The 288,358-nt window shown below is 45.7% G+C and overlaps 1 long non-coding RNA gene across 1 annotated transcript; it reads right to left on the reverse strand.

Annotated features, from left to right (window-relative positions):
* Positions 1-15,811: 15,811 nt before the first annotated feature.
* LOC138515636 (uncharacterized) lies at positions 15,812-154,737 on the reverse strand. The gene is made up of 3 exons (XR_011282127.1): positions 154,645-154,737; positions 80,831-80,988; positions 15,812-16,294 (listed from the first exon to the last, which is right to left on the reverse strand). It is a non-coding gene; the product is annotated as an uncharacterized lncRNA (long non-coding RNA).
* Positions 154,738-288,358: the final 133,621 nt, after the last annotated feature.

The following is a 288,358-nucleotide window of genomic DNA, read 5'->3' on the forward strand; positions in this document are numbered from 1 at the left end:
TCCAACAAGGCGACAGGCCGATAATTCTTCGGGTTAGATCTGTCTCCCTTTTTAAATATGGGTACAATAATCGCACACTTCCAGGATTTTGGTGTCTGCTGTACTTGGACTATCCTTTTCAAGAGTGTGTCACAAAGCTCTGCCCATATCTCTGGGCACTGTTTGATGGTAAAGTTTGTAAGCCCATCGGGGCCTGGTGCTCGAGAATATTTTGCTTTATTGTGTGTATCAACTATATCATGTTTTGAAAAGACTAAGGCCCAAGGTTTCGATGGCTTCGTTGGTAGAGTTTCCACGGACTCAGTTGAGTAATATAAGGCACCAAAGTGGGATATCCAGTCTGCTTCTGACACCATGCATGTTTGCATAGCATATTGTGGTGCATGCAGGTTGTTAATATGGTACCAAAAATCTTTTGTGTTTTTATTTTGCAAGATCCTCAGCATTCCTTCTGCATCATTTTGCAACATGACATGCTTATGCGATTTTACCCAATTCTTATAGCGTTGCTTTGCGGTCTTTACTGTTAGTCGACAGATCTGTTTATCTAGCTGCGTAACAATTGCTTGTGTTTCAATAGCTCCAAATCAAAACTATGAGAGTGAACATAAGATTTGCTTTTGAGACCAGAAACCTTTGGTTTGAATTGTGTCATTAGGTGCTCATATTCCACAGATTGAATGACGTTGCAATACTCGCTTTTAAGATGTAGAAGGTCGTGCATGTTTAATCTTAGTCGAACTCTGTTTGAGGCAGCCTGGATTGTATGCTGCCACCTGAGAGTTGAACCTTTTGGTTTCAATGACAATTCAGCTACCAACATGTCATGGTCGCTGACGTGTTTCTTTATAACCTTCATTGAGCTTATACGTGAATGTAGGGGTTCTGAAACAAACATATAATCGATTGTTGAAGCCAGATTTGCACGATGCCATGTAAAGGCTGGTGGTATGTCATTTTGGATGTTCCCATTCAGCATCTGAAAGTTACGGGCCGCCATTTCATCTGTCCATAGTTGTGCTAGTCGTTTTTTCCCCGCATCCAACGGCCTAAGCAGATCAATGTTCAGATCACCACAAATGATTATGTTTGGCCATCCAGAGCTATCCAACAAAGCATCCAATATCTCCATTAATTTATCCATAAATGCTTGTGTCCCGGACCTTTCATGATTCCAATACGTGTTTACTAACGTTATTTGGTCGGTACACATTCCTGAGGTGCCAACAAATTCTATAGAAGTTATCTGGATAAATGGAGAGTGGTAATTGAGTTTTTAATCCTCCAGCCTGAAGATCTTCTACTCATGGTGACTAAGCCTGCCATTGGACAACCTTTTAACAGTTTAATTGCAGGGTTTAATGCAACCTCAAAGTCAATGGTGATCGGTGCTTCCGATAGCCATATTTCCTGTAAGCAAACGATTTGTAATTGCTCAAGCCAGTTTGAGGTAAATAGATGCATGAAACCGCGGGTGTTCCAGGACGCCACGCTGCACGTATCCTGCAGTGTGTTTTTTTGACATTATTGTTGAGATTTAAAACTCAATACTTCAGGCAGACAGAGCCACTCGTGAGTTTCCATAGAGGATTTCTCCGAGTGGACTCTCAACCCCTCATTTAAGACCTGACGTGTATTCCCATTAATTGTTATTCTTATCTTATCTTTAAGGGGAGCTATTTCCAACGGTGACGTAGATGGATCCAGGGCTGAATGCATTAGCGGTTGATTATGTTTGGTGGCCATTTGATCTATGTTAGATTCAAGACAGTGGCCTACTTTTTCTTTACAGTCAGTCGGCTTCTTAGCTGCTGCTGTTTGCACATCAAAGGCTTATATGTGAGGCATGCCATCTGCAGACTCGTCCACTCTAAGCACAGCTGCCAGGGGCATGTCGTCAAATTTGTAGACGTCGAATCCTAAGGAAAACAGTGCAACGTTGGCCTCCATAATAGTTGACACAATCAAGGGTGATAGCACATGAAGAACAACTTTGTCGTTTCTTTTCTCATCAGGGAATTCCACAATCTGCATGTCGTTCGAGCTTATTGCTCGCAGTGCTGGCACCGAGTGGAGCAATCTGATGATGTAACCTCGGTTCAATATGAGTTTGTCAGATGGATCCAGCCTCTCAATTATCGGTTTTTGAGCCAACGTCGACAAACTTGTACTTCTAATAGACACACTTTTGGCAAATTGCACGTGCTTATATGGGCCTTTTGGATCTAATGGTCGGCCTGTGTTTCTACCAATTTCACACTCCTCATGTGGACTTTTTTGAACTCATTCATTCCTCCAAAGCACTGGGTTAGCTGACACACAGGAGTTGAACCCTGAGTCGTTAGCGCAATCAAGGTTTCGAGGAGCGATGTGCCGCTTCCTTTTTTCGTGTAAAGTTAAGAAGACTGGACTGCCTGCACAAGATGGTTGTGGAGGTAAACTGTCCTTGGTAGTGATATGACAGACTCTGCTGTGTGGAATCCATTCCTCGCACAGTAATTGTAAGGGCTCCTTTGATCTGCTGATGTCGATTGATGTCTGTACGGTCACACTTGAAGTCTGGGGATCCTCTAGGCAACCTTGTGCGCTCAAGCCAGTTGTCTCCTTTGAGCTACTTGACTTGACGATCCCTGGCATTACAGGCTCGTTTCCCAAATCTGTATACTCAGTCTCGTCGTAGATTGACAAGTCTAGCAGCTCGGTGGATACATCTTGAGCTTCATTTACCGAGCTTACTTTCAAGTTTGTTGTGGAGACAGTTGTGGGAGCACTCTGGACACCAGTTGAAGATTTTGTTGAAGATTTACTTGAGCTGACATAGTTATACATTTGTTGATGCGGCTGGCCACATTCTGTACCACGTTTATGTTGCGCAAAAACTTCCGGGCCACTTGTAAGGATTTGATTTTTCGGCTTAGCTGGTTTTTTGTTTTTCTCATTTGCTTAGCTGGTTGAGTAGTCACGTTTTTTGTTAAGACAGGAGTCGGAATCTGGGAACCACTGCCACTAAACATTGGGTAGACAGGTGGTTGTGTCGTATCAGGAGCCTTTGGAAGAGTGTGGTTCGCTGCATCCACCCTCTGCTCCATCTTTGAGGAAGTGGCCACCTAAAAGTCCTCCTGTGCTCGATTTGACCTACTCTGTACTTGTTCAAATGCTGTGTTAAAAGAAATGTCTGTGCTGGGAACAGTACAACCACTACCAGGTGTAGATAAGTCTACAATTTCTGAGGGAGATGTCTGCTCATTTCTCGTTGTCGTGGAAGGCGTCAATAAGTGTGTTGGTGCCAGTGATGACGCCGACTGTGTCGCAGGTTTGTCGCACAATTTGGAAGGCGAACTAAAATCTACAGCTGTGCCGCATGTCCTTTGTGATGGATCTAAGTCAGAGGCCTGTTTACTTAGTTGTTCAGTATTTCGATTGAGTAAGGTACTGTCTGACCCAAGTGGTTCTGTATGCTGGGCTCTGTTAATGAGGCGGCCGTCAGATCTAAATAACGCCAGGGCCTCTCTTGCAACTTCAGCCAAGAGTTTTTTGTCTAAGGTATCACTTTTTCTTTGCTCGTTTAAAAGGCTGAAGGATACGTCAAGTCTCTTGATTCCTTCATTTTGTTCATGAAAGGATTTATCGCACACTTGTTCTAGATGGATTAACATAGAGAGAACTAAGGCCACCGTTGTTGATAGATCTCTGGTTGCTTCATGCAAACTTTCGTACAGCTTCATAAATGGAGCCAAGGAAATTGCTGTTGAAGATATCAAAGTGGCTTGAAGGTCATAGGGTAAAATAGAGATGGATTTGTTGGGGGAGGAATCACAGGCCTCATGAGGTCTTGAAGTTGGAACTGATGTTTCTCTACCATGTTGAATTTTTGGGAAGGGACGTTCCATTAGAGAGGAGTCCTGAGAGATATCTAAACACGACCCCTCCCCTCCTGGGGAAGGTGGCATAACCGTCAACAGGTTGTTATCATCAATGGCTTTTTGTTGTAATGATGATAGTCTCTTTTGAGATGATAGCACATAAGGAAGACCATCATCTGAATTAAAATTACTGTCCATGTTACCATCTACTTTTGTGCGTTTATAACACACTTTGTGCCAAATATCCTTGTTTGCACCAATTAGTTGTGAGTTCTGTCTTTTCACTGGGTATCTGAACATATTAGCTGATAGATGCGGGCGCCCCCTGTGGGCATGCTCGTTACAGGTTTTAGTCATTGCAGTCAAATTAGCCAATATTGTGTTTGCGATTCCCAGAGAGTCTCTTCTCTTTTCTCTTTTCTCTTTGTGTGACATCAGCCTCAGAAGACGCGCTTCTTGTGAGGCTGTTGTGGATGTTTGATCACTGCCGGCTGAGAGGGGAGTTGTGCCTGTAAATACATCAGCCAACAGTGCCTCACGCTGGGGGCTGTCGATCATTACAGCCAGTGAGTCAGCGTTTGTTGGAGTCTTGCGCGAACACACGCACACGCCGGCCTCCTCACTTGCGCCCAAAGATCTCAACGGGATTGTGCCGACATTTCCCCCATCCTCGCCCCCCCTACCCCCAGGGGGTAGACATGCCTCTACTTGCACGCTTTGACGCCCCTCCGAAGCCTCACTCCACCCGACCCCCCCCTCCGGGCGGCCCACAATCGCGCCCAACGAGGCGCATCCAGCCCCAGCAGGAACAGAGTCTCCGCAAGTCACACCGCCGTCAGCCGCCCGGACCGGCCCCCTCTCTAGAATCGCAGAGGAGGCGGAGGAGACAGATTGAGGTGAGTCCTCTGCAGCCGCTTCTGTAGCTTCTGTAGCTGCCTTATCGTGACCAGGGGCATTGTCTTGTGGGTCGAGGACACATAAACCAGATTGTAACTCATTCTGTAGGGTGCACAAAGTCAAAGCAGCCTCCGTCCCCATCTGAGTTCTTTCAGTGAGAAAACAGTTAGTAATAGGCAGACCTACCGCTTCAGACAACTCTAACACAGCCGTGTCGGTGTGTGGAGTACAAGATGTCTGGGGCTCGAAAGCACCATGGGGAGGGGAATGACAAGGGGGGGCAGAGGGGGCATGTGATCTTCTGTGTATGACACACATGAGTAGTAACGACTTACTTTGGTGCTTGATTCTTGTTGGGTAGGTAAATCGGCAGCCACCCCTTCTCGCTTTTTTTGGGCGCCGGTCTGTGAGGCAAGAGATGTTGAGTTGGAATCCAGCATATCAGTCCCCTTTCGAATGGAGCACCACCAGCTCGCCACTCGCCGAACAGCCAAGAAAGTCCACAGCCCTTCACTCCACAGGGCTTAACGCCACAAGGGCGCTGGAGGGGGCCTTAAGTAGTCAGCTGACCCTCAGTTGTTAAAGGCCCATGCACCTCAGATGGAAAAGATAAAAAAGATAGACTCCAATAGTAGTGACTGGTCTCACTCCAACAGGCACTCGCCACAGCCTAACAGCCACGAAAGTCCACAGCCCTTCACTCCACAGGGCTTTTTTTCTGAGCAAAAGAATTAGATTATGTGTAGAAGCCATGTAGTTTTTAAACAATTGCGATGACCCACTGTTCTTACGCAATCTAGTCGAGTAAACAAAAATAGCTTGAGATCTACTAACTCAACAGGCTTAATGCATTTGCATATTTTGGCTTTAACATTGTATTAATGAGTTTAGTTTATTGAATGTAATATTCAGGAAACTTTGATGCCACTATCTATTGAGTATATTTCTAGTTGTTTTATGTATTAGATACTGATTTTTATATCTTGTTTGTTTGTATGACTATTTTTGTTGTTAATGGAGAACTCCAAATAAATAATAAAGAGAGAGCCGTCGTATTTAAAAAACATGAAAACTCAGGTCTGTCTGCACCAGTTAAGTCATGGGAGCATAGTTTTCCAGGTATCGTACAACGCCCTGGCACTACGTGGAGGCTTCAAAACACATGTTTAGACTCTACATAAGGAAAATGCAATACTTACCCCGATTCCTAATCATATGTTTTGAAACCTCACACTTCAATTCTCCTTTGAAAATAATATCATGAAACCTGCAGGGCCCATCTTAATGCTGCCTGGGTCTAACATAACTGTAACATGTGAAAAGTGATAGTTGTTTCTAATTTTTGCTACATGCAACTGTATATTCTTTTAGTTAAGGCAGCAATTCCAGACCCACATTCTAAGTATATTTTTCCTTTAGTCAATGAAGTTTAAAATGTTGGGAGGTGAAAAAACAATAATAGGGGGGCTGACATCTGTCAATTCCATCAATTTTTTCATGCAGGCTAACACTTTGCCCAATAATCCTGTACAACCTCTCATTACCACAACATGTGCCAATAAGTGACTTCTTTCCGCCGTTTCTCTAGCATCTATTGCTAGCTCCTTATATATTGTAATGACCTTGAGGGGGCAGTTGCCATGTATGCATAGGTTTGATCCCATGTAACTTATACTGATTAGATTTTGATACTTTAATAATCTTACTACACAGAATTTACCACAATCCATCTGAGAGGGGGCATCTGAAGTCCTTTTCTCATTTGCCTCTCAGTGTAATCAAAGCAGGGGATTTGGCCAGCAAAGAGAACTTGTAATTCTTTATTACTAGTGTATATTTCCAAGAGCATCTTTTCTCTCCTTTAATCTGAGTGATCGCTTCCTTCAGTTGAAGATAAAGGAAACCCGGGATTGTCCCAATACCCAACTGATTCTCTAAGGAGTCAATAGAGATGAAACTTCCCTGGGCCCAGAGGCGACCCTCTTTCCAGTTCTGCCTCAAACTAACGTTGAAATGCAGTATATTTTTTTACATCTGAAAGAAAGTGTGGCACTCACAAACATGTCAAAGGGGGTGGCCAGGCCATGATCAACACCATACAATTATAATCTCCCCAAACCTTTCACAGGGTGTCAGGTACCAGGTTATTTCTCAGTACCTTAGGAATCACTAATATCAGGGCCTACACCCCCTCATTCACTGTAACTTGTTTCAAGATTATATTTTTAAGTGTCACCTATTATTTTTTTGTAGTATGTGACAAAAAGTGTGGAATCACTCATCAGTGCTAAAATATAGGTTCTAATTAGGGAATACCACAACTACTTGGGATAGAGGTGGAGGCAAAGAGTACAATGACATTCTGTGGTGCTTATTACAATTCAAAGACCTATGGAAGGTGATATTCATCTCACCAATATGTGTTTCAAGATATCTATTAGGAGAATTGTAAACAGAAGCACATTCATTTTTATGGAAGTCATCCAATCCATTTATTTTACTGAATATTTTGTTTTGGGTATTTATTGAGCATGAACCTTGTACAGAGAATCTCCAGAGCACTGTACATAAGACATAAAAAAGATGTGAAGGGGCCTAGTCACAACAGTGTTGTTTTAGATCACAGTTAATCAACAGGAGCAGGAATTAGGAGCATTCATTCAGATGAGGTGGGGTCAGCTGTGGGTTTGATCAGTGGAATAGGAGGGTATTGAGTTCCTTTCTGAATGGGTGGGTGCAAGACCAATGTTTATGAGTATGTGGTTTCACAATATGAGGCCATAGATCAAAAGCCTGTATGCTGTAATTTGTTCTTTTTTTGCACTTTTGTGGCTCTAATCTGGCCACGTCCTGATTTCTTGTGGAGCCCAGCTCAACAGAGATTGTGACCCGGTCATCCAAGTCGGAGGGAGCGTGCAAGGTGACATCTTTGTAAATGATGCGGCAAGTCTTTAATGCAAATTACTCTTGTTATGGCAAGTGAGGGCTTATTGTGGACAACCTTTCAGGACTGCAATTCTCATTGGTGCCAAGTTGTAGGTGGGTAAGCCAGTGAGCAGGGTGGTTCCACTGTCCAGGTACGAAAGGGCGATAGCCTGTGCTTTGGATAGAAAGCTATTTTCTGGAAGGAAGGGCCTGATCTTACGCAAGAAATGTGCATGGGTTTTCTTTGCTATGTGGGTTTTTTGATGACTGTTAATGTGAAATCCCATGGACTTGACACACAGTGTCAGCTGTGTGGGACATCCTCTAGGGGAAACCTCTAGGTTCATGGTGGACAACTAGTTCTGGAGCTAAGTGTGTTCAGTGTTATTGGAGAGGGGCAAGAATTCTGCTTCGGTGGGGCTCAATCAATCTAATATCTGGATCAATGTGAGGTATGAACAGGACATCCATGTTATATCAGGATAAGCAGGCCCTGAGTTTGTGGATACCTTTTAGAAGCTATTTTGAGGTACAGATGAGTTACATCTGCATATTGGGGAATGTAGATTGCTTGAAATTGTGCTTTCACCTGAAACTAGCCATATCTGTCTTCAAGTGTGCCAGTGCATTTAGACTGCTTGAAATGTTGCTTTCACCTGAAACTAGCCATATCTGCCTTCAAGTGTGCCAGCGCATTTAGATTGCTTGAAATTTAGCTTTCACCTGAAACTAGCCATATCTGCCTTCAAGTGTGCCAGCGCATTTAGATTGCTTGAAATTCTGTTTTCCCCTGAAACTAGCCATATTTGCCTTCAAGTGTGCCAGCGCATTTAGATTGCTTGAAATTTTGCTTTCACCTGAAACTAGCCATATCTGCCTTCAAGTGTGCCAGCGCGTTTAGATTGTTTGATGAAATTTTGCTTTTGCCTGAAACTAGCCATATCTACCCACAAGAATACTACCCCATCTAGATTGCTTTTACCTCTGCCTCAGCAACGGCCTCGACCAACTATTCTTGCTCGCAACGGCAGAATTATACTTAGATGGCCTGGTAGTAGCTAATACTGATCTATGCTCAGCCACAATAGCAAAATGTATCTAGATTGTTCTTATAGTTGCATTAACATTAAGCCAATTTCCTCTTGACCATATTAGCTTAGTCACTTGTTGACTGCATGTAATTAGAAGCCCACAGCATATAGCATGCCCTGGAATTCAACTGATTAGTAGCCCTCCTGGCTCACCTAGAATTGCCCATTATCACCAGGATGCACACTCATAGCCTGTACAAACACCTATCAGGGACCCCCAAAGATAGCGTGGTTAACGCTCTGCATTGCCTCTGCCCTCATATTGGCATTCCAGTCTAATAGTCTGCTTATTAAAACTAGTGACATGATGCGCGCCTGCACTGCTCCTCCCAACACTCCCCTCTGCCCTACATCACTAGACATACAAAAGCACAAATCTAGCCATTACCAAGAATTTTCATCCACACAGTTACCATGCAGCACCACCGACAGAAACCTAAGATTGCGTGCCCGCCTCTCCAAATTATATGAACTACTTGCGAAAAAAATTGAACAATTAAACGGTCAAAAAAAATGCCCAATACAGAAAGTACCTAAGGAGTCCAATCCTAGCCCCTCTAACTATAAAAGACTGACATTGAACTGTACTAAACAGAATCCCAAAGATAGCCTTAGCACTGCCCTCACACCAGACAGCCTCCATCCCAACCTCAAACGAGCCCTTATAAATGCTAGGTCTCTAGTTGCCCATGCAACTGAAATCTCCAACATTCTATTAACAGACAATTTAGACTTCTTGGCCATCTCCGAATCGTGGCTACATGATCCAGCAGGCCCTGCCCTATCTCTGGCAGTCCCCGAAACCTATACTATCTTGCGAGCAGATAGATACGCCTCTCAGGGCGGAGAAATAGCAATAATAGCCAAGACTAATTTAGGCTTGAGAATCGTGACAGCTCCAACCATAAAATCTTGTGAATGCCTGTCGGTCAAAGTCGCCACGGCCAACTCACAAACGTTAAAAATCTTGCTTATCTACAGGCCCCCAGGCCCCATTGGAACCGTCTCAGAAGACATTTCTACGGCCTTGTGTAACAACCTAAAAAAAACTACACAAACACTTGTGTAAGGCGAGTTCAACTTAGGTTACAATGATACTAAAGATACCCACTCCACGGCCATCGCTATGACCTTGCAAGAGCTTGGCTTCTCCCAGAAGGTCAACCTACCTACGCATAACAAAGGTTGAATCCTCGATTGGATTGCGGAATATAAATGTGAGGTAAATATCACAGCTATCGATCCGCAGATCTGGACAGGCCACAATCTCCTTGTATTCACACTAGCCACTAATCTAGCCGTGGCCCAACCCTTGATTACCCCTCCCTCTCTTACGAGGAATAAAAAACTCATGACAGCTGAAAAACTGTTGCCCCATATTCTACCTAAACTTAATTCTACACCAGACAACACAGACCCTAACGTCCTAGACGAACGTCACAACAAAGTCATGAATTTAGCCATAGATAATATCGCACTGTTAAAACTAAGGAATAGTAAACCCAAAAAACACCTCAACTCCTGGTTTACCCCACACTTAAACAACAGCTCCTCTACCACACTACAAACAAGAAACACGTTTCAGCTTCTCTAAAGTATCGACTATCGAGGTAGAGAAGGTCATACTGGGACTCAAACCGTCCAATTGCAAAGGAGACCAATACCCGGCGCAACTTATCCAGGATGCTGCAAGAGAACTCGCTCCTTTCATAACCAAACTTATTAACTTATCATTCACCACGGGAACGGTCCCGAAAAATCTGAAAGAATCCTGGGTCCTGCCATTACTGAAAAAGCAAACCCTTGACCCAGCCATTCCCACTAACTTTAGACCTATCACAACTGTGCCATTTCTTCTAAAAATCTTAGATAAAGTGGCCTATATTCAAATTCAGAACTGCTTGGAATCCAACCTCCTCCTAGGATCTCGTCAATCTGGATTTTGTCCTCAACATGGCACCGAGACCGCTTTAATCGATCTTAAGGCCCAAATAGATGAGTTTAGAGATAAAGGCCAAGCAGCACTACTCCTCCTTCTAGACCTCTCGGCTGCATTCGACTTGGTCGACCACAAAGTTCTATGTAATCACCTAAACTCCGCAGCCCAGTTCTCTAAGGAGGCTATAACCTGGATTGAGTCTTTCCTGAGTAACAGGACCATGAGAGTCTTCTCTCCCTTGGCCTCAGCAGATCCTATACCCATAACCTGCAGCGTTCCACAGGGATCCTGTGTGTCACCCACACTCTATAACATATTCACCAAGCCCCTCTTTGACGAAATGGACCATTTGGGTATCACCTATACTAACTATGCAGACGATACCCAAATCCTACTTCCGCTTTCAGGAGATTACGCCACTGATCGGCTTTGGTGAATAGAATGTACAGTATCGTTCAGGCATAGATGGCCACTCATGGCCTATGCCTGAACGACGACAAAACTGAGCTCATCATTCTAGGCACCACGACCCTTTTAGCTAAATTTAGCCCAGATTATGCCAACTTCGCTATTGATGGTACTAATATAAAAGTATCAAAAGAAGTGAAGACCCTAGGTTTTTACCTAGACACCACCATGAACTTCACTAAACAAGTTAACTCCCTTGCTTCGGCTACTGCATACACATGCAAACTCATTAGAGCCAGTAAACAATTCCTCTCCACTGAGAGTTGCCTCACGCTGGCTAGAGCCCTTATACTTTCCAAATTGGATCATTGTAATGCACTCTACATCGGAGCGAATAAACACATTATCCATAAATACAGGTTCTCCAGAACAATGCCATCAGAGCAGCATTGAAGATCAACAGAAGTGAGCATATCTCCTCTACAAGAAGAACATTCAAATGGTTATCTACCTCTGATAAAATCAAACTCAAGACTGCCTCCCTCACCCACAAATGCCTCAATAACAATGCACCACCCTGCCTTACAGACAGAATCTGCAAAAAAACATCCTCCAGACCGATGAGAATAGCTAACTCTAACTGCCTGCAAGTTCCACGATTTAGACTCTCCACTATTGGTGGACATAGCTTCCCTGTCAAGGCTGTGCAACTATGGAACTCCCTACCTCCATGTATTAGAGCCCCCCAGCCTTATGCCAAATTCAGACAGACCTTGACTAACTGGCTAAAAGAAATCGACAAATAAATTCTGACTAACACCGTCGCAGTGCTCTGCCCCTATCCTCTGCCCATGGATTTGCCTATTTTGCACCAGTCCACTTGGACAACCTTACTAACGTACTGCGCCTACTTCATTCCATGCGACCCAAACCATGGAACATATTTTGTATATATTAACATGCCACTGCCTACTTTGTCTTGTACTTCATGGACACATGTAATTTCAGTGCATTCTCTTGTGATTATGTAATTTACTCTGTATATACTGACGTGTTATTTTAGATGTCGGCCTGCTTGGCCATGTAACTAAGTTGAACATATCCTTTCTGCTGCGCCCTGATGCTCCTGGGCCTGTGCGCATTATAAATAATAAAACTAAACTAAACTAGTAGTTGGGGTGGCAAGGATGGGTCCTACAGGTTCCATGTAGAGGTTGAAGATCAAGGGTGAGCGAAAGTTGGAACTCCACTGTTGTGTGGGTGATTCTGACCTATCCATCTGGATGAACTGGAAACAGTGTTCTAGGTATAAAATGAACATTAAGTGACAATTCCACCTATTTCATTGTGTATTACGTCCATAAGAGTTTGATGATCCATTTTGTCAAAGACTGTAGAGATATCTAAGAGTATGAGGAGGGAGGGATTTGGAGAGTATGCTCTACCATTTGGATGATAGCAGTCTTTGCTGCATCTCTGTCTGAAACAAGATTCGTCACTCTGTAGGTGGTAGTTGTGCAGTTGAGTGGCTAGAGCACTTTTGAGAATCATGTCAGGAAAGGATGGTGGCAAATGGAGCGATAGATGCTGACGTCTTCAGAGGCCAGTGCTTTTTATTTATAAGGAGGGTGAGCATTTGCCCAGTTTTGAAGGTAGTGGGAAATGGTCCATTGATGAGGCATGCATTGACAATATCCTGGAAAGGATGGAGTGCTTTTGCATGGAGTGTGTTGAGGCTGGAAACTGCCAGGATGTCATCAGAGTAGTAAGTAGCTTTGAAGTATGCTAGAGTATTAGTCTGGTTCGCAAAGCATAGCGATTTCATGGTGGTCCATGATGTTGTTTCATGTAGAGAGATTAGTAGGGTAGTGGGTGTAATGTGGTCGGAGTTTATGTGTTTGTGGGTCTTGCTGATCTTAACAAAAATAGATGCTGTCGGTGGTAGATTTCCTGATGGAATGGGGCATTTGAGGACTGGGGGAGAGGGTTTATCAATTTTTGACAGCTTTGGAGCCTTGAAGATGGCTTTGCTTTCACTCTTGGCTTTGGTCATGGCCTTCTGGTGGGAGGTAGCTTTTGCTATAGGGAACCAATGTCCTTGAAGTCGGGTTAGGTCAGATGAAGGTCTGGAAAGCACTGGCTTTTCTCTTGTTTTTGGATGATTATTTTGGTGTGTATCAGGGCTGATGGTTTTCAGGGTGTTGTTGAAAGATTCTAGAATGTTGTTGCAGTCCAAATATAGGGGTCCTGGTGGGGAGGAAATGAGGTTGTTGAGGTCATCAATGAATGATTCTAATAGGAAGTCTGTTGAGGTCTTCTTGGTAGGCTTAATTAGTGTATGGTTGGTTGGGACAACATGTTCGATAGTGAAGGGAATGGTGAAGTGATCAGACCAGGCCACACCACCAGTCTACGTGTTTTGCAATGAAGGATTGGTAGGCAGTGATAAGGTCTAGGCTGCTGTTCTGCTCTTGGTTTGTATCAGTCGTATGCTGTGCGAGGTTCAATGAATCTAATAGACTGATTATTGACTCCTTCATTGTCTTTGGTTGTTATGCCTGGGAAGTTGAAGGTAGACATTAGCACCTATGAGGTACATGGTGTTGAGCAGGTCAGAAAAGTTAACAATGAAGGCAGTGTTTGGTTTGAGGGGCATGCCGGTGAGTTTAAAGGTGATAATCTCAATGGTGAGAGGGGGAAGTGGCAGGAGAGGGCTTCAAGGGATCAGAAAATGGCTACTTTTAGTCTAGGGCAGTGCCACGTAGATTTGTGAATAATGGCAAGATCTCTGCCAGTCTTGTTCAGCCTTTTCTTGAATAGCATTTGGGGTGAGGACATCTAGGTTGTGGGACAAGGAGGTGGTCAGCATCATTTCAGTGATGAAGAATGCATCCAGGTTGTGGGTGGCTATGGTGTCTGCAATCACAGCAACATATCTCGCGCCTTGATACACTTGTGTATAGGCACATTATAAATTCCTTATCATATCATATCATATCAGTTGCGACTTTTAAGCAGACATTGAAGAGAATCAGCTACTGTGTGTTTGGATGGGGTGATATGTATGTTGGATTGAGGAGAATGTTGAAGGGGTTGCCATGATGTGGTGTCGGTGTAGGTGACGTGACAGACATGTCTGTTGTTTGCTTTTTCCAATGAGAGCAGCGATGAAGAAAGAGTGGTGTGGCACATGGTATGTGGCACATATGCATCTAGCATAGGGGTCTAGTGTCCCTCATGCCCAAATAGGGTCCAACAGGATTCACCCATGTCTTCTTTAGCCTTGAGGAAGAAGGTTTGAAAGGAAAGTGAATGGAGAGGAGCAGCACAGTATTCTGGAGGTGTGTGTGAGAGAAAAACACAGACAAAATGGCTAGAAGCGGGTCAATAGCTGAAGTCGTATGACCTGATGCTATTGATTCAAGGGGGCAGTGGAGGAACAGATAATGGTGGAGTGGGGAGGGGCACAGTCAACTACCTGGCAGAAGGATTGGGGGGGGGAATAAAGAAAAAAAAGCCAGTAAAAAGGGAGACGAAGGAACAGCTCAAGAGGCTAGATTTCTGTGGGGGGAAAACACACAGAAACAATGTTAAAAAAGAGCAGGAAAGGAGAAGGGGGATAATGCACAGAGGGCTGCAGGCCAGTAGGGAAAATGCATAGAAGAAATGACCAGTAACGTGTCAGTTGCAAAGGCCACGTGGCCCAATAAGTATCTAAGATAATTCTAGCTGCTCCTATATGGTCACATCCTTTTTATTCTGCTCTCAGAGCGACGGCAGGAAACAAATAGCAGAGGACAGATCTGACTTGAACAAAACCCCAAGGCATTTGATATTATATGTGTGGATCTAAAGGAATGTGTGTCCAATGGAAACAATATAAACATATCTGTATGTGTTTTATAACCTAAGGTCATTAATATGAAGGTCTCAAACAACAATCAGAGAGAGGATAACTGATTTTAAAGTGAAATAAGACATTATTCCTGAACATTCACCTCTTATACTCATCTCCTTACACCCTGATTCCTTGTATCCATGGAGTGTGTCTAATTCAAGTTGCCAATGGTTATATTACCATGACAAAAAACAAAAAAGATAAGGTACTCCCCTTTTGGTTCTCTCTTTCTTAAGAGCATGTCTGTGAGGAAACCCCATTCACTGTAACGGAAGTGATCTATAGCTAATAACAATCCCCAACAAACCTCAATCACTTTGGACTGAAGTCACAGACCTACTGTTTTTCAGCAAAAATTATAGCTCACCCTGACTTACGCTTTTTCTGCATCCAAAGAAAGCAAAACCGGCTGAGGTTGAGAAAAACTAGAAGTATGAATAAAATGGTCTTACAAATATTATTGCCTCTGTGCTGACACATAAAGAACCCTTCTTGAGCCACATTGATGAGGTTTCAAAGGAATGTCTTCAGCCTCGAGGCTAGTCGTTTCTGGGATTTTACCTTCCTTAGTGATCACTGAAAAACAGGCCTTGAGAAAATGGGTGATGGAATGTCCTTCAAGTTTGTGTTAAAATTATTTGTTTTAAAATTAGGGGCTAATATCACATGAAATATTTCATGAAATTGAACCGTAAAGCCATCTGGTTTGAGGAACCTTCCCAAGCTCATCTCCTTTATTGCAAGCATGACGTGTCTACGACAGGGGCTTTCAATATATCTACCGCCTCCATCGGTAATTAACGCACCCAAGTGATGTAGACATCATTTTATTAGCCCCAGAGAGTAATTATGTTGCTTTCATAAATTATTATTACATTCTGCAAATAATTCTACATTTTCCTAAATTATGGTGTAGTGTGTGTAACATTATATATTACAGCATGATAAAGGGCTACCATATAGTGGGCCAGTTGTGCCCTTGGCTATCACTATTAACGACTGTTTTTCTTTATTAATGACAGGTGACAGGTATATACATTATGTGGCATCATGTCCTGGTTGCTTGAAGAGACTGCACTGCGCTCCTTCTCAGGCATGTTTAAACTGTTTTCGACTGCCTGCGCGCTGACAAGGGTTCCATCTACTTTCGTATTGCCATTAAGTTCAGCCGGGTAGAAGCCTGCTAACCTGCACGTGAGAGTGAGCATCCATTCATCAATCTCCTCATTGGAGGCAGGAAATGGGGACTCTGACGGAACAGAATCCTGTTTACCTGTGAAAATACAAATAGTTAATTGTTAACTTGGTGGTTCTCGTGAAATACTAAATGTCAGAATTTCAAAATGGCACAACGTAGGAAACCTGGGAAGATGTGAAATAGGTAAACGCAATCCACTTGGCGGCACGTTAAGTGGAAACATAAAAGTGATGCGTAATGGTTTTACCCACCATCTGCAACTCGATCCCAGTAACGACTCGGAATTCACCCACAATTCTCCAATGTACTAAATCTCTCAAAACGTGGCTTTTTCAATATTACCGGACCATGGACTAATACCAATGGATGCACAGAAAGCAACTCACAGTACTGCGCTACTGTTAAAAGATGCACACCCAAATGCTGTCTACACAAACCTTGTACAGCGCTCCGCTGCTCTCAAGCTAGGTCTGCACTTATTGTGTGCGACCTTCACCTGTAATTTGTACCTTTGGATGAGATCGCTGATATCCTTGCGGAAGAAATCATACCTGGGATATCCCTGCCCTAACACCGCCAACCAGAAAATGCTATCATAAATATGCATATCAGACAGCTAAGATCCTTTTTCAACTGGTCATCCAAGATTGCAATAGCAGAGTTCAAAGTGACATTCCACCTTCCGTGACTTATGATAATGGTCCTAAAACAAGCCACATCAACTATATCCTAGTACATTTACCGGCTGGAAGTGTGTCCAGTCCATGGATGTAATCCTAAAAGTGGAAAGTGACAAAAGAGCTATCTGTTTTGTTTTAAGTGTGTCAAATAAAGATGATAACACCATGAAAACAAACTCCAGACCTAAGGGTCAGATACTCTGATGTACACTGAGCAGGAGAAGACCTAAATGGGAATAATGTAATCTCAATCCACTGTGTATTTGTTCGATTTGGTGATGAGTACATCCCAGCTTGTTCCCCTTGGTTGTTTGGCAAGTGTACTTACAAAACCAGTGAAAATCGTGGCTGCAAAACCAATAAAGAAGGATAGCTTGTTTGATAGTGTGTGCAGAGGGAAAAAGAGCATTGTTGTAAGCTTTAAAATCGAGTAATCACCAATGATCAACCCAAGATAAAAAGCCCCAGAAGGAACATGTTTAAGATGAAATAGAAAAAAGGTGCAGAAGTTGAGAAGAGGGATCCATTTGAATACGCATGAACTAAAGAAAAGAGGTTTATTTATTTCTCTAGATGGTACAAGCATGAAAGATTGCCAGGTGTTCGTAATACAGAAACCATTTTTGATCTTACAAATTATACTAGTGTTCCTGATCCTTTAGAATTAATCTTTTCAGAGATCCTTGCTGCGATCAAGAGCCACAGGTCTTTCCCAGAGCTCTACATGGAAGAGTAAATTGTTTTGTGCCCCTATTTTGTAATACTTGTTCATGCTTTACTTAAACTAGGGAGGGTTCCACCCCCATGGAATACTACAGAGCTAGTACCCATTCATAAAAAGGGGTTCTCTGATAACCAAGAAGACTACCACCCCATCGCCCTGCTGGCCGCAAGTGGAAGGATCTAGGGGAAAGTTATTTTATCTAGATTAGAGACTTGGATCCAAGTAGCTAACCCTATAAGTCACTTACATACTTGAGTATAATTGATCAGGTTTTTAGACTTACCTAGAATAAATACACTTCAGTCTGGGGTATCTCCCTCTATTTTATGTTTGTTGACTTGAAATCTGCATTTCATGCTATACCAATATTAGAACTTTGGAAAGCTCTGAAAATCTCTGAGAATATACTCTTTACTAGAGTATATTATTGAACTACATTATAATTGCACTGCTTCAGTCAGATTAGGAAATGGAATTGAATGTACAAACGCCTTTAAAATTGAAAATGGAATAAGAAAAAGCTGTATATTGGCACCCTTCCTGTTTAATTTCTTTTTTTGAGTAATTGATGAATTGCGGATTGCGTCCTCAGATATTCCAACATTGGGGGCGAAAGGGTGGCTCTGCAAATGTTTGCTGATAATGTTTTGAATTCCCGCACCTCAAGAAGGTTGAAGAATTTAAAAGTGCATTTCATATGCAAGTTTTATGTACTAGTAATGGGTTAACAATTAGCTGTAATAAAACAAAGTTTATTACTGTTTGAGTAAAAAAAAGCCAGATAGCAAACTGACTGATTGATGAAGTCAAAGGTAACAGGATTGAAGCAGTCTAATTTTTTGATTATATAGGTATGAGGCTTAGCTAGAATGATAAATGGGGAACCCATTGATAGCTAGTCTGCCCCTATATAGAAACAGAAGGGCAATCTTAGGTTTTTCAAATTCTCTCAGAAATAATCACCAAGCATCGGCCCTGGAAGTCTACAGAGCACAGGCTCTTGCCACCGCCCGATATGGTGCTGAATTTTGGGAGTTTTGTAGAACTAACAACCTGTCTTTCACTGGGAAAATATATTACACGGCCCACGGTAGTGGGCGTGTAGTTATGGTTAAGTTGCTAAACCCATAGGAAGAGCACTTTTTGGGTGGCTTATAACTTTGCTCCCCCTGGACGAATCCTCACCAAACTTTGCAAAAAAAGTATTAGTGAGGTTTGGTGCAGGGTGGGGGCAAAGTTATGAGAGGGATCCCAAAATTGATTTTTTTCCCCATAGAGTGAATGGGGAAAAAACGTTACTCATGGCTACAGCTCAAACCGCTAGACGGATTTGCACCAAATTTGCGGCGGAGCAGTGGCTTGGTCCCGCAAGCGTGCTTTTGTAAATTGTGGAAATCCATTCAGTATTTCTTTTTTAAATGATCAAAAAGTACATGTCAAAAAATGAGTGATATCTTGCCCGCTCCATGGACACATTTCCCTGTTTGCTCAGCGGACAAGACACTGATTGGCTAATCGGCTTGTGTCATGTCCACTAACATGCAACATTTTCGCTGATTGGCTGGAATGAAGCGTGAGGTACGTCGTATTGTTTTGATACGCCCGCCTTCTTGGATCCACGGACATCCGCAGACAGCGCGGCGACGGACGGGGAAAAATACAACTTTGGGGAGTGTGTTAGTGTGTAAGAGTGCTTGGGGAGGGTGGGGGAGTAAGAGATGGGTAAAATTATGTATTTGTTTAGGTGGCAGGCGCCCCTGATGTGTTTGTCATGTCCGCAGTCACTGCGGCTCATATGGCACAGTTAAAATGTTTGACTCTATGGGTGTGTTATGCTGCGGTGGTTGTGACCAGGGCGTAGAGTCTTGGGTGCATGGCCAAAGGCCGTAGGCCGGTGGTTGTTGCCAGGGCCTAGTGTCTTGGGTGCATGACCGAAGGCCGTAGGCCATAGCCCATGCACCCTAGTCTCTAGGCTCAGGCCACAACCACTGCAGCATAACACACCCATAGAATCAAACATCATCAAATATCCACAAATCTACAGTTTGTGTACTGTTTGCTGTATAGCTTGTATGTGAAGTTTTGCCTACGTCATGTAATTAAGATTGTAGAGCTTGGTAACAAGCACCGCAGTATAGCATATCCACGGAAGTAAACATTTTGGATTGTGGTGAATGGTTAGATGTTTGCTTCAATGGTTGTATTATGGAGCAGTATTTGTGAGTTCAATAATAATATACTTACTGTTTGATTTTTTGGATATATTTTTTTCATGACTTGGGTAACTGGAGCAGATATGCTTTTTCAATTTCTGTGATAAAAGAAAATATCATGTTAGTGCAGATAGTTTATAAAGAGTTATTGCATTGCAAAATAAACATTTCTGCATTATTTCTGCATTATTTCGACCCTCATATTTAGTAGTTTACAAACCAGTGTACTGTGCAATTTGCTCAGTTTCTGTGTTTGTTTCATAAATCATTGGGTCTATAGGAAAAAATCCATGTTGGATAAAAAAAAAAAACCTTTTTTGTTATGGTACAATACATTTCTTTCTTTGGTTTCAGTGTTTATTTGTTGTTTCTGGCTAATGTTCTATCTGTTTGCTTGTTGCAGATTGTTAGATACCTGTTAGATACCTGTTGGCATATTCTAACTGGTTATAGTTTTTTATTTATATTTTCAAGTTGCTCATCTATCTGTTGGGTTGTTGCAGATTTTTGCAGATTTTTGGGGCGGTTAGATACCTGTTGGCGTATTCTAACTGTTTATTTCTTCTTATATTTTACTGGTATTGATTTATCTGTTTGGTTGTTGCAGAATCTTGGGGCAGTTAGATATCTGATGGCGTATTCTAACTGTTTATTTCTTCTTATAATTTAGTGGTATTTATTTATCTGTTTGGTTGTTGCAGAATCTTGGGGCAGTTAGATATCTGTTGGCGTATTCTAACTGGTTATAGTTTTCTAATTGAAGTTTCATTAATGTTTATGCACAGATTAGTTATTACATTTTGATTTTAAGAATATTAAATACGCATTTATAAGATTTGCTGGTAATCTCTGCTTTAGAGTAATTGTACTATCATTACATTCAAGCCATCCACAGCTCTTTTTTTATATATGCAGTGTAGTGACCTGCAGTGGTAGTGGCTCCGGTGTGGTAGATTACACATATTGTTGTGAAGGTTTTCTTACCAAGTGATACTTAACCATGTGTGAATCCAGTCAGCTTACAGTTGTTTTTGGTACCATCTGCATTGTAAGGTAGAATAATTAGTATTACGTATTTACTATGTGTTTGTATTTGTGTGGTTGAGCAATTATCTGAATTACAGGTAGTACATAATCTGCCATAATTTGCATTTTGTACAAGTTGCTGAAACAGAACGGATTCACAGTTAGGTATGGATACATACACAAAGCGTTCATTGGGGATTTGTTCCTGTGCCACATTGTTGCAGAGAGTGCATGTATGTTTCCACATCTATGAAATCTGGAAGATTTACAGGGTAATTCATAGAATTTCGCAGAAAAGTGTCGCAGGCACGTGCGATAAAACCGATTTCCGCGCACAGCGTATTCATGGATTACATGCTCCCAAACCAGCCGTGGCGCAGAGTATCGCAGCGACCCTGCAGCAGCGCCAGTAACGCCCCCAAGAACGCCCTCGCGCAAGGAAAAGCCAGCAAAATCGCTAAATCATCGCAAAGGGCTGCGCTAACTCTGGACCAGTTTACAGGGCAGCCAAACAAGGAACGCAAAGCGGGTAACGTGCATATCAGGGGTACACGTGAAGTCATACACGCGATTAGCCAGGGTACGTGTATTACAGGGGCACGCGGGAAGTTTAACACGCGATTGGCCAGGGTACGTGTATTACAGGGGTACGCGGGAAGTTTAACACGCGATTAGCCAGGGTAAGTGTATTACAGGGGTACACATGAAGTCATACACGCGATTAGCCAGGGTACGTGTATTACATGGGTACGCGGGAAGTTTAACACGCGATTGGCCAGGGTACGTGTATTACAGGGGTACGCGGGAAGTTTAACACGCGATTAGCCAGGGTAAGTGTATTACAGGGGCACGCGGGAAGTTTAACACGCGATTGGCCAGGGTACGTGTATTACAGGGGTACGCGGGAAGTTTAACACGCGATTGGCCAGGGTACGTGTATTCCAGGGGTACGCGGGAAGTTATACACGCGATTAGCCAGGGTACGTGTATTACAGGGGTACGCGGGAAGTTTAACACGCGATTGGCCAGGGTACGTGTATTACAGGGGTACGCGGGAAGTTCAACACGCGATTGGCCAGGGTACGTGTATTACAGGGGTACGCGGGAAGTTTAACACGCGATTGGCCAGGGTACGTGTATTACAGGGGTACGCGGGAAGTTTAACACGCGATTGGCCAGGGTACGTGTATTACAGGGGTACGCGGGAAGTTATACACGCGATTAGCCAGGGTACGTGTATTACAGGGGTACGCTGGAAGTTTAACACGCGATTGGCCAGGGTACGTGTATTACAGGGGTACGCTGGAAGTTTAACACGCGATTGGCCAGGGTACGTGTATTACAGGGGTACGCGGGAAGTTTAACACGCGATTAGCCAGGGTAAGTGTATTCCAGGGGTACGCGGGAAGTTCAACACGCGATTAGCCAGGGTAAGTGTATTACAGGGGTACGCGGGAAGTTCAACACGCGATTAGCCAGGGTACGTGTATTACAGGGGTACGCGGGAAGTTTAACACACGATTGGCCAGGGTACGTGTATTACAGGGGTACGCGGGAAGTTTAACACGCGATTGGCCAGGGTACGTGTATTACAGGGGTACGCGGGAAGTAATACACGCGATTAGCCAGGGTACGTGTATTACAGGGGTGCGTGGGAATCATCACACGCGATTAGGCTGGGTGGGTCCTCACAGGTGTTCCCTGTACACCCTCCACGGCCCCTGCAGGCAGCCTACAAAACAGGGGACTACCCTGCACACCTGCTCATGTCCCCCTGCACCCCCACCCCCCCAGCAGTGCAGGGGCAGCCTCCACCAGGCCCCCACTCATGTCTCCCACCACCCCCACCCTCCCGCCACTAGGGGCAGCCTCCACCAGGCCCCCACCCATGTCTCCCACCACCCCCCGCCACCAGGGGCACTCTCCACCAAGCCCCCACCCATGTCTCCCACCACCCCCACCAGTGCAGGGGCACCCTCCACCAGGCCCCCACCCATGTCTCCCAACACCCCCACCCACCAGCACTGTGGGGCACGTGGCCAGCAGGCAGTCAGGCAGCAGCAGATGGCAGGTGGGAGCGTGCTCAGGGCTCTGGGGGGCAGTAATTTCGCCTCCTGGCCAGGAGCGTGGTCTCTCGTGTGTGAACGCGTGGACAGCCTGATAGGTAGTGAAATCCCACACGTCAGCAAAGGCCCTTAGCGCGTAAACCCGTCAACAGCATATGCGCGCCTATAGTCACCTGCACGTGCAGGAAATTGTTGCGTGACACGTCCCAGTGTCAAAGCGTGTGATTGGTGAAAATGGATGTACACCTAGAAGTGACAAAGCGTGTGATTGGTGAAAATGGATCTACACGCAGGAGTGACAAAGCGTGTGATTGGTGAACGTACACGCCGCGTAAGTGACGCTGTACGTGTTGGCCTGTATATAAGGTACATGTAGAACACCATTTCCTTGTACGTGCTTTTCGTGGAGAGCGAGTGGGTGAAATCTGTACTTCTTGTCGTTTCACACGCGATTTACTTCACGGCGTTTCCAGTTCGTATTCCCTGTTACCTCTGACAGCTTTTTCTCTTTTTTCTCTTTTACTGGTTTACCTGGGCCTGTTCCCTCAAACAGTGTCCCCTTCTACTGTTGTCCTGTCTTCTCAGACAGCGTACACATCTTCTTTTGGCGGGGGTTTAGCCAGCCAAACGCGCTCATTCTTCACGCTCTTTTACCTGGCAGACGGTGAGTCACGCACGTATCCAACTTCTGTGCTTGCCCCGTGTGTTGCCTACCCCTTCAGAGGTCATTCTAGGCTGCGTGTGACACGCATACGTTCATTCTTGTGTTACTGGGTGCCACAGCGTAGTGCAGGTTTTTCTTTCTGCACACGTGGTCTAGGAGGGGTTGCGTGCACGTCATCTCCCTTTTTTGGGCCTCCTGTGCGTTGCGTGACCCGTCATCTTTCCCCAGGGGTTACAATCAGCCGTGCTAGAGCACTAGGGTACAATTACCATCTGGTACCCAACCCCTTTGACCCCCAATTGCCCAGGACAATTGTCTACAGCCACTCCCATACGCACATTAATATCAGTGCCATGGCTGGGAGGCGAGGATTCCGTAAGGGTGGCAAAGGTGGAAGAGCCACAAGTGGTGGCCGTGGTGGATCCGGTAGGGGACGTGGTCGTAACTTGCAGGGTGAGCCTGTCCCCCCATGTGTGGAGGACCAGTCAAGGGCACCCATCATCCCCCCCCTCCCCCCCTCCCGTTGAGGCTGAAGTGGCTGACACCATCCATGCTCAGCCCTTGTTGGACCAGCCCATTGTGGCACCAGACCTGGCTGACTCCATGGCTGACTTCCAGGTCAGCAGGGCTACGACACGTGTGCTGGTGCACGTTGATGCCATCATGCCACGTGGATCTGGGGCAGCAAGGTCATCTGCTGCACCAAGGAGGCAGGGCGGAGTGGCTGCAGGGGCAGCTGCGGCTCCATCCACCCCAGCCCTCACACACCCAGCCAGGACAGTGTCGGTCCTAGTCCATGCTGCTGACATTCCCCCTGACACCATCACACTCGAGCCAATGCCTGCACCAACTCCCATGCTGAGTGTGCAATCCCACACTCCTGATACAGAGTCCACCAGGGCTCCTGCCCCTAGTGTCCAGAGCGGCGCAGGACACTCAGGATCACCACCACCTTCCAAGCGGAAGAGGAAGAGTGCTCGTCCGGCACAGGCTGATGCCCCAGACACGGCTACACAGTCCGGCCCGTCCAGGAAGCCCAGCTTCACGGATGACGAACTGAATGCACTTGTCGAGTATGTGTCCGGACATGACAACGAGATGGTCATTGTTGCAGGATCCAAGACCACACCTGCACAACGCCAGGCACACTGGCAGACCGTTGCGGACATCGTAAGTGCCCTTGGAATCGTGAGGCGCACAGCCAATGATTGCTATAAGCGCTGGAATGACCTAAAGCGCAGGGCAAAGAGTAAGCTGGCCTCAAGTCATGCCGCAACTCTAGTGACTGGAGGTGGGTCTCCAGTAGTAGACATGGAACTCACTCCACATGAGTCAGTCGCTGGGACCTACGTCACGGAGGAACAGATCCAAGGCGTGGGAGATCTGGCTGATTACGAGGCATTGTCCGGTGAGTGCACATGCATGTGTGTGTCATACATGTGCATGGTGTGTGTGTGAGGGCTTCTGTTTGGGTGCCAGGAGAGAGTGTGTGCGCCTCAGTCGTATGGGTCAGCCATGTGCTTCATGCAATACTTCCTGCGCAGCTGCATTTGGCCATAGCAGTATCCCTTCTGCCAACAGTAGACATCTAGCACAACTGCACGCCAGTTGCCCTTGAAGTGTCACCTTGACACAACAGATTTGCTTATTTTTCACTGTTCATTCAGTCAGTTTGTTTGCATTCCACCACTTTCACTAGGCATGTCGCTGTCCACTAGTCACATGTCTGACATGGGTATGGTAAAGGGGAGTGACTTTGTTACCTGGACATCATTTGTACACACATGTCCCTGTGCAATTTGACCATTACAGACTGGCAGCTCCAGGTGAAAAATCTGACCTGTTAGAATCAGAAAAGCTATTACATGCGGGAACTGGACTGAATGAATAGGTGCTGCCCTCCTCTCCATCTTCACTCAATAGCAATGGTACATGCCATCTGTGTGATGGCATGTGTGTTTCACCTGCCAATCACAGGCCAATGTGTGATGCCACTGCCAGGCAGCATGCAGAAAATTTGTTCATCTTCCATCTTGGTGTCATCAGTGTGTGCCGTTTACCTGCACTTCATACGCAGTGAGGGTGCATGCATGGGAGGGTTTTAGTCATGTGGGACATGTCAATCAAGTACTGGTTCTCTTGCTTCTCAGCCCTCAATGTGTGCCATGGTGCTAATGCCTGTTTCCATTACTTTGTTTTCATGACTTTGCAGGGGAAGACGCACCTGATACTGCTGGGGTTGTGGAGATGGTGCAGACCCAGGAGGTGTCCCAGGGCCGACCAACCACCAGTGAGGGACGTGGTGTGGTGGTGGGGGAGAACCCACAAGTGCTGCAGGTCGTGCTCTCAAGGGGTGTCTCTGGCTGCACCTCCCCCGAGCTGTACTCAGGTGTTGATTCGGATGAGACCTACGTGCCGTCGCTGGTGAGTGTTCCAGGGAGGGATTCTGTTCTGTCTCACCCACCTGCACCAGGGTCAGTACCCTCCATGGGGATGTCAGTGTTGGCAGCTACGCCTTCGGTGGTTACGGATGCAGGGTCACACTCCGCGACATCTGATCCTGTTCCTGGGCCAGCAGATCAGAGGGGGAATGCAGTCCTGCAGCCTCAGGCAGTGCCGGCACAGCAAGGCGCAGTTCGCCTTGCCCCAGACAGGTGTGGTGCCCGCCGACGTGGTGGCCGTACGCCACCTGGCAATACCGCATGGGAGCAATCCATTTACGGTATGGCTACCCAACAGGCTGCATCATCCGAGATGATGGCTCAGGCCATGGATAGGGTGGCCACTTCCATTGTCCCCCCAGAAAGGCTGATGGAGCGACTAGAGCAGGCAACTGACTCCATCTGCCAGTCACACAGGGAGGACATGTTGGGGTCCAACAGGGACAGGCGGGCGGCACTGGCGACTCTGCAGGAGGCCATCTCCATTGAGTCCCAGGGCCACAGGGAAGCCCTGAGGCAGGAGCTCCTACACCTCAGGACGACTCTTGTTGAGCTTGAGGCTTCAACACACCAAAGGACAGAACAGCAGCTGGAGCGTCTCACCCGTACGCTCTCAGCTGAGATGCAGGCAACGAGGGCGGAGGTCCGGGCATCCCGTGAGTTGTTGCATGGGGACCTCCGCACACTCATCCTCCAGAACCAGACCTACCACACCCGCATGCTTGCAGCCATGGAGGAGCAGACTAGGGCCTTGCGTGGGCTGCCTCCCATAGTGCAACCACCTCCGGATGCAGCTGCACAGGGTGATAATAGCGACAGCAGTGACACTCCCACAATAGGGTAGCCGTGTGGGCCATGAGCCCATGGAGGTGTTTTATTTTCCCAGGATCCACGCAGGTGGGTTCTGGTGTGCATCCTGTCCTCGGACCTCCTGGGTGGCCTCCCCAACCCCCATCAATGGCCATTTTTGATTGTTTCTTATTTTTATTTTGATTTCTTTTATTCCCAATTTTTTTGGGAGGATCTGTTGGCTCCGATCTGTTGGCTCCGATCTGTTGGCTCCGATCTGTTGGCTCCGATCTGTTGGCTCCCATCTGTTGGCTCCCATCTGTTGGCTCCCATCTGTTGGCTCCGATCTGTTGGCTCCGATCTGTTGGCTCCGATCTGTTGGCTCCGATCTGTTGGCTCCGATCTGTTGGCTCCGATCTGTTGGCTCCGATCTGTTGGCTCCGATCTGTTGGCTTCCGTGGTTCCTGTGGGCATACGCTGCATTGTGGCTGGGCACATGCAGGCTTGTAATGTATTTGGTTCAGATGCTTGGGTTTGAGTCACACACACCCCTCCTGCTTCCCGTTTCCATGGGCTTGCAAAGGGTGTGCCCAAGTGACAGTGAATTACACAGTGACGTTGGACTCCCATGAGCTGTGTGGCCAGTCTGTAGTCAATACTGTGTATACATTCCTAGTGCATATTGCTGTTGTGTTGTACACTGCATGTTGCATTGATGTGTAACTCTTCTTCTGTGTCTACCTCCCAATTTGCAGGTCCCTTCCTCAAGTCCACACAAGGACCTCTAGTCTGGCGATGGGGACCATGTTAGCAGCAGTGCACCTACAACTCTACATGGCGCCAACACTGCACAGTTGGTAGTGGTGGGAGTGCAGGCATTTCCAGGTGGTGAGACTACTAATATGTTACATTTTTGATGTCATGTTAATGGTACTACGTGCTCAAGTATGTTGTTGGTCCGGCATTGCTGTGAGCATTTCAGGTGTTGCAGGTTTCTAATAGTGCCACTGTACATAGTGAGAGTGATGTCATGTTGTGGGGATTACTTTGTTTACCTGCAATTAGCATGACATGGCACGGTGTGTCGTGTGGCAGTGCTGGGGTTGGGTTGGCTGACATGGCACTGTCCTCTTGTTGCATTTTGCAAGTGGGTATTCATTTTAGCTGCTTCAATGTGTAACTTCACAAAACTGCATTGGTGGTGTCTGTGTGGGTAGGGATGCACACATTGTGACACTTCCAGGTGAACAATCTCAGGCTGACATGGAATTCCCGGTTCATTCTCCACACATTCAGGATCAGTGTCAGGTTGAGTCATCATTGATTGTCAGATGGAATGTGCCAGGGCAGTGTGCACTCCACAGGGGTGTGATTTCTATGTGAAGTAATTAGCCACTAGCTGTGTACGGGCTGCCTCCCCCCGTGCCCTTTCCCCTCCCATGCGCAGCGGCTGTGCATGTGGTTGGGGATGTGGGGCCACCACCATGTCCACGGCCAGGCCCCGGCGTGTTGCAACGTTGTGCAGGACACATGCTGCCACTATGATCCTGCACACTACTGGGGGAGCGTATAACAGCTGCCCGCCAGAACGGTCAAGGGAGCGAAAGCGTGACTTCAGCACTCCGAATGTGCGCTCCACTATGCCCCTGGTTGTAATGTGGGCTGTGTTAAATCTTACCTGGGGTGGCGTGGTGGGGTTCCGAATTGGCGTCATCATGTGGGGGCTGAGAGGGTAGGCACTGTCCCCTGTGGAGGTGGGGATTGGTATCATTGGTGAGGTTGTGACCTTGCTCAGTATCCAACATGCATGCATGTGCAGTGGCATACATACTCACCAAGCAGCCATGTATCGCCATGCCGCCCAGCTTCTAGGTCCCGGCTTAGGGTGGACATTCGGTAAATGAAGCTGTCGTGGGTGGAGCCGGGATAGTTGGCATATACTGAGGTGATGATTCCCTTGGCATTACATGCTACCTGCACGTTGATGGAATGCCAGTGCTTGCGGTTCCTATAGATGTGCTCAGATGCCCTGGGGGGACGTAGAGCCACATGGGTGCAGTCGATGGCACCTAGCACTTTGGGGAATCGTGCCACTGCGTAAAAATCCAGGGCGGCAGCATGCCTTTCTGCAGGTGTTCTGGGCAGGTATATGTGCCTGCGGACTGATGGGCGTGCAGTCATGATGTTCAAGACCTGGTGTAGGCAGCGTGACTGGGTGGCCTGTGACACCCCACCCACTATGGCACTTGTCCGCTGAAATGATCCAGTGGCTAAGAAGTGCAGTACATTGAGGACCTTCTCCAGGGGGCTGAGTGCTTGGGAGCACAGGGTGGGTGATGTGAGGTCATCCTCCCACTCAGTCACCAGGTCCAGTATGATGTGTGGTGGAAACCTGTACCTCCCATACACCTGGTCATCAGGCATCCCGAAAAGGCTGGTTCTGGGTGTGAATATTCTGGCCCTGACTATCCTCCTCCTCCTCCTTTGGTAGCCCACTGCCACTGCTGCTAGGAACGGTATGTTCATCCTGGCGTCTGAGCTTGTTATTGTTAAAGTCCGCAATTTATGCTTAGCGCGTGTTCTAGGCGAGCGTGTGACCCGCGCAGCCCTGGAATCCTGTTGCCAGTCCAATAGCGTGTGGAAATTCACACGCACCACGGGATACAGCGTGTGACCCGCGCAGCCCTGGAATCCTGTTGCCAGTCCAATAGCGTGTGGAAATTCACACGCACCACGGGATACAGCGTGTGACCCGCGCAGCCCTGGAATCCTGTTGCCAGTCCAATAGCGTGTGGAAATTCACACGCACCATGGGATACAGGTTCGCTGACGTACTTGCGTGTGTAAGTGGCCGCGCACCCATTAAATACACGTACATAGGCCAATCGCGTGTACGCGCACTTTTGTCCAATTACACGCGATGACACTCTGACGTGCAGTATCTCCACGTGTGCCCCGTCATCACGTCCTGAGTGGGGAACACCCGTGCGGGTCACGTCACAGACGCGCTTACGCGCTGAGGGACTCTGGTCCAATAGAATCGCGTATGCGTGCTGACGCGCTTACGCGCTAAGGGCCTTTCCTCGGATTTCACGCTGACGTGCAGGATTTTCACGTGCCAAATCACTCTGTATCAAGCTGGCCACGCGAAAACACACGGAAGCCCACGCTCCTGCCCAGAAGGCCGAGTTACTGCCCCCCAGTGCCCCGAGCAGCCTCCCACGTGCCATCTGCTGCTGCCTGCCTGCCTGCCTGCTGCCACCGTGCCCTGCCATTTGGTGCCTGCACATCAGCCATCTGCAGGGGTCCAGTTGCTGTGTCCACCCCTGCTGGAACTGAAGACTCCCGACTGGTATTACATCGCTCCACAGCCCAGCCCCAGGACCCAGTTGCCCACCCACACCTGCCTCTGGGGTTGCCATGTCGGGCACTTCCACATCTGGCACCAGTGGCAACCCCAGGCCAGAGGGGCAGAGGGGCACCAGCTTCACTGTCACCGAAGTTGGTGTCCTGGTGGAGCATGTCCTGGGGCAGTATGATGCCCTCTTTGGATCGTCCCGCGCCAGCAAGGAAGGACGGCAGAGGATCTGGGCCGACTGTGTGGTTGCCATCAACGCGGAGGGGGTTGCAACCCGCGACGTCCTGAAGATCAAGAAGCGCTGGGAGGACTTGAGGTCCAGGACCCTTGTGAAGGCCCGGCGCCTCGTGGAGGGGGGCCGGGGCCGCATGAGTACCATCCAGATGAGGGTCCTGGTACGCGTACGCCCAGCGCTCCACGCCCAGATCCTTGAGAGGGAGGCCCGTCTGGAGTTGAGCGGTAAGTGTCCATGCATTACTGTGTGAGACAGGGCATGTTGCGGTGTGCTGGTTCTATGATACTTGCCTGTATGTGTGCCATAGCCCATGTATGCATGTATGTGTGCAGGGACATCATGGTAATGCATGTGCGACCAGTGATGTGTGATGCACATGGTTGTTGCATGTGTTGAAATGCCGCATGGGGAGCCCTAATCAGATTATGAACATGAGAGCATGCCAGTCTCTGTACCTGAACATGGGTGGGGGTGAGGGATGGGTGCTGATGCCAGGTACATATATGGTAGCCATGTCTGTGTGCCTGACCTGCGTGTCTGTGACTTGTGCATGCCATGGATGCATGACACATGTGTGTGACAATGCAGAGATTCAGTAAAGCAGCAAAATTACCCTTGTATCCGCTGTGTTTGGTGTGTTTGGGGCCAGATGGATGTGACTGAGGTGATGTGTGTGCATGTGATGGGCATGAGGCATGATGCATGTGAGTTACATATCATTGAATGTTTCAAGAGTCCATTGGACATGCATGGAAATGTCCATGGCATGCACCATGCCTGTTACTGTGTGTGTTTTGCCTGGACTGGCCCATGTGTTGTGGAGGGACATGATGGAAGTGTACTTTGACAGTGGTGCTCATCTGCTATTGCTTCCTGTCTAGGGGACCATTGTACAGTGCCCTGATGCTTGTGTTCTTTGTCTCCCTCTACGCAGCGGCTAGTGAAGAAGAGGGCGGATACGGCGCTGTGGAGCAAGGCGGCGGGGATGCCCCCACGGCTGCAGCGGAAGGGGTGGGTGAGCCCCCACAGGGGCCTGCTACGGTGGGAGACGGTGAGGAGCCATCCAGGTTGGTGGTTTGCACAGAGGAGGAGGAGGCCGCCACTGGGGCACACATGGGGCCTGGTGGGGGCATCCCTGCTGGTGCAAGTGGTGCAGTCCAGGGCCAGGGGCAGGAGGCAGCACAGGTCACCGTGGAGGGGCCTGTGCATGTCGCTGTCCCTGACCCTGTGAGTGCACCACCATGCACCAGCAGGGATGCCCCGTCCCAGGCCTGTCCGCAGGTAGAGGGGATGTCCATGTCACCTGACTCCCCTCCACCTGCGGACGTGGGAACCCCTGGCCGTGCGGAGAAGGTCCTGATTGGGGTCGCGTTGCGCACGGCTGCGATTCGTGATGCCGTGCGTGCTTCCCGGGAGGAGCACGCACGCCATCACGAAGTGCACCGTGCCGACGTGGCCCAATTGGGATCGGCCATGTTCGGGGGTTTCCTGCATGTGTTGGCCAATGTGGCGGCCCTCTCCTCCTCTGTGCAGGCTATCCACCAGTCGTTCTCCTTGCCGTCTTCCAGCCCAGATGCCACCAGGGCCCCCTGTGGACCTGCCCCGACCAATGCAGCCAGCTCGGTGGGGATCCCATCCCTGCCACAGTCGGGAGTCAGAGATCCAGCAGGGGTGGACACCAGAGCAACTGGACCCCAGCAGATGGAGGATGTGACGGCATCATCGGGCAGGGCACGTGCACGACGGCATCGGTGGTTTCCATCAGCCTGGATGCCGTCGTGCTGGCACAGGCAGTTGCGTCGGAGGCAGCAGCAGGCTCAACGTGGGAGGCATCATGGCTCGGGGCCATCAACATCAGGGGTGCAGGCATCGGCCGGAGGGCAGGAGAACCCTGGAATGGGAGTGGCTTCCGTGTGGGAGAGGTTGTGCCAGCGGATAGGTGCGGAGCGGCAGCGGGCAGAGGAGGAACGGCTCACGATGGTCAGGGCGGAGGACTCCATGCGGAGGGCGCTGAGGCGGGCTGAGTGCCTCGAGGGTCTTCGCAGGGAGTTTGAGCTTGACACTGCGTTATCCCTGCGGGACCTCGGGGCCAGGGAACATGCCCGCCTCCAAGCCATTGAGCAGGAGTTCGAGGATGCCCTGGCCCATGACAACAACCAGTGAGCCGTCCGAATAGCCCGCTGCCTTTGTATATAGTTGTATAGTTAGGGTTAGGTTTCCTTTGTTTTTTTGATTTTTTTTGGGTTGCGATTGGACAATGCACCACTTTTTTGTATATAGTTCCCTTTTTAGTTAGTGGTCAGTTAGGTTTAATTTGGTAGGGCTCATGGACCCAGGATTATCTTCTTGATTGGCTTATTTTATTTTTTCATAATTTTTTCATGGACATTCTTCTTGTTTTGTTTGATTTGCTTTGTGTTTTTTCTTATTTGCTGTTCAATACATATTATTTTTTTAATCTTCAATGTGTCGTATCATCTCATTGCTTTCAGGCATGTCATGTTGGGTGTTTTGTCATTCACTTGCAGCCATTGTGTGTGACAGACATGTGTTAAATTGCATTATTTACATTGGGGGTGTAACATGTAATTGCCTTTGATATGTGGGTGGGTGTGATAGTTGGTTGGGCCTTTTGGCAGGGGAGGATGGGCATTACGGACATGATTGGGGAATGTTGGGACCCAGGTGCAGGGGGGCATGGATTGGACATGGGTGGGGGCCTGCTGGCAGGTGCCCCACAGTGCTGGGGGGTGGGGGTGGTGAGAGACATGAGTTGGACATGGGTGGGGGCCTGCTGGCAGGTGCCCCACAGTGCTGGGGGGTGGGGGTGGTGGGAGACATGAGTGGGGCCCTGGTGGAGGGTGACCCTGGTGGCTGGGGTTTGGGGGTGGTGGGAGACATGAGTTGGACATGGGTGGGGGCCTGCTGGCAGGTGCCCCACAGTGCTGGGGGGTGGGGGTGGGGGTGGTGGGAGACATGAGTGGGGCCCTGGTGGAGGGTGACCCTGGTGGCTGGGGTTTGGGGGTGGTGGGAGACATGAGTTGGACATGGGTGGGGGCCTGCTGGCAGGTGCCCCACAGTGCTGGGGGGTGGGGGTGGTGGGAGACATGAGTGGGGCCCTGGTGGAGGGTGACCCTGGTGGCTGGGGTTTGGGGGTGGTGGGAGACATGAGTTGGACATGGGTGGGGGCCTGCTGGCAGGTGCCCCACAGTGCTGGGGGGTGGGGGTGGTGGGAGACATGAGTGGGGCCCTGGTGGAGGGTGACCCTGGTGGCTGGGGTTTGGGGGTGGTGGGAGACATGAGTTGGACATGGGTGGGGGCCTGCTGGCAGGTGCCCCACAGTGCTGGGGGGTGGGGGTGGTGGGAGACATGAGTGGGGCCCTGGTGGAGGGTGACCCTGGTGGCTGGGGTTTGGGGGTGGTGGGTGACATGAGTTGGACATGGGTGGGGGCCTGCTGGCAGGTGCCCCACAGTGCTGGGGGGTGGGGGTGGTGGGAGACATGAGTGGGGCCCTGGTGGAGGGTGCCCCTGGTGGCTGGGGTTTGGGGGTGGTGGGAGACATGAGTTGGACATGGGTGGGGGCCTGCTGGCAGGTGCCCCACAGTGCTGGGGGGTGGGGGTGCAAGGGGACATGTGTTGGTGTTCATTAGTTCAAGGAGACATGTGCCTTTGCTGGGGGGCATGCCCATGTTGGGTGGGCTGCCTGCGGGACATGACCAGGGATGCAGGGTAGTCCCCTGTGGTGTGGGCTGCCTGCAGGGGCCGTGGAGGGTGTACAGGGTACACCTGGGAGGAGCCACACTGTCAAATCACATGTGGAACTTCCCGCGCACCCCTGAAATACACGCGCCCAGGCTATTCGCGTGTGGAACTTCCCGCGCACCCCTGAAATTCACGCGCCCAGGCTATTCGCGTGTGGAACTTCCCGCGCACCCCTGAAATACACGCGCCCAGGCTATTCGCGTGTGGAACTTCCCGCGCACCCCTGGAATACACGCGCCCAGGCTATTCGCGTGTGGAACTTCCCGCGCACCCCTGAAATACACGCGCCCAGGCTATTCGCGTGTGGAACTTCCCGCGAACCCCTGAAATACACGCGCCCAGGCTATTCGCGTGTGGAACTTCCCGCACACCCCTGAAATACACGCGCCCAGGCTATTCGCGTGTGGAACTTCCCGCGCACCCCTGAAATACACGCGCCCAGGCTATTCGCGTGTGGAACTTCCCGCGCACCCCTGAAATACACGCGCCCAGGCTATTCGCGTGTGGAACTTCCCGCGAACCCCTGAAATACACGCGCCCAGGCTATTCGCGTGTGGAACTTCCCGCGCACCCCTCAAATTCACGCGCCCAGGCTATTCGCGTGTGGAACTTCCCGCGCACCCCTGAAATACACGCGCCCAGGCTATTCGCGTGTGGAACTTCCCGCGAACCCCTGTAATACACGTAGCCCGCTCCCCCAGGCCCAATCGCGTGAGGAACTTCCCGCACACCCCTCAAATTCACGCGCCCAGGCTATTCGCGTGTGAAACTTCACGCGAACCCCTGAAATATACGTAGCACGCTCCCCCAGGCCCGATCGCGTGTGGAACTTCACGCGAACCCCTGTAATACACGAAGCCCGCTCCCCCAGGCCCGATCGCGTGAGGAACTTCACGCGAACCCCTGTAATACACGTAGCCCGCTCCCCCAGGCCCGATCGCGTGAGGAACTTCACGCGAACCCCTGTTATACACGTAGCCCACTCCCCCAGGCCCGATCGCGTGAGGAACTTCCCGCGCACCCCTCAAATTCACGCGCCCAGGCTATTCGCGTGTGAAACTTCACGCGAACCCCTGAAATATACATAGCACGCTCCCCCAGGCCCGATCGCGTGTGGAACTTCACGCGAACCCCTGTAATACACGTAGCCCGCTCCCCCAGGCCCGATCGCGTGAGGAACTTCACGCGAACCCCTGTAATACACGTAGCCCGCTCCCCCAGGCCCGATCGCGTGAGGAACTTCCCGCGCACCCCTCAAATTCACGCGCCCAGCCTATTCGCGTGTGAAACTTCACGCGAACCCCTGAAATATACGTAGCACGCTCCCCCAGGCCCGATCGCGTGTGGAACTTCACGCGAACCCCTGTAATACACGAAGCCCGCTCCCCCAGGCCCGATCGCGTGAGGAACTTCACGCGAACCCCTGTAATACACGTAGCCCGCTCCCCCAGGCCCGATCGCGTGAGGAACTTCACGCGAACCCCTGTAATACACGAAGCCCGCTCCCCCAGGCCCGATCGCGTGTGGAACTTCACGCGAACCCCTGTAATACACGTAGCCCGCTCCCCCAGGCCCGATCGCGTGAATAACTTCACGCGAACCCCTGTGATGCACGTACCCTGCAAATCGCGTGTGACACTTCCCGCGCACCCCGGTATACATGCACACGTATTTTTTGTCAGCGGGTGTCCGTGTTTGTGGGTACCCCTTTGCACATAATTTTTCCTGGAGGGCCACAGTATGGGACATTCATCATGGCAGTATATAGGTGCTATTTGTTGGCGCACCTTTTGGCGCACATTTCTTACAGCCGCAGAGACGCTACCGCCTCCTTTCTTGTGGCGGTCGTGTTTGTGCCTGTGCGCTGGTTTGAGCGTGCGCTTTTTTCCCCTATTCTATTCCATGAATACGTGTTGTAGGCGAGCGTGTGGGCGTTCCGCGCACTTGTGCCCTGTACTTCCCCCGTGACGCCCACGTATTGGCAAGTTGTTCCCCATTCCGAGTGTTACGCCCGTGTTCCGCCTACTTTTATTGCGTGCGCCGCGCTATGTGCGATTTTCGCTGTGGCCTGTGCGATTTTCGCTGTGACCTGGCGCACGCTGTTAGATGGCCTGTGCGCTAACGTGCGCCACGCACTTTTTATCGCACATCCGCTGGTTTTCTCGCGCACGGCCTTCCATGAATCGACGTGCGCTGCTTTTCGTGCGATTTTCGCACGTTCACTGCGATTTTCGCTATTCCACTGCGATTCGCACGTTTTTGCCCACTTGCGCCGCGCTAATTATTCCATGAATCGGCCTCTTAATTTATAGGCATGTTTTTGTTTTCCAGTGCTTGTAGTAAGTACATTAGAAATTCTTGTGGATCTTCTTGTGAGTTTATAGAGAATTTCACCATTCCAGCACAGTAGTCCAATTCTTGTCTTATTCCATGAACACTGTAGGTGTTGTCATGATTGTTGGTTGCATTTCTATGAAGGACTAACATTTGCAAACACAATTGGTCTGTATTGTGTAAATTAATGTTGTCAACAATTGCTGGCAATTGGAATAGAATGTTTGTTGCTACATTTGCGTAGTCATTTCTTCAGAGTGTGTGCTGCTTCTTTGAAGAAGTAATTGAGTTACTTTGAGTAGTAGATTCTTCTTTGGTTGTAGTAATTGATGAGTGTTAGCTTATTTTACTCTCTTTGGAGGATTTGCAGTGATATCCTTTTGCATTTCTGTTTGAAGTAGTTTTCTTTTCCAACATTTTGCTTTTTGTGGAACAGGATAGGTTTTTAGATGGGGGAGTACAGTGAACGTAGTCTATTGTATTCGAAAATGCAGGGAATATCAGCATTTACTTTATTTGCATCAAAGTTGATTAGAAATAGACCGTCAAGTGTACGTAAGTGTGATAGTGCTACGTAGCTCATGCCTTCTTTAAAGACTATGGGCCTCATCACGAGTTGGGCTGTAGCCCTTAAATGAGTTGGTAACGGTATTACAGCCGCATTTAAGGGCTGGCCCTATCTCGAGTTGGGCAACAAAGGGGCTGTTTTACCTCCAGCCTTTCTCTGGAGGTGAAAATCCCCTGTTTTCGGCTGTATTACCGCCGGCTGTATTAGCCCGCATAATTAGTGCTGTAAATGCCCCATTGAATCCAATGGACCCAATGGGGAATGGGGATTTACCGTTAACACCCAACTTGTGATCCGACGGTAATACAGCCTGACCGGTCGGTGCTAGGGCTATTACAGTCGGCGGGATTACAGCCAGGAATACAGCCCAATTCGTGATGAGGCCCTATGTTCCCAATATCTATCAATACTTTATCTAGGGAACAACCTTGTGATTTGTGAATTGTGACTGCGTATGCTAGAGTTAGAGGATATTGCTCTCTGCGTACATACATGTCTTTGAAAAGAAGGAATCGAGCTGTTGAGCATCCTATCCTTTTTACTTCTGATAGTTTGTCAAAGAGAATATTGACAGACTGAATGTTGTTGTCACGCGGGTATGTTTGAAAGCCAAAACTGTACCAAGTGCTCCATTAACTATTCCTTGCTCCACGTCAAGGTTACATGTAAGCATTACTCTACAGTTTAAAGATAATTTTAATATTTTTTCCAAACCAGCTGTGTTGGAGTAAGGGTTTTCTAAGGTATTTAGTCTTGTTGTGGCTTGTTGGCACATGGGTAGTGTCATACCATATACGTACAGTTTGATTGTGGAGCAAATTTCTATTATTGGTTGCATTTCATTTTGCAACATTGTTTCATTGCATTTTGAACAGCTTGCAAGAGTTGGCATCAAGGACATACAATGGACATTTTTGTGTGCTAATTTTTCCATGTCATCAGTAGCACATGAGTTATGGCCATACAGTGCATGGATGTGCTGGGTTTTTAATATTGATTGTGCTTCTTGAGGTAGTACACCAACTCTAATACTTTTTAAAATGTTGGCGTATGTGAGGTCTGCAGACAGGCACATGTTTTCTGTTAATTCTCTGTGTTGGAAATGTTGCCAAATGTTGACGTTTCCAATGTTGCCAACAGTTTTACGGCAGAGTTTGTGTCCTAAGGTTTCACTATTCACTGGTGTCAATTGAAGAAGATCTCTGAAAACAATAATGTATTTTCCTCCAAAGAGCTCTTTGTAGTTTGTTTTGAGTACTTCTTGTAATCTGAGGTGAATCAAAGCAAACCTTATGTTGGAGTCCATGCTCACTTCATATATTAGTAGCATTTTCATTTGATTTCAACACTCTGCGTAGTTCTATTGCAGCTTCTGTAGAAAGTTTGCAATATTGTAATTTGTTTTGGTGTTCTACTGAAAGGAGGAGTAATCAGTGTAAAGTGACACCGCCTATGTTGTAGGCAGCTAAACCTGTGGGGGCAGTTACAACAGCTGACAGTTTGTTGTTTGTCATTTGTTGAAGGAACGTGCTGATGATTTTAATTAAGAATGTTTTGCCTGAACCAGCTTGACCAATGACGTATAGGTTTGTAATTTTGGCAGGTACATTCTTTATTTTCATGTTGTACACCATGTGCAATATCTTTTGTTACTTCCTGAACAATGCTATGCTACTCATTGTTCAGTTTTGATTGCAGTACTGTTAAGTCTTCTGTATCTTCTTCATAGTGACACATGGTGTTTTCTCCTTCTGTCATAGCTAATTCTGCCTCATTTGCTATTAGTGGTTGTCCGAGTGGTTCTTGGCTTCCTGTTACAGAAGGTTGACTACTGTCGGGAGTGTCCTTATTTAGTTTGGCTTGGATTTCTATTTGTGTTGCTGTTCATAGTGCAACATTGTTTTGTACTGTGCAAAGTTTACATCGGTTAAAGTGCTTTAATTTGCTTTGAAAGCATCTTCATAGGAGTCATTGATATCTAGTAATTCTTCTTCTTCTTTTCTCAATGGTTTGAAAAGTTGTAACAGGGACATGTAATATAGTTCTTTATGTTGAGGAGTTTTTAATGTCAATTTGATATGATTACTTAAGCTTCGTTTGGTAAGTTTCACTAAGCTGCCTTCACAATGTGTCACTCTGTAGCTACCTTTATTTTCATCAGGTTTTATATTATTTTTGTATGCAAAGTTTTGGGCTATGTGGTATAGACACATGGTTTTCATGTGTCTCCTGTTTGGGTAGTATGTGTCTAGTAAATTGTTTTTCAAAATGTCTTGGCTGTTGGGATCATGTTTCGCTATTGTTTCTATGTTGTCGTATTATTTGAGAACTATTTTTCTAGATTTAGCAGGACCAAGACTTAGCCATATTATATTTTCAGATTTTCCACACAAAGCAGTACCGGTTAAAGGATCTGCAGCTTCATAAGGGCCACATTCTCTATGAGAGAGCATTTTTATGGCTAAGCTGTACAATTTCTGAGACAGTGTTTTGTCTTATGATAGGTCATTCCAGAGGTCTTGAAGCTCTGTTTTTCCTGCTTAACATATTGTGCAACTGCAGTTGAATTGTCTGCAATGTACTGCACATCTAGGTTTACATTCCATAAGAGGGCAATGATTGCATTGTAATCATTGATATATTTTGCTTTTTCTGTTCTTTTTATATAGTATGTGTTCTTAGGTGATTTACCTTTAACACTATGTCTAACTGATGACATGAAGTTGTTCACTTCACCTGTTTCTGTAACTGGTCTAGGGAAACCAAAGCGGCATTTGGTGTAGTATTTCCCTTTGTTTTTGTATTAGCGACGACAATATTTCCCACATTTGTGTCTTTGAAAGATAACTAGTTGTTGCTTCTGATGGAATTTCACAAGTGACATATTTTTCGATAAACTGTAAAACAGTGGCATCACTGTCTTGACCAAATTTAGGAACAACTTTAATTCATAAAATCATGTGGATATGTGGTGCTCCTCTGGCTTGGTATTCCTTTCTCCAAAAGAAGTGTTGCACTTCTCCGAGGGAAGGAACAGTTTTATTACAAATAAAGTGTAGCATAGCAATGAAACGATGATGGAAATATCTTGAAACATTAACAGGATCTAGAGAGCAAATTTCTCCAGGTGTTAGTATATCTATGTTTGTTTTGCATTTGTTTGATATGCATAGGAAATCATGTAAATCTTTGCATGCATATCCTGCACAACTTAATATAACAAACCAAGTGGGTGGGCCAAGGTTTCTTATCATACAACGTACATCTCTGTGATGTTGGAACCAGTAATCTATAGTACCACGCCTATTTTCTAACAGATTTGTAATGCTTGATTCTAGAACCTCATCTTTTTCTTGCACTTTTTGTAGTAATTGCGTAGCTGATATATTTTGAAAGTGGGTACCTGATTTCAATGTGTGTGCAACTCCGTAGCATAGAGTTGCTAGTTCACTTTCAAAGAGTAGGTGGGATATGTATTCTCAGATTTAGACAAAATGTGGATCTTCAGAATACATTCGTAATGAGCGGTATTCTGATGCTGTTATCTGAATGGGTATATCATCGTACCTTCATCCTTTCCCAGTAGGAAAGTGTAGAGGAAAAGCATGTGCTTCTATACTTTTTTCCCATATGCTGATTGGTGATCCTTTGGTTTGTCGCATTTGGTACGTTTCTAGTGCATTATATATGGTGTCATTGGAGTGTAATGGATGAATTGTATAATGGTATAAAATATTGGATACTGTAGCAGGATCTAGAAGTTCAAATTGACCACTTTCCGGTGACTCTTGAATTATTTTAGTGGTTTCCCTCAAGTTTTCTTCAATATTCATTTCTTTATAGTATTTATTATTGTCTTTTAGATATTGCAAGGCTTGTCTAACTTTATGTAAGTCTACGAGTTGTTGCCAAATTATTTTGTCTTTTGTAGGTACACCATTTACTAAGACAATTAAAGATTGCTCTATTGGATTTTGCACTCCCAGAGTGTGAACATATTCATTTAGATCGAATGGCAACCACTTTGCCACGAATGCCTTTCACTAATTCAGAGGGAGGTAATTTTGCTGTTTTTGGTTGAAGGCATATTATTGCTTGAAATGGGTGCACTGTTTGAATTATGATACTCTCATGTAAATTGAGTTGTTGCAGGGGTTTGGTAGTGGGAATAATTCCAAGTTATTTCTGATAGCACGTGAAGGAGTTTGGTTGTTGTCAAGTTTTGTAGTGCAGTAAGTGCAAAGTATTAAGTGGTCAGTTATTTCAAATTTGTTTTCTGCTATGAGGTAGAGAGTTAATTCAGACCATTTGGAATCTTCATGGTCTTCTATTTTGTATGTTACGTCTATAGTTTTTGTGTTACTTTTATAAAAAGTTCTGCGGCAACACACACACACATGGTTTGGTACTTCAGCTGATGTAGTTTTAGTTCTTTTTTATATGTGTGTAGTAGAAGGTTGCCATCTGTACATTTGTTTGCTAGTCTGTTGTAAAGCTATTGCATTTTGTAATTGGCTTTCACTTCCAAAATATTTTCTCTGGATGTGCTCTATTTCTTCGAGTAGGTCTTTGGCTGTACCAAGTGGAAGATTGTTGTTTAAATTGGCTAGTGCGAAAGCCAGACTTTTAGCATAGTACAGTTTATAGACTAGATCTCTTATAGTTGAATAATGTGTTGCAATCATTTTGATATGATTGAAGGTGCTTTTGCAAATAGGTCCTGAAATGCAGGCTAATAAATGTCCTTGTAGTCCTGTGTGTTTGCGCACTGGACAGGTATCCATATTTTGTAGTAGTTTCATTTTGATTTTGTCTTTGCCTTTCACATACTGATTGAGGAACTGGCGTAAAGATTTGAAACATTTTTTGGCAATGTTACACATTGACATGCAAAGCCATTTGTATACTGGACATTCTGGTTCAGTCGAATGGAGAGGTGATTCTGAGTTTTCTGGGCGCCTTTTTGTAAGCAGCATTTCTTGTTGCATTATGGTATTATTAAGTTTTTCATACCCTCGTCCACTGCTATGCATAGCAATTGTTTGTTTGCTTTTGTTTGTATGCTTCTTAATTGAAATATGGTTCTGTGCTTGTGGTGTGACTCCATTCACCTCCACAAAGTTATTTTTGTTGACATTCCGTTTATTGAGAAGTCTTTTTTGTAATTGAGTAGTTAGTTTTGTTAGTGGTTTAATTCTGTTTAACACTAAGATAAATAACTTCCTTTTGAGAAGGATTGCACTGTATCAAAGCTTCTAAGATTAATTTTCTATGGTACGTTTTAAGGGTTGTGCATGATTTCTCTCCTGTTTTTATAAGATTCTGAAGGACTCTGTGGCAGAACATTTTTTCTAAAATGCTTTTTTTGGTATGGTTACTTGCCACTACATCAAGATTTATAGGAGCAGTGTTAGCAGTAGTGGTAGCTCAATTCCTGTTAAACAATTTCTGTTTCATTTTACATTTTTAAAGAGGAGGGAAAATCTTTGTATTGGAAGCTTGTTTTATTTCGCTTAATGACTCTATTTCGATCTTTTGTTTGAACTTTTTGTACAAATTCTGCTAGAGATGGATGCATATTTTGGACACTTTTATTTTCATTTGCTCTACTTCTGCGTTGCTTTCTATGAACTTTCTTCTTGGTAGGCATCCTTTGGGGTCTGTTGAAAAAAAAGAAGGTATGGGTTGGGCTGCTCTGCAATGTATGTGTGCTTTGTGCATGCATGTCTGAGTAGGATGGTAAGGATGTATGTGGTGGTGTGTGATTGTACATTGGGCAGCTACAACTAGTTGGGAAGGTTATTCTTGTATTTGTGTGTTACTATACTGGGGTTCAGATGATAGTAGAAAGTAAGGAATTGGAAAGGAGAAGCACTAATACTAAATGTAATGGTATAGAATTAAAACAGTTTTTTGTTCTGTAATACTAACATTCTAGGGGCTGAGTTATGTCATTTGTGCGGAGAAAAACAGGGATTTGTGCGCCATTCTGCCTGCTAATCCCGGTTTAAGAAATGGGGATTTGTTGGCAGAATGGTGCACAAATCTCTGTTTTTCAGTGCACAAATTCCATGAATGAACCCCACAGTGTGTTTCAGTAACCATAAGAATATTATGGTAGTATTGTACTTACGTTTTCTGTTTGGAATGAGTTGTTGTTTGTACTTCAGATGCTGCTGCTTTTGAGGAGAGTGGTCTTTACTGCAATTGTAAAAGAAAGAAGTTAGTAATTTTGTGTGTTTATAACACTGATGCTAATTTAGACGTTGATTTTTATGTTTTTGTAGTAGTATTCTTGTTTGATAACTGTACATAGTGGCCCTCATTACAAGTCAGGTGTTAAGGGTTTAACGGCGCCGTCGGTGCCGTTATCCCTTAACGCCTGATTAAGAGGTCCCGGGTTTTAACTCCTGCTTTTTGCAGGCGTTAAAACCCATGCCGCAAAGTGACCTTGGTGCTAAGTACGGTGCCGCAATTTGTGGCACCGTACTTAGCGCCTTTCCCCATTCCCATTATGCCCTATGGGGCAAAAATGGGAATGGGGAAGGGCAAATGGTGAATGGGGAATTACCAAGCAAAAACAAAGAGGTGATGGCTGGAAGGTTTAGAATGAATCTTAACCACTGGCATTGCTCTGGGCAACCCTCCAGACCACTGTTCTTCGCCTGCCAAGCCATTACAGAAGGGAAAGTCCATATGCAAATCAGGCTTGGCCCCACCCCAAAAGGGGCAGTCCAGCCCGAACTGCTAGGCCACATCCCTTCTGCACGAGACCACAAGCATCCCCAAACATGTTTCGCCCTTGTTGGGGCTCATCAGTGAGGAGTAGCTTGAGTCTCTAGGCCCAGCAGGCACGGGACCCACGTCTGGGCATACCCGTCCCACTCGGGGTGACAAAGCAAAAACAAAGAGGTGATGGCTGGAAGGTTTAGAATGAATCTTAACCACTGGCATTGCTCTGGGCAACCCTCCAGACCACTGTTCTTCGCCTGCCAAGCCATTACAGAAGGGAAAGTCCATATGCAAAACAGGCTTGGCCCCACCCCAAAAGGGGCAGTCCAGCCCGAACTGCTAGGCCACATCCCTTCTGCACGAGACCACAAGCATCCCCAAACATGTTTCGCCCTTGTTGGGGCTCATCAGTGAGGAGTAGCTTGAGTCTCTAGGCCCAGCAGGCACGGGACCCACGTCTGGGCATACCCGTCCTACTCGGGGTGACAAAGCAAAAACAAAGAGGTGATGGCTGGAAGGTTTAGAATGAATCTTAACCACTGGCATTGCTCTGGGCAACCCTCCAGACCACTGTTCTTCGCCTGCCAAGCCATTACAGAAGGGAAAGTCCATATGCAAATCAGGCTTGGCCCCACCCCAAAAGGGGCAGTCCAGCCCGAACTGCTAGGCCACATCCCTTCTGCACGAGACCACAAGCATCCCCAAACATGTTTCGCCCTTGTTGGGGCTCATCAGTGAGGAGTAGCTTGAGTCTCTAGGCCCAGCAGGCACGGGACCCACGTCTGGGCATACCCGTCCCACTCGGGGTGACAAAGCAAAAACAAAGAGGTGATGGCTGGAAGGTTTAGAATGAATCTTAACCACTGGCATTGCTCTGGGCAACCCTCCAGACCACTGTTCTTCGCCTGCCAAGCCATTACAGAAGGGAAAGTCCATATGCAAATCAGGCTTGGCCCCACCCCAAAAGGGGCAGTCCAGCCCGAACTGCTAGGCCACATCCCTTCTGCACGAGACCACAAGCATCCCCAAACATGTTTCGCCCTTGTTGGGGCTCATCAGTGAGGAGTAGCTTGAGTCTCTAGGCCCAGCAGGCACGGGACCCACGTCTGGGCATACCCGTCCCACTCAGGGTGACAAAGCAAAAACAAAGAGGTGATGGCTGGAAGGTTTAGAATGAATCTTAACCACTGGCATTGCTCTGGGCAACCCTCCAGACCACTGTTCTTCGCCTGCCAAGCCATTACAGAAGGGAAAGTCCATATGCAAATCAGGCTTGGCCCCACCGCAAAAGGGGCAGTCCAGCCCGAACTGCTAGGCCACATCCCTTCTGCACGAGACCACAAGCATCCCCAAACATGTTTCGCCCTTGTTGGGGCTCATCAGTGAGGAGTAGCTTGAGTCTCTAGGCCCAGCAGGCACGGGACCCACGTCTGGGCATACCCGTCCCACTCGGGGTGACAAAGCAAAAACAAAGAGGTGATGGCTGGAAGGTTTAGAATGAATCTTAACCACTGGCATTGCTCTGGGCAACCCTCCAGACCACTGTTCTTCGCCTGCCAAGCCATTACAGAAGGGAAAGTCCATATGCAAATCAGGCTTGGCCCCACCCCACTCACCTTGGAATGGGGCGGTAATTCCGCCATCCACCATGCCGGAGTCCGGCATGGACCATGGTGCTAATAGCACCATGGTCCACCGCCTGACTCGTAATGAGGGCCAGTGTGTGAATGCAGTTTACTTTGACTATGTGCAGGCCTTATATTTTACTTACGATATGTTAGTTCAACATGCTTTGCAAATCAGTAGAATACTAAGTGTATGAAACTCACTTGGTTTCTTAATGCTGTGTTATTGAATGTTAGGAGATAGAAGAAATGATATCATTATTTTGCAATTTTTATAAGGTAAATGGCAGAAACTTAGAATGTATGCATTTGTGAAGGTGTGGGTAATAAAGCAGAAAGATGTGATTTACAGTCAGTGGCGTTATTTTAGCTGGGAGCTTTTCAATGATAGTGTCCATCTGTGTGAGTGTATGATGATGCATTACCTTATCCTGGCTGTGTGTAATTTTATAATACACTACTAAGTGTTTTTCTACAATTATACTGTTATTTCTCCCATCTTTTAATATTATAATTTTTTAGATAGCTGAAGTGTTTTGGAAGTGGCTGTTGATTATAGCAGATTGGAAAAATCACAGTAATCCAAACTATTTTATAGTAAAAATTCACCATTGCACATGTCCCAGGCAATGATCCTGGCTTTCTACATACTTTTTGGAACTTTGCGAGCCTTTTTGGGATGTTCGATCTGTCCGCGGACAGCACGGATGTCCCCGGAGCATGCACCAGCACCCCTATAAAAGGCCACACCCCAGAGCTCATCTTCATTCTGCTTGTGGCTATTGCAGATTGACCTTTGCTGCCTTTGCTGCTCTTGCTGAGATTATCTCACAAACCCTGATGGCATCCACAGCTGCTGCTGCTCCAGCTGGTGCTACATCTGCCTCAGCACCACCCCAACCCCTCCACGACCACCACCTCTCAAAGGAACCGCAGTGGGGATCAGGTGTGAGGATGTAGAGGAGGAGGATGAAGAGGCTGAAGAGGATGAGGTAGTGGAAGTCCCTACTACCAGCACTCGCCATGAGTCTTTGATGTGGTAGTTGTTTACCATTCATGGTGATGTACCAAAGCACATGCGAACAAGGTCACCTGCAACCAGTGCAAAATGATGTTGAGTTGTGGGAGGCCTGGTATGTACAGCTTTGGTACGACATCCATGAAGCGAGACCTAGGTCGTTCCACGGTGGGGCCATTCGCATGGTTTTACCTTGTGATCAACGTAGTAAATTGGGTTCCTCTACAACATCCTCTGTTTCCGCTCCTGTCACCATAAGAGACACTACTGTGGGAGAGCACCTCCCTCCAGCTGCCTCACAGGCCATTCATGATGCTGTTGACCCTTACCTTTCGAGGGTCACAATAATGTGTATGTACTGCGACACAGTACTCTGCAGGAGGGAGTGCTTTTGAGACTGCAGTCATGGAGCACGAGGAGGTCTGCTACCTACCTGAATAGGGCCCACCGTACATCTTCCTCTTTCCACCTGCCCTTTCTTATCCTGTGTTTGGTGTTACTACCTTCCCCTCCTTTCCCCTCCTTTACTTGTGTCTCGTGTGTCAAAAAAATAATAATTTATAACAACGAAAACACAAAAAAAGGCTTTTTTCAGAGCCACCTTTCACAGTTTAAAAATAGAAGTGGCAAATAAATGGAGCAGGGCCCTGTGCATTTTTTAAAAGTCTGCGGACAGTCCCCGGACATATAATATTTTGGGGTGCTGCCCTATCATCACCATTGCACTTTTCTATGGAAGGAAGGGGTGGCTCTGAAAAGAGCCTTTTGGTGGTGTTTTTTGTGTTTGAAAAACTTCAAATGGTCAACACCTACTGCAAAATGGATTGCTGTAATTCCATAAAATGCATTCTCACAATAACTAAAAAGCTAACGTGCAGATGGTGATGGTAATACTGCTGGTGGATGGTCCACTAGTGCAAAATGAGCATTGCTATGCACAAAGAGCAGAGGTACATGGGCTGTATCAGAAGGTCAATCTCATTCTTCTTAGACATCTGCTGAGGTACCAGAACTGCGTTATTCACTTGTTTCTCTTCAGTCTCCCGTAGTGCTACCACATTCATGCCCTACTCATCTTCATCCAGGGTGCCCCATTACTTATATTTATCTGTCACCCCTCTTCCTTAGGATTTGCTTCTAACTCTTTCTAAATTTGAGTCTGATCTATTCAGAAATCATCCAGGAACCCTGAAGTGCATCCTGCTTCCACAGCCTTCTCCCCTAATGACATTATGCCAAGGGCCTCCTAGTAAATTTGACATAAGTTTCCACTGAACAAGGACTCCATGCCCTGGCAATCCCCCACAATAGCTTAGCCTCCTCCACTTCATCCTCTACGTCATCTCTCTATTTATCCCCTGATGATATGGAAACCCTCTTATGTTATTCTGATCTTCTATCCACTTCCTTTCAACAATCATACACCTCACTTGAAACCGGCTATGGGTGTGGACACGTGGTACTATGACCTACCTTCACAAACACAACAGACTCAAAAAGAAAGAGATGAGTGGAAATCCTATTTTTCACTTCACATTTTGAAAATTGGGAATACAAAGGAAAAGTAAGGGAAGCACATGGATGAAGTTACACAAAACCTAATAGAATAAATACATAACCAAATCTCAGGAGAAACAAAAAAGGAAAATAGCACATTTTTGAGTTTGCAAACATTTGAAATACACAGTAAAAGGGGTTGGGAAACTTGGATTTCTTACTCCTAAACTCACACCTATAGAATGAATCATTTTACCTGGCTATACAGACTGCCGCATCGCATTTTTTATGTCAGCGGACAGCTGCGGTGACCGCGGACATGACGAACACATCAGGGGTGTCTGCAACCTAACCAAATATAGCATTTGACCCATCTCTTACATCCCCACCGTCCCCAAGCACTCTTACACACCAACACACTTGCCAAATTTGTATTTCTTCCCCATTCGTCGCCGCCTTGTCCGCAGATGTCTGCGAATTAAAGATGACAGGCGCATCAACAAAATGCAACGCACCTCACACTTCATTCCAGCCAATCAGCAAATACGTTGTTTGTCCACGGACATGAAGCAAGCCATTTAGCCAATGGGTGTCCTGTCCATGGAACGGACATAGATATCACTATTTTTTTGTGACCTACATTTTGGTTGTTTTAAAAAAAAACTACGTGACGGATTTTCACCAAATTTACAAGAGCACGCTTTCGGGACCAAGCCGCTGCTCCTGCTGCAAATTTGATGAAATCCGTCAAGCAGTTTGGGCTGTAGGCGTGAGAAAAGATTTTTCCCCATTCAATCTATGGGAAAAAAGACATTTTGGGACCCCCCTATAACTTTGCCCCCCCTGGACCATACCTCACCAAACTTTGCATAACGATTCAGAATGGGCCATATTCTTTTTTTGTAAAGTGTGGTGAGGATTCGTCCAGGGGGAGCAAAGTTATAAGCTATCCAAAAATTGCTCTTCCTATGGGATTAGCAACTTAACCATAACTACGCGGCCACTATCGTGGGCCGTGTTATGTATATTTATAGAGCCTTGATTGGACATTCCCTTTATTTTGGACTATTATACTTTGCTGCTGGGTTGCTATTGAATCACATTGACACCACGTGAGCGTATAGCCTTCCTTTATCCCACATTACCACACAAGGCAAATGAGGAACATCTCTTAACTGTGCCTGTTTCATCTTTATGATTGGGATCCCTCTTTTTTTGTAGGAGTATGAGGGCTGAGTAAGGCAGTTTAGCCACTACTCGATGACAGAGCAGGGCCTCAAACCATGGACGCCGGAGAAGTCTAAAGCTAATACATCCCGCTCCGACGGTGCGTGTCAAAATCATTGCCAAGGAGAAGGCTAGGAGGTCCAGCCTGCAAACGAAGATGGACGCATATGCAGTCTCGCCCTCCAGAGCCCGTAATGGATGGGGGGACAACACAAGAACAACCCAAGAAGAAGGGCAATCGTTCACCTCATCCCAAGACATTATCTGGGTTATTCAGGAATCTAAGGAAGCACTGGAGCAGAAAAGTGACAGCATTGGGGAAGATGTGACCCTGCTGAGGCAAGATCTTTGCGACGTGTCAGTGCAATTGGGAGAAGCAGAGCAAAGGATCTCTGACATGGACGACTCAATAGACACGGTCAAGAAAGACATAGCAGAGCTCGAGCACAGGCCTGCATACCTGCAATTGAGGTTTGACGAGGCAGAGGGGCATGCCTGCTGAAACAATATCCACTTACTGGGTCTCCCCGAGAGGTGAGAGGGATCCTCCGTTAGAGCTCTACCTGGAGGGCTGGCTGAAGAAATGGATGGAACCGCATGATCTGTCACACATCTCGGTGGAATGAGTCTACAGGATCCCTAGTAGAGGGGTTCCTCCAGAAGCATAACCCAAACAGGTCATGATATGATATGATATGATATGATATGGCATTTGTAACCCGCCTATACACAAGTGTTTCAAGGCGCGACGAGGCAGGGAGGGGGGAACAAGGGCTGACAGACGATCCTACTAGGCAAGGTGTCATTCAGATTGTGCAAGTGCATGGGTAGGGGGGACGGGAAAAGTGTGAGGGGGAAAGGGAGAGGGGAAAGTGCAGTACAGGGTTAGTAACGAACAAGATAAATAATAAGGGCCAACTGGTGGCAAGTGCAAGATAAGTGCAGACAAGTGCTGGGAAGGGGGGCTGTAGGGATACAGAGACAGTCCCGCAGTGCAGGGGTTGCCAGGAAGGCAGTGCAGGGGAGAGTGGCTGGGCCAAGGACCAAGATAGGTGAGTGGCCCAGTTGCTGATTCAGTACAGTTTCAGTGATTTAGCAGGGGAGAGGGGGAGAGAAAGCAGAAGCAAAGAGGAAGGTTTTGAGGTGCTTCCGGAACCTGAGATGGTTCTCCTCAAGTTTCAGGGAGGCAGGAAGGCTATTCCAGAGGGAGGGCCCCTGCTGCGGAGAGAGATCTCCCCCCAACTTGTTGCTTGGAGAAGCGGCTGACCCTGAGGGAGTTGGAGGCGGATGAGTGAAGTGCTCCAGAAGGAAGATATTTAGGAAGGGAGAGTTGAAGGTATTTTGGCCCCAGGCCCCAGAAGGCCTTGTGGACAATGCAGAGGGTTTTGAACTTAATCCTCACAGCCACATGGAGCCAGTGTAGCGATTTCAGTCCTGGAGAGATACGGCCCCTGGGCTTGAGGCCAAGGACAAGTCTCGCAGTCCTGTTCTGGATGAGTTGCAGAGGGCGGAGAGTAGAGGCATGAAGATTTAGATAGAGGCTGTTACAGTAGTCCGGCTTCGAGAGAACCAGGGCTCTGGAGACAGTGAGCTTCTGGTGGAAGGAGAGGAAAGGAAGGATACCTCTGAGGAGGTGCAGCTGGTAATGTGACTTCTTAGAAACGTCAGAAATGTGAGGAGAGAAGGAGAGTGTAGAGTCGAAGATGACCCCGAGGTTTTTTGCCTTGTTGGTAGGAGCAGGAATAGGGCCAAGAGAGGCCGGCCAGAGAGCTGCAGGGAAGGAGGGAGTGGGTGTGCCGATGAGTAGAATCTCGGTCTTACTGGCATTAAGGCAGAGATCGTTGGCGGCACACCATTTCTGGATAGCAGAAAGACAGTCAGAGATGAGGGAAGGAGAAGAGGAGGCCGAGGGTAGCCTGAAAATGAGCTGGGTATCATCCGCATAGCACTGAAAGTTGGGGCAGAGAGCAGCGATGCGGTGGGCGAGAAGTGACAGATACTGGTTGAACAGCCAGGGAGAGAGGTTAGAACCCTGGGGGACTATTCAACTACAGGGAATAGGACACCATTTTGCAGTCTACTCGTATGATTGGTCTCGTCCAGGTGAAGGAATCAAAATTATTGGTTTTCCCAGATTTCATGGAAGTGGTGCAGAAGGCGAGGCAGTCATTTGACGCTATGAAGAGACAGCTGCGTCTGGGGGAATACAAATACGCTATGCTTTTCCAGAGACCATGAGAGTGGTGGGGCCTAAAGGGATGCGGGTCTTCACTGACCTGACAGAGTCATGGGACTGGCTAGAAGGGGAGGACTAGCCCATGGAGGGGAAATGTTGCAGAGGAAAAGAGACTCCCATTGGGTGAGTTCACCCCCAACCGGAATGGACAGCAAGCAAACAAGCAGACATGAAGCTTTGGATGGCCGGGTGTCTTGACCCTTCAAAGTTACTATAACTGTTGGTTCCTGCTGGAGCAGAGCGGGACATCCCGCCTATGTGCAGCCCCTCTTGGGGGTGCACCCATAGGGATCACTGCATGTGACGTTTGGTTTCAATTTTGGTTTGGGCACTCAACAGATGCTTCAGTTTAGGGTAAGCGTAGGGTGGGGCATGGGGGAGAAGTAATGGGGATAGTTGGGGGGGGGGCTTAGGCTTATGTTGCAAAGCTAAGGTACAACCAGGGGCTGAAATGTGATTTACTCTTTCCTTGGCCTCTCCTCCTCGTAGATGTTTAAAATTGCATGCTGGTGGACTCTTGAGCATGTGAGTGCTAAACATGGTGACCTGAATGTTTTTGCAGGAAAGCAAAACAGGGTTCTGTATTATTTCTGACAAAATCCAACAAGATAGGGTTATTTTAGTTTGTGTTAACACTCTGTGGTTACAGACCACAAAGGTCAGGATTTATGTCCATCAAGGTATGCTTCTTCTGAACAGTAGTAAGGGTATCCAAATTTCACTTAGACACAAGAAAGAAGTCTATTTCATGAGGCAGATTGAGATCTATTTATATTTCTTGAAAACCATTTTTTTATTATTATGGTTCTCGTTTAGAGATAATGAGAATTCAATAAAAATGTTCACAAATAATTATTGTTCCTTTGTATTGCATTTCACCTTATCTTTTTTAGATCTCTAGACTAGGCCTAAAGCTATGGGTTGGAGAAAAGGTGTTACATTTAGCCGGGAAAGGGAGCCACTCTTCCTCTATACACCTGGGTGTTCATTTAGCCAGTAGGTAAATAGTTCCATGTAGTAAACATTTCTAACTTTCTGCAACCTTTCTCCTTCTTGGGGGTACAGACTCTCTTCCAAACTTTCTTGCCACAAATAGTGCCAAGAAAGGTTTGATGTCGTGTTAGTACAGTTTTAAAATCAGACAATACTTGGGATTGATACATTTTATTGACTAAAAAATCCTATGCATATATAAAAAGAGAGCATTAGCTTTCAAAGTCCCTGAGACCTCATCATATGATTTTGTAGAGCGAAATGATTGGTAAAAGAAAGCCACTGATCCTTCTCAAAACAAATAAAATAAGCGTTGGCAATGCCAACAGTTTGGGCTTTTGTGTAGGCATGGGAAAAGTCACTTGCAAGGCACAGTCGTAGTGGTATTTAACTACCCGTTGTTGGTAGCAGGTGGAAAATGGTGCGAGTATATGGGCATCTAATAGCAGTGCCTGGTAAAGCTTAAAACGTATGCCTGAGCCAAAAATGTTGGCTTTGCCAATGCTTGCTTTAAAGAAGACTTTGGTGGCTTTGCCAATGCTTTTTTTTTAACATGACTCAGTGAAGGAACACCCAGCGTATTGATAAATAGAATGCCTGAAGGCAGGCCTGGCAAGAGATTTGTATTACACCAATAGTTGTTTACAACTCCAATTAAGCCATTAACTCTTAGAAGACTGCTTTGAACAAACAATGTTTACCAGTCTGTGGTTTCACAATATGAGGCCATAGATCAAGAAAGCCTATTTGCTGTAATTTTGTTCTTTCTTTGCACTTTTGTGGCACTAATCTGGCCATGTTCTGGATTCTTGTGGAACATTATCCAACAGAGATTGTGCCCCAGTCACCCAGATAGAAGGGAGCGTACAAGGTGACATCTTTGTAAATGAGGCAGCTAGTCTTTAAGGCAAATTGCTCTTGTTATGGCAAACAAGTTCAACGAGTCAGGGCATATTGTGGTCAAACTTGCAGGACTGTACTCTCATTGGTGCCAAGTTGGAGGTGGGTAGGCCAGTGAGCAGGGTGGTTCCACTGTCCAGGTACAAAAGGTCGATAGCCTGTGCTTTGGATCAAAAGCTATTTTCTGGAAGCAAGTGCCTGATCTTATGCAAGAAATCTGCATGGGTTTTCTTTGCTATGTGTGTTTTGATGATCCCAGGGACATATGTTGACAGCTGTGTGGGACATCCTCTAGGGGAATCCTCTAAGTTTATGGTGGACAACTAGTTCAGGAGCTAGGTGTTTTCAGTGTTATTGGATAGGGGGACGAATTCCGTTTTTGTGATGTTCAATGTGAGGTACGAACTGGACATCCATGTTTCTATCATGATGAGCAGGCCTTGAGTTTGTGGATGTATTTTAGAAGCTATTTTGAGGTACAGATGAGTTACATCTGCATATTGGGGAATGTAGAAGTTGGATGTGGCAAGGATGGATCCCAAAGGCTCCATGTAGAGGTTGAAGATCAAAGGTGAGAGGAAGCTGGAACTTCACAGGTGACAAGTAGTGTGGGTGATTCTGACCTATCCATCTGGTTGAACTGGAAACAGATTTCTAGGCATAAAGTGAACAGTGGGCGACCGACTCACCTATTTCCATGTTCTTGTTTAGTATGTCAATAAGAGTTTGATGATCCATGTTGTCGAAGACAGCAGAAATAACTAAGAGTATGAAGAGGAGTATACTCTACTTTTTGGATTATAGCAGTCTTTTCTGCATCTCTGTCTGAAGCAAGATTGGTCACTCTGTAGGTGCTAGTTGTGAAATTGAGTGGCTACAGCACTTTGGAGCAATAGAATCCAGAGTCTTCAGGTTCCAGTTCTTTTTCTTATAAGGGGGTTGAGCATTTGTCCAGTTTTGAAGGTAGTGGGAAATGGTCCATTGGTGAAGGATGCATTAACAATATCCAGGAAAGAATGGAGTGCTTTTGCGTGGAGTGTGTTGAGGCCGGAAACTGCCAGGATATATTCAGAGTAGTAAGTAGCTCTTAAAGATGCTAGAGTATTAGTCAGGTCCACAAAGCATAACGTTTTCACGGTGGTCCATGTTGTTGCTTTGTGTAGCGAGATTAGTAGGGTGGTGTGTGTAATGTGGTTGGAGTTTATGTGTTTGTGGCTCTTGCTGATCTTGCCAAAAAGAGATGTTGTCTGTGGTAGATTTCCTGATGGAATGAGGCATTCAAGAAGTGTGGCAGAGGGTTTATCACTGTTTGGCAGCTTTGGAGCCTTGAAGATGATTTTGCTTTAATTGTTGGCTTTGGACATGGGCCTTTGGTAGGAAGTGACTTTTGCTATGGGGAACCAAAGTCCTTGAAGTCGGGTTAGGCCAGATGAAGGTCTGGAAAGCAACAACTTTTCTCTTGTTTTGGATGATTATTTTACAATTTTTTATTTCTGGTGTGTACCAGGGGCTGACGGTTTTCAGGGTATTGTTGAGGGATTCTAGAATGTTGTTGCAGTCCATATATAGGGGTCCTGGTGGGGAGGAGATGAGGTTGATGAGGTCATCAATGAACGGTAATAGTAGGATGTCTGTTGAGGTCTTCTTGATAGGCTTAATTTGTGTATGGTTGGTTGGGGCAACATGGTCGATAGTGAAGGAATGGTGAAGTGATCAGACCAGGCCACACCACACCACCAGTGTACATGTTTCACAATGAAGGGTTGGGGAGGCAGTGACGAGGTCTAGGATGCTGTTCTGCTCCTGGTTTGTATCAGTAGTATGCTGTGTGAGGTTCAATTAATCTAATAGTCTGATCATCGACTCCTTTCTTGTCTTTGTTTGTTATGCCTGGGAAGATGAAGGAAGACATTAGCTCCTATGAGGTACATGGCGGTGAGCAGGCCAGAAAAGTCAACAATGTAGGCAGTGTGAGTTTGAGGGGCATGCCGATGAGGTTAAAGGTGATGCTTTCAATGGGTGATAGGGGGAAGTGTAGGAGAGGATTTCAACGGATTAGATCATGGCTACCTTTAGTCTAGCACTGGGTCACATAGATTTGTGAATAATGGCAAGATCTCTGCCAGCCTTGTTTAGCCTTTTCTTGAATAGCCATTCTGGTGAGGACACCTAGGATGTGGGACAATGAGGTGGTCAGCAACTTTTCAGTGATGAAGAATGCATCCATGTTGTGTCTGGCCATGTTGTCTGCAATATCAGTAACAAGTGCGACTTCTAAGCAGGCATTGATGAGAATCAGCCTCAGCTATTGTGTGTTTGGATGTGGTGCTCTGTATTTTGGATTTAGGAGAATTTTGAATGGGTTGCTATGATGTGGTGTCCATGAAGGTCACATGACACAGTTGGGTGTTGTTTGCATTGTCCAATGAGAGCAGGGGTGTGCAATGAAGAAAGAGAGGTGTGGCACATGGTATGTGACATATAAGCGTCTAGCATGGGGGTCTAGTGTCTCTCATGCCCAAAAAGGGGCCAAAAGTATTCACCCATGCCTTCTTTAGCCCCAAGGAAGAAGGTTAGAAAGGAAAGGGAATAGAGCGGAACAGCACAGCACTCTGGATGTGTGTGAGGGAGAAAAACAGACACAAAATGGGTTGAAGCGGGTCAATATCAGAGGTAATATGACCTGATGCTACTGATTCAAGTGGTCAGTAGAGGAACCGATAAAGGTGGAGGGGGGAGGGGTAGAGTCAATTACCTGGCACAGGCTGGGGGAGATAAAGAGAAAAACAGCCAGTAAAAAGGGAGATGGAGGAACAACCTATGAGGCTAGATTTCTGTGGGAGACAACACACAGAAACAATGTTAACAAACAGCAGTAAAAAGAGAAGGGGTATAATGCACAGAGGGCTGCAGGCCGGCAGGGAAAATGCATAGAAAAAATGGAATGTGCCAGTTGCAAAGGCCACGTGGCCCAATACAGATAATACAGATACAAGATAATTCTAGATCCTCCTATATGGGAACATTCCTTTTATTCTACTCTCAGAGCGATGGCATTGTAGCAGGAAAAAAAAAGTAGAGGACAAATCTGACTTGAACAAAACTGCAAGGCATTTGATATTATATGTGTTGATCTAAAAAAAATGCGTGTCTAATGGAAAAAATATACACATATCTGTATTTCTTTTATAACCTAAGGTCATTAATATGAAGGTCGTCTAACAACACTCAGAGAGAGGATATCCGATTGTTAAGGTAAAAGAAGACATTATTCCTGAATGTCCCATCTTAAACTCCTCTGCATTCACCCTGATTCCTTGTATCCATGGAGTGTGTCTAATTCAAGTTGCCAATGGTTATATTGCCATGACAAAAAACAAAAAAGATAAACTGCTCCCTGTGTTGCTTTCTCTTTCTAACGAGAATGTCTGAGATGAAACCCCATTCTCTGTAACTGAAGAGATCTATAGGGAATAACACTCCCCAGCCAACCTCAATCACTTTGGGCTGAAGTCACAGACGTTCTGTTTTTCAGCAGAAACTCTAGCTCCCCCATGCCTTTTCTGCATGCAAAGAAAGCAAAACTGGCTGAGGCAGGATTAAAATGGTTTTACAAATATTATTGCGTCTCTGCTGACACATAAAGAACCCTTCTTGAGCCACATCTATGAGGTTTCAAAGGAATGTCTTCAGCCTCGAGGCTAGTAGTTTTTGGTATTTTACCATCCTTAGTGATCACTGAAATACATACCTTGAGAAAAGGGGTGATCGAATGTCCTTCAAGTTTGTGTTAAAGTATTTTTAAAATTAGGGGTTAATATCTGATGAAATATTTCCATCTTCTGCCTCTTCCATAAGATGTTTCATGCAGAAATGAAATAGGGTATTTTTCCTACATTTCCAGACAGGCCCGGCTCTAGGAATTTTCATCTTGGTGGGCCAGGGTTGTTATCAGGGGGGCCCACATTCTATTGTGTGTGGGTCTAGGAGTACTCTCAACAAAGTGCTGCCATTGATCCAGATTTTCCCAGATAAACTGTACATAGCAAAAGAGAAGCAAGGAAAATAGTGTTGCAAAATCAATCTACCTATGTTCCCTTCCCATCTGCTCTCCACTTTCTGTTATATCAGATCCCCCTTCACCTTTCACTGTCCAGTCACCTTCCTTCTGCTGCCCTAACCACCATTCCCATTTACCTCCCCTCCCACCTACTCACACCAGCATGCCTTTCCTGGACTGTGAGAATTGAGGGTGATGCCTCCTCCTCCTCTTCTTCTCAGAAGGTTGCACAGTGAGGCTCCCAGTCTTTGTACCATCTCAGATGGTTTCCGCCCAACAATATCTTCCTGAGCACTGTGGCTACTCACAGCAGGCCCCAGAAGAGATGATTGTGGTCTCTCCATCTTGTTGTGAAATATAGACCCCCCCACCCAGACTACTGAAGCAAGGAATAGGAGATTTTGTTTCCTACAACATTAATTTGTTTTCAAACTTCTTTCAATTCCAAGAATAGAACATACCATGTCCAATCAATACAGGCAGTCTTGTTGATCTTAACAATATTTTGAGCACAAGAACATATCCTCCAATAACATAGACATGTATACAATCCTCCCTTCACCCACCCATTCCACAACCCCCCTCCTATCCAGCTGAACCCCTACAGTAGTCCCACTCTGAATGTCTCCCATCAATGGTTCATGTCCAAAAATACAGTTTAAAGACAAAATGTTTTTGTTGCATTTTTGCAGCACCTTTTAATTGAGTTGAGGGTGCAAGGGAGTGCTAGGGCTGTAAGGGCTGTATCAGGACGCAGACAGTGCTAGTTGAGGGGTTTGTGGCCACCTGGTATCGCTCTTGGTGGGGCGTGCCCCTGTACATCATTGTTTGGTACATACTGTTTACATACTGGTTATATAATATGCAATTGTCCATGATGACTCTTTGTTTGATGTTTTTAGTTTGATTTCCTATTGAATAACACAATTGTGTTCAATAAATGTGGCCCGAGTATTTTCAAAGTAAGATGTGTGTGTCCTAATCCCTGTGCTGCCCATCTATTAAACCAAGAGTGAGGCTTTTTGGAATAGCTTATAATGCGAACTGAATCACTTCTACGGGCACCTCATTTTAACAGATAAGGCATAGTGAAAATGAAAAATATCCCCAAGATCACACACTTCGCTCAAGTATTAAAGCCATAATTTGAGCCTAGCAGGAAATGTAGCTACTTGACCACACATCTTACAAACTCAAGTTGGAACAAATATGTGTTGAAGTTTGGCTTTGAATACCTAAAATAATGCTACATTTTATACAAATTACTTTAAAAATGCACAAGTCACATGATACACCAACCTGACAAAGTATTCATCATTATAGGAAAAGATTAAAGGGGGGGGCATTTTGTTTTGAATCCTAAATTGCACATATCAGAATTCTCCTGTTTGCACTTTTTTGAAAAAGGGGCCATTCATTAATTTTAATTGTTTCCACCAAGTGCTGGACGAGTAAAGAATAAAACACAGGTGAACATCGCCTTTTCTCTTTACTTTACCACTACGTGTCTGGAAAAGTATAAATCACTTCCACAATTAACAATTGTGGGAGCCATCCACAATGGATTCCTTTGGACTCTGCCCACTTTTATTCGAGGTGTAAGAGTCAGACAGGTCCCATAGGAATCTATTGGTTTTCTGCCAACGTAAAAATACATGCTGGTGGAATACCAATCAGATTTGGCAGGTGGACCTTGTTAAGCCCGATCTGCTCTCCAACCTCACCTGTCAAATCATACAAAATCATGCAGCTCATAAAAAGTGGAGCTACATGCATTTAGCGCCACTTCTTCCACTCCGCTTGACGTGGAAAATTATCCCATATGACTGTAACTTTATTTTCCAAATCCCGAATGGAAGCCTACAAGCTCCAGCATAGCAATTCATGAGAACTTACAAAAAACTTTATACAGACACAAAGTGAAATGTAATGCATGACAAGGTTATTGTTTCACAGACCTTGTTCTGTATCCCCTTACTTACTAATCACCCAGCAATCACACTTAAATAGCTTCTTAAAAACCTAAATACATTTTTTTTAAAGTGCCACAGCAAAGGTCACTGCCTTTTTACCTTTTCCTATCTCTAATCACCTCCTGTTGTAAATAATTTGTCTCTGAAGCACGTTAAAAAGATAAGATCTCACTGGGTGGGCCTGATCAGCCCTGGCTGTTTGTATTTGAGGGGCGAGAGTAGAGCAATGGGGGGCACGGGCATTTGTCCATTGTCCAAATTTTAAATCCACCTCTGATTGCTGTCTTAAGAAATTATTTAAATACTGCTTTTTAGTTATAAAAGATGTACACCTTTTTATACTTTGCCCCCAACATTATAGAAAATGCTCTTATTTTTTGTTATTTTAAGGGTGTTCATGTTTCATTTCCGGCACTGCCTAAACACCCAGCACCCAGGATTTACATCATACTTTTCAAACAAATCCTACAACACACATGACATATTCTGTTTGCATGCAAACTCTGTAAAGTTACTCAAACAGAATGAGGTTATCAAGTTAGTACTTATCAGTTTGAATCATGAAATGTTGAGTCAGAGTGGACTAGGCTTCCAAACAAAGCTATTTAGGTTGGAACCCCACTGGTAGGTATGCATGAGAAGATCTGAAACTGGTCAATACTTGCCAACCTAGCCATATTTTCAGGTAGGACCTTGTTGCTCCAGTTCAGTGAGGTGCAGGTTGATTCCCTAGGCGTAGCAAGCAAGACACCCACATCTGAGCATATACACATTCACTTAGGGAGACAGACGGAAGCCAACATGCATTGGCAAAGCCTACAGCTTGGGCTTTTGATTAGGCATGGATAGGCATTTGCCAAGCACTGCCATAAGGGTACCACCTGGCCTTAAGGTGGGAACAGTTGGAAGATGGTACAGTAACTGGGCATATGATGGCATTTCGTGGAAAATATCTGCTAATACATATACGCAAGCCACAACTGCTGCGTTTGTGATTGCTTTTTTAAGACAGGACTTCAGTGCAAGTCACAGAGGCATTGACAAATATATTGCTTATCAATTGGCTGAAAATATAAAGAAAATTGTACTACACCAGGAGCTCATTTACAGAGGCAATTAAGTAATTAAACACTCAAAAGCATGCTTAGATATAACACTGGCAGGCCCTATACAGCAACACGTTGTTGTTGATACAGCATGCTCAAAGAGTTCTAGAAAGGTTAGATTTTGGTGGTGAGGCATTGACATAGCCATGGCTAGTCGTTAAGTGGGTAAATGACCAGACACACCCACAGGATGTGTGTTTCTCATCACATTTTATTGCCATCCTATCTGTGTTCCACAGCATGCGTTCCGGTTGTATCTAATATGTAAAAAGTCTATGAATCAATTAGAACCCCCGTCATTTCTCTGGCCAGCCTTCGATACCAATGTTTGCATATCAGCCTTAGCCCTGTCACTAATGTCAGAAGCCCTTCCCAAACTGCTAGACCACATGGCCTAAAAATGCAAATGGTTGTTTGTGTTCCAGTGGAGAGGGAACATGGCCTAGCAATTCAGATTGATCTGCACCTTTTGGTGGAAGCACAAAAAGTCATCTGCTAATGACTTGTCCCATTCCCTAATCGCAGACACAGACTAGAGAATTATGGCATGAAATGTTGCGAAGAGCAACGGTAGTGGAAATGTTTAATTCAAAGCCTTGCATGTATCACTTTTTTATTTTACTATACTCTCCCATACGGAATAACATTTTTGTTACTACCAATCTTATCTTTTCACTTATACTCAAGTCGTTAATGCATCTGAATATATATTTTGTATGGAATTTGTAAGGGCCCCCAGTCAGTCGACGCACCTTCTGCAGAAATCTGTGTTCAAGCAACTTTACCTGTCATTTATTGTTTGATATAGTTAACCATTTTATTAAGCATGATGTGAAAAAACACTATATTCCCACAAAAAATAAACAAACTTTAAATTACAGAAACCAACATTGTGATTTTAGGTTTGATAAATTAGTTGTAGGAAGCTTGAATACATGTGCTACCTCACTTAGAGGTGTGAATGGCCCTCCATCTCCCGGGTCATTTGTACTTTTATGGCTGTGGGTTATAAATCATTGTCTAGGGCAAGAAAACAAATCCTGGCTGGGCCTCCTGCAATTCAGCCGCTCAGAATGATGTCTCTGAGGTTACTGCTGAATGTTGAGAGTTACATCCACCCCCCACACCCTCGGTTGACAGTGGTGTATAACTAAACATAGCCTCCTCTCTGGGGGGGGGGGGCAGAGGCTGGGTCTGGGGGGGTGGGGGCTGGCCGCCCTGTCCACCGTGCTGGAGCCGGACCTGACTGTGGTGACGAATGATAAGCAGTCAGTCTTCATGCGTAATTGTACATGGTATGGCATAACACTCATGCAATATTATAGATGCTGATCCTAGACACCTGGTTTCACAGTGGTTTAACATGCTGCAGGATGTGTAGCATATTTCGAACAGACATGGCCTCTGGCACAAGGTATGAGGGGCTATATCTCCTGTGACATTGTGTTTGGTGATAAGTGTCACCTGTGTATTGGGCAGTGGGGTTACCTGGGGCAGAATATGGGGATGGGTAAAAGAAAATGCCCCTGCAAGGTTGGAGTAGGGGCAAGGAGACTGTCCCCAGCTCATACGCATAGCCTCATTGGCAGATGGTTTGCACAAATGTCATTTACATGTATTGAGGCAGTCAGAGTTGGTGTTTCCTTTGTGGGTTGATGGCTTTTGGGTGTTTGAGTGATGGATGTGGGCGCAAAGGTTTCACGTTGGCACTTTGCCATGGGCTGCCCTCATGAGCACTCCTGAGGAGTGCATGGGGCCACATGCATTTCCACAATGGTAGATATCTATTTTCACAATGTCCTACTTTCTCTTTCACACGCATGTTGCTACTGTGCCATTGCTCATATTGCTTTTTTTAGGGCATTTTCCTATTTTTGCTTTGCCATAGGAGATGTGACATTCCTACTCACTTGCCTCAGGTTGAGTGCTTGCTCCAACTTCGACCGCTCCTATGCCCTCAATGCCTTCCAAGTGGAGGAGGCTGCTAGCTTTTTCCTCCCATGCCGTAAAGGCAAGTGGCTCAGCAATGCATCCTCCTGTGGCAGTTGTAGCCCGCCTGCAGTTTGACAAGTGGCTTTGAACCCTGTCCTTGAGGTCATTCCACCTCTTCCACTGGTCCTTGCTGTCACGTAGTACTGTGCCCACTGCCACCACCTTGTCATGTGTTTTGCCCCGGATGTTATTCTTCCTCTGGCCTGAGGTCTTCCTCTGCCTTCTCCTGAAAAGATTTGCTGAATTCTTGTTTTGGGTACTTTAGACTTCCCTTTTTCCTGATACATTTCTACCAGCAGTTGTGTGTGCGGATGCCTACAGGTAATGGGAGATTCAGAATGGATTGTATTTTTTAAGATGGCCACCGCTAGAGTTCCCATTTGCCGAAAGCTGCTATTTCCACCTGTTCAGTAATTACTTGCTTGATTTTGTGTGGCAATTCCACTGGATGTAATTACAGTAACTGCTGATGGTCTGTGCATGCTCCAGTCAACTTTCAATGAGCCGGTAAATCCTCTAACACCACAGTGGTATGTGGGATAAATTAACCCACTCAGCTGTGCTTCACTACATCACTTTGCTGCAGTGGTGCAAGAAACAGCAAAATGGCTGTGCTGACTCCTGTGCGCACCAGGATCTCTAAACTGCATTTTTGCAACAACCATAAAATGGCTGCACCACCCTGCCACACACATTTCAGGTGGTGTGGAACAAAGTACTCACTGCAGGAATGTGCCAGTGTGCTCTGCAACATTTAACATGGAGTGAAGTGAAAGAGGCAGCATTACTTTGCTGAAAACCCAAAATGCCTCTTTACAATTACACCTTTTTCAACCTTTAAAAGTGCTGCTTGGCGCTAAACTCATCCAGTCCTTATGAACCACTGTGATAAAAAAAAAAGGTCCTGCAATGCCCAGGATCATCCATTGTGTCTCAACAGAACCAGGCCTAATTCTTGAATGACAGCTCCTGTCAAAAGTATCTTTGAAAAATCAACTAGGGGCAATACAAACTTCAATTAAGACTGGAAATTCCACTTTGCTTTGCAGGAAGTGACAATTGACAGCAGTTGGGGGAAAGGAAAAAAACTGACCAAGTGACACTGGACTTCCTTTTGGCTTTAAAGGCTATTTTGTAATTGAACTTTAAAGACGTTTACTTTGCAACAAGAATTTGGAAAAATATGAAAAGTTCATAGTTCTAAATCTAATTTTATGCTCTTTCTTTGAAAACTTGGTAGAGCTCATTACTGCATAAGGAACAGAAGTTATAAACAATGACAGATTACAGGGAAAGTATTCATGTTGCGAACATAACATTTTGTACATACATAAAAGTGGTAAAAGTGCATCTGTGTACAAAATTGGGGAATTTTAGGCCAAATTTTTCATGTTTTAAATTAACAAAATGTGTCAGCAAGGAGAAACCAGGTCCCATAGACTTGGGGTTTGGATTGAAATATGACACACAAAATATGTAACCTGGGTATCTGAATTTCACATAGGTTGCAACTGCATAAATATGTGTTTGTGGCAAAATTAGATGTTGGTTCTAGTAGCTAGGGGAGGTTTCGAAACACTGTAAAAATCCACCCCATAAACATGACATCCTTTTTCTGTGATCCAATCAGCTGTGGGCAAGGCAGAAACTATGCTCTTGCCCAATCCTAGTATTAGGGGTTGGGGTAGGAATCCTTCCCCTGCCATATACTGTAGTGATGTCATCTGGCATGATAAATGAGGGCCCCTGATAGCACACAGGCACATACTGATTCCTGGCTTTCTTCCTGAATTCCTGCGTGGCATCCGGTTCCTGATTTCTTCATCCTGTTTGATCCGGATTCCAGATTTTCTTTGCAAAGCCAAGGCCTATACATTGCTGACCCCATTTTCAGCTAGGCCTCAAATTAAAAAAAATCCCAAAAACCCAAGGGAAGCATCCTGATCCAGCCTGGTTTACTGCTACTGGATGCATGCCTGCTGCAAACTTGTCACCCTGCTGATCTCTAGTATCCAGTAACCATAAGTGCCGGTCCAATACAGTCCACTTACCAGAACGGCCCAGCTGATCCTGTCCTGCCGGATTTGCCCAGCTGTCCTGTGTTAGACCAGATCCGTGTGGTGACCAGAACCCTGGACGGTCCAACATCCTAAATTAAAGTGGACTGTAAGTATTAATAGGAATCATAGAAAACCATATCATACCCTGCCTTGCCTTGTCCTATCCCAATCTCTATACCATCCTATCCTTACCTTAATAACTTGTAACATTGTCAGAAACCTTATTGCAATCCTGATCTTGATTTATCTTGCTAAGCGCCATTTCTTTAGTCATTTTTATCTTGTATAAATCCTAAACTATCAATCCTATTTCAAGTGGTCCGACTGATTCCGTCAGGGCGGGCCCCCGAGGATCATGGGTTGAAGTCATGAATCAACTCTTACTGTGTCCCTCTTTGGTATTCTAGCCGGAATGCTCTAGTATAGAGTAAAACCTAGAGTAAAACTATTCTTGTCCAAACTGAGTTTCTTTTCTGTTTTCACTACCAGATTTTTGTAAAAACACTTCTTATTCTACATTGCATATCTCCCTCAGTTTAATAGCTAGAGACCTCGTTTCAATTCTTGATTATACCTAAGACCTATAGCTACACCTCAACCCAAGAATTTCACCCGTTTTTGTTATAACCGTTTGGTTAATTTTAGGCGGGAATCAACATTTATGCACTTGTTATTTTTATTATAAATTATTTTCAACCTTCCATTCAAATTCAAATTGTTTACTTTTGCTCACACTATTGCTTATGACTGCTAGTATATTTCCAATGTTGCTCTCATAGAAATGTGTACTGATTTAGGGATTTTTGCACACTTTCAGGGTTTTATTCAGCCATCTTTGAGTGTCATTTTAACATAGTAAGGTTTCAAATCCATTTTTCTCTCTTGTTTGAGGAGGGAAGGTTGGATCCGAATTGTGTTTATTGTTCCTCATTCCTGATTACCTGCTGCTTCCTTATATCTATTTAGAATTGATTCTTTGTGGGTTGAGGGAATATTGCAGGGGGAAAGTCTAACTTTAGTGCTATCTTTCCAAAAATTCAAAGTGTTCCTATTTTGCTGATGTTTTCTATTTTTTGTTACTAAAAAGTGAATTTAAGTGTGTTACATACCTTCTTATTTGTTATTGTCACCACATTAGTGATTGCTGCCCCATATATTAAAACGTATATGTTTGATTTTCTGGAATTTTAAATAAATAAATGAATATTACATTTACCAACCATCCTGATTCCTGGTCCATTGTGACCCAGGGTATTTGAAAAGGGGTGTGATATGAGTGGTGTATCTCTCAAATATTGAACCTATATATAACAAAATAAGCATTTCGGTTGTGCACTGCTTACTAAGCTGAGCCCGGGGTGTATTGCCTGATTGAAATATTTAACAGGTAACAGTAATTCCATCAGTTGGAATTACTGTCATACTTACCAATCAAATCGTAAATAGGCCCTAAGAGCTCACTTTCCCTTTCCTTTTGATGCCTGAACTAAGCCCTATACAACTTTGGAGTTAGAGCATACAAGGGATAAGCAGTGGTAGAGAAGAGAGGTAAAGTGGGTGAAGGATTCAGGGAAAAAGTTAGGGCACCCATAGTCGGCGAACTGATGACCCTACAGATGAATCTACCACTGGAGAGTGTATGGATTCTTTTAAGATTGAAACTTTTAAAAGGTAAGTAGGAATAAAAAGATTGATGGACTTACTGATGCCTGCCAAACTGGCATTGGCTGTAGAGCATAAAATAAGTGTCAAAAAATCATCGGAAACATAAACAACAAGGGTGATTGTTAGGCGGAGTTTGTATAAAGGACCCTCTGGGACCACTACACACAACTATGACTACGGGTATAGGCAACCCAACCTTTGGTATAAGCTTGCACTACACAGTTTTGGTAGTGCGTTGAGCAACCAGGTTTATCCCAATAGGGGTAAATGTGAGCAGTGGTGGAGTTACACAAAGATTCACAGTTGCAGGTATTCAAATGAACTCTTACACTCAAGGTTTCTTGCATAAACAATTATTAACTTATTTATCAGTCCGTTATAAAGCCTTCTTAGGAAGGGAGCAATATCACAGTAACACACAAATATACTTCAATAATGTACACTCTAAGTTTCTGATCCAGTCAAGGCCCTTTTGGGATAGCCCTCAGACACAACCTACACCCAGGTGACTTCAATAGCTAGGGTGCTGGGGACATTAATACTTTACTGTTGGCACTCAGAATACTTTTTAGAAATAGGTAAAAGGCAAAGCTTATTAGAACACAAGAGAACACAAATATTCTCAAGAGGCAAATACTTTCAGATAGCAGTTAGAAGAGTCATTCAAATCAATAGGCTAAGCCAAAGTAAATAGTCAAAAATGTATGCATAGGATGCAGCACTTCATGTAAGTAAATGGAAAAGTCTTTGCACAAGTTCTTAGGAGTCTTTGATAAAAAGAAGAAGCAATTGTAGGGCCACACGCTGATTAGACATGTGAGTTGTGGAAGTTACAAGTACTTCTACAGTAAGAGGTAAGTTCTTATTTCACAGTACCTTAGTAAAGAAGAAATGATGCAGTTGACGACTTCTGTTCCTGTGCAGCTCTGCAGATCTCACTGTTCCTGGGCCTCAGTCATGGGGACAAGAGGGAGGACATAGGGGGACTACTGCACTGCACTGGGACTGTCAAAACTAGCAACCGCCAAATTTCACTTCCAATGGCTGTGTTGCGTTTCAGCTCCTTGCGGTACAGCAAATAGCAACAAGCATGATCCTGGCTGTCAAGGTGGACTTTCCTGGCTTCTGGGTGTCGCACTCCACTGAGGGGGGTCTGACTTGGTCAGTCCTGCTTCTTGGGAGTCACGAGGATCTTCCAAAAGCTTTAGGCCAGCTTAAAAGTAATGCACACAATCTGGTGTTCCTCTCCCTGGCTATTTGGTTTCCACCAGCACTCTGTGGAAAATCCAGCAGCTCTGAGATGGATGTCTAGGTGACTTACTTTGGAGTTCATTGGTCTGACCAACTCAAGGGGAGAAGTCGTCCTTGCAGGGATTTCTCTGTCTATGCAAACTTGGCGATTCAGACCTGCAGCAGGGCTTCACCGGGCAAACCAACGGTCCAGGAGTCGCAGCAGGTGTTCTCTTCAAGCTCTTCTTCGGTTCTTTCATACAGTGGTCGACTCTGCCTTCCAAGCCAAATGACTCAACTTTTATTCAGTTCTCTCCCATTCATTCCAACCTAGCTGTCACTCACCCAGCAGGGTGGCTGTCCTTGCCGGACAGTCAGCCAGCCAATCATCACAGAGTGCATTCAGGTCTCCTAGGAGACTAAGCACAGGTAGTTTCGGGCACCTACCTCACTTCCTGCCTACCCCAGACACTCTTGAGCCAGAGGCGGGTTTCACTCTGAAACCCTGCCAAAGGCGAAATGAACAAAGGTTTGGCGCACAGAGAAAAACTTGAGAAGGACTTTTCCACTGGTGAAAAAAGAAGACCGGGCTCCATTTTAGCAAAGATTGTTGTATGCCATTTTGAAAAAGATGGCTCCAGCAGTTACTTTACCACAGCCGTAGACGGTCGCGGTAAATGCAAACCTAGGTAGTTCAAAACAAAACCACTGCCACCACCCAGTCAATTGAAGAAAGGGTAACATATCATATTATACATAAGAAGTTAGACCAAGGGGATACTAAGTAACCCCTCCAGCACTCTATTGTAAGATAGATGTGCTCGATCTAGAAAGTGACAATGCTAAGTAATGTCAATTTCACTTTACTTTTCTGTGGAACAGTAGTTGATCCCAGAAAAGGTATTTAAACCTTGGGAAATCTGGAAGACTTCCCTGTGGCACTGCACTAAAGGTGCTGTGTGACAAAATTGTAAAAGATGATGCCTATGGAGTTGGTTAGAGTCCATAACCAAAAGAAACACAGTGTATACAATCACATTAAAATACATGAGAGAATGGGGAAAAAAGGTGCACACTCTCGCCAGTTCAAAAAAATCAAGTCCTCAAAATTCAGCAGAATTGCTGTCTCTAAGGTGAAGGGAATTAGCACATTTTTGAGAATTCTCCCTAACAGTGATTGAAGGGTTGATTGTCAGCCTGGATGAGGGAAAGCATGAGGGAAGGCCAACAAAGGGAGGATCAATGAGCGTGCCAAAGAAAATGGTGAATCCTCTAATAAACTACTTGAGTCATAGTTCAACGCTCTTCTGGGTGGCTGGGGGACATAAGTAAAATGCTCACCGTATAACTGCCTTGGACACTAAAAGGCACACAGCTGATAGACGTCTCTGACCCCAAAGAAATTAAGTGAGCAAAGAAATGAATATTGGGTAAATGATTTGACTGACTTAATTACAGCCATCAGAGTGGATATGCAATAAATAGCAGTGAGCTGGATGTGCTGCCTGCATTGCTATGCCTTGATGAGGCAACTGTAAGCGGGGGACGCTAGATAGTGTCAAATGGCTGACCCAGACCTGATGAGTAATACAGCAGTTTGAAGGACAAATATGACATTGGCTTCTCAGATAACAAAGGGAAATGATGCCTCAGAGAAAGCCAAGCAACATAAGCCAATGGGAGGTCATATGCCTGCTGGGATTCCAACCATAATGGAAAACCATCTGCATCCTAATGGAAGGGTAAATGCACCTCAGAAAATGGAAGTAACTCTCCTTTGAGTTGTAGGGGATAAACTAGTGTCAGCCCTGTTCATTATCAAAATGTTTGAAAGAAGGGAAGTTATGCATCAACGAGAATAATGCTGGTGTGACAAATCTCTAGGTATTGTCACTTTTTCTTAGGAGAAGGTCCCTTCCAATGGGCCAGAGAGGTTAGGCTGCCACCCGATAGCCCCCTACGAGTGGCACTCAGTGGGAAGATCCCATTCGAGGAGATCGCTGAGCAGGAGAAGGGAAGACTATCAAGGGGGAAAGCAGTATGTAAACCACAATGCCACAATGCATTACTCACGCAACAACACGGTTAGGGCCCAAGCTCCTCCACCTTCTATGTCTCCTCTTTCTTCTGTTAGTTACTTCATGCATAGTAAACATAGTGAATACATTGATGAGGAAGAGTGATGAAAGAGTGAGAGTAGATGCTCCAGAAATACTGACACAGAAGAGCAGCGCAATGAAGAGCCGTATACGGAACCAGGACAAAAATACTAGTCAAGGGAAGGCCAGGGCAAGAGAGAAATATCCTTTGGCAAAAGTCGAGAGAAGCTCAGAGAAGGAACGATATATCCTCTGACAACAATCCAGATATCATTGTGACCGTTGAAAGAGAGGCTGGAAGAGGCTTGGGTAAGGGAGACATGTTCCCCATCTTGGTGGAAATGTAAAGAGTTGCTTGGGAAGGCCTGGAGACGGGAGACCTCCCCCATCTGTGTGGAACTAAATAGAAAGCCCTAGTGACAGCCAGGGGAAGGTGGCGATTTCCCCATCCTTTACAAATTGCCTAACGCCATCCAGAAGGACGAGACACCCTTCTGGAGTTAGGGCAAAACCTATTGTATAGTGTTTCTTTTGAAGTGTAAGGGACGGGAAAAGGTTTGGCACATAGGACAATGGACTATTTATTTTTGACAGACATTCTGACCTCATCCTTAATTGTGTTTGAGGCAGGGAAAATCTTTCTTACTTAAAAGAACAGGTAGGGTTCTTCCTTATTTTCTGTTAAATAAATGTTTATGCCAACAAGCATGCCACCTTTGTGTTCCGTATCTACTTCTGCAACCTTACACTGGTCAGATCAAAATAGTGTACATTCTTAAGGACAACAACATTCTGATCCTGTCTAATATGCTGAGATCTGAAATCCCTGAAAACCAATCATAAATAAAACCTATAATTGGCTCAGAAATCAATTTGATGAAAAAAAAAACAATAAAAAAATCAGCCTTAAGCTAGTTGAACAGTTTTATTATATGAAAGGCAGTGAAAGCCATGGAAAACTGAGACGTCATCATGATATCAAGTGGCGATACCAGCCTAAATCCCTCAATGTGCAAGGTGGATCCTTTGGGGAGTCCCCATAATGAAAACAGGCTAATTTTGCCATCGTCATATACCCAACCAAAGGTAAATACTTTTAATGGATTTAATGGTGAATCTTGAATGAACGGTAGCCAACCAATGATCAATAGAGGGGGCCAGGCAGGCACATCGGTGGCCACATGTTTTCAGTGAATTCAACCATTCTCTACAGAGATCCTATTTATTTAAATTATTTTCATATTTCTACTCGGGATGGAATGTTTAGTGCCATCCATGTGGTGAGATTTACAAAGTCATGTTCGTGCAAAGTTGTGTTGTTGAGACACTGCAACATGTAATTATTGATTGTCCGGCACTTATAAATTTAAGGAGGACTCATTTCGCAAACACATCTTGCATACTTTGCACAGATGGACCCTGAACATCGTTGGATAGCATTGGCTGCTACTAAATCCATGAGTATTAGTTTAGCCACCATTAATTTTTTGGCAGCTTTGAAAATGGAATGAATGGCATTTTATCGATCTGCTCAGATGCGCTTTAAATCAATTTAAATTAACTTTGAAAGTGTTTGTAGATTGTATTTTTGTGATTTTTTGTGATGAGTTTTTTATGGAGATTTGTTGGTGTAAAAATTGAAAACCGAAAATTGTAATTGTATATGTAAAAATCGCTTTTTTTATTTTTTGTTAATTGAATGATTGATAAAATTGTAATGATTGAAAAAAGTTGATTAAATTCAACTATATTCAATAATAATAAAAAAAATGTTCGTGCAATGCCATTCCATCTTTGTAGACAAGTCTATTGTTGCCACCATGTTTTACAATTAAAAGAAATTCCAGTGTTATGGACTTATCAGCCTACCTACTTTACTGGAGTTAGAAGAAGGTAAGAAAGGGCTGAAGCCCTGATGTGATTTGAATACAGAGAGATACTTTTAAAATCGTACTTTCATTGTGTCCCTCCTTTTGCACCCAATGTACATAGTCAATCCTTTAAACATCATTGTGCATGGCTTCCTCATGATTAAACCTCACTAAGCCCACTGTTGATTTCAGACAGTTGTATTAAATGAATAGTGCGCACAAAAATTATTATCACCCCGAGCGTTCGGGAATGCGATTTTAAGAAAACTGTGATCGATCATAAAGACATTTCCTATGCACTTTACCTTAGTTTTCCTCAGTTTTACACATGCGAAAAAAAAGAGCAGGCACGGCCATCTTGTGTTAATCTTATCCGTTGATCCATCGCACTAAGTTCAAGTACCCTTGCAGCACTAAATCATATCACCCACCCCTGAAGCTGATATCACTATTCCTAGCAGCGATATTCTATACCTATTTTCATGACGTTAGTGGACAGTGTAGCCAAACACTCCCAGTCATCAACTACGTCTTAACGTCAGTTGACGTAGAACCCGGAATATACACACACACATCCTCTCACAGCACAGCGTGTCCCAAATCGGAATAGAAAAGAGTATTTTTGAAAGGAAACAGCAATACTCTATAATGTGCTTTTATTTCACAAAAATCGCACGAGAACAACCATGATCCGCTGATTTCGATTATTCACCAATTTTAGAATGTCCTTGGGTTAGTGCATCAAAACATGTATTCTTTTTGGGAGAAAATGCGCATTCGATGCACCTTGAACCGCAAAGCTTTGGCATCAGCTTCTTGCTAGACCGTAAACTATGACAGGTTACCCCTTGTCGCTGGTACTTCCAAAGGGCATATCGGTCCTGGGCGATCGTCCCACATCAGCGTAATGGAAATTTCATCCGTTTAGGCGTATCTGCAACTGCTGGCTGGAGAAACCATCTGTCGGTATCTGGAAACTATGACATTCGCAGAAGGGTAAAATATAGCTGTGTAGAAAACATAATAAACATATATTTTAGTAGCTGTTCTTTATTCAAATGTATCCATGTACCCTGTAAATCTGCACCGGATGAAACCTAATAACGAACACAATCCACAAACAATGGAAAAACATAGAAAACATTGGGGAGAGTTTGAGGCTACGATCTGCTTGAGAGGTTAGCGTTGTGGAGTATGTATAGCTCCAGATGGGATGCAGAAGCTGACGGAAAAATGGAACAACAGATAGACAGCATTATAATGTAATATTTGCAACAAACCTGGGGTTGGTGACCCTAAGTTCCCTGGGGGAACTCAGATGTGGACTACATGCTCACTTTGCTCAGAGAGGTGCAGCTCCAACTCACTGGTGAGGCCCAGCAAGGCTGAAACACGTGTATGGTTTTGCTGTAGGTACTCTTGTTCAGAAGGGAATTCCCATAGCATTTCGGTGCTGGACTGCCCGTGTGGCCGGGACAAAGACTGATATGCAGATGGCCATTTTCCATCTGTGAAAGGTACATTTAGCAAAAGGTGATGGCTGCGGAAACTCAAAGTGTTAAATGAAAAAACACAACACGTTATCATGCCATGTTCTTTCTAGAGAGGTGCGCCTGCTACCTTTTTTTAAAAATGTAACAAAACTGGCAACATTAAATATCGCCAAGTGAACCAAATGCGCTTGAAAAATGTTCTGCACCTGGCACATCCAATAATACAGGGATGATAGCACACCCTGATATGCCATGGGACGAGGTGGTTTGGATATCACTAGCATGCATACATGTTGTGTTTGTGGGTCGTCGATGAATAATAGTCACAATATACTCCAACTCACAAGCCATAACAATGTAAGCAAGCAATACCGGTCAGAAAATTAACCTTTACTCATTCGTCTACAAACTGTATACAAATACAAATTATTAGTAGACTTATAAACAGTCTGCCAGTTACGTGATTGCTTTTTTAAATATGTTGCGGTATAAATTTAATCTACTGTTTTTTTCATCAAATGACATATTCACAAGTCATTGAAGTGTTCCATATGCATAAAGCCCAAATACTGTTTTGAATAATAAATACATGTTGAATAATTCAACTTACATTATATCTGGTAGTTCAATTCACTTGGCATAACGCAGAGTGTCCTCTCAGAACAACGGTTTGCATGATTGCCGGAGTGTTGGAGAGTAGACGATCTTTGCCCACCCCTCTTTCATCACTCTCGAAACATATACATATGTAATAACCAAGGGGGGCGGCGTAGCCAATCCCCGCAACATTCTGTTACATCACACCCCATCGCAAATAACACATACACTAAAGTTTCTTGCCCAGCATTAGGAAACCATTTTGAAATAGCCCAAATGCCATCTTTCTACTAGGCCCGAAAATCCATCTCTCTGTACAAATGCAGCTCTCCCCTCCCCAGCGTCTTGATCAGCCAGCCCACACCATCGCTCCGCATTGCCACCTCTGCGCGAGCCCTGTTCTCATGGAGGAATGTGCTCTGCGGAGAACGTGAGACAGTGACAAGTGATAAGCCCAAGTGCCCATTCATCACCACTAAACTTCCCGTGCACTCACATCTTCCACCCCGCCAGGCCAGAGCCCACCAGCTCAGACCCCGCAGTTCCTTTCATGCTGATATCCATCTGACCCTCCCGTTCCCCGATGAGTCATGGATCCACATCACAGCCCTAATCCTATGTAGTTATACATTCTACCAAAAAGTGAGGACCCAAGCAGGGCAGATGGCAGATCAAACCTTTGTGGTGTCAAATATATTCCAGAGGTTAGTGGTTAGAATGCCAATATAATAGCTCATGTCACCGAAGTACCCCTAGTCATGCATGATTGTATGCATGCCATTATTTATACATTTTCTGTTTCTGTCGTTTAGTTTAGTTAGATAGATGCATTGCTCCCTTTTCCTGAACTTCACACCGCGTAGATGAGCCCAGCTGACCCATGTGTGCAAATGAGCAACGGAGAGACCTTGAGATCACGCAAGTCCAGTGGAGGGGGGAAGGGGAAAAGTGCAGGCGAAAGTGGGAGGGGGCAGTTAGGGCAAGAGGGCCTCTGACCGGGTGCCATCAATTATGGGAGAAGAAGAGAAAGGAGAGCACAGATACCATATGTAGATTTCATAGTTCTGACGCGGGAATGACAAAAAGGGTGTCAGTGGGAGTTTGGTTGGGGGAAGCACTGGTATAGGTATCAGTGATAGGGAGGCCAGGATTGGCGAACATGATGTCCCTTTTAAACTTCTTCCTACCAGATTTAGTGAGGAGAGCAAAATAGTCGACAGAGAAGCATTTAGAAACAATAGGAGAGACTGCAACTACCATACAGTAGGTAGGTTTTGGAGAGAAAAGGAGGGTGGTGGAGGGGCCAGGGGGGAAGGACACAGGCAGGGGCTCATGAAAAGCAAAACCCAGAGTTACACTGTATGGCATTTTAGAACAGGTGCGTCTTGTCAAAAAGTTGACAAAGAGGATACATTCGAAAACACAATTTAGATGCTATGATGACCTATGTCGAGCTCTGGAGAACCCCAAAAAATCACACACATCAAAAGACCAAAATACTATGTGAGTGTGTAAAAAGGTGCCACACACTGAGGTGCTTGGCAACATAATACGCAGCTAAAGCAAAACGTTCTGTTAGATATGGGGTTGGCACAGGTCAGGTGAATGTGCTATGCATTGCATGTGTGGATGTGGTTTGGGTCTAGCAGAGGGATTTACAGACACCAAGCCTCAGTGTACCTCTGCCTGATTCCAAATATCCATTTGCCTATCAATAATTCAGAAACCCAAATGGTCAGTTTAGCACTGATGTGCTAGGGCAATTCTATTCTGAAATATATTACGAATAGCAACCATGTGTCTTATCGATGGAGGGCCAGTAATAAATTAACTTCAGGCAAAAGATATACATTAATGGGTCATAAACCGGATTAAATCTGCATAATTGAATACTTTTAAAAACTTTTTATAGCATTGAAACTCGAGTTTAATAGCATTCGCTTGTTGATGTACAATGTACAAATATTGGGGAACATATCCCAAATCTTATAGTGAGCCCATTAAGAACACCGCTGAAAATAATTTATACTGGGAAGTCATCCATTCAACAAGTTCAGATTTAGATGGACAGGGCGTGTTTGCTATGTTTTGTGGCATTGTATGTGTCTTAGGAACAAAATCAGGATTGATTCAATGAGTAAGCATGGCCAACACAGTCAATGTGAGAACTTTTCGCAAAATCGAATTCTATTTCCTGGTATATTGGCTTAGCCACCCATTTTATGCTTCGTTTTGAAATGGCCAAGGTGTATCGAAGCATCCCAAAGTTTTTGGCAGTTCTCGATTGTTCTCTCCCTAAGTGCTCATTGTGCACTAATACAGCTAGTATTGTTCGGTCCTGCATACCGTCTATGCCGAAATGCAACCTTTTGGCCCTGTACTTTGGACACATATTGTTTAACACCTCCAAATATGTGGTATGACAGAATTCTTTGAGTCCCTTTAGGTCTCTTGAAAGAGTTTTATCATACCCAATCTTCTCAAGAGCTTTGTGTGGGGGTGAACATGGCACCAACCACTTATTCTTGCGTTCCTGCTCCTTGGCTAAAGGTCCATGTGCACTTTTGTAAAAATGTTGGTTTTCGGTCCATGAGTGAACGTTGGAACAGTGGTGCATCAATGAGCACCATTTTTCAAGTAGAATTTCCACAGACCTATCACAAGTTTTGGAGCTCCACCAAAGATGGTTGCTGAAAGACTGAGACCACTGTAAAATATTGTAAAATATAGCGCCTATACACAATGTGTTTCAAAGCGCTACAAGGCAAGGGAGGGAACAAGAAAAAAAACAATTACATTCTTACAAGTCATGAACAGTAAGGATGTGAAATTAACTATCGTACTCGGCCTGATGACATTTCAGATAGCGCAAGAGCTAAGCCATGGATAAGGAAGGGAGGGGGTGAGTGGGATGGAAACGGAAACAGACAGGCGACTACCGTACTAGGCCTGACGACATTTCTGGTAGAGCCAGAAAAAAACAAGGGGTGAGGGAGAGGGGTGCAGAAAGGTAGGGAAGGAACAAAACAAGCGACTATCATATTAGGCCTGACGACAATTCAGATAGTGCTGGAGGGGGTGGGGAGGAAAAAACCAGTAAGGGGAGGGAGGAGGAGACAGACGAGGTTGCTATCATACTAGGTCCAGGGACAATTCTGATAGAGTAAGTGCATAGAAGAAAGTAATAGGAGGAGATAGAGAAAGGGAGAAGGGAAAGGAGGAGAGAACAGAGAGTTAGCAGTCAAAAGGAAAGGAAGGCACCAAGTGGGCGGGGCTTGTTAAGTGGTGAAAAAGAGCGGCAGGCAGAAAGGCACCAGGTGGGTGGGGTTTAGGCCAGGTGACCTAGATCCACTTGCACCTGCTCCCCATCTGCAAAGGAAAAGAGGCTGGAGGGCTCCTTAAGTAGGGAAAAGGAGTGGCAAACTGGAAGGGACCAGATTGGCAGGGCTTGCTAAGTGGTGAAAAAGAGCGGCAAACAGGAAGGCACCAGGTGGGCGGGGCTTGCTAAGTGGTAAAAAAGAGCAGCAGGCAGGAAGGCACCAGGTGGGTGGGGCTTAGACCAGGTGACCTAGATCCACTTGCACCTGCTCACCATCTGCCTATACGTTCATGAAGTTACCTTTTCAGTACCCACCACCTGCATCATCCGGGACTCACCTGAGGCAGCGTGTGCATCAATTGAGCTGGAATTGCATTTGGAAGTAATTTACAAAAAAATCTGGGTCGATACATATGGTAGTACATATCGTCAGTAAAGTGCAGGCTGCAGATGTGAAATCGATTCCTCAAGTCCTTCAACACATCCTGTGCTCTACTTTCAATCTCGTCCACCGCAAAACCACAATATCGAACCCATCTTCTAATTAAATCAATATTCCTTGGTAATGTATGCAGGCTTGTGCCCTGACTTTTGACATGGATCCTAGACCCAAAACCATACAAGCAGGCATTCCTGAAAAATCTATAAGATCTGTATAAATAAATATAAAAAAATACAAAGAAATGGTACTGTTTGCATGAGATTGATGGAATTATAGCACATCTTTCTATGCAATGTTTGTTTTGGTCAAAGAAGCTAAACCGGCGTAAACTAGTCAAATATACACTGGTATAACTTTCATACAGAATTGATAGATATAACACAAATCGTAACGTGTTATTCGTCCGTTGAATGTACTTTCATGCCTCAAAAGGAAACATGCTTATAGACATGGTCCAAGAAAGATGCCATTCTATTACAATGGACATTGATGAAATTTGTGGGTATAGAAAAAGTGGGGATAAACGTTTTTTGCGCCAACTTTTAAAGTTAATTATATTTCAGTATTTTTTGCCAGTTCAGAAGATAAAATAAAACCACTGATAAATGTTGTGGATTGCATCAAAGAAATATTTTTAATGTTCACATATCATTAAGCTTTCTTCAGCATCTAGTTTTGCTCTCATCTCAGTTTTACTCTCAACACGTGTTTCAGCATTCAGAAAGTCCTAAATGGTTCATCAATAGAGATTTACCAATAATTGTATTTGTACCTGGAAAGTGCAAAGCAGAAACAATAACATTTGTAAAAATAGTCTTTTTCCACCTCTTTTGTCAAAGTCAAAAATAAATCATAAACATACAAGGTAAAGTTTCACATATTTGTAGCTTACCCTTATAAAATGGATTAAATGAAATTTTCCTTATTTCAGGTTCTCAATTTTTTTTTTGAAATATAGTAGACTTGCTTTCATAATAGCTTAATAGTCTTTTGTTTAAGTGTGGCTTGATAAACTGGCAGTTCACTCTGTAGTGCCCCAAAAGCAAAAGAAAGTAAATAAGAAAAGAGAAAGAAGAACAGACATTTAGTCAAAAGTTTCCTTAGAGGGATGAGGGAGTGCAAGTGTTGTTTATTCAAAGTATAATCTTAGTAATGGTTAAGCTCATCATGAAGGCTATGGGTCCGTCTGTTCCTCCAAGAAACTTCCTGTTGGATGCACAGTTATTGAATAGCTTTTCCCGCTATAAATGGCAAAATAAGGGTAACACAATGACGTAATGCGTCACGGCACGTTTGCGCTACGACATCATGATGTCATCATGTTGCCGCGATCACGTAATCCTGCGTCCCGCTAAGTTATAGCTCGGCCATATTGAAAAAGACTTTTAGATGCTAATTTTAATAAAGCAGTTTATGGTGAGTAGTTTTCATATTGGTTTCTTTTGGGAAATATTTCCAGAATATATGATTTATATTATTCTGAAAATAGGTGACAATTTAGTGCATTTGTTTCATATCAGTTTTCTCACTGGCACTGATAGAACAAAGTTATGACAATATAGAAGAGAAACATGAAATGTTAGTGGCCTCAGTGGTCAAAATGACATCACAACTAGAGTACACTTACTCGTAAATTGGATTGCGAAGGCGAACTGTTGCACGAGGTTTGTGCATAAGCACCATCATATTCCTCAACACGGACCTTGTGAGGCAGGCTGCCTTGTGAAATCATGCAGCTCGGTAACACACAGCAGTGGTGTTTCTTCTTCCGATATGTAGGCCAACCATACATAGTTTTCCTGGCAGCAGCAGTTCGCCTCCTCGGATGGCATGACCTTGCAGCGATTGCAGGTACACCAGGTGGAAACGTCTTGTATGCAACTAGGCTCTTGCTCAGGATCCAGTGATTCGTCTTCCCAACTGTCGTCCAATGCCCCATCATTTCCGAATCTTTCTCTATCAACTAATTCCACCTCGGAATACTTCGGCTCGTACTGGTAGTGCTGTATGGATGTCATTGTACACCAAATTGCAATCAATAGTAATGCTAGTTTAATTATCTGTTTGCAGGGGCTCTGTGTAATGAAGATAGCCGTACACAGCAGAAACAAGTTACAGGCTATACAAAAATAAACGAGTCAACCGATTGAAAAAGCAACTCTGATGTTGTCTCATGGGAAGCAGTCTGTTTATACTTATTGAGGAAAGAGGCGTCCTGCCATTTCCACTGACACATGTCCTTGGCTGGCACACAGAGAACGTTGACATAAGATGTGCATTCCCATTGTGAAATGGGCCGTACGTGTCTAGTGATGTCAGCTTCAGGGGCTGGTGATATGATTTAGTGCCGCGAGGGCACTTGAATTTAGGGCGATGGGTCAACGGATAAGATTAGCACAAGATGGCCGCACAACGCTCATTGATTTTGCATGTGTAAAAGTGAGGAAAACTAAGGTAAAGTGCAAAGGAAATGTATTTAGGATTGATCACAGTTTGCTTAAAAAGACATGCCCGAACGCTCGGGACAATAATTTTTTGGAGTGCACTATTCCTTTAAATATTTTCTTTACCATCATCCCCACTCTAGGAAGAGCACTCTCTCCCTGTTCTCAGAGTAAAGACAGCCCGAGTGGCAGAGTGTTGTAAACTGGTGCCAGGCTTAATCATGCAGAGGGCCTGTGATGTCAGAGAGCATGTAATGTCAGAGTAGAATGTTGTGATGGAATGCATGTATATGAGTTGAGCAAGTGTTCCGGGGTGACAGTTAGATCTGGATTACTTGTATCCTTTCCTGCCGTGCTGAAGATTCTCTTCTGTCAGCGTGCTTGGCGGTGACCAAGCAAACTGAGCTGTGTTGGTGAACATGAGTTCTTCTTTGTGGTTTCGGTCATATCACAGCTTGAGAGTTTTCACCCTGAATGTATCTATCCTGATGATGTTGATGGGGCTCTTGGGTTGTGTTTGTAGGTTCAGTGGTTTATCGTTTGTGCATGTGGCGTCTTCTCCATGTTGGGCAGTTGTAGTTTTTCCTGCCGTTTCTTGGTGTGTATGGGCTAGAGGATAGAGGTGTTTTAGTCTGATATTTCTGAGGCCAAGGGCCTGGGATGTCAGAGAGCATTTCATTTCGGAGTGAAATGTTTTGTGGAATGCATGCATATGAGCTGGGTGAGTGAGTGTTCAGATGACAGGTAGATATGGATGCTGGCTTGGTATGTGTGGGCGAGTGGTTGTCCCTAGATGTCTCCATTGCCTCCTATGGACCTATCAGGTGTACTTACCCTATATATTACTAGTGTAACAGCGGACAATAAAGCTTACCTTAAATTGACTCATGCATCCTGTGTCCTATGTACCTTACTGGACCCTGATCATGTGAAGCCTACCATGTGAATATACATCACCTTTGAACATTTTGCCTATGTACATATAATCTTAGTGCAACTTTCTGAAAACCTGGCTTAAACTACAACATGTGCCTTGTGTCTACTCATGTTGCACAAGAGAATACCACAAAACCACCCCAAATTAATGTACTGTTAAATGTTAGGCATAGCGTAGCACCACATAGTATTGCCTAGCATACTATAATATAATATAACATAACAATGTAACATACCACAAGATAGCAATATCATGAAGACCAACAACGATAGGAGCAGCCGTGCCACAGTTTTCTGCATTTTTGAGGGCGGTAGGGTTCAAGTAGTATCTGTTCCAGTAGTAAGTATCCCTGCTTGTCAGGTCTGTTTTGCACTGTGCTGGATTCCACAATAGCTGAAATACAAAAGATAATTTAGGATCAGGTTCCTGACCGTATAGGTCAATTCACCATTCTGTGTTGTCTGCTGTCTTATATAGCGTTTCCCTGTTTGTGGAGAGATAACTGTGATTCTTTCCAAGCTATCATGGCTTCCTTCTACTGCATATTTCTGTCCTCATGGTACTGGCCTTTATATAGAGGAGCTGGTCAAGAAACTGGTTGTGCTACAACTATTCCTCTTCCCTTCTCTCCATTGCCTGTGCTATTAGGCGTCTTACCCCTGCTCTTACAGATTGTTACTCTGACTGCAGAATGAAGGTCTTCAGTGTACTCAAGAACTTTTCTTCCACATGCTTTTTTCTCACGTAAATAGTCCCACCCATGGTGTCTATTGTATACCTCAAGTGTATTCCTTGGGTGATATAGTAGCTTGTGAGAAGGATTGCCAATTTGGATGCACCAATGAACCATAGGAATTGACAGTTCATCCAACCTGATTGGCTCCAACACCCAAATGCGACATCCCTTTGCCCCCCTCGTCCCTCAAATGGCATAGGAAAGGTATTCCCAGTACACTGAGTAATGGAACAGGACAGGCACAGCCATATCTCACAATGGGTATGCTAGCTGAACTCTTGGGTCACTGAGGACATAATACATGGAATAGAACAATGGGCCTCCATCTAAACTCAATAGGGCAGGAGTAGACACGCCCCAAACATAACATATACATGGTGCAATAGTGAACATTCGAGATGTATGCATTTATAAACAATGACAAAAGGAAATGCTCAGTCAACAAATATATATAGGTGAACATGTTTACATATCAACAAATTTAGCATGTCACAGAGGTTAAAATGTCAAAAAAGAGGATGGACAAGAAAATGGAAAGTGTTTAAACAGTGACAAATAGTAAATATTGGCATGCATTTAGTTAGCTAGATCAGTCATGGCAACGTAGGGGTGTATATGGCAAGAAACAATCTTCCTTCAAAGCCTTTTCTTTTCTTAATCTCACTAAATTGGGTTCCATGATGCAGCTTTCTCTTTTTCTGTCCCATAGTCTGGGACTTTGCTCTTTCTGCAAATATGCAGGGCTTAGAGCGTTCACTATTGTTCTGCAGTTGGTCAGTTTCCTTCGTTGTGGCCTGCAGCAACCATCCACCATGGAAACATTTTCTGTAATGTATCTCTGTTTTTAGTATGAAGTCACCTGGCAGGGTTATCTAACTCTCAGGTGGAGTACTTCTGAGAACAATGATGTATAGTTATTTTGGACACATCTTCTAAAGATATTGGAGCTAGAGGTCTTAAAGGACAGGTTTGACATTTATTGTTAAATGTAAACTCCCCAAAAAACCTAAACAGAGATCATATTTGGAATTTCAATAAAAAGGGAATTGGAATATAATACTAAACTGGATTGAAGAAAAAACACAGAGATATGGCTGGCGACATGTGACATTTCAGCAACATTAGAAGGAGCAACAAACATACCCTATTTTAGCGGATGACCCATATAAGGAGACTATTTAACATATACATGGACCCAGACCAACATTTGATTTAAAAGAAAAACCATTACTCCAACGTGATTGTCCTGTTCTTGAGATAATTGAAAATAACAGATGGTGGAAGTGGAAAATAACAATCCAGTGAATGAAAAATAAACAATAGAAACCAACGTTGAAATATAGGATGCATGAAGACACAGAACTGAATATTTAGCAAACTTAAGAGGGTATACTATATAAAAGAGAATAGTGAACATTAACAACAACATCCAGTTTCAACTGGTGATCAGAAGATCATTCAGTGAGATACATGTGTGATCTGAATGGGGAATTACAGCAGAACTTATATACGCGTTTGCATCATGAGAACGGATTCTCAACATACAAAACAGCAATCGTAAAACATGGACAGGCAGCTCCAACACAACAAAGTGACGGATGCACTTAAATATATTGATTATAAATGGGGAGATAAACGGATTTATAATTTACACCAATACGAGTGTGTATGGACCAATGAATATGTTAAAGTGGTATGAGATAGGCATATTGTTTGTTGCGGTTTACCAGAAATTAGTACTTGACATTGATGCATGGCACTAACTAAAACATTTGTAAGCCATTATTTTTATTAAGAGTAATTGAAACTTAGCACAAATAACAGAGTAAACATATATCAATAACATTGAATATACATTATCACTTATCATAAAATAAAATGTGTGTACGAGTAGTATTACAACAGCACTCATGCAACTCTACTTTGTGGTGTAGGTGGGAGACACTGCTAGAATCTGAAAAGTGTGTTTGAGAACGTTTTGATCAAAAACACAATCAAAGAACAGAGCAGGGTTATTATAGTAGGTTAGTGGTAGCTGACCTAGGGTGGGTGATTGTCACTGTCAAGTCTTGATGGTCCAGGAGACACTAACCCTTATCTGCGTCATTAGCACAGATGCTACCACCCCACTCACTAGGGTTCTTTTAGCTGCATATACACAAAAGCTGGCGTTGTGTTCAACACCAGTGGCAACTACAGGTTCGTTTCTACATAGGAAATGGAGAAACAGGGGCAAGCATCTACTATTCTTCTGGAGAGCTATTTGAGGATAACCGGGAAATATCCTACGTCAATGTGAAATACTGGAGAAAAAAGGGTTACTAAAAAGGGTATTGATTATTAAAGTTGGTCACTCAACAAACTATGTGTGCCTCTTCCATTCCCTGGGGAAGACTATATAATCCAGGAGTGGGATGAAGGTTGGTGGCTTCAGATAGGAGATCCCACATGAGGATAGACTTGTTCCAGACAGACGATTCCAAACCCAAAGGAAAGGTCAAAGAACTATAGCAATAACTTCGACTAGCTGAGACCACTTGCAAAGGAATCTGGATATACCATACCCAAATTACTCCTGCATTGCAGGTGCACAGCTGTGTTCCCTGCGAAGTATTCACAGGATGTATTCATTACAATGAGTCTTTAATTGTCACCTAGAGCAAATCAAGAACACATGTTCGTGCATGCACAGTTCAAAGGTCTCCAAACAAGATCTGTCCAATGTCGTATATTGGCAATTCCAAGCAAGCGAGCTGTGGCAGGAGTTATCCATTCTTTACAAAAAATCATTGACAATGGGTGTAGGATAAAGCTTTACTGTCCTGCTGGATGCAAATGGGCACCACCCCAGGACTTCCTCAGTGGGAGGGGGCTTCTAACACTGGAAGAAGCCTGGTATCACCCTAAGGTAGAAACCATTGGCTGATACAGTAAAACTAAGCAGGAATTCTCAGGTATCCTTATGCACCTGCAGCATGACTTATCTAATGCAGAAAGACATGCACAGAGTGTATGAATGGTTCACTTGCAAATGGGACCACAGTACAGTGCAAAGACAGGCATGAGCATTATCACACTTAACCATGAAATCTGATAGGTTATGTTTATAATTACAATAGGGATTGGCCCAATGGCAGGCACCACCAGCACCACTAATTTTCTTAATGAAATCCTGACCCAAGATGCAGCTCTAGCCAACAAACATTCCAATGCTGGAAAAAGTAACTGTAACCTTGCCTTTCAATGCACAATGGACCTTAATCACAGATAAAAGCATGAATGGACATCACCACGATTTATCATTTGTAAACCTGCTTTTGTGATTCAATATCTGCATTTGGTATAACATGGTGGCAGTCTCCTATAAACCTCATATTTGTATGGTAGCTCAAACCCTGTATAAATCAAATACATGTAAAATAGCTTCTTTTCCAACTATCAATTACCTGTTATTAATGTGTAAATGTATGGAAAATTTACCCAGTCAAGATTTATGAGCTCAGTCCAAATGCGTTAGTGCTACATTCACCCTTTTTTGTGAAGGAAGAGCCTGTCATAGCTTTATATCTTAGTTTGGGCCTCATTCAGGTGGGAGGAAGAATTTCTATAGAGTAGGTGAGAGCACTATTTAGACAGCAGCCTGTCTATGGTCCAGCCAAACAGGAGAGGTCCACTAACTTAGATCACTTGCTTACCTATTTGAAATAAGAAATTGGAGTGCTTACAGAAATGGAGAGCACTATCATACTTTTCCTCGCAGGTTGAAGCAGTGTCTGAGACCTCATAAAGGATAAACACAAGAATGTGACTTGAAGACGAGATGCTGCAGAGAGAAGGACAGGACAGAATGACATAGGAACAGGATGGATGAGAAAGTGCCGAATTAAGGATGGAGGAGTGACAGACAATTCACTAGGGTTGTACATGAAGGATAGAGAGAGTGAAAAACAGTGTGATGCAGTATCGCAGAGTGCAGGGAAACAGGTTTTTCAGAAAGAGGGAGAGCTTTGAGGGTGGATTTAAATAGTTGTTGAGTTGGAGTAGTACATAGAGGGAGAGGAAGAGCATTCCAGAGTAGGGGAACGAGGAGAGAGAGAGAGCTAAAACGAGAGGGAGCCCAGGGAGCTAAAGTGGTGGCAAGGAGGTGAGCTGAGGATGATCTTAACGAGCAAGGAGGAGAGTAGGGAATGAGATGGATAGGTAGTGTGGGGGTGGTCCATGGATAGTTTTGAAGATGATGAAAAGAAGTTTTTACTTAGCCATTTGTTTCATAGATAGCCAGCCAATTTGGCAATGTTCAGAGGAAGTAGCTGTAAAGTGAAAACGGTTGAAAAGTGTGCAAACCGTCTAGTTGAAGACCTCATCCAAAAATGAAAAAAGATAGTTGAGAAAGCCACAGAGTAGTCAGACTAAATAGGATACTAGGTACTTAGCAGTATTGACAGGAATAACATGATAGATGTTTCTAAAATTAAGTTGGTTGAGTCTGGCTGCAGTGGCATATTTGAAGATGAAGAGTGAGAGGTTGTGTGATGGGTCAAGATGACACAAAGGTTAAGAGCTAAAGCAGAGTAAGGAGGGTAATCAGGAGAGAAGAGAAGAAGAGGAGGAGAGGAAGAGATATCCTGTTTGGCTGGGAAGTAGAGAACTTCAGTCAGTGTAGCTGAGCATGAGCAAGTGAGACACCATACATTATTATGATGCTGCATTGCAGGGTCATCCTCAAAAAGAGCCAACTCTCATCTGTATCATTTCATGACATCTTGTATAACTCGACCGAGAGCTTTAGCTCGACTCATTCTGGACCTCCTGTAGCTTCTGAGCATCGCCTGAAGCCTACTCCTTTTAAATGAGTTACACACATCTTCTAAGTTATCACAGATGGCTTCAAGAACACACTGGCCCTCATTCCAAGGTTGGTGCTAGTCATGGCGCTATTAGCACCATGATTAGCACCATGATTAGCACCAATACCGGTACCGCCACCGACGTGGTATGGGGTGAATCAAAGTCAACATTAGGTTGGAGACCATGCTCACTTCATCTACTAGCAGCATTTTCATTTGTTTTAACACTCTGCATAGTTCCATTGCAGCTTCTGTAGAAGTTTGTAATATTCTAATTTGTTTTGGTGTTCTACTGGAAGGAGTAGTAATCAGTGTAAAGTGACACCGCCTATGTTTTAGGCAGCTAAACCTGTGGGGGCAGTTACAACAGCTGACAGTTTTTTGTTTGCCAATTGTTGAAGGAACTTGCTGATGATTTTGATTAAGAATGTTTTGCCTGAATCAGCTTCACCACTGACGTATAGTAGTATAGCTTTGTAATTTTGGCAGGTACATTCTTTATTTTCAAGTTGTACACCATGTGCAATTTCTTTTGTTACTTCTTGAAAAATGGTACGCTGCTCTTAGTTCAGTTTTGATTGTAGTACAGTTAAGTCTTCTGTATCTTCTTCATAGTGACACATGGGGCCTCATTACACGGATGGTGGTAAGAATTTACCGGTACCGGTAAAATACCGGTACCGGTAAATCCTTACCGCCTTACTACGAGGTCCCTTTGTGGGTTGGGGGATTTAACGCCTGCTTTTTGCAGGCCTTAAAAACCAACCCGCAAAGGGACCCAGGGAGCTAATTACGGTACCGCAATTTGCCGTACCGTAATTAGCGCCTTCCCCATTCCCATTGAGCCCTATGGGGCAAAAATGGGAATGGGGAAGGGCAATGGTGGAAGGGGGAATTACTGCCCCGCCAACCTTGGAATGGGGCGGTAATTCCCCTTTTCGCCAAGGCGGTGCCGGTATTTTGCCGGCATGAACCATGGCGCTAATAGCGCCATGGTTCTCCGCCATCCGTGTAATGAGGCCCATGGTGTTCTCTACTTCTGTCATAGCTAATTCTGCCTCATTTGCTATTAGTGGCTGTCCCAGTGGTTCTTGACTTCCCATTACAGAAGGTTGACTACTATCGGGAGTGTCCTTATCTAGTTGGGCCTGGAGTTCTTCTTCGTGTTGCTGTTCATTGTGCAACATTGTTTTGTACTGCGTAAAGTTTATATCAGTGATAGTGCTTTCATTTGCTTTGAAAGTGTCTTCATAGGAGTCATAGTTTTCTAGTATCTCTTCTTCTTTTCTCCATGGTTTAAAAAGTTGTAGCAGGGACATGTAATATAGTTCTTTATGTTGAGGAGTTTTTAATGACAATTTGATATGATTAATTAAGCTTTGTTTGGAAAGTTTCACTAAGCTGCCTTCACAATCTGTCACTCTATATCTACCTTTATTTTCATTGAGTTTTATATTATTTTTGGATGTGAAGTTTTGGGCCATGTGGTATAGACACATGTTTTCCAAAGTGGTACTCCTGTTCAGTTAGTATGTGTCTAGTAAATTGTTTTTCAAAATGTCTTGGCTGTTGGGAACATTTTTGGCTATTGTTTCTATTTCATTGTATGATTTGAGAACACTTTTTCTAGATTTAGCAGGACCAAGACTTAGCCATACTATATTTTCAGATTTTCCATAGAAAGCAGTACCGGTCTACAGCTTCATAGGAGCCACATTCTCTATGAGAGAGCATTTTTATGCCTAAGTTTTACAATTTCTGAGATAGTGTTTTGTCCGATGATAGGTCATTCTAGAGGTCTTGAAGCTCTGTTTTTTCTGCTTTTGTTAACTAGGCTGTAACATGTCGTGCAACTGCAGTGGAATTGTCTGCAATGTACTGCACATCTGTGTTTGCATTCCATAAGAGGGCAATGATTACGTGTTCGTAGGTGGTTTACCTTTAACACTATGTCTAACTAAAGACAAGAAATTGTTCACTTCACCTTTTTCTGTAACTGGTCTAGGGAAACCAAAGTGGCATTTGGTGTAGTATTTCCCTTTGTTTTTGTATTTGCGACAATATTTGCCACATTTGTGTCTTTGAAATTGTACAATGTGTGCATGAAGATCACTATTTGTTGCTTCCGATGGAACTTCATCATATTTTTTCGATAAACTGTAAAACAGTGGCATCACTGTCTTGACCAAATTTAGGAGAATCTTTAATCCATAAAAGCATGTGGATATATGGTGCTCCTCTGCTCCTCTGGCTCCTCTTTATCCAAAAGAAGTGTTGCACTTTTCTGAGGGGAGGAACAGTTTTATTACAAATAAAGTGTAGCATAGCAATGAACGATGATGGAAATATCTTTAAACATTAACAGAATCTAGAGAGCAAAGTTCTCCAGGTGTTATTATATCTATGTTTGTTTTGTTTTTGTTTGACATGTGTAGGAAATCATGTAAATCTTCCCATGCATATTCTGTACAACTTAATGTAACAAACCAAGTGGGTGGTCCAAGGTTTCTTATCACAGAACGTACATGTCCGTGACGTTGGAACCAGTACTCTTTCGTACCACACATATTTGCTAACAGATTTGTAATGCTTGATTGTAAAACCTCATCTTTTTCTTGCACTTTTTGTATTAATTGCATAGCTGACATATTTTGAAAGTGGGTTCCTGATTTCAATATGTGTGCAACTCCGTAACATAGAGTTGCTAGTTCACTTTCAAAGAGTTGGTGGAATATGTATTCCACATTTTGTCTAATTCTGGGATCTTCAGAATACATTTGTAATGAGCGGTATTCTGATGCTGTTATCTGAGTGGGTCTATCATCATACCTTCCTCCTTTGCCAGTAGGAAAGAGTAGAGGAAAAGCATATGCTTCTATACCTTTTTCCACATATGCTGATTGGTGATCCTTTGGTTTGTCACATTTGGTACGTTTCTAGTGCATCATCTATGGTGTCATTAGAGTGTAATGGATGAATTGCATAATGGTCTAAAATATTGGATACTGTAGCAGGATCTAGAAGTTCAAATTGACAAGTTTCTGTTGACTCTTGAATCATTTCAGCTGTTTCCCTTAAGTTTTATTCAATATTTATTTCTTTGTAGTATTCATTATTGTCTTTATTGCAAGGCTTGCATACTTTATGTAAGTCTACGAGTTGTTGCCAAATTATTTTGTCTTTTGTTGGTACACCATTTACTAAGACAATTAAAGATTGCTCTATTGGACCTTGCACTCCCAGAGTGTGCACATTTTCTTTCAGAACTAATGGTAAATAAACTACTTTGCCACGAATGCCTTTCACCAATTCAGAGGCAGGTAATTTTGCTGTTTTTGGTTGAAGGCGTATTATTGCTTGAAATGTGTGCACTGTTTGAATTATGATGCTCTTATATAAATTGAGTTGTTGCAGGGGTTTTGGTAGTGGGAATAATTCCAAGTTATTTGTGATAGCACGTGAAGGAGTTTGGTTGTTGTCACGTTTTGTAGTGCAGTAACTGCAAAGTATTAAGGGGTCAGTTATTTCGTATTTGTTTTCTGCTATAAGGTAGAGAGCTAATTCAAACCATTTGGAATCTTCATTGTCTTCTATTTTGTAGGTTATGTCCATGTTGTAAAGCTATTGCATTTTGTAAGTGGCTTTCACTTCCAAAATATTTTCTCTGGATATCGTCGATTTCTTTCAGTAGGTCTTTGGGTGTACCATGTAGAAGAGCGTTATTTAAATTGGCTAGTGCTAAAGCAGGACTTTTAGCACAGTACAGCTTATAGACTAGATTTCTTATAGTTGAATGATGTGTTGATATCATTTTGATATGATGGAAGGTGCTTTTGCAAATAGGTCCTGAAATGCAGGCTTATGAATGTCCTTGTAGTCCTGTGTATTTGCGCACTGGACACGTATCCATATTTTGCAGCACTTTCATTTTGATTTTGTCTTTGCCTTTCACGTAAAGATTTGAAAGATTTTTTTTGGAATGTTACACATTGACATGTATGGACATTTGTGTACTGGATGATCTGGTTCAGTCGAATGTAGAGGTAATTCTGAGTTTTCTGGGGATATATTTGTAAGCAGTATTTCTTGGTATTATTAATTTGTTCATAACCTTGTCTACTGCTATGGATGGCAATTGTGTTTGTTTGGTTTTGTTTGTATGCGTCTTCATTAAAATATGGTTCTATGCTTGTGGTGTGACTCCATTCACCTCCACAGATATTTAAGAAGTTATTTTTGTTGACATTCCATTTACTGAGAAGTTTTTTTGTAATTTAGTAGTTAGTTTTGTTAGTGTTTTCATTCTGTTTAACACTAAAATGAGTAACTTTCTTTTGAGAAGGTTTGCACTGTTTATCAAAGCTTCTAAGATTAATTGTCTACGGTAGGTTTGAAGGGTTGTGCATGATTTGTCTCCTGTTTCTGAAGGACATTGAGGCGGATCATTTTTGCTAAAATAATTTTTTTGGTATGGTTACTTGCTAGTATATCAAGATTTATAGGAGCAGGTTTAGCAGTAGTGATAACTGAATTCTTGTTAATCATTTTCTGTTTCATTTTACATTTTGATAAAGGAGACAAAGTTTCTGTTTCGATAAAAGACTGTATTAGCTGTTTTGTTTGAACTTTTTGTACAAACTCTGGTAGAGATGGATGCTTATTTTTAACACTTATTTTCATTTGCTCTATTTCTGCGTTGCTTTCTACGGGCTTGCTTTTTGGTAGGCATTCTTTGGGTCTGTTGAAAAAAAAAAGTAGGTATGGGTTGGGCCATTCTGCAATGTTCGTGTGCTGTGTGCATGAGTGTCTGAGTATGATTGGAAAGATGTATGTGGTGCTGTGTGATTGTGCATTGGACATCTACAATTAGTTGGGAAGGCTATTCTTCTATTTGTATGTTACTAAACTGTGGTTCAGATGAGAGTAGAAAGTGAGCTAGTGGTGAGGAGAAGCATTAATAGTAAACCTAATGGTATAAAATTAAAACAGTTCTTAGTTTTGTAGTACTAACATTCTAAGGGTTGAGTATGTTATTTGTGTTCCAAAAAAACGGGGATTTGTGTGGCATTCTGCCTGATAATCCCTGTTTAATAAATGGGGATTTATGGGCAGAATGGTTCAGAAGTCGCTGTTTTTTTGGTGAGCAAATTACATGAATGAACTACACAGTGTGTTTGAGGAAAAGTGAGAATATTAAGGTAGTATTGTACTTACTCTTTTTTTGTGGAATGAGCAGGTTTCTTCGGATATGTTGTTTGCAGTTCAGATGCTGCTGATTTTCAGGATAGTGGTCTTCACTGCAATTTTAAAAGAAAAAAGTTAGTAATTTTGTATGTTTATAGCACTGATGTTAATGTAGATGTTGTTTTTTATGTTTTTGTGGTAGTATTCTTGTTTGATATTTGAACATAGTGTATGCATGCATTTCATTTGACTATGTGCAGCCTTTATATTTTGTTTACAATATGTTAGTTCAACATGCTTTGCAAATGAGAAGAATTTTAAGTGCATGAAATTCACTTGGTTTTTTAAAGCTGTGTTGTAGATAGGAGACAGGTTTGTAAGTGACAGTTTATTGTAGTAGATGGGACACATTTCAATAAGTTCATTTTATAGGTAGGCATGCCGACAATCTGGAGCCTCTGAGAGGGAGATTTCACCACAGCAATCGGGAACATTTATTTTTCACATAGGATTGCACCTGTAGTTTGTATTCATGCATGTGGATATGAATACAGCTGTAAGTAGAAATCTTGGAGACTTGTACAGTAGTTTTTGTAGTAGGTGCTTTCCAATGATATGAGACTTGTACTCAGAGTGATCAACAGTACATTTGAAGTGCGGAACTCTGATGTTGGAGTTAGATGTAGAGGTCTTGGATGTGATTGGTGGATGGTTGTGTGACTGCTTAGCTGTATCTAATGAAGGAATGGCACCGAGAGTGATGTGGAAAGGGTAGAAGGGCTGGCTAACAGTTACGTGCAGCGCGGACACAGCGGCTGTCCGCAGATAGAGCGTGCCACATCCAGGGTTTTCCAGCAAATCCCGTATGGAAAGGGGACTGTAGGGATCAGCCAATCAGATTTTGACGTTGTGGATTTGTGTAGAAAGAGTGTGTAGTGAAGATGGCAGAGGTGGAGAAAGTCAGGGTGTTGGTGCTCAGAGATATGTTTGTGCATGGTTTACAGCAGTATACTCAATGCAGGAATGTGGCAAACAATTTTGATGTTAAAGGAGTGGAAGTGGTGTAGAGCGCTGTGCCTGATTGCAATGTACAGACAATTGTACACGTTTGTGAAGCTATGCGCAGGATGAACAGTCCCCATCTGGTAGTTTTGCACTATGGTGCTTTCCATTTGGGCTACGTCAGTGCCCCTACTTTGTTGGCAGATTTGGAACAGTTGGTTCAAGCAGTAATGAACATCCTTCCAAATGCGAAAGTAATTTTTTCTGGATTACTACCTAGGGCAATATGGGACAATAGTTCTGTTTTGTGTCCTCAGCAAAACATTGCTAGGTTTGCAATCAACTGAGCCATGTGTGCTTTCATGCTTAGAGTTGGTATGTTTTTCTGTAATAATGAGAATATTGATTCGAGTAATGCTCTTTATTTTGAAGCAGATGGCATTTCCTTATCTTTTTGGGGAAATGCCATGCTGTTTTGGAATGTAAGGGTTGCTTTGGAGAAGGTATGTGAAGATTTTAGTAGTAAAGTAAGAAGAAAAAAATGCAAAAAAATAGAAAATAACAGGTGTCTGTCAGGCATCTGCAAAAAAAACAAAAAAAACAGCTCTTTTCAGAGCCCACCTCAAAGGGGAAATGGGGCACACTATTTTAATTTACATTCACCACACTTAGATTTTCGATATGTCCCCGGACATGGCGGTAGTCCGCGGACAGCGTGTATTACATACAGGGATTCTGGGGTGGAGAGGCATGCAAATGAGAATGAGCAGAGTTAGGGATTGGTCAGTAAAGTGTACTGGGTGTGTTGTGTAAGGAGAGATTTTGTCAGAAGGTCTTTTTCCTGAGAAAAGAACAGATAGCTCTGGCTGTGTGTTTCAGAAAACAGATTATCTGGATTTTGGGAGACTCATGGATACATTGGTTGGAGGTGCATGCAGAACTTTGTGGAGTAGCTGCAGATCTTGGATTCCCTCATGTGGAAGTGCACTGGCATGGATTGCGTGGAGTGAAGTTGCTGGACTTGGTACCTCTCTGTGCTACTTTAGAGACAGAGCATCATCCAGACATAATTATAATTCATTGTGGAGGGAACGGTTTAGGACATGTGTCTGGAATTTCTTTGCAATTTGCAATGAAAGAAGGTTTTGATAAGGTTATGGACATGTTTTCCAAATTCCCAAGTCATTTTTTCTCGTATTGCGCAAAGATAAATGTGGCTGCGTTCTTCTTTATTTGGTCCACAAATGGAGAAAGCGAAGCGCAATGTCAATGTCAATGTAAGGCTGTTTGTGCCTTTCTAAGAGATGTTGGCATGTCCTCTTTTCACAATGAAAATATTATGTTTCGTAGCACATACATTTTTTTTTCGCAGAGATGAAGTCCATTTTATGCTGGCAATCAGATTTTTCTGAGAAATGTACAAAATGCATTGCAACCTTTTTGTAATTAGAGTCATCTCTTTTGTAGTAGATGTTGACGATTTCAAGTTTTTCAAACACTGAAAAACATCACCAAAAGTTTCTTTTCAGAGCCACCACTACCTCCCAGAGAAAAGTGCATTGGTTTTGCTAGGGCAGCACCCTAAAACTGTATATGTCCTAGGACTGTCCGCGGACTTCCAAAAAATGCACAGGGCCCTGCACTGTTTATTTGCCACTTCTATTTTTAAACTGTGAAAGTCAGCTCTGAAAAGAGCCTTTTTTTTTGGATTTTTGTTGTTTTATATTTTTTATACACAACACACTAGGAGAGGAGGGGAAAGGAGCGTTAGGAAGGGATACCAACCACAGGGATAAGAAAGGGCAGGTGGAGAGAGGAAGATGTAGGGTCTTCGAAGACTCTCCCATTGGCAGAGTACTGCGTTGCAGTACATAGACAATATTGTGACTCTCGAAAGGAAACGGTCAACAGCATCGTGAATGACCTGTGAAGCTGCTGCAGGAATGCGCTCTCCCACAGGAGTGTCTCTTGTGTTGAGAGGAGCGGAAACGGAGGATGCTGTAGAGGAACTCAACCTAATATGTTTATCACAAGGTACAACCTTGCGAATGTCTGCACTGTGGAACGACATTAGGTGTCGCTTCATGGATGTCGTACCAAAGCTGTATGAACCACGTCTCCCATGACTCAGCACCATTTTGCACTGTTAGCAGGTGACCTTGTTTGCATGTGCTTTTGGTATCTTACCATGAATGGTAAACAACCGCCACACCCAAGACTCCCGGTGAGTGCTTGTAGTAGGGAGTTCCTCGACCTCATTCTCTTCATCCTCATCATCCTCATTCTCTACATCCTCCCACCTGTTTCCCTCTGCAGGCCCTTGGGGAGGTGGTGGCGGTGGAGTGTTTGGGGGTGGTGCTGAGGCAGATGTAGCAACAGCAGCCATGAATGCCATCAGGGTTGATGAGATAATCTCAGCAAGAGCAGCAGGGGTCGAGGGGTCGAGGGGTACGCTTCACGAACTGATCGAACACCCAAGGAAAAGTCCAAAAAGTACGTGAAAAACCAGGGTAATTGTCTGGGACATGTGCAAATTAGGACACATGCTCAGCGTGGGTGCGGTCACATCATGATGTCAAGAACACGTCCGCGAAGGGAACGGGTGTCCATAGGACACCAAATGCACGGGAACGGTTGTGTCGATGCACGCAGGTGTTCTACGGACAGCGTTTAAGTCCTCAAACAAATTAAAAGTGTGACACAAGTGAGACGGACAGTTACGGACAGGAGCGATGTTCGCAGGATTTACGGGTGTGGTGCGCATGTGCGTAGGTGTTCTGCGGACGGTACGGACAGGTATAGTGTCCTTAGGATTCCTCTATTTGTTCAGTTACAGACATCCCGGACACCGCGTGTGTTCTAAGAACAGTTCCATCTTTGCTGCGAATGGTACGGACAGGTATAGTGTCCTTAGGACATCCCCATTTTGTTAATTACGGACAGCCCGGACAGGCACGCTGTCCGCTGACATTTTAACTGCTTTTTAAAAAAAAAATATGACACAAAGAATTTCATTAAAAGAAACATAATATTTTTTTTTTATTATATACATATACACAATTTATGAAAGAGAGGGGGAAGCAGAAACTGAGACAAATAAAGGTGTTTGGAGAGGATGAATGGGAGGGGATGAAGGGATGGAAGTCTCATCAAAACGTTTTTCTTGGTATTGAGGGTTTGGGGATAGTTCACTGGGACATGGAGAGGGGGAACAGGTACATGTGGGACAATGGTATTTATTTTTTTCTTTAATGTGGTCCTCCACAAACTGTTTCAAAACATTGAAATTTTCCTTGAGCATGTCCATTTTCTGTTCCATCCGTTGCAGAGTCTTTTCCAATGTGTCTTTTGGTGTATTATTTTCAATGTTTGTATGGTCTGTTAAAAATAAATAAATATATATATGTTAAGTACACATGAAGTAATGATTATTAATTTGCTTATATAGAGAAGTGTCTACCATTTCCTCACATGGAAAGTTCTCCTCAAGCCATTCCAGAGTCATGCACATTTCTGTGTGAAAAACAAAAATATATTAATTGTAGTGTACCTAATACAAAAAGTTTAGAAACATATAAGAAAAATGAAGTTTACTTACTAGTTTCTGGTAAATTGTATTCATACTGTTGTGTAGGTCTACTGTTGCTTCTAGCTCTGCAGTTTCTGTGAGGTAATTATGTTGGAGGCATATCTTTTTTGTTTTGGTATATTCCATTTTACTACATATGGTTTTAAAATGGATGGTTGATGTGTTAGATATATAGGTTCCACTGCTTATTTATTATTACATATAATGTGTTTATGTGCTGCTTTTTGAACTTGTGCAGAGTTTATATGGTATGATAGAACAATTTAAGATACCCCCTGAGTTTTTGGGTAGTGTTGATGTCGTCCCCGACCGTTCGCGGACCTAGCACAGTCTGCGGACATCCAAATCAATTGCAGGGGTTTCAGTATGTTCTATGTCATATGTATATAAAGTAAGGGAATCATAGTAAACATCTATCAAATTCACACTATGAAAATGTATATTCAGTAAAAAAAACATTGTTAAAGGGATGTTATGGTTAAGTTGTGCTACTAAAAACCTATGGAATTCAGTAAAAAAAACTTTGTTAAAGGGACGTTCTGGTTATGTTGTGCTACTAAGAACCTATGGAATTCAGTAAAAAAACGTTGTTAAAGGGACGTTATGGTTCAAAGTAAAACCGAAAAACCCTGAAATTCGCCAGTTATGGTAAGCTAGGCAACCATAACGCGCGCCACCACCGTGCAGTGCTAAGACTAATACCCAGGACATCAAAGATGACATCACAATTGTCATTGATCGCCATTCTTGTGTGAAATGTACATCACATTATAGTGATATCGTAACCATATTTTTTGTATTGTACTTGGGAACAATCCTATGTGATGCCACTTCCTGTTTTGTCAATGGGTGAAAGGTCGTGTTACATCGCTTCACGTGAAGTCACTTCAGGGTGGGGTCCAATAACATCACTTCCTGTGTAGTCATCAGAGGGTCAAGGGTTGCATGATGTCACTTCCGCTACCCCAGGCATTTTGGTGAAATGAAGTCCCTGCATGATGTAACGAAGTATCCCGAAGATTCCTGTAGTTTTCTCTTGTTCCCTCCTAACGTTCTCATTGAGCGCAAGTACAGCTAGTCTTGTTCTGGCCTCTATACTGTCTATGCCAAAATGCAACATTTTGGGTCTGTTCTTTAGGCACATATTGTGGAACACCTCCAAATCTCCGGTATGACAGAATTCTGTTAGTTCCTTCAGGTCCGTTGAAAGCATTTTATCATACACAATCTTCTCAAGAGCTTTGTTTGTAGGTGAACATGGCACCAACTTCCTCTTGTGGTCCTGCTCCTTCAATAAAGGTCCATGTGCACATTCGTGAAAATTTTGGTTTTCTGTCCATGAGTGTACGTTGGAACAATGGTGCATCAATGAACACTATTTTTCAAATAGAATTTCTACAGACCCATCGCAAGTTTTGGAGCTCCAACAAAGATGGTTGCTGATAGACAGATAGCACTTTAAAATATTTTCAGAACACTTTTTTCCACCAGCAGCTGTAATTGTTTTATTGACTGATTTTGCAATTTCTCATACATCAAATTGATGACAAATGTGTGGAAACTGCTCTTGCATGGCCTTGGCTATTGAAACATGCCTGTCAATGGCTATCAGGTCTATTTTCATTCTGCTCAATTGAAGATGTTCGATGGATTTGATGAAACCATGTTTCTCCATGGCCAGAGAAGATGTACATTCGAACAACTGCACGATCTCCAAACTCACAATGTTTTTACTTTACATGTCTTGAATGTGGTATGTGCAGTACTTTGCTGAAAGTCCTGGGCAGTCACACTGTCCATCGTCAGCTAGCTAGAAACGTTTGCCAGAGAATGTGCTTTCAATTGACATCTGTTACATCTTCCAGGCTTGACTAATAGCGGGGAATAAGAATTCCCTTCGATATTTGTAGTACTGGGTTTTAGCAAGGAACTCAACTCCCACAAATTGACAGAAACTGGAAATCTCACCGAAAGTAGACCCGCTGAAAAGTAAAGCTGCTGCATGTAGTAGATTTCCAGCTGGCACTTTGCCCAGCATCAGTTGAGCGAACCATTAAAATGTGTTATGGAGGTGGACTCAGCTGGCTTAGATTTTCAGATTAGTGCCTTGTAATACATGAGACACATTCACCAATGGCTCCCCGCATATGTTCCCCCACAATGCAGAGACACATCAGTACAATCTCTAGCAGGCAGCTGTCGAATACAATGTATTTTTGCTCCTTTAATAGCCAATCGTCAGGCATGAATGTGGTTTGTGACTCGACTGTAGTGGACAAATCACCCAAACTAGGCAAACTGAAGTCGAGATCTTTAGCAAGTTCCTCGGTCAATTGCGTTGAAGCTTCTGTCTCTGTTAGTTCAGGTTGTGTTATTTGCACACAATTTGGAGAAACAGGTAACATTGAATGTTTCTTGGGTGGAACATTTTTGGTAGGTGTAGATTTTGTCAAGGGCTCTGCGAGGAATTGCAATGCATCTTCATTGTATTCAGTTTCATCTTGTCGAGCTGTCACATGGTAGCAATGGTCCATGGACACTTTGCAGGGTTCGCCGATCACATCCCATTCAGTTTCTGGCCATTGGGCATAAGCATCAAAGTCTGTTTATCGACTGGACCACGCTGCGCCTCAAATAGTAGTTGCTTCTTTGTGAAATCTCTTTGGCAAGCGACATCTGTGGTTTCATTTGTTGCCTGTGTCTTTATACTTCTCTTCCTTTTGGGCCTCTAAGAGATGTGTTGAAAAACATGCTTAATGTGTAGCACACAAACAGCACATACCACTTTAAAAACAAAAACATGAATAAAACTCCAGTCTAAAAACTTCTACAAAACAAACTTGTTTGTTCATTACCCTTGTTTTCTTGATTTTCTTTGAAACCGTGGGATTCTCTTCTGGTCCATGTGCCTCCTCTTCTAATTCAACAGCTTGTGTACATTCCTTGAATCGAATATTCATTAAAAAAGATAAAAAGTCTATCAGACCCTAGAAAACAGTGTACATTATTTAGTCATAAAATACATTTCAGATTTCACCTGATAACCTTCTGAGATGACAAATGTACTTGATCAAAGATCACTGTGGAAAACATACTGACTGTAATGTTGCCCTCAAACTTTTTATAATGTATTCTGTATTAGGGAGGAAGTGTAATGTTAGAACCAAAATCAGAAAAGTTTGAAACAGTACACGGTTCCATGCATTTCATTCTCTAATAGCATTTCATTCTCTAATAATATCCTTTGTAGGATTTACTTTAATTCTTGCAGGGGAACTGTAAGTACGGATACCTCATACTCTGGACCAGTTGCAATAGAGGAAGGGATTGCAGGCGAAGTTCCAGCATCCCCCTGTAACACAGTACTTGTTTTAGTAAGAATTAAAACAGTGAAATAGAACTGAGACAATCAGACGCAGACAATGGTACATATAGAGAAAAACCCATACATGCCACTTAGTGTAAATAACAGATAACACATATAAACATTGCCATTTATTTGAAATTGCAAGCATAACACATTCTTGTAAGGACATGTACAATAAAATTACTTGATAGGCGAGTGAACTTGATGTTGACTCCGGAAAAGAAATTGATTCAGAATCTTGCTCCTTCATTTTCAGTGCATTGTCAGAAAGTGGTACAAAGGAAGTTGTATTGGATATGAGGGCAGATCCGAGGCTCGAGAATATCACTTTCTGCATGTTGGTAGGACTCACCATTGGGACACTGGACGTGTCAGTGGTTTCGTCACTTTTGAGGGTCTGTGCTTCCATAAGTTTGCTCTACGAAAAAAAGGGAAATGTCAAGCAACCCATTACGAAAACCTTATGTGCCTTTTAAAGGGCACTGTGGCATTGTTTTATAATGGTCATAATTGCTTGATTTATTAGAGGCTCAAGAAAGCGGGGACCAGTATAGTATAGTGACATTTAGTATAGTAAAAATCTAATACAATCTGGTAACTATAGAAACTTTAGTAAGACACTTTTTAAGTAAATATACAACAAAAGCTCCAATCCGTTCTTGAAGATACCTTTTCAGTACCCTACCCGAATTAGATTGCGAGATCATAGATAATACTTATTTTTGCAGACGATTTGTCCTACATAACAACAAACACAGCTAATTTATCATGCAGGACTCACCGGAGGTTGCATGTGCATACATTCGGTTGGAATTGCATTTGGAAGCAATTTACAAAGAATTCTGAGTCAGCGCTTTTTGTGTACTTTGATCATACATATCGTCGGTTAAGTGCCAGCTGAAGAGGCAGAATCCATTGGCCCTCACGTCCTGCTAGACATCCTAAGCTCTACTTTCAATCTCGATCACCGGAAACCACAATATTGAACCCATTTTCTTATTAAACCAATATTCTTCAGGAATGTATGCTGGACTGTGCCCAGACTTTTTGAATGGTTCATAGAAGGACAACCGGAAACCATACAAGCAGGGATTTTTGAAAAGTCTGTAAGATCTGTATAAAAATATATAAACAATTAAAATAAAATACTGAATGCATGTGATTGATGGAATTATATCACATCTTTCTATGCAATATTTGTTTTAGTAAAAGAGGGAAAACCTGAGTAACCTTGTCAAAGGAACATGGCAGTAACTGTCTTACTGAAATGATTGTTATACCGCAAATCGTAACGTGTTACTCGTCCGTAGAATTTACTTTCATGCCTCAAAAGGGAACATGCCTACAAACATGGACCACGAAAGATTCCATTCACTTACAATGGACATTAATGCGATGTGCTATTTTTCGAGATGAAAATACTTGAAACAATAGACAATGGTGAAGTAATTGCGCTAAATGAACATGACAATGATCGGTACATTAGGTGGAAATAGAAAAAAAAATGTAGATCAGCAAATGATGAATATAGAGAAGTAAATAGGCGACCTATCCTTATCTGGACCAACAACCAAGCCGATTCAGCAAGCAGGGGAGCAAGTATCCGGGGAACAAGTAGCACGATAAAGAGATACCTTGAAGAGCTCAGAGATGTTCTCCTGTAAAATGTCAAGGTGTTTATAAAGGATTAGAAAAGTGGGTGTGTATGTGAATGTGTTTGTTGTGGAGTCTTGCAGAGGGGAGCCTCTAGACACTGGGTCTGAAGAGGCCACGAGAACAATTGTCACCATGCAGAAGAACCCTTTTGAAGTGTACATGGTGTTTGTCACCTTGGTCATTCACACCCACTCAGCCCTCTTGCTAGCGCATGGACACAGGTGCAAAATGCAATTGATACTGGCGGGGGGATGGATGGACATGAGGTGAGCGCAAAAGGACTGGAACACAGCAGAAGGGAGACACACTTATGTGGATTGCTGGGCGGGGTATTGAAGAGGGGAGCCTGTAGACACTGGGTCTCAGGAAGCCATGTGAACAATGGTCACGTGCTATATTACCCTTTTGAAGTATACATGGTGTTTGACACCTTGGCCGTTCACACCCACTCAGCCCTCTTGCTAGCGCATGGACACAGGTGCAAAATGCAATTGATACTGGCGGGGGGATGGATGGACATGAGGTGAGCGCAAAAGGACTGGAACACAGCAGAAGGGAGACACACTTATGTGGATTGCCGGACGGGGTCTTGAAGAGGGGAGCCTGGAGACACTGGGGCTGGGGAGGCCATGAGAACAATGGTCACCATGCAGAAGTACCGTATTGAAGCGTACATGGTGTTTAGCACATTGGACGTTCATACCCACCCAGTACCGGAATGTGGTAAAATGGAGGGGGGTTGATTTGTTGCAGACGATGTGAGCGTAAAAGGGCACCAACCATTTTTTTTATGTCCCTCATAAATGAGTGAGTGTGCTCTTAATTCACTGAAAAATTTAAAAAACGTTTTGTATATATTCATTTGTATTTTATTTTATTTAGTTTGGTGATATTGATTGCACAAACAGACTACAAATAGTATACTTGAGGTTGCAGCACAGTATGTGAAAATCCCCTGTACTGTCTGCTGTCACTGGGGAATTTGGCGCGAATGGCTCCAACGACACAGGCGGGTATTAATCGTGGAACGCAGAATCCAAGCCTCCCATAAAGCCACCATGTAAACGAACGGTAGGCCACCAGCTTGTACCACCTGTGGAAGAGAAACGTACATACTGTAAATGAATGGACCCTATAAGTGTACCACCCTTACTTGAAAATGTATCCTGAATTACATGGCATAGTTCCCCTTACAAAGGTTACTTCATGGATAAATGATCTTGGGCTTTCAAGTCTAAACACATTACAAAAGTGAACACCCATTCAATCCATAATGGTTTGGGCCACAGAGAAATATTGTTTCTTAGTTGAAAGTGAAAGACACATAACCGATGAACACTCTAATTTCCAAAAAGCAAGAGAAATATATTCAATTTGCAGACTAAATTCATTCATCAGTGATCAATCAAAGTTACGACAATGTAGGAGACAAAAATGAAATGTTGGTCGTCTCAGTTGTCAAAATGACATCACATCTAGAGTGCACTTACTTGTTACTTGGATTGCGAGGGCGAACTGTTGCGTGAAGTTCATGCATAAGCACCATCATAATCCTCAACACGGACCTTGTGAGCCAGGCTGCCCTGAAGTCATGCAGCTCGGTAGCACATAGCGTGGTGTGTCTTCTTCTGATATGTAGGCCAAGCATCCAGAGTCTTCTCTGCAGCAGCAGTTCTCCACCTTGTTTTGCATGACCTCGCAGCGAAGGTACACCAGGTGGAAACGTCTTCCATTCGACTAGGCTCAGGCTCTGGATCCGGTGATTCATCTTCCCAACTATCGTTCGTTTTCCCATTGTTTGTGCACATTTCTCTTTCAATCACTTCCTCCTCAGAATACTCCGGCTCGTACGGTAGGGCTGTATTGTTGCCATTATATGATTTTTTTTAAAATAAAACACAAGTAACAATTGAAATCAATAGTAATGCTAGTGTTAGTATTTGTTTGGGCTTCGTGCTACGAAGGTAGCTGAACAGAGCAAAACGAGTCACAGGCAATCCAAAAAAAGACAGTGAAACGATTGAAAAAGTACTGAGATATTGTCTGATGAGAAGGGGTCTGTTTATACTTATTGAGGAAAGAGGCATACAGACATTTCCATGGAGATACGACAATAGCTTGCGCACAGAGAACCTTGACACGAGACGTGCACTGGCATTGTAAAAAGGGGGGTAAGCATCCAGTGATGTCAGCTTCAGGGCGGGTGATTTGATTTACATGCCCAACCCGTTTATTTAGCATGTGTAAAAGTGAGGAAAACTAAGGTAAGATGCATAGGAACGTTTTTTACGATCAATCACAGTATGCTGAAAAACACATGCCTGAATGATCGGGCCAATAATGTTTTTGAGCGCACTTTTTCCTTTAACTCTCAGCAGACTGCTCTGAACAACTATTGGCAGACATTTTGAGTGCAAAGTTTGATGGTAAGGCTTGATTAAAGCAACCACAAAGAGTTCCCTTGAGCAGGTGTTTTGGGCAGGCAGAGGCAGAAAATAGGTTGGAATTGCCATAGGGATTAGCATGGCCTTGGGTGGACAACAGGCACATTACCAACCAAACAACACCTACAGACTTTGCTTCCCTCCGTCTGTCATTCCTCACTATGTGTACTCCAATGAAATAGATTTGGCTTATAAGTGTCGCAAGCAACGCCTAATAGCCCAAACTAAAAAAAACAGAACCACAAGTCCCAGAACGCATGTGCTGGTGTCTGAAAAGGCAGTACTGGCTCAAAGTTTCCACTCAGCAGCCCTGCCATTTCCGACTGTGGTTGCAGCATACAGCAATGATAAAATGTAGAGCTTGCAAGGAAATTGGACCGAAAAGACATTGGGCCTCATTACGACCTAGGCGGTAAGGGGTTTACGCCAGCGTAAACAGCGCCGACCCTTACCGCCTGAGTACGAGGTCCCTTAGCGCCATGGCGGATTTAACACCTGCTTTTAGCAGGTGTTAAAATCCATGGCGCTAGGGGACCATGGAGTTAATTACGCCACCGTAATTTACGGTGGCGTAATTAACGCCTTCCCCACTCCCAATATGCCCTATGGGGCAAAAATGGGAATGGGGAAGGGTAAATGGGGATTGGGGACTTACCGCCCCGCCAAGGTCGGAATGGGGCGGTAAGTCCGCCAACCACCATGGCGGAATTGCAACCTTAGCGGCATGGACCATGGTGCTAATAGCACCATGGTCCTCCGCCAAGGTCGTAATGGGGGCCATTACATTTTATCAGCCCTAGGTTTTGCAGGACCCTGTCTTGCAAAAGATCTGTGGGCCCCCCTAATTTGCATAAATAGTGAAATCATTGGTATCACAGAATGAGTCTTTAGTATGCAAAGGTGTCATGAAATTAAAAACATGTTGCCATGCGTAAGGTAGTAGACAAATACACTCTGACGTCCAGTATATGAATTGTAACTATTCATATGTACCTATGTGGCAATATCAGAAGGTAGGTATTTTTGAAGTAGTAGACAGTGTGAGCTGAATAACTTGTATAGACTTCTAATGTTAACAGAAAAGGCATAGCATGATAAAAAAAAAAGAGTTTGCCTGGGAGCACCCACTTTGGTTAAGTGGTGAAGCTAGGTTTTGAGAGCAGTATGCAAGTAAGGAACTTGAACACATCTCTTACCAGATGTAATTGGTAGAAATACTGTTTACAATGGTCTTTTTGAAACTTTGGTTTGGAAACACTATTGCTAAATGAAACTAACTGCTATTTTTGCAGCTGTTTCATAATTGTTTTTAAACTTATTGTGTGTATATCTGGTCATATTGTCTAAATGAGAAATATGTATTTATTTCAGGAGCTCCAGGTAAGGATTATCTTTTATTTTTTATTTTTTTTATTTGCATTTTTCATATAGATATTAACAACCCCTGCTGTCCCCCATATACCCTTAGTAGTAGTACTAAACTGTACCTTTCATCAACTGACAGGCAGTAACCACGCCCTAACCAGATGTCCCGCCTCTTTGGCGTGTGCATGGTAACGGATGTCCCTCCTTACCGGATGTCCCTGTGCTGTAGTGACGTCATGTGTTGTGTTCAGGGGCGTGTAGGCATAGGAAAGGACGTTTCCCGGAAGTGATGTCGTGGGTGAGCTATGATTTTGGGGGCTAGCCGTGGCCCAGCAGGGTTGGTGACATCACAGGCATGGCCCTGTAGTTTCCCCTAAGGCCTAACTTAATAGTGACGTCATACATTGTGTTCGGTGGTGTGCAGGCGTAGGAAAGGGTGTTTCCCGGTGGTGATGTCGTAGGTGAGGTATGATTTTAGGGCTAGGCGTGGCCTAGCAGGGATGGTGACATCACAAGCGACATCACAAGCGTGGCCCTGTAGTTTCCCCTAAGGCCTAACTTAATAGTGATGTCATGTGTTGTATGCAGGGGCGTGCAGGCGTAGGAAAGGGTGTTTCCCGGTAGTGATGTTGTGGGTGAGCTATGATTTTGGGGCTAGGCGTGGCCCAGCAGGGATGGTGACATCACATGCGTGTCATGGTCCCGGACTCTGGGGAGATGATGTAGGCATGAATTTGTGATGTCAGTGGGCAGGCCGGAGGGGGTTGTGCGGGTGATGTAGTTATGGGTCCACCCATAGTGGCTGAGTGAGGTGTATATATAGAGAAGGAGCTCTGGAGAGAGGTAGACAGCGCTCTTGGAGTCTGCGCTAGTATACACGGTCTGATCATATGTTTGGGTAGGCTATGGATCTTTTTTTAATTGATAAATATATTTCCAAAACATGTAAATTTTGGTATAGGGTGTTAAAAGTTTGTGTGTGTGTGTGTGTGAGAGAGTGTGTTTGTTTAGAAAATAAGCAGGGTAAAATAAAAAGCTTAACAGTTATAAATGTTGAACTGTGTTGTGGTAAAATGTGTGGCAAAAAAAAAAGGTTTGGTGATTTATGGAAGAATCAGCCCGGCATTGTTAACTGGGGTATTTATAGAAGCTTTGTGATGTTATGGGAACGATCAATATTTCGGTCGCACTTTGATTTGTAGCATTTGGCTTATGTTTGTAAAACAGGTATTACTTTAGTTTTGAATGGAGCATGGAATTTTAAGCGGTGTCATTGTATACATTTGTAGAGTGTACGTGTACTATTTGGAAAAGGCCACGTCGTCAGATGTAAGAGGCTAGGGGCATGTCTCTGACGATATATGTTTTTATGTAAATAGTATAATGTGGTGTGACTGGCTAAATATTAGACAGGCTAGTCTATAAATATAACGGTAACAGAGAAGCAGTATTTTTTTTTTTTACACTTCCGCGCCTGAAATAAAGGGGTCATGGAATTTGGAAATGAAGAAAGTGGATTTTTTTTTTTAATGTTTACAAATGCTTTAAGGTGTATAATTATTGATTCCTTTTATTTAGAGCTACGAAGCACCGTCCTTTTATGCTGAATTTGACTTCCAAAAAATCTTAGCTAAGGGTATGTGTATTTTGTTTCATAAGTGTTCAATTAATGTTACAATTGGAAGGTGTTTAAATTGTTTGAAAAAGAGTCTCGTGAATAAAAAAAAAGGCAATTTAAACATACGGGGTCTGTAAAACCAAAAGAATTGTATTTAGGGACTGAATAGGAGTTTATGGCCGATTAATAAAGCTACACTATGTGTTTTATTTATAATAGATGAGCTAAAGATCCGGAAGTTTGCGTTTTAGAAGGTAATTTCACTGTTTAACACTTGTTTGTTGCTTTGGCACTCTGTAAAAGATATATATTTTTTTAAAATATTTATTTTAAACAAACAGGATAAAGTGATACAAAACTTAATCAGTCACGACATATGGTACAAAAGCAATACAGTTGGTTGCTCTTCCCTCCCCTCCCCTTGGTCTTAATGTTCCTCTACCTGTCCCAGCTGCGAATTCTCGTCCCGTAAGGTTCTCCTGGCTAATTGGGGCTTGTATGTCAGGGCTGGATAATTCTGATCAAATTCCAGGATCGGGCCCCAGATGTTCTCGAAGCGATGTAGGCGGCCTGCCCCAGCAGCCGTCACCTTCTCCGCGATTAAGATGTCCCAAATTTTAATCCACCAAAAAGGCATTAGTGGTCCTTCTGTGGTTTTCCAAGTGCGAGCTATTACATTTCTGCCTGCCAGTAGACATTGGGACAGTAGTTTGGCCATAGGGCCAGATCTAGGGTAGATCCCGGGGACCGGGGCTCCCAGGAGGATGGGCTCGGGCTCCAGGGGAAGTCGTATCTGAGTGATGTCTGCGATTGTTGCTAGGCATTGTTTCCAAAAGGTCTGGGCCCTCGGGCAGGACCACCACATATGAAAGAAAGACCCTACTTGGCTGCATTGCCTCCAGCAGCTAGGGTTAAGTGTGGGGTTCATATGGTGTAGTCTCAGGGGAGGATAATACCAGCGAAGAAGGATCTTGTATGCGCCCTCTCTGTTCGTAATGCAAGATGAGGAAGTGTGCGCCCGCGACCAAATGTCAACCCATAGCTGGTCCTCGATTGGGTGGCCTAGGTCCGCCTCCCATTGGGCCATGTATCGGGTTTTAGAGGTTAGGAAGTCATTTTGGAGACGTTTGTATAGAGTGGAGATTCTCCCCCTGGTTGGAAGGTCATTTAGTGTCAGTTCAATGGCCGTGGGAGGGCGGGTGGCGGCTTGGCGGGTCTGAGGATGGGAGCACCAGTGGCGCAGCTGAATGTACGTAAATCTATCCTGTTCCTGAAGTTGGAAGAGTTCTTTACAACGCCCAAAGGTGCAGGGTTGTCCCCCTTCGAATAGTTGCCCCAGGGTCTCCAGGCCCCCCGCAATCCAGGCTCTGAAGTTTCGGGTGGACCAGCCAGGGGAGAAAGCTGGGTTCAGGAACACCAGGGAGAAAGGGCTAAGTCCCACTGGGGTTTTCTTTTGTTTCAGCGCTTTATCCCAGACAGCAATAGTGTGTTTGGTGGTCCTCAGGAGGTTCTGCCACAGTCGGCGCTCGGAGGGATTGATGTGTGGGAGAAAACTTAGCAGGAGCGGTAGTTGCGCCTGTTCGAGGTCCACCCATCTCGGGCGGTTGGTAAGTATCTGCCATGATCGCATGCAGGCGAGTTGGGCCGCCATCTGGTATTTTTGTAGATCTGGAACTCCGAGGCCACCCAGTCTAGCATTGCCCAGCATCGTGGACCTAGGGATTCTGGGCTTCTTCCCTTTCCAGATAAACCGTGACATTTTCTTTTGTAGATTCTGAAGAGCAGGTGCCGGAATTGGTACTGGAAGCGAAGAGCAGGCATATAGGAGCCTTGGTAGCAAGTTCATTTTACAGGCCGTGATGTGGCCCATCAGTGAAATCTCTTGTGCCGCCCACCGCTTTAAGTCTGCCTCGAGGTCCGTGAATAGTGGGGGAAAGTTTGCTCGATAGACTTCCCCAGGGTCAGCTGGGATCTGGACACCCAAATAACTGATGCTCTTAGTCGTCCATTGTATCGGACATAGTGGGGCCAGAGCCTCCCGATCACTCGGGACAGACCCACCCCCATGGCACCCGACTTCCGGAAGTTGACAGCAAATCCTGTGACCTTTCCATAGCTCTCTATCTCAGCTAGGGCCTGAGGGAGGGAAGTACAAGGTTCCGTGATGGTTAGTAGGACGTCATCTGCGTAGAGGGCCAGTGTGTGATGTGTTGTATTCGATTGGAAGCCCTTAATCACCGGGTTTCGCCTGATCCGTTGGGCGAATGGTTCCATAATTAGTGCGAAAAGCAGTGGCGATAACGGGCATCCCTGTCTGGTTCCACAGGTCAGGTCGATAGGGGGGAGAGGATGCCATTGACTCTGAGAAGGGTCTTGGGCGCTGTATAGTTAGCCAATGTCATGGCGCAGAACTCTGGATCAAAGTCAAAGGCCTCGAGGGTAAGCCTCATGAAGTTCCAGTCCACCTTGTCAAAGGCCTTAACTGCATCCAGGGCCAGAAGCACCAGCTCTCGGGAGTCTCGGGAGGCAAGTTCCACCAGGTTCAGAGCTCTACGGATGTTATCAGCAGTAGAGCGGTGAGTGATGAAGCCACTCTGGTCGGCGTCGATTATCTCTGGCAAAACCCGGGACAGGCGGGTTGCTAAAATCTTGGAGTATATGTTGGCATCTATATTGAGCAAAGCAATCAGTCTGTAGGACGCAGGATTCTTCGGGTCACCGCCAGGTTTGGGCAGCAAAACTGTGATTGATTCTTGCATCGACGGGGTTATGGTACCTGTGTCCCTGAATGAATTAAACATCTGTACCAGAGGTGGCACGAGTTGGGGTTTGAAGACTTTATAAAACTTCGTCGTATAGCCATCTGGGCCTGGGGCTCGGGATTTAAGGGATTTTATCGCCTCATCGACTTCCTCATTGGTGATTGGGGCTTCCAACGAGTCCCGAGCTGCGTTTTCCAGTCAGGGGAGCGCCGCCCTTTGCAAGTACTCCCTCTGTTCTTTGACGTCTCGGGCCGGGGCGGTCATTACCTGGGTCAGGTGGGTCGATGCGATTTGAAGCTTGTCGTGATCCAAGTATAAAGTCTTGCCCTGCTGATCCCGAAGGCCCACAATTGTGTTATTCCTTCTTGTCTTGGCAAGTTTAGCCACCAGTAGCTTGTTTGCTTTGTTGTTTTTGGCATAGTAGAACTGTTTAGCCTTCGTCATTTGGTGGGCGGTATGTTCAGCGTAGTGTGCTTCAATTTTCTTTTTTGCTATTCGGAGAGCTTGCTGCGTTCTAGGGGTCCAGCCCTTCTCCTTATGGATCCTCTCCGCCCTCTCAAGTTCCTCTTCAAGACCCTGACGAATCTGTCATTTATGCCTATGATAGGCTACCCCTCTGGCAATCAGTTCTCCCCGCACCACTGCCTTCATTGCATCCCAGTTGTTGGCTAAGGAGGTATCTCCGCTAAAGTTTTCTTTAAAGAAGTTGTTGATCATGGTTGCGATTGCGTCTCTGAGTGGCATCTCATTAAGGATGGGATCATATAGAGTCCATCTACGCCTCTGGGGATCCGGGGGTCCCTGGACTCGGATTTTCAAGGTTACTGGGGCGTGGTCGGATAGGATTCTGGAGCCTATAGTTACCTCTTCAGTGAAAGCGAAGATCTGCGGGGATATCAGTAGAAGATCTATCCTAGAGAATGCCCGGTGAACATAAGAATAGAAAGAGAAGTCTTTTTCAGATGGGTGGAGTACCCTCCATGAGTCCACCACCCCTAGGGTTCTAAATAATCGCAAAAGGGCTAAAGCCGTAGTGAAGTCCCCGGTGGAGGGTGGATGCGATTTGTCTTTTACGGGGTCCGGGACCCCATTAAAGTCCCCACCGATCACTATCTGGCCCTCCAGAAAGGGAGAGAGGGTTGCGGTTAGCAAATCATAGAAGGGTGCCTGGCCAGAGTTCGGTGCGTACACGGAGACCAAGGAGAACAGCTGTCCCGCTAGCAGGTATTTCACTGCTATATAGCGTCCCTCCGGGCAGCTTATGGAGTCCAGAATCTGGGGATTCAGTCCCCTCCGGAACAGGATTGCTGTACCGCCCCGCTTGGAGCTTCCAGATGCGAAGAGTTGCTTTGGGAAGTCGCGAGAGTGTAGGCGGCCGAAGTCTGCCGGGAGCAGGTGAGTTTCCTGTAGCATGGCCACATCGGCAGAGTCATTCTGAAGTTTTTGTAGAATTGATTTGCGTTTAGGCGGTGAGTTTAATCCCCTGACGTTCAGAGAGACAAACTTCCAAAACTGCTGGTCTGGGGCAAGACCCGGGGTCGCTGATGAGACTTGTGGAGGGTGGGGAGCTACTGAAGAATCAGCCATTATGTCATGGGAGATGTGACCATCTGTTATCCTGCTTTTGGGGTTTTTTCTCGGACCGCCAACGGGAAGTCCGAGGTTTAACTGGGGGAGGGGGACCCGTTATGGGGTTAGGCCCTCCCCTGGCCAACGGGGCCGTGTAACAGAGAATAGCCAACATAGCTAAAGGTATAAATAGTCTGAGTGAAATGCTCCAAGGACTCATAGGTGGAATGTACCTTGGAGCTGGGCATGGGCCGTGGGGGGAAGCCCGCTGCATCGGGGATGGAGATCATCTATGTTTTCAGAGGTGGCGGTCGGCTCCACAGCGCTGGGTTCACTAAGCCGGGTCTCAGGGCGCCGAAGAGTCCCTCGTGGGGTCACTCCGGGTCATTTCCTCCTCCTAAATCTCGGAACCTTCGACCATGTGTTTTGCGTGGGCCTAGGGGAGGCTATAGGGTCCGGGTCAGCCGCCGCTTCAGTGGCCTGTTGGGACGAGGTGTTAGCGGAGTCCGGATGCAATATACTTTCAGCATCGCCCAGATGTTTGATCCTACGCATGGTACCCTTATAGGAGAATTGCAAAGCTGTGGGAAAGAGCCATCTGTAGCAAATTTTTTGGGCTTGGAGGAAGGTGGTTAGTGGGCGGAGGGCTCGCCTTTTCTGAAGGGTCAACGGAGATAGGTCTTGATAGATCTGAAGGGGGGTCCCCTGGAAGGTGATTTCGTCGTTGGAGCGACTTATTGCCGATATGGCTTCCTTTGTCGTAAAGAAATGCACCCTGGTGATAACATCAGGCGGGCCGTCTGACTCCACTCCACGACGGGGATTTAGCCTATGAGTGCGATCCAGTAGCAATAGCGAGTCCTCCAGATCGGGGAGAAGAGATTGAAAGAAAAGGCCTACATATTCGGCTAGCCCTTGGTCTGGGACTGATGTGGGAACCCCCCGAATGCGGAGGTTGTTGAGCCGGGCTCTGTTCTCCATGTCCTCCTGCTTATATTCCAGGATTTCGTACTTGTCCTGCAGAAGCCCAACGGAACGCTGGATCTCAATCAGGGAGGAGGCGTGGTCCTGGGCGAATTCCTCAATCTCTCCCACTCTCTGTTCCACCTCCGAAACCCTTTTATCAGTATTTTCCAGCTTGGCAGTAAGCTCAGACATACATGATCGAAATTCGGTCTTAATGTCAGCCATGAATTCCCGGATATCCTCCTTGGTTGCTAGAGGTCCCTTGTTGTCCAGGGATTCTCGTGAGATGGAGGGGGGATTGTCCAGTTTCTTCGCTTTGTCGGCTGACATTAGCATTGTAGCTATGTCTGAGGACTTAGTGGATTTCGATTGCTTAGACATCGTGTGGTCTGACAGGAGTGGGTTAACGGCTGCAGGTGGCTCAGTCGCGATGGTGGCGATAGTTTGAGGCCTCTCAGAGGGTTGGGATAAGGGTCCGATGTCTTGGTTGGACTTTGGTTAGCGAAGGAGACTTCAGTGCGAGTGAAGAGGAAGAGCGTTGCTGTGTTGTCCCGGTCTCCCTGGTACCAAGACGGACAAGGAGAAGGTGAATGTGGGCCGGGGTGCCCCAGGAAACAGCGGGGAGATGAGAGGGAGCGATTTTAATACCGGAGCACACCAGTCCAGGGTGGTCTCTCGGGGTGGATGGTGAGGACCCAGATCGCCACGGGAGTCAGCGAGACTGTTGGTGATGGTGGTGGCCGTAGACAAACTATTTCAAGGCGGATTGCTCAGTAAAAAGGGCGACAGAGCACGGCGCCGCTGACCGGAGCCACGAGCCAGTGGGTCCACTCCCGCAGAGGTGTCGGAGGCAGTACGGTGTTGCGGCCTCCTCACAGTTGAAGGCAGGGGCGTTCTGCGGCGCACCCCCGAGAACCCTCCGGCCTCGGCCCCCTCCTCCGGAGTGGAGGCGGAGGGATACAGGAGAGGGCGAGAGAAGGGAGGCTGTGGCTGCGTGTCGTGTGTTGGGGTGGCTGCCGGGTTCTACCCCCCTGGGGGTGTCCGGGGAGGTGGGCCAAAACCGAGGAGGCCCGGGGCCCAGAGCACCCACCGCGCCCTCCGCCGTCCGTGCTTCTCCGAGAGGGCCGCCCGAAGCGCCGTCGGGAGTATCAGCTGGAGTGTAGACGTGTGGCTCGGGTCCCTCCGATCATGTGATGCGAGAGACGCATGGATCTAGATCGATTCAAGGGTTCACAGGGGGAGCTCCGATGGCGAGGCCGCGTCTCGGTCGTTGTCGCTGGGTCCCGTCCGCCATCTTGGAATACGCGGCGGAGGAGCCGCGGGATATGAAGAGCCCGATTATCTTCATCTTGGCGATTCTGGGTTCCAGCAGCACTCCGGCAGGGCTCCAAACCCTCTCACACCCTCTCACCTAGTTGGGTTCGAAAAACGCGGCATGGGAGCCTTAGAAAGCTGTGATGCAGCGGACGTTCCACGGAGGCCATCACGGGAGCGACTGCATAGCCAGCGCTCCAGGCCACGCCCCCGTAAAAGATATTTTTATAGGTAATCTCTAATATGGTGACAGAGAGCTCATGTTACGGCAACAGGAAGCCAGATTATTAATTAAATTACGCTGTCTTTCACTGGGTTTAAATCATGAACATGAGCTCAATGTTTTTCTATAGATTATACAAAAATATTGTCTTTCGAATAGTGGAAGCCAGATATTGGATGCATGATATATTATCTGCAGGTCCCGTACTGACGGATGCACAAAAGATTCAGTGTATACAGCCTTTGAGTTACAACAGTCTAATTATAAAACAAAGCATCCAATCAGACACTTCTTCCTCAAGTAAGACTAACTAGGTTTTGACTTCGAGACAGCAGAGGTTCAGTTACATTTAGGAAACTCCCTCATATTTTGCCAAAACCAAGTGATTTAAATATTTTTGCTACTAATTTTGCATGCTCCACAGATTTATCCTCATGATACATACATTACTTTTTATGAAAAACTGCACAATAAAATAGCATGACCTACCGTGCTTTACACAAATACGTATTTCAATATGCACATACGTTAAATATGTGGATTGGAATTATATGCTATACACAGGTACAATTATGCCCTAAACTACATCATGTAGATTTTGGATGCAACATAACGCCTTGTCCCTTTAAGTTGTTTTTCACACAGCATTTCCGGGCGTACTGAACAGTTGCGTAGCAATGACGCTCACGTGATCGGTCACCTGACCGGACGCTTGTCGTTGCTTAGATACACAGACCGTTTGCCGATGCAGTTCCACTGCCCGACAGCGTTCGACATTGAGCACGCTTCTATTTGTTGCCTGCCGGTGAGCGCTTACCATTTACTGACATGACGTTCGCACCCCTTATAAAGTTTTTGACATAGGAGTCCAGAGTACTGAACAGGACCTTGTTTGTCTCATTATTATCATAGATTACGGCCATATACATTTGTCAGAGGGAAACCAGTTCTGGTAACTTGAGAATCAGCAGAGCGGCAGAGAAATAAGGATAGCAGAATACCGGGCAGGTAAAATGGAATTCTGTATCACTTCTAATTAAATTGAAAACAGTAAATAATAACATTACAAACAATAATACTAAATGCAGCGGAAGCCTAATATGTCCATTTTGAACTTTTATATTTTGGCAGATGCGCAAAATAAGGTGTGGACCTGATTGTGTCAGATAAGAACTCCCTTTTTTGTCTATACTACAACCAAACTGCTACAAGATAGAAAGTCTAAAGCCCTACCTATAGGTAACTATAATTATTACCCTACACCTCAACCTGATGTGCTCCCAGTACTAAACCAATTGTTTGAATTTAGATAATGATACTAACCAGATGTTGCTCGAACAGAGATTCTTGGTAACTTGAAATGGTGTAATCACACGAGTTTTATGTGTTAAAGTGATTTCCAAAAAAACAAGGGTCATATCTCTAATTAATCTTTCTGCTTTCATGTCTTGTTTTCCCACCTTCTCCCCTCCCCCCCTTTTCTTTCCCCTTTTGTCTCCTCCATATATACCATAGACAAACGAAAGATATAGTGATGGAACTATATCTGAATAAATAATTTTGTGTTGAAATTATATTTGGGAAATGAAAACAAGAAAATGTGTGCACCATCTTGTAGAAAGACTAAAACTTGAGAGATAATTGTTACACCATTTGGACATACGCCCTGAGGACGACCTATCGATTGGGGTCGAAACACGTGTTGGCGTCTCGTTGTAGTTTTTTGTGATTTGGTGTGTCATTGTGCGTGCTATAGCTTTCAAACCTATGGTATAGTTTTTGACACTCACATAATGGGCTGCTATGCTCTTGGAAGAAATGCCTTTGTTGTGTAACTTAGAAAATGTGTTGTTATGCCTTCTGAAGAAATGTGTATCTGTATGAGCAAATAATACAGAACAGCATATTCTGACCTGTATGCACCTTAATACAGACAAAACGTATGCTAAACAGGAACCCAGTGTCCATTTTTCTCTTTCTAATGAGCTGTTGAGATATTAACTCATGCACTATATGAAGGTATAGAGAAATATGTGAAGGAAGTGCGCAGTCTGTGGGGTCAGTGATTGTCCCTAAATCTCAATTGTTTACAGGTAGTAGTGGAAAATCGCCTAACCTACCACACGGCTGCAGCCAGCTTTGTACTTTCCTGTACACACACAAAAAATGGTGGTCATTTTTAAGTTTAGATGTGCGCACACCCATGAAGGAGATCTTGTGTTTCCACAAACTACAAATATTTATTTAATATTGATTAGTTAGACCCGCGGTGGAGCGCAAAGGACTTTGAGCTTTTTTTTTTTCTAAAGGATCTAGGCAGTAAATGTTTTAGACTCGTGAATTTGAGAGTTTTGAATCCAGGGTTGACAGAAGATTATTTGAGCCTATTAAAATAAAAAATAAAAAAGTATTTTTATTCTAGAAATTAATGAACCAAAAAAAACAGCAGCAATACAACACTTTAGAAGAAATAAGGTTGTTTAACATGTGTCTTGTGATTCGCGCTATGTACAAAAAAAAAAAAAGAAGAGGTATTTTTCTAGCCAATCTATAATATTGATTTCTTTCTTTGAACAGGACACTGTGGATACATATTGTGCAGCAATGTAAAAATGTACAGGGACTACAAAACTTATAAGTTGAATCATTGTGGCTGTAAAATGCTTAGATTTTATGAAAAATATGTCTCTTTAATTTCGAAGCGGAGCAGAAATATGATTTTTTAAATGGTAGTAGAACCAGGGATGTTTAACATGGGTCTGTTGCCTCGTGCTATGTAAAAAAAAAGAAGAGGTATTTGACTAGCCAATCTATAATATTGATTTATTTCTTTGACCAGGACACCATGAATAAATATTGAACAGCAATGTATAAATGGACAGAGATAACAAAATCTTTTAAGTTGAATATTCTGGTTACAAAATGCTTGGATTTTATGAAAAATGTCGCTTTAATTTTGAAGCGGAGCAGAAATCTGTTTTTAAATGGTAGTAGAACTATGAATATTTAATTTGGGTTTGTTTTAAAGGGGCTGGTGCAACCTTTAAAGGGCATTTTTAGTTTGCATAGGGTTATGGTGTGGCTGTTATACTGTGTAAAGACACAAGGCGTTTTGTAAATCATATTTTACAATGTTATTTTTCTTTGAACACCTGAAGCATTGGGGCATCAGGATTTAAGGTGTAATCACACAGGAATTGAAATATATGCTTTTGTATTAACATTACATTAGACCGTGCCTATGGCAAAAAGGCTTGAAAGAAGAGAAAGCATATGAATGCTATAGTTGAGGGTGGCAAAGGTAATAAAAGATATTTTTATTTTATTGTGTGTGCGTGTTGTCTGTGTGTGTGTTATGTAAGTTTGGATTTATGTTATAATGTTTTTTATATAGATTTACAATTGATGGGCCGAGCAGAACATTTTGAGGGTCAGCTCAAAAGGAAGCATTTGGAGACAGATACGCGTGGTATGTTGTTTATGTTTGCTAACAAAATATTCTTGCAGCTTTATGTTTTATAACGGTATCTAGGGTGTATTTTATTATAGTTTTTTTTAAAGGGTTTTGGATGATTTAGAAGGAAACATGTATCAGGGGTTTATGAGTTTGTATGTTTATAAGGAATCAGACTCATGCTTCTAGTTTTGTAAATATGTATTTAATTATGTTATGGTCATTTTTTAGAGCCTAGTGTTGTGCACAAGGCTAACGGCTTAGTGCATGCTACCTCTGGAGGCCAGGCAGAGGATTGTGTGAAAAAAACAGGCCCGACCATAGAGCGTTTTAAGGGGATTTTGAAAAGGACCTATTCAGGGGACAGTATGCACGGAATGTTATTTATGTTGGCTAACGAAATATTTTTGCAGCTTTAAGTTTTATAAAGGTATCTAGGGCGTATTTTATTATAGGTATTTATGGGTTTTCGATGTTTTAAAAGGATTCATCAATTAGGCTCTAGGATGGTGTATGTTTATAAGGAATAGGCTTTTGCTTTTAGTTTTTAATTATCTAATTTTCTTTTAATTATGTTTCTTTTTAGGATCTAGTGTTGCGCTTATGACCTTTGCGGTCCCACCAACGACTTGTGTGAAGAAAACAGGTCAGCCCTACACAGAACACTTTGACACAACAACAGATAGGGGTTATGAGGAATGTGTGTGGCTCCAAAATATTTTAAAGAAAAAAAAACATGAATTAAGTTTGAAAAAAGATGTACGGTTTAAAGGGGTTCAACATGTTTTAAATGTTACTAACTCTGAAACTGTGGAAGCTCAAAGTATTCAGGACACTCCAGCGGATGACCCTCAGGCCCAGTCTGTTAGCTGTGATAAAAATATACGGTCCCGGGTAAAGGTTATAACACCTATAGACCCACCAGCTGATAGCTTGCGGCTGGAAAGTATAGGTTGTGGCGAGATTACCCCACCTCATGTGCTTTCATCTTTAAAGGCCGGAACCCCTTTAGACCCAATACCTGCCGTCGCTAGGGCGCGGTCTCCGGATTATAGATACTGTACACCGCCCCATACCTATTCACCCATAATCCCCAACAGTGAGAGGTATGTTGATGTTCCCCAAAATTTAGACAGGCCTTGGTAGTACCAGGTGTACCAATAGCCCCTGATTCTGAAACTGTTATACTAATTATAGAGTCCCCTATGAAAGAACCTCTTGGAGATGTTCCTGCTTTAGACCCAATACCGGACACCGTTAGGCAGTGGTCTCTGGATTGTGGAGATCATACAACACCCCATACGTATTCACCCACAATCCCGAACAGCGAGCGGTATGCTGATATTTTCCAAAATTTAAACCAGGGCCCGTTGGTACCAGATATACCAACAGCCCCTGCTTCTGAAACTGTTATAACTATAGACTCCCCTGTAAAAGAGCCTATTGTAAATCCCCCTATAAAAGAGCCCATTACAGTTAACTCAGACTCCCACATAAAATTAGATTGTGAAGAATTTGTATATGCCTCTGTTATTTGTTATTTGTAGGTCCCCCTAAGCCGCTAGATCTTTCAAACACAGGGCCAAATGGTGTAATCAAACGGGTGTGTGCAGTGAACAATTTTCACAAGACTGATAATAAACCATTGTCTGCCCTACATACCTTTAAACATGTTAACACACCAGCCGACAGGGTGACGGTTCCCGGATATAAAAGGGGTGGCACTGCTAAGTGGTTATTTGAGGTAAATGTATTAAATAGTAAAAAAGGAAAAGATTTATCAGCTTTACATAAGAAAGTAAACCTATGACGCCAGAGGTATAGATTAAAGCATAAGTGTATTAAAAAAGCTTTAATTGATACGTGTAGATGTGTTTGTAAGGCCAAACACCTTTTATTCATCATGAAGACTTTTTATAGTCTTGGCTCAAGACTATAAAAAGCAGTCTTTAAAAAATAAAGCTAGGACTGCTACAAAACAGTTGACAACCCCCATAACCACAGGGCATGGTTTGGAAGATGTGCATACACCCCCTCAGCCTGTAGACATACCACATTTACCTGTAAAAGGTACAGAGGCCTTGCGTTTAAAATGGCTTTGCTCTAGAAGACAGAGGAAAATGTTTTTGAAACGTTTAAAAAAAGCAAAAGCTATCATTAGCCACTGCGCAAAGAAAGATTTAGAGCTTCACTCTCCAAATACACCTGACACGTCTGATACAGAAACTGTTTTTTTACAGAGTTTGGGAAAATATCATCATGATCTACCAAAATATAAAACTGTTGAATACTATGAAGTTTTTCGTTTTATGATTCTAGATCGGATAACCTCAACAGGTCACGCACTATTACTGATAACAGAATCGGTTAAGAGGCTTGTTTCCCACATCTTGGAATCAGCTGGTCCTAATGACTTTGTCCAGATCCGTTTAGAAAGTTCTACTTTAAACAGACCTCTTTTTACTAGACGATCCCACCGCCATGTGTTTGATGTTTTAGAGTTTTTAGAAAACATTGGCCGTTTGCTATAAAGTAAGGCGGAGCTTCTTGTAACAGAGCCCTTAAGAATTGTAACTGTTAGATCTAGAGAGGGAGGCGTGTACAGGCCTTTAAAGTAAACACTCTACAGTATGATTGTGGCTAAGAAGAAGCATTGGCTTTTGCGTTTTAACTATGGGGACTTAAATATATGTATGGCTGCCAGTATCATAGGTCTGCTGGAGCCTAGAACTGTTACTGATGGTTACATACAAAGAAAGGCTTTAGAGGTCCACCAGACTCTGGTATACCCCCCAATGTCATGCTTGGTTTAAATGAAGTGTGTCTATTTGAAGATTACTTTGGGGTGCCATCAAAATTTTGTATAATGAAGACCAGACTTGGAAATATTTTCCCCAGGGTGACACTTTTCATAAAAACACCATCTACCTTTTACATCATGACAAACACTATTACGGTATTTTAAATCTACAAGGTTTTCTAGGGGTACAGAATGCCCTTTTTATTGTCATATATACAGCAATCGAATGTCTCACAAATGTAGATTTCATTGTCACATGTGGCAAAGAGACGGGTGTCTTGTGATGGATGAATCGAAGTTTAAATGTCCCAAGTGTAAAACCTTTGCCCGGTCTAAAGTATGCCTTGAAAAACACATTGAGAAAGCAGCGCAGGGTTTAGCCCAATACTATTTGAAAATGGACTGTGTTTCCCACTTTCCCCTCTCCCCTTCCCCTTGCACTTTTCCCAGTCCCCTCTACCCTTGCACTTGCGCGATCTGAATGACACCTGGCCTAGTAGGATCGTTGTCTGTCTCCCCTTATTTCCCCCCCGCCTCGTCGCACCTTAAAACACTTGTGTATAGGCGCGTTACAAATGCCATATCATATCATATCATATCATGCGGTCACTTTATAAAAGCTAATCATGAATGCTGTGGTAAGATTTGTCCAAGATGTAAAATTGAAGTTGTTTCATTGGAGGACCATTTGTGTTACATGACCATTCCAAAAGATGTGGCTAAAACTAAGGATTACATTGTGTTTGATATAGAGTGTATGCAAAAGACAGGCATGCACATCCCAAACTATGTTTATGCCAAACATTCGACGGGTGATAAGACGTGGTCCTTTTGTGGTATAGACTGCATTAAGAATTTTATTAATAATTTCTTGGATCAAAAATTTAGGGGGTATAGCTTTTTGGCAAACAACAGTCAAGGGTATGATTCTTTCTTTTTGATACATGAAATGATTAAAGAACGAGTAGCAGTCAAACTGATAATGCAAGGTGCAAAGCTAAAACTTCTAGAGGTAATAGACTTTAAAATTCGGTTTATTGACAGCTTGAATTTCTTGCCTATGAAGTTAAGTACGTTGCCTAAAGCTTTTGGATTTCCAGGGTCGAAAGGTTATTTTTCATATTTTTTTAATACCCAGCAGTATCAGAACTATGTGGGCCCTATACCCCCTGTGGAGTGTTATGGTTCAGAATGTATGATGTCTGAAGAAAAGGAGGCATTTCTAAAATAGTACTCTGAGGCCCATAAAGATGCTTTTGATTGTAAGAGGGAGCTAAAATGGTATTGTCGCGAAGATGTCAATATTTTGAGAACAGCCTGTAACATTTTTAGAAACGGTATCATTGAGCTAACCCAAAAGGAGCACATTTTGAAACCCGATACTACTGAGGAGTTAAAATATGTGACGTATGTAAATCCATTCACTTTTATCACGCTAGCTAGCATGTGTATGCATATATACAAGCAACTGTTTCTAAAGTCTGAAACAATAGCCCTTGTGCCAATCGACTTGTACCATGGAAAACAAAAACGCTTTTCTATCCCTTCCATACAGTGGTTAATGTATGTGACCCATTAAGATGGTATACGTATACAGCATGCCCTGCGTGGAAGGGAAAAAAAGATTGGTCCCTATTTTTTAGATGGTTATGTGTGTCTAAATGGGAAAGAATTGGCCTACGAATTTAATGGTTGTTTTTTTTTCATGGGTGCCCCCGCTGCTGTAAGGAAAATGACTATAACACCATGATGGGCTGTACTAATGGCCATCTACATAGAAGAACACTATTAAAAAAATAATTTTCTTGAAAACAGTGGTTTGTGCGTTATTACACTTTGGGAGCATGAATGGACAGATATGCTAAAAAATGATGAGGGGCTGTTAGGCAGAATCCATTGCAGTTTCCTTAGGGAGCCCAACATCAGATTAAGACTACAGGTGAGAGCAATAAATCCCCTTTGGTATCAGTCTGTGCCACAAAGATTTAGTTGGTAGCCGTGGCTGGCATGTCAGACTTATCTCAAGAGGGAGATGAGCAGTATTCAGGGTTTACACACTAGGCATCACAGTACTATGGAACAAGGAAACACTGACCAAAGCTTTGTATCAAAAAGAGAATATATTTATTCTATACACATCTAGTTCAACACATTAATCACAGTTGTTAAAGTAAGTTAAGTTTAGTCAAGGAAAAGTTTATACAACTCCCTATTCAATTATAGACAAGTTTGCGGTAGAGTGAAAACTGAGCAAAACGGCACAGTGAAAACCAACTACAAATGGTACTCTAACAATTTACCGAAAAGGAGAGAAAGCACAAGTTAAACCGAAATATCTTCAGACACCCCCTAGCAACAATTCCCTGAAGTTTTGTGAACAAGTAATGCACAGTGACACTTTAGCAGAAAGATAAGTGAATGAAAACTGAACAAAATGGCACTCCACAAGTTAAAACAGTAGGAAGGAAGAGGGGTTTAGAAGATTTTGGACCATCAACACATTTCTTATTGAAAATCAATCTAGTGAGAGTAGATCTGATTAATCAGCCAGAGTCAATAGGCATGAGCCAGAGTCAGTGGTACAGGACCAAGATCTTAGGAGCAAAAATGTTCTTGTAGCTGCGATCAAGTCTTTGGTAAACGAATATTGAAAAGGTAGATGCAAGGCGAAAGACAATGTTAAGAGAGAGGGCGGCCAACCCAACAAGTAGATAAAGGATTTAAAACACCTTTAGGGCTACCACAGGGAAAGGGAGGTCTGGCGGAGCAATGTACCTTAAACGTGAAGAAGTGGCTCCTGCGGTGGCGGTTGTTCCTAGTAGTTCCTGCAGTTCAAGGGGTCCAGCAGAGGAAGAGAGGCTCTCATCGTGGAGGAAGGTTCGAGTCACTGCACTACCCAGGGATGAAACCAGCCGCGGTGCTGCCAAACAAAGTTTAAAAGGTACACTCCTTTTAATCGCGATCCGGGTCAATAGCTGCCTGGCTATCCGGTCTCCAAGTGTTGGGCACTGTCGATTCGAGCAAGGCAGGTCCAGAGAAGCGATGGGTGAACTGGTTGTTCCAACCTTCTCAAGGGAAGAAGGCTCTTTCGACGAAGATCTCCTCTCGTCGCGTGGAAGAAAAGTGGTGAGACGATCTGGCAGGGCTTCACCGGTGGTGTAGATGCTGAAGATGTCTGTGGCTTCTCTCCCCTTCGGTTCCAGTGGCGACGTCTTGCTCTTCCAGTCCTCAGGACCCTGCTTTTATGCATAATCAGAACAATGTGGGCCCTATTCCCCCTTGGTAGTGTTATGGTTCAGAATTTATGATGTCTGAAGAAAAGGAGGCATTTCTAAAATAGTACTCTGAGACACATAAACATATTTTTGATTGTAAGAGGGAGCTAAAATGATATTGTCGCGAAGATTTCAATATTTTGAGAACAGCCTGTAACATTTTTAGAAACAGTATCATTGAGCAAACCCAAAAGGAGCACATTTTGAAACCCGATACTCCTGAGGAGTTAAAATATGTGACGTATGTAAATCCATTCACTTTTATCACGCTAGCTAGCATGTGTATGCATATATACAAGCAACTGTTTCTAGAGTCTGAAACAATAGCCCTTGTGCCAATCGACTTGTACCATGGAAAACAAAAACGCTTTTCTACCACTTCCATACAGTGGTTAATGTATGTGACCCATCAAGATGGTATACGTATACAGCATGTCCTGCGTGGAAGGGAAAAAAAGGTCCCTATTTTTTAGATGGTTATGTGTGTCTAAATGGGAAAGAATTGGCCTACGAATTTAATGGTTGTTTTTTTCATGGGTGCCCCCGCTGATGTAAGAAAAATGACTATAACACCATGATGGGCTGTACTAATGGCCATCTACATAGAAGAACACTTTTAAAAAAATAATTTTCTTGAAAACAGTGGTTTGTGCGTTATTACACTTTGGGAGCATGAATGGACAGACATGCTAAAAAATGATGAGGGGCTGTTAGGCAGAATCCAGTGCAGGTCCCTTAGGGAGCCCAACATCAGATTAAGACTACAGGTGAGAGCAATAAATCCCCTTTGGTATCAGTCTGTGCCACAAAGATTTAGTTGGTAGCCGTGGCTTGCATGTCAGACTTATCTCAAGAGGGAGATGAGCAGTATTCAGAGTTTACACACTAGGTATCACAGTACTATGGAACAAGGAAACACTGACCAAAGCTTTGTATCGAAAAGAGAATATATTTATTCTATACACATCTAGTTCAACACATTAATCACAGTTGTTAAAGTAAGTTAAGTTTAGTCAAGGAAAAGTTTATACAACTCCCTATTCAATTGTAGACAAGTTTGCGGTATAGTGAAAACTGAGCAAAACGGCACAGTGAAAACCAACTACAAAAGGTACTCTAACAATTTACCGAAAAGGAGGGAAAGCACAAGTTAAACCGAAATATCTTCAGACACCCCCTAGCAACAATTCCCTGAAGTTTTGTGAACAAGTAATGCACAGTGACACTTTAGCAGAAAGATAAGTGAATGAAAACTGAACAAAATGGCCCTCCACAAGTTAAAACAGTAGGAAGGAAGAGGGGTTTAGAAGATTTTGGACCATCAACACATTTCTTATTGAAAATCAATCTAGTGAGAGTAGATCTGACTAATCAGCCAGAGTCAGTGGTACAGGACCAAGAGCTTAGGAGCAAAAATGTTCTTGTAGCTGCAATCAAGTCTTTGGTAAACAAATATTGAAAAGGTAGATGCAAGGCGAAAGACAATGTTAAGAGAGAGGGCGGCCAACCCAACAAGTAGATAAAGGATTTAAAACACCTTTAGGGCTACCACAGGGAAAGGGAGGTCAGGCAGAGCAATGTACCTTAAACGTGAAGAAGTGGCTCCTGTGGTGGCGGTTGTTCCTAGTAGTTCCTGCAGTTCGAGGGGTCCAACAGAGGAAGAGAGGCTCTCATCGTGGAGGAAGGTTCGAGTCACTGCACTACCCAGGGATGAAACCAGCCGCGGTGCTGCCAAACAAAGTTTAAAAGGTACACTCCTTTTAATCGCGATCCGGGTCTATAGCTGCCTGGCTATCCGGTCTCCAAGTGTTGGGCACTGTCGATTCGAGCGAGGCAGGTCCGGAGAAGTGATCGGTGAACTGGTTGTTCCAACCAGCTCAAGGGAAGAAGGCTCTTTCGACGAAGATCTCCTCTCGTCGCGTGGAAGAAAAGTGGTGAGATGATCTGGCAGGGCTTCACCGGTGGTGTTGATGCTGAAGATGTCTGTGGCTTCTCTCCCCTTTGGTTCCGTAGTTCCAGTGGCGACGTCTTGCTCTTCCAGTCCTCAGGACCCTGCTTTTATGCAGAAAGAGACCCATTCATACAGCCTAGCTGTCACTCACAAAGTGGAGTGGTCTTATTGGCGGGAGACCCTCCAGCCTATCAGGTTAGGTGCGACCTGAGTTGCTGTGGCAACTCTGTCCAGGGGTTCTACTCCCCCTCCCAAACAACAGACCCACCCCAGACTCAGAGGCGGCGAAAAGAGGGCTTCTTGGCAGAAGCCCGTCAAAAGAGCGAACAAAGGATCCCGGACCTGGGTTAGGAGTATAGAGTAAGACTCGTGAAAGAAGTTATATTAAAGTTCTGGTAAATAAAACCTACCGGAGTAAAGTTAATAATTAAATAAACCTCGAACAATGGGAAAATCCCATAGGAAAATATTTGGGGTTGAATAATTTTGGTAGTAACCACTGCCACCAGCCAGAAACTTTAGAGAGCGGGACTTTAAGTTACCCCCTCGAAAATGAATCCAAGGGCAAAACTATTAACCCTTTCCAGTACCTTCATAGTAAGATGGGTTGTACTGGTTAAGTTCGTAAAATTTGACTAGGAAAGTCAATGGGGACTTTACATGCTCTGGGAGACAGTAGTCAGTCCCAGGGTATGGAGTCTACGTTTGGGTGTCGCTACAACACTCCTGCGTCACTGCACGGAGGGTGCTGTGTAACACATGCACATAAAGATGGTTTCTATGGGTGAGAGAAAATCCCCTAGGCATTAAACACAAAAAATAGCCTAGAACACACATAGCAAAAATGCCTCATAGTGGAAAAAAGAGTCTCACTCTTAGCAGGTAAAATGAAACAAACCCTTCAAATCCAGCAAAGCTGCTAGTGGACTCTATAGGTAAGGGAAATTAGCCATAAAATGAAAATTCTCCCTAACAGGGGCTAAACAGTTTTTTGAAAAAAACAAATCTACCAGAACCCTTAGAACCCTGTGATGCTCTTTTTGGGGGAAGGACTAATGCTGTTAAACTTTACCACGCGATAGCTCCCGGTGAAAAGATACATTTCTTGGACTACACCAGTCTCTACCCCTTTGTTAACAATTTAAAACCATACCCATTAGGGCACCCCCAAATCATCTATGAATATTTTGGAGATGTTAAACAATATTTTGGGCTAATTAAATGTCAAGTGTACCCACCTAAAAAAACTTTATTTTCCAGTGCTCCCTCAAAGAGTTTCTGGAAAACTAATTTTCCCGCTATGTATGACTTGTGCCACTACAAAACAAACTGAAAAATGCACACACAGTGACGAGGAACGATCTATTACTGGTACCTGGTGCACTGTTGAGCTACAAGTGGCCTTGCAGAAAGGATACCGGCTGGGTAGGATTTATGAAATATGGCACTTTGGGAAAGCTACAGTACAGCTGTTTACAAAATACATTTGTCTTTTTCTTCGAGATAAACAGGAAGCATCAGGTTACCCCGAGAGTTGCAAGGATGCTGAATCCCGGCAACGGTATATAGACGAGTATTACAAACACCAAGGGATACGGTTAAGACAAATCCCTCTAGACGCCAGTTAGCTCAACTGTGTTTAAATTCTTTATGGGGTAAATTTGCCCAAATAACCAACCTTCCAAACACAACCATTATAACAGTCCCCGAAGAGTTGACCGCTTATCTTTTTGACCTGGGTTATGACATTTTAAGCTTACAGTTTATAGACGAGGAAACACTGTCAGGCCGATTCATGGAATAATTTGCGCGGTGCAAGTGGGCAAAAACGTGCGAATCGCAGTGGGATAGCGAAAATCGCAGTGCATGTGTGAAAATCGCACGAAAAGCAGCGCACATCGATTCATGGAAGTCCGTGCGCGAGAAAACCAGCGGATGTGCGATAAAAAGTGCGCGGCGCACGTTGGCGCACAGGCCATCTAACAGCGTGCGCCAGGTCACAGCGAAAATCGCACAGGCCACAGCGAAATTCGCACATAGCGCGGCGCACGCAACAAAAGTAGGCGGAACACGGGCGTAACACTCGGAATGGGGAACAACTTGCCAAAACGTGGGCGTCATGGGGGAAGTACAGGGCACAAGTGCGCGGAACGCCTACACGCTCGCCTACAACACGTATTCATGGAATAGAATAGGGAAAAAAAGCGCACGCTCAAACCAGCGCACAGGCACAAACACGACCGCCACAAGAAAGCAGGCTGTAGCGTCTCTGCGGCTGTAAGAAATGTGCGCCAAAAGGTGCGCCAACAAATAGCACCTATATACTGCCATGATGAATGTCCTATACTGTGGCCCTCCAGGACAAATGACGTGCAAAGGGGTACCCACAAACACGGACACCCGCTGACAAAAAATACGTCTGCGTGTATACCGGGGTGCGCGGGAAGTCTCACACGCGATTTCAGCAGGGTACGTGTATTTCAGGGGTTCGCGTGAAGTTTCTCATGCGATCGGGCCTGGGGGAGCGTGCTACGTGTATTACAGGGGTTTGCGTGAAGTTTCTCACGCGATCGGGCCCGGGGGAGCGTGCTACGTGTATTACAGGGGTTCACGTGAAGTTTTTCACGCGATCTGGGCTGGGGGAGCGGGCTACGTCTATTACAGGGGTTCGTGTGAACTTTCTCACGCGATCGAGCCTGGGGGAGCGTGCTACGTGTATTACAGGGGTTCGCGTGAACTTTCTCACGCGATCGGGCCTGGGGGAGCGGGGTACCACTCACCGTCTGCCTTGCGTGTAGAAGAACGCGTAGCCAACACCCGCTGTGAAGTAATAGCGTGTGAACCCCAACGGATGGAAAACACACGCACCGCACGAAAAGCACGTACAGAACATAAAGGCACGCGGGATCAACAAGCCCTGCCAGGGCAACGCCCGTGCGCAAAACGTCACAGACGCGCTTACGCTGTAAGGGCCTTTGGTCCAATGAAATCGCCTACGCGTGCTGATGCGCTTACGCGCTAAGGGCCTTTCCTCGATTTTCACGCTGACGTGCAGGATTTTCACGTGCCAAATCACTCCGTATCAAGCTGGCCACGTGAAAACACACGGAAGACCACGCTCCTGCCCAGAAGGCCGAATTACTGCCCCCCAGTGCCCCGAGCAGCCTCCCACGTGCCATCTGCTGCTGCCTGCCTGCCTGCCTGCTGCCACCGTGCCCTGCCATTTGGTGCCTGCACATCAGCCATCTGCAGGTGTCCAGTTGCTGTGTCCACCCCTGCTGGAACAGAAGACTCCCGACATGGATAACATCGCTCCACAGCCCAGCCCCAGGACCCAGTTGCCCACCCACTCCTGCCCCTGGGGTTGCCATGTCAGGCACATCAACATCTGGCACCAGTGGCAACCCCCGGCCAGAGGGGCAGAGGGGCACCAGCTTCACTGCCACCGAAGTTGGTGTCCTGGTGGAGCAAGTCCTGGGGCAGTATGATGCCCTCTTCGGATCGTCCCGCGCCAACAAGGAAGGACGGGAGAGGATCTGGGCCGACTGTGTGGTTGCCATCAACGCAGAGGGGGTGGCAACCCACACCATCCAGAAGGTCAAGAAGCGCTGGGAAGACTGGAGGTCCAGGACCCTCATGAAGGCCCGGCGCCTCGTGGAGGGGGGCCGGGCCGCATGAGTTCCATCCAGTTGAGGGTCCTGGAATGCGCACACCCAGCGCTCCACGCCCAGGTCCTTGAGAGGGAGACCCGAATGGAGTTGAGCGGTAAGTGGCCAAGCATTACTGTGTGAGACAGGGCATGTTGCAGTGTGCTGGTTGTCTGATACTTGCCTGCATGTGTGACATAGGCCATGTACGCATGTATGTGTGCAGGGACATCATGGGAATGCATGTGCGACCTGTAATGTGTGAACCGCACGGTTGTTGCATGTGTTTGAATGCAACATGGGGAGCCCTGAGCAGATTGCACACATGAGAGCATGGCAGTCTCTGTTCCTGGACATGGGTGGGGGCGACGGATGGGTGCTGATGCCAGATACATATGTGGTATCCATGTCTGTGTGCCTGACCTGCGTGTCTGTGACTTGTGAGTGCCATGGATGCATGACACATGTCTGTGACAATGTACAGATTCACTGATGCAGCCTAGTCATCCTTGTATGCACTGTGATTGGGGTGTACGGGGCCAGATGGATGTGACTGAGGTGAAGTGTGTGCATGTGATAGGCATGACCCATGATGCATGTGAGTCCCATTACATTGTATGATTCGAGAGTCCATTGGACATGCATTGAAATGTCCATGGCACACACCATGACTGTCACTGTGTGTGTTTTGCCTGGACTGACACATGTGTTGTGGTGTGACATGATGGAAGTGTACTTTGACAGTGGCACTCATCTGCTATTGCTTCCTGTCTAGGGGAACATTGTACAGTACCCTGATGCTTGTGTTCTATGTCTCCCTCTACGCAGCGGCTAGTGAAGGAGAGGGTGGAGACGGCGCTGTGGAGCAAGGCGGCGGGGATGCCCCCACGGCTGCAGCGGAAGGGGTGGGTGAGCCCCCACAGGGGCCTGCTACGGCGGTAGACGGCGAGGAGCCATCCAGGTTGGTGGTTTCCACAGAGGAGGAGGAGGCCGCCACTGAGGCGCACATGGGGCCTGGTGGGGGCATCCCTGCTGGTGCAAGTGGTGCAGTCCAGGGGCAGGGCCAGGAGGCAGCACAGGTTACCGTGGAGGGGCCTGTGCATGTCGCTGTCCCTGAACCTGTGGGTGCACCACCTTGCACCAGCAGGGATGCCCCGTCCCAGGCCCGTCCGCAGGTAGAGGGGATGTCCATGTCATCTGACTCCCCTCCACCTGCGGACGAGGGGACCCCTGGCCGTGTGGAGAAGGTCCTGATTGGGGTCGCGATGCGCACGGCTGTGATTCGTGATGCCGTGCGTGCTTCCCAGGAGGAGCACGCACTTCATCACGAAGAGCACCGTGCCGACGTGGCCCAATTGGGATCGGCCATGTTCGGGGGTTTCCTGCATGTGTCGGCCAATCTGGCGGCCCTCTCCTCCTCTGTGGAGACTATACGCCAGTCGTTCTCCTTGCCGTCTTCTGGCCCAGATGCCACCAGGGTCCCCTGTGGACCTGCCCTGACCAATGCAGCCAGCTCGGTTGGGATCCCATCCCTGCCACAGTCGGGAGTCAGAGGTCCAGCAGGGGTGGACAACACAGCAACTGGACCCCAGCAGATGGAGGATGTGACGGCATCATCGGGCAGGGCACGTGCACAACGGCGTCGGTGGTTTCCATCATCCTGGATGCCGTCGTGCTGGCAGAGGCAGTGGCGTCGGAGGCAGCAGCAGGCTCGACGTGGGAGGCATCATGGCTCGGGGCCATCAAGATCAGAGGGGCAGGCATCGGCCAGAGGGCAGGAGAACCCTGGGATGGTAGTGTCTTCCGTGTGGGAGCAGTTGGTCCAGTGGATAGGTGCGGAGCGGCAGCGAGCGGAAGAGGAGCGGCTCACCATGGTCAGGGCGGAGTTCACCATGCGTCGGGCGTTGAGGCGGGCTGAGTGCCTCGAGGAAGCTCGCAGGGAGTTTGAGGTGAACATGGGTTATCCCTGCGAGACCTCGGGGCCAGGACAGAGTCCCGCCTCCAGGACATCGACATGGAGTTCGATGATGCCCTGGCCAGCAACATCACAGAGTGAGCTGCAGGACTTGCCCACTGTCATTGTATATAGTTCTTTAGTTAGTTAGTGTTAGGTTTCCTTTATTTTTTTAGATTTTTTTGGACCGCTCGGACAATGGCCACTTTTCTGTATATAGTTTTTTTATTAGGTAGTAGTAGGTTTCATTTATAGTGTTGGGCTCATGGACCCTGGAATATTCTTTTGTATAGTTGGATTTTTTAATATACATTTTTTTGATTTATATTTGTGTTCACCATGAGGCAATGGTTTTTCCTTATTTTTTTTTCACCATGATTTTGCTTTGGACAACATTAGTTTTTGGATTCCTTTGTTTTTTGTATTTTTACATTACTTATCGGACATGGACAATTTATTTTGTTATCCCCATTGTTGTATGTTTGATTAGTTTACTTCATTTTCTTCGAGAATACATGTTTTTATAACTTTCTTTTGTGGTATTTTCTCATTGGTTTCATGCATGTCATGATATGGGTTTTGACATTCACTTGCACCCATTGTGTATGTGTGTGTGACGGACATGTGTTCATTTACATACTTGCCATTGGGGTTGTATCATGTAATTGCATTTGCTATGTGGGTGGATGCAATCCTTGGCTGGGTGTTTGTGCTGGGTATGCTGCCCATTACTGCCATGATTGTGTATCGTCAGGACCTGGGGGCAGGGGGACATGGTTGGGGGCCTGCTGGCAGGTGCCCCACAGTGCTGGGGGTGGGGGTGGTGGGGAACATGAGTTGGACATGGGTGGGGGCCTGCTGGCAGGTGCCCCACAGTGCTGGGGGGTGGGGGTGGTGGGGAACATGAGTTGGACATGGGTGGGGGCCTGCTGGCAGGTGCCCCACAGTGCTGGGGGGTCGGGGTGGTGGGGAACATGAGTTGGACATGGGTGGGGGCCTGCTGGCAGGTGCCACACAGTGCTGGGGGGTGGGGGTGGTGGGGAACATGAGTTGGACATGGGTGGGGGCCTGCTGGCAGGTGCCCCACAGTGCTGGGGGGTGGGGGTGGTGGGGAACATGAGTTGGACATGGGTGGGGGCCTGCTGGCAGGTGCCCCACAGTGCTGGGGGGTGGGGGTGGTGGGGAACATGAGTTGGACATGGGTGGGGGCCTGCTGGCAGGTGCCCCACAGTGCTGGGGGGTGGGGGTGGTGGGAGACATGAGTGGGGGCCTGGTGGAGGGTGCCAATGCACTGCTGGGGGGTGGGGGTGCAGGGGACATGAGTGGGGGCCTGGTGGGGGCTGCCCATGGTGGCTGGGGGGTGGGGGTGGTGGGCGACATGAGTGGGGGCCTGGTGGAGGGTGCCCCTGGTGGCTGGGGGTGGTGGGCGACATGAGTGGGGGCCTGGTGGAGGGTGCCCATGCACTGCTGGGGGGTGGGGGTGCAGGGGGACATGAGTGGGGGTCTGGTGGGGGCTGCCCATGGTGGCTGGGGGGTGGGGGTGGGTGGGAGACATGAGTGGGGGCCTGGTGGGGGCTGCCCAGGGTGGCTGGGTGGTGGGGGTGGTGGGAGACATGAGTGGGGGCCTGGTGGAGGGTGCCCCTGCACTGCTGGGGGTTGGGGGTGGTGGTAGACATGCATTGTTGATCAGTAGTGCAAGGTGACATGTGGGTTGGCTGGGGGGCATGCCCATGGTGGATGGGCTGCCTGCGGGACATGAGCAGGGGTGCAGGGTAGTCCCCCGTGGTGTGGGCTGCCTGCAGGGGCCGTGGAGGTTGTGGAGCGTACACCTGGGAGGACCCACACGGCCAATTCACGTGTAGTACTCCCCAGAACCCCTGAAATACACATACCCTGCTGAAATCGTGTGTGGAACTTCCTGCGGAATACATGTACCCTGCTCGCACTGGGCCAATCGCGTGTGGAACTTCCTGCGCACCCCTGAAATACACGTAACCTGCTGAAATCGCGTGTGGAACTTCCCGCGCACCCCTGGGATACACATACCCTGCTGAAATCGCATGTGGAACTTCCCGCGCACCCCTGGAATACACGTACCCTGCTGAAATCGCATGTGGAACTTCCCGTACACCCCTGGGATACACATACCCTGCTGAAATCGAGTGTGGAACTTCCCGCGCACCCCTGAAATACACGTAGCCCGCTCCCCCAGGCCCGATCGCGTGAAAAACTTCACGCGAACCCCTGTAATACACGTAGCACGCTCCCCCAGGCCCGATCGCGTGAGAAAGTTCACGCAAACCCCTGTAATACACGTAGCCCGCTCCCCCAGGCCTGATCGCGTGAAAAACTTCACGCGAACCCCTGTAATACACGTAGCACGCTCCCCCAGGCCCGATCGCGTGAGAAACTTCATGCGAACCCCTGAAATACACGTATCCTGCTGAAATCGCGTGTGGAACTTCCCGCGCACCCCTGAAATACACATACCTTGCTCGCACTGGGCCAATCGCGTGTGGAACTTCCCGCGCACCCCTGAAATACACGTTCCCCGCTTGGCGTTTGCTGTTTGCCAGCCCGGTGAACTGGTCCAGGGTTAGCGCAGCCCTTTGCGATGATTTAGCGATTTTGATGGCTTTTCCTTGCGTTAGGGCGTTCTTCGGGGCGTTACTGGCGCTGCTGCAGGGTCGCTGCGATTCTCTGCGCCACGGCTGGTTTGGGAGCCTAAAATCCATGAATACGCTGTGCGCGGAAATCGGTCAGACAATCGTACGCGGACACTCTGCGCCAGCCGCTTGCAACACTTTTCTGCGAAATTCTATGAATTACCCTGCGTGTCTTTGTTGGAAGTATGCCAAAGAGTACCCAACGTGCTCCAACAACATAAACATTTTTATTGCATGTTTTACAACAGCCCATGCCCGTTTGGAGCTCTATAAAGTCATGGATGCCCTCCAAGTACATTGTTTATACCATGATACTGAATCTGTTATTTTTGTCGAGGTGACGAGGACCCGCCCCTGGGGGATTATCTAGGTAATTTAACAAGCGGACTAGCTCCGGGCGAACACATTGTAGAATTTGTTTCTGCAGGTCCCAACACCTATTCCTATTGGACATCCAACGATGCTGTCTCTATGAAAGCAAAGGGAATCACTTTAAATGTTAGCAACAGTATAAAAATTAATTTTGACAGTTTAAAGGAGCTGATGCAGGAGTACTCTTTAAACAATATAACCAGAAATATCACAGTTCAACAACCTTCAATAGTGCGAAAAAATAAACAATGGGAGATTAGCAGTGAAACGCTGCATAAAATCTTGAGGGTAGTATTTGATAAGCGTGTGCTTACTGCTAATTACAAGACATTACCTTATGGTTATTGAAAAGGGAACATCGTATACAATGGATACCCGGTTATAACACCCTTTTTCATGCATTTTAGCGGGACCTTCTAGCTGTGGTAAAAGCTATTTTATTAAACATCTATTCGAAAATCCACCCTCTGTTATGAATACGATTCCTGAAAATGTGATCTGTTTTTTTTCTTGCTGGCAGCCCTTGTATAATGAATTGGCATCTAAAATACCACATCTGAAGTTTGTGGAGGGCTTACCAAATTCTTTGAATGACGACCGCTTGCTACCACCAAATCTTGTTAATATGATTATTGTAGATGATCTTATGATGGAAAGAGGGCATAGCTCGGAAATTGAAAAAGCCTTTACACAATACTCACATCATCGGAACATTAGCATTTGTTACATTGTTCAAAATGTATTCTACCGCGGAAAGGGCAACCGCTCGATAATATTAAACGCCAGTTATATAGTGTTGTTTAAAAACCCTAGAGATAAACACCAACTAACCGTACTAGCGAGACAAATGTACCCGGGTAATACCCGTTTTTTTATGGAAGCTTATGAAGATGCTACCTTAAAACCTTATGGTTACCTCTTTGTGGATCTAAAAATAAACACTTTAGAAGACTACAGGTTGAGGGCCAGTGTTTTACCTCCATATATACCAGTGGTTTACGTACAAAAGACGTCTAGAAAACCCGAGTGAAAAACAATCTTTCCTCATTAGTGACGACGACCAGCTACCATGACAGCCCGTATACGTAGGAACTTTGCTCTTCTTAAAATGCTAGTAACAGCTCCACCCCAACAAAGAAAGGCCATTTTGTGCTAAGCCTCTGATGATCTAGTATCAGCTATAGCAGAGATTGCCTTCAACACTATAAAGGGTAACGTTCCGTTATCCACCCGGCAGCTAGGTGCTTTAAAAAAGAAAAAAACCCTCCTTAAAAAGCTGAGTAACAGGAGGTCATCTTTAAAAACCAAAAGAAAGCTTTTAAAACAATCTGGGGATTTTATAGGCTCACTACTAGGTTTGGCATTGCCTCTGATTACTAAGCTTTTAGTGGGTGGTTAATGGAGCATGCCCAAAACATGTATTGGTTGACAAATGCCAGTTGGAAGGTATAAGTACTCTGAAGCAGGAAAAGCAGATATCCGAAAATAAGCCACTTTAAAGCTTAACTCTGAAATGCAAGAGGTTTTAAAATGGCATGATTTATCAGACTATGATAAGGTGGGGCTCTATTCAACAATTCTACAAAAATACTTAACATACTTTAGACAGGCCGAAAATGAGAAAAATAAACTGACGTTGTACATGCCCCCCGAAGACCCTGCAATTACCTCTAAACCCTCCCTATCAACCTCTGCCCCGAATCCTATTGTAATGGACGTTTTGGACACTATTAATCCCCGTTATCTGTAAAATGCAGAACTTTTGCTGAACAAAATGGGAAGTGAAAAAAATGTGGCTACATGGAACAACAAGGGAGAATTTGTCTATAAAGGAACAGTTGTTCAAGGGTCAAATGTTCACGATTTAGTTTGCAGCATTACCAATCCTCAGGCTTTTGGAAGAAATTCAAAACCGCGAGGGTGGGACCTGTATATGCAAGCAGCTGCCGGTGTGAACCTGCCCAGAACCTTAATTGGAAATATGGGACATCGCAAACTGTTGGAAAATTTAAAAGACTCTGAGATCAAACCCTTAACAGCAGCTATTGAATCTTCTGAAATGTCAATAAAAAAAGAAAAACAAAAAATCCAGTAAACGCGCCTCTTGGTTTAACATGTTACCTCTTTTTTCTTTAACAAATCCTTTAACCATTGTAAAATATGTATATACATGTATATTTTTTTAAATAATGTTAGCTTTCCATTCTGTAAAAAAAGGTTATAATTACAATAAAAACATTATTTATACTTTCAAATGCGTTATGTCTAATCATTTTGATCATGTCTAACTATGTATACTTATAAAATATTAAATAAGACAAAAAACACTGTTTCAATTAAAAATAAATTGTGTTTATTTATATGTGTACACAATTTTAAGGTTTAGTGCCAGAGGTCAAGATTTGTTCTAAACCTTCCAGCCATCAACTCTTTTGTTTTGCTATTGTCACCCCGAGTGGGAAGGGTATGCCCAGACGTGGGTCCCTTGCCTGCTGGGCCTAGAGACCCAAGCTACTCCTCACTGATGATGCCCAACAAGGCTGAAACATGTCTGGGGATGCTTGTGGTCTCGTGCATAAGGGATGTGACCTAGCAGTTCGGGCTGGACTACCCCTTTGTGGGTGGGACCAAGCCTGATTTGCATATGGTTTTTTCCCTTTTGTAATGGCTTGGCAGGCGAAGAACGATGGTCTGGAGGGTTGCCCAGAGCAATGCCAGAGGTCAAGATTTATTCTAAACCTTCCAGCCATCAACTCTTTTTTGTTTTGCTATTGTCACCCCGAGTGGGAAGGGTATGCCCAGACGTGGGTCCCTTGCCTGCTGGGCCTAGAGACCCAAGCTACTCCTCACTGATGATGCCCAACAAGGCTGAAACATGTCTGGGGATGCTTGTGGTCTCGTGCATAAGGGATGTGACCTAGCAGTTCGGGCTGGACTACCCCTTTGTGGGTGGGACCAAGCCTGATTTGCATATGGTTTTTCCCCTTTTGTAATGGCTTGGCAGGCGAAGAACGATGGTCTGGAGGGTTGCCCAGAGCAATGCCAGAGGTCAAGATTTATTCTAAACCTTCGAGCCATCAACTCTTTTGTTTTGCTATTGTCACCCCGAGTGGGAAGGGTATGCCCAGACGTGGGTCCCTTGCCTGCTGGGCCTAGAGACCCAAGCTACTCCTCACTGATGATGCCCAACAAGGCTGAAACATGTCTGGGGATGCTTGTGGTCTCGTGCAAAAGGGATGTGACCTAGCAGTTCGGGCTGGACTACCCCTTTGTGGGTGGGACCAAGCCTGATTTGCATATGGTTTTTCCCCTTTTGTAATGGCTTGGCAGGCGAAGAACGATGGTCTGGAGGGTTGCCCAGAGCAATGCCAGAGGTCAAGATTTATTCTAAACCTTCCAGCCATCAAATCTTTTGTTTTGCTTTAGTAACAAGAGTACATTTTTGCCAACGATCACAAGGGATCTCCGAAAGCTGTTCTTATTCACAAAAGCAGTAAACACGACATCATTTTGCCAGAGGTCCAGTGAATAGGTCTGCAAAACTCTTATCAGAGAATGTTTCTCAGACATGTTAGATACAAAGTAACAGGAGTGCTGTCCACACGTGATGTCTTCAGGATGTTGCACAGGTGTTCTATTATAATGTATGATGGGGGCTATATCCTTCACATAGTCCAGGATTGCGCCTCTGTATATGGGTTGGCTTGGGAAACACCTCAGGCTGTCAAAGACGGTTATTGTATCCTTGTTTATAAACATACGTATCCAATGGGTGCCTTCCTGATCTTGGCGATCCGTGTTCGCCACAAGACTAATGGGTCGCTCATTAGTTATGTCTCATGGAAGGTTATCACATGAATACACACCCTTGAATGTTTTCTTAGCGTGTTTGTCTTTACTTAGAAAACGTTTGATCTGGTAAGTATCCATTACATGTCGTACAATACTTGTCGTTGATTATTGATTTCCATAACCGAGTCAAATAGAGCCATAATAATTAGATACACAGTATTGAGTAAATTTGCAGCAAAGCGTACCTCTATGCGTAGATTACCATTCCTAATAAGATTATAATGTCCGGTTGATGTATTATCAGTTCTCAAATCAAAAGCTAACAGAGTATAACCCCCATCATAATCGTCATGGGGTATCACAAAACCTTTATCATGCAAGTGTTTACCGCTGATGGAGACAAGTCCCAAATACACCGTAATTGTATTTTTTTGTTGAAAACTAGGGCTGTAGGCTTTAGACAGTAGAACGCCCCCGTCTTTAAAAAGAGCTGCGTAGTTGATGTAATGTTTAAAATTAAAAGGGTTGCTGGCGTAAGCCCCAGAAAAAGCTGTGTTGTCCACAAAACCAATGATGATTATTTTCGGTAACTGTCCAAGGAATAAGTTATCTTGACTGGCAACACGGCTACCCGCTGGAACACTGAACATTTTCAAAGATGTCCGCTCCACCGGATATTTTAAGTTTGATACTTGTAGAGCATCAGCATGTGCTAATCTGACCATGGTGGTGTGGGACACATTCACCCTTTTAATAAATAACTAGCTGATACTATGATCAGCTTGTAGGCTTCAGCATCATCGCTGTTGAGGCAAAAAGCATCTTTATTTCTAGAAAGTTTAATTTTCAGATCAACGCCGTTTACCATTAGTTTCTCCTGGAAAAATAGATTGGAGTGTAGACAGCCTAGTAAATCAACATTTCTGCTCCCTGTGGAATGTGCCGCTCTTTTTATAAAACCGGCATTAGCCGCATCTAGAGCATTATCCTCCATATGGCCTGCTGTGTCCTTATAAAAAAGCCCCGCTGTAAGTTGAGTGTCCAAAGCGTCATTTCTGTAGTTCAAAATGCTTTCTATATAGGCCCCATGGGCGTACATGTTGTCACTCTGTGTAATCAGACGGTCGCCTAGAGTAATATCCACCTGATTAAAGAGGGTAGCCACGGGGTAAGCAATCGTAGCAACTTTAGCCGTTGCTGGGATAGCTGATCCATCAGCCTTTGTTATTTTACAAGTGAGGTAAAGTAACTTGTCATTTAAATCTAGGTACATCTCTGTTGAGCCTGATATGTAAAACTCTATAGGCGCTAGTGGAGATGGTGCAGCAAGGGAGCGACTTCCATGAAAAAGCTGTTTTCGATGCTAGTTTGTGTTGGGGGTACAGCAAACAGTTCGAGTTCAGATTTGACACATTCTCCCGACGCACAATGGATACATGCCATCCTTTAGAAAATATTGATGCTGGGGCTTGTTTTATTTTTCTTGGTCGATCTGTTCTTACGAGTTCTTTTTCTCTTCTGAGCAGTTTTTGTTGCTGATCCTGTTTTTTTATGCGGCCCAGGAGGCCCCCATCTGTGCAATGTTTTCCTTTTTCTTTTGTTTGTGTTTTTTTCACATAAACCAGGCCAGAACCCTGTTGCGGTGGTTGGTTGTAGCCGTAGACACCACATCCTCAGCAATATTTGTAGCTGCTGTTTTCACATGCGGTTTGGCTAATTCAAAACCCTTTCGTAGAAACGGCATAGCCCTTCGAAAGAGGCTTCTGAAAATACTTCCTAAACCCGCTCCATACACAACGGACGCCCCTTGAAAGTAAGGTTGATTGCCATAACCAGCTTGTCGGCGGTAATAATCCCTATAAACGTACGGCTCCTCATAGTTTTTCATAAATACCATGTTTTAAATAGTCTTTTTCTCTCCTAGGACGGAGGTCTAGTTTCACTAGGACCTTCCCGCATTTAAATGACACCAACTCCCCCTGATCATCCCTTATCTGTATATTGATGGTGTCAAAATGACTATTAGAAACCGGTATATAATCAGGTTTAATATATTGAATATTAACAATGCCATTATTTTCACCTTTCACCTGGGCTGTTCTCATTAGGGGGGGGTAGGAGTCACTGACCCTTTGATATTCTACTATATCACTGTAGATCATAAGACTGTAAAAGCCCCCATCAATATCAGCACGTGTTCTGTCCAAATCTATAGTACTTTTTACATGTTGAACGGTTCCCAAAACCTGAAAAAGCTTCCCAGTACATATAAACTCGGTGGTAAGATCCGTCGATTTTAGAAATACTTTTCTCTGCACCTTATCGAGAAACAACTGTATATCAGAATAGCGTTCAAAGTTTGCGAGACTTTTATTGATAGCCTCTAACAAAGATGGTATACTGCTGTAAAATCCAGGAGGAAAGCCAGCATGTAACAGTTCAATAGGACCTTCACGCTTGATGGTAAATTTGGCCTCTCTTCTAGACACAGTGTCCCAGGTATGGGGGTATTGAATCTCCATTAGACCCGCTTCCCACAATCCTTGTAAATCAACGGGTTTGGCCATTTTAACAAAATAATTTGATATTTCATTGTTGGGGAATGTATCTAGAGAAGCGTTACTGGGTAAGGTGATATAAAATCCACTGCTTTCCATCTTCTCAGGGAGCGCCTTTGCTTTGTAGATCCTTTAGAGATGATGCGCTAACCAAACTGTTAAATTTCTCAGGCCACCCTGTCCATTTTACCAGACTTTTTTTTTTATTTCCTTTACCTTTACTCTGAAGAATTTTCTCAATCCTATGAAAGCGTTGGGGCTCATTGGTGACCTTCTGTAACTCTTCGGTGTAAAAATTACCGCTCACACCCTCATAATCAACCAGCTGGTAGATGTAAACCCCCTGTTTCACAGACACTTTGGTCACTATACATATTTCATCCGTAAATGATTGCTGATACCCCTTTGTAAAGACACCTTTAAGCTTGGAAACTCGGACATGGTCCCCCACTCGAAAGGATGGTTTCTTGACCTTCTTCGTTACCATGTCAGTTTTTCCAGACGATTAGGGAATTTTCAGACATTACAGAATTTGGAGTCATTTTTATAGATCGATGATAGCTATCGTTGTACACCTCTATAAAATGTTGTAATACATCCACATAATGATGGGTATTCTTTGCTGTAAAACATCTCCAAATCTTAGATTTTAAGGTTCTATTAAAGCGTTCAACAATAGCAGCCTTAACCTCGTTGTACGTTATAAAATGATACACATTATGTTGTTTTAAAAGATTTTAGAAGGGTCTATTTAAAAACTTCTTGCCGGCATCCGTTTGTAATTTTATAGGCACAGGGCCTTTGCTAAAAACATGTTTGAAAGCGGCCGTCACTCTTGATCCGGTCTTATCCCTCAAAACTTCGGCAAAGGTGTATTTTGATAAAATATCAATAACCGTCAGGATGCACTGCGCCCCATCGTTCTGCTTCCCATAGGGCCGCATATCTACTAAATCACACTGCCATTGTTCATCTCTTTGGGAAACCACAGTTTAAAATGTTTTCTAGCATTTTATGAAGACTATATGCCTCTTCACCAGATAACCACTCCTAAACAGCTCTGTGTGTGGTAGGTTTCTTGTCATGTTGTAGTTTTTTATAAAGATCATCAACACCCCCATAACTGCCAATGCCGCTTTCATCATAATAGCTTTCATGCATGCTTCAATAAGAGCTGTTCACCGCTGAAACACTTCAAAAAATAAACAAAGGCATAATGGGTGAAAGATGATTTTATTACAACTCTTATACATATAGCGTCTGCCGCAAAGTCACTCTTTCTGATATTTTTTCTGCAGCCTTATAAATAGCATTATACAAAATCCCCCGTTTCCCCCGCATATAACTTGAGGCATTTAAAAGGTCATACAATTCGCGGTCCTGTAAAACGTATCCTTTAATGCTAAAGTAATGTTCATACAATTGCTCCAAAAGCTGATGTAATATCTTTCTAGGGTGTAGGTATAAAGAACCCATATCATATTTGTACAGATGCCAGTATTCGTCCAATACCGGGAGCCAATTGTTGGTACATATGTTACCTATACACATCAAACTTTTACAAAACGGCTCTGGTCGGTGGGTAGGTATCTGTAGATATTTCAGGGTATCTTGGGCAATTTCCGATATACGCTCTTTCAGCATAGCGTATAACAGTTTTTCCACACATACACGGCCAGGTTACAGTTTACGATCCACACGCCTTGCTGGCCCTTCAGAAATCTTATCCTAGAAACAAATATACACATATAAGAAACAAACTCTGGATATTTCCTCTGCCTTTAAAACAGTTTCCGGCGTGCTATACAAGGCTTCAGGGGATTCCCAAAAGTGTATAGGTCACAAAAATCTTTATCCATTAAACGGGCTAGCCTGTTTCTAAAAAGCACAGGACCAGCCATTTGTAAAGATCTCAATTTTTTCTCAGGATTGCGGCAATGGTATATTTCTATCCATGTTTTAGATAAAACACTTTCCACACTAGTATTTACACGCATGCCCATGCCTTTATATACAGCTTTAAGCAACTGAAAAGCTTTATAAGAATTCAACATAAAACATATCCGACGTGTTGCTATAGCGTGATCATTCGGAAGTAAACAGTCATGAGCATCCTGTTGCGGGTCATCGCATTTATGTCCATAGCACCAGCGGTAATAATCACGCTTTAAGCATACTTTCACTACACAGGCCGCAAAAGCCTGAACAGCTGAGGTTCCCAAAAAAGTCATAGCATCCTCTTCTTCTTCTTCATCAGAACTTTAAAAGCGTTTTAAACAAACACACTTCTTACACTTATTACGGGCTTGTGTTGCTGGACTTTCTATCATTTTTGAACAGCACACACAGTAAAAATTGACAGTATTAAATGAAGACTGCTGACTTTCAGCGCCGTCAACTTTATCTGCCGTTATCTGCAATTCAAAAAAGAAAGAAATGTAACTCTTCAATATATATATATTTTTTACACATAGTTCACACAAACACACCCTTTTCCTACATACCACATTGCACAGAACAGGGCCCTCCGCTTCCGCCTCCATAGCAACAGCGGCATCCATAGACAATCCGGCCTCCACAGCATCAGCTGTCTCCATAAACAGCCTATCTTCATCGGGACTTGTTTCCAACTCTGGGGTCATGGCCACCTCTGGAAAAAGCTTGTCCAAAACCCTGAGATCCGCATACAAGGGCTCTTCAACAGTCATCATAGACTCGTCCATAGCCTTCAGATCGTACTCTGTATAGTCTGCATCCATTATACCAGCCTCTACACCATCAGCATCTTTAAAAGGGTAAGAATCAGGAGGTGTCATATCAGCCAGACATCTCTACCGGGAAATGCCCTTTCCTACACCTGCACGCCCCCAAACACAACACATGACATCACTATTAAGTTAGGCCTTAGGGGAAACTACAGGGCCACGCCTGTGATGTCACCATCCCTGCTGGGCCACGCCTAGCCCCAAAATCATACCTCACCCACGACATCACCACCGGGAAACGCCCTTTCCTACGCCTGCACACTTCTGAACACAACACATGATGTCACTACAGCACAGGGACATCAGATAAGGAGGGACTTCTGTTACCATGGACACGCCAAAGAGGCGGGACATCCGGTTAGGGTGTGGTTACTGCCTGTCAGTTGATGAAAGGTACAGTTTAGTACTACTACCCTTTTAACCCAACATGCCCAACCTAATATGCAGCCATACGTTTCAGTTGTGTTAATTGTATGTCCAGTCATGTACTAGCAATTATTACTATTTCAAGCAATGCCCAATATACACAGTTTCTGTGGGCAATATATAACATTATAGTCTTTATACAGGAAATCCAGCACCACTTCCCAGTCTTTGGAGAATGCGGATTGTTCCCCCTGTATGGAGTACGTCATCCATTCCATCGCTAGAAAGTTCCAAACTTTGAAGAACAAGTCTGTGACATGAGGGGGCTCTTTCACTTTAATTTTCGCTAGCAGTGCTGCCAATTGCAGCATTACATAGGCCATCTGGGTCGGCTTAGTTTGCCGTCTAAAGTCCTCTTCTATTATTTTTGGAGGCATGAACATTGAGATTGTAGCTCGTGCGACGGAAACATTTCACTCGTATGTTTATTCACTTCTCCCCATTACTGTATTAATACAGGGCAGCTCCACCAAACATGTCCCCAATTCCCCACCTGTCCACAATACCTCCAAAATGTATCCGTAAATGATGGTTTCATTTTCCTCAAACGAGCTGGAGTATAATGCCTTTGCACCATAAGGTTGTAAAAGAAATCTCTAGTTTGGATCGATCTGGTGAGTTTGGAATTCCATTCGCAGATTGTCCCAGTCTAAGCCTGAGATCTCTTGCCCAGGGTTACCTGTCATCGTCACCTATAGCTGGTCGCCTCCTTGCTAATAGATCCTCCATCATTTTGTGTAGATTTGAGATAAGGCCCCTGAATTGGATGTCTAAAGGTGTTCGCTCTCTTATCACTGCAAACTTTACTAGTGGAGCAAGAATCCAATGTCTCACCTGAAAGTATTGGAATCTAGAGTTTTCAGACAGACCAAGCTCTTGTTTACATTGTGTAAAGGATTAAACCTCCTCCCCCTGAAACATATCTCTAAGATGTATGCATCCTGCCTGTTTCCATTCCTTGAATGCACTGAGGTCGGGGCCTGGGGTGAACAGAGTGTTAAAAAACATAGGTGTTCGGGGTGAGAGGTATGTCGTCCAACTGTGTTTATTAACTGTTGCATACCAGGTTTCCTCTCCTACGCCCATTATATTGCTTGCTTGTAAGTTTGCCGATGGTCTTGTTTTGGTAACCACAGTGCCTCCTGAAGACTAGGTCCCCCCACCACATGCTCCATCTGTACCCATTTTTTCCTCGACTCACCCATAGTCCTTTCTGTGATTACCCTTATTTGGGACGCACAATAGTACTTCAAGAAATTAGGGAAGCCCAATACACCCTTTTTGGATGACAGCATTAATGTACTTAAGACTATGCGCAGGGTTTTGTTCTGCCATATAAATGCCAATATAGCTCTATGTATTCTGCAGAGAAAAGACAGGGGAACACTTTAACTGCACTTCTATTTCACTCAGCAATGTGGGATAATTAGCTGCATATATGCCTTTAATTGTATGGGTTATTGTTACCCCAAGACGTTTTATCCCCTCCAGCACCCACCCTAGTTGCATGTGTTCCAGCAGGTGCTGCATTTCTGATGGTGAGAGGGATATGTTTAAGATTTCAGATTTGGTTACATTAACCTTTAGACCCACCTCCCCACGAAAGATCTCCAGTTCCCAAGGGGCCGCTGTATAGTATTAGATGGATCTGCTACCATAAGTAACATATCATTGGCATAAACCATCATTTTATGAGAGACCCAGCCAAAATGTATCCTTTTTATTCCCTCTGTTTATCTAAATTGGGCCATTAGTGGTTCTAACGGAAGTGCATAGAGCAGGGGTGACAAAGGGCACCCTTGTTTGATTCCCGGGTGTAAAAGAATAAGGGGAGAAATATGATTGTTTATTAATAATTGTGCTGTTGGTTTTCATAATTAGTCTTTATCAACCCCAGAAACTTTGTTCCAAATCCCATCCTAAGGTTAAAAAGAGAAACGACCATTCCTCATGGTGAAAAGCCTTTTCCGTGTCTATGGTGATGAGGACTGCTGGAATCGACTTCTTTTCCACGTTCTCTAAAATATTATCGTGTGTCTGTTTGTGCTTTATGAAGACCATCTGATCTGGGTGTATGAGTGAGGGCATAATGTCAACTAACTGGTTAGCCAAAACCTTAGTGAATGTTTTGATGTCAATATTATTCAAGGCTATTGGGCAATATGACTCACACATAGTTGGAGCTTTCCCCGGCTTAGGGAAGAGGATTATATTTGCCTCGTCCATGGAAGGGGAAAAGTGGCCTGTGTGTGTAAACGAGTTGTATAATTTGGTCAGTATGGGGGCTAATAAGTTAATATATAACTTGTTAAACCTAGCTGGGTAGCCGTCTGGGCCTGGTGACTTATTTAAGGGAAGGTCCCGAATAACCCGAAGCATCTCATCCTGAGTTATGGCCGTTTCAAGTGCCTGACTATCTGCTAGCATAAATTGGGAAAGAGTGGCTGACTCTAAATAATCTTGTGGTAAATGTGATGCCGGAGCTTCGAATTTATACAGATTGGAATAACAGGTGTGAAATTGTGTGAGAATGCTTATGGTTTCTGATGTATTCTTCCCAAAGGGCAGTTTGATCCGTTGTATATTTCTTGATGCTTCTCTTTGACAAAGCTTATATGCTAAAAGGTGGTTCATTTTATTTGCCTTTATGTCATATATTTGTTTTAAGTCGAGAAGTTTTTTCTCAGCTTTCCTAGCTGTAGTGACTGGCCGCTGACTTAAGCTCTTTCTGAATCAGTGGACCCGAATTTGTTTCCATCTTCTTTAGAATTTGGGCTAGATGCTTTTCTTATTCTAATGCTAAAGCTATACTCTGTTTTCGTCTGTTTGCCTTCGCTGCTATGAGAAAACTTTGCAGAGTCACTTTAACTGCATCCTAGATAGTATTCATTGATTTCTCACCCACTAGATTTAGATCAAAGTATTCCCTTATTTGGCCGTAATATCTCCCTGGCTACTGGATCTTGCAATAGCGTTAGTGGGAATCTCCAAGACCGAGGTTTTGTTTCTCTTTTGCAATATTGATATCTACTGTGATTGGGGCGTGATCTGAAAGAGTAATAGTGTGGGTCGTGATTTTTGTGATTGAACCTAAAAGTCAGGTGGAGGTCCATGCATAGTCTATCTGGGAGAATGACCGGTGTACGTGTGAGTAAAATATATATCCCTTCTCATCCCCTCTTAAGGTGAGCCACACATCCACTATAAATAAATGTACACATTTACACTGCAAAGGTAGTGACAGGGAGGCTAAAGCATATCTAGTTAATCTACTGCGGTCTCAAACCAGGTCCCACATGATATTAAAGACCCCCAATATCAGTAATTCCCCTTCCATGAAAGATTCTAGTTGCCCCACAATGTGTTTCAAGAAGCTTTTCTGACCTGTGTTTGGGACATATATTGAGACCACTGTTAGTTTAATAGTCGGAAGCTTTAAAATTGGAAATACATATCTGCCCTCCTTGTGGATTTTAGTACAGACTACTTGTAACTACAATCCATGCTTTATCGCTACTAGCACACCTGCCACCTTGCTTTCCACAGTTGCCTGAGTTATGATCGGATATTGACGTAGATGAAGATTACCTTTATCTGCTTTTCAGATATGTATTTCTTGGAGTGCCACAAATCTGTTTGGTGCTGCCTCAAGAAAGACTCCACTTTCCTTCACTACTTCAGTGAATTAAGCCCCCTTATATTCCATGATAAGCAAATTTATTATACACTGTGTTCTCTCTACATTGTGTAGATACATTCGGGCACATTTCTATCACAGCATCATAGTTATTCTTCTGGGCAACTCTTCCTTAATACCCCATAACATCCCAACCAACTTTTTTAACCCTCACTCCTCCCAACCCACTTCCCTTCCCTTGAACAGTTCCCTGGGTGAGATAGAGTACATATTGTATCCTGGGGCCATTCTCCCTGGGTATGTATCACACTTTTTCCCAGGGCTAAGTGCAAAGAGTACTAGCTCCCACGTTTGTTACCTGAAAAGATAGAATCCAAGGTATCCCTGTGTGCGTGATCTGCTTATCGAGTTTCTTTAGCCAAGTCTGTACTTCTGAAAGAAGCTTATTTGAATAATATTCTCGCAGTCCTACAAAGTGCCAAATTTGTGGTGTGGGCCTCTAAACCGAGCTCTCCAGTCCTCCTTTTGCAGGCCCCTGTGATTGATTCCTCTTGTGTCAATCCATGGAAGTCCATTCCCCTGCCTTGGGGAGTGCATACTGTTGCTCCGGTGCAGAGTGAACCCCTTCTGGGAACCTCCCAGAGCCTTCCTCATCAATGTGTAATAGTGCCATACCTGATTCCTTAGATGTTATCCTTTGTTGCCTGTCAACCAGATTGAAGAGTAAACCAAAGGGGAACGTCCATCTATATCTAATAACACATGCCTGAAGAGTTTTAACTACTGCATACATATCCCTGCATTTTTGAAGGGCCAACCGGGACAGATCCTTGTATAGTTGAATCTCTGCCCCATTATGGGTGTTCGTGGCTGCCTTTCTTTCCTCCCTTAATATCTGTTCCTTTTGTGAATAGAGTGCACAAAATGCCACCACATCTCTGGGTGAGTGCCCGGTTATGCCCTCTTGGGTCCCGTTCTATGCACCCTGTCCAGGAGAATGTTAGTATGCTCTACTTCGGGTATAAGGTCTGTGAATATGTGAGTTACTCTGGGCCTCATTACGACCCTGGCGGTAAGGGGTTAGCGCCAGCGTTAGCTGCGCCGACCCCTTACCGCCAATTACGAGTTCCCTTTCCGCCATGGCGGTTTTTACACCTGCTTTTAGCGGGTGTAAAAAACCATGGCGGTAAGGGAACTTGGTGTTAATTACGCCACCGTAATTTACGGTGGCGTAATTAACGCCTTCCCCACTCCCATTATGCCCTATGGGGCAAAAATGGGAATGGGGAAGGGTAAATGGGGATTGGGGATTTACCGCCCCGCCAAGGTCGGAATGGGGCGGTAAATCCCCTTACCGCCATGGCGTTAACGTAGTTAGCACCATGGCGGTAAAGTCACGGCCCTGGCGGTAACTTACCGCCAGGGTCGTAATGAGGCCCTCTGTCTTTCAATTCTATGTCCAACACTGGTTCTGTAAGGTTGTTTTACAAAGTTAGCGGGCGCCCCTCTTTCACAAGAACAGACATGATAACCTGTTCAGTGGTTATTAACCACTTGAGAGTTTGCAGCCACTGCTTTTACTCACTGTGCCTTTCACAGATGGGAAATATCCATTTGCATATCAGTCTTTGTCCTGCCCAGGGGCAGTCTAGCACCGAAATACAATGGCAATTCCAATCTGAACGAGAGTACCACCAGCAACCCCATACACGTGTTTCACCCTTGTTGGGGATCATCAGTGAGGTGAAGCTGATGCCTCTCTAAGCACAGTGAGAGGGAGACCACGTCTGGTTGCCCCCAGGAGAGCCCTTGCCCTCACCCCCCTCTTCTCTGCACCTGCATGCTCCAAATGTTTCAAGGCCTAGTATGACCATTGTGTCTTGTTCTATTAATTGTTTTTTTTCCTCTACATTGTCATGACTGTTCCCTTGTTCCCCTCCCTTCTTGCCTGTGGCGTTTTAAGTGCTATTTTAGATATAAGTGCCTTACAAAAGACTGATAAATAAATAAAATAAAGATGTGCCTAGACACATTGAGAACATAAACATAATTAAATCCTCAAGTGGTATGTGGAAGTGTGCTAAATGTTTGCAGGGACAAGCGTATAATGCTTTGTCACAGTTCACAGAGAGCACTGTTAGAAGGTAACAAGGCACTTCACACCGAGACACATTACTAAAACATATTGATCACATCAACTAGTCCCTGTACAAAAGCATGATAGGGTACATAAATAAGACGATAGGTTTTTAAATTCCGTCAGAGGATCATCATAGATGAATAGGAATGCCACTCGGCTGGGAGCAAATTCAAAATACCGGGGCCAAAAGAGTGGAATGCTTGGGTCAGTGGCTGCTAATCGAGGTGCATCCATAAAATGTCAACCGCATTAGGATGCCATTAATCATTTAGTTTACACTCTTGCCCGGCAGCTCCAGGTCATACTACATGGGTCAGCTATAGAGACCAAAAATACAAGGATTTTCGCAGTTGTGTACAGGTATGCTTGTTGCAGCCTCTTGGGGGAATAGGACTCAGCCGGGTGCTTCTCACCCTGGAACATAAAGTACAAACAAAAAAGCATTGGCATTGCCGATATTGGCAGAGTACCTGGGCATCTAATAGCAATGCCTGGCAAATGCCTTATACTTATACAAAAGCCAAAAGTGTTGGCTTTGCCAATGTTTGTTTTAACATGACTTCAATGAAGGACACACAGAGTGCTTACAAAGCGCAAGACTGAATGCAGACCTGATCAGACATTTTATTACACCAGTAGTTGGTCCACCACACCAATTAAGTCATTAACTTTTCAGAAGACTGCTTTGAAAAAACTGGCAGGTACTTGAGTGCAAAGTTTGGTGGTAAGGCTTGAGTAAAGTGAGCTCAACGAGTACTTGTGATGAGGTTTTTTGGGTGGGAAGGGGCAAAGTACAGGGTGGGAATGACCATAGGAATTAGCATGGCCATGTGCAGTCAATGGATAGACACATAACCAAACACTACCAACAGGCTGTGTGTCCCTCCTTATGTGCCATTCCTCCCTATCGCACTCTAATGCAATAGTTGCAGCTTATAGTTGTCGCAAGTGACACCTTATAGCTCAAACTAAAAATGGGAGGTATTCCTGCTTCACCAAGTTCTCAGAAACACAAGATATCCTGAGCCTGTTTCTGTTTTGAAAAACCCTGAGCTGCACACAGGCTCAAGCTGTTACATGGAATAGAACTCCCATCAGGTATCCAGTTGACCCGGGTGATACAGGGCTGTAGACCTGCAATAGTGTTTATGGTACTAAAGTAAGCTAAGGCATTTAGCTAAACATAGTTAAGACAGAGCCCAGAGTCCCACAATGAAGTATTTGACTTAGGACAAGAAGCCAGAATCATATCAAAGGGAGTGATCCAGAAAATTACAACCCGTGTACTTGACGAGTGCTGGGAGTTCCCTGGAAGAGATCTGACCATTTGGAGGCTTGCTAGCAAGCTGGAAGTACTATGGAACGGTCAATGGCAACATTCAAAGAAGAACAAAATAGCACACAGAGTATTTATTGAAATGGTGTATGGTAGAGGGAGGTAACCTATGTTAATCAAAGAACTGGATCAAGGGGCACACACTAGCAAGAGTTGTCGGCATCCGAATTTTGGAGGAGAAAGAAGCTGAGAGTTGCACACTGGTAATCGAATGGAGAGTTGGAGATGACAACACTTGCAGATAAGGCTCAGATGCAGAGGGGAGCACTTGCTACATGATGTTCCATCAATGGCAGCCAAGTATGGGTCATATGAGAAGGTGGGTGGAGCACTTATCATATGAGGTGCTGAACTAGTAAGGCAAGCATGTGTCAAATGTGATTCTGAGAAGTGGGCAGGAGTACTTCCCACAAGAGGTACTGAACGGGCAAGGTGAGAATGCGTCAGATGATGTGCTGAGCAGTAGAGAGAAGCATGTGTGCCACAACAGGTGCTGAACAGGGGGGATGAGAAGGAGACACATGGGGTGCTGGGAAGTTGAGAGGATCACTTGCCACCCGATGTGATAAACAGGCAAGTGTCATATGATGGCCTAAGAAGATGAGGCAAACCCTTGCCCAAGAGGAGCTGAACAAGTCAGAAGCACTAGCAATAGGAGGTGTGAGAAGTTGAAAGAAGCTCTTGCCAAAAGATATGTTAACAAGTCCAGGTGAACACATGTCCCATGAGGAGCTCAGAAGTTGAGAGGGTCACTTTGTAATGAAATGTTGGACAAGGGAGAGGAAGCACTTGCTGCATGTGGTGAGGAGGCATCACATTTCCCTAGTTCCTAGAACATATTCTTTCAATGAGTTTTTCCACCAGGACAATGTTCCCGCTACATCTAGTACTCACGGGAAATGTACCTTTGTGCAAAAAAGCATTAAATGTATATATTTTTTAAACTAGGGCCATTCTGTCTCGTGCTAATTGTAAACAATTGACTTCTGTCCTGCAGGAGTACAAGGATGAGTAGAGGCTAAAGTTCTCACAGTTCTACAAACCAACAGCCAACACAATCATAAAGGTAAAACAGCACAGTTAAGAGACATTCCTCCTTTGACTTTTGCAGTAAAGTGGGCAGAGGGAAGGTGATAAAAATATGAAACAGTAGCAACCCAAAGAACGACGTAGAACGGTCCAAACTAAAGGAATGTCCAATCAATATTGTATGAAAAAATATATATTTTAATTAAATACACCACCAATAATAACAAAATATAAACACTACTAAAACCCACTCTTGTAGAATCAACACAGAATAGCAAAGACATCAAGATGGAGCACTCTGGGTAATGAGAAAGGGGCAAAAGGCAATATGTTCAAAAAGGACATGTTCTTGAGTTGCAAAAAGAGAGCAGTTATCAGGCAATAATACCTTTACAGTGTGTTGGCGGTTCGACAATTGCCAACCAGGCTTCCCTGTGCTGTTTGGTGGTTTGAGGATGCATCAGTCGCAGTGTTCCAGCAGTAAGCAGATGTTCAGGCAGGGTCGAACTGAAGAAGGCTGCGGTTCGAAGTGTTACTAAAGCAGTGCAGATCATGGAGGTCACCAGGTTCGTGTCGGTGGTCAAGGTTTGACAGCGGTGGAGCTGGTGGCAGGATGCGCAGGTGAGTAAGTTTGATGCAAGGGCACAAAAGGATACGGTTCAGAGAGAACACAAGCTCTGATTTGATCGTCAACTGCAGTGGCGGCTAAATGGTTCTAATGAGCAGAATGAGCAGAGCTGTAGTTTGAATGTTGGTGGGTGCCAAGGGCAGATCCGCAGGGTCCTGTTGGTTCAAACTGGGTTGAATACACTCAAATCAGGACCCACAGTGGTATGATGGTGGAATGGCTGTCTTGGCTCTCTGGAGCTGTGAGTCCCACTCCAGGGTTTCAAAGACAAGATGGGTCTTTTTCTCGGTCTCACAAACACAGCGGAGGCTGGCACACACCTTCAGGGATCCTTCAGCAGGGTGACGTCCTGGGCAGTAGTGTGGCTAGCATCGATGCTGTTCTTGTTCCAGCAGCAGCTCACCCCCGATGGTCCCTCGGGATGGTTAGGGGATAGAGCTTGTCACTGCCTTAGAACACCTGCCTTCACCTCACAACTCGAGGACTTTGCAGAGAGACAAACCTTTGGGCCAGGAACCAATGAGCAAAGACGCAATACATGCATTAAGTATGATAAAATGATGAGGCTGTGTATATGCATCCATCTGTATAACACTACTGTTAATACCATTTAAGGGAGGTACAGCAGAGGAATGCGTAAACATAAGAACAGCCTAGTACTATTGGCTTCCTGGTTTACGTTTGTTACATGCTCTACAGGAATAAGAGGCCCACAAACTAATGTAAAGGGACGTGCTTAGACTGTAAGTAATTAATACTACACACCATATTACAGCCAGAAACAAGGTAGAGTGTGTTGTATTGTGCCTTGTCCCCTGTCTGTGTGAGCTGGTGTCATGAGAGGTTGCTTGAGTCTGTTTGATGTCAGGTTAGAATGTTTGGTGAGTGCGTGGAATGCTAGTGTTTGACCTGGTGTTCCACCCAGGCAGTTAGAATGATGCATCCTGAGTGGTGGTAGCAAGTGGGCTCCATTGCCTAACCTTAGCTCCTATCTTGGATGAACTCCTGGAGGCAGCAAGTAAGTTCAGTAAGTTATTTTATTAGGTATCCCAGTAATGGAAACATCAGGTATAGGTTCATCCAAGATAGGAGCTAAGGTTAGGGAAGGGAGCAACGAATGGAGTCCACTGGCTCCCACCACCCAGGGTACCTCAGTCGAACTGCCTGGGTGGAACACCAAGTCAAAGTAGATCTCTAAGCGATCTATGGGTTAGTCGCATTATTTGCAAATTAAGAGTGTTGGTGTTTACAAATATTGGGTCATATAGCACAGTGACACTTTACCTTTGCACTTGGCACTTTAAGTTTGATTTTATCAGAACGTTTTTAATGTATTTTGTACAATAATGTATGTAATATTTGCACAGGATATTTGCAATAGTATGTTCAGGGTAAAACTCAACAGTGAACATTGGATGATCAACTGACAAATAAATACTTAGAGGTAATTTGCTTCCTCTCTTTTATGATCTATTGATTCTGCCTACACTAGCAGTCCAGGTTGATTTGTTGTATATAGAGGTTAGTTTTACCAGGGACAACCTTCCTGCTGCTTTACCCAATACTGTGGAGTCTCTCATAATGTATCTTATTAGTATATTAGCATATTCTCACTCATTCTAAGAGAATATGCTTCCATCGGCCCACATTACCAGAAAAGGCGAGAGGTTTACCCCTTGGCTGTGCTTCTTTTTCCTTTATGATTGGGTTCACTGTTGGTTTGTAGAATTGTGACAGCTGTGTCTCTGGTTTAGCAGAGCAGAAGTCATTTTGTCACCAGAGGAAGGCTGTGGGAGATGGATGTTCTTAACATTTGCTATGAGCTCTAAAATGACTAATCATTGGCTTACGATCGCTGTCGCAGTTGCAAAGAATTGAGTTTTTTTCTGACTGCCTAAGGCTGCTGGTAACAACTATTAACCTGGGAGGGATATTTGGATAGCCACTTTCATGTTCTGTTAAGATTACGGCAGCTTCAGGGTAGAGGCAGCAGCCAAATTTCGTCCTCCTAAAACCCATTCTCATGGTTGAATTTCCCCTAGAATTTCTGATGCCAGAATTAGACGTTTGTAAAAAAGGAAAGTGGCCAGTCTGTGAACCATTAGTACATTGCTAAATAAAGTTGCAGCTCAAATATTTAGGCACTAATGTAATTCCTATACCATCGACAGATTTCTGAAAAATATATGTCCATTTTATTGAAAACACTACCATAAATTGCACAAAGGATCAAGTGCAAAATGTCAAAACTCAACAAATACCAAAATACATTTGGATCTGACATGTTATGAGCAAACAACAACAAAAAAAGCAAATGCAGTTAATGGATAAAAAACCAAGCACAATAGACCTAAAATGGCATTTCCTTAACAAATAAACCATCCAACAAAAATGCAACAAACACACAGACATAGCACATGTGTATCGATGTTGCTGTGTAAATTATTAGACACCTTATGTGCTCTACATGAAAACAATGTGTTTATGTAGTTACCCATGTGGGTATATAAACTCCCAGCAAATTGTATGAAATAAATTCTAAAAAAAAATGGTTTAATACATTAAATTAATTTATTGAATTAACTGTGCAGCCCTAGCGTGTCTGTGGCTGTCATGGGAATGCTTCGCCCAGGTTCATGATTGTGGCAGACAAAAATTATGCTTAAAAATGTCATCGGCTGTTACCTTAAGACTTGACTCTCTGAAACACAGACAACACATATTGAGGAGAACGTGAACAAAGGAATACCTGCTTAGATTGTGAAAGTTAGTAGTTGCTATGGAAGAAGAAAATATATAAAACATACCATCAGCTGTTTTCTTAAAACTCAACGCTCTGAAAAGTGCATAGATTATGTGAAAGATGGCAAACCTGCTGTATTTGAACAAGGCTAGGGGCAGGTTAACAAAATAAATATCTCTTAAAGTTAATATTTGAAAAAGGAGATAGCTAAAACAAAACTTCGGGCACACTTACAGTTTACATGAGACGCAGGAATGCCGGAAGTCGATGTGCATCTGCTGGGTCGTGAAGGTGTTTGTCTCGAAAATTGTCAAGCTGCCACTTTACGCTCCGGATTTTAAACGCTGCCCAGAGCAGGATAGCTAGACTGTCGCTTCTGCATCCCATGGCTTTACAGGGACAGTTCGTACCAGCGCCATATTAAAGTGCCAATAAGTCATCGTTTAAAAGAGAAAGAGGCAATACGTCATTGTTTAAAAGAAAAAGACATACTAATCTTCCTTTAATAAGAAAAAAAGAAAACATGTAGAATGTAAATGGCAAAATTGAATAGATGATATAATCAAAATCAGGGCAATAACTACAGACGTTTGAACTACTTGATGTGCCTGTGTTCATGGCAATGCAAATCTAGGCTCCAAGTAGTTTAATTATGAAATGCGTGTGAATCATCCCTGAGCACTTTAATGAGTGGGGTGTAATGAGGGTCGTGTGGCTGCGAGGCCTGTGAGATCCTGGTATTACCTAACTATTGTGGGATACAGCACTCAGACAGAGAGTGTACATAATGCCAGAAGGACAGATATTATTGGAACTGGACATCTTACGAAAGGCTGGCTTTTTTCTAATTGTGAGGAATTGTCATCTGGCAAGGGTGCAAAGCCCTGGGTTGTTTTGATTTTGATTCATTCATTAAATGTTGCGGGTGATTCCTTCTCCAAAGAGGTAATCTGTTAACCAGATCCCCTTTGTTGCAACTTCATGCCAAAGCATAGTGCACTTGTGCCCGGCTGTATCAGTAGCCTGATCCGCAGCACCTGCTCTGCCTGTGTGCAAAACAGCTTCCAAGCTCACAAGATTCCCACCTGACCGCCACAGCAATAGGAAAGTCACTGCAGCAGAGCCAGCAATAGAAAAGTCACTGCAGCAGAGCACAGGGGTGACATTTCAGATATGACCACTGTACCCAAACTACAATGATCATGAATGCCCAAAGCTGGTGGCATGGTAATCTCTAAGAATAAGCTAGGCCTGAGTTTAGGCATAGTGCATGCCACTACTTATGATCATGGCAGCCAACTTCCAATTTATATCGCACACGTGTCTGCTCCTGTGAGTGAGCTCTACTGTGGAAGGGAATGGGTATTGAGGTCAGACGGTCCAGGCCAGAAGCGACTGCTCAATGCCAGAACCTGAACCAAATCACCAGAGGGTCACTCGCCTACTCTTACCGGGGGTTGCAACCATGTCTTGGCCCAGCTAGCCTGGGAGACTGCTGCCACATTGATTGCATATCAATTCACCCTCTATCACCACTTTGATGACCGTCACACGCTGACTTGAGCCACTGTAGTATCACTGACTGACCTTTCCAAGCTGCTAAAGCCTGATTTGGCCTGGCGAGCTGTGAAGAGTTCTTGGGACTAGTCAAACTGCATCATTAATCCGCTGCCGTTCAACCACACAGATCACCCGCATTCACCCCTATAAGACAACCCTTTGCTGCCAGGGCCTCCATGAACCTGATCAGCTTGCACCAATGTTCAAACGCGGTTCTGATGCATCGCCCACCAGGAACTAAATCCAGGTACTGTTGAAACATAACTGTCCTCATAGTACACTTGGACCCAATAGACTGGTTAGTTCACAAACGTTCCTGTTTTCAACAAGTTATTCGTTTTATGGTAGTACCATACCTACCACCCCTGGAATTATGCTCAGAGGATTACTTTCTCCAGTCTGTTGCATCTTCTCTGTTCTTTCCTTTGGGTGTTTGTTGTTGCTGTGTAGAAATCTCTTTTCGTTCCACGTGCAGATGGTGTGTTTAGGTAAAGTGTTTATATTTTTTGGATAACCTTGATTGGACATTCCCTTTATTTTGGACTGTGATACAGTGTCGTATTGGTCACTACTTGCTCACCTTTACACCCCTCTTATGAGTATAGCCATTCCCTGGCCCACATTACCAGAAAAGGATGTATATCTCTTGACTGTCCCTGTTTTACCTTTATGATTGTGTTGTGTTTTGGTTGGTGAAAGTGTGATGGCTGAGTGGGACATTTTGTCCGAATTCATCCTTGTACTCCTGTGAAGTTGAATACAATTTGTGACATTTGTGGCAGTGGCAGAGTTTATAAACAGACTGTGACTATAACCCTATAATGTGCAGTTAATGTTTGTATTAAATGGCAAGATATTTTAACAACCATGGAACTCGATATGAACATGTTGCAGAATTTGACTGCAAGTGTCTTGCGTGACCTCTGTCGAGAGAAGGGTATGCCTCATGGCAGTAAGATTAAAAGGTAAGAACTGCTGAAGAGACTCTAAGATTTTGAGGAATGTAGGGGGATGAAGGGCTGTCTGGGACGTTAGGCAGAATCATATGCAGTACCCTTTGGGAACAGCTCACACACAGTTAAGACTACAAGTGACAGTACAAATCCACCTTTGGTACAAGCCTGTACTACACAGTAAAGTGGTAGCGATGGCTGAGCAGTGCAATGGTTTACTCAGTCGCGGACTATCCAGACAGTACACTTACTGGACCACCTCCTTGCGCTGCCACACCAAATCCAACCACTGCAAAGCTCTCAGAAAGGTTGTTCCTTTCTTAGCAAGTAGTAGGCTGTCTTCCTCCACCTCATCTTCATCAACCAATACTGTAATCCCGCAGCCTACATTTTTGTGACACAAAATCCCAACAGCTACCTTGCAAGCAATAAAAAAGGCTGTTTATCCATATCTTTTGACGACAACTGTACTCTGTTTATAGTGCGACACACCACTCTGCAGGGGGGGGGCATGTATAAGTACTTTTGAAGCTGTAATCAAGGAGCATGAGAAACACTGCCCCTACCTTAATGTAACACACACACTTCCCCTGTACACTTACCCCTCCATATTTGTGGTTGGTGCCTCTTGGCTCATACTCCTCCCCACCTTAATTTCTGACCTCACATGCAAAAAAAAATATAAACACAAAAAAGGTTCCTTTAGGAACCACCTTTCACAGTTAAAAAAAGAACTAAAAAATAATCTTATAGACGCCATATACTTTACATTTCTCAGTGAAGTAGTTAGACTCAACAAGATTCTCCAACATTTCCATTAGCATTTTGGGTTATGCTAATGGAAATAATGAACAATTGTATAATAGAGAAAAATATAAAAGGACAGAAAAATGTTCTGTCCCAAATACTTTTATCTAGCATGCAATAAGGACCATAATTGATGGACGTTTATAACTATCTCTGGTCTCCACAGTCTCCTGTCCAGGCCATGTATGATTAAAAGACCCGGATGTCACGTGCACACCATCACACAGGGCAACCCTTCTACCCTTTTCAATTATATCTATAACACTCCCTCAATGCCTGTTTTCAAACAGTCACACAACCATCCATCAATCACTTCAAAAAACTGTACATATAACCATATGGCCCTATTAAGCTTCCACACACCAACTACCAATTAACAATATTCTTCAAATCTTTTGCATCTGCATGTCCCTTACTTATTCAAAAAATGTATACACAGTTATCCTGTGGGATGGCACTGGCTAGCTACTGGAGCAGAGGAGTCCCAAGGGTGGGCTGCATCTTAACCGTAAAATGCATTTAACAAAGATTTTTCGGTCAATTAACTAGGTTTTTATAAGTGGAACTTTTTCATGGTATTACATCACTGTACATGAGTTATTATTAATTACACTTTGCATATATATGAAAGAACTATAAACCTCCTTTAAGAAATTTTTTGCAACATATACTTATGTTTATCGTTATCAGCAGCACATGCTGAGGATGCAAATGATCGTTCAATTGCCTATGCCATAAGGCTCAACCATGACCACAGCACAACCAAACCAGCCCTATTATTCACTGCACCTACCCTGCATCCTAGCTCAGTGTCCACTATCCCCTAATAATGGACGTAATGGCCAGTGCTCATGGATTGCAGCCATGGCCAGTCTCCAAATTCATGGTGCATGGGCTTCAACCATGCTGCATTCCCCAAAAAGCAAATCAGAGTAAACATTTGCATTTGCCGAGGGCCTGGAACACTACCTAGACAGCAAACGTATATCACTGATTTTTCTACTTACAGTCTTACACGTTGGAACCATAAGACACAAGACATATTTCAAAAACATGCTATCTGGTTCTTGCTAATGCTCATGGCACAGGTTTGTTGCAATCTAATCCACGACTTCAGGCTGTAACGACAAGCAGAATTGTTTTTCCCATTCAAATCTACTGCTTCAGGCAAGCTGCATGACCCAATAAACAAATTACAGTACACATTTCTCCGTGCTGGTGGCCAGGCCCATTACCCAGACAGCAAAGTTATATCACTGGGTTGTGTACTTACATTTTCAAACTTTCAAAAAATAAAACACATGACATATTTGCAAAACGATGCTTTGAAGTTCTTGCTGACCCTCCTCTTGCATATTTTCTGCAATCCCATCCAGCCCTTCAGATTTCTTTTCCCATTCAAACCTTCCCAATTTTGAAGAACGTTACCACATACCTAGTCCCTGGTGGTCATGCACACTTTGACCCCATTGCTGCTCCTTTCTGGTCATGGGCAGATTTTCTGGGTCATGTCTGGCCACTGCCCATTGCCAAAGGTTGTACCTCAGTCACCAAAGGTATATTACTATTTTTTGTACCTATATTATGACACTGCTAATATCTTTTAGGGTTTTCCTTTATTTTTACTGCATAAATATACCATGACTATACTTCCAGTGAATCTATTCTTTTAATAGTTTTGAAACTGGGTCTCCATTTAGTGTTGTTAACTGTTTTATATCACAAATATAATAATATTTTTACCATCAAATTTGCCATTATCATTACATTCTGTGCATGCATAGACATATAAATGTAAGTATAATATTGGATGCCATGCTAACATTATGCCTTAAATTTTGGAGCCAACATACAGACCAAGACAAGTCTGCTGTAAACAGTCATACCAATTAATTTAAAGCATTGACAGAATAGTTTTCAATATGTTGCTTCACATTTACAGGCCGATTCATGTAATTCCTCACAAATGTGTCGCACGCGGCTGGCGCACAGCGTGCCCGTGCGAATGTCTGCGCCAGCCGCGTGCGATAAAATCAATTTCCGCGCACAGCGTATTCATGGATTCTCGCCTCCAAAAGCAGACGTGGCGCAGAGTGGCGCAGCGAGCCTGCAGCAGCACCAGTTACGCCCCTAAGAACGCCTTTGCGCAAGGAATAGCCATCAAGATCGCAAAACCTTCGCCAAGGGCTGCGCCAACCCTGGACCAGTTCACCGGACTGGCAAACAGCAAACGCAAAGCGGGGAACGTGTATTACGGGTTTCGGGAACACGTGTGCGCGAGAAGCTTCACACGCGATCGGGCCTGGGGGAGCGTGTGCGTGTATTTGAGGGGTGCGTGAGAAGTTTCACACACGATTGGGCTGGTTGTTAGGCGGAAACCTATACAGTTTCCATTGGGACCACTGCAAAAGATTTAGGACTACAGGTGTTTGGCAGTAAACCCACTTGGTAGCAGTCTGTACCACACAGATTCACTTGGTAGCTGTGGCTGAGCAGTCAGACTTCCCTCAAGAAGAGTTAAGCAGTATGTGGAGTATACAATATAGGGCAATTCTTCACAGTAAGACAAGCAAACACGCAACGAGACTCAGTGTAAAGATATTAAGGTATTTATTTATAAGGGAACATCTATGGAAAACACTATGGCACTATCACGGCAAACACTTCAATCACAATTACTCTACTAAGAAGAAACGATCAATCCCTCTAGCAATATTTCAACAAGTCTAGGTTCTACCAGCATCACTTATTTGCAGACAGAGGTGTATGCCTCAACCTAGATGGCACTCTAATATTAGTTAGGACGGGAGAGAAAGAAAATAAGCAGGTTACGAAATCAACACAGTTCAATACTTCACAGGAAAAATGCAAGGCAAGAAGGCACGAACCACAATAGATCATAAAGTTCAGAGGCCAGGCCCACTCGGAGAGAGGCAAGGTGATATGTCCCAAAAAGTTTCTAGTGGAAATGCGTTTGAGTCTTTGTAGCAAATTGTTATTGGCAGATTGAACCAGTTCAGAACAATACGTGAGAAAGCTTGGAGGCGACCAGGGGACCCAACAGAAAGGAGAGGATTAAGACACCTCACTCGAACCGATCGAAAGGGAAGCCAGGCGGACACGGTACCTTGTTTGTGGAGAGACAGCTCCAGCGGGGGCAGTTGTTCCTGGTGGTTGATGCACGTCGGGTCTTTGCCAAGAGTAGAGATGATCTCGTCGTCGAAGAAAAGTGAAGTCCGGTGCACCACCAGGGAAGAGACCAGCCGCGGAGTGCTCCGTCACAAGGCACCACCTTTTGGTCGTGGTACAGGGGTAGTGGCTATCCGGTTGCCGAGGTGCTCTGCACGGGCAATTCGACCACTGCGTCCTGAGGCGAAGAAAAAGCAAAGGGGACTGGTTGTTCCCACCAGTCAGGGGAAGAGACTCTCCGGCAGGGAGATCTCCTCTGTCGTCGGGAAGTGGTGAGTCAGTTCCACAGGGCTCCACCGGAGGTGTCGTCATGCAGGTCGGCTCAGCGTTACCCTCGTCGGATTCTTAGGTCCTGTGGCGACTTCTGAAGATCCAGTCCCAAAAGCCCTGCTTTTATGAAGAAAACCCCCATTCATTCAGCCTAGCTGTCAATCAACACGTGCTAAGTGGTGAGCGGGGAGGCTCACCACTTAGGCCAATCACACCAGAGTGCGACCGGAGTTGGCAAGGCAATTCGGTCCATGGTGCCTAAACCCCCTCCCACACCCCCGTGGTAACCCAAACAGAATGGCACCACTTTGGAGGGTCTCTGTACAGAGGCCCGCCAAAAGTGGAACAAAGGGCTCAAACTTTGGTTTAGGAGTCACAGAGACGAACACAGACGCCATTTTAAAAACCGAGTTCTGGCAGAAAATACCATCCGATAAACTTATTTAAGATAAGTAGACCGGTGGTACGTTAGAAATTAACGAGGAAAAGTATCAATCTCTAACAATGGGGCGAATCCCATAGGGTTATGTTCGGGGTTGAACATAACAAGTAGTTTCCACTGCCACCAGCCAAAACTCGACGAGGGGGGACGGGACAGTGCCCCCTCGAGTAACAGATCCAGGAGTAATCGAATTACCCCTACTAGTACGTCCACAATAAGATGGTTTGTACTAGTCCTGTTAGTAAATTTAGGTCTAGTAAAGCCAATGGTGACTTTACATGCCCGGGGAGACAGTAGTCAGTCCCCGGGTATGGAGTCTATGGTGGAGGTCCGCTAGGACGCCCCAGTGTTACGGCACGTAGGGTGCGGTGTAACACACATAGAAAAACATATGAGTCCCTATGGAGTAAAAGACCCCATAGCCCATAGAACACATTGATTTCCAAAGGAATTACACACATTCATGTCCAAGAGTGGGAGGAAAAGAGTCTCACTCTTGGCAGGATGGAAAAAACAAACTCCAGAAATCCAGCAAAGCTGCTGGGGGACTCACTAGGTTAGGAAATTCAACCTAAACAGAGAATTCTCCCTAACACTGGGTACGTGTATTTCAGGGGTGCGCGAGAAGTTTCACACGCGATCGGGCCTGGGGGAGCGTGTGCGTGTATTTCAGAGGTGCGTGAGAAGTTTCACACGCGATTGGGCTGGGTACGTGTATTTCAGGGGTGCGCGAGAAGTTCCACATGCGATTGGGCCTGGGGGAGCGTGTGCGTGTATTTCAGGGGTGCGTGAGAAGTTTCACACGCGATTGGGCTGGATACGTGTATTTCAGGGGTGCGCGAGAAGTTCCACACGTGATTGGGCTGGGTATGTATATTTCAGGGGTGCGTGAGAAGTTTGACACGCGATCGGGTCTGGGGGAGCGTGTGCGTGTATTTCAGGGGTGCGTGAGAAGTTTCACACGCGATTGGGCTGGGTACGTGTATTTCTGGGGTGCGCGAGAAGTTCCACACGCGATCGGGCCTGGGGGAGCGTGTGCGTGTTTTTCAGGGGTGCGTGAGAAGCTACACATGCGATTGGGCTGGGTGCGGGTATTTCAGGGGTGCGCGGGAAGTTTTACACGCTCGCCTACAACACGTATTCATGGAATCGAACGTGGCCAATCCGGAAACACGTACGCCAGCAGGAAGTAGCCGTACATCGACCCGCACAGCATAAAAGGGCACGCAAACAACAAACAAGCTCAGACGCCGGGATGAATATACCGTTCCTAGCAGCAGTGGCCGTGGGATACCACCGGAGGAGGAGGAGGAGGATAGTCAGGGCCAGAATTTTTACACCCAGAACCAGCCTTTTTGGGATGCCTGATGACCATGTGTATGGGAGGTACAGGTTTCCACCTCACATAATACTCGACCTGGTCAGTGAGTGGGAGGATGACCTCACATCAACCACCCTGTGCTCCCAAGTACTCAGCCCCCTGGATGTACTGCACTTCTTGGCCACTGGATCATTTCAGCGGACAAGTGCCATAGTGGGGGGGGGTGTCACAGGCCACGCAGTCACGCTGCCTACACCAGGTCTTGGCCATCATCACTGCACGCCCATCAGTCCGCAGGCACATATACCTGCCCAGAACACCTGCAGAAAGGCAGGCTGTCGCCCAGGATTACTACAGGGTGGCACAATTCCCCAAAGTGCTAGGTGCCATTGATTGCACCCATGTGGCTCTACGTCCCCCCAGGGCAACTGAGCACATCTATCGAAACCGCAAGCACTGGCATTCCATCAATGTCCAGGTAGTATGTGATGCCAAGGGAATCATCACCTCAGTATACGCCAACTATCCAGGCTCCACCCACGACAGTTTCATCTACAGAATGTCTACCCTAAACCGGGACATAGAAGCTGGGCGGCATGGCGATACATGGCTGCTCGGTGAGTATAAATGCCACTGCGCATGCATGCATGTCAGATACTGAGTAATGTCACAACCCCACTAATGATACCCATCACCACCTCCCCAGGGGAAAGTGCCTACCCTCTCAGCACCCACATGATGACGCCAATTCGGAACCCCACCATGCCACCCCAGGTAAGATACAACACAGCCCACATTGCAACCCGGGGCATCGTGGAGCGCACATTCGGAGTGCCCAAGTCACGCTTCCGCTCCCTTGACCGTTCTGGCGGGCAGCTGTTATACGCTCCCCCAGTAGTGTGCAGGATCATAGTGGCAGCATGTGTCCTGCACAACGCTGCAACACGCTGGGGCCTGGCCGTGGACATGGGGGTTCCCCCACATCCCCAACCACATGCATGCCCGCTGCGCATGGGAGGGGAAAGGGCACGGGGTGAGGCAGCCCGTACGCAGCTCGTGGCTAATTACTTCACATAAAATCACACCCCTGTGGAGTGCACACAGCCCTGGCACATACCAGCTGACAATCAATGATGATTGTAACTGACAATTATGATATGTCAATGGACAGTCAACTGTCACAACCATACCAGCCTGAGATTGTACATCTGGAAGTGTTCCATTGTGTGCTTTTCTACCTACACAAACACCACCAATGCTGTGTTCAAAAGACACACTTCTATGCTGCTAAAATCATGACCCCCTTGCAAGATACAACATGACAACAGTGCCATGTCACTCAACCCCTCCCCAGCACCGCCACCCAACACACCATGGCATGTCATGCCATGTGAGAGCAAACAAAGTCATCCCCCAAACATGACACGTGTCACAAAGTACAGTGTCCCTAATGGAAACTGGCCACACACAATATGCCCACATAAATTTAGAAATAACAACACACATGACCAAATACTTACCACAATACAATCGTCATAGCATAAACATGACAGTACTAAGGTAAAGGATATGTAGTCTTACAACATGGGAATGCCAGCACATCCACCACCTCCAACTGTACAGTGTTGTTGCCACGCACATCTGGAAGTCCACTGCTCACAACATGAACTCCATCTCCAAAGTGGACGGCCTTGTGAAGACATGAGGAATGAACCGGCAAATTAGGAGGGAGACATGGATGCACAAGCACACATCAATACACCATGCAGTGCACAATACAACAACAATATGCACTAGGAATGTATACACAGCATTGACTACAGACTGCCCACACATGTCGTGGGAGTCCAACGTCACTGTGTAAGTCACTGTCACTTGGGCACACCCTTTGTAAGCCCATGGAAACGGGAAGCAGGAGGAGTGTGTGTCTCACGAACCCAAGCATCTAACCCAAACTCAGGACAAGCCTACATGTGCCCAGCCGGAATACAGTGGATGCCCACGGGAGCCACACAAGGCAACACTCTGCAACAAAAAATCAAATATCAAAAATCAAAAATGGCCATGTGTGGGCCATGGGGGTGGGGGAGGCAAACCAAGGAGGTCCGAGGACAGGGTGCCCGCCAACATCCACCTGTGTGAATGTTGGGAAAAAAAACACCTCCATGGGCTCATGGCCTGCACGGCTACTAAATCGTGGGAGATTCACTGCTGTATTCGCTCTCCTCAACCTCTGCTGCTGCTGTCACAGGAGGTGGTGGTGCTATGGGAGGCAGCCCACGCAAAGCCCTAGTTTGGTCCTCCATGGCAGCAAGCATAGGGGTGTGGAAGGCCTCGTTCTGGAGGGATATGGTGCGGAGATCCCCATGCAACACCCGACGTGTTGCCCGGACCTCCACCCGAGTTGCCCGGGCCTCCACCCGAGTTGCCTGCATCGCTGCTGAGAGCGTACGGTTGACACGCTCCAGCAGCTGTTCCGTCCTGGTGACAGTGGAAGCCTCAAGGTCCACAAGAGTCTGCCTGAGGTGCCGGACCTCTCCCCTCAGGGCTTCCCTCTGTCCCTGGGCATCTAGAGAAATTGATTCCCTCAGATTGTCCAGGGCCGCCTGTCTGTCCCTGTTGGACGCCAACATGTCCTCCCTGACTGATTGGCAAATGGAGTCTGTTGCCTGCTGTAGTAGCTCCATCTGCCTTTCTGGGGGGACAACCACCCTGTCCATGGCTTGAGCAATCATTTCGGATGATGCTGCCTGTTGGTTGGCCATACCGTATATGGATTGCTCCCATGCGGTATTGCCCTGTGGCGGACGGCCACCGCGTTGGCGGGCACCACACCTGTCTGGGGCAAGGAAAACTGCGCCTTGCTGTGTCGGCACTGCCTGAGGCTGCAGGACTGCATTTCCCCTCTGATCTGCTGGCCCAGGAACAGGATCAGATGTTGCGGAGTGTGGCCCTGCATCCGTAACCACCACAGGCACACCTACCAACACTGACATACTCATAGTGGGCTCTACCCCTGGTGCAGGTGGGTCGGACAGAACAGTATCCCTTCCATGAACACATACCTGCGAATCCACATAGGTCTCATCCGAATCAACACCTGAAAAGAGTTCTGGGGAGGTGCAGCCAGGGACACCCCTGGACAGTATGGCCTGCAGCAAGAGAGGGTTCTCCCCCACCACCAAACCACGTCCCCCACTGGTGCCTGGTCGTGCTTCAGATCCCTCCTGGGGCTGCACCATCTCCTCACCCTCAACAGCATCAAGTGCGTCATCCTCTGCAAAAACATGAAAGACAAAAAATGGAAACAGGCATTAGCACCATGGCACACAATTAGGCCAGATAAGCTACAGTACCAGTACTTGATTTACACATGTCCCACATGACTATAACCCTCCCATGCATGCACTGTCCATGAGTTGGAAGGGGAGGAAAATGTCAGACACTGATGACAACAAGATGGAAGTGCACACATTAGCTGCATGCTGGCTAGCAGTGCCATCACACATTGGCCTGGGAGTGGCATGTCCAATACACATACATGACACATGCCATCACACAGATGGCATGTACCATAGGCATGTCATATATGTGACAATAGGGCGGAGTGATGCGCAGTAGAACCGGGTGAATTTCAACAATCAGCCTGAATGAACACAGCTAAATACGGAACAATGTTGTTGCAAGATGCCGCTTCAAGGGCAACTGGCGCGATGTAGTGCAAAGTGCCTACTGTGGGCAGAAGGGATACTGTAATACCCAAATCCCGGGGCGCCGAATGCATTGGATGAAGCACATGGGTGGCCCAAAACACTCAAGCACACACACCCTGACCTGGCACTCAACCAGAACCCCTCCCACAAACAACATACACATGGATCACACACACATGCATGTGCACTCACCGGACAATGCCTCGTAATCTGGCAGTTCTCCCACACCTTGGATCTGCTCCTCTGTGACGTAGGTCCCAGCAACATGCTCATGTAGAGTGAGTTCAATGTCCTCTTGTGGAGACCCACCTCCAGTCACCAGAGTTGCGGAATGACTTGAGGCCAGCTTTTTATTTGCCCTGCGCTTAAGGTCGTTCCAGCGCTTGTAGCACTCAACAGCTGTGCGCCTCACAAACCCAAGGGCACTTATGCTGTCCGCGATGGACTGCCAGTGTGCCTGACGTCGAGCAGGTGTGATCCTACACCCTGAAGTGACCAACATTACGGCATCAGGTTCGGACACATACTGCACAAGTGCATCCAATTCGGCATCATTGAAGCTAGGCTTCCTTGGCATGCCGGACCGTGTAGCCGTGTCGGGGTCATCAGCCTGTACTGGACGAGCACTCTTCTTCTTTCTTTTTGTGGGTGGTGGGGATCCGGAGTGCCCTACGCCGCTCTGGACACTAGAGGCAGGAGCACCGGTGGACTGTGTAGTAGTAGTGTGCGATGGCAAACTGACCACATGACTTTCTGCAGGCATTAGCTGAAGTGTGATGATGGCAGGGGGACCCTCAGTCTGATGTACTGGGACCAACACTGTCCTGGCTGGGAGAGTCAGAGCTGGGGTGGACGGAGCTGCAGCTTCCCCTGCAGCCTCCCCACCCCGCCTACTCGGGGCAGCAGATGACATGGCTGCCCCTGTACCACGTGGCCTTGTGACACTGGCTTGCGCCGCCACCCGTGGCCTAGACTTGGCAACCTGGAAGTCAGCCTGGGAGTCACCCTGTGCTAGGTCAGGTGCCACAACGGGCCGGTCCAACAAGGACTGAGCAGGGATGGTGTCAGCCACGTTTCCCATGGGGGGGGAGGGTGTGTGTCCCTGACTGGTCCTCCACACGTGGGGGGCTAGGGGTAGTCTGCAAATCCTGGCCACGTCCCCGACCGCGCCCACCACGCCCACCTCTTGAGGCTTGGCCACCTTTGCCACCCTTACCGCTTGCTCGCCTCCCAGCCATGGCACTGATGGAGTTGTGCGTATGGGAGTTGCAGTAGACAATTGTCCTGGGCAATTGGGGGTCAAAGGGGTAGGGTACTAGATGGAATTCGTACCCAAGTGCTCCAGCAAGGCTGTATGGAACCCCTGGGGAAAGATGACGGGTCACGCAATGCACAGGCACCCCTAAAACAGTATATGACGTGCACGCGACCCCTTGTAGACCACGTGCGTGGGAAAAGGAACCTGCACTACGCTGTGGCACCCAGAAACACAAAAATGAACGTATGCGTGTCACACGCAGCCTACAATGACCTCTGAAGGGGTACGCTACACATGGGGCTAGCACAGTTGGTAAATACGTACGCGACTCACCGTCTGCCTGGGAAAAGAGCGTGAAAAATACGCGCGTGTGCGCGTTGGCAACACCCCCGCCAAAAGAAGATTTGTACACTGTCTAAGGAGACAGGTCAAAAGGAGAAGTCAACGCTGTTTGAGGAAACAGGTCGAAGAGAAAATCAGAAAAATACTGACAGAGGTAACAGGGAGTACGAACTAGAAACGCTGTGAAGTAAATCGCGTGTGAACCGACAAGAAGTACAGATTTCACCCACTCGCTCTCCACGAGAAGCACGAACAAGGAAATGACGTCCTACACGTACCTTTTAAACCGCACCACACGTCCAACGTCACTTCCGCGTATACGCAATGAGGCCCTATCCTCCAATTACGCGAGCTGACACTCGGACGTGCAGTTTTTGGTCTTGTAACATTCCCCCGGGTACAGGGAAACGCCTGCGCGTGTCACGACACAGACACGCCTGCGCTGTCAGGGCCTTTGGTCCAATGGAATCGCGTACACAGGCCAATCGCGTGTGGAACTTCTCGCGCACCCCTGAAATACACGCGCCCAGGCCAATCGCGTGTGGAACTTCTTGCGCACCTCTGAAATACACGCGCCCAGGCCAATCGCGTGTAGAACTTCTTGCGCACCCCTGAAATGCATGCACCCAGGCCAATCGCATGTGGAACTTCTCGCGCACCCCTGAAATACACGTACCCAGCCCAATCATGTGTAGGACTTCTCGCGCACCCCTGAAATCCACGCACCCAGCACAATCGCGTGTAGAACTTCTCGCGCACCCCTGAAATACACGGACACGCTCCCCCAGGCCCGATCGCGTGTGGAACTTCTCGCGCACCCCTGAAATCCACGCACCCAGCACAATCGCGTGTAGATCTTCTCGCACACCCCTCAAATACACGCACACACTCCCCCAGGCCCGATCGCGTGTGAAACTTCTCGCGCATCCTTGAAATACACGCACACGCTCCCCCAGGCCCGATCGCATGTGGAACTTCTTGCGCACCCGTGAAATCCACGCACCCAGCACAATCGCGTGTAGAACTTCTCGCGCACCCCTGAAATACACGCACACGCTCCCCCAAGCCCGATTGCATGTGAAACTTCTTGCGCACCTCTGAAATACACGCGCCCAAGTCAATCGCGTGTGGAACTTCTCACGCACCTCTGAAATACACGCGCCCAGGCCAATCGCGTGTGGAACTTCTCACGCACCTCTGAAATACACGCACACGCTCCCCCAGGCCCGATCGCGTGTGAAACTTCTCGCGCAACCTCTGAAATACACGCGCCCAGGCCAATCGCGTGTGGAACTTCTCGCGCACCTCTGAAATACACACGCCCAGGCCAATCGCGTGTGGAACTTCTCGCGCACCTCTGAAATATACGCGCCCAGGCCAATCGCGTGTGGAACTTCTCGTGCACCCCTGAAATGCATGCACCCAGGCCAATCGCATGTGGAACTTCTCGCGCACCCCTGAAATACACGTGCCCAGCCCAATCGTGTGCAGGACTTCTCGCGCACACCTTGAAATCCACGCACCCAGCACAATCGCGTGTAGAACTTCTTGCGCACCCCTGAAATACACGCACACGCTCCCCCAGGCCCGATCGCGTGTGGAACTTCTCGCGCACCCCTGAAATCCACGCACCCAGCACAATCGCGTGTAGAACTTCTCGCGCACCTCTGAAATACACGCGCCCAGGCCTATCGCGTGTGTAACTTCTCGCGCACCTCTGAAATACACGCGCCCAGGCCAATCGCATGTGGAACTTCTCGCGCACCCCTGAAATGCATGCACCCAGGCCAATTGCATGTGGAACTTCTCGCGCACCCCTGAAATACACGTGCCCAGCCCAATCGTGTGCAGGACTTCTCGCGCACACCTTGAAATCCACGCACCCAGCACAATCGCGTGTAGAACTTCTTGCGCACCCCTGAAATACACGCACACGCTCCCCCAGGCCCGATCGCGTGTGGAACTTCTCGCGCACCCCTGAAATCCACGCACCCAGCACAATCGCGTGTAGATCTTCTCGCACACCCCTCAAATACACGCACACACTCCCCCAGGACCGATCGCGTGTGAAACTTCTCGTGCACCCTTGAAATACACGCACACGCTCCCCCAGTCCCGATAGCATGTGGAACTTCTTGCGCACCCGTGAAATCCACGCACCCAGCACAATCGCGTGTAGAACTTCTCGCGCACCCCTGAAATACACGCACACACTCCCCCAGGCCCGATCGCATGTGAAACTTCTTGCGCACCTCTGAAATACACGCGCCCAGGCCAATCGCGTGTGAAACCTCTCGCGCACCTCTGAAATACACGCGCCCAGGCCAATCGCGTGTGGAACTTCTCGCGCACCTCTGAAATACACGCGCCCAGGCCAATCGCGTGTGGAACTTCTCACGCACCTCTGAAATACACGCACACGCTCCCCCAGACCCGATCGCGTGTGGTACTTCTCACGCACTAGAAACGCTGTGAAGTAAATCGCGTGTGAACCGACAAGAAGTACAGATTTCACCCACTCGCTCTCCACGAGAAGCACATACAAGGAAATGACGTCCTACACATACCTTTTAAACCGCACCACACGTCCAACGTCACTTCCGCGTATGCGCACTGAGGCCCTATTCTCCAATTACGCGAGCTGACACTCGGACGTGCAGTTTTTGGTCTTGTAACATTCCCCCGGGTACAGGGAAATGCCTGCGCGTGTCACGACACAGACGCGCATGCACTGTCAGGGCCCTTGGTCCAATGGAATCGCGTACACAGGCCAATCGCGTGTGGAACTTCTCGCGCACCCCTGAAATACACGCGCCCAGGCCAATCGCGTGTGGAACTTCTCGCGCACCTCTGAAATACACGCGCCCAGGCCAATCGCGTGTGGAACTTCTCGCGCACCCCTGAAATACACGCGCCCAGGCTAATCGCGTGTGGAACTTCTCACGCACCTCTGAAATACACGCGCCCAGGCCAATCACGTGTGGAACTTCTCACGCACCCCTGAAATGCACGCGCCCAGGCCAATCGCGTGTAGGACTTCTTGCGCACCCCTGAAATCCACGCACCCAGCACAATCGCGTGTAGAACTTCTTGCGCACCCCTGAAATACATGCACACGCTCCCCCAGGCGCAATCGCGTGTGGAACTTCTCGCGCACCCCTGAAATCCACGCACCCAGCACAATCGCGTGTAGAACTTCTCGCGCACCCCTGAAATACACGCACACGCTCCCCCAGGCCCGATCGCGTGTGAAACTTCTCACGCACCCCTGAAATACACGCACACGCTCCCCCAGGCCTGATCGCATGTGGAACTTCTCTCGCCCCCCTGAAATCCACGCACCCAGCACAATCGCGTGTAGAACTTTTTGCGCACCCCTGAAATACATGCACACGCTCCCCCAGGCCCGATCGCGTGTGGTACTTCTCGCGCACCTCTGAAATCCACGCATCCAGCACAATTGCGTGTAGGACTTCTCGCGCACCCCGAAATACACGCACACGCTATTATTCACACACGGCTGTCCGTGTTTGTCGCGTAACCCTTTGCACGTCATTTGTCCAAGAGGGCCCAGTATGGGACATTCATCAGAGCTGTATATAGGTGCTTTATGTTAGCGCAAAATTTGGCGCACATTTTTTTCCTGCGCAGGGACGCTACCGCCTGCTTTCGTGTGGTGGACATGTATGGGCCTGTACGCATCTTTGGCCGTGCGCGGTTTTTACCTATTCGATTCCATGAATACGTGTTGTAGGCGAGCGTGTGGGCGTTCCGCGCACTTGCCTCCTGTACTTCCCTCGTGACGCCCACATTTTCACGAGTTGTTCTCCATTCTGCGTGTAACGCCCCGTGTTCCGCCTACTTTTGTTATGTGCGCCGCGCTATGTGCGAATTCGCTGTGGCCTTATCGCACGGCGTTCGATGACCTGTGCGCCAGTGTGCGCCGTGCACTTTTTCAGCGCACATCCCACATTTTGCTCGTGCACGGACTTCCATGAATAGATGTGCGCTGTTTTCTATGTGATAATCTCCCTTGCACTGCGATTTTCGCTATTTCACTGCGAATCGCACGCTTTCGCATGCGTGCGCCATTTTTTTAGCGCACATTCATTCCATGAATCGGCCTGCTAGTCTATTGATCTGTTCACTTGTTTACAAACTCCAAGCACACTGACAACATACAGGTTTAGATATTTATGTTTTACTGTTTACATTTCAAAACACATTCAGGCTATTCTTCAATGGATGTAATAATGTAACCATGTGAGTTTCGCTTCACTTCCACACTATGGCTTTTAAGCAAATTAATTAATTGACCAATATTTTTATATCTACTCAATGTGGAGAACTAATGAATGTTCTGTCTTGCAAATATAAATTATGCATAAAGTACTATGTGAGGTACCATTCATTGGGTTGGGTTATGTGGCAGAGGTGACCATGGTGGCTGGTTGCCAACAACCAATCTATGATGTTATGCCTGGAGGAGGCAAAGCAAGAATCCTCATTACCCCAACACAAGCATTACACGAAGTCTTCTGGCTAAACCCTAAGGAGAACTAAAACAAAGGACACATGTATAATTTAACAACACCGTTTTGATTTAGAATATGGAAAGAGTGTGCCGCCACCTAAAAGAAAACATCATTGTTTTGGATTTGGTTTTTAAGTTCCCAAACTCTTATGAGTTTGAATGATGTAATTCCATGGTAGGGGATACATTAAACAACCACGTCAATCTGGATGGATGACAACTACCAATACCATAGATTTCAGCGAATCCAAATTTACCTACTCAAAAATCTTCCCTTTTTTGTCTTCAAATTGGTTAGGTAAATAGGTAAATTATAAAACATAAATGCGGTGGGGTAAGGTGATAGGATAAGGTAGGGGGAAGTGGGGAAGGGTGGGAGTCTCTCCCCACATAATAAAAAAAGAAAATCGAAGATTTCTCCTTTAGGTGACGTGGATTCAGTGGAATCACAGACATCTGACAAATACCCGCCTCTCTCAGGTACATAAAGCCATGGTACATGTTATGGAAGATGTGTTATTCTCCACTGCAGTGCATGCAGCCTCATGTCTTCTTATACACGTAACACCCTCCCTTTGCTCTGGCCCACTATTTGGGAATTCAGGCATAACTGCCCATATGGTTGCAGTCCGATGAAGGCAAGAACACTTAGTAACATTGTTTGAAGGTTGGTTGTTATTGGAATGGATGAGTCAGCAGAGTGACTTAGATACTGTTGCACGTATTGCCCAGTCGCTCCCAATATAATGCTAATTTTTCTCCCTTAGGCAGCATTCCATAGACACAATACAATATGCTATTCGCCCAGTGTCTTATTCAAATGTTTTCTTTTATGTTTAAGTATTAGTGAGTTAACCTTGTTATGATGTAATTTATGCGCTGATGAAGTGATAGTAAGATCCCTTACTCTCTGTGCATTCACGCTTTTGTCTTTGTCCAACAATTCAGGCACTGGTCGATTTTACTTATACATCTTTCTCTCGCAGATATAATTCAAATTAAATGTTCACAAAACTTGGATATGCATTCTCGATTTATGCACACTTGAAATGAATGAAATGTGCAGTATTCTTCAATTGAGATGTCGCTGTCCTGGTGTTATTGATTCCATTTTAAAGCTTGAAGTCACACATATTACAGTATATAATTCATCCCGCACCAATCCATACACACAACGATTCATGTGGTTTGCCAGATTCATGCTCTAATTCCTTTCAGCTTCCATACAATTGAGCCTTTAAGAAAAATGTTTTTATACAATTCAGGTAAATTATGTTAGAGAAACCACTGCCCCACCCCACTTTGTCATTGCTAGCTTTTTTCCATTAAAGGGACTGTGCCAGTAACTAGTGTGAAAAATCTAAAGGCAGTGAGTGTAGATGAGGGAAATGTATCTGTACTCGCCACAGTCCGGCTATGGTTCTTCTTTGCTAGTCCAGTGTGCATGACTGTTTTATTGGTTAATTTTGATGTTAGTCAGATAGAAAGAACTATTTAACCTCTCCTGAGAAGTATTTATTTATTAAAGTAGCAAGCATTATCTCACCTCTTGTCTCATTGAACTGATTTGTGTCAAGCAGATAGTAATGTGTCACCCTTTGCAATGATGAATACCACACCCAATATAGTGTTGTGTCACCCTGTTCAATGTTGATTACCACACCCAATGCTAGTAATGTGTCTCCCTGCGCAATGATAAATACCACTCCCAATGCCAGCTATGTGACAATGGGACTCATCACGAGTTTGGCGGTAGCCCTTAAATCCTGCGGTAGCGCTGTTACCGCCGGATTTAAGGGTCTGCCAAATCACGGATTCGGCTGATTTTCTCCCAGCTCTGAGCTGGGGGGAAATCCGCCGAGAATTTCCCGAAATTTCCCCATTGAGGCCAATGGGGAATGGGGAATTCCCGAATGGGCTCAATGGGGAATGGGGATTTCCAATTCCGCCAAAACCGTGATCCGGCGCTAATAGCGCCGGTGGATTTGGCGGTAGGGCTAATAACGCCAGCGCTATTAGTCCTGGCATTACCGCCTAACTCGTGATGAGGCCCAATGTCTGCTACACCTAATGCTAATGACGCACTACCCTGGGTAAAGTCCACTACCATATTTACCACCGTTGATGTGCCAACCTTTGTCTCTGCCAGAACAGTCCACACCAACCCAGCACAGAATCCCCCTATGAGTTATGCCCTCGTCAATGCCCCATCCATCATACACAACCTTATAACCACCCACAACCTAGACCATCTCATGATCACAGAAAATTGACTGCATGAAGCCTCCGGGCCGGCCCTCTCCCTTACACTGCCTATAGGGTACACCATACTCAGATGGGACTGCCCATCCAAAGGAGGGGGTGTTGCCTTCATAGCAAAGAATACCCTATCCATTAGAAAGACAGATAGTCCATCGATAACAACAGAGACTACCTTCTCATTAAACCTAACCTTTCCCCTAACTGCACTATTGCCCTTCACCTTGTCTACCATCACCCAGGACCTCTGGCAGATTTCCAGGCAGCCCTTACCCAACTCATATCAGACAACCTAAAACAATCCTCCAAAGCCATCTTATTGGGAGACCTCAACCTTGGTCTCAATGATCCTAAAGATCCTGCAGCCAAGTCACTGAACAATGCGCTGAGACACTGGGATTTCGGGACACCATAACTGACCCTACTCACACTCACAACTGCCCACTGCCCATTACTGCCAACTCTCCTACCCCCTGGTCGGACCACCACGTCATTCACTTTGATATCGCTACCCCCAAGAAAATACACCAGCCAACACAACCACAGCCACCTAATCTCCAGAATCTCTCTCCAGCTCACTGCCGAAAGACTGTTCCCTCACTTGCTAGGGCTGGCATTCAGGCCCCCTTTCTCCAACAACCCGGATACAACACTACTATTAAACTAGCCTTGGACACTTTTGTCCCTCTCACATCCCTCTCACATCCTGCAAAGCTGAACACACTAGGCATACCAACACCTGCTTCACATCAGACCTCCTAGAACGCTGTTCCAAAAAACGCACTGCCCTCTCCATTTGGCAATCTAACCAATTGAACACTGCCAATCTTGAATTCCAAAAATTCTCCAAAGACTGCAAAAAGCGATCATCTGAGCCAAAGCTACCTCATTTAGCACTAGGATCTCTAATTCGAAATAAGACATTAAGGACATTTTCTCTATCTTCAGGGATCTAGAGAACCCTACCACACCTCCTCCCCTAACTATTTCCAAAGACATGTCCCGATGCAATGGGGTCCAAAATGCCATGATCAACAAACTGGACATGCTCCAAACCAAAATTAAATCCACCCAACAATCCTTGACCCAGACAACTCTCCCTATAAGAGCCCATTCCAACGGACCTATAAACATGTTTTCCTTCAAAGAAGTCCAAGAGAAGGATATCATTGATATCATGAACTCCATCAAACCTTCCAATTGTAAAGGCAATATCTGCCCTGCGGCCATCATCAAAGAATGTGCCACCACACTATCCCCCTTCCTGACAGCCTTTGTTAATGTGTCCTTCAGCATCGGACAAGTACCAGCCTGCCTCAAAGAAGCCTGGGTTCACCCTCTCTTAAAAAAAACACCCTCTACCCCTCATCACCTAACAACTATCGACCCATAACCACTGTCCTTTTCCTGCTGAAAATACTTGCCAAAGCAGCCTATGTACAAGTTCAGCAGTTCATTGAGGACAACAAACTCCTGGGGCTACGTCAATCTGGGTTTCGTCCAGGGCATGGCACAGAAACAGCCCTACTAGATCTGAAAAAACAAATGGATGACGTAAGGGACTCTGGGAAACCAGCCTTACTTCTACTCCTAGAACTCTCTGTGGTGTTCAATCTTGTGGATCACAACGTCCTCTGCCAACATCTGACATCGACAGCCAACTTCTCTCCCAATGTGACTTTGTGGATTGCATTATTCTTGCAAGGTAGAACCATGCAAGTCTACTCTGACATAGCCTCTGCCTTCCCCGCCATCAGCCTATACAGAGTCCCTCAAGGCTGCATCTTGTCCACCCTTTACAACGTATTCACCAGACCCCTCTTCACATATTGCAAGCATTAGGTATCTTTTACACCAATTACGTGGATAACAATCAAATCCTCCTTCCGCTAACGAGTGACTATGAGTCTGACACCAGAGCCCTCAACACCATATACGCAACCATCCAAGACGGAGCTTCTCCTAACTGGCTCCACTGAAACACTAAAAAAAATTCAACAATCAATTCTGTCACTTTACCATTGATAAAATCGAAATCTCAGTCTCTGGCACATTGAAAACATTTGGAGTATACCTTGACTCAAAACTATCTATGTCTAGGCAAGTTAATGTGATCGCCTCTGCCGCAGCTTACCACGCCAAACTGCTAAATGCTACCAGACCATTCCTATCTAAGGAAAACTGCCTCACCATCAACAGAGCCCTAACAGGGGTAAGACTTGACTACTGTAATGTCCTCTTTGTGGGCACGTCAGTAAAATATATGGAAGAGCTGAAAATAATCCAAAACAGTGCCCTCCGCGCAGCCACAGGTATTCCAAAAAGGGAACATATCTCTGCTGCCAGGAAGCAGGCACACTGGCTACCTATTAAATAGTGCATCCTCTTTAAAACCCTTGCTCTGACCCATAAATGTGTCAACCAAACAGCCCCCCTCTTCCTGTCTCAAAGAATACAAAGAGCTGCCTCCACCAGACCAACCAGAACACCCTACTCCAATATTCTCAAAGTACTCAAAATCAAGCGAGTCAGAGCGGGCAGCGCCAGCTTCCCTTACCTCGTTGCCCTGCAATGCAATGCCCTTCCACCATTCCTAACAGCGGAAACCTCTCACACAGCCTTCCGTAAAGCTGTCAAGACACTACTCTTCAATTAATCCTGACTATAGGAAATCTGTATACTAGCACTATGCCTGTCTGTAATGTATGTAATTATTTGTATTGAGCTGTAATTATGTTTAAATACCATCACAGGCCTTTTGTAACTAAGATTATGACATGTAACAGCGCCTCGATGCCTAAGGGCGGTTTGCATGCTTTATACATTTAAATAGTTAAATAAATAGACTTCAAAAGTGGGATGCAAATTTGACATTTTTTGGGCCATGTAATAGCTCTGTGAAAGAATACATCTGTCTCAAATTTAAATATAAGGGAATATTTAGCATAGTCAAAGTGAACAATTTTATAATCAGTATAGGTTCTAAATGACAATGGCCCTCATTACAACCTTGGCGGAGGACCATGGTGCTATTAGCACCATGGTCCATGCCGGTAAGGTTACGATTCGGCCATGGTGGATGGCGGAATTACCGCCCCATTACAAGGTGAGTGGGGCGGTAATTCCCCATTCACCAATGGCCCCTTCCCCATTCCCATTTTTGCCCCATAGGGCATAATGGGAATGGGGAAGGCGATAATTACGGCACCGTAAATTACGGTTGCCGTAATTATCGCCAAGGTCCCTTAGCGGGTTGGTTTTTAACGCCTGCAAAAAGCAGGCGTTAAAGTCACCATCCCGCTAAGGGAACTTGTAATCAGGCGGTAAGTGTTTAACGGCGCCGACTCTCTTTACGGCGCCGTTAAACACTTACCGCCTGGGTTGCAATGAGGGCCAATGTGATTTCTGTGATTCTATGAAGAAAAGGTAATGGTGCATTTTGAAAGGTGTCTATCACATTCCATTTTCCCTGCACTTTTTCTTCGAGAAAGATGTATTACTTCACATAGCCTTAAGTGACTCAACTAAATAAAATGCTGCCCATTAGCTTAACACACATTAATTTAATGTGATAATAAATTGAATTCCTGTATCAAATATGTGTCTGAAAGACAGTGGGCCTCATTACAACTCAGGCGTTAAGGGTTAACGCCGTCGTTAACCCTTAACGCCTGATTCCGATTTTAACGGCTGCTTTTAGCAGCCGTTAAAATCCATGGCGCTAAACCGCCTTGGTGCTAATTACGCCACCGTAATTTACGGTGCCGTAATTAGCGCCTTCCCCACTCCCATTATGCCCTATGGGGCAAAAATGGGAATGGGGAAGGGTAAAATGGGAAATGGGGATTTACCGCCCCACTCACCTTAGAATGGGGCGGTAAATCCGCCATCCGCCTTTCCATGGTGGTAAAGTTGGCGTACTTACCGCCTGGGTCGTAATGACCCCCAGTATGTACAACAGTACAAAACCATTAGCAAACAATGAATGTCATCTGAAATTGGACCACTATATACATATTAATTTATAGTAGTTTTTCTTGCATTCTAAGCTATATAATGAAATGCACATCATGGTATAAAGCAAGTGTACCAAACATATTTTACAATATGCGTGTGCTCAGCTATTTTTCTTTTTCTGAGTGCTGGAATAATACAGTCGATATTATTATTTAAAAAAATGCATTGGCACACAGTGATTTGACTTTAAAAGGATGTGATCAGCTGCCTCCAACAGGATCCAAGCATTTGACGTGAAAGCTATACAAACAGTTCTGCAGCTCGAGTTCAGCATGCAAAGCTATTGAAAAGGCAAGCAGCATCTAGCGCAGTGTTACTCAAGTTAAAAAGGCGTCTTATTCACAGAAGACTTGAAAGATATTTGGCACTTACTTCTGGGGTGGCCGCTAAGTATTGGCCTGGGGAAATTACTTAACACAGGAATGCTACGACAACATTAATGGAAATTGGTTCACACACAAAACAGCCATTGCACAAAACAAATCAAGTGTAATGCTGGAAACTGTAAATCTTCTATAGTAAGAGCAGCCAGTGAAACATGTAGCTCAGAGGGATCAGCATTCTTTATTGGAATCATCCCATGATAGGTACCCCTGTGATATGGTGCTGTAAGTTAGAGGGCCTCATTGCAACCCAGGCGCTAATGGGTTAACGGCGGCGTAAAAGGCTGCAGCGCCATTAACCTATTAGCGCCTAATTACGAGGTCCCTTTGCGGGACCCGACCTTAACGGCTGGTTTTACCAGCCGTTAAAGTAGGGACCCGCAAAGCGACCTTGGTGCTAACGTACTTAGCGCCTTCCCCATTCCCATTGAGCCCTATGGGGAAAAAATGGGAATGGGGAAGGGCCATGGCGGTATGGGGAATTACTGCCTCGCCAACCTTGGAATGGGGTGGTAATTCCCCAATCCGCCATGGCGGACACCGGCATGGACCATGATGCTAATAGCACCATGGTCCTCCGCCTGGGTCGTAATGAGGCCCAGGGAGTAATTGTACTCTCAGTGTAATGTTTAGCACACCAAAAACAAAATATTTCTTATGTCCACCCTGATCCAGCGGATGATTGTCCTTGGGGTAGATGAAGTGGATCCTCAAGTCACATTCTCTTGGTCCATGTTTTTCATCATGGTCCACTCAACTGATGCAACCATGCGCCTTTCCAAGCTGGGCAAAGTACTTTCAGATCTGCTCACATTGTTAGAGACCATAAAACACACTTCCATGTGCAAGAGCACCCTAAAGAATACTTTGTTTAACAGGTTGTAAACAGATCTTTAAATGAAATGGAATCTTGTTAACATTAGTAATATGTAACAGTAGAACATTTTCATTATTAACAGGTTGTATGTGGCAAAGACAATTCTTTTTTAAATGGACGTTATGGTTAAGTTACACACTAAAAACCTATGAAATTCAGTGAAAAGAACTTTGTTAAAGGGACGTTTTGGCTAAATTGTGCAACTAAAAACCTATGAAATTCAGTAAAAAAAACATTGTAAAAAGGACGTTAAAACCGAAAAACCTTTGAAATTTGTCAGTTATAGTAAGCTAAGCAACCATGACTCGCGCCACCACCGTGCACTTCTAAAACTAACACTCAGGACATGTTATGTTATGTTATTTTGCATTTATATAGCGCCTTATATACCATTGGTATGGTCTGAAGGCGCTGGTACCGATGTTCAGAACAGTTGAGAGTGTAGAGCGGGTCAAAGGTGTGTGTGAACACCGACTATGTGTGCAGCTGGTGCGGTATTCGTGTAATAGCTGCTTCTTAGCGGTAGGTGTGGTGGTTGAGAGATCAGGAGTATGTGTTTGTTCTGGCAGGATTTATCCAGACTGAGTGTGGCTGCGTTAGGCCTGAGGTGAACGCCTGGTTGGGGGGTTTGTAACCAGCAGTGTTTTACTTAGAATGCTGTGGAGTATGCAGCGGATGTTAGTATGGGAACAGTTATACTGAATGGTGTCATAGTATCTCTGTGTTCTAGTTGAGTGGGGGTGTAGAGGGGAGAGTAAGCGTGGTGGTCTGATTTGAGGTGTTATATGCTCTTTCAAAACGTTCTCTGCATTCCAGACCATACTATATACGTCACACAGTTCTATGTGCTCCCGTCCGTTCCATGCACTCCTATCTACTCCATGCATCCCAATCTCCTCCACACACTCCAGTTCGCTCGACGCACTCATGTGTTCCAGTCCACTCCGCGCGCACCAGTCCACCCAGCGCGCTCCAGTCCGCCCTGCACGTTCTAGTCTGCCCCACGCATGCACTGTTGTCTACTCCATGCATGCACTCTTGACAGCCCCACACGCTCCACTTCACTCTATCCATCCACTCTACACATTCAGTATCTCTACTCAACTCGTCCGCTCTAGTAACAGGTCAGTTCCACTCTGGGCACTCGTTCGCTCTAGGCACTTGTTCGCTCCAGGCACTCGTCCATTTTATGCCCTCACACGCACTATATATTCACCTGTTCTGTTCACTCATCGGCTCTACGCACTCAGCCCCTCTATGCACTCAGCCCCTCTATGCACTCAGCCCCACTATGCACTCAGCCCCTCTACGTACTCAGCCCCTCTACGCACTCAGCCCCTCTACGCACTCCTTTTTTCATATGCCCTCTTTCGCTCTTATGGACTCGTAGTTCGCTGTTAATGCACTGCTGGTCGCCTGAGGCACCTTTAGACATGCAGCATTTTGTTCTTTTTGGGGGATGCGTGGTGATGGTTTTAAATAATGTTAGCAAGTATCTGTTTATTCCTTGAGCATGCAACATTGCTTACCCAGTGTCCCTGCTTCCCTCTCCCCCCACATCCTGCCTCCCATCCATCCCCCGTGGTCTGATTGGCCAGTTGGCTCCTTTAACTGACCCTTCCTGGGCAGCCCTCTGCCGCAGGGGTTGCCGGGCAAAGGGCCTGAGGGAAAGGGCGGCTCTTACATTGGGGCCAAAGGACGTGTCTGCCTGGGAAGCCAGTGAAGCCAGCAGCTAACAGACACCAACGGAAACTTTAAGTGTGGCATGGGTGGGGTGTAGAGCAATTACTCAACTCCAGAAAGCCCCCACCACTCTATCTTACCTTCCCATAACATAGACTGCCATAGACTTACACCAGGCATAATCAAAAAGATTTGTGACCACCAGCCTGAACATATTCATGACAGGAATGTAGGTGTTGCTTTGCAAGGTCAAAAAGCTCCATACTTAGATGAAATTGTGAACACTAGCCTGCGCCACATCATGTGCCACACTCAGATAATATTGTGAATGTTAGTAGGCACTACACTTAGACAGAAATTTTAAGGCTAGCCAATGACACTTAGATGGAATTGTCAATGTTACCATGTGCCACACTTAAATGGAAATATGAAGACTACCAAGAGCAACACAAAAGGAATTGATAATGTTAGCATGTCCAAAACTTGGGTACAATTGTGAACATTAGCCTGCACCATATCTAGATAGGATTGTGAAGGTTAGCGAGTGCCACACTTATACGGAATTATGATGTAGGTCAGCAAGTGCTACTCTTGGACAGAACTGTGAATGTTAGCATGTTAAATGTCATAACCTACTAACCAATATAAGTTCAAACTCTCTGCATACTTATCTCACTCAAAAAACTCACACAACCATCTCTCGCACAACAAGCTGCACGCAGTTCACCACACTGCAACTCCTGAGCCGCACAAGCAGCACACGCGGACTGACACCGATCCAATACTTGCACCAAAGCTCAGCACCCGGTGTCGACCGAGTTGAAGCTGCCAACCGTACACCACTCCTCTCACTATCCTACTCCCTCTTCACCTTACTAACCCATCCCATCTTCTAGTTTACAGATCCGCAAGAGCTCCTGGGGACCAATTCCGTGTGACGGTGCGCAGTACAAATACCTGTAACATAACTACAGAGGAAGATAGCTTGTGAAATGTTTCATAATGACATCACAAATGCTATTGATGGCATCACTGATGACATTACATTTGCATTTACTTTTCATGAAAATTCTGTACAAGGGATTCTTATAGTAATGTTGATAAAAAAATGTGTGAAGGCTTATTGGAATAAATATCATACATTATGTCCAAACCCCTAATTCCCCTGTATTTGTTTCAGTTTCTGCTTCCCCCTCTCTTTCGTAATTTTTATACTGTTAAACAATAATACAATTTTAAGTGTGTTGTTAGTATATTATTTTTTTTAAAGGCAGTTTATTAACCAATAATCTGCAATTAACCAAAATGGGTGTGTCCTAAGGACACTATACCTGTCTGTACTGTCCGTAATTAAAATGGAGGTGTCCTTAGAACACACAAGATGTCTGCTTGTCCGCAATTAACCCAAATGGGGGTGTCCTAAGGACAATGTACCTGTCTGTACTGTTCGTAATTAAAATGGAGGTGTCCTTAGAACACACAAGATGTCCGCCTGTCTGCAATCACCCAAAATGGTGGTGTCCTAAGAACACCTCCCTGTTCGTAATGTCCACAAGCAGAATGAATATATCCATAGAACACATATCCCGTCTGTCTGTCCGCAAAGTTTTGTAGCACATTTATTTTATTTGGGGCTTCAATACTGTTCGTAGAACACCCGTGCACATGCGCTTCACACACTTGGGTCCTACGAACATCGCGCCTGTCCGCAACTGTCCGCTGCACGTGTGTTGTACTTTTAATTAGTTCAGGGACCCGAACACTGTCCATAGAACACCTGAGCGCATACGCACAACCGTCCCCGCGCATTTGGTGTCCTGCAGACAGCTGTCCCATTCGTGAACGTGCCCGCAATGTCATCATGTGACCATAAACGCTGAGCATGTGTCCTTATTTGCCAATACAGTCCGGGCCCCCGAACATTTAAAAAGTTTTTTTTTGAGCAATCCAATGTATTTTACAGTAAAGGTTCACCATTGCACATGTCCCAGACAATGTCCCTGCCGATCTACATACCTTTTGGAACTTTTTTACCCCTTTCTTGCTGTTCGATCTGTCCGTGAACAGCGTGGGTGTCCATGAAGCGTGCACCTGCACCCCTCTAAAAGCCCACACCCCAGAGCTGATCCTCCCAGATGGCATCCCAAATTGCTTCTGCTGCTACTGCCTCGGCTTCAGGACCTCCACCCCCTCCACCACCACCTCGTCCCCAAGGGCCTGCAGAGGGGAACCGGCATGAGGATGCCAAGGAGAGGAATGAAGAGGATGAGGTAGTGGAAGTCCCTACTACTAGCACTCATCGTGAGTCCGCCAAAAGCTCACACGAACAAGGTGATCTGCACTCAGTGCCGCTTGGTACTGAGTAGTGGCAAGCCTGGTTTGTATAGCTATGGTGCTACATCAATGAAGCGACACCTTAAGTTATTCCACAGTGGGGCTATTCGTAAGGTTGTACCTTGCAACCAACGTAGTAGGTTGAGTTCCTCTTCCGTATCCTCCGTTTCCGATCCTGTCACCAAAAGAGACACTCCTGTGGGACAGTGCATCCCTCCAGCTGCCTCAAAGGCCATTCATGATGCTGTTAACCCTTACCTTTTGAGGGTCAAAATATTGTGCATGTACTGCGACGCAGTACTCTGCAGGGTAAGAACCTTCAGAGTGCTTTCGAGACTGCGGTCAAGGAGCATGAGAAGGTCTGTGACCTACCTCAATAAGGCCCACCCTACAACTTCCTCTCTCCATCTGCCCTTTCTTATCCCAGTGGTTGGTGTCCCTTCCTTCCCCTCCTTTCCCCTTTCCTTGTGTATCGTGTTTAAAAAGCCCAAAAAAACATAAAACAACAATAACCGCCCCCAAAAAAAAAGGCTCTTTTCAGAGCTGCATTTCACAGTTTAAAAATAGAAGTGACAAATAAATAGTGCAGGGCCCTGTGCATTTTTTAGAAGTCTGCTACATTTATTTTTTGGGGGTGCTGCCCTATGAGATCCATTGCACATTTCTATGGGAGGAAGTGTTGGCTCTGAAAAGAGCCTTTTTGTGGTGTTTTTTTGTGTTTCAAAAACTTCAAATGGTCAACACCTACTGCAAAATGGATTGCTGTAATTCCCAAAAAGTTTGCAATGCATTTTGTATATTTCGCAGAAAAATCTGATTGCTGGCATACGTAAGATGTACTCCATCTCTGCAAAAAATGTGTGTACTATAAAACATAATGTTTTCATTCTGAAAAGAGGACATATCAAACATCTCTCAAAAAGGCACAAACAGCCTTGTTAACATTGTGCCTTGCTTTCTCCATTTGTGGACCAAATGAAAAAAGAATACAGCCACATTTGTCTCTGCGCAATATAATACACTGGAGTTTAGATACATGTCCATGACTTTCCCAAGTACTTCTTTCATTGCAAATTGCAAAGAGATTCCAGAAACATGTCCTAAACTGTTCCCTCCACAATGAATAATAACAATGTCTGGATGACACTGTGTCACCAAAGTAGCACAGAGAGGTACCAAATCCAGCCACTTATTCCACGCACTGCATGCCAGTGCACTTCCACATGAGAGAATCCAAGATGTGCAGCCACTCCACAGTGATCTGCATGCACCTCCAACCAATTTATCCACAAATCTCCCAAAACCCAAACAATCTGCTTTCTGAAACACACAACCATAGCTATCTGCTCTTCTCTCATGAAAAAGACTTACTGACAAATTCTCTCCTTACACAACACACCCAGTAAACCTTATTAACTAATCCCTTGCTCTGCTCAGTCTCATTTGCATGCCTCTCAACCCCAAATGGTATGTAATACATGCTGCCCAGAGACAACCGTGGTGTCTGCGGACAAATCAAAAAATCTGAACGTGGGGAATAAAAATATAAATAGTGTGCCCCATTTCCCCTTTGAGGTTGGCTTTGAAAAGAGCCTTTTTAGGTTTTTTTTGCAGATACTTCAGAAACACCTTTTATTTTGTATTTTTTTGTTTTCTTTCTTCTTATTTTCCTCCAGAAATCGTCACATTAGCTTCTCCAAAGCAACCCTTATGTTCCAAAACAGCATGGCATTTCCCATAAAAGATAACGAAATGCCATCTTCTTTAAAAAAACAACAACATTACCAGAATCAATGTTCTCATTATTACAAAAGAACATACCAGCTCTAAGTATGAAAGCAAACATGTCTCGGTTGATTGCACATCTAGCAATATTTTGCTCAGGACAAAAAACAGAACTATTGTCCCATACTGCCCTAGGTAACAAAGCTGAAAAAATTACCTTGGCATTTGGAAGGACTTTCATGACTGCCTGAACCAAGTTTTGCAGATCTTGCAACAAAGTAGGGGCACTGACATAGCCCAAATGCACAGCACCACAGTGCAGGACAACGACATCTGGACTATTGAACCTAGCCATATCCTGACAAACTTCCAAAATTGCCTGCAAATTAAAACCAGGCACAGTACTCCACACCACCTCCACTCCTTTTACATCAACATTCTTTGGCACATTCCTACATTTAGCATACTGCTCCAAACTATCAACAAACATATCTCCGAGCACCAACACCCTGACTTTCTCCACCTCTGCCATTTTCACTACACACAGCCTCTTTCAATACAAACCACAACCTCAACACCTGATTGGCTGATCCCTACAATCCTATTTCCATGCCAGATATGTTGAGAAGTCACGTATGTGGCACGTCTTGCCCGCGGAAAGCCACAGTGTCCGCGGAGCGCGTAACACTGTGGCAGACCTACCCTTTCCACTTCACACTCTGCACTATTTCCTCATTGGCTACAGTTAAGCAGTCACACAATCATCCACCAATCACATCCAAGAACTCTACATCTAACTCTATCATCACAGATCAGTACTTTAGATGTACTATTGATCACTCTAAGTATAATTTGACAGTAACTGCAAAGGACCTATAGCAACAACTACTATAACACTCCCCAAGAGTTCTACTTGCAGATTCCTGCACTTCCACATGCATGAACACAGACTACAGGTATGAATATTTTCTACACAGTACTTGTACAGCTCTTCTAGGAATACATATAAACAGAGTAACTGCCACTTACACTGTATAAACCGTAAAATTAACTTACTGTCATTTCTCCCATGTGCAATGATGAAGTGTCAATTGCAAACATGTCTGCTCTCCTAATTTTTGTTTACAGACACAGCTATCTAAACATTTTTTATTTCATATTAAAAGATGGGAGAAATAACAGTATAATTATGAAAAAGGCTGTCCAGTGTGTTATAAAATTACACGCAGCCAGGATGAGTACATGCATCTTCATTCATGCCCACACAGACAATATCATTAGAAATGCTCCAAGCTAAAACAACACCACTGACTCTATATGAAATCCTTCTGCTTTATTTCCAACACCTTCACAAATGTATAATTTGCATGCTTTTCTGTACAATCTCTGCCATTTACCCTGTAAAAATGGCAAAAAATGCAAATGATTATTTCGTCTATCTCTTAACATCCAATAACATAACATTAAAAAACAGGTGTGCTCTATACGTTTACTATTATAATCAGTTGTAAAACATATTCAACTAACAGATTCTAAATAAAATATACAGGATGCACATAGGCAAAGGAAAGTGCATGTGCATACTATACTCAGTTATAAGAAAACAACACTGCTACTACAAAAACAAAAAAACAATTTCAACATTAACAAAAGTGCTATAAACACACATATTCACTAACTTCTTTCTTTTACAATTGCAGTGAAGACCACTCTCCTGAAAAGCAGAATCTTCTGAAGTACGAACAAGAACTTAGAAGAAACCTACTCTTTCCATACAAAAAAGTAAGCACAATACTACCATAATGTTCTAACTGTTACTCAAACACACTGCCATTTTAGTATTGTAGAACAAACATGTGTATTAACCCTCTATCATTAGATTTAGTATTAGTGCTTCCCCTCACCAGCTGCTTACTTTATATTGTCATGTGAAGCCCAGTATAGTAACACAACAATACAAGAATAGCCTTCCCAACTTGATGTAGCTGCCCATTGCACAATCGCGCACCTCCACAATCATCCTTACCATCATATTCAGAATGCACGCATACACTGCACAACAGCCCAACCCACACTTTCTTTTTTCTCCAACAGACCCTAAAGAATGCCTACCAAAAAGCAACTCCGTAGTAAGCAACGCAGAAGTAGAGGAAATCAAAATAAAAGTTTCAAAAATAAGCATCCTTCTCTAGCAGATTTTGTACAAAAAATTCAAACAAAACAGCTAATACAGTCATTAAGCAAAACAAAACAAGCTTCAAATACAGAAACGTTGCCTCGTCTATCAAAATGTAAAATGAAACAGAAAGTGATTAACAAGACGTTAGCTACCACTACTGCTAACGCTGCACCTATAAATCTTGATGTAATAACCATACCAAAAAAAATGTTACAAAACATTTTCTGCCACAGAGTCCTTCACAACCTAATAAAAACAGGAGAGAAATCATGCACAACCCTTAAAACCTACCGTAGAAAATGAATCCTAGGAGCTCTCATAGATAGTGCAAAGGAAGTTAACAAACCCAATTGCCATACATAGCAGTGGACGAGGGTATGAAAAACGTAATAAAACCATTATGGAACAAGAAACTCAGCTCACAAAAATATTCCAAGTATCACCTCTCCATTCTACTGAACCAAAACGTCCAGTCTACAAATGGCCGAACACATCAATGTGTAACATTGCCAAAAAATCTTTCAAATCTTTATGCCAATTCCTCAATCAGTATGTAAAAAGCAAAGACAAATTCAAAATGAAACTACTACAAAATATGGATGCCTGTCCAGTGCACAAATACACAGGACTACAAGGACATTCATTAGCCTGCATTTCAGGACCTATTTGCAAAAGCACCTTCCATCATATCAAAATGATATCAACACATCATTCAACTATAAGACATCTGGTCCATAAACTCAACTATGTTAAAAGTCCTGCTTTAGCACTATCCAATTTAAATAACAATCTTCTACATGGTACAGGCAAACAACTACTCGAAGAAATAGAGCATATCCAGTGAAAATATTTTGGAAGGTATAGCCACTTACAAAATGCAATAGCTTTACAACAAACTAGCAACTACTGTACAAAAAGTAACCTTCTATTAAACACATACAAAAAAGAAATACAAAAGTTTAAAAGTACCTCCGCTGAAGTACCAAACCATGTGTGTGTGTGTTGCCGCAGGACATTTTATAAAAGTAGCACAAAAACTGTAGACATAACGTACAAAATAGAAGACCATGAAGATTCCAAATGGTTCCAATTAGCTCTCTACCTTATAGCAGAAAACAAATACGAAATTACTGACCCCTTAATACTTTGCAATTACTGCACTGCGAAACTTGACAAAAACCAAACACCTTCACAAATAACTTGGAATTATTCCCACTACCTGAACCCCTGCAGCAACTAAATTTATATGAGAACATCATAATTCAAACAGTGTACCCATTTAAAGCAATAATACGCCTTCAACCAAAAACAGCTAAATTACCTTCCTTTGAATTAGTAAAAGGCATTTGTGGCAAAGTAGTTTATTTAACATTAGATCTCAAAGAAAATGTACACACTCTAGGAGTGCAACGGCCAATAATTCAATCTTTAATTATCTTAGTATATGGCATACCTACAAAAGACAAAAAAAAATGTCAACAACTCGTGGACATACATAAAGTTAGACAAGCCCTGCAATATCTTAAAAACAACAATGAATACTACAAAGACATTTTGAAGACAACCTGAGAGAAACCATTGAAATAATTCAAGTGTCACCAGAAACTGGTCAATTTGAACTTCTAAATCATGCTACAGAATCCAATATTTTAGACCATTATACAATTCATCCTTTACACCCTTAAGACACTATAGATGATGCACTGCAAATGTACCAAATGCGATAAGCCAAAGGATCTCCAATCAGCATATGGGAAAAAAGTATAGAAGCACAGGCCTTTCCTCTACTCTTTCCTACTGGAAAAGGAGGAAGGTACGATGATAGACCCACAAAGATAAGAGTATCAGAATATCGCTCTTTACGAATGTATTCTGACGACCCCAGATTCAGACAAAACGTGGAATACATATTCCACCTTTTCTTTGAAAGTGAACTAGCAACTCTATGCTACGGAGTTGCACACCCATTAAAATCAGGTACCCATTTTCAAAATATGTCAGCCACGCAATTATTACAAAAAGTGCAAGAACAAGATGAGGTTTTACAGTCAAGTATTACAAATCTTTTAGCAAACAGGCGTGGTACAAAAGAATACTGGTTCCGACGTCATGGAGATGTACGCTGTATGATAAGAAACATTGGCCCACCTACTTGGTTTGTTACATTAGGTTGTGCAGAATATGCATGGGAAGATTTCCTACGCATAGCAAACAAAAACAAAACAAACATAGATATAAAACACCAGCAGAACTCTGCTCTCTAGATCCTATAAATGTATCAAGATATTTCCATCATCGCTTCATTGCTATGCTACACTTTATTTGTAATAAGACTGTTCCACCCCTCGGAGAAGTTCAACACTTCTTTTGGTGAAAAGAATACTAAGCCAGAGGGGCGCCACATATCCACATGCTATTATCAATTAAAGATGCTCCTAAACACACACAAACAACACATAGTGACCTTCACGCACACATTTTACAATTTCAAAGACACAAATGTGGGAAAAATTGTTGTCGCAAATATTTTTTCAAAAAAGGGAAATACTATACCAAATGCTGCTAGGGTTTCCCTAGACCAGTTTCAGCAACAGGTCAAGTAAACAACTTCACGTCTTCAGTCAGACATAGTGTCAAAGGTAAATCACCTAAGAACACATATTACATAAAAAGAACAGAAGAATCAAAATATTTCAATTATTACAATGCAATCATTGCCCTCCTATGGAATGCAAACATAGATGTACAGTACATTGCAGACAGTTCCACTGCAGTTGCACAATATGTCACAGCCTACTTAACCAAAGCAGAGAAAGCAGAACTTCAGGACCTCTGGGATGACATATCATCTGACAAAACACTATCACAGAAATTGTACAGCTTAGGCATAAAAATGCTCTCTCATATAGAATGTGGCTGCCATGAAGCTGCAAACCGTTTAACCGGTACTGCCTTGTATGGAATATCTGACAATATAGTATGGCTAAATCTTGGTCCTGCTAAATCCAGAAAAAGAGTTCTCAAATCATATGAGGACATAGAAACAATAGCCAAAAATTATCCCAACAGCCAAGACATTTTGAAAAACAATTTACCAGACACATACTACCCAAACAGGAGTACCACTTTGGAAACCATATGTCTCTACCACGTAGCCCATAACTTCACATACAAAAATAATATTAAACCAGATGAAAAGAAATGTAGATACTGAGTTGTAAATTGTGAAGGCAGCTTAGTGAAACTTACCAAACGCAACTTAATTAATCATATCAAATTGTCATTAAAAGCTCCTCAACATAAAGAACTGTATTACATGTCCCTGCTACAACTTTTTAAACCATGAAGGAAAGACGAAGAGTTACTGGATACATATGACTCTTTTGAAGATGCTTTCAAAGCAAATGAAAGCACTATAACAAACGTAAACTTTACAAAGTACCAAACAATGTTGCACAATGAACAGCAACACGAAGAAGAACTCCAGGCCCAACTAGAAGTGGACACTCCCGACAGTAGACCAAGAACCACTTGGACAGCCACTAATAGCAAATGAGGCAGAATTAGCCATGACAGAACTAGAAAACACCATGTGTCAGTATGAACAAGCTACAGAAGACTTCACTGTACTGAAATCACAACTGAACAATGAGCAGCATAGAATTTTCAAAGAATAACAAAACAAATTGAACATGGTGTGCAACATGAAAATAAAAACTGTACCTGCTAAGACTACAAACCTATACTGCTATATGTGAGTGGTGAAGCTGGTTCAGGCAAAACATTCTTGATCAAAATCATCAGCAAGTTCCTTCAACAATTGACAAACAACAAACTGGGCCTCATTACGAATCAGGCGTTCAGGGGTTAACGGCGCCGTAAATGGCGCCGACCCTTAACGCCTGATTCCGAGGTCCCTTAGCGCCATGGTGAGTTTAACGCCTGCTTTTTGCACCACCGGTGCTAATTACGCCACTGTAATTTACGGTGGCGTAATTAGTGCCTTCCCCACTCCCATTATGCCCTATGGGGCAAAAATGGGAATGGGGAAGGGTAAAATGGGAAATGGGGATTTACCGCCCCACTCACCTTGGAATGAGGCGGTAAATCCGCCATCCACCATGGTGTAAACGCAGTTTGTGGTAAGGGTTAGTGATAAGGGTACGACCCAGGCGGTAACTTACCGCCTGGGTCGTAATGAGGCCTGGGTCGTAATGAGGCCCACTGTCAGCTGTTGTAACTGCCCCCACAAGTTTAGCTGCCTACAACATAGTCAGTGTCACTTTACACCGATTACTACTCCTTCCAGTAGAACACCAAAACAAATTAGATTATTACAAACTTTCCACAGAAGCTGCAATGGAACTATGCAGAGTTTTCAAACAAATGAGAATGCTGCTAATAGATGAGGTGAGCATGGTCTCCATCCTAATGTGGCTTTGATTCTCCTCAGATTACAGGAGGTCCTCAAAACCGACTACAAAGAGCTCTTTGGAGGAAAACACATTATTGTTTTCGGAGATCTTCTTCAATTGACTTCAGTGAAAGGTGAACCTATTTTTAAAACCTTAGTGCACAAACTGTGCCGTAAAACTCTTGGCAGCATATAAAATGTCAACCTTTGGCAACATTTCCAATACAGATAATTAACAGAAAACATGTGCCAGTCTGCAGACCTCACGTATGCCAACATTTTAAAAAGTATAAGAGTTGGTGTACTATCTCAAGAAGCACAATCAATATTAAAATCAAGGCACATCCGTGGCCATAACTCATGTGCTACTGATGTCATTGAACAATTAGCACACAGAAATGTCAATTGTATGCCCTTGATGCCAACTCTTGCAAGCTGTTCAAAATTCAATGAAACAATGTTGAATAAAGAAATCCAACCAATAATTGAAATTTGCTCCACAGATAAACTGGACGTACATGGTATGACACTACCCATGAGTCAACAAACCACAACAAGACTAAATATCTTAGAAAACTCTATCTCCAAAACAGCTGGTTTGGAGAAAATATTAAAATTATTATTAACTGGGGGGGGGGGGGGGCTGATGAGCGCCGAACAAGGTGGCTGCCTGATGTTCGAGCGCTGTGGCAGGCAGATCACAAGAACCCTGATCTGGCGCCTCTATGACCTAAGACTCGACCCAAGCTGTCACGATTTACATGCTGCTGGCCCAGGGACCCCTCGGTCCAAATCCCGGTGAAAAACGGTGCTGGGGACCCTATAATCGGGCACCGCTATGACCATCCCCCATCAGCGGCGCACCTACGTGGCAAAATCCTGTGCTGGAGGAGAGATGGACTGATCCGCCCCGCGTACCCAAGACACCCCGCCACTCTTATGGAGGCCCGCCGAGGGATGCGTGCCTCTGCAGTGCTGAATAGAGGCAGGGATTGGGGCTGGCTGAGCGTGCACTGGGGCTGTGCATCACTGTCGCGGGTGGACGCAGCCGCTGGAGCTGAGCAGCCCGAGGTGTGCTCTGACTCTTGGGTGCTGGACCGGCGTGGCTTCAGGGAGGTGGCTGCTCCGGCATCAGCCCTGCCCAGCCCTCCTCCTCGGCTGCTGCGCTCCGTCGGAGAGGCGGTTCGGTGGTGGGCCTCCCCCCCACAATTCAGCGAGACTTCAACGCTCGGGGTGGATCTGCGGTACACCAGCGGACACCAGGTACCGCACTCCCCTGACAACGTGCACTAAGCTGCCAAATCCTTGTGGCCATAAGGTACGTGGAGGAGGAGGGCCCCATGAACGCCCCGTGGAGTGACACTGCTTCACCTAGGCCCTGCAGTGTTCCACGGATTGTCTGCCAGCAGTGTCCGGCCTCGAGGTGAGATAACAACACTGGGCTGCACTGCCCTGGGGTGGACACCACCTTTAAACACTCGATACGAAAGCACTGGTGCCCGATGACTTGCAACTGAGAATATACTGTGGCCTGGACTCTGTCCCGGCCCCGCTCCACCTTTCCTTAAGGTATCCCTGCGGCGCGGGTTTGCCTGAATCCTCAAGCTCCATCTACGCACGGCCTGGAACGCATTGGACTCTTGCATTGTGCCCGGAGGGGCCTTAGCTCCTGGTTACATCATTGTAGCCTCCCATCTACTTGAACTGTACACCCCACACATTAACTTGAGCCTCCCGTGACCCACATCACCTACTCCGGAGATCACGTCCCGACCTTCCTATGGGCAAATACTTCAAGACGGAGAGACATTCGCCCTCGTCCCCTCAGCAAATACAACTGGATACTTGCGCCTGAGCTCCTGTCCTCCGTGGAGGTGGAATGGTGACACCGCGTCTAACCCTTCGTTGACCTGCGATGGGTGCCTCTGACTACACACAGGTGGATTTGGGTCCCCATCCCCAGCTCGCTTGTACCAGGCCGTGTTCCTGTAGGCTGCATTGGTAGTTGCATTCACTGTGTGGGCGAGAGCACGGTTGCCGGACCCCCTGATCACCTACCTGATCCTCTAGGTCCCCCCTCCTGGGATACAATATGCAAATAGGGCTACCTGCCGCTGCACACCAATTCAACTGTCTGCACAATCTGGGGGACCCCCTTCTCCTTACAGGGACGAATACAATATCCTACTGTTATCCCGGGCAGACGCCTGTGGCGTGGGTGAGTGGCTTGGTCCCCCTGGGGGCTGTAACCTGCCAAACAATTAAATATTCCATGCTATATCCCGCCAAACTGTGCATAGAGCACGCCAACCAGGTATGTTTTTTCACGATCCCGGAGGAGGCCTCGAGATTCATCGACAAACATTTCCCAGGCTGACCCGCCCCTCCAACCATTTTTCTACAACCACTCAGTTGTCCCCAATGGGGGTCACCGACACCGACCAACCCCCTGCACAAGGAATATATTAGTCTTTTACTCCTTAATTAGTTCAGCCTGGTTCACCTCTACAAGTTTGTGCTGCACTAATATGTGCAAAGATCTTTTCCAAGTTACGTACGAAGCTTCATTGTAGGCACTATGTTTTATCCGGATCTGCCATTGCCGGAGCAGCGCCACCAGTCCGGCCCTCAGGCCCCCAGGCATTGATGCCACTGGTTTGGATTTGATTAAAGGGTTTTGGGATTGTCATTCCTCTAGTTGGGGGAGGGTTGTGGGTGGGGGTGGGATATGTTGGGTGTTATGTTATAAAAAGCTTGGCGTTGGCAGCGGACACAGATCACAGGGTAACGTTGAATGACTGGGGCCACAGGGCTGCTAAACCGGTCCACTGGATATTAACACTCTCTGGATACGAACACTGCTGCATCGTTGCCTGAAAATAACCTGACTTTCATGAGCTGGAATGTGTGGGGATTGGGCATTTTTAAGAAAATGAGACACCTCCAGCTGCAGGGCAAACGTCATGGGTCCAAGATCCTTTTCTTGCAAGAGACACATGCCTGCGCCGAGCAATGTGTGAGATTTGCCAAAACGTGGGGCCCCCAAAGGTACTTTACCAACTTCTCTACCCAAAGCCGTGGGGTCATGACTCTTATCCACAAGAGTCTTAAATTTGCTCTTATATCCTTACAGATAGACCCTCAAGGCAGATACGTACTACTCCATGCTACACTTCAAAACAGGGAGGTGGTCCTACTGAATATTTATGGCCCTAACATAGATGACCCGGAATTTTATGCACATCTCACATCCCTTCTCGATGGCTTCCTTCTAGTTCCCACGCTTTGGGGGGGCGACTTCAGCACAATTTTTGATGAAAACCTCGCTAGATCTGGGTCCAGGTCCCGCCAACTCACCAAGGCAGCCTATAATGCGCCAGCATCCATGCCTCACCTCGCTATGGTTGACGCATGGAGACTCCTCTACCCTGGCTCTCGCGCCTACTCCTTCTACTCCTCGGTGCATGACTCCTATTCCCGAATTGATAGATGGGTGATCTCCGATGTATTGATAAAGAATGTGATATAACTGATGATTCTCCCCAGAACCCTATCTGACCACTCGCCAGTGACCATTACCATGGGTTGGGGTCCGGACCGCGACCGTACTAGACACTGGAGGATGAAACCCAATTCTCTCCTCGACCCCTTGTTCAGCTCCGAGCTCGAGTTCTTTGAAATAAATACAGGTTCAGTGTCTTCGCAGGCCATTCTATGGGAATCCTTTAAAGCTTATATTAGGGGTATAGCACTGTCCAAGGAAAATTGCATTCTCAGAACAATTCATAGGGACATTGCTGAAAGCGAATCCAAACTATCGATCCTGGAGGCCCAATGCTCGCTACTCTCAACCCCTGAGACCCTGGCAGCTATAGGAGTGGAATTAGACACATTCCAGTCCCTGGCGGATCGTGAACAAAAATTCTTAGATAACCCTGGCCTGGCGAGGAAATACGGAGAGGGCGAGCGTCCTGGCCGCTTCCTTCCTAGGCTCATCCGCCGTGAGCTGGGGGCTCCACACATCGCCAGGATTGAAAGGCCTGACTGCTCTTTGGCTATCACATCACAGGACATCAACTCAGAGTTTTTTCCATTTTATGAAGCCCTGTACACCAACTCGGATGATTCCTCGATGGCGGAAGTCACCCCCTATCTCGATGCCCTCCCCCTGTCGCCTCTTTCCCCTGTGACCGTTGGGTCCCTTCACTCTCCGCTCACCCCAGAAGAGTTCTCGGATGCCATAGGCTCCCTCTCCTCGGGTAAGGCCCCCGGCTCCGATGGCATCCCAATTGAATTTTACAAACGCTATAAAGCTCTTCTACTCCCTCACTTAATAGGTCTCTGGTAGGAATCAGTTGAGGCGGGCATATTTCCCCCATCACTTCGAGAAGCCACATAACTGCATTACTTAAACCTGGCAAATCTCCCACACAGTGTGGTTCGTATCGCCCGCGCTCGCTCATAAATTGTGATGTCAAAATATACGCCAAATTGTTAGCGATAAGACGCCCCCTGTATGCCATCTATTATCCACCCAGATCAAGCAGGCTTCATCCCAGGGCACTCTACCTCTTTGAACCTGAGGCGTCTTTTTAATATAATTAACAGAATAAGTCCCAATGTACACGCGGTAGCCGCCACTCTCGACATGCAAAAAGCATTTGATTCGGTTTCTTGGCAATACCTCTGGCGGGTCCTCGAACAATGCAAATTCGGCCCAACTTTCTCTCCTGGGTCAGAGTGCTTTATTCAGATCCGGTGGCTAGGGTCCGCACTGAAGACCGATGTTCCCCTCTATTTAGGATTGCTAGGGGGACGAGACAGGGTTGTCCGTTCGCTCCCCTGATCTTCGCTATAGCAATAGAACCTTTTGCTGACATGCTATGCCAATCCCACGCACATAGAGGGCTCCGTACTGCGGGTCAGGCTGACATAGTGTCCTTGTACGCTGATGACACACTGCTTTTCATACGTTACCCCTCCGTTAATTTATCCCTGATATTGAAGGACGTCATCCACTTCGGTCGTATCTCGGGCCTCAAGGTGAATTGCTCAAAATCCACTCTCTTCCCACTCACGGATTGCGCCCTCCCTCCACCTGATACCCTGGGGTTCACGTGGGCTCAGTCAAAAATCACCTATCTGGGGCTAGAAATAACATGAGTCGACCTTCGAGTAGAACTATCAAAATTACCTCATGTATCTGGCGACCAATATATTAGCCTGGAGCAAGTTACTGATCTCCCTTGCAGGCAGAATAGGGATATTGAAAATGATAGTGTTACCCCAACTACTCTACAGGTTCACCAACATCCCCTTATGGCAAGGCGAGGGCTTCTTCAACTCCTTCTTATAGCACTCGGGTGCGGTCCGACTTAAACTAGGTACCTTGTCTACCCCTATGGCCAATGGTGACTTTGGGGCCCCTGATTTTCTTAAATACTGTCTGGTTTCCCAAATTCAATACACATCGCACTGGTTTAACACGACGGACCCACCACCACATGTCAGACTGGAAAAACGAACAGTTAGTGACCGGGACATCCGCTCCCTGGTGATACAACCCGTCCCCTCAGCACTGGACTCACTAGACCCGGTTGCTTGTACATCCTTGGCATTAACACTACAGGGTGGCACAATTCCCCAAAGTGCTAGGTGCCATTGATTGCACCCATGTGGCTCTACGTCCCCCCAGGGCAACTGAGCACATCTATCGAAACCGCAAGCACTGGCATTCCATCAACGTCCAGGTAGTATGTGATGCCAAGGGAATCATCACCTCAGTATACGCCAACTATCCAGGCTCCACCCACGACAGTTTCATCTACAGAATGTCTACCCTAAACCGGGACATAGAAGCTGGGCGGCATGGCGATACATGGCTGCTCGGTGAGTATAAATGCCACTGCGCATGCATGCATGTCAGATACTGAGTAATGTCACAACCCCACTAATGATACCCATCACCACCTCCCCAGGGGAAAGTGCCTACCCTCTCAGCACCCACATGATGATGCCAATTCGGAACCCCACCACGCCACCCCAGGTAAGATACAACACAGCCCACATTGCAACCCGGGGCATCGTGGAGCGCACATTCGGAGTGCTGAAGTCACGCTTCTGCTCCCTTGACCGTTCTGGCGGGCAGCTGTTATACGCTCCCCCAGTAGTGTGCAGGATCATAGTGGCAGCATGTGTCCTGCACAACGTTGCAACACGCCGGGGCCGGGCCGTGGACATGGTGGTGCCCCCACATCCCCAACCACATGCATGCCCGCTGCGCATGGGAGGGGAAAGGGCACGGGGTGAGGCAGCCCGTACGCAGCTCGTGGCTAATTACTTCACATAAAATCACACCCCTGTGGAGTGCACACAGCCCTGGCACATACCAGCTGACAATCAATGATGATTGTAACTGACAATTATGATATGTCAATGGACAGTCAACTGTCACAACCATACCAGCCTGAGATTGTACATCTGGAAGTGTTCCATTGTGTGCTTTTCTACCTACACAAACACCGCCAATGCTGTGTTCAAAAGACACACTTCTATGCTGCTAAAATCATTACCCCCTTGCAAGATACAACATGACAACAGTGCCATGTCACCCAACCCCTCCCCAGCACCGCCACCCAACACACCATGGCATGACATGCCATGTGAGAGCAAACAAAGTCATCCCCCAAACATGACACGTGTCACAAAGTACAGTGTCCCTAATGGAAACTGGCCACACACAATATGCCCACATAAATGTAGAAATAACAACACACATGACCAAATACTTACCACAATACAATCGTCATAGCATAAACATGACAGTACTAAGGTAAAGGATACGTAGTCTTACAACATGAGAATGCCAGCACATCCACCACCTCCAACTGTACAGTGTTGTTGCCACGCACATCTGGAAGTCCACTGCTCACAACATGAACTCCATCTCCAAAGTGGACGGCCTTGTGAAGACATGAGGAATGAACCTGCAAATTAGGAGGGAGACATGGATGCACAAGCACACATCAATTCACCATGCAGTGCACAATACAACAACAATATGCACTAGGAATGTATACACAGCATTGACTACAGACTGCCCACACATGTCGTGGGAGTCCAACGTCACTGTGTAAGTCACTGTCACTTGGGCACACCCTTTGCAAGCCCATGGAAACGGGAAGCAGGAGGGGTGTGTGTCTCACAAACCCAAGCATCTAACCCAAATTCAGGACAAGCCTGCATGTGCCCAGCCGGAATACAGTGGATGCCCACGGGAGCCACACAAGGCAACACACTGCAACAACAAATCAAATATCAAAAATCAAAAATGGCCATGTGTGGGCCAGGGGGGTGGGGGAGGCCACCCAGGAGGTCCAAGGACAGGGTGCCCACCAACATCCACCTGTGTGAATGTTGGGAAAAAAAAACACCTCCATGGGCTCATGGCCTGCACGGCTACTAAATCGTGGGAGATTCACTGCTGTATTCGCTCTCCTCAACCTCTGCTGCTGCTGCCACAGGAGGTGGTGGTGCTATGGGAGGCAGCCCACGCAAAGCCCTAGTTTGGTCCTCCATGGCAGCAAGCTTGCGGGTGTGGAAGGCCTCGTTCTGGAGGGATATGGTGCGGAGATCCCCATGCAACACCCGACGTGTTGCCCGGACCTCCACCCGAGTTGCCCGGGCCTCCACCCGAGTTGCCTGTATCGCTGCTGAGAGCGTACGGGTGACACGCTCCAGCAGCTGTTCCGTCCTGGTGACAGTGAAAGCCTCAAGGTCCACAAGAGTCTGCCTGAGGTGCCGGACCTCTCCCCTCAGGGCTTCCCTCTGTCCCTGGGCATCTAGAGAAATTGATTCCCTCAGATTGTCCAGGGCCGCATGTCTGTCCCTGTTGGACGCCAACATGTCCTTCCTGACTGATTGGCAAATGGAGTCTGTTGCCTGCTGTAGTAGCTCCATCTGCCATTCTGGGGGGACAATGGTAGTGGCCACCCTGTCCATGGCTTGAGCAATCATTTCGGATGATGCTGCCTGTTGGTTGGCCATACCGTATATGGATTGCTCCCATGCGGTATTGCCCGGTGGCGGACGGCCACCGTGTTGGCGGGCACCACACCTGTCTGGGGCAAGGCAAACTGCGCCTTGCTGTGTCGGCACTGCCTGAGGCTGCAGGACTTCATTTCCCCTCTGATCTGCTGGCCCAGGAACAGGATCAGATGTTGCGGAGTGTGGCCCTGCATCCGTAACCACCACAGGCGCACCTACCAACACTGACATCCCCATAGTGGGCTCTACCCCTGGTGCAGGTGGGTCGGACAGAACAGTATCCCTTCCATGAACACATACCTGCGAATCCACATAGGTCTCATCCGAATCAACACCTGAAAAGAGTTCTGGGGCGGTGCAGCCAGGGACACCCCTGGACAGTATGGCCTGCAGCAAGAGAGGGTTCTCCCCAACCACCAAACCACGTCCCCCACTGGTGCCTGGTCGTGCTTCAGATCCCTCCTGGGTCTGCACCATCTCCTCACCCTCAACAGCATCAAGTGCATCATCCTCTGCAAAAACATGAAAGACAAAAAATGGAAACAGGCATTAGCACCATGGCACGCAATTAGGCCAGATAAGCTACAGTACCAGTACTTGATTTACACATGTCCCACATGACTATAACCCTCCCATGCATGCACTGTCCATGAGTTGGAAGGGGAGGAAAATGTCAGACACTGATGACGACAAGATGGAAGTGCACACATTAGCTGCATGCTGGCTAGCAGTGCCATCACATATTGGCCTGGGAGTGGCATGTCCAATACACATACATGACACATGCCATCACACAGATGGCATGTACCATAGGCATGTCATATATGTGACAATAGGGCAGAGTGATGCGCAGTAGAACCGGGTGAATTTCAACAATCAGCCTGAATGAACACAGCTAAATACGGAACAATGTTGTTGCAAGATGCCACTTCAAGGGCAACTGGCGCAATGTAGTGCAAAATGCCTACTGTGGGCAGAAGGGATACTGTAATACCCAAATCCCGAGGCGCCGAATGCATTGGATGAAGCACATGGGTGGCCCAAAACACTCAAGCACACACACCCTGACCTGGCACTCAACCAGAACCCCTCCCACAAACAACATACACATGGATCACACACACATGCATGTGCACTCACCGGACAATGCCTCGTAATCTGGCAGTTCTCCCACACCTTGGAACTGCTCCTCTGTGACGTAGGTCCCAGCAACATGCTCATGTAGAGTGAGTTCAATGTCCTCTTGTGGAGACCCACCTCCAGTCACCAGAGTTGCGGCATGACTTGAGGCCAGCTTTTTATTTGCCCTGCGCTTAAGGTCGTTCCAGCGCTTGTAGCACTCAACAGCTGTGCGCCTCACAAACCCAAGGGCACTTATGCTGTCCGCGATGGACTGCCAGTGTGCCTGACATCGAGCAGGTGTGATCCTACACCCTGAAGTGACCAACATTACGGCATCAGGTTTGGACACATACTGCACAAGTGCATCCAGTTCGGCATCATTGAAGCTAGGCTTCCTTGGCATGCCGGACCGTGTAGCCGTGTCGGGGTCATCAGCCTGTACTGGACGAGCACTCTTCCTCTTTCTTTTTGTGGGTGGTGGGGATCCGGAGTGCCCTACGCCGCTCTGGACACTAGAGGCAGGAGCACCGGTGGACTGTGTAGTAGTAGTGTGCGATGGCACACTGACCACATGACTTTCTGCAGGCATTAGCTGAAGTGTGATGATGGCAGGGGGAACCTCAGTCTGATGTACTGGGACCAACACTGTCCTGGCTGGGAGAGTCAGAGCTGGGGTGGACGGAGCTGCAGCTTCCCCTGCAGCCTCCCCACCCCGCCTACTCGGGGCAGCAGATGACATGGTTGCCCCTGTACCACGTGGCCTTGTGACACTGGCTTGCGCCGCCACCCGTGGCCTAGACTTGGCGACCTGGAAGTCAGCCTGGGAGTCACCCTGTGCTAGGTCAGGTGCCACAACGGGCCGGTCCAACAAGGGCTGAGCAGGGATGGTGTCAGCCACGTTTCCCATGGGGGGGAGGGTGTGTGCCCCTGACTGGTCCTCCACACGTGGGGGGCTAGGGGTAGTCTGCAAATCCTGGCCACCACGCCTACCTCTTGAGGCTCGGCCACCTTTGCCACGCTTACCGCTTGCTCGCCTCCCAGCCATGGCACTGATGGAGTTGTGCGTATGGGAGTTGCAGTAGACAATTGTCCTGGGCAATTGGGGGCCAAAGGGGTAGGGTACTAGATGGAATTCGTACCCAAGTGCTCTAGCAAGGCTGTATGGAACCCCTGGGGAAAGATGACGGGTCACGCAATGCACAGGCACCCCTAAAACAGTAAATGACGTGCACGCGACCCCTCGTAGACCACGTGCATGGGAAAAGGAACCTGCACTACGTTGAGGAACCCAGAAACACAAAAATGAACGTATGCGTGTCACACGCAGCCTACAATGACCTCTGAAGGGGTACGCTACACAGGGGGCTAGCACAGTTGATAAATACGTACGCGACTCACCGTCTGCCTGGGAAAAGAGCGTGAAAAATATGCGCGTGTGCGCGTTGGCAACACCCCCGCCAAAAGAAGATTTGTATACTGTCTAAGGAGACAGGTCAAAAGGAGAAGTCAACGCTGTTTGAGGAAACAGGTCGAAGAGAAAATCAGAAAAATACTGACAGAGGTAACAGGGAGTACGAACTAGAAACGCTGTGAAGTAAATCGCGTGTGAACCGACAAGAAGTACAGATTTCACCCGCTCTCCACGAGAAGCACGAACAAGGAAATGACGTCCTACACGTACCTTTTAAACCGCACCACACGTCCAACGTCACTTCCGCGTATACGCACTGAGGCCCTATCCTCCAATTACGCGAGCTGACACTCGGACGTGCAGTTTTTGGTCTTGTAACATTCCCCCGGGTACAGGGAAATGCCCGCGCGTGTCACGACACAGACGCGCCTGCGCTGTCAGGGCCTTTGGTCCAATGGAATCGCGTACACAGGCCAATCGCGTGTGGAACTTCTCGCGCACCTCTGAAATACACGCGCCAGGCGAATCGCGTGTGGAACTTCTCGCACACCCCTGAAATACACGGGCCCAGGCCAATCGCGTGTGGAACTTCTCGCGCACCTCTGAAATACACGCGCCCAGGCCAATCGCGTGTGGAACTTCTCGCGCACCCCTGAAATGCATGCGCCCAGGCCAATTGCGTGTGGAACTTCTCGCGCACCCCTGAAATCCACGCACCCAGCACAATCGCGTGTAGAACTTCTCGCGCACCCGTGAAATACACGCACACGCTCCCCCAGGCCCGATCGCGTGTGGAACTTCTCGCGCACCCCTGAAATCCACGCACCCAGCACAATCGCGTGTAGATCTTCTCGCACACCCCTGAAATACACGCACACACTCCCCCAGGCCCGATCGCGTGTGAAACTTCTCGCGCACCCCTGAAATACACGCACACGTTCCCCCAGGCCCGATCGCATGTGGAACTTCTTGCGCACCCGTGAAATCCACGCACCCAGCACAATCGCGTGTAGAACTTCTCGCGCACCCCTGAAATACACGCACACGCTCCCCCAGGCCCGATCGTGTGTGAAACTTCTCGCGCACCCCTGAAATACACGCACACGCTCCCCCAGGCCCGATCGCGTGTGAAACTTCTTGCGCACCTCTGAAATACACGCGCCCAGGCCAATCGCATGTGGAACTTCTCGCGCACCTCTGAAATACACGCGCCCATGCCAATCGCGTGTGGAACTTCTCGCGCACCTCTGAAATACACGCACACGCTCCCCCAGGCCCGATTGCGTGTGAAACTTCTCGCGCACCTCTGAAATACACGCGCCCAGGCCAATCGCGTGTGGAACTTCTCGCGCACCTCTGAAATACACGCTCCCAGGCCAATCGCGTGTGGAACTTCTCGCGCACCCCTGAAATACACGCACACGCTCCCCCGGACCCGATCGCGTGTGGTACTTCTCACGCACTAGAAACGCTGTGAAGTAAATCGCGTGTAAACCGACAAGAAGTACAGATTTCACCCACTCGCTCTCCACGAGAAGCACGTACAAGGAAATGACGTCCTACACGTACCTTTTAAACCTCACCACACGTCCAACGTCACTTCCGCGTATAAGCACTGAGGCCCTATCCTCCAATTACGCGAGCTGACACTCTGACGTGCATTTTTTGGTCTTGTAACATTCCCCCGGGTACAGGGAAATGCCCGCGCGTGTTACGACCCAGACGCGCATGCGCTGTCAGGGCCTTTGGTCCAATGGAATCGCGTACACAGGCCAATCACGTGTGGAACTTCTCGCGCACCCCTGAAATACACGCGCCCGGGCCAATCGCATGTGGAACTTCTCACGCACGTCTGAAATACACGCGCCCAGGCCAATCGCGTGTGGAACTTCTCGCGCACCCCTGAAATACACGCGCCCAGGCCAATCGCGTGTGGAACTTCTCGCGCACCTCTGAAATACACGCGCCCAGGCCAATCGCGTGTGGAACTTCTCGCACACCCCTGAAATGCACGCGCCCAGGCCAATCGCGTGTGGAACTTCTCGCGCACCCTTAAAATACACGTACCAAGCCCAATCGCATGTAGGACTTCTCGCGCACCCCTGAAATCCACGCACCCAGCACAATCGAGTGTAGAACTTCTTGCGCACCCCTGAAATACACGCACACGCTCCCCCAGGCGCGATCGCGTGTGGAACTTCTCGCGCACCCCTGAAATCCACGCACCCAGCACAATCGCGTGTAGAACTTCTCGCGCACCCCTGAAATACACGCACACGCTCTCCCAGGCCCGATCGCGTGTGAAACTTCTCACGCACCCCTGAAATACACGCACACGCTCCCCCAGGCCCGATCGCGTGTGGTACTTCTCACGCACCTCTGAAATCCACGCACCCAGCACAATCGCATGTAGGACTTCTTGCACACCCCCGAAATACACGCACACGCTATTATTCACACACGGGTGTCCGTGTTTGTCACGTACCCCTTTGCACGTCATTTGTCCAAGAGGGCCCAGTATGGGACATTCATCAGAGCTGTATATAGGTGCTTTATGTTAGCGCACAATTTGGCGCAAATTTTTTTCCTGCGCAGGGACGCTACCGCCTGCTTTCGTGTGGCGGACAAGTATGGGCCTGTGCGCATCTTTGGCCGTGCGCGGTTTTTACCTATTCGATTCCATGAATACGTGTTGTAGGCGAGCATGTGGGCGTTCCGCGCACTTGCCTCCTGTACTTCCCCCGTGACGCCAACATTTTCACGAGTTGTTCCCCATTCTGCATGTAACGCCCCGTGTTCCGCCTACTTTTGTTATGTGCGCCGCGCTATGTGCGAATTCGCTGTGGCCTTATCGCACGGCGTTCGATGACCTGTGCGCCAGCGTGTGCCGCGCACTTTTTCAGCGCACATCCCACATTTTGCTCGTGCACGGACTTCCATGAATAGATGTGCGCTGTTTTCTATGAGATAATCTCACTTGTACTGCGATTTTCGCTATTTCACTGCGAATCGCACGTTTTCGCATGCGTGCGCCATTTTTTCAGCGCACATTCATTCCATGAATCGGCCTGCTAGTCTGTTGATCTGTTCACTTGTTTACAAACTCCAAGCACAATGACAACATACAGGTTTAGATATTTATGTTTTACTGTTTACATTTCAAAACACATTCAGGCTATTCTTCAATGGATGTAATAATGTAACCATGTGAGTTTCGCTTCACTTCCACACTATGGCTTTTAAGCAAATTAATTAATTGACCAATATTTTTATATCTACTCAATGTGGAGAACTAATGAATGTTCTGTCTTGCAAATATAAATTATGCATAAAGTACTATGTGAGGTACCATTCATTGGGTTGGGTTATGTGGCAGAGGTGACCATGGTGGATGGTTGCCAACAACCAATCTATGATGTTATGCCTGGAGGAGGCAAAGCAAGAATCCTCATTACCCCAACACAAGCCTTACACAAAGTCTTCTGGCTAAACCCTAAGGAGAACTAAAATACAGGACACATGTATAATTTAACAACACAGTTTTGATTTAGAATATAGAAAGAGTGTGCCACCACCTAAAAGAAAACATCATTGTTTTGGATTTGGTTTTTAAGTTCCCAAACTCTTATGAGTTTGAATGATGTAATTCCATGGTAGGGGATACATTAAACAACCGTCAATCTGGATGGATGACAACTACCAATACCATAGATTTCAGCGAATCCAAATTTACCTACTCAAAAATCTTCCCTTTTTTTGTCTTCAAATTGGTTAGGTAAGTAGGTAAATTATAAAACATAAATGCGGTGCGGTAAGGTGATAGGATAAGGTAGGGGGAAGTGGAGAAGGGTGGGGGTCTCCCCCAAACATAATAAAAAAAGAAAATCGAAGATTTCTCCTTTAGGTGACGTGGATTCAGTGGAATCACAGACATCTCACAAATACCCGCCTCTCCTGACTTTGTGTCTGTTGTCTCTGTTTGAGGCTGGTGAAATCCTAAATTAAGATTCCGATATCCCATATCAGGTACATAAAGCCATGGTACGTGTTATGGAAGATGTGCTATTCTCCTCTGCAGTGCATGCAGCCTCATGGCTTCTTATACACGTAACACCCTCCCTTTGCTCTGGCCCACTATTTGGGATCCCAGGCATAACTGCCCATATGGTTGCAGTCCGATGAAGGCAAGAACACTTAGTAACATTGTTTGAAGGTTGGTTGTTATTGGAATGGATGAGTCAGCAGAGTGACTTATATACTGTTGCACGTATTGCCCAGTCGCTCCCAATATAATGCTAATTTTTCTCCCTTAGGCAGCATTCCATAGACACAATACAATATGCTATTGGCCCAGTGTCTTATTCAAATGTTTTCTTTTATGTTTAAGTATTAGTGAGTTAACCTTATTATGATGTAATGTATGCGCTGATGAAGTGATAGCAAGATCCCTTACTCTCTGTGCATTCACGCTTTTGTCTGTGTCCAACAATTCAGGCACCGGTCGATTTTACTTATACATCTTTCTCTCTCAGATATAATTCAAATTAAATGTACACAAAACTTGGATATGCATTCTCGATTTATGCACACTTGAAATTAGTGAAATGTGCAGTATTCTTCAATTGAGATGTCGCTGTCCTGGTGTTATTGATTCCATTTTAAAGCTTGAAGTCACACACATTACAGTATATAATTCATCCCGCACCAATCCATACACACAACGATTCATGTGGTTTGCCAGATTCATGCTCTAATTCCTTTCAGCTTCCATACAATTGAGCCTTTAAGAAAAATGTTTTTATACAATTCAGGTAAATTATGTTAGAGAAACCACTGCCCCACCCCCACTTTGTCATTGCTAGCTTTTTTCCAGTAAAGGGACTGTGCCAGTAACTAGTGTGAACAATCTAAAGGCAGTGAGTGTAGATGAGGGAAATGTATCTGTACTCGCCACAGTCCGGCTATGGTTCTTCTTTGCTAGTCCAGTGTGCATGACTATTTTATTGGTTAATTTTGATGTTAGTCAGATAGAAAGAACTATTTAACCTCTCCTGAGAAGTATTTATTTATTAAAGTAGCAAGCATTATCTCACCTCTTGTCTCATTGAACTGATTTGTGTCAAGCAGATAGTAATGTGTCACCCTGTGCAATGATGAATACCACACCCAATATAGTGTTGTGTCACCCTGTTCAATGTTGATTACCACACCCAATGCTAGTAATGTGTCTCCCTGCGCAATGATAAATACCACTCCCAATGCCAGCTATGTGACAATGGGACTCATCACGAGTTTGGCGGTAGCCCTTAAATCCGGCGGTAGCGCTGTTACTGCCGGATTTAAGGGTCTGCCAAATCACGGCTTCAGCTGATTTTCTCCCAGCTCTGAGCTGGGGGGAAATCCGCCGAGAATTTCCCGAAATTTGGGAATTCCCGAATGGGCTCAAAGGGGAATGGGGATTGCCAATTCCGCCAAACCTGTGATCCGGCGCTAATAGCGCCGGTGGATTTGGCGGTAGGGCTAATAACGCCAGCGCTATTAGCCCTGGCATTACCGCCTAACTCGTGATGAGGCCCAATGTCTGCTACACCTAATGCTAATGACGCACTACCCTGGGTAAAGTCCACTACCATATTTACCACCGTTGATGTGCCAACCTTTGTCTCTGCCAGAACAGTCCACACCAACCCAGCACAGAATCCCCCTATGAGTTGTGCCCTCGTCAATGCCCCATCCATCATACACAACCTTATAACCACCCACAACCTAGACCATCTCATGATCACAGAAACTTGACTGCATGAAGCCTCCGGGCCGGCCCTCTCCCTTACACTGCCTATAGGGTACACCATACTCAGATGGGACTGCCCATCCAAAGGAGGGGGTGTTGCCTTCATAGCAAAGGATACCCTATCCATTAGAAAGACAGATAGTCCATCAATAACAACAGAGACTACCTTCTCATTAAACCTAACCTCTCCCCTAACTGCACTATTGCCCTTCACCTTGTCTACCATCACCCAGGACCTCTGGCAGATTTCCAGGCAGCCCTTACCCAACTCATATCAGACAACCTAAACCAATCCTCCAAAGCCATCTTATTGGGAGACCTCAACCTTGGTCTCAATGATCCTAAAGATCCTGCAGCCAAGTCACTGAACAATGCGCTGAGACACTGGGATTTCGGAACACTATAACTGACCCTACTCACACTCACAACTGCCCACTGCCCATTACTGCCAACTCTCCTACCCCCTGGTCGGACCACCACGTCATTCACTTTGATATCGCTACCCCCAAGAAAATACACCAGCCAACACAACCACTGCCATCTAATCTCCAGAATCTCTCTCCAGCTCACTTGCCGAAAGACTGTTCCCTCACTTACTAGGCCTGGCATTCAGGCCCCCTTTCTCCAACAACCCGGATACAACACTACTATTAAACTAGCCTTGGACACTTTTGTCCCTCTCACATCCCTCTCACATCCTGCAAAGCTAAACACACTAGGCATACCAACACCTGCTTCACATCAGACCTCCTAGAACGCTGTTCCAAAAAACGCACTGCCCTCTCCATTTGGCAATCTAACCAATTGAACACTGCCAATCTTGAATTCCAAAAACTCTCCAAAGACTGCAAAAAGCGATCATCCGAGCCAAAGCTACCTCATTTAGCACTAGGATCTCTAATTCGAAATAAGACATTAAGGACATTTTCTCTATCTTCAGGGATCTAGAGAACCCTACCACACCTCCTCCCCTAACTATTTCCAAAGACATGTCCCGATGCAATGGGGTCCAAAATGCCATGATCAACAAACTGGACATGCTCCAAACCAAAATTAAATCCACCCAACAATCCTTGACCCAGACAACTCTCCCTATAGGAGCCCATTCCAACGGACCTATAACCATGTTTTCCTTCAAAGAAGTCCAAAAGAAGGATATCATTGATATCATGAACTCCATCAAACCTTCCAATTGTAAAGGCGATATCTGCCCTGCGGCCATCATCAAAGAATGTGCCACCACACTATCCCCCTTCCGGACAGCATTTGTTAATGTGTCCTTCAGCATCGGACAAGTACCAGCCTGCCTCAAACAAGCCTGGGTTCACCCTCTCTTAAAAAAAACACCCTCTACCCCTCATCACCTAACAACTATCGACCCATAACCACTGTCCCGTTCCTGCTGAAAATACTTGCCAAAGCAGCCTATGTACAAGTTCAGCAGTTCATTGAGGACAACAAACTCCTGGGGCTACGTCAATCTGGGTTTCGTCCAGGGCATGGCACAGAAACAGCCCTACTAGATCTGAAAAAACAAATGGATGACGTAAGGGACTTTGGGAAACCAGCCTTACTTCTACTCCTAGAACTCTCTGTGGTGTTCAATCTTGTGGATCACAACGTCCTCTGCCAACACCTGACATCGACAGCCAACTTCTCTCCCAATGTGACTTTGTGGATTGCATTATTCTTGCAAGGTAGAACCATGCAAGTCTACTCTGACATAGCCTCTGCCTTCCCCGCCATCAGCCTATACAGAGTCCCTCAAGGCTGCATCTTGTCCACCCTTTACAACGTATTCACCAGACCCCTCTTCACATATTGCACGCATTAGGTATCTTTTACACCAATTACGCGGATAACAATCAAATCCTCCTTCCGCTAACGGGTGACTATGGGCCTCATTCCGAGGCTGGAGCTATCCATGGAATAAAGAGCACCATGGTAAGCAACCATGGAGCTATTTACTCCATGGAAATCCGGCATGGTGAATGGAGTAATTACCGGTCCATTCCAAGGTTGGAGGGACTGGTAAGTCCCCATTCACCATACCGGTTCCCCATCCCCATTCCTGCCCCCATAGGGCTCAATGGGAATGGGGAAGGAGTAAATTACGGCACCGTAAATTACGGTGCCGTAATTTACTCCAAGGTCCCTTTGCGGGTTGGATTTTTAACGCCTGCTAAAAGCAGGCGTTAAATGCCAATCCGCAAAAGGGAACTCGGAATATGGTGGTAAGTGTTAACGGTCACCGTTGCCATTAACGATGACCGTTAACCCTTACTTCCAGCCTCGGAATGAGGCCCTATGAGTCTGACATCAGAGCCCTCAACACCATATACGCAACCATCCAAGCTTGGATGGCTGTGAACAGGCTATGTCTCAACAGTGACAAGACGGAGCTTCTCCTAACTGGCTCCACTGAAACACTAAAAAAAACTCAACAATCAATTCAGTCACTTTACCATTGATAAAATCAAAATCTCAGTCTCTGGCACATTGAAAACATTTGGAGTATACCTTGACTCAAAACTATCTATGTCTAGGCAAGTTAATGTGATCGCCTCTGCCGCAGCTTACCACGCCAAACTGCTAAATGCTGCCAGCCCATTCCTATCTAAGGAAAACTGCCTCACCATCAACAGAGCCCTAACAGGGGTAAGACTTGACTACTGTAATGTCCTCTTTGTGGGCACGTCAGTAAAATATATGGAAGAGCTGCAAATAATCCAAAACAGTGCCCTCCGCGCAGCCACAGGTATTCCAAAAAGGGAACATATCTCTGCTGCCAGGAAGCAGGCACACTGGCTACCTATTAAATAGTGCATCCTCTTTAAAACCCTTGCTCTGACCCATAAATGTGTCAACCAAACAGCCCCCCTCTTCCTGTCTCAAAGAATACAAAGAGCTGCCTCCACCAGACCAACTAGAACACCCTACTCCAATATTCTCAAAGTACTCAAAATCAAGCGAGTCAGAGCGGGCAGCGCCAGCTTCCCTTACCTAGTTGCCCTGCAATGCAATGCCCTTCCACCATTCCTAACAGCGGAAACCTCTCACACAGCCTTCCGTAAAGCTGTCAAGACACTACTCTTCAATTAATCCTGACTATAGGAAATCTGTATACTAGCACTATGCCTGTTTGTAATGTATGTAATTATTTGTATTGAGCTGTAATTATGTTTAAATACCATCACAGGCCTTTTGTAACTAAGATTATGACATGTAACAGTGCCTCGATGCCTAAGGGTGGTTTGCATGCTTTATACATTTAAATAGTTAAATAAATAGACTTCAAAAGTGGGATGCAAATTTGACATTTTTTGGGCCATGCAATAGCTCTGTGAAAGAATACATCTGTCTCAAATTTAAATATAAGGGAATATTGAGCATAGTCAAAGTGAACAATTTTATAATCAGTATAGGTTCTAAATGACAATGGCCCTCATTACAACCTTGGCGGAGGACCATGGTGCTATTAGCACCATGGTCCATGCCGGTAAGGTTACGATTCCGCCACGGTGGATGGCGGAATTACCGCCCCTTTACAAGGTGAGTGGGGCGGTAATTCCCCATTCACCAATGGCCCCTTCCCCATTCCCATTTTTGCCCCATAGGGCATAATGGGAATGGAGAAGGCGATAATTACGGCGCCGTAAATTACAGTTGCCGTAATTATCGCCAAGGTCCCTTAGCGGGTTGGTTTTTAACGCCTGCAAAAAGCAGGCGTTAAAGTAACCATCCCGCTAAGGGACCTTGTAATCAGGCGGTAAGTGTTTAACGGCGCCAACGCTCTTTACGGCGCCGTTAAACACTTACCGCCTGGGTTGTAATGAGGGCCAATGTGATTTCTGTGATTCTATGAAGGAAAGGTAATGGTGCATTTTGAAAGGTGTCTATCACATTCCATTTTCCCTGCACTTTTTCTTCGAGAAAGATGTATTACTTCACATAGCCTTAAGTGACTCAACTAAATAAAATGCTGCCCATTAGCTTAACACACATTGGGCCTCATTACGACCCAGGCAGTAAGTTACCGCCTGGGTCGTACCTTTACCACCATGGCGTAAACTATGTTTACGCCATGGTGGTTGGCGGACTTACCGCCCCATTCCGAGGTCGGCGGGGCGGTAAGTCCCCAATCCCCATTTACCCTTCCCCATTCCCATTTTTGCCCCATAGGGCATAATGGGAGTGGGGAAGGCGTTAATTACGCCACCGTAAATTACGGTGGCGTAATTAACAACATGGTCCCTTAGTGCCATGGATTTTAACACCTGCTAAAAGCAGGTGTTAAATCCGCCATGGCGCTAAGGGACCTCGGAATCAGGCGGTAAGGGTCGGCGCTGTTTACGCTGCCGTAATCCCCTTACCGCCTGAGTCGTAATGAGGCCCATTAATTTAATGTGATAATAAGTTGAATTCCTGTAGCAAATATGTGTCTGAAAGACAGTGGGCCTCATTACAACTCAGGCGTTAATGGTTAACGCCGTCGTTAACCCTTAACGCCTGATTCCGATTTTAACGGCTGCTTTTAGCAGCCGTTAAAATCCATCACGCTAAACCGTCTTGGTGCTAATTACGCCACCGTAATTTACGGTGCCGTAATTAGCGCCTTCCCCACTCCCATTATGCCCTATGGGGCAAAAATGGGAATGGGGAAGGGTAAAATGGGAAATGGGGATTTACCGCCCCACTCACCTTAGAATGGGGCGGTAAATCCGCCATCCGCCTTTCCATGGTGGTAAAGTTGGCGTACTTACCGCCTGGGTCGTAATGACCCCCAGTATGTACAACAGTACAAAACCATTAGCAAACAATGAATGTCATCTGAAATTGGACCACTATATACATATTAATTTATAGTAGTTTTTCTTGCATTCTAAGCTATATAATGAAATGCACATCATGGTATAAAGCAAGTGTACCAAACATATTTTACAATATGCGTGTGCTCAGCTATTTTTCTTTTTCTGAGTGCTGGAATAATACAGTCGATATTATTATTTAAAAGAATGCATTGGCACACAGTGATTTGACTTTAAAAGGAAGTGATCAGCTGCCTCCAACAGGATCCAAGCATTTGACGTGAAAGCTATACAAACAGTTCTGCAGCTCGAGTTCAGCATGCAAAGCTATTGAAAAGGCAAGCAGCATCTAGCGCAGTGTTACTCAAGTTAAAAAGGCGTCTTATTCACAGAAGACTTGAAAGATATTTGGCACTTACTTCTGGGGTGGCCGCTAAGTATTGGCCTGGGGAAATTACTTAACACAGGAATGCTACGACAACATTAATGAAAATTGGTTCAGACACAAAACAGCCATTCTTCTATAGTAAGAGCAGCCAGTGAAATATGTAGCTCAGAGGGATCAGCATTCTTTATTGGAATCATCCCATGATAGGTACCCCTGTGATATGGTGTTGTAAGTTAGGGGGCCTCATTACAACCCAGGCGCTAATGGGTTAACGGCGCCGTAAAAGGCTGCGGCGCCATTAACTTATTAGCGCCTAATTACGAGGTCCCTTTGCGGGACCCGACCTTAATGACTGGTTTTACCAGCCGTTAAAGTAGGGACCCGTAAAGCGACCTTGGTGCTAAGTACGGTGCCGCAACTTGCGGCACCGTACTTAGCACCTTCCCCATTCCCATTGAGCCCTATGGGGCAAAAATGGGGATGGGGAAGGGCCATGGCGGCATGGGGAATTACCGCCCCGCCAACCTTGGAATGGGGTGGTAATTCCCCATTCCGCCATGGCGGACACCGGCATGGACCATGATGCTAATAGCACCATGGTCCTCCGCCTGGGTCGTAATGAGGCCCAGGGAGTAATCGTACTCTCAGTGTAATGTTTAGCACACCAAAAACAAAATATTTCTTATGTCCACCCTGATCCAGCGGATGATTGTCCTTGGGGTAGATGAAGTGAATCCTCAAGTCACATTCTCTTGGTCCATGTTTTTCATCATGGTCCACTCAACTGATGCAACCATGCGCCTTTCCAAGCTGGGCAAAGTACTTTCAGATCTGCTCACATTGTTAGAGACCATAAAACACACTTCCATGTGCAAGAGCACCCTAAAGAATACTTTGTTTAACAGGTTGTAAACAGATCTTTAAATGAAATGGAATCTTGTTAACATTAGTAATATGTAACAGTAGAACATTTTCATTATTAACAGGTTGTATGTGGCAAAGACAATTCTTTTTTAAATGGACGTTATGGTTAAGTTACACACTAAAAACCTATGAAATTCAGTGAAAAAAACTTTGTTAAAGGGACGTTTTGGCTAAATTGTGCAACTAAAAACCTATGAAATTCAGTAAAAAAAACATTGTAAAAAGGACGTTAAAACCGAAAAACCTTTGAAATTTGTCAGTTATAGTAAGCTAAGCAACCATGACTCGCGCCACCACCGTGCACTTCTAAAACTAACACTCAGGACATGTTATGTTATGTTATTTTGCATTTATATAGCGCCTTATATACCATTGGTATGGTCTGAAGGCGCTGGTAGGTTGAACGCCCTTGGGAACCGATGTTCAGAACAGTTGAGAGTGTAGAGCGGGTCAAAGGTGTGTGTGAACACCGACTATGTGTGCAGCTGGTGCGGTATTCGTGTAATAGCTGCTTCTTAGCGGTAGGTGTGGTGGTTGAGAGATCAGGAGTATGTGTTTGTTCTGGCAGGATTTATCCAGACTGAGTGTGGCTGCGTTAGGCCTGAGGTGAACGCCTGGTTGGGGGGTTTGTAACCAGCAGTGTTTTACTTAGAATGCTGTGGAGTATGCAGCGGATGTTAGTATGGGAACAGTTATACTGAATGGTGTCATAGTATCTCTGTGTTCTAGTTGAGTGGTGGTGTAGCGGGGAGAGTAAGCGTGGTGGTCTGATATGAGGTGTTATATGCTCTTTCAAAACGTTCTCTGCATTCCAGACCATACTATATACGTCACACAGTTCTATGTGCTCCCGTCCGTTCCATGCACTCCTATCTACTCCATGCATCCCAATCTCCTCCACACACTCCAGTTCGCTCGACGCACTCATGTGTTCCAGTCCACTCCGCGCGCACCAGTCCACCCAGTGCGCTCCAGTCCGCCCTGCACGTTCTAGTCTGCCCCACGCATGCACTGTTGTCTACTCCATGCATGCACTCTTGACAGCCCCACACGCTCCACTTCACTCTATCATCCACTCTACACATTCAGTATCTCTACTCAACTCGTCCGCTCTAGTAACAGGTCAGTTCCACTCTGGGCACTCGTTCGCTCTAGGCACTTGTTCGCTCCAGGCACTCGTCCATGTTATGCCCTCACACGCACTATATATTCACCTGTTCTGTTCACTCATCGGCTCTACGCACTCAGCCCCTCTACGCACTCAGCCCCTCTACGCACTCAGCCCCTCTATGCACTCAGCCCCTCTATGCACTCAGCCCCACTATGCACTCAGCCCCTCTACGCACTCAGCCCCTCTACGCACTCAGCCCCTCTACGCACTCCTTTTTTCATATGCCCTCTTTCGCTCTTATGGACTCGTAGTTCGCTGTTAATGCACTGCTGGTCGCCTGAGGCACCTTTAGACATGCAGCATTTTGTTCTTTTTGGGGGATGCGTGGTGATGGTTTTAAATAATGTTAGCAAGTATCTGTTTATTCCTTGAGCATGCAACATTGCTTACCCAGTGTCCCTGCTTCCCTCTCCCCCCACATCCTGCCTCCCATCCATCCCCCGTGGTCTGATTGGCCAGTTGGCTCCTTTAACTGACCCTTCCTGGGCAGCCCTCTGCCGCAGGGGTTGCCGGGCAAAGGGCCTGAGGGAAAGGGCGGCTCTTACATTGGGGCCAAAGGACGTGTCTGCCTGGGAAGCCAGTGAAGCCAGCAGCTAACAGACACCAACGGAAACTTTAAGTGTGGCATGGGTGGGGTGTAGAGCAATTACTCAACTCCAGAAAGCCCCCACCACTCTATCTTACCTTCCCATAACATAGACTGCCATAGACTTACACCAGGCATAATCAAAAAGATTTGTGACCACCAGCCTGAACATATTCATGACAGGAATGTAGGTGTTGCTTTGCAAGGTCAAAAAGCTCCATACTTAGATGAAATTGTGAACACTAGCCTGCGCCACATCATGTGCCACACTCAGATAATATTGTGAATGTTAGCAGGCACTACACTTAGACAGAAATTTTAAGGCTAGCCAATGACACTTAGATGGAATTGTCAATGTTACCATGTGCCACACTTAAATGGAAATATGAAGACTACCAAGAGCAACACAAAAGGAATTGATAATGTTAGCATGTCCAAAACTTGGGTACAATTGTGAACATTAGCCTGCACCATATCTAGATAGGATTGTGAAGGTTAGCGAGTGCCACACTTATACGGAATTATGTAGGTCAGCAAGTGCTACTCTTGGACAGAACTGTGAATGTTAGCATGTTAAATGTCATAACCTACTAACCAATATAAGTTCAAACTCTCTGCATACTTATCTCACTCAAAAAACTCACACAACCATCTCTCGCACAACAAGCTGCACGCAGTTCACCACACTGCAACTCCTGAGCCGCACAAGCAGCACACGCGGACTGACACCGATCCAATACTTGCACCAAAGCTCAGCACCCGGTGTCGACCGAGTTGAAGCTGCCAACAGTACACCACTCCTCTCACTATCCTACTCCCTCTTCACCTTACTAACCCATCCCATCTTCTAGTTTACAGATCCGCAAGAGCTCCTGGGGACCAATTCCGTGTGACGGTGCGCAGTACAAATACCTGTAACATAACTACAGAGGAAGATAGCTTGTGAAATGTTTCATAATGACATTACAAATGCTATTGATGGCATCACTGATGACATTACATTTGCATTTACTTTTCATGAAAATTCTGTACAAGGGATTCTTATAGTAATGTTGATAAAAAAATGTGTGAAGGCTTATTGGAATAAATATCATACATTATGTCCAAACCCCTAATTCCCCTGTATTTGTTTCAGTTTCTGCTTCCCCCTCTCTTTCGTAATTTTTATACTGTTAAACAATAATACAATTTTAAGTGTGTTGTTAGTATATTATTTTTTTTAAAGGCAGTTTATTAACCAATAATCCGCAATTAACCAAAATGGGTGTGTCCTAAGGACACTATACCTGTCTGTACTGTCCGTAATTAAAATGGAGGTGTCCTTAGAACACACAAGATGTCTGCTTGTCCGCAATTAACCCAAATGGGGGTGTCCTAAGGACAATGTACCTGTCTGTACTGTTCGTAATTAAAATGGAGGTGTCCTTAGAACACACAAGATGTCCGCCTGTCTGCAATCACCCAAAATGGTGGTGTCCTAAGAACACCTCCCTGTTCGTAATGTCCACAAGCAGAATTAATATATCCATAGAACACATATCCCGTCTGTCTGTCCGCAAAGTTTTGTAGCACATTTATTTTATTTGGGGACTTCAATACTGTTCGTAGAACACCCGTACACATGCGCTTCACACACTTGGGTCCTACGAACATCGCGCCTGTCCGCAACTGTCCGCTGCACGTGTGTTGTACTTTTAATTAGTTCAGGGACCCGAACACTGTCCATAGAACACCTGAGCGCATACGCACAACCGTCCCCGCGCATTTGGTGTCCTGCAGACAGCCGTCCCATTCGTGAACGTGCCCGCAATGTCATCATGTGACCATAAACGCTGAGCATGTGTCCTTATTTGCCAATACAGTCCGGGCCCCCGAACATTTAAAAAGTTTTTTTTTGAGCAATCCAATGTATTTTACAGTAAAGGTTCACCATTGCACATGTCCCAGACAATGTCCCTGCCGATCTACATACCTTTTGGAACTTTTTTACCCCTTTCTTGCTGTTCGATCTGTCCGTGAACAGCGTGGGTGTCCATGAAGCGTGCACCTGCACCCCTCTAAAAGCCCACACCCCAGAGCTGATCCTCCCAGATGGCATCCCAAATTGCTTCTGCTGCTACTGCCTCGGCTTCAGGACCTCCACCCCCTCCACCACCACCTCGTCCCCAAGGGCCTGCAGAGGGGAACCGGCATGAGGATGCCAAGGAGAGGAATGAAGAGGATGAGGTAGTGGAAGTCCCTACTACTAGCACTCATCGTGAGTCCGCCAAAAGCTCACACGAACAAGGTGATCTGCACTCAGTGCCGCTTGGTACTGAGTAGTGGCAAGCCTGGTTTGTATAGCTATGGTGCTACATCAATGAAGCGACACCTTAAGTTATTCCACAGTGGGGCTATTCGTAAGGTTGTACCTTGCAACCAACGTAGTAGGTTGAGTTCCTCTTCCGTATCCTCCGTTTCCGATCCTGTCACCAAAAGAGACACTCCTGTGGGACAGTGCATCCCTCCAGCTGCCTCAAAGGCCATTCATGATGCTGTTAACCCTTACCTTTTGAGGGTCAAAATATTGTGCATGTACTGCGACGCAGTACTCTGCAGGGTAAGAACCTTCAGAGTGCTTTCGAGACTGCGGTCAAGGAGCATGAGAAGGTCTGCGACCTACCTCAATAAGGCCCACCCTACAACTTCCTCTCTCCATCTGCCCTTTCTTATCCCAGTGGTTGGTGTCCCTTCCTTCCCCTCCTTTCCCCTCCTTTCCTTGTGTATCGTGTTTAAAAAGCCCAAAAAAACATAAAACAACAATAACCGCCCCCAAAAAAAAGGCTCTTTTCAGAGCTGCATTTCACAGTTTAAAAATAGAAGTGACAAATAAATAGTGCAGGGCCCTGTGCATTTTTTAGAAGTCTGCTACATTTATTTTTTGGGGGTGCTGCCCTATGAGATCCATTGCACATTTCTATGGGAGGAAGTGTTGGCTCTGAAAAGAGCCTTTTTGTGGTGTTTTTTTGTGTTTCAAAAACTTCAAATGGTCAACACCTACTGCAAAATGGATTGCTGTAATTCCCAAAAAGTTTGCAATGCATTTTGTATATTTCGCAGAAAAATCTGATTGCTGGCATACGTAAGATGTACTCCATCTCTGCAAAAAATGTGTGTACTATAAAACATAATGTTTTCATTCTGAAAAGAGGACATATCAAACATCTCTCAAAAAGGCACAAACAGCCTTGTTAACATTGTGCCTTGCTTTCTCCATTTGTGGACCAAATGAAAAAAGAATACAGCCACATTTGTCTCTGCGCAATATAATACACTGGAGTTTAGATACATGTCCATGACTTTCCCAAGTACTTCTTTCATTGCAAATTGCAAAGAGATTCCAGAAACATGTCCTAAACTGTTCCCTCCACAATGAATAATAACAATGTCTGGATGACACTGTGTCACCAAAGTAGCACAGAGAGGTACCAAATCCAGCCACTTATTCCACGCACTGCATGCCAGTGCACTTCCACATGAGAGAATCCAAGATGTGCAGCCACTCCACAGTGATCTGCATGCACCTCCAACCAATTTATCCACAAATCTCCCAAAACCCAAACAATCTGCTTTCTGAAACACACAACCATAGCTATCTGCTCTTCTCTCATGAAAAAGACTTACTGACAAATTCTCTCCTTACACAACACACCCAGTAAACCTTATTAACTAATCCCTTGCTCTGCTCAGTCTCATTTGCATGCCTCTCAACCCCAAATGGTATGTAATACATGCTGCCCACAGACAACCGTGGTGTCTGCGGACAAATCAAAAAATCTGAACGTGGGGAATAAAAATATAAATAGTGTGCCCCATTTCCCCTTTGAGGTTGGCTTTGAAAAGAGCCTTTTTAGGTTTTTTTTGCAGATGCTTCAGAAACACCTTTTATTTTGTATTTTTTTGTTTTCTTTCTTCTTATTTTCCTCCAGAAATCGTCACATTAGCTTCTCCAAAGCAACCCTTATGTTCCAAAACAGCATGGCATTTCCCATAAAAGATAACGAAATGCCATCTTCTTTAAAAAACAACAACATTACCAGAATCAATGTTCTCATTATTACAAAAGAACATTCCAGCTCTAAGTATGAAAGCAAACATGTCTCGGTTGATTGCACATCTAGCAATATTTTGCTCAGGACAAAAAACAGAACTATTGTCCCATACTGCCCTAGGTAACAAAGCTGAAAAAATTACCTTGGCATTTGGAAGGACTTTCATGACTGCCTGAACCAAGTTTTGCAGATCTTGCAACAAAGTAGGGGCACTGACATAGCCCAAATGCACAGCACCACAGTGCAGGACAACGACATCTGGACTATTGAACCTAGCCATATCCTGACAAACTTCCAAAATTGCCTGCAAATTAAAACCAGGCACAGTACTCCACACCACCTCCACTCCTTTTACATCAACATTCTTTGGCACATTCCTACATTTAGCATACTGCTCCAAACTATCAACAAACATATCTCCGAGCACCAACACCCTGACTTTCTCCACCTCTGCCATTTTCACTACACACAGCCTCTTTCAATACAAACCACAACCTCAACACCTGATTGGCTGATCCCTACAATCCTATTTCCATGCCAGATATGTTGAGAAGTCACGTATGTGGCACGTCTTGCCCGCGGAAAGCCACAGTGTCCGCGGAGCGCGTAACACTGTGGCAGACCTACCCTTTCCACTTCACACTCTGCACTATTTCCTCATTGGCTACAGTTAAGCAGTCACACAATCATCCACCAATCACATCCAAGAACTCTACCTCTAACTCTATCATCACAGATCAGTACTTTAGATGTACTATTGATCACTCTAAGTATAATTTGACAGTAACTGCAAAGGACCTATAGCAACAACTACTATAACACTCCCCAAGAGTTCTACTTGCAGATTCCTGCACTTCCACATGCATGAACACAGACTACAGGTATGAATATTTTCTACACAGTACTTGTACAGCTCTTCTAGGAATACATATAAACAGAGTAACTGCCACTTACACTGTATAAACCGTAAAATTAACTTACTGTCATTTCTCCCATGTGCAATGATGAAGTGTCAATTGCAAACATGTCTGCTCTCCTAATTTTTGTTTACAGACACAGCTATCTAAACATTTTTTATTTCATATTAAAAGATGGGAGAAATAACAGTATAATTATGAAAAAGGCTGTCCAGTGTGTTATAAAATTACACGCAGCCAGGATGAGTACATGCATCTTCATTCATGCCCACACAGACAATATCATTAGAAATGCTCCAAGCTAAAACAACACCACTGACTCTATATGAAATCCTTCTGCTTTATTTCCAACACCTTCACAAATGTATAATTTGCATGCTTTTCTGTACAATCTCTGCCATTTACCCTGTAAAAATGGCAAAAAATGCAAATGATTATTTCGTCTATCTCTTAACATCCAATAACATAACATTAAAAAACAGGTGTGCTCTATACGTTTACTATTATAATCAGTTGTAAAACATATTCAACTAACAGATTCTAAATAAAATATACAGGATGCACATAGGCAAAGGAAAGTGCATGTGCATACTATACTCAGTTATAAGAAAACAACACTGCTACTACAAAAACAAAAAAACAATTTCAACATTAACAAAAGTGCTATAAACACACATATTCACTAACTTCTTTCTTTTACAATTGCAGTGAAGACCACTCTCCTGAAAAGCAGAATCTTCTGAAGTACGAACAAGAACTTAGAAGAAACCTACTCTTTCCATACAAAAAAGTAAGCACAATACTACCATAATGTTCTAACTGTTACTCAAACACACTGCCATTTTAGTATTGTAGAACACACATGTGTATTAACCCTCTATCATTAGATTTAGTATTAGTGCTTCCCCTCACCAGCTGCTTACTTTATATTGTCATGTGAAGCCCAGTATAGTAACACAACAATACAAGAATAGCCTTCCCAACTTGATGTAGCTGCCCATTGCACAATCGCGCACCTCCACAATCATCCTTACCATCATATTCAGAATGCACGCATACACTGCACAACAGCCCAACCCACACTTTCTTTTTTCTCCAACAGACCCTAAAGAATGCCTACCAAAAAGCAACTCCGTAGTAAGCAACGCAGAAGTAGAGGAAATCAAAATAAAAGTTTCAAAAATAAGCATCCTTCTCTAGCAGATTTTGTACAAAAAATTCAAACAAAACAGCTAATACAGTCATTAAGCAAAACAAAACAAGCTTCAAATACAGAAACGTTGCCTCGTCTATCAAAATGTAAAATGAAACAGAAAGTGATTAACAAGACGTTAGCTACCACTACTGCTAACGCTGCACCTATAAATCTTGATGTAATAACCATACCAAAAAAAATGTTACAAAACATTTTCTGCCACAGAGTCCTTCACAACCTAATAAAAACAGGAGAGAAATCATGCACAACCCTTAAAACCTACCGTAGAAAATGAATCCTAGGAGCTCTCATAGATAGTGCAAAGGAAGTTAACAAACCCAATTGCCATACATAGCAGTGGACGAGGGTATGAAAAACGTAATAAAACCATTATGGAACAAGAAACTCAGCTCACAAAAATATTCCAAGTATCACCTCTCCATTCTACTGAACCAAAACGTCCAGTCTACAAATGGCCGAACACATCAATGTGTAACATTGCCAAAAAATCTTTCAAATCTTTATGCCAATTCCTCAATCAGTATGTAAAAAGCAAAGACAAATTCAAAATGAAACTACTACAAAATATGGATGCCTGTCCAGTGCACAAATACACAGGACTACAAGGACATTCATTAGCCTGCATTTCAGGACCTATTTGCAAAAGCACCTTCCATCATATCAAAATGATATCAACACATCATTCAACTATAAGACATCTGGTCCATAAACTCAACTATGTTAAAAGTCCTGCTTTAGCACTATCCAATTTAAATAACAATCTTCTACATGGTACAGGCAAACAACTACTCGAAGAAATAGAGCATATCCAGTGAAAATATTTTGGAAGGTATAGCCACTTACAAAATGCAATAGCTTTACAACAAACTAGCAACTACTGTACAAAAAGTAACCTTCTATTAAACACATACAAAAAAGAAATACAAAAGTTTAAAAGTACCTCCGCTGAAGTACCAAACCATGTGTGTGTGTGTTGCCGCAGGACATTTTATAAAAGTAGCACAAAAACTGTAGACATAACGTACAAAATAGAAGACCATGAAGATTCCAAATGGTTCCAATTAGCTCTCTACCTTATAGCAGAAAACAAATACGAAATTACTGACCCCTTAATACTTTGCAATTACTGCACTGCGAAACTTGACAAAAACCAAACACCTTCACAAATAACTTGGAATTATTCCCACTACCTGAACCCCTGCAGCAACTAAATTTATATGAGAACATCATAATTCAAACAGTGCACCCATTTAAAGCAATAATACGCCTTCAACCAAAAACAGCTAAATTACCTTCCTTTGAATTAGTAAAAGGCATTTGTGGCAAAGTAGTTTATTTAACATTAGATCTCAAAGAAAATGTACACACTCTAGGAGTGCAACGGCCAATAATTCAATCTTTAATTATCTTAGTATATGTCATACCTACAAAAGACAAAAAAAAATGTCAACAACTCGTGGACATACATAAAGTTAGACAAGCCCTGCAATATCTTAAAAACAACAATGAATACTACAAAGACATTTTGAAGACAACCTGAGAGAAACCATTGAAATAATTCAAGAGTCACCAGAAACTGGTCAATTTGAACTTCTAAATCATGCTACAGAATCCAATATTTTAGACCATTATACAATTCATCCTTTACACCCTAAAGACACTATAGATGATGCACTGCAAATGTACCAAATGCGATAAGCCAAAGGATCTCCAATCAGCATATGGGAAAAAAGTATAGAAGCACAGGCCTTTCCTCTACTCTTTCCTACTGGAAAAGGAGGAAGGTACGATGATAGACCCACAAAGATAAGAGTATCAGAATATCGCTCTTTACGAATGTATTCTGACGACCCCAGATTCAGACAAAACGTGGAATACATATTCCACCTTTTCTTTGAAAGTGAACTAGCAACTCTATGCTACGGAGTTGCACACCCATTAAAATCAGGTACCCATTTTCAAAATATGTCAGCCACGCAATTATTACAAAAAGTGCAAGAACAAGATGAGGTTTTACAGTCAAGTATTACAAATCTTTTAGCAAACAGGCGTGGTACAAAAGAATACTGGTTCCGACGTCATGGAGATGTACGCTGTATGATAAGAAACATTGGCCCACCTACTTGGTTTGTTACATTAGGTTGTGCAGAATATGCATGGGAAGATTTCCTACGCATAGCAAACAAAAACAAAACAAACATAGATATAAAACACCAGCAGAACTCTGCTCTCTAGATCCTATAAATGTATCAAGATATTTCCATCATCGCTTCATTGCTATGCTACACTTTATTTGTAATAAGACTGTTCCACCCCTCGGAGAAGTTCAACACTTCTTTTGGAGAAAAGAATACTAAGCCAGAGGGGCGCCACATATCCACATGCTATTATCAATTAAAGATGCTCCTAAACACACACAAACAACACATAGTGACCTTCACGCACACATTTTACAATTTCAAAGACACAAATGTGGGAAAAATTGTTGTCGCAAATATTTTTTCAAAAAAGGGAAATACTATACCAAATGCTGCTAAGGTTTCCCTAGACCAGTTTCAGCAACAGGTCAAGTAAACAACTTCACGTCTTCAGTCAGACATAGTGTCAAAGGTAAATCACCTAAGAACACATATTACATAAAAAGAACAGAAGAATCAAAATATTTCAATTATTACAATGCAATCATTGCCCTCCTATGGAATGCAAACATAGATGTACAGTACATTGCAGACAGTTCCACTGCAGTTGCACAATATGTCACAGCCTACTTAACCAAAGCAGAGAAAGCAGAACTTCAGGACCTCTGGGATGACATATCATCTGACAAAACACTATCACAGAAATTGTACAGCTTAGGCATAAAAATGCTCTCTCATATAGAATGTGGCTGCCATGAAGCTGCAAACCGTTTAACCGGTACTGCCTTGTATGGAATATCTGACAATATAGTATGGCTAAATCTTGGTCCTGCTAAATCCAGAAAAAGAGTTCTCAAATCATATGAGGACATAGAAACAATAGCCAAAAATGATCCCAACAGCCAAGACATTTTGAAAAACAATTTACCAGACACATACTACCCAAACAGGAGTACCACTTTGGAAACCATATGTCTCTACCACGTAGCCCATAACTTCACATACAAAAATAATATTAAACCAGATGAAAAGAAATGCAGATACTGAGTTGTAAATTGTGAAGGCAGCTTAGTGAAACTTACCAAACGCAACTTAATTAATCATATCAAATTGTCATTAAAAGCTCCTCAACATAAAGAACTGTATTACATGTCCCTGCTACAACTTTTTAAACCATGAAGGAAAGACGAAGAGTTACTGGATACATATGACTCTTTTGAAGATGCTTTCAAAGCAAATGAAAGCACTATAACAAACGTAAACTTTACAAAGTACCAAACAATGTTGCACAATGAACAGCAACACGAAGAAGAACTCCAGGCCCAACTAGAAGTGGACACTCCCGACAGTAGTCAACCTTCTGTAATAGGAAGCCAAGAACCACTTGGACAGCCACTAATAGCAAATGAGGCAGAATTAGCCATGACAGAACTAGAAAACACCATGTGTCAGTATGAACAAGCTACAGAAGACTTCACTGTACTGAAATCACAAATGAACAATGAGCAGCATAGAATTTTCAAAGAATAACAAAACAAATTGAACATGGTGTGCAACATGAAAATAAAAACTGTACCTGCTAAGACTACAAACCTATACTGCTATATGTGAGTGGTGAAGCTGGTTCAGGCAAAACATTCTTGATCAAAATCATCAGCAAGTTCCTTCAACAATTGACAAACAACAAACTGGGCCTCATTACGAATCAGGCGTTCAGGGGTTAACGGCGCCGTAAATGGCGCCGACCCTTAACGCCTGATTCCGAGGTCCCTTAGCGCCATGGTGAGTTTAACGCCTGCTTTTTGCACCACCGGTGCTAATTACGCCACTGTAATTTACGGTGGCGTAATTAGTGCCTTCCCCACTCCCATTATGCCCTATGGGGCAAAAATGGGAATGGGGAAGGGTAAAATGGGAAATGGGGATTTACCGCCCCACTCACCTTGGAATGGGGCGGTAAATCCGCCATCCACCATGGTGTAAACGCAGTTTGTGGTAAGGGTTAGTGGTAAGGGTACGACCCAGGCGGTAACTTACCGCCTGGGTCGTAATGAGGCCTGGGTCGTAATGAGGCGCACTGTCAGCTGTTGTAACTGCCCCCACAAGTTTAGCTGCCTACAACATAGTCAGTGTCACGTTACACCGATTACTACTCCTTCCAGTAGAACACCAAAACAAATTAGATTATTACAAACTTTCCACAGAAGCTGCAATGGAACTATGCAGAGTTTTCAAACAAATGAGAATGCTGCTAATAGATGAGGTGAGCATGGTCTCCATCCTAATGTGGCTTTGATTCTCCTCAGATTACAGGAGGTCCTCAAAACCGACTACAAAGAGCTCTTTGGAGGAAAACACATTATTGTTTTCGGAGATCTTCTTCAATTGACTTCAGTGAAAGGTGAACCTATTTTTAAAACCTTAGTGCACAAACTGTGCCGTAAAACTCTTGGCAGCATATAAAATGTCAACCTTTGGCAACATTTCCAATACAGATAATTAACAGAAAACATGTGCCAGTCTGCAGACCTCACATATGCCAACATTTTAAAAAGTATAAGAGTTGGTGTACTATCTCAAGAAGCACAATCAATATTAAAATCAAGGCACATCCGTGGCCATAACTCATGTGCTACTGATGTCATTGAACAATTAGCACACAGAAATGTCAATTGTATGCCCTTGATGCCAACTCTTGCAAGCTGTTCAAAATTCAATGAAACAATGTTGAATAAAGAAATCCAACCAATAATTGAAATTTGCTCCACAGATAAACTGGACGTACATGGTATGACACTACCCATGAGTCAACAAACCACAACAAGACTAAATATCTTAGAACAAACAGCTGGTTTGGAGAAAATATTAAAATTATTATTAACTGGGGGGGGGCTGATGAGCGCCGAACAAGGTGGCTGCCTGATGTTCGAGCTCTGTGGCAGGCAGATCACAAGAATCCTGATCTGGCGCCTCTATGACCTAAGACTCGACCCAAGCTGTCACGATTTACATGCTGCTGGCCCAGGGACCCCTCGGTCCAAATCCCGGTGAAAAACGGTGCTGGGGACCCTATAATCGGGCACCGCTATGACCATCCCCCATCAGCGGCGCACCTACGTGGCAAAATCCTGTGCTGGAGGAGAGATGGACTGATCCGCCCCGCGTACCCAAGACACCCCGCCACTCTTATGGAGGCCCGCCGAGGGATGCGTGCCTCTGCAGTGCTGAATAGAGGCAGGGATTGGGGCTGGCTGAGCGTGCACTGGGGCTGTGCATCACTGTCGCGGGTGGACGCAGCCGCTGGAGCTGAGCAGCCCGAGGTGTGCTCTGACTCTTGGGTGCTGGACCGGCGTGGCTTCAGGGAGGTGGCTGCTCCGGCATCAGCCCTGCCCAGCCCTCCTCCTCGGCTGCTGCGCTCCGTCGGAGAGGTGGTTCGGTGGTGGGCCTCCCCCCCACAATTCAGCGAGACTTCAACGCTCGGGGTGGATCTGCGGTACACCAGCGGACACCAGGTACCGCACTCCCCTGACAACGTGCACTAAGCTGCCAAATCCTTGTGGCCATAAGGTACGTGGAGGAGGAGGGCCCCATGAACGCCCCGTGGAGTGACACTGCTTCACCTAGGCCCTGCAGTGTTCCACGGATTGTCTGCCAGCAGTGTCCGGCCTCGAGGTGAGATAACAACACTGGGCTGCACTGCCCTGGGGTGGACACCACCTTTAAACACTCGATACGAAAGCACTGGTGCCCGATGACTTGCAACTGAGAATATACTGTGGCCTGGACTCTGTCCTGGCCCCGCTCCACCTTTCCTTAAGGTATCCCTGCGGCGCGGGTTTGCCTGAATCCTCAAGCTCCATCTACGCACGGCCTGGAACGCATTGGACTCTTGCATTGTGCCCGGAGGGGCCTTAGCTCCTGGTTACATCATTGTAGCCTCCCATCTACTTGAACTGTACACCCCACACATTAACTTGAGCCTCCCGTGACCCACATCACCTACTCCGGAGATCACGTCCCGACCTTCCTATGGGCAAATACTTCAAGACGGAGAGACATTCGCCCTCGTCCCCTCAGCAAATACAACTGGATACTTGCGCCTGAGCTCCTGTCCTCCGTGGAGGTGGAATGGTGACACCGCGTCTAACCCTTCGTTGACCTGCGATGGGTGCCTCTGACTACACACAGGTGGATTTGGGTCCCCATCCCCAGCTCGCTTGTACCAGGCCGTGTTCCTGTAGGCTGCATTGGTAGTTGCATTCACTGTGTGGGCGAGAGCACGGTTGCCGGACCCCCTGATCACCTACCTGATCCTCTAGGTCCCCCCTCCTGGGATACAATATGCAAATAGGGCTACCTGCCGCTGCACACCAATTCAACTGTCTGCACAATCTGGGGGACCCCCTTCTCCTTACAGGGACGAATACAATATCCTACTGTTATCCCGGGCAGACGCCTGTGGCGTGGGTGAGTGGCTTGGTCCCCCTGGGGGCTGTAACCTGCCAAACAATTAAATATTCCATGCTATATCCCGCCAAACTGTGCATAGAGCACGCCAACCAGGTATGTTTTTTCACGATCCCGGAGGAGGCCTCGAGATTCATCGACAAACATTTCCCAGGCTGACCCGCCCCTCCAACCATTTTTCTACAACCACTCAGTTGTCCCCAATGGGGGTCACCGACACCGACCAACCCCCTGCACAAGGAATATATTAGTCTTTTACTCCTTAATTAGTTCAGCCTGGTTCACCTCTACAAGTTTGTGCTGCACTAATATGTGCAAAGATCTTTTCCAAGTTACGTACGAAGCTTCATTGTAGGCACTATGTTTTATCCGGATCTGCCATTGCCGGAGCAGCGCCACCAGTCCGGCCCTCAGGCCCCCAGGCATTGATGCCACTGGTTTGGATTTGATTAAAGGGTTTTGGGATTGTCATACGTCTAGTTGGGGGAGGGTTGTGGGTGGGGGTGGGATATGTTGGGTGTTATGTTATAAAAAGCTTGGCGTTGGCAGCGGACACAGATCACAGGGTAACGTTGAATGACTGGGGCCACATGGCTGCTAAACCGGTCCACTGGATATTAACACTCTCTGGATACGAACACTGCTGCATCGTTGCCTGAAAATAACCTGGCTTTCATGAGCTGGAATGTGTGGGGATTGGGCATTTTTAAGAAAATGAGACACCTCCAGCTGCAGGGCAAACGTCATGGGACCAAGATCCTTTTCTTGCAAGAGACACATGCCTGCGCCGAGCAATGTGTGAGATTTGCCAAAACGTGGGGCCCCCAAAGGTACTTTACCAACTTCTCTACCCAAAGCCGTGGGGTCATGACTCTTATCCACAAGAGTCTTAAATTTGCTCTTATATCCTTACAGATAGACCCTCAAGGCAGATACGTACTACTCCATGCTACACTTCAAAACAGGGAGGTGGTCCTACTGAATATTTATGGCCCTAACATAGATGACCCGGAATTTTATGCACATCTCACATCCCTTCTCGATGGCTTCCCTCTAGTTCCCACGCTTTGGGGGGGCGACTTCAGCACAATTTTTGATGTAAACCTCGCTAGATCTGGGTCCAGGTCCCGCCAACTCACCAAGGCAGCCTATAATGCGCCAGGATCCATGCCTCGCCTCGCTATGGTTGACGCATGGAGACTCCTCTACCCTGGCTCTCGCGCCTACTCCTTCTACTCCTCGGTGCATGACTCCTATTCCCGAATTGATAGATGGGTGATCTCCGATGTATTGATAAAGAATGTGATATAACTGATGATTCTCCCCAGAACCCTATCTGACCACTCGCCAGTGACCATTACCATGGGTTGGGGTCCGGACCGCGACCGTACTAGACACTGGAGGATGAAACCCAATTCTCTCCTCGACCCCTTGTTCAGCTCCGAGCTCGAGTTCTTTGAAATAAATACAGGTTCAGTGTCTTCGCAGGCCATTCTATGGGAATCCTTTAAAGCTTATATTAGGGGTATAGCACTGTCCAAGGAAAATTGCATTCTCAGAACAATTCATAGGGACATTGCTGAAAGCGAATCCAAACTATCGATCCTGGAGGCCCAATGCTCGCTACTCTCAACCCCTGAGACCCTGGCAGCTATAGGAGTGGAATTAGACACATTCCAGTCCCTGGCGGATCGTGAACAAAAATTCTTAGATAACCCTGGCCTGGCGAGGAAATACGGAGAGGGCGAGCGTCCTGGCCGCTTCCTTCCTAGGCTCATCCGCCGTGAGCTGGGGGCTCCACACATCGCCAGGATTGAAAGGCCTGACTGCTCTTTGGCTATCACATCACAGGACATCAACTCAGAGTTTTTTCCATTTTATGAAGCCCTGTACACCAACTCGGATGATTCCTCGATGGCGGAAGTCACCCCCTATCTCGATGCCCTCCCCCTGTCGGCTCTTTCCCCTGTGACCGTTGGGTCCCTTCACTCTCCGCTCACCCCAGAAGAGTTCTCGGATGCCATAGGCTCCCTCTCCTCGGGTAAGGCCCCCGGCTCCGATGGCATCCCAATTGAATTTTACAAACGCTATAAAGCTCTTCTACTCCCTCACTTAATAGGTCTCTGGTAGGAATCAGTTGAGGCGGGCATATTTCCCCCATCACTTCGAGAAGCCACATAACTGCATTACTTAAACCTGGCAAATCTCCCACACAGTGTGGTTCGTATCGCCCGCGCTCGCTCATAAATTGTGATGTCAAAATATACGCCAAATTGTTAGCGATAAGACGCCCCCTGTATGCCATCTATTATCCACCCAGATCAAGCAGGCTTCATCCCAGGGCACTCTACCTCTTTGAACCTGAGGCGTCTTTTTAATATAATTAACAGAATAAGTCCCAATGTACACGCGGTAGCCGCCACTCTCGACATGCAAAAAGCATTTGATTCGGTTTCTTGGCAATACCTCTGGCGGGTCCTCGAACAATGCAAATTCGGCCCAACTTTCTCTCCTGGGTCAGAGTGCTTTATTCAGATCCGGTGGCTAGGGTCCGCACTGAAGACCGATGTTCCCCTCTATTTAGGATTGCTAGGGGGACGAGACAGGGTTGTCCGTTCGCTCCCCTGATCTTCGCTATAGCAATAGAACCTTTTGCTGACATGCTATGCCAATCCCACGCACATAGAGGGCTCCGAACTGCGGGTCAGGCTGACATAGTGTCCTTGTACGCTGATGACACACTGCTTTTCATACGTTACCCCTCCGTTAATTTATCCCTGATATTGAAGGACGTCATCCACTTCGGTCGTATCTCGGGCCTCAAGGTGAATTGCTCAAAATCCACTCTCTTCCCACTCACGGATTGCACCCTCCCTCCTCCTGATACCCTGGGGTTCACGTGGGCTCAGTCAAAAATCACCTATCTGGGGCTAGAAATAACATGAGTCGACCTTCGAGTAGAACTATCAAAATTACCTCATGTATCTGGCGACCAATATATTAGCCTGGAGCAAGTTACTGATCTCCCTTGCAGGCAGAATAGGGATATTGAAAATGATAGTGTTACCCCAACTACTCTACCGGTTCACCAACATCCCCTTATGGCAAGGCGAGGGCTTCTTCAACTCCTTCTTATAGCACTCGGGTGCGGTCCGACTTAAACTAGGTACCTTGTCTACCCCTATGGCCAATGGTGACTTTGGGGCCCCTGATTTTCTTAAATACTGTCTGGTTTCCCAAATTCAATACACATCGCACTGGTTTAACACGACGGACCCACCACCACATGTCAGACTGGAAAAACGAACAGTTAGTGACCGGGACATCCGCTCCCTGGTGATACAACCCGTCCCCTCAGCACTGGACTCACTAGACCCGGTTGCTTGTACATCCTTGGCATTAACACTACAGGGTGGCACAATTCCCCAAAGTGCTAGGTGCCATTGATTGCACCCATGTGGCTCTACGTCCCCCCAGGGCAACTGAGCACATCTATCGAAACCGCAAGCACTGGCATTCCATCAACGTCCAGGTAGTATGTGATGCCAAGGGAATCATCACCTCAGTATACGCCAACTATCCAGGCTCCACCCACGACAGTTTCATCTACAGAATGTCTACCCTAAACCGGGACATAGAAGCTGGGCGGCATGGCGATACATGGCTGCTCGGTGAGTATAAATGCCACTGCGCATGCATGCATGTCAGATACTGAGTAATGTCACAACCCCACTAATGATACCCATCACCACCTCCCCAGGGGAAAGTGCCTACCCTCTCAGCACCCACATGATGATGCCAATTCGGAACCCCACCACGCCACCCCAGGTAAGATACAACACAGCCCACATTGCAACCCGGGGCATCGTGGAGCGCACATTCGGAGTGCTGAAGTCACGCTTCTGCTCCCTTGACCGTTCTGGCGGGCAGCTGTTATACGCTCCCCCAGTAGTGTGCAGGATCATAGTGGCAGCATGTGTCCTGCACAACGTTGCAACACGCCGGGGCCGGGCCGTGGACATGGTGGTGCCCCCACATCCCCAACCACATGCATGCCCGCTGCGCATGGGAGGGGAAAGGGCACGGGGTGAGGCAGCCCGTACGCAGCTCGTGGCTAATTACTTCACATAAAATCACACCCCTGTGGAGTGCACACAGCCCTGGCACATACCAGCTGACAATCAATGATGATTGTAACTGACAATTATGATATGTCAATGGACAGTCAACTGTCACAACCATACCAGCCTGAGATTGTACATCTGGAAGTGTTCCATTGTGTGCTTTTCTACCTACACAAACACCGCCAATGCTGTGTTCAAAAGACACACTTCTATGCTGCTAAAATCATTACCCCCTTGCAAGATACAACATGACAACAGTGCCATGTCACCCAACCCCTCCCCAGCACCGCCACCCAACACACCATGGCATGACATGCCATGTGAGAGCAAACAAAGTCATCCCCCAAACATGACACGTGTCACAAAGTACAGTGTCCCTAATGGAAACTGGCCACACACAATATGCCCACATAAATGTAGAAATAACAACACACATGACCAAATACTTACCACAATACAATCGTCATAGCATAAACATGACAGTACTAAGGTAAAGGATACGTAGTCTTACAACATGAGAATGCCAGCACATCCACCACCTCCAACTGTACAGTGTTGTTGCCACGCACATCTGGAAGTCCACTGCTCACAACATGAACTCCATCTCCAAAGTGGACGGCCTTGTGAAGACATGAGGAATGAACCTGCAAATTAGGAGGGAGACATGGATGCACAAGCACACATCAATACACCATGCAGTGCACAATACAACAACAATATGCACTAGGAATGTATACACAGCATTGACTACAGACTGCCCACACATGTCGTGGGAGTCCAACGTCACTGTGTAAGTCACTGTCACTTGGGCACACCCTTTGCAAGCCCATGGAAACGGGAAGCAGGAGGGGTGTGTGTCTCACAAACCCAAGCATCTAACCCAAATTCAGGACAAGCCTGCATGTGCCCAGCCGGAATACAGTGGATGCCCACGGGAGCCACACAAGGCAACACACTGCAACAACAAATCAAATATCAAAAATCAAAAATGGCCATGTGTGGGCCAGGGGGGTGGGGGAGGCCACCCAGGAGGTCCAAGGACAGGGTGCCCACCAACATCCACCTGTGTGAATGTTGGGGAAAAAAAACACCTCCATGGGCTCATGGCCTGCACGGCTACTAAATCGGGGGAGATTCACTGCTGTATTCGCTCTCCTCAACCTCTGCTGCTGCTGCCACAGGAGGTGGTGGTGCTATGGGAGGCAGCCCACGCAAAGCCCTAGTTTGGTCCTCCATGGCAGCAAGCTTGCGGGTGTGGAAGGCCTCGTTCTGGAGGGATATGGTGCGGAGATCCCCATGCAACACCCGACGTGTTGCCCGGACCTCCACCCGAGTTGCCCGGGCCTCCACCCGAGTTGCCTGCATCGCTGCTGAGAGCTGTTCCGTCCTGGTGACAGTGGAAGCCTCAAGGTCCACAAGAGTCTGCCTGAGGTGCCGGACCTCTCCCCTCAGGGCTTCCCTCTGTCCCTGGGCATCTAGAGAAATTGATTCCCTCAGATTGTCCAGGGCCGCATGTCTGTCCCTGTTGGACGCCAACATGTCCTTCCTGACTGATTGGCAAATGGAGTCTGTTGCCTGCTGTAGTAGCTCCATCTGCCTTTCTGGGGGGACAATGGTAGTGGCCACCCTGTCCATGGCTTGAGCAATCATTTCGGATGATGCTGCCTGTTGGTTGGCCATACCGTATATGGATTGCTCCCATGCGGTATTGCCCGGTGGCGGACGGCCACCGTGTTGGCGGGCACCACACCTGTCTGGGGCAAGGCAAACTGCGCCTTGCTGTGTCGGCACTGCCTGAGGCTGCAGGACTTCATTTCCCCTCTGATCTGCTGGCCCAGGAACAGGATCAGATGTTGCGGAGTGTGGCCCTGCATCCGTAACCACCACAGGCGCACCTACCAACACTGACATCCCCATAGTGGGCTCTACCCCTGGTGCAGGTGGGTCGGACAGAACAGTATCCCTTCCATGAACACATACCTGCGAATCCACATAGGTCTCATCCGAATCAACACCTGAAAAGAGTTCTGGGGCGGTGCAGCCAGGGACACCCCTGGACAGTATGGCCTGCAGCAAGAGAGGGTTCTCCCCAACCACCAAACCACGTCCCCCACTGGTGCCTGGTCGTGCTTCAGATCCCTCCTGGGTCTGCACGATCTCCTCACCCTCAACAGCATCAAGTGCATCATCCTCTGCAAAAACATGAAAGACAAAAAATGGAAACAGGCATTAGCACCATGGCACGCAATTAGGCCAGATAAGCTACAGTACCAGTACTTGATTTACACATGTCCCACATGACTATAACCCTCCCATGCATGCACTGTCCATGAGTTGGAAGGGGAGGAAAATGTCAGACACTGATGACGACAAGATGGAAGTGCACACATTAGCTGCATGCTGGCTAGCAGTGCCATCACATATTGGCCTGGGAGTGGCATGTCCAATACACATACATGACACATGCCATCACACAGATGGCATGTACCATAGGCATGTCATATATGTGACAATAGGGCAGAGTGATGCGCAGTAGAACCGGGTGAATTTCAACAATCAGCCTGAATGAACACAGCTAAATACGGAACGTTGTTGCAAGATGCCACTTCAAGGGCAACTGGCGCAATGTAGTGCAAAATGCCTACTGTGGGCAGAAGGGATACTGTAATACCGAAATCCAGAGGCGCCGAATGCATTGGATGAAGCACATGGGTGGCCCAAAACACTCAAGCACACACACCCTGACCTGGCACTCAACCAGAACCCCTCCCACAAACAACATACACATGGATCACACACACATGCATGTGCACTCACCGGACAATGCCTCGTAATCTGGCAGTTCTCCCACACCTTGGATCTGCTCCTCTGTGACGTAGGTCCCAGCAACATGCTCATGTAGAGTGAGTTCAATGTCCTCTTGTGGAGACCCACCTCCAGTCACCAGAGTTGCGGCATGACTTGAGGCCAGCTTTTTATTTGCCCTGCGCTTAAGGTCGTTCCAGCGCTTGTAGCACTCAACAGCTGTGCGCCTCACAAACCCAAGGGCACTTATGCTGTCCGCGATGGACTGCCAGTGTGCCTGACATCGAGCAGGTGTGATCCTACACCCTAAAGTGACCAACATTACGGCATCAGGTTTGGACACATACTGCACAAGTGCATCCAGTTCGGCATCATTGAAGCTAGGCTTCCTTGGCATGCCGGACCGTGTAGCCGTGTCGGGGTCATCAGCCTGTACTGGACGAGCACTCTTCCTCTTTCTTTTTGTGGGTGGTGGGGATCCGGAGTGCCCTACGCCGCTCTGGACACTAGAGGCAGGAGCACCGGTGGACTGTGTAGTAGTAGTGTGCGATGGCACACTGACCACATGACTTTCTGCAGGCATTAGCTGAAGTGTGATGATGGCAGGGGGAACCTCAGTCTGATGTACTGGGACCAACACTGTCCTGGCTGGGAGAGTCAGAGCTGGGGTGGACGGAGCTGCAGCTTCCCCTGCAGCCTCCCCACCCCGCCTACTCGGGGCAGCAGATGACATGGTTGCCCCTGTACCACGTGGCCTTGTGACACTGGCTTGCGCCGCCACCCGTGGCCTAGACTTGGCGACCTGAAAGTCAGCCTGGGAGTCACCCTGTGCTAGGTCAGGTGCCACAACGGGCCGGTCCAACAAGGGCTGAGCAGGGATGGTGTCAGCCACGTTTCCCATGGGGGGGAGGGTGTGTGCCCCTGACTGGTCCTCCACACGTGGGGGGCTAGGGGTAGTCTGCAAATCCTGGCCACCACGCCTACCTCTTGAGGCTCGGCCACCTTTGCCACGCTTACCGCTTGCTCGCCTCCCAGCCATGGCACTGATGGAGTTGTGCGTATGGGAGTTGCACTAGACAATTGTCCTGGGCAATTGGGGGCCAAAGGGGTAGGGTACTAGATGGAATTCGTACCCAAGTGCTCTAGCAAGGCTGTATGGAACCCCTGGGGAAAGATGACGGGTCACGCAATGCACAGGCACCCCTAAAACAGTAAATGACGTGCACGCGACCCCTCGTAGACCACGTGCATGGGAAAAGGAACCTGCAATACGTTGAGGAACCCAGAAACACAAAAATGAACGTATGCGTGTCACACACAGCCTACAATGACCTCTGAAGGGGTACGCTACACAGGGGGCTAGCACAGTTGATAAATACGTACGCGACTCACCGTCTGCCTGGGAAAAGAGCGTGAAAAATATGCGCGTGTGCGCGTTGGCAACACCCGCAACACCCCCGCCAAAAGAAGATTTGTACACTGTCTAAGGAGACAGGTCAAAAAGAAGTCAACGCTGTTTGAGGAAACAGGTCGAAGAGAAAATCAGAAAAATACTGGCAGAGGTAACAGGGAGTACGAACTAGAAACGCTGTGAAGTAAATCGCGTGTGAACCGACAAGAAGTACAGATTTCACCCACTCGCTCTCCACGAGAAGCACGAACAAGGAAATGACGTCCTACACGTACCTTTTAAACCGCACCACACGTCCAACGTCACTTCCGCGTATACGCACTGAGGCCCTATCCTCCAATTACGCGAGCTGACACTCGGACGTGCAGTTTTTGGTCTTGTAACATTCCCCCGGGTACAGGGAAATGCCCGCGCGTGTCACGACACAGACGCGCCTGCGCTGTCAGGGCCTTTGGTCCAATGGAATCGCGTACACAGGCCAATCGCGTGTGGAACTTCTCGCGCACCTCTGAAATACACGCGCCAGGCCAATCGCGTGTGGAACTTCTCGCACACCCCTGAAATACACGCGCCCAGGCCAATCGCGTGTGGAACTTCTCGCGCACCTCTGAAATACACGCGCCCAGGCCAATCGCGTGTGGAACTTCTCGCGCACCCCTGAAATGCATGCGCCCAGGCCAATTGCGTGTGGAACTTCTCGCGCACCCCTGAAATCCACGCACCCAGCACAATCGCGTGTAGATCTTCTCGCACACCCCTGAAATACACGCACACACTCCCCCAGGCCCGATCGCGTGTGAAACTTCTCGCGCACCCCTGAAATACACGCACACGTTCCCCCAGGCCCGATCGCATGTGGAACTTCTTGCGCACCCGTGAAATCCACGCACCCAGCACAATCGCGTGTAGAACTTCTCGCGCACCCCTGAAATACACGCACACGCTCCCCCAGGCCCGATCGCGTGTGAAACTTCTCGCGCACCCCTGAAATACACGCACACGCTCCCCCAGGCCCGATCGCGTGTGAAACTTCTTGCGCACCTCTGAAATACACGCGACCAGGCCAATCGCGTGTGGAACTTCTCGCGCACCTCTGAAATACACGCGCCCATGCCAATCGCGTGTGGAACTTCTCGCGCACCTCTGAAATACACGCACACGCTCCCCCAGGCCCGATCGCGTGTGAAACTTCTCGCGCACCTCTGAAATACACGCGCCCAGGCCAATCGCGTGTGGAACTTCTCGCGCACCTCTGAAATACACGCTCCCAGGCCAATCGCGTGTGGAACTTCTCGCGCACCCCTGAAATACACGCACACGCTCCCCCGGACCCGATCGCGTGTGGTACTTCTCACGCACTAGAAACGCTGTGAAGTAAATCGCGTGTGAACCGACAAGAAGTACAGATTTCACCCACTCGCTCTCCACGAGAAGCACGTACAAGGAAATGACGTCCTACACGTACCTTTTAAACCTCACCACACGTCCAACGTCACTTCCGCGTATAAGCACTGAGGCCCTATCCTCCAATTACGCGAGCTGACACTCTGACGTGCATTTTTTGGTCTTGTAACATTCCCCCGGGTACAGGGAAATGCCCGCGCGTGTTACGACCCAGACGCGCATGCGCTGTCAGGGCCTTTGGTCCAATGGAATCGCGTACACAGGCCAATCACGTGTTGAACTTCTCGCGCACCCCTGAAATACACGCGCCCGGGCCAATCGCATGTGGAACTTCTCGCGCACGTCTGAAATACACGCGCCCAGGCCAATCGCGTGTGGAACTTCTCGCGCACCCCTGAAATACACGCGCCCAGGCCAATCGCGTGTGGAACTTCTCGCGCACCTCTGAAATACACGCGCCCAGGCCAATCGCGTGTGGAACTTCTCGCACACCCCTGAAATGCACGCGCCCAGGCCAATCGCGTGTGGAACTTCTCGCGCACCCCTGAAATACACGTACCAAGCCCAATCGCATGTAGGACTTCTCGCGCACCCCTGAAATCCACGCACCCAGCACAATCGAGTGTAGAACTTCTTGCGCACCCCTGAAATACAGGCACACGCTCCCCCAGGCGCGATCGCGTGTGGAACTTCTCGCGCACCCCTGAAATCCACGCACCCAGCACAATCGCGTGTAGAACTTCTCGCGCACCCCTGAAATACACGCACACGCTCTCCCAGGCCCGATCGCGTGTGAAACTTCTCACGCACCCCTGAAATACACGCACACGCTCCCCCAGGCCTGATCGCATGTGGAACTTCTCGCGCCCCCTGAAATCCACGCACCCAGCACAATCGCATGTAGAACTTCTCGCGCACCCCTGAAATACACGCACACGCTCCCCCAGGCCCGATCGCGTGTGGTACTTCTCACGCACCTCTGAAATCCACGCACCCAGCACAATCGCATGTAGGACTTCTTGCACACCCCCGAAATACACGCACACGCTATTATTCACACACGGGTGTCCGTGTTTGTCACGTACCCCTTTGCACGTCATTTGTCCAAGAGGGCCCAGTATGGGACATTCATCAGAGCTGTATATAGGTGCTTTATGTTAGCGCACAATTTGGCGCACATTTTTTTCCTGCGCAGGGACGCTACCGCCTGCTTTCGTGTGGCGGACAAGTATGGGCCTGTGCGCATCTTTGGCCGTGCGCGGTTTTTACCTATTCGATTCCATGAATACGTGTTGTAGGCGAGCATGTGGGCGTTCCGCGCACTTGCCTCCTGTACTTCCCCCGTGACGCCAACATTTTCACGAGTTGTTCCCCATTCTGCATGTAACGCCCCGTGTTCCGCCTACTTTTGTTATGTGCGCCGCGCTATGTGTGAATTCGCTGTGGCCTTATCGCACGGCGTTCGATGACCTGTGCGCCAGCGTGTGCCGCGCACTTTTTCAGCGCACATCCCACATTTTGCTCGTGCACGGACTTCCATGAATAGATGTGCGCTGTTTTCTATGAGATAATCTCACTTGTACTGCGATTTTCGCTATTTCACTGCGAATCGCACGTTTTCGCATGCGTGCGCCATTTTTTCAGCGCACATTCATTCCATGAATCGGCCTGCTAGTCTGTTGATCTGTTCACTTGTTTACAAACTCCAAGCACAATGACAACATATAGGTTTAGATATTTATGTTTTACTGTTTACATTTCAAAACACATTCAGGCTATTCTTCAATGGATGTAATAATGTAACCATGTGAGTTTCGCTTCACTTCCACACTATGGCTTTTAAGCAAATTAATTAATTGACCAATATTTTTATATCTACTCAATGTGGAGAACTAATGAATGTTCTGTCTTGCAAATATAAATTATGCATAAAGTACTATGTGAGGTACCATTCATTGGGTTGGGTTATGTGGCAGAGGTGACCATGGTGGATGGTTGCCAACAACCAATCTATGATGTTATGCCTGGAGGAGGCAAAGCAAGAATCCTCATTACCCCAACACAAGCCTTACACGAAGTCTTCTGGCTAAACCCTAAGGAGAACTAAAATACAGGACACATGTATAATTTAACAACACAGTTTGGATTTAGAATATAGAAAGAGTGTGCCACCACCTAAAAGAAAACATCATTGTTTTGGATTTGGTTTTTAAGTTCCCAAACTCTTATGAGTTTGAATGATGTAATTCCATGGTAGGGGATACATTAAACAACCATCAATCTGGATGGATGACAACTACCAATACCATAGATTTCAGCGAATCCAAATTTACCTACTCAAAAATCTTCCCTTTTTTTGTCTTCAAATTGGTTAGGTAAGTAGGTAAATTATAAAACATAAATGCGGTGCGGTAAGGTGATAGGATAAGGTAGGGGGAAGTGGAGAAGGGTGGGGGTCTCCCCCAAACATAATAAAAAAAGAAAATCGAAGACTTCTCCTTTAGGTGACGTGGATTCAGTGGAATCACAGACATCTGACAAATACCCGCCTCTCCTGACTTTGTGTCTGTTGTCTCTGTTTGAGGCTGGTGAAATCCTAAATTAAGATTCCGATATCCCATATCAGGTACATAAAGCCATGGTACATGTTATGGAAGATGTGCTATTCTCCTCTGCAGTGCATGCAGCCTCATGGCTTCTTATACACGTAACACCCTCCCTTTGCTCTGGCCCACTATTTGGGATCCCAGGCATAACTGCCCATATGGTTGCAGTCCGATGAAGGCAAGAACACTTAGTAACATTGTTTGAAGGTTGGTTGTTATTGGAATGGATGAGTCAGCAGAGTGACTTAGATACTGTTGCACGTATTGCCCAGTCGCTCCCAATATAATGCTAATTTTTCTCCCTTAGGCAGCATTCCATAGACACAATACAATATGCTATTGGCCCAGTGTCTTATTCAAATGTTTTCTTTTATGTTTAAGTATTAGTGAGTTAACCTTATTATGATGTAATGTATGCGCTGATGAAGTGATAGCAAGATCCCTTACTCTCTGTGCATTCACGCTTTTGTCTGTGTCCAACAATTCAGGCACTGGTCGATTTTACTTATACATCTTTCTCTCTCAGATATAATTCAAATTAAATGTACACAAAACTTGGATATGCATTCTCGATTTATGCACACTTGAAATTAGTGAAATGTGCAGTATTCTTCAATTGAGATGTCGCTGTCCTGGTGTTATTGATTCCATTTTAAAGCTTGAAGTCACACACATTACAGTATATAATTCATCCCGCACCAATCCATACACACAACGATTCATGTGGTTTGCCAGATTCATGCTCTAATTCCTTTCAGCTTCCATACAATTGAGCCTTTAAGAAAAATGTTTTTATACAATTCAGGTAAATTATGTTAGAGAAACCACTGCCCCACCCCCACTTTGTCATTGCTAGCTTTTTTCCAGTAAAGGGACTGTGCCAGTAACTAGTGTGAACAATCTAAAGGCAGTGAGTGTAGATGAGGGAAATGTATCTGTACTCGCCACAGTCCGGCTATGGTTCTTCTTTGCTAGTCCAGTGTGCATGACTATTTTATTGGTTAATTTTGATGTTAGTCAGATAGAAAGAACTATTTAACCTCTCCTGAGAAGTATTTATTTATTAAAGTAGCAAGCATTATCTCACCTCTTGTCTCATTGAACTGATTTGTGTCAAGCAGATAGTAATGTGTCACCCTGTGCAATGATGAATACCACACCCAATATAGTGTTGTGTCACCCTGTTCAATGTTGATTACCACACCCAATGCTAGTAATGTGTCTCCCTGCGCAATGATAAATACCACTCCCAATGCCAGCTATGTGACAATGGGACTCATCACGAGTTTGGCGGTAGCCCTTAAATCCGGCGGTAGCACTGTTACTGCCGGATTTAAGGGTCTGCCAAATCACGGCTTCAGCTGATTTTCTCCCAGCTCTGAGCTGGGGGGAAATCCGCCGAGAATTTCCCGAAATTTGCCCATTGAGGCCAATGGGGAATGGGGAATTCCCGAATGGGCTCAAAGGGGAATGGGGATTGCCAATTCCGCCAAACCCGTGATCCGGCGCTAATAGCGCCGGTGGATTTGGCGGTAGGGCTAATAACGCCAGCGCTATTAGCCCTGGCATTACCGCCTAACTCGTGATGAGGCCCAATGTCTGCTACACCTAATGCTAATGACGCACTACCCTGGGTAAAGTCCACTACCATATTTACCACCGTTGATGTGCCAACCTTTGTCTCTGCCAGAACAGTCCACACCAACCCAGCACAGAATCCCCCTATGAGTTGTGCCCTCGTCAATGCCCCATCCATCATACACAACCTTATAACCACCCACAACCTAGACCATCTCATGATCACAGAAACTTGACTGCATGAAGCCTCCGGGCCGGCCCTCTCCCTTACACTGCCTATAGGGTACACCATACTCAGATGGGACTGCCCATCCAAAGGAGGGGGTGTTGCCTTCATAGCAAAGGATACCCTATCCATTAGAAAGACAGATAGTCCATCAATAACAACAGAGACTACCTTCTCATTAAACCTAACCTCTCCCCTAACTGCACTATTGCCCTTCACCTTGTCTACCATCACCCAGGACCTCTGGCAGATTTCCAGGCAGCCCTTACCCAACTCATATCAGACAACCTAAACCAATCCTCCAAAGCCATCTTATTGGGAGACCTCAACCTTGGTCTCAATGATCCTAAAGATCCTGCAGCCAAGTCACTGAACAATGCGCTGAGACACTGGGATTTCGGAACACTATAACTGACCCTACTCACACTCACAACTGCCCACTGCCCATTACTGCCAACTCTCCTACCCCCTGGTCGGACCACCACGTCATTCACTTTGATATCGCTACCCCCAAGAAAATACACCAGCCAACACAACCACTGCCATCTAATCTCCAGAATCTCTCTCCAGCTCACTTGCCGAAAGACTGTTCCCTCACTTACTAGGCCTGGCATTCAGGCCCCCTTTCTCCAACAACCCGGATACAACACTACTATTAAACTAGCCTTGGACACTTTTGTCCCTCTCACATCCCTCTCACATCCTGCAAAGCTAAACACACTAGGCATACCAACACCTGCTTCACATCAGACCTCCTAGAACGCTGTTCCAAAAAACGCACTGCCCTCTCCATTTGGCAATCTAACCAATTGAACACTGCCAATCTTGAATTCCAAAAACTCTCCAAAGACTGCAAAAAGCGATCATCCGAGCCAAAGCTACCTCATTTAGCACTAGGATCTCTAATTCGAAATAAGACATTAAGGACATTTTCGCTATCTTCAGGGATCTAGAGAACCCTACCACACCTCCTCCCCTAACTATTTCCAAAGACATGTCCCGATGCAATGGGGTCCAAAATGCCATGATCAACAAACTGGACATGCTCCAAACCAAAATTAAATCCACCCAACAATCCTTGACCCAGACAACTCTCCCTATAGGAGCCCATTCCAACGGACCTATAACCATGTTTTCCTTCAAAGAAGTCCAAAAGAAGGATATCATTGATATCATGAACTCCATCAAACCTTCCAATTGTAAAGGCGATATCTGCCCTGCGGCCATCATCAAAGAATGTGCCACCACACTATCCCCCTTCCGGACAGCATTTGTTAATGTGTCCTTCAGCATCGGACAAGTACCAGCCTGCCTCAAAGAAGCCTGGGTTCACCCTCTCTTAAAAAAAACACCCTCTACCCCTCATCACCTAACAACTATCGACCCATAACCACTGTCCCGTTCCTGCTGAAAATACTTGCCAAAGCAGCCTATGTACAAGTTCAGCAGTTCATTGAGGACAACAAACTCCTGGGGCTACGTCAATCTGGGTTTCGTCCAGGGCATGGCACAGAAACAGCCCTACTAGATCTGAAAAAACAAATGGATGACGTAAGGGACTCTGGGAAACCAGCCTTACTTCTACTCCTAGAACTCTCTGTGGTGTTCAATCTTGTGGATCACAACGTCCTCTGCCAACACCTGACATCGACAGCCAACTTCTCTCCCAATGTGACTTTGTGGATTGCATTATTCTTGCAAGGTAGAACCATGCAAGTCTACTCTGACATAGCCTCTGCCTTCCCCGCCATCAGCCTATACAGAGTCCCTCAAGGCTGCATCTTGTCCACCCTTTACAACGTATTCACCAGACCCCTCTTCACATATTGCACGCATTAGGTATCTTTTACACCAATTACGCGGATAACAATCAAATCCTCCTTCCGCTAACGGGTGACTATGGGCCTCATTCCGAGGCTGGAGCTATCCATGGAGTAAAGAGCACCATGGTAAGCAACCATGGAGCTATTTACTCCATGGAAATCCGGCATGGTGAATGGAGTAATTACCGGTCCATTCCAAGGTTGGAGGGACTGGTAAGTCCCCATTCACCATACCGGTTCCCCATCCCCATTCCTGCCCCCATAGGGCTCAATGGGAATGGGGAAGGAGTAAATTACGGCACCGTAAATTACGGTGCCGTAATTTACTCCAAGGTCCCTTTGCGGGTTGGATTTTTAACGCCTGCTAAAAGCAGGCGTTAAATGCCAATCCGCAAAAGGGAACTCGGAATATGGTGGTAAGTGTTAACGGTCACCGTTGCCATTAACGGTGACCGTTAACCCTTACTTCCAGCCTCGGAATGAGGCCCTATGAGTCTGACATCAGAGCCCTCAACACCATATACGCAACCATCCAAGCTTGGATGGCTGTGAACAGGCTATGTCTCAACAGTGACAAGACGGAGCTTCTCCTAACTGGCTCCACTGAAACACTAAAAAAAACTCAACAATCAATTCAGTCACTTTACCATTGATAAAATCAAAATCTCAGTCTCTGGCACATTGAAAACATTTGGAGTATACCTTGACTCAAAACTATCTATGTCTAGGCAAGTTAATGTGATCGCCTCTGCCGCAGCTTACCACGCCAAACTGCTAAATGCTGCCAGCCCATTCCTATCTAAGGAAAACTGCCTCACCATCAACAGAGCCCTAACAGGGGTAAGACTTGACTACTGTAATGTCCTCTTTGTGGGCACGTCAGTAAAATATATGGAAGAGCTGCAAATAATCCAAAACAGTGCCCTCCGCGCAGCCACAGGTATTCCAAAAAGGGAACATATCTCTGCTGCCAGGAAGCAGGCACACTGGCTACCTATTAAATAGTGCATCCTCTTTAAAACCCTTGCTCTGACCCATAAATGTGTCAACCAAACAGCCCCCCTCTTCCTGTCTCAAAGAATACAAAGAGCTGCCTCCACCAGACCAACTAGAACACCCTACTCCAATATTCTCAAAGTACTCAAAATCAAGCGAGTCAGAGCGGGCAGCGGCAGCTTCCCTTACCTAGTTGCCCTGCAATGCAATGCCCTTCCACCATTCCTAACAGCGGAAACCTCTCACACAGCCTTCCGTAAAGCTGTCAAGACACTACTCTTCAATTAATCCTGACTATAGGAAATCTGTATACTAGCACTATGCCTGTCTGTAATGTATGTAATTATTTGTATTGAGCTGTAATTATGTTTAAATACCATCACAGGCCTTTTGTAACTAAGATTATGACATGTAACAGTGCCTCGATGCCTAAGGGTGGTTTGCATGCTTTATACATTTAAATAGTTAAATAAATAGACTTCAAAAGTGGGATGCAAATTTGACATTTTTTGGGCCATGCAATAGCTCTGTGAAAGAATACATCTGTCTCAAATTTAAATATAAGGGAATATTGAGCATAGTCAAAGTGAACAATTTTATAATCAGTATAGGTTCTAAATGACAATGGCCCTCATTACAACCTTGGCGGAGGACCATGGTGCTATTAGCACCATGGTCCATGCCGGTAAGGTTACGATTCCGCCATGGTGGATGGCGGAATTACCGCCCCTTTACAAGGTGAGTGGGGCGGTAATTCCCCATTCACCAATGGCCCCTTCCCCATTCCCATTTTTGCCCCATAGGGCATAATGGGAATGGAGAAGGCGATAATTACGGCGCCGTAAATTACAGTTGCCGTAATTATCGCCAAGGTCCCTTAGCGGGTTGGTTTTTAACGCCTGCAAAAAGCAGGCGTTAAAGTAACCATCCCACTAAGGGACCTTGTAATCAGGCGGTAAGTGTTTAACGGCGCCAACGCTCTTTACGGCGCCGTTAAACACTTACCGCCTGGGTTGTAATGAGGGCCAATGTGATTTCTGTGATTCTATGAAGGAAAGGTAATGGTGCATTTTGAAAGGTGTCTATCACATTCCATTTTCCCTGCACTTTTTCTTCGGGAAAGATGTATTACTTCACATAGCCTTAAGTGACTCAACTAAATAAAATGCTGCCCATTAGCTTAACACACATTGGGCCTCATTACGACCCAGGCAGTAAGTTACCGCCTGGGTCGTACCTTTACCACCATGGCGTAAACTATGTTTACGCCATGGTGGTTGGCGGACTTACCGCCCCATTCCGAGGTCGGCGGGGCGGTAAGTCCCCAATCCCCATTTACCCTTCCCCATTCCCATTTTTGCCCCATAGGGCATAATGGGAGTGGGGAAGGCGTTAATTACGCCACCGTAAATTACGGTGGCGTAATTAACAACATGGTCCCTTAGTGCCATGGATTTTAACACCTGCTAAAAGCAGGTGTTAAATCCGCCATGGCGCTAAGGGACCTCGGAATCAGGCGGTAAGGGTCGGCGCTGTTTACGCTGCCGTAATCCCCTTACCGCCTGAGTCGTAATGAGGCCCATTAATTTAATGTGATAGTAAATTGAATTCCTGTAGCAAATATGTGTCTGAAAGACAGTGGGCCTCATTACAACTCAGGCGTTAATGGTTAACGCCGTCGTTAACCCTTAACGCCTGATTCCGATTTTAACGGCTGCTTTTAGCAGCCGTTAAAATCCATCACGCTAAACCGTCTTGGTGCTAATTACGCCACCGTAATTTACGGTGCCGTAATTAGCGCCTTCCCCACTCCCATTATGCCCTATGGGGCAAAAATGGGAATGGGGAAGGGTAAAATGGGGATTTACCGCCCCACTCACCTTAGAATGGGGCGGTAAATCCGCCATCCGCCTTTCCATGGTGGTAAAGTTGGCGTACTTACCGCCTGGGTCGTAATGACCCCCAGTATGTACAACAGTACAAAACCATTAGCAAACAATGAATGTCATCTGAAATTGGACCACTATATACATATTAATTTATAGTAGTTTTTCTTGCATTCTAAGCTATATAATGAAATGCACATCATGGTATAAAGCAAGTGTACCAAACATATTTTACAATATGCGTGTGCTCAGCTATTTTTCTTTTTCTGAGTGCTGGAATAATACAGTCGATATTATTATTTAAAAAAATGCATTGGCACACAGTGATTTGACTTTAAAAGGATGTGATCAGCTGCCTCCAACAGGATCCAAGCATTTGACGTGAAAGCTATACAAACAGTTCTGCAGCTCGAGTTCAGCATGCAAAGCTATTGAAAAGGCAAGCAGCATCTAGCGCAGTGTTACTCAAGTTAAAAAGGCGTCTTATTCACAGAAGACTTGAAAGATATTTGGCACTTACTTCTGGGGTGGCCGCTAAGTATTGGCCTGGGGAAATTACTTAACACAGGAATGCTACGACAACATTAATGAAAATTGGTTCAGACACAAAACAGCCATTCTTCTATAGTAAGAGCAGCCAGTGAAATATGTAGCTCAGAGGGATCAGCATTCTTTATTGGAATCATCCCATGATAGGTACCCCTGTGATATGGTGTTGTAAGTTAGGGGGCCTCATTACAACCCAGGCGCTAATGGGTTAACGGCGCCATAAAAGGCTGCGGCGCCATTAACTTATTAGCGCCTAATTACGAGGTCCCTTTGCGGGACCCGACCTTAATGACTGGTTTTACCAGCCGTTAAAGTAGGGACCCGTAAAGCGACCTTGGTGCTAAGTACGGTGCCGCAACTTGCGGCACCGTACTTAGCACCTTCCCCATTCCCATTGAGCCCTATGGGCCAAAAATGGGAATGGGGAAGGGCCATGGCGGCATGGGGAATTACCGCCCCGCCAACCTTGGAATGGGGTGGTAATTCCCCATTCCGCCATGGCGGACACCGGCATGGACCATGATGCTAATAGCACCATGGTCCTCCGCCTGGGTCGTAATGAGCCCCAGGGAGTAATCGTACTCTCAGTGTAATGTTTAGCACACCAAAAACAAAATATTTCTTATGTCCACCCTGATCCAGCGGATGATTGTCCTTGGGGTAGATGAAGTGGATCCTCAAGTCACATTCTCTTGGTCCATGTTTTTCATCATGGTCCACTCAACTGATGCAACCATGCGCCTTTCCAAGCTGGGCAAAGTACTTTCAGATCTGCTCACATTGTTAGAGACCATAAAACACACTTCCATGTGCAAGAGCACCCTAAAGAATACTTTGTTTAACAGGTTGTAAACAGATCTTTAAATGAAATGGAATCTTGTTAACATTAGTAATATGTAACAGTAGAACATTTTCATTATTAACAGGTTGTATGTGGCAAAGACAATTCTTTTTTAAATGGACGTTATGGTTAAGTTACACACTAAAAACCTATGAAATTCAGTGAAAAAAACTTTGTTAAAGGGACGTTTTGGCTAAATTGTGCAACTAAAAACCTATGAAATTCAGTAAAAAAAACATTGTAAAAAGGACGTTAAAACCGAAAAACCTTTGAAATTTGTCAGTTATAGTAAGCTAAGCAACCATGACTCGCGCCACCACCGTGCACTTCTAAAACTAACACTCAGGACATGTTATGTTATGTTATGTTATTTTGCATTTATATAGCGCCTTATATACCATTGGTATGGTCTGAAGGCGCTGGTAGGTTGAACGCCCTTGGGAACCGATGTTCAGAACAGTTGAGAGTGTAGTGCGGGTCAAAGGTGTGTGTGAACACCGACTATGTGTGCAGCTGGTGCGGTATTCGTGTAATAGCTGCTTCTTAGCGGTAGTTGTGGTGGTTGAGAGATCAGGAGTATGTGTTTGTTCTGGCAGGATTTATCCAGACTGAGTGTGGCTGCGTTAGGCCTGAGGTGAACGCCTGGTTGGGGGGTTTGTAACCAGCAGTGTTTTACTTAGAATGCTGTGGAGTATGCAGCGGATGTTAGTATGGGAACAGTTATACTGAATGGTGTCATAGTATCTCTGTGTTCTAGTTGAGTGGTGGTGTAGAGGGGAGAGTAAGCGTGGTGGTCTGATATGAGGTGTTATATGCTCTTTCAAAACGTTCTCTGCATTCCAGACCATACTATATACGTCACACAGTTCTATGTGCTCCCGTCCGTTCCATGCACTCCTATCTACTCCATGCATCCCAATCTCCTCCACACACTCCAGTTCGCTCGACGCACTCATGTGTTCCAGTCCACTCCGCGCGCACCAGTCCACCCAGCGCGCTCCAGTCCGCCCTGCACGTTCTAGTCTGCCCCACGCATGCACTGTTGTCTACTCCATGCATGCACTCTTGACAGCCCCACACGCTCCACTTCACTCTATCCATCCACTCTACACATTCAGTATCTCTACTCAACTCGTCCGCTCTAGTAACAGGTCAGTTCCACTCTGGGCACTCGTTCGCTCTAGGCACTTGTTCGCTCCAGGCACTCGTCCATTTTATGCCCTCACACGCACTATATATTCACCTGTTCTGTTCACTCATCGGCTCTACGCACTCAGCCCCTCTATGCACTCAGCCCCTCTATGCACTCAGCCCCTCTATGCACTCAGCCCCACTATGCACTCAGCCCCTCTACGCACTCAGCCCCTCTACGCACTCAGCCCCTCTACGCACTCCTTTTTTCATATGCCCTCTTTCGCTCTTATGGACTCGTAGTTCGCTGTTAATGCACTGCTGGTCGCCTGAGGCACCTTTAGACATGCAGCATTTTGTTCTTTTTGGGGGATGCGTGGTGATGGTTTTAAATAATGTTAGCAAGTATCTGTTTATTCCTTGAGCATGCAACATTGCTTACCCAGTGTCCCTGCTTCCCTCTCCCCCCACATCCTGCCTCCCATCCATCCCCCGTGGTCTGATTGGCCAGTTGGCTCCTTTAACTGACCCTTCCTGGGCAGCCCTCTGCCGCAGGGGTTGCCGGGCAAAGGGCCTGAGGGAAAGGGCGGCTCTTACATTGGGGCCAAATGACGTGTCTGCCTGGGAAGCCAGTGAAGCCAGCAGCTAACAGACACCAACGAAAACTTTAAGTGTGGCATGGGTGGGGTGTAGAGCAATTACTCTACTCCAGAAAGCCCTCACCACTCTATCTTACCTTCCCATAACATAGACTGCCATAGACTTACACCAGGCATAATCAAAAAGATTTGTGACCACCAGCCTGAACATATTCATGCCAGGAATGTAGGTGTTGCTTTGCAAGGTCAAAAAGCTCCATACTTAGATGAAATTGTGAACACTAGCCTGCGCCACATCATGTGCCACACTCAGATAATATTGTGAATGTTAGCAGGCACTACACTTAGACAGAAATTTTAAGGCTAGCCAATGACACTTAGATGGAATTGTCAATGTTACCATGTGCCACACTTAAATGGAAATATGAAGACTACCAAGAGCAACACAAAAGGAATTGATAATGTTAGCATGTCCAAAACTTGGGTACAATTGTGAACATTAGCCTGCACCATATCTAGATAGGATTGTGAAGGTTAGCGAGTGCCACACTTATACGAAATTATGTAGGTCAGCAAGTGCTACTCTTGGACAGAACTGTGAATGTTAGCATGTTAAATGTCATAACCTACTAACCAATATAAGTTCAAACTCTCTGCATACTTATCTCACTCAAAAAACTCACACAACCAACTCTCGCACAACAAGCTGCACGCAGTTCACCACACTGCAACTCCTGAGCCGCACAAGCAGCACACGTGGACTGACACCGATCCAATACTTGCACCAAAGCTCAGCACCCGGTGTCGACCGAGTTGAAGCTGCCAACAGTACACCACTCCTCTCACTATCCTACTCCCTCTTCACCTTACTAACCCATCCCATCTTCTAGTTTACAGATCCGCAAGAGCTCCTGGGGACCAATTCCGTTGGTGACGGTGCGCAGTACAAATACCTGTAACATAACTACAGAGGAAGATAGCTTGTGAAATGTTTCATAATGACATCACAAATGCTATTGATGGCATCACTGATGACATTACATTTGCATTTACTTTTCATGAAAATTCTGTACAAGGGATTCTTATAGTAATGTTGATAAAAAAAAGTGTGAAGGCTTATTGGAATAAATATCATACATTATGTCCAAACCCCTAATTCCCCTGTATTTGTTTCAGTTTCTGCTTCCCCCTCTCTTTCGTAATTTTTATACTGTTAAACAATAATACAATTTTAAGTGTGTTGTTAGTATATTATTTTTTTTAAAGGCAGTTTATTAACCAATAATCTGCAATTAACCAAAATGGGTGTGTCCTAAGGACACTATACCTGTCTGTACTGTCCGTAATTAAAATGGAGGTGTCCTTAGAACACACAAGATGTCTGCTTGTCCGCAATTAACCCAAATGGGGGTGTCCTAAGGACAATGTACCTGTCTGTACTGTTCGTAATTAAAATTGAGGTGTCCTTAGAACACACAAGATGTCCGCCTGTCTGCAATCACCCAAAATGGTGGTGTCCTAAGAACACCTCCCTGTTCGTAATGTCCACAAGCAGAATGAATATATCCATAGAACACATATCCCGTCTGTCTGTCCGCAAAGTTTTGTAGCACATTTATTTTATTTGGGGCTTCAATACTGTTCGTAGAACACCCGTGCACATGCGCTTCACACACTTGGGTCCTACGAACATCGCGCCTGTCCGCAACTGTCCGCTGCACGTGTGTTGTACTTTTAATTAGTTCAGGGACCCGAACACTGTCCATAGAACACCTGAGCGCATACGCACAACCGTCCCCGCGCATTTGGTGTCCTGCAGACAGCTGTCCCATTCGTGAACGTGCCCGCAATGTCATCATGTGACCATAAACGCTGAGCATGTGTCCTTATTTGCCAATACAGTCCGGGCCCCCGAACATTTAAAAAGTTTTTTTTTGAGCAATCCAATGTATTTTACAGTAAAGGTTCACCATTGCACATGTCCCAGACAATGTCCCTGCCGATCTACATACCTTTTGGAACTTTTTTACCCCTTTCTTGCTGTTCGATCTGTCCGTGAACAGCGTGGGTGTCCATGAAGCGTGCACCTGCACCCCTCTAAAAGCCCACACCCCAGAGCTGATCCTCCCAGATGGCATCCCAAATTGCTTCTGCTGCTACTGCCTCGGCTTCAGGACCTCCACCCCCTCCACCACCACCTCGTCCCCAAGGGCCTGCAGAGGGGAACCGGCATGAGGATGCCAAGGAGAGGAATGAAGAGGATGAGGTAGTGGAAGTCCCTACTACTAGCACTCATCGTGAGTCCGCCAAAAGCTCACACGAACAAGGTGATCTGCACTCAGTGCCGCTTGGTACTGAGTAGTGGCAAGCCTGGTTTGTATAGCTATGGTGCTACATCAATGAAGCGACACCTTAAGTTATTCCACAGTGGGGCTATTCGTAAGGTTGTACCTTGCAACCAACGTAGTAGGTTGAGTTCCTCTTCCGTATCCTCCGTTTCCGATCCTGTCACCAAAAGAGACACTCCTGTGGGACAGTGCATCCCTCCAGCTGCCTCAAAGGCCATTCATGATGCTGTTAACCCTTACCTTTTGAGGGTCAAAATATTGTGCATGTACTGCGACGCAGTACTCTGCAGGGTAAGAACCTTCAGAGTGCTTTCGAGACTGCGGTCAAGGAGCATGAGAAGGTCTGTGACCTACCTCAATAAGGCCCACCCTACAACTTCCTCTCTCCATCTGCCCTTTCTTATCCCAGTGGTTGGTGTCCCTTCCTTCCCCTCCTTTCCCCTCCTTTCCTTGTGTATCGTGTTTAAAAAGCCCAAAAAAACATAAAACAACAATAACCGCCCCCCAAAAAAAAGGCTCTTTTCAGAGCTGCATTTCACAGTTTAAAAATAGAAGTGACAAATAAATAGTGCAGGGCCCTGTGCATTTTTTAGAAGTCTGCTACATTTATTTTTTGGGGGTGCTGCCCTATGAGATCCATTGCACATTTCTATGGGAGGAAGTGTTGGCTCTGAAAAGAGCCTTTTTGTGGTGTTTTTTTGTGTTTCAAAAACTTCAAATGGTCAACACCTACTGCAAAATGGATTGCTGTAATTCCCAAAAAGTTTGCAATGCATTTTGTATATTTCGCAGAAAAATCTGATTGCTGGCATACGTAAGATGTACTCCATCTCTGCAAAAAATGTGTGTACTATAAAACATAATGTTTTCATTCTGAAAAGAGGACATATCAAACATCTCTCAAAAAGGCACAAACAGCCTTGTTAACATTGTGCCTTGCTTTCTCCATTTGTGGACCAAATGAAAAAAGAATACAGCCACATTTGTCTCTGCGCAATATAATACACTGGAGTTTAGATACATGTCCATGACTTTCCCAAGTACTTCTTTCATTGCAAATTGCAAAGAGATTCCAGAAACATGTCCTAAACTGTTCCCTCCACAATGAATAATAACAATGTCTGGATGACACTGTGTCACCAAAGTAGCACAGAGAGGTACCAAATCCAGCCACTTATTCCACGCACTGCATGCCAGTGCACTTCCACATGAGAGAATCCAAGATGTGCAGCCACTCCACAGTGATCTGCATGCACCTCCAACCAATTTATCCACAAATCTCCCAAAACCCAAACAATCTGCTTTCTGAAACACACAACCATAGCTATCTGCTCTTCTCTCATGAAAAAGACTTACTGACAAATTCTCTCCTTACACAACACACCCAGTAAACCTTATTAACTAATCCCTTGCTCTGCTCAGTCTCATTTGCATGCCTCTCAACCCCAAATGGTATGTAATACATGCTGCCCAGAGACAACCGTGGTGTCTGCGGACAAATCAAAAAATCTGAACGTGGGGAATAAAAATATAAATAGTGTGCCCCATTTCCCCTTTGAGGTTGGCTTTGAAAAGAGCCTTTTTAGGTTTTTTTTGCAGATACTTCAGAAACACCTTTTATTTTGTATTTTTTTGTTTTCTTTCTTCTTATTTTCCTCCAGAAATCGTCACATTAGCTTCTCCAAAGCAACCCTTATGTTCCAAAACAGCATGGCATTTCCCATAAAAGATAACGAAATGCCATCTTCTTTAAAAAAACAACAACATTACCAGAATCAATGTTCTCATTATTACAAAAGAACATACCAGCTCTAAGTATGAAAGCAAACATGTCTCGGTTGATTGCACATCTAGCAATATTTTGCTCAGGACAAAAAACAGAACTATTGTCCCATACTGCCCTAGGTAACAAAGCTGAAAAAATTACCTTGGCATTTGGAAGGACTTTCATGACTGCCTGAACCAAGTTTTGCAGATCTTGCAACAAAGTAGGGGCACTGACATAGCCCAAATGCACAGCACCACAGTGCAGGACAACGACATCTGGACTATTGAACCTAGCCATATCCTGACAAACTTCCAAAATTGCCTGCAAATTAAAACCAGGCACAGTACTCCACACCACCTCCACTCCTTTTACATCAACATTCTTTGGCACATTCCTACATTTAGCATACTGCTCCAAACTATCAACAAACATATCTCCGAGCACCAACACCCTGACTTTCTCCACCTCTGCCATTTTCACTACACACAGCCTCTTTCAATACAAACCACAACCTCAACACCTGATTGGCTGATCCCTACAATCCTATTTCCATGCCAGATATGTTGAGAAGTCACGTATGTGGCACGTCTTGCCCGCGGAAAGCCACAGTGTCCGCGGAGCGCGTAACACTGTGGCAGACCTACCCTTTCCACTTCACACTCTGCACTATTTCCTCATTGGCTACAGTTAAGCAGTCACACAATCATCCACCAATCACATCCAAGAACTCTACATCTAACTCTATCATCACAGATCAGTACTTTAGATGTACTATTGATCACTCTAAGTATAATTTGACAGTAACTGCAAAGGACCTATAGCAACAACTACTATAACACTCCCCAAGAGTTCTACTTGCAGATTCCTGCACTTCCACATGCATGAACACAGACTACAGGTATGAATATTTTCTACACAGTACTTGTACAGCTCTTCTAGGAATACATATAAACAGAGTAACTGCCACTTACACTGTATAAACCGTAAAATTAACTTACTGTCATTTCTCCCATGTGCAATGATGAAGTGTCAATTGCAAACATGTCTGCTCTCCTAATTTTTGTTTACAGACACAGCTATCTAAACATTTTTTATTTCATATTAAAAGATGGGAGAAATAACAGTATAATTATGAAAAAGGCTGTCCAGTGTGTTATAAAATTACACGCAGCCAGGATGAGTACATGCATCTTCATTCATGCCCACACAGACAATATCATTAGAAATGCTCCAAGCTAAAACAACACCACTGACTCTATATGAAATCCTTCTGCTTTATTTCCCACACCTTCACAAATGTATAATTTGCATGCTTTTCTGTACAATCTCTGCCATTTACCCTGTAAAAATGGCAAAAAATGCAAATGATTATTTCGTCTATCTCTTAACATCCAATAACATAACATTAAAAAACAGGTGTGCTCTATACGTTTACTATTATAATCAGTTGTAAAACATATTCAACTAACAGATTCTAAATGAAATATACAGGATGCACATAGGCAAAGGAAAGTGCATGTGCATACTATACTCAGTTATAAGAAAACAACACTGCTACTACAAAAACAAAAAAACAATTTCAACATTAACAAAAGTGCTATAAACACACATATTCACTAACTTCTTTCTTTTACAATTGCAGTGAAGACCACTCTCCTGAAAAGCAGAAGCTTCTGAAGTACGAACAAGAACTTAGAAGAAACCTACTCTTTCCATACAAAAAAGTAAGCACAATACTACCATAATGTTCTAACTGTTACTCAAACACACTGCCATTTTAGTATTGTAGAACAAACATGTGTATTAACCCTCTATCATTAGATTTAGTATTAGTGCTTCCCCTCACCAGCTGCTTACTTTATATTGTCATGTGAAGCCCAGTATAGTAACACAACAATACAAGAATAGCCTTCCCAACTTGATGTAGCTGCCCATTGCACAATCGCGCACCTCCACAATCATCCTTACCATCATATTCAGAATGCACGCATACACTGCACAACAGCCCAACCCACACTTTCTTTTTTCTCCAACAGACCCTAAAGAATGCCTACCAAAAAGCAACTCCGTAGTAAGCAACGCAGAAGTAGAGGAAATCAAAATAAAAGTTTCAAAAATAAGCATCCTTCTCTAGCAGATTTTGTACAAAAAATTCAAACAAAACAGCTAATACAGTCATTAAGCAAAACAAAACAAGCTTCGAGTACAGAAACGTTGCCTCGTCTATCAAAATGTAAAATGAAACAGAAAGTGATTAACAAGACGTTAGCTACCACTACTGCTAACGCTGCACCTATAAATCTTGATGTAGTAACCATACCAAAAAAAATGTTACAAAACATTTTCTGCCACGGAGTCCTTCACAACCTAATAAAAACAGGAGAGAAATCATGCACAACCCTTAAAACCTACCGTAGAAAATGAATCCTAGGAGCTCTCATAGATAGTGCAAAGGAAGTTAATAAACCCAATTGCCATACATAGCAGTGGACGAGGGTATGAAAAACATAATAAAACCATTATGGAACAAGAAACTCAGCTCACAAAAATATTCCAAGTATCACCTCTCCATTCTACTGAACCAAAACGTCCAGTCTACAAATGGCCGAACACATCAATGTGTAACATTGCCAAAAAATCTTTCAAATCTTTATGCCAATTCCTCAATCAGTATGTAAAAAGCAAAGACAAATTCAAAATGAAACTACTACAAAATATGGATGCCTGTCCAGTGCACAAATACACAGGACTACAAGGACATTCATTAGCCTGCATTTCAGGACCTATTTGCAAAAGCACCTTCCATCATATCAAAATGATATCAACACATCATTCAACTATAAGACATCTGGTCCATAAACTCAACTATGTTAAAAGTCCTGCTTTAGCACTATCCAATTTAAATAACAATCTTCTACATGGTACAGGCAAACAACTACTCGAAGAAATAGAGCATATCCAGAGAAAATATTTTGGAAGGTATAGCCACTTACAAAATGCAATAGCTTTACAACAAACTAGCAACTACTGTACAAAAAGTAACCTTCTATTAAACACATACAAAAAAGAAATACAAAAGTTTAAAAGTACCTCCGCTGAAGTACCAAACCATGTGTGTGTGTGTTGCCGCAGGACATTTTATAAAAGTAGCACAAAAACTGTAGACATAACGTACAAAATAGAAGACCATGAAGATTCCAAATGGTTCCAATTAGCTCTCTACCTTATAGCAGAAAACAAATACGAAATTACTGACCCCTTAATACTTTGCAATTACTGCACTGCGAAACTTGACAAAAACCAAACACCTTCACAAATAACTTGGAATTATTCCCACTACCTGAACCCCTGCAGCAACTAAATTTATATGAGAACATCATAATTCAAACAGTGCACCCATTTAAAGCAATAATACGCCTTCAACCAAAAACAGCTAAATTACCTCCCTCTGAATTAGTAAAAGGCATTTGTGGCAAAGTAGTTTATTTAACATTAGATCTCAAAGAAAATGTACACACTCTAGGAGTGCAACGGCCAATAATTCAATCTTTAATTATTTTAGTATATGGCATACCTACAAAAGACAAAAAAAAATGTCAACAACTCGTGGACATACATAAAGTTAGACAAGCCCTGCAATATCTTAAAAACAACAATGAATACTACAAAGACATTTTGAAGACAACCTGAGAGAAACCATTGAAATAATTCAAGAGTCACCAGAAACTGGTCAATTTGAACTTCTAAATCATGCTACAGAATCCAATATTTTAGACCATTATACAATTCATCCTTTACACCCTAAAGACACTATAGATGATGCACTGCAAATGTACCAAATGCGATAAGCCAAAGGATCTCCAATCAGCATATGGGAAAAAAGTATAGAAGCACAGGCCTTTCCTCTACTCTTTCCTACTGGAAAAGGAGGAAGGTACGATGATAGACCCACAAAGATAAGAGTATCAGAATATCGCTCTTTACGAATGTATTCTGACGACCCCAGATTCAGACAAAACGTGGAATACATATTCCACCTTTTCTTTGAAAGTGAACTAGCAACTCTATGCTACGGAGTTGCACAACCATTAAAATCAGGTACCCATTTTCAAAATATGTCAGCCACGCAATTATTACAAAAAGTGCAAGAACAAGATGAGGTTTTACAGTCAAGTATTACAAATCTTTTAGCAAACAGGCGTGGTACAAAAGAATACTGGTTCCGACGTCATGGAGATGTACGCTGTATGATAAGAAACATTGGCCCACCTACTTGGTTTGTTACATTAGGTTGTGCAGAATATGCATGGGAAGATTTCCTACGCATAGCAAACAAAAACAAAACAAACATAGATATAAAACACCAGCAGAACTCTGCTCTCTAGATCCTATAAATGTATCAAGATATTTCCATCATCGCTTCATTGCTATGCTACACTTTATTTGTAATAAGACTGTTCCACCCCTCGGAGAAGTTCAACACTTCTTTTGGAGAAAAGAATACTAAGCCAGAGGGGCGCCACATATCCACATGCTATTATCAATTAAAGATGCTCCTAAACACACACAAACAACACATAGTGACCTTCACGCACACATTTTACAATTTCAAAGACACAAATGTGGGAAAAATTGTTGTCGCAAATATTTTTTCAAAAAAGGGAAATACTATACCAAATGCTGCTAGGGTTTCCCTAGACCAGTTTCAGCAACAGGTCAAGTAAACAACTTCACGTCTTCAGTCAGACATAGTGTCAAAGGTAAATCACCTAAGAACACATATTACATAAAAAGAACAGAAGAATCAAAATATTTCAATTATTACAATGCAATCATTGCCCTCCTATGGAATGCAAACATAGATGTACAGTACATTGCAGACAGTTCCACTGCAGTTGCACAATATGTCACAGCCTACTTAACCAAAGCAGAGAAAGCAGAACTTCAGGACCTCTGGGATGACATATCATCTGACAAAACACTATCACAGAAATTGTACAGCTTAGGCATAAAAATGCTCTCTCATATAGAATGTGGCTGCCATGAAGCTGCAAACCGTTTAACCGGTACTGCCTTGTATGGAATATCTGACAATATAGTATGGCTAAATCTTGGTCCTGCTAAATCCAGAAAAAGAGTTCTCAAATCATATGAGGACATAGAAACAATAGCCAAAAATGATCCCAACAGCCAAGACATTTTGAAAAACAATTTACCAGACACATACTACCCAAACAGGAGTACCACTTTGGAAACCATATGTCTCTACCACGTAGCCCATAACTTCACATACAAAAATAATATTAAACCAGATGAAAAGAAATGTAGATACTGAGTTGTAAATTGTGAAGGCAGCTTAGTGAAACTTACCAAACGCAACTTAATTAATCATATCAAATTGTCATTAAAAGCTCCTCAACATAAAGAACTGTATTACATGTCCCTGCTACAACTTTTTAAACCATGAAGGAAAGACGAAGAGTTACTGGATACATATGACTCTTTTGAAGATGCTTTCAAAGCAAATGAAAGCACTATAACAAACGTAAACTTTACAAAGTACCAAACAATGTTGCACAATGAACAGCAACACGAAGAAGAACTCCAGGCCCAACTAGAAGTGGACACTCCCGACAGTAGTCAACCTTCTGTAATAGGAAGCCAAGAACCACTTGGACAGCCACTAATAGCAAATGAGGCAGAATTAGCCATGACAGAACTAGAAAACACCATGTGTCAGTATGAACAAGCTACAGAAGACTTCACTGTACTGAAATCACAACTGAACAATGAGCAGCATAGAATTTTCAAAGAAATAACAAAACAAATTGAACATGGTGTGCAACATGAAAATAAAAACTGTACCTGCTAAGACTACAAACCTATACTGCTATATGTGAGTGGTGAAGCTGGTTCAGGCAAAACATTCTTGATCAAAATCATCAGCAAGTTCCTTCAACAATTGACAAACAACAAACTGGGCCTCATTACGAATCAGGCGTTCAGGGGTTAACGGCGCCGTAAATGGCGCCGACCCTTAACGCCTGATTCCGAGGTCCCTTAGCGCCATGGTGAGTTTAACGCCTGCTTTTTGCAGGCGTTAAAATCCATGGTGCTAAGGGACCTTGGTGCTAATTACGCCACCGTAATTTACGGTGGCGTAATTAGTGCCTTCCCCACTCCCATTATGCCCTATGGGGCAAAAATGGGAATGGGGAAGGGTAAAATGGGAAATGGGGATTTACCGCCCCACTCACCTTGGAATGGGGCGGTAAATCCGCCATCCACCATGGTGTAAACGCAGTTTGTGGTAAGGGTTAGTGGTAAGGGTACGACCCAGGCGGTAACTTACCGCCTGGGTCGTAATGAGGCCTGGGTCGTAATGAGGCGCACTGTCAGCTGTTGTAACTGCCCCCACAAGTTTAGATGCCTACAACATAGTCAGTGTCACTTTACACCGATTACTACTCCTTCCAGTAGAACACCAAAACAAATTAGATTATTACAAACTTTCCACAGAAGCTGCAATGGAACTATGCAGAGTTTTCAAACAAATGAGAATGCTGCTAATAGATGAGGTGAGCATGGTCTCCATCCTAATGTGGCTTTGATTCTCCTCAGATTACAGGAGGTCCTCAAAACCGACTACAAAGAGCTCTTTGGAGGAAAACACATTATTGTTTTCGGAGATCTTCTTCAATTGACTTCAGTGAAAGGTGAACCTATTTTTAAAACCTTAGTGCACAAACTGTGCCGTAAAACTCTTGGCAGCATATAAAATGTCAACCTTTGGCAACATTTCCAATACAGATAATTAACAGAAAACATGTGCCAGTCTGCAGACCTCACATATGCCAACATTTTATTAGAGTTGGTGTACTATCTCAAGAAGCACAATCAATATTAAAATCAAGGCACATCCATGGCCATAAATCATGTGCTACTGATGTCATTGAACAATTAGCACACAGAAATGTCAATTGTATGCCCTTGATGCCAACTCTTGCAAGCTGTTCAAAATTCAATGAAACAATGTTGAATAAAGAAATCCAACCAATAATTGAAATTTGCTCCACAGATAAACTGGACGTACATGGTATGACACTACCCATGAGTCAACAAACCACAACAAGACTAAATATCTTAGAAAACTCTATCTCCAAAACAGCTGGTTTGGAGAAAATATTAAAATTATTATTAACTGGGGGGGGGCTGATGAGCGCCGAACTAGGTGGCTGCCTGATGTTCGAGCTCTGTGGCAGGCAGATCACAAGAACCCTGATCTGGTGCCTCTATGACCTAAGACTCGACCCAAGCTGTCACGATTTACATGCTGCTGGCCCAGGGACGCCTCGGTCCAAATCCCGGCGAAAAACGGTGCTGGGGACCCTATAATCGGGCACCGCTATGACCATCCCCCATCAGCGGCGCACCTACGTGGCAAAATCCTGTGCTGGAGGAGAGATGGACTGATCCGCCCCGCGTACCCGAGACACCCCGCCACTCTTATGGAGGCCCGCCGAGGGATGCGTGCCTCTGCAGTGCTGAATAGAGGCAGGGATTGGGGCTGGCTGAGCGTGCACTGGGGCTGTGCATCACTGTCGCGGGTGGACGCAGCCGCTGGAGCTGAGCAGCCCGAGGTGTGCTCTGACTCTTGGATGCTGGACCTGCGTGTCTTCAGGGAGGTGGCTGCTCCGGCATCAGCCCTGCCCAGCCCTCCTCCTCGGCTGCTGCGCTCCGTCGGAGAGGCGGTTCAGTGGTGGGCCTCCCCCCCACAATTCAGCGAGACTTCAACGCTCGGGGTGGATCTGCGGTACACCAGCGGACACCAGGTACCGCACTCCCCTGACAACGTGCACTAAGCTGCCAAATACTTGTGGCCATAAGGTACGTGGAGGAGGAGGGCCCCATGAACGCCCCGTGGAGTGACACTGCTTCACCTAGGCCCTGCAGTGTTCCACGGATTGTCTGCCAGCAGTGTCCGGCCTCGAGGTGAGATAACAACACTGGGCTGCACTGCCCTGGGGTGGACACCACCTTTAAACACTCGATACGAAAGCACTTGTGCCCGATGACTTGCAACTGAGAATATACTGTGGCCTGGACTCTGTCCCGGCCCCGCTCCACCTTTCCTTAAGGTATCCCTGCGGCGCGGGTTTGCCTGAATCCTCAAGCTCCATCTACGCACGGCCTGGAACGCATTGGACTCTTGCATTGTGCCCGGATGGGCCTTAGCTCCTGGTTACATCATTGTAGCCTACCATCTACTTGAACTGTACACCCCACACATTAACTTGAGCCTCCCGTGACCCACATCACCTACTCCGGAGATCACGTCCCGACCTTCCTATGGGCAAATACTTCAAGACGGAGAGACATTCGCCCTCGTCCCCTCAGCAAATACAACTGGATACTTGCGCCTGAGCTCCTGTCCTCCGTGGAGGTGGAATGGTGACACCGCGTCTAACCCTTCGTTGACCTGCGATGGGTGCCTCTGACTACACACAGGTGGATTTGGGTCCCCATCCCCAGCTCGCTTGTACCAGGCCGTGTTCCTATAGGCTGCATTGGTAGTTGCATTCACTGTGTGGGCGAGAGCACGGTTGCCGGACCCCTTGATCACCTACCTGATCCTCTAGGTCCCCCCTCCTGGGATACAATATGCAAATAGGGCTACCTGCCGCTGCACACCAATTCAACTGTCTGCACAATCTGGGGGACCCCCTTCTCCTTACAGGGACGAATACAATATCCTACTGTTATCCCGGGCAGACGCCTGTGGCGTGGGTGAGTGGCTTGGTCCCCCTGGGGGCTGTAACCTGCCAAACAATTAAATATTCCATGCTATATCCCGCCAAACTGTGCATAGAGCACGCCAACCAGGTATGTTTTTTCACGATCCCGGAGGAGGCCTCGAGATTCATCGACAAACATTTCCCAGGCTGACCCACCCCTCCAACCATTTTTCTACAACCGCTCAGTTGTCCCCAATGGGGGTCACCGACACCGACCAACCCCCTGCACAAGGAATATATTAGTCTTTTACTCCTTAATTAGTTCAGCCTGGTTCACCTCTACAAGTTTGTGCTGCACTAATATGTGCAGAGATCTTTTCCAAGTTACGTACGAAGCTTCATTGTAGGCACTATGTTTTATCCGGATCTGCCATTGCCAGAGCAGCGCCACCAGTCCGGCCCTCAGGCCCCCAGGCATTGATGCCACTGGTTTGGATTTGATTAAAGGGTTTTGGGATTGTCATTCCTCTAGTTGGGGGAGGGATGTGGGTGGGGTGGGATATGTTGGGTGTTATGTTATAAAAAGCTTGGCGTTGGCAGCGGACACAGATCACAGGGTAACGTTGAATGACTGGGGCCACAGGGCTGCTAAACCAGTCCACTGGATATTAACACTCTCTGGATACGAACACTGCTGCATCGTTGCCTGAAAATAACCTAACTTTCATGAGCTGGAATGTGTGGGGATTGGGCATTTTTAAGAAAATGAGACACCTCCAGCTGCAGGGCAAACGTCATGGGACCAAGATCCTTTTCTTGCAAGAGACACATGCCTGCGCCTAGCAATGTGTGAGATTTGCCAAAACGTGGGGCCCCCAAAGGTACTTTACCAACTTCTCTACCCAAAGCCGTGGGGTCATGACTCTTATCCACAAGAGTCTTAAATTTGCTCTTATATCCTTACAGATAGACCCTCAAGGCAGATACTTACTACTCCATGCTACACTTCAAAACAGGGAGGTGGTCCTACTGAATATTTATGGCCCTAACATAGATGACCCGGAATTTTATGCACATCTCACATCCCTTCTCGATGGCTTCCCTCTAGTTCCCACGCTTTGGGGGGGCGACTTCAGCACAATTTTTGATGTAAACCTCGCTAGATCTGGGTCCAGGTCCCGCCAACTCACCAAGGCAGCCTATAATGCGCCAGCCTCCATGCCTCGCCTCGCTATGGTTGACGCATGGAGACTCCTCTACCCTGGCTCTCGCGCCTACTCCTTCTACTCCTCGGTGCATGACTCCTATTCCCGAATTGATAGATGGGTGATCTCCGATGTATTGATAAAGAATGTGATATAACTGATGATTCTCCCCAGAACCCTATCTGACCACTCGCCAGTGACCATTACCATGGGTTGGGGTCCGGACCGCGACCGTACTAGACACTGGAGGATGAAACCCAATTCTCTCCTCGACCCCTTGTTCAGCTCCGAGCTCGAGTTCTTTGAAATAAATACAGGTTCAGTGTCTTCGCAGGCCATTCTACGGGAATCCTTTAAAGCTTATATTAGGGGTATAGCACTGTCCAAGGAAAATTGCATTCTCAGAACAATTCATAGGGACATTGCTGAAAGCGAATCCAAACTATCGATCCTGGAGGCCCAATGCTTGCTACTCTCAACCCCTGAGACCCTGGCAGCTATAGGAGTGGAATTAGACACATTCCAGTCCCTGGCGGATCGTGAACAAAAATTCTTAGATAACCCTGGCCTGGCGAGGAAATACGGAGAGGGCGAGCGTCCTGGCCGCTTCCTTCCTAGGCTCATCCGCCGTGAGCTGGGGGCTCCACACATCGCCAGGATTGAAAGGCCTGACTGCTCTTTGGCTATCACATCACAGGACATCAACTCAGAGTTTTTTGCATTTTATGAAGCCCTGTACACCAACTCGGATGATTCCTCGATGGCGGAAGTCACCCCCTATCTCGATGCCCTCCCCCTGTCGGCTCTTTCCCCTGTGACCGTTGGGTCCCTTCACTCTCCGCTCACCCCAGAAGAGTTCTCGGATGCCATAGGCTCCCTCTCCTCGGGTAAGGCCCCCGGCTCCGATGGCATCCCAATTGAATTTTACAAACGCTATAAAGCTCTTCTACTCCCTCACTTAATAGGTCTCTGGTAGGAATCAGTTGAGGCGGGCATATTTCCCCCATCACTTCGAGAAGCCACATAACTGCATTACTTAAACCTGGCAAATCTCCCACACAGTGTGGTTCGTATCGCCCGCGCTCGCTCATAAATTGTGATGTCAAAATATACGCCAAATTGTTAGCGATAAGACGCCCCCTGTATGCCATCTATTATCCACCCAGATCAAGCAGGCTTCATCCCAGGGCACTCTACCTCTTTGAACCTGAGGCGTCTTTTTAATATAATTAACAGAATAAGTCCCAATGTACACGCGGTAGCCGCCACTCTCGACATGCAAAAAGCATTTGATCCGGTTTCTTGGCAATACCTCTGGCGGGTCCTCGAACAATGCAAATTCGGCCCAACTTTCTCTCCTGGGTCAGAGTGCTTTATTCAGATCCGGTGGCTAGGGTCCGCACTGAAGACCGATGTTCCCCTCTATTTAGGATTGCTAGGGGGACGAGACAGGGTTGTCCGTTCGCTGCCCTGATCTTCGCTATAGCAATAGAACCTTTTGCTGACATGCTATGCCAATCCCACGCACATAGAGGGCTCCGTACTGCGGGTCAGGCTGACATAGTGTCCTTGTACGCTGATGACACACTGCTTTTCATACGTTACCCCTCCGTTAATTTATCCCTGATATTGAAGGACGTCATCCACTTCGGTCGTATCTCGGGCCTCAAGGTGAATTGCTCAAAATCCACTCTCTTCCCACTCACGGATTGCACCCTCCCTCCTCCTGATACCCTGGGGTTCACGTGGGCTCAGTCAAAAATCACCTATCTGGGGCTAGAAATAACATGAGTCGACCTTCGAGTAGAACTATCAAAATTACCTCATGTATCTGGCGACCAATATATTAGCCTGGAGCAAGTTACTGATCTCCCTTGCAGGCAGAATAGGGATATTGAAAATGATAGTGTTACCCCAACTACTCTACAGGTTCACCAACATCCCCTTATGGCAAGGCGAGGGCTTCTTCAACTCCTTCTTATAGCACTCGGGTGCGGTCCGACTTAAACTAGGTACCTTGTCTACCCCTATGGCCAATGGTGACTTTGGGGCCCCTGATTTTCTTAAATACTGTCTGGTTTCCCAAATTCAATACACATCGCACTGGTTTAACACGACGGACCCACCACCACATGTCAGACTGGAAAAACGAACAGTTAGTGACCGGGACATCCGCTCCCTGGTGATACAACCCGTCCCCTCAGCACTGGACTCACTAGACCCGGTTGCTTGTACATCCTTGGCATTAACGAAAATATGGAAACTGTTCGATACTGCCTATCCGTTCCATGGCAACCTCCCGCTTTGGAACTTTCTCCCGGGGGTCCCATGAGTACCGCCACCAATGGTACGCCGCTGGGCTGAGGCGGGATACGAGCTGCTTCGACACATCTCCGAGAAGGGCAGCTTTGTTGAGTGACCGGACCTCCCATTACCCTTGAGACGTGGCCCATGTGCATGGCTCCAGTACTTGTCCCTTCATAAAACCCTTAAACGAAACTACCCCATGTTCACAGCGTTACCGCCAGATGACCCCGCTATTGAAGAACTGACTTCCCCTGTACACACCAGAGGTAAAATGTCTAGGCTGTACACCATGGCACAATCCAGATCTACTCCGAAATTCACTAAACTGAGGTGAGCATGGGAAGACGACCTCGAGGTGGAGGTGACGGATGAACACTGGGAGCACATGTGTGCTCGTATACACCGGGTATCCTTTAGCTCCCGCTTCAAATTGATTCAGCTCAAGGTACTGCATAGGTTTCATTATACCCCAAACAGATTACATCGTATGTTTAGTGACCACTCCCCAAGATGTCCCAGATGTGGCCAGGATACTGCTGACTATATTCACATGATTTGGTCCTGCCCCCGCCTTTCCCAACTCTGGGATATGGTGTGCTCAACTGTATCCACTATTCTCGGCCATCCTATCGACCAATCACCAATAAAGTGCCTCTTCCACAACTTCTCTGGACTCCCCCGGGACTACAAAAAACTGGCTGGCCTTTGCATGCTCCTTGCAGTACGTTCCATTCTACTCTGCTGGCTAAGCCCCACACCCCCCCACTCATGCTCAATGGTTTAGGGCAGTCACGTGGGCCTCGGACACTGAGGAAACCTGGTCTTACCTACAGCCCACTCACTCAAGACCCAGAGATATCTGGCTTAAATTCCGATCCTATATGTCCGAATTAAATGCGACACTGGATGCATCTTCCCCAGCTATTACCCCTACCCAACTTGGTTCCCCATCCTTAATCACAGTCCCCTCACGTCGCACATACTCTGCATGTGTACTTGATGAACATGTCCATATTGGAAGCATGCCTGTATTATTTCAACTGTAACTACATTGTACTTGCCCTGTGTGTTGCTCGTCTATGTTATGCTGCCAAGTTAAATAAATAAAAGTTTAAAAAAAAAATATTATTACAGTAGAGTAATGCTTAAACGTAACCTTGATGTGGAGCAAGGACTAGTGAATGGAGCACTTGGTACAATTGTTGGCTTTCAAACATACCCACGTGACAGCAACTTTCAATTTGTCAATATTTTTTGACAAACTATCAGAAATTAAAAGGATAAGATGCTCAACTGCCCGCGTACTTCTGTTCAAAGACATGTATGTACGTAGAGAATAATTTTCACTAACTCTAGCATACACAGTTACCATTCACAAATCACAAGGTCTAACCCCAGATAAAGCATTGATAGATATTGGTAGCACAGTCTTTAAAGTTATGTAGCACTATCACGCTTACGTACACTTGACGGGCTATTTCTAATCAACTTTGATGCAAGTAAAGTAAATGCTGATATTCCTTGCATTCTAGAATACAATAGACTGTGTTCGCTCTACACCCCAATCTAAAAACCTATCCTGTTCCGCAAAAAGCAAAACATTGTAGAAGAAAACTACTTCAAACTGAAACGATACAGGATCTCACTGGAATTCCTCCAAAGAGAGTAAAAGAAGCTACTACTTCATCAGGTACCACAACCAAAGAAGAATCTACTGCTCAAAGTAATTCAACTACTTCTTCAAAGAAGCAACACACACTCCGAACAAATGACTTCAACACAGAACTGTCAGGTCCATTCAAATTTTTCAAATACAATTGGTGTCAATTGCTACGCAAATGTAGCAATCAATATTTTATTCCAATTACCACCAATTGTTGACAACATTTACTTACACAGTACAGACCAATTGTGTTTGCAAATGTTAGTCCTTCATAGAAATGCAACCAAGAATCCTGACAATACTTACAGTGTTCATGGAATATGACAAGAATTGGACTACTGTTCTGGCATGGTCAAATTCACTATAAACTCACAAGAAGATCCACAAGAATTTCTAATGTACTTACTACAGGTAATGGAAAACAAAAACATACCTATAAATGAAATCTTCCAGATTTCATACATGTGGAAACATACATGCACTCTCTGCAGACATGTGGCAAAGGAACAAGTCCCTAATGAACACTTCAACTATGTATCCAGTGAATCCATTCCATTTCAGCAACTTGTACAAAATGCAAACCATGGCAGATTATGTACTACCCTCTATTCAGATAATCGCTCCACCTTACAAATACAGACACATAGGGGCCGATTCATGGAGCAAATGTGCGCTGAAAATCGCAGCGCAAGCAGGCGCAAGCTGGCGCAAGCTGCCGCAAGCGTGAAAAAGCAAGCGCACGCGCATGTGTGCGATTCAAGGAAGGGCCTGCACGTGTTTCCCCCAGGATGTGCGCCAAATCCGTGCATGGCGCTCACGGCTGCACACGTCATTGCAACATCCCGAACGCTGTGCGTGATGCGCACAGGTAAAGCGCACAACGTCGGCGCACACACCAATTAGGGGGCGGCACACGGGGCGTAACACACGGAATGGGGAACAACATGTGAAAAAGAAGCCGTAACAGGGGAAGTACTGCAGGGAAAGACACGGAACGCCCACACGCACGCGAACGATACGTATTCATGGAATCGAATATGGGAAACCTGCGTATACCAAAAGACGTGCATAGGTGTCAACACGTCCACCAAACAAAGGCAGGCGGAAGCGTCCCCGTGCACTGTATAAAAGTGCGCGCAAACAACAAACACTTGCATGCTTCCTCTTGCAAGGTAACACGTGTAACACAGAGTTCTTCCTGCGTGGCCTGGCTGGACAACTGATGCACCTCCCGGCAAGCATGTAGCTCAGCTGAGATGGTACGCTCAAGCTCCTCAAACCTCTCCTCTGACTGCACCCTCTTGGACATGCCTCTGTGTGAGCAGCAATTACTTGACGCAAAGACAACATTTCAGCCTGGTGTGCCCTGTCTGAGGCCACCATGCCCAGCCTGAGCGAGCGGGCCGTGGACTGTGCCGCCCGCTGCTGGAGAAGCACCTGCCTAGCAGTGGGAAGCACGGATTGGTCCACACACTCCATGCTCACAGCGATGTTTTCCATTACTGCCCACTGCCGTTCTGTATTGGTAGTCATGACTTGTCCTAAATCAGTAGACCTCAGTGGTGCGTGGCCACCGCATTGCTGGGCTTGACACCTGCGGGTCCCAAGGACCGGCCGTCCTTGTCGGGTCGGCACCACCCGCGGCTGCAGGACTACTTTCCCCCGTCGACGTGATGTCCCAGGCACATCAGTGACTGGTGTGGAGGGTGACCCTGTGTCCTGATCCACGACAGGCGGAGGTCCAACTACCGTCTGGCCCCTCAGTGCAGGTGTTGCGGACAGAGGAGCGTCCACATCAGAATCGCTCACCCCTGACAAATGAACCTGATGCACATCCAAATCGACATGGACGTCAGAGTGGTCATCTGGGCTGGACTCATTGCCGGCCATAGACAAGATGGTCTGTAACACATGTGGGTTCTCGTGGTCTACCACCCCACGACCCCCACTTCTGCCGGGTTGCTGTTGTGATAACAACCCTGTGCCTGGCATGGCAACACCATCCTCTGGCTCCATTGCATCATCATCTGGAAAGTGGAGAAAAATAACATCAGTACACATGTCAGAAGCACATAACACACACACACATATACATCACTCAGACAGCCAACACATCAAGCAGACATGTCAGACACAACTGAGAATCTGCCATGCATGCAAGGTCACATGGACATGGCATCAGTGAGTAGGCATGTAGAACGGTGTAACACAGCTCAGAAGTGGGTTGATGCAGTGCAGTACAGGTGTACGTCAACCACTATCTACATGAACAAGTGTATCATGATGTGCATCAATATATGTGAAGGCAGTGCAAGGGCAAGCTCAGGCATCATGTGCAATGTGCATGCAATGGGTTGCATGGCTACAAGGAAACCACCCCTCCCCCTAAGTGGAAATGCAGGGATGGCGTGCATGGTATCAAACGGATGACCAGAGACCTGTGTATTGGCAGACAGTGTTGACTAGCATCAATTGCATCATCTGAGTCAACTGACAATGCAGCAGATGATGATGGGGCAGTGAGCAGGACACATGATGAACCCTCAGTAGTACACCCTTGTGTGTAGAAGACACTACATCAGTTGGACAGAGTTAGTGGGCCTGAAACAGGGTGAGGCCTGTACCCCACACAGACTGTCACACCCTAAACATGTGTGGGACGCAGGACTGAGCAAGAGTGGGCATGGGAAGGCTGATGAAATGCCATGAAATGTAGGTCACCCTGGACACGTACTACAATGATCATCCAGTCAAGGACACATAGGGGCATGCATGGAATGCACATGGAGCATGAATGGGCACTCATATCCCTGCGGAGCATCTGCCATCTGCACAGTCCAAGTGATACAGTCTGCATGAAGGACACAGGATGTACCCCACTGCATGTGTCTGGCTGGTTGGCTGGTGGAAGTTTGCATGTGCACAGGAGGCTTGAACAGGGCATTGCATCACGGCAAAATGATGCACACCAGTGCAATGGTGATATTGGGGTGCTGGGGGGGTGGAGGGGCAAGGGAGCATGACTACGTGTAGTACCTGCATGCAGGCAGAGGACACATGCACAACAGTCATGCAATGACATAGTCCCAGTGCTGAGAGGAAGGACACCTCAGGCTACATGCAGAAGGGCCAGTGAGCTGGAACATGGACCGGAGGGGCATCCGGGTGACTAGCATGTGAGTAGGGTGCAAATGTGGTGATGAGGACAGTCCCCGTCTGCTCTACAGCAGGAATGCATCAGTGAAGCATTGCATGACTTGCTCATGAGAACCATGTACACATGACATGAAGTGGCAGTCATGCACAACACATCACAAAAGTAAAACACACATGACCTCGACTAACATGCAACAACACTCATTGGACTGGGCATCAAAGTCCTGCATCTCTCCCACTCCTTTGACCAATTCTGGTGGTATGAACTCCGCAATGAGTGACTTGTGCGGAGTGAGGTCTTCCTCCTCAGGTGCTGGGCCACCGCCAGTCACCAGAGTCATGGTGTAATTTGAGTCACACTTCGCCTTAGCGCTGCGTTTGAGGTCAATTCAACGCTTTTTGCACTCTTGCGCCGTGCGCACCTTAATGGCCGAATGCACTCACATGTTCCGCAACTTGCTTCCAGTGGGTATCACGATGGGCAGCCGTAGTTTGACAATTCGGCCCCACTAGCATGTCACGGTTGTGGTCCCGCACGTAGCCCACAAGGAAGTCCAGTTCCTGCTTGTAGAAAGGCTTCTTCCTCAACGTGCCAGAGGCCGTAGCTGTGTCTGGGGTCCCAGCCTGTACTGCAGGTGCAACCTTCCTCCTCGTGGACGCTGGTCTGGTTCCTGGCTTGCAAATGCCGCCCTGATCAGTCTGGGCAGTGGCGCTGGTGGAATGAGCCGAGAGAGTGGCAGGTGGAACATGCAGTGAGGCCCTGACTTGCCTCAGTGGCTGCTGGGTGCCCTGGAATGGACCCTGCACAGCAACATGCGCTGTGCCAGGGTCATTGACCGGGACTGTCCTGGTTGGTAGACTCACAACCGGGGTGTTGTCGGCTGCATCTGCCCCTGTACTTGCCAACACCCGGCTGGTCGGGGCAACAGATGACATTGCTGCCCCAGGGACACGTTCCTCGGTCAGGGCAGCCCTGCGTGCACCTACGGTGTGCCACCTGACCATCTGGGATTCTGCCATGGACTCTTCAAGTGCCAATGCAGCCTGTGCTGGCAGACCCTGAGCCTGGGTGGTGGTGTCCACAGCTGCACCTGCAGCTACCACTACCCTTGGGCCCTTGGCAGTCGATGAAACGGACTGCCGGGTCACATGGGTGCCAGTGTCAGATGCATGAACGGCATATCCCGGAGCCACAGGGGGTGGTGGCATGACTGCACCAACACGTGGCACAACATCATGCCGAGCTGCTGCACCCCTGCCTCTTCCCCCTCTGCAGCCACCCTGGACACCCAGGAGTCCCCATACTCCCTGGTCACCCCGGCCACGTCCCTGACCACGCCTACCACGTGGAGTATGCCCAGCTGAGCCACCCCTCACCTTTCTGGGCCTCCCAGCAATGGCACAGATGGAGCAGTGCCAGCACAGATGGAGTAGTGCCAATGGGAGGTGTACACGACAATTGTCCTGGGCGATTCGGGTGAAGGGGGTGGGATACAAGATGTTAACAGCACCCCTGCACCTGCAAGGCTGTATGTGACCCCGGGGATGAAGCGACAGGTCACGCAATGCTCAGGCACCCCAAAACTGCAGTAAAACCATGCACACAACCCCTGGTAGCCCACGTGTGTGGAATTAACCTCCCGCAGTACGCAGTAGCACCCAGGGACATGAAAAATACATACGCGTGGGACACGCAGGCTACTATGAGTTCGAAAATGGGTACGCAATACCAGGGGCACCCGCAGTGGGAAAAATAGCGTACATGACTCACCGTCAGACTAGCGTGATAATGAAAAACACACGTAGCCAATACCCCCGCCAAACGAAGAGATACGTCCTTGATCCGCTGTGAAGTTGTGATGGCGCGCGAAACAACACGAAGTAGCAGCACACATGTCGGTCTCCATGAAAGGCACATACAGCAAACTGCTGGCCCCGCTCACCTTTAACCCGTGCTGAGGGAAACGCCCGTGCACGTCACGGCACTTACGCGCTTAGGCCCTTTCCTCGGATTACACGCATTAACACGCTGACGTGATGGTATTTCACGTGCTGAATCACTATGCACCCGTCACGAGGGAAACGCCGTGGGCGTAACGCCACAGATGCGCTTATGCGCTAAGGGCCTTTCCTCGAATTACACGCTGACGTGCAGTTTTTTCATGTGCCAAATCACTCCGTATCAAGCTGGCCACGCGACAACACACAGAAGACCACGCTCCTGCCCAGAAGGCCATTTTCCTGCCCCCAGAGCCCCAAGCATGCTCCCACATACCATCTGTTGCTGCCTGTCTGCCTGCTGCCCACGTGCCTTGCTATTTGGTGCCTGCACGTCAGCCATCTGCAGGGGTCCAGTTGCTGTGTCCACCCCTGCTGCTGGAACAGAAGACTCCCGACTGGTATACCATCGCTCCACAGCCCAGCCCCAGGACCCAGTTGCCCACCCACACCAGAGAGGCAGAGGGATACCAGCTTCAGCGATAAGGAAGTTGATATCCTGGTGGAGCAAGTTCTGGGGCACCATTGCGCACTGACAAGGAAGGACGGGAGAGGATCTGGGAGGACATAGTGGTTGCCATCAATGCGGAGGGGGTGGCAACCTACGACATCAAACACGTCCGGAAGCGCTGGGAGGACTTCAGGTCCAGGACCCTCAGCAAGGCCCGGCGCCTCTTGAAGACAGAGGATGCAGAGGGGTGCCGGGTAAGCCTGACCAACATCCATATGAGGGTCCTGGAACACAGTAGCCCAGCTCTCCACGTCTAGATCCTTCAGAGGCAGACCCGTCTGGAGTCGAGCGGTAAGTGGCCATGCATTGCTGTGTGAAACAGGGCATGTTGCAGTGTGCTGGTAGTCAGCTACTTGCCTGTATGTGTGACATAGGCCATGCATGGATGTGTGTGTGCAGGGACATCATGGTGCTGCATGTGAGACCAGTCATGCGTGAACCACATGGATGGTGCATGTGTTCCAATGCAACATGGGGAGCAGCATGCAGAATGCACACATGAATGGATGCCTGTCTCTGTTCTTGGACATGAATGGGGTCTGAGAGATGGGTGCTGCTGTCATGGACGGTTTATAGTGATAATACCGAACGCAAAAATCTCGAAAACAAAAATATCGAAGAAAAAAGGCCGAAAACAAAAATATCAAATTATTTTTTATGACGTTTTTTTTTCGAAATGGGGGGTTTCCCCCCCAACCCCCCTTTTTTTCTATTTTTTTTTATTTTAACCCTCTTTTTTTACTTACCTGACCCCCAAAAACACATAGGGCCTCATTACGACCCTGGCGGTAAGGGGTTAGCGCCAGCGTTAGCTGCGCCGACCCCTTACCGCCAATTACGAGTTCCCTTTCCGCCATGGCGGTTTTTACACCTGCTTTTAGCGGGTGTAAAAAACCATGGCGGTAAGGGAACTTGGTGTTAATTACGCCACCGTAATTTACGGTGGCGTAATTAACGCCTTCCCCACTCCCATTATGCCCTATGGGGCAAAAATGGGAATGGGGAAGGGTAAATGGGGATTGGGGATTTACCGCCCCGCCAAGGTCGGAATGGGGCGGTAAATCCCCTTACCGCCATGGCGTTAACGTAGTTAGCACCATGGCGGTAAAGTCACGGCCCTGGCGGTAACTTACCGCCAGGGTCGTAATGAGGCCCATACAAATAAATAATTAAATTATTCAATATTTTTTTTTTCGAGATTTTTGTCGTTCAGTATTATTGTTTCGGCCTTTTGACTGACCACCGTCATGGACATGTATGGTGTACATGTCTGTGTGTCTGAGTAACTTGTGTGTGACTTTTAAAGGCCATGGATGCATGACACATGTCCGTGACGATGTGTTTATTCACTGATGCAGTCTAGCCATCCTTGTATCCACTGTGTCTGTGGTGTATGAGGCCAGATGCATGCCTCTCCGGTGATGTGTGTGCATGGGATCAGTATGACTCATGATGCATGTGAGTTTGAAGACAACATTTATGTCAATAGAGGTCCTTGTACATGTTAATGTTGATTGCATGCACTGTGCCTGTTTCTGCATGTGTGTTGCCTGCATTGACCCATGTGTTGTGGAGGGACAGGATTGAAGTGACGTTTGACAGTGCCACTCATGTGGTATTGCTTACTGTCTAGGGGACTATTGTACAGTACCATGATGCTTGTGTTCTATGTCTTCCTCTACACAGCGTCGAGAAAAGAAAAGGGTGGAGACGGCGCTGTGAAGCAAAGCGGCGGGGATGCCTCCACCGACCTGCGACGCAAGGCCCAGCCACCCTCCCAGGAATTACCATCATCCGGGAGCGAGGGGACTGGTGACGTGTCTGCCACTAAGGCTGCCGCGGAAGGGCCGGGTGAGCCCCCACAGAGGCTTGCGATGGCGGAAGATGGTGCAGAGCCATCCAGGTTGGTGGTCTACACAGAGGAGGAGGAGGCCGCTACTGCGCCGCACATGGGGCCTGGTGGGGGTGGTATGCACTGGTGGTGCAGTCCTGGGACAGGAGGCAGCACAGGTCGCTGCAAAGGGGCCTGTGCATGTCACTGTCCCTGATCCTGTGACTGCACCACCATGCACCAGCAGGGATGCCCCATCCCAGGCCCGTGCGCAGGTTGGGGGGAGGCCCACGTCATCTGGCGTTCCACTACCTGCGGACGAGGAGACCCATGACCGTATGGGGTCCGTCCTGATTGGTGTCGCGTTGCGCAAGTGTGTTATTCGTGATGACGTTCGTGCTTCCTGGGGGGACCACGCACGCCATCACGAAGAGCTGCGTGCCAACGTGGCACAGTTGGGAGGGGCCCTGGTCGGAGGGTTCCTACATGTGTCGGGCACTCTGACAGGCCTCTTCTCCTCTGTGGAGACTATGCGCCAGTCGTTCTCCCTGCCGTCTTCCAGCCCAGATTCCACCAGGGCCCCTGTAGACCTGGCCTGACCAACGCAGCCAGCTTGGTGGAGATCACATCCCTGCCACAGTCGGGAGTCGGAGGTCCAGCAGGGGTGGACACCCCACCAACTGGAGACCAGCAGATGGAGGATGTGCCGGCATCATCGGGCAGGGCACATGGACAGCAGCAGCAGGCTCAAGGTGGGAGCCATAATGGCTCCGGGCCATCAACATCAGTTGGGCAGGCATCGGCCAGAGGGCAGGAGGACCCTGGAATGGGAGTGTGGCAGCGGTTGGGCCAGCGGATAGATGAGGAGCGGCGGCGGGTGGAAGAGGCACGGCTCACCATGGTCAGGGTGGAGAACTCCATGCGCAGGGCGTTGAGGCGGGCTGAGTGCCTCGAGGCAACTCGCAGGGAGTTGGAACAGGCCATGAGTGCATCCCTGCGAGACCTAAGGGCCAGGGGAGAGGCCCGCCTCCGGGACATCGACATGGAGTTTGATGATGCCCTGGCCCGGGACATCACAGATTGAGCCGTAGGACTTGCCCGCCACCATTGCATATAGTTACTTAGTGTTAGGTTTCCTTTCTGTTTTTATTTATTTTGGGGTGCTTGGACAATTCCCCACCTTTTTGTATATAGTTGTTCATCAGGTAGGGTTTTTTGTAGGTTTCCTTTCAATGGTTGGGCTCATGGACCCTGGATTTGTAGTTTGTATATAGTTCAACACTGGATTTTACTTTTTTTTGTTCCATGGATCAATGGTTTTGTCACTTGGATTTGTTTTGGCGGACAGACACTTTGGTCCCATGTGCTTTTGGATTGATTTGGATTCTGCTTTCACACATTTTTATTTTGGACATGCAGCTTTTTCTTCATTATTTCCATTATTGTGTGTTTCATTTCATTCCCTTGCTTTTGTGTTTAATACATTTTTATTTAATACTTCAATGTGTGGTATTCTCTCTTTGGTTTCATGCATGTCACAATGTGTGTTTTCTCTATCACATGCACCCATTTTGTGTGTGTGACGGAAATGTGTTGATGTGCATACTTGACATTTGGGATGTATCATGTGATGGGGATTTCAATGTGGGGTGGATGTAATACCTGGTTGTGTGTTTGGACTGGGGTGGCGTGAGGCCCATGATTGTGGATCGTCATGACGTGTTGGGGGGGACATGATTCGGGGCCTGCTGGCAGGTGCCTGTCACTGCTGGGTGGGTGGGAGTGTAGGGGGTCATGTGTCGGTGCTCACTTTTGCATGGTGACATGTGGGCTGGCTGGGGGGCATGGCCAGGGTGAATGGGCACCCTGCGGGGCATGGCGAGGGGTGCAGGGTAGTCCCCTTTGTTGTGGGCTGCCTGCAGGGCCTGGGGAGGGGGGAGAGGGCACACCTGGGAGGAAACAAACTGCCATTTCGCGTTGGGGCACCCCAGGAATACACGTACCCCTCCCGCGGCAGTGAAAACGCATTTTCAAATTCCCCGCGCACCCCTCAGAATACACGTACACCTCCCGCGGCAGCGAAAACGTGTAATTCCCTGCACACCCCTCAGAATACACGTACCCTGCTCGCACAAAGCCTTCGCGTGGAAAATGTACCGCGCACCCCAGAATACAAGTAGCCCTCCCGTGGCAGCGAAAACGCATGTAAAACTCCCTGCGCACCCCTCAGAATACATGTACCCTGCTCGCACAAAGCCTTTGCGTGTAAAACGTACCGCGCACCCCCAAAATACACATACCCATTCCGCGGCAGCGAAAACACGTGTAAAACTTCCTGCCCACCCCTCAGAATACACGTACCCCCAAATACACGCAGGCACCCCATCCACACTGGGCATGCCCCACAGTCAGCCCACGCCACAGGGGGGGTGATTTTTCTACGCTATTTACCTGGCGTGAGCGGGGTATGTGTATTCAGAGGGGTGCGCAGGGAATTTTACACGTGTTTTCGCTGCCGCGGGAGGGGTACGTGTATTCTGAGGGGTGCGCCGGGAGTTTTACACATGTTTTCATGGTTGGGGGGCTGTATGCTGGTCCACTGGCCTTTGCGCCATGTACTGGATTTGTGCAATGGTCATGGCGAATGGGGCAGGGTTGGGGGCATAACTGGCGCTGCTGCAGGGTCGCTGCGCCACTCTGCGCCATGGCTGCTTATGGATTTTAAAATTCATGAATACGCTGTGCGCTGAAATGGGTTTTGGCGCACGCGGCTGGCACAGACTGTCGCACGAACACACTGTGCGCCAGCCGCGTGCGCCACTTGTGCACCGAATTCTATGAATTACTCTCATAGTAAATACATAATAGTAATGCTTTTACGTTACAATGTAGATGGTACCAAAAACAACTGTAAGCTGACTGGATTCACACATGGTCAAGTATCACTTGGTAAGAAAACCTTCACAACAATATATATAATCTACCACGCAGGAGCCGCAACCAATGCAGGTCACTACACTGTGTATATAAAAAAGAATTGTGGATGGTTCAAATGTAATGATAGTACCATTACTCTAAATCAGAGATTACCAGCAAATCTTGTAAACGCTTACTTAATATTCTTAAAACCAAAATTTTATGCGTAATCTGTGTATGAACATAAGCAAAACTTCAACTTCAAAACTGTGCACAATTAGAGTACGCCAACATGTATCTAACTGCCTCAAGATTCTGCAACAAGGAAACAGATAAATAAATACCACTAAAATGTAATAAGAAATACACAGTTAGAATACGCCAACAGGTATCTAACTGCCCCAAGATTCTGCAACAAGCAAACAGATAAATAAATACCACTAAAATCAAACAAGAAATATACAGTTAGAATACGCCAACAGGTATCTAACTGCCCCAAAAAATCTGCAACAACCCAACAGATAGATGAATAGCATAAAAGTAGAAATAAACAATTAGAATACACCAACAGGTATCTAATTGCCCCAAAAATCTGCAACAAGACAACAGATAGAAGATTAGCAAGAAACAAGAAATAAACAGTAAAACAATGAAAGAAATATATTGTACCACAACACAGAAGTTTTTTTTATATCCAGATTGGATTTTTTTTTCCCAAAGACCCAATGATCTAGAAAACAAACACAGAAACTGAGCAAATTGTGCAGTACACTGGTTTGAACGATAGTACTTGTAAAGTACTAAATGTGAGTGTCAAAGACATACAGAAATGTCTATTATGCAATGCAATAACTCATTATGAACTGCCTACTGTAACATATGATCTTTTCTACCATGCACCCAAGACTCTAGGCACTGTCCACAACCACTGCAGCATAACACACCTATGCTAGCAAACATTTTGACTGTGGTATGTGGGCTGCTTATAGGGTATATTAATTACAATCAATGCTCTACTAACAACAGCAAAACCAACATCATACTAAAGTAAAATAGCTAGTAGTGCATTTATTATGTCTGCGGACAGCCGCAAAGCCCACGCAAATGTCGAACACATCAGGGGCACCTGCCACCGATACAAATACAGTATTTGACCCATCTCTTACTCCCCAACCCTCCCCAAGCAGTCCTGCACACAAACGCACTCCCCAAAATTGCATTTTCCCTCTGCTCGCTGCCACGGATCCAAGATGGCAGATGCATCGAAACAATGTGATGCACCTCACGCCTCACTCCAGCCAATCAGCGAACACGTTGCATGTCCGCAGACAAGACGCAAGCCGATTATCCAATTGATGTCCTGTCTGCGGAGCGAATAGGGATGTGTGCCCGCGGAGCGGACATAGATATCACTAATTATTTTACCTTATGTTTTGGTCATTTAAAAAAAATAATACTGGACAGATTTACACCAAATTAACAAAAGCACGCTTTTGGGACTAAGCCGCTGCTCCTGCTGCAAATTTGGTGGAAATCCGTCTAGCGGTGTGAGCTGTATGCGTGACCAAAGGTATTTCCCATTATGTCTATGGGAAAAAAAGACATTTTCGGACCTCCGCTTATAACTTTGCCCCCCCCCCCAGACCAAACCTCACCAAACTTTGCAAAGTTTGGTGAGGATTCGTCCATGGGGAGCGAAGTTATAAGGCGCCCAAAAAGTGCTCGTCCTATGGGATTAGCCACTTAACCATAACCACACAGCCGCTACCGCTATAGAGGCCGATTCATGGAAAAATTTGTGGGGGAAATAGGGGATTTGCGTGCGAACCTGCGCTCAAATCACCATTTTGTTGATTCATGGAACCAACTGCGGGACTTGCCAGGGACTTTCGTGGAGTTCGCGCAGGCCCAGCTCTTCTCTGGAAGTCGACGAGCACCTTGCATGAGACTCCAAGCAGAGTGTGGGCTGGGCCTACGCATCGACCAAAATAGAGGGCAGAACATGGAGAATGAGGAAGAACACGTGAGAAGGTGGGCGTGTTGAGGGACGGTAAACGGCCAAGCAAACGCATGCACATAGCTGCGAAAATATAACCGTATTCATGGATTTATACTTGGAACGTCAGGTCTCGAAAAAGCACATGCAAATCCCAGAACTCATACGCCACATGACAGCAGGTGTAAACATGAACCTGCATAGGAACAAATGCATATAAAGCACGTAATACACACCAAATGAATGTCAACTGCCACAATGAATCCAGCAGTAGTTGGAGCTATCATGTGTGGACATGGCAGGAGGAGATATAGACCTAGGACCCGGATCTTCGCAACAGGCAGACCGCTTTTTGGGATGCCGGATGATCAGGCATATGGCAGGTATATAGGTTCTCCCCCTAATATAATCCTAGACTTTGTCAGGGAGTGGGAAGATGGGCTAACATCACTGACCACTGGGTCCTTCCAGTGGACCACTGTCGTAGTAGGTGGGATATCGCAGGGCGCCGAATCACGCTGTCTACTACAGCTGCTGTCCTACATAACAGCGTATGCATGTGTGCACAGGCACATTTATATGCCGAGAACACAGGCGGAAAGGCAGACAGCCATGCAGGATTTCTATGCAGTGGCACGCTCCCCCCATGTACTAGGTGCTACAGACTGCACACATGTTGTGCTATGGCCACCCCGATTGACAGAGCACATCTACAGGAACAGAAAGCACTGGCACTCCATCAATGTGCAGGTAGTGTGTGATGCCAATGGAAGTCTATGCTCATTTTCATGGCAGCACACATGACAGCTACATCTTCCACATGTCACCACTGCACCAGGCCCTGGTGTCTGAAAACAAGGCAACGCATGGCTCATTGGTGTGTATGAATGCTCATATGCAGGCATGCACATCACACACTGAAGAATAGACCCTGACAATAAATCACAATAACATCCATGTACACATTTCCAGGTGACAGTGCCTACCCACTGACTACCTTCATGATGACACCTGTGTGGGAGCGAGGGGTCGTTTGGGCAACCCTCGCACATTCTGCACGTTATGGACCACTTGCACATGCAATTGCGGTGGGTGCCTCCATTGCCCTTATGCTAACATTAGCATAACCGGGGCTATTGCGAGATACACTTGGCTTCCATTTTGTGTGCTCTTGACTCCATCTTTGGACTAGGCCTCACTTCAATAGTACGAAAAGGCTTCTCTCCACTTTGCAGCGCCGCACACAGTGCGCTCACAGCCACCACCTTTTCTCCACTGTGTGGGAGCTTCACAAATCCCTTTCTCACGTTTGTCCCGGGGATAATTGAAACAAATAACAGAATGTATCATATCACGCTTCCTCTGTGATCACTGTCCTGTGTGTGAACCGGATTGAACCATGCTGTGTAGCTCATCCATCTCCACAAACCTGCCCCTCCTCCCTTGCCCTCGCTGTTGGAAAATTACTGCCAATGTAACCCTGTGCCCTCCTAAGGTATTCTCTTGATGTACCAGAAGTGTGACCCTGATGTGCAGTCCACCTCACAGTGCCACCAATAAACCCAGACCTCTGTCACAGTATATTGTTCCCTAAAACTTACATATGTCATTACACTACCCACTTACCTTGATGTGTTCAGAACCACCCAATCACCCAGGTTATCGCGGAAGGACAAGCCCTCTACGCTGTGCCCCCATAAAAGTCCCAATGAAAGATGTTATAACCACATGTATGTAATTTATAGGTTTTCTAGATGTATTAAAAGATATACTAGTGATTTTTATTTATTATATGTAGAATGATAGTTTCTCATGCCAGCTTAGTTAGTGTCAACTCTATCTCGCTGTGACCTAACCCTAACCCCTCCCAGACACATGCAGTTGGACCTCATGACGCACATCCTCCCGCCAACTGGGCACCCTATACCGGAAAAGCAGTGCCTACCACGATATATGTGCCTCTACCCTCCAGCCTATCCTGCACTGTTGTAATACCCTATGTTAGACGCTGTTTGCCTTTATACATTTTTGTAACTGTATTGTTCGCCAGAGTGCTCTCGAGGCAGCAGAGCTCTGGATGCCAACTTTATATAAACTTACTAAATCTTGTAACCTGTTCTCCTAGTCTCATTCCCCACTGGGGTGTGTTGCATTTTTTATTATTATGCATGTGTAAGACGGGGAGTGAGCCTTTACACACCCATCAGGAACCCCACAACACCAGCTGACGTGAGGTACAATAATGCGCATGTAGCCTATCGGGGAATAGTGGAGCGCACATTCAAAGTGCTAAAGTCATGGTTCTGCTCCCTTGATCACTCTGGTGGAGTGTTGCTATATGCACCATCAGTAGTCGGTAGAATAATTGTGGCAGCATGTGTCCTGCACAATGTTGCCACATGGCGCAGTGTGCAGCGGATATGCAGGTGGGACTCCGGCCGTACCCACAGACACCACCCTTGCACATGGCAGGCCAAAGAGCACATGAAGAAGCTGCACATACACAGCTGGTGCAATCATACTTGACACAAATACAGCCCCTGCGGAGTACACACAGGGAATCCATCTCCCAGGTACCATTAAGTGATGAATTATGACTGTTAGGCAGAATTACATGCAGTACCTTTGGGAACACTACACACAATTAAGAATACAGGTGTAAGCACAATCTCATCTTTGGTACACGCCTATACTACATAGTTATGTGGTAGCAGTGGCTGAGCAGCTAGACTTATCTCAAGAGGGATGTGAGCAGTACAAGGTGTTACACAAAGGACTTGCAATCACAGTGGTTCAAACAAACACTTACTCAAGTTTTCTTGGTGAAACAAAATACATTTAAATGGGTCGCAGTCGGGAAAATCATGGTAATACCACTGCCACCAGCCATTCTGAGAGAAAAGGGTAGCATTTGAGGGCTACATGAGTTTTCTAGGCATAGGGAATACTAGGTATTCCCTCCAGCACTCTGCTGTAAGGCAGTGTGTGCTGGTTCTAGCAATTTAAAAAGACTAGCAAAGTCAATTTAACTTTACATTCACTGGAAGACAGTAGTCAGTCCCAGAGAAGGTATTCAAGCATTGGGAAGTCTGAAAGACATCCCTGTGCCACTTCACTGAGGGTGCTGCGTGACACACAGAAAAAAAGATGATGACTATGGAGTTGTCTAAAACTCCATATTGTGGATATACTCCATTCTTCCTGCCTCCTTCCTGCTATGTGCTCCTTCTCCTGATGACCTCTTGGAGGCCATTCCACTCACCCCAGCATGCCTGCCCTGCCATGGAGAACTCTTGGGTAAGCGCTGCTTGATTTACAGAGTGCTCGCTTGATGATTAGATTGTGTTGACTTTAAAAGGAAAAACTGCATTCAAATATGCCACATCGACACTGCATGCCGAGAAATCCTTGTGACCATGTGTTTCATCACCCCCACTGCCATGCTTCCACTGCTTTGGGCATCTTGCAGCCCTGCATGGTTTTCTTTTGTGCTATTTCAAATATGGCTGCATTGTTTTTCATTTGACTGTCCTTTTTGTGGCCTGGCCCTGCTCCCTCCTCTCATTGGTTGCATTTGGCCCTTAAGCCAATCAGGGCAAACAGGAGGTGCGAGCCGACCACCACTACCGAAGGCCCACTATGAGGCCCCGTCTACCCCTGTACACCATGGTACACCCCTACACCCTGCCAGTGTCCCCATGTCTCCCCTGCCCCCGCCAGTGTCCCCTTGTCTCCTCTGCCCCTGCAGTGTCCCCATGTCTCCCCTGCCCCTGCCAGTGTCTCCATGTCTCCCCTGCCCCCCGCCAGTGCCCCCATGTCTCCCATGGCCCGCCAGTGTCCCCATGTCTCCCCTGCCCCCGCCAGTGTCCCCTTGTCTCCGCTGCTCCCCGAAGTTTACCCATGTCTCCCCTGCCCCCTGCCAGTGTCCCCATGTCTCCCCTGGCCCCCTCCAGTGTCCCTGTGTCTCCCCCGCCCCCCCGCAGTGTTCCCATGTCTCCCCTGCCCCATGCAGTGTCCCCTTGTCTCCCCTGCCCCTGCAGTGTCCCCATGTCTCCCCTGCCCCCCGCAGTGTCCCCATGTCTCCCCTGCCAGCCGTCAGTGTCCCCTTGTCTTCCTTACCCCGCCAGTATCCCCTTGACTCTCCTGCCCCCCGCAGTGTCCCATGTCTCCCCTGCCCCCTGCAATGTCCCTTTGTCTCCCCTGCCCCCGCAGTGTTCCCATGTCTCCCCTGCCCCGCCAGTGTCCCCTTGTCTCCCCTGCATCCCCTTTCATCATCACACCCCCTCCCTTTCTGCACCCTTTTCCCCTTAGCCCCCTGTGTATGCCTTCTTTCCCCTCTCCCCTTCCTGCCTTTAAACCTTAGACCCCTTCTCCCTTCTCTACTCCCTCTCCCTCTCCACCACCCTCTTCCCCCCCTCCTCCCCTCCCTTCCTTCTGTCTGTCTGTTTCCGGCACTACCCCAATTGCCGTCAGGCATAGTAATACGTAGTCGCCTGTTCGTTGCAGACGCTTCCTCCTCTCCCACACTCCCTCCACACCCCCTTCACCTCTAACTTTTTAGCACTCACTTTTATCATCGGTCCCTCGACCACTGATAACAGCTTGTCTGTTCCCCCTTTCCCTTCTGTTTTTCTTCTCCCCCTCTCTCCCCTATCTTGATTAGTCATCGACATTCAATTAATAATCACTTGTTTTTTTACTCTCCTCACCTCTTCCCTCCTCTTCCCTCATCCTTCTTCTCCTTCCCCCTCCTCTTATCACTCTTGCACTGCAACAATTGTCATCAGGCATAGTAATGTTACTGCTAGTTTTATTTTCCCTCCTTCCTTCCATTCCTCCCTTCCTCCTTCCTTCCCTCGACTCTCCCTTATTGTTACATGCACTTGTACTATGTATTATGATTTGATAGTTTTCACATTCTGTACTGTTTCACGGACTTGTAAGAATGTACTGTTATTCTTCCATGTTCCCTCCCTCCTTGAAGCGCTTTGAAACTCTTTGTGTATAGGTGCTATACAAATAAACAATCAATTAAATTCAATTAAATTCAATTCCATATTCAAAGAAAATAAACACGGAAAACAAACAGAATTAAAAACGTACAAGTTCAGCAAAAGAGCTGGGGGTCTCTAAGGTAGGGAGGAATTATCACATTTTGAGAATTCTCCCTAACAGTGACCTATCCATCGTGCCCACAACAGCAACCTACCGTGTAAAATACCTAAATATTCTACCCCTCCCGTTCTTCCAATACATCACTTTTGCACACTGCAAAAGATGACGGACAACCACCAGAGCCATCTACCTGATAAGTCCCAACCCATTGTCAGGCAAAGTCAGGCAACTGATCAGAGTCACACACACTTGACGGCACCTTCCCTTCCACACAGGGATAAAAGGTGGAGCACAAGAGCACAAGACGAGCAAGGAGGACTGAACGACGAGAGAGCTAACTCAGCAAATTAGTTCAAGAGGAGGAGGAGGAGAAGGATGGCGTGAACCAAGAGGGTGACAAGGCCTGTGAACCCTGTGCAGAAGGAATCATAAGACCGTGAACAATAGCCAGTGTGTGTTGCAGCAGATGTCAACGGTGCATGGGGCTCTGCTGATAACCAAGTCGGATAGAGACTGTTACGCTCACCTGGTATCCATGGGGGTGCCACACGCTACTGGATGGATGTCTAAGCGCTATCCCTGACCTCTTTCTGCTTGGTTATGTGCCAGACGTTGGATAGTGCCTATAACAGGCGAATGGAGGGTTAAGATACTGGTTCTGTGATGGGTGGACTCCCACCTCCCTCTGGTCCAAATCCCCTCCCTTGGGGTTATTGCTCACCTTAGGTTTTTGTGCGTTTAACTCTCCGTCCTGCGTCTCTGTGCAGGGGCGCGTGGTTGGTGCGGGTGTTCCGTGGACCTAGTTGCTTCACTGGTCTGTGTGCCCTTATGTCAGGTCCGGACCGGCTGTGACTCTGCTTGTTGTCTTCCTGGTGAGTTATGTCTTTTCTGTCTTTATTCTGTCTCTTTCTTTCCCTCCGTTTCTCTGTCTTCTTGCGTCTTGCTCCACTATGCTGTTCCCTAACAATGTCTATTTTTGTTTTCACAGGGATGGTTGCGATCTCGGAGTTGCCGCGCTGAGGGCAAAGACCACGGTGAGTTATTGATGCGCAAAGCGCTGCACTGTTTATTGGTGTTAATTTCT

This window comes from Ambystoma mexicanum, chromosome 6q (assembly GCF_040938575.1).
Source record: "Ambystoma mexicanum isolate Mex_15411 chromosome 6q, UKY_AmexF1_1, whole genome shotgun sequence".
NCBI lineage: Eukaryota > Metazoa > Chordata > Amphibia > Caudata > Ambystomatidae > Ambystoma > Ambystoma mexicanum.